Below are 288,358 nucleotides of genomic sequence, written 5' to 3' on the forward strand. Positions count from 1 at the left end.
CAACTTCCCCTCACTGAACCTATGCTCACCTTCCCCTCACTGACCCTACGCTCATCTTCCCCTCACTGACCCTACGCTCACCTTCCCTACGCTCACCTTCCCCTCACTGACCCTACGCTCATCTTCCCCTCACTGACCCTACGCTCACCTTCCCTACGCTCACCTTCCCCTCACTGACCCTACGCTCACCTTCCCCTCACTGACCCTACGCTCATCTTCTCCTCACTGACCCTACGCTCACCTTCCCCTCACTGACCCTACGCTCATCTTCCCCTCACTGACCCTACGCTCACCTTCCCTCACTGACCCTACGCTCACCTTCCCTACGCTCACCTTCCCCTCACTGACCCTACGCTCATCTTCCCCCACACTGACCCTACGCTCATCTTCCCCTCACTGACCCTACGCTCATCTTCCCCCTCACTGACCCTACGCTCACCTTCCCCCTCACTGAACCTACGCTCAGCTTCCCCTCACTGACCCTACGCTCACCTTCCCCTCACTGACCCTACGCTCACCTTCCCCCTCACTGAACCTACGCTCAGCTTCCCCTCACTGACCCTACGCTCACCTTCCCCTCACTGACCCTCCGCTCACCTTCCCCTCACTGACCCTACTCTCACCATCCCCCTCACTGACCCTACGCTCACCTTCGCCTCACTGACCCTACGCTCACCTTCCCCTCACTGACCCTACGCTCACCTTCCCCTCACTGACCCTACGCTCACCTTCCCCTCACTGACCATACGCTCACTTTCCCCTCACTGACTCTACGCTCACCTTCCCCCTCACTGACCCTACGCTCACCTTCCCCTCACTGACCCTACGCTCATCCTCCCCTCACTGACCCTACGCTCACCTTCCCCTCACTGACCCTACGCTCACCTTCCCCTCACTGACCCTACGCTCACCTTCCCCTCACTGACCCTACGCTCACCTTCCCCTCACTGACCCTACGCTCACCTTCCCCTCACTGACCATACGCTCACCTTCCCCTCACTGACCCTACGCTCACCTTCCCCTCACTGACCCTACGCTCACCTTCCCCTCATTGACCCTCCGCTCACCTTCCCCTCAGTGACCCTACGCTCACCTTCCCCTCACTGACCCTACGCTCACCTTCCCCTCATTGACCCTCCGCTCACCTTCCCCTCACTGACCCTACGCTCACCTTCCCCCTCACTGACCCTACGCTCACCTTCCCCCTCACTGACCCTACGCTCATCTTCCCCCTCACTGACCCTACGCTCACCTTCCCCTCACTGACCCTACGCTCACCTTCCCCCTCACTGACCCTACGCTCACCTTCACCCTCACTGACCCTACGCTCACCTTCCCCTCATTGACTCTACGCTCACCTTCCCCTCATTGACCCTACGCTCACCTTCCCCTCACTGACCCTACGCTCACCTTCCCCTCATTGACCCTACGCTCACCTTCACCCTCACTGACCCTACACTCATCTTCCCCTCACTGACCCTACGCTCACTTTCCCCTCACTGACCCTACGCTCATCTTCCCCCTCACTGACCCTACGCTCACCTTCACCCTCACTGACCCTACGCTCACCTTCCCCTCACTGACCCTGCGCTCACCTTTCCCTCATTGACCCTACGCTCACCTTCCCCTCACTGACCCTACGCTCACCGTCCCCTCATTGACCCTACGCTCACCTTCACCCTCACTGACCCTACGCTCACCTTCCCCTCACTGCCCCTACGCTCACCTTCCCCCTCACTGAACCTACGCTCACCTTCCCCTCACTGACCTTACGCTCACCTTCCCCCTCACTGACCCTACGCTCATCTTCCCCTCACTGACCCTACGCTCATCTTCCCCTCACTGACCCTACGCTCATCTTCCCCTCACTGACCCTACGCTCACCTTCCCCCTCACTGACCCTACGCTCATCTTCCCCTCACTGACCCTACGCTCATCTTCCCCTCACTGACCCTACGCTCACCTTCCCCCTCACTGACCCTAAGCTCACCTTCCCCCTCACTGACCCTACGCTCACCTTCCCCCTCACTGACCCTACGCTCACCTTCCCCTCATTGACCCTACGCTCACCTTCCCCCTCACTGACCCTATGCTCACCTTACCCCTCACTGACCCTACGCTCATCTTGCCCCTCACTGACCCTACGCTCACCTTCCCCCTCACTGACCCTACTTCCCCCTCACTGACCCTATGCTCACCTTTCCCCTCACTGACCCTACGCTCATCTTGCCCCTCACTGACCCGAGGCTCACCTTCCCCTCACTGACCCTACGCTCACCTTTCCCCTCACTGACCCTACGCTCACCTTCCCCTCACTGACCCTACGCTCACCTTCCCCTCACTGACCCTACGCTCACCTTCTCCTCACTGACCCTACGCTCATCTTCCCCTCACTGACCCTACGCTCACCTTCCCCTAACTGACCCTCCGCTCATCTTCCCCTCACTGACCCTACGCTCACCTTCCCCCTCACTGACCCTACGCTCACCTTCCCCCTCACTGACCCTACGCTCATCTTCCCCCTCACTGACCCTACGCTCACCTTCCCCTCACTGACCCTACGCTCACCTTCCCCTCACTGACCCTACGCTCATCTTCCCCTCACTGACCCTACGCTCACCTTCCCCTCACTGACCCTACGCTCACCTTCCCCTCACTGACCCTACGCTCACCTTCCCCTCACTGACCCAACGCTCACCTTCCCCTCACTGACCCTACGCTCACCTTCCCCTCACTGACCCTACGCTCAGCTTCCCCTCACTGACCCTGCGCTCACCTTCCCCCTTACTGACCCTACGCTCACCTTCCCCCTCACTGACCCTACGCTCACCTTCCCCTCACTGACCCTACGCTCATCTTCCCCTCACTGACCCTACGCTCATCTTCCCCCTCACTGACCCTACGCTCAACTTCCCCCTCACTGACCCTACGCTCATCTTCCCCTCACTGCCCCTACGCTCACCTTCCCCTCACTGACCCTACGCTCACCTTCCCCCTCACTGACCCTACGCTCACCTTCCCCTCACTGACCCTACGCTCACCTTCCCCTCACTGACCCTACGCTCACCTTCCCCTCACTGACCCTACGCTCACCTTCCCCTCACTGACCCTACGCTCACCTTCCCCTCACTGACCCTACGCTCACCTTCCCCTCACTGACCCTACGCTCACCTTCCCCTCACTGACCCAACGCTCACCTTCCCCTCACTGACCCTACGCTCACCTTCCCCTCACTGACCCTACGCTCACCTTCCCCTCACTGACCCTACGCTCACCTTCCCCTCACTGACCCTACGCTCACCTTCACCTCACTGACCCTACGCTCACCTTCCCCTCACTGACCCTACGCTCACCTTCCCCTCACTGACCCTACGCTCACCTTCCCCTCACTGACCCTACGCTCACCTTCCCCTCACTGACCCTACGCTCACCTTCCCCTCACTGACCCTACGCTCACCTTCCCCTCACTGACCCTACGCTCACCTTCCCCTCACTGACCCTACGCTCACCTTCCCCTCACTGACCCTACGCTCACCTTCCCCTCACTGACCCTACGCTCACCTTCCCCTCACTGACCCTACGCTCACCTTCCCCCTCACTGACCCTACGCTCACCTTCCCCTCACTGACCCTACGCTCACCTTCCCCTCACTGACCCTACGCTCACCTTCTCCTCACTGACCCTACGCTCATCTTCCCCTCACTGACCCTACGCTCACCTTCCTCTAATTGACCCTACGCTCATCTTCCCCTCACTGACCCTACGCTCACCTTCCCCCTCACTGACCCTACGCTCACCTACCCCCTCACTGACCCTACGCTCATCTGCCTCCTCAGTGACCCTACGCTCACCTTCCCCTCACTGACCCTACGCTCACCTTCCCCTCACTGACCCTACGCTCATCTTCCCCTCGCTGACCCTACGCTCACCTTCCCCTCACTGACCCTACGCTCACCTTCCCCTCACTGACCCTACGCTCACCTTCCCCTCACTGACCCTACGCTCACCTTCCCCTCACTGACCCTACGCTCACCTTCCCCTCACTGACCCTACGCTCACCTTCCCCTCACTGACCCTACGCTCACCTTCCCCTCACTGACCCTACGCTCACCTTCCCCTCACTGACCCTACGCTCACCTTCCCCTCACTGACCCTATGCTCACCTTCCCCTCACTGACCCTACGCTCACCTTCCCCTCACTGACCCTAGGCTCAACTTCCCCTCACTGACCCTACGCTCACCTTCCCCTCACTGACCCTACGCTCACCTTCCCCTCACTGACCCTATGCTCACCTTCCCCTCACTGACCCTACGCTCACCTTCGCCTCACTGACCCTAGGCTCAACTTCCCCTCACTGAACCTATGCTCACCTTCCCCTCACTGACCCTACGCTCATCTTCCCCCTCACTGACCCTACGCTCACCTTCCCCTCACTGACCCGACGCTCACCTTCCCCCTCACTGAACCTACGCTCACCTTCCCCTCACTGACCCTACGCTCACCTTCCCCTCACTGACCCTACGCTCACCTTCCCTACGCTCACCTTCCCCTCACTGACCCTACGCTCATCTTCCCCCACACTGACCCTACGCTCATCTTCCCCTCACTGACCCTACGCTCATCTTCCCCCTCACTGACCCTACGCTCATCTTCCCCTCACTGACCCTACGCTCACCTTCCCCCTCACTGACCCTACGCTCACCTTCCCCTCACTGAACCTACGCTCAGCTTCCCCTCACTGACCCTACGCTCACCTTCCCCTCACTGACCCTCCGCTCACCTTCCCCTCACTGACCCTACGCTCACCATCCCCCTCACTGACCCTACGCTCACCTTCGCCTCACTGACCCTACGCTCACCTTCCCCTCACTGACCCTACGCTCACCTTCCCCTCACTGACCATACGCTCACCTTCCCCTCACTGACCCTACGCTCACCTTCCCCTCACTGACCCTACGCTCACCTTCCCCTCACTGACCCTACGCTCACCTTCCCCTCATTGACCCTCCGCTCACCTTCCCCTCAGTGACCCTACGCTCACCTTCCCCCTCACTGACCCTACGCTCACCTTCCCCTCACTGACCCTACGCTCACCTTCCCCTCACTGACCCTACGCTCACCTTCCCCTCACTGACACTACGCTCACCTTCCCCTCACTGACCCTACGCTCACCTTCCCCTCATTGACCCTCCGCTCACCTTCCCCTCAGTGACCCTACGCTCACCTTCCCCCTCACTGACCCTACGCTCACCTTCCCCCTCACTGACCCTACGCTCATCTTCCCCCTCACTGACCCTACGCTCACCTTCCCCCTCACTGACCCTACGCTCACCTTCCCCCTCACTGACCCTACGCTCACCTTCCCCCTCACTGACCCTATGCTCACCTTCACCCTCACTGACCCTACGCTCACCTTCCCCTCATTGACTCTACGCTCACCTTCCCCTCATTGACCCTACGCTCACCTTCCCCTCACTGACCCTACGCTCACCTTCCCCTCATTGACCCTACGCTCACCTTCACCCTCACTGACCCTACACTCATCTTCCCCTCACTGACCCTACGCTCACTTTCCCCTCACTGACCCTACGCTCATCTTCCCCTCACTGACCCTACGCTCACCTTGCCCCTCACTGACCCTACGCTCATCTTCCCCTCACTGACCCTACGCTCATCTTCCCCTCACTGACCCTACGCTCACCTTCCCCCTCACTGACCCTACGCTCACCTTCCCCCTCACTGACCCTACGCTCACCTTCCCCCTCACTGACCCTACGCTCACCTTCCCCTCATTGACCCTACGCTCACCTTCCCCCTCACTGACCCTATGCTCACCTTTCCCCTCACTGACCCTACGCTCATCTTGCCCCTCACTGACCCTACGCTCACCTTCCCCCTCACTGACCCTACTTCCCCCTCACTGACCCTATGCTCACCTTTCCCCTCACTGACCCTACGCTCATCTTGCCCCTCACTGACCCGAGGCTCACCTTCCCCTCACTGACCCTACGCTCACCTTTCCCCTCACTGACCCTACGCTCACCTTCCCCTCACTGACCCTACGCTCACCTTCCCCTCACTGACCCTACGCTCACCTTCTCCTCACTGACCCTACGCTCATCTTCCCCTCACTGACCCTACGCTCACCTTCCCCTAACTGACCCTCCGCTCATCTTCCCCTCACTGACCCTACGCTCACCTTCCCCCTCACTGACCCTACGCTCACCTTCCCCCTCACTGACCCTACGCTCATCTTCCCCCTCACTGATCCTACGCTCACCTTCCCCTCACTGACCCTACGCTCACCTTCCCCTCACTGACCCTACGCTCATCTTCCCCTCGCTGACCCTGCGCTCACCTTCCCCTCACTGACCCTACGCTCACCTTCCCCTCACTGACCCTACGCTCACCTTCCCCTCACTGACCCAACGCTCACCTTCCCCTCACTGACCCTACGCTCACCTTCCCCTCACTGACCCTACGCTCACCTTCCCCTCACTGACCCTACGCTCACCTTCCCCTCACTGACCCTACGCTCAGCTTCCCCTCACTGACCCTGCGCTCACCTTCCCCCTTACTGACCCTACGCTCACCTTCCCCCTCACTGACCCTACGCTCACCTTCCCCTCACTGACCCTACGCTCACCTTCCCCTCACTGACCCTACGCTCATCTTCCTCTCACTGACCCTACGCTCACCTTCCCCCTCACTGACCCTACGCTCACCTTCCCCTCACTCACCCTACGCTCATCTTCCCCTCACTGACCCTACGCTCAGCTTCCCCTCACTGACCCTGCGCTCACCTTCCCCCTCACTGACCCTACGCTCACCTTCCCCCTCACTGACCCTACGCTCACCTTCCCTTCACTGACCCTACGCTCACCTTCCCCCTCACTGACCCTACGCTCACCTTCCCCTCACTGACCCTACGCTCATCTTCCCCTCACTGACCCTACGCTCATCTTCCCCCTCACTGACCCTACGCTCAACTTCCCCCTCACTGACCCTACGCTCATCTTCCCCTCACTGCCCCTACGCTCACCTTCCCCTCACTGACCCTACGCTCACCTTCCCCCTCACTGACCCTACGCTCACCTTCCCCTCACTGACCCTACGCTCACCTTCCCCTCACTGACCCTACGCTCACCTTCCCCTCACTGACCCTACGCTCACCTTCCCCTCACTGACCCTACGCTCACCTTCCCCTCACTGACCCTACGCTCACCTTCCCCTCACTGACCCTACGCTCACCTTCCCCTCACTGACCCAACGCTCACCTTCCCCTCACTGACCCTACGCTCACCTTCCCCTCACTGACCCTACGCTCACCTTCCCCTCACTGACCCTACGCTCACCTTCCCCTCACTGACCCTACGCTCACCTTCACCTCACTGACCCTACGCTCACCTTCCCCTCACTGACCCTACGCTCACCTTCCCCTCACTGACCCTACGCTCACCTTCCCCTCACTGACCCTACGCTCACCTTCCCCTCACTGACCCTACGCTCACCTTCCCCTCACTGACCCTACGCTCACCTTCCCCTCACTGACCCTACGCTCACCTTCCCCTCACTGACCCTACGCTCACCTTCCCCTCACTGACCCTACGCTCACCTTCCCCTCACTGACCCTACGCTCACCTTCCCCTCACTGACCCTACGCTCACCTTCCCCCTCACTGACCCTACGCTCACCTTTCCCCTCACTGACCCTACGCTCATCTTGCCCCTCACTGACCCTACGCTCACCTTCCCCTCACTGACCCTACGCTCACCTTCCCCTCACTGACCCTACGCTCACCTTCCCCTCACTGACCCTACGCTCACCTTCTCCTCACTGACCCTACGCTCATCTTCCCCTCACTGACCCTACGCTCACCTTCCTCTAATTGACCCTACGCTCATCTTCCCCTCACTGACCCTACGCTCACCTTCCCCCTCACTGACCCTACGCTCATCTGCCTCCTCAGTGACCCTACGCTCACCTTCCCCTCACTGACCCTACGCTCACCTTCCCCTCACTGACCCTACGCTCATCTTCCCCTCGCTGACCCTACGCTCACCTTCCCCTCACTGACCCTACGCTCACCTTCCCCTCACTGACCCTACGCTCACCTTCCCCTCACTGACCCTACGCTCATCTTCCCCTCGCTGACCCTACGCTCACCTTCCCCTCACTGACCCTACGCTCACCTTCCCCTCACTGACCCTAGGCTCACCTTCCCCTCACTGACCCTACGCTCAGCTTAACCTCACTGACCCTGCGCTCAGCTTCCCCCTCACTGACCCTACGCTCACCTACCGCTCACTGACCCTACGCTCACCTTCCCCCTCACTGACCCGACGCTCATCTTCCCCTCATTGACCCTACGCTCACCTTCCCCTCACTAACCCTACGCTCACCTTCCCCCTCACTGACCCTACGCTCACCGTCCCCCTCACTGACCCTACGCTCACCTTCCCCTCACTGACCATACGCTCACTTTCCCCTCACTGACCCTACGCTCATCCTCCCCTCACTGACCCTACGCTCACCTTCCCCTCACTGACCCTACGCTCACCTTCCCCTCACTGACCATACGCTCACCTTCCCCTCACTGACCCTACGCTCACCTTCCCCTCACTGACCCTACGCTCACCTTCCCCTCATTGACCCTCCGCTCACCTTCCCCTCAGTGACCCTACGCTCACCTTCCCCCTCACTGACCCTACGCTCACCTTCCCCCTCACTGACCCTACGCTCACCTTCCCCCTCACTGACCCTACGCTCACCTTCCCCTCACTGACCCTACGCTCACCTTCCCCCTCACTGACCCTACGCTCACCTTCACCCTCACTGACCCTACGCTCACCTTCCCCTCATTGACCCTACGCTCACCTTCCCCTCACTGACCCTACGCTCACCTTCCCCTCATTGACCCTACGCTCACCTTCCCCTCACTGACCCTACGCTCACCTTCCCCTCATTGACCCTACGCTCACCTTCACCCTCACTGACCCTACACTCATCTTCCCCTCACTGACCCTACGCTCACCTTCCCCTCACTGACCCTACGCTCATCTTCCCCCTCACTGACCCTACGCTCACCTTCACCCTCACTGACCCTACGCTCACCTTCCCCTCACTGACCCTACGCTCACCTTCCCCTCACTGACCCTACGCTCACCTTTCCCTCATTGACCCTACGCTCACCTTCCCCTCACTGACCCTACGCTCACCTTCCCCTCATTGACCCTACGCTCACCTTCACCCTCACTGACCCTACGCTCACCTTCCCCTCACTGACCCTACGCTCACCTTCCCCTCACTGACCCTACGCTCACCTTTCCCTCATTGACCCTACGCTCACCTTCCCCTCACTGACCCTACGCTCACCTTCCCCTCATTGACCCTACGCTCACCTTCACCCTCACTGACCCTACGCTCACCTTCCCCTCACTGACCCTACGCTCACCTTCCCCTCACTGACCCTACGCTCACCTTCCCCTCATTGACCCTACGCTCACCTTCACCCTCACTGACCCTACGCTCATCTTCCCCTCACTGACCCTACGCTCACCTTCCCCTCACTGACCCTACGCTCACCTTCCCCTCATTGACCCTACGCTCACCTTCACCCTCACTGACCCTACGCTCACCTTCCCCTCACTGACCCTACGCTCACCTTCCCCTCACTGACCCTACGCTCACCTTCCCCTCACTGACCCTACGCTCATCTTCCCCCTCACTGACCCTACGCTCACCTTCCCCCTCACTGACCCTACGCTCATCTTCCCCTCACTGACCCTACGCTCACCTTCCCCCTCACTGACCCTACGCTCATCTTCCCCTCACTGTCCCTACGCTCATCTTCCCCTCACTGACCCTACGCTCATCTTCCCCTCACTGACCCTACGCTCACCTTCCCCCTCACTGACCCTACGCTCATCTTCCCCTCACTGACCCTACGCTCATCTTCCCCTCACTGACCCTACGCTCACCTTCCCCCTCACTGACCCTACGCTCACCTTCCCCCTCACTGACCCTACGCTCACCTTCCCCTCACTGACCCTACGCTCATCTTCCCCTCACTGACCCTACGCTCATCTTCCCCCTCACTGACCCTACGCTCACCTTCCCCCTCACTCACCCTACGCTCATCTTCCCCTCACTGCCCCTACGCTCACCTTCCCCTCACTGACCCTACGCTCACCTTCCCCTCACTGACCCTACGCTCACCTTCCCATCACTGACCCTACGCTCACCTTCCCCTCACTGACCCTACGCTCACCTTCCCCTCACTGACCCTACGCTCACCTTCCCCTCACTGACCCTACGCTCACCTTCCCCTCACTGACCCTACGCTCACCTTCCCATCACTGACCCTACGCTCACCTTCCCCTCACTGACCCTACGCTCACCTTCCCCTCACTGACCCTACGCTCACCTTCCCCTCACTGACCCTACGCTCACCTTCCCCTCACTGACCCTACGCTCACCTTCTCCTCACTGACCCTACGCTCATCATCCCCTCACTGACCCTACGCTCACCTTCCCCTAACTGACCCTACGCTCATCTTCCCCTCACTGACCCTACGCTCACCTTCCCCTCACTGACCCTACGCTCACCTTCCCCTCACTGACCCTACGCTCACCTTCCCCTCACTGACCCTACGCTCACCTTCCCCCTCACTGACCCTACGCTCACCTTCCCCTCACTGACCCTACGCTCACCTTCCCCCTCAACGACCCTACGCTCATCTTCCCCCTCACTGACCCTACGCTCACCTTCCCCTCACTGACCCTACGCTCACCTTCCCCTCACTGACCCTACGCTCACCTTCCCCTCACTGACCCTACGCTCACCTTCCCCTCACTGACCCTACGCTCACCTTCCCCTCACTGACCCTACGCTCACCTTCCCCCTCACTGACCCTACGCTCACCTTCCCCTCACTGACCCTATGCTCATCTTCCCCCTCACTGACCCTACGCTCACCTTCCCCTCACTGACCCTACGCTCACCTTCCCCTCACTGACCCTACGCTCACCTTCCCCTCGCTGACCCTACGCTCACCTTCACCTCACTGACCCTACGCTCACCTTCCCCTCACTGACCCTACGCTCACCTTCCCCTCACTGACCCTACGCTCACCTTCCCCTCACTGACCCGACGCTCACCTTCCCCCTCACTGACCCTACGCTCACCTTCCCCTCACTGACCCTACGCTCATCTTCCCCTCACTGACCCTACGCTCATCTTCCCCCTCACTGACCCTACGCTCAACTTCCCCCTCACTGACCCTACGCTCAACTTCCCCCTCACTGACCCTACGCTCACCTTCCCCTCACTGACCCTACGCTCATCTTCCCCTCACTGACCCTACGCTCATCTTCCCCCTCACTGACCCTACGCTCAACTTCCCCCTCACTGACCCTACGCTCAACTTCCCCCTCACTGACCCTACGCTCATCTTCCCCTCACTGACTCTACGCTCACCTTCCCCTCACTGACCCTACGCTCACCTTCCCCTCACTGACCCTACGCTCACCTTCCCCTCACTGACCCTACGCTCACCTTCCCCTCACTGACCCTACGCTCACCTTCCCCTCACTGACCCTACGCTCACCTTCCCCTCACTGACCCTACGCTCACCTTCCCCTCACTGACCCTACGCTCACCTTCCCCTCACTGACCCTACGCTCACCTTCCCCTCACTGACCCTACGCTCACCTTCCCCTCACTGACCCTACGCTCACCTTCCCCCTCACTGACCCTACGCTCACCTTTCCCCTCACTGACCCTACGCTCATCTTGCCCCTCACTGACCCTACGCTCACCTTCCCCTCACTGACCCTACGCTCACCTTTCCCTCACTGACCCTACGCTCACCTTCCCCTCACTGACCCTACGCTCACCTTCCCCTCACTGACCCTACGCTCACCTTCTCCTCACTGACCCTACGCTCATCTTCCCCTCACTGACCCTACGCTCACCTTCCCCTAATTGACCCTACGCTCATCTTCCCCTCACTGACCCTACGCTCACCTTCCCCTAATTGACCCTACGCTCATCTTCACCTCACTGACCCTACGCTCACCTTCCCCCTCACTGACCCTACGCTCACCTTCCCCTCACTGACCCTACGCTCACCTTCCCCTCACTGACCCTACGCTCATCTTCCCCTCGCTGACCCTACGCTCACCTTCCCCTCACTGACCCTACGCTCACCTTCCCCTCACTGACCCTACGCTCACCTTCCCCTCACTGACCCTACGCTCACCTTCCCCTCACTGACCCTACGCTCACCTTCCCCCTCACTGACCCTACGCTCACCTTCCCCTCACTGACCCTGCGCTCACCTTCCCCTCATTGACCCTACGCTCACCTTCCCCCTCACTGACCCTACGCTCACCTTCCCCCTCACTGACCCTACGCTCACCTTCCCCTCACTGACCCTACGCTCACCTTCCCCTCACTGACCCTACGCTCACCTTCCCCTCACTGACCCTACGCTCACCGTCCCCCTCACTGACCCTACGCTCACCTTCCCCCTCACTGACCCTACGCTCACCTTCCCCTCACTGACCCTACGCTCACTTTCCCCTCACTGACCCTACGCTCATCTTCCCCCTCACTGACCCTACGCTCACCTTCCCCCTCACTGACCCTACGCTCACCTTCCCCTCACTGACCCTACGCTCACCTTCCCCTCACTGACCCTACGCTCACCTTCCCCTCACTGACCCTACGCTCACCTTCCCCTCCCTGACCCTACGCTCACCTTCCCCCTCACTGAACCTACGCTCACCTTCCCCTCACTGACCCTACGCTCACCTTCCCCTCACTGACCCTACGCTCACCTTCCCCTCACTGACCCTACGCTCACCTTTCCCTCACTGACCCTACGCTCACCTTCCCCTCACTGACCCTACGCTCACCTTCCCCTCACTGACCCTACGCACACCTTCCCCTCACTGACCCTACGCTCATCTTGCCCCTCACTGACCCTACGCTCACCTTCCCCTCACTGACCCTACGCTCACCTTCCCCTCACTGACCCTACGCTCACCTTTCCCCTCACTGACCCTACGCTCACCTTCCCCTCACTGACCCTACGCTCACCTTCCCCTCACTGACCCTACGCTCACCTTCCCCTCACTGACCCTACGCTCACCTTCCCCCTCACTGACCCTACGCTCACCTTCCCCTCACTGACCCTACGCTCACCTTCCCCTCACTGACCCTATGCTCACCTTCCCCTCACTGAACCTACGCTCACCTTCCCCTCACTGACCCTATGCTCACCTTCCCCTCACTGATCCTACGCTCACCTTCCCCCTCACTGACCCTACGCTCACCTTCCCCCTCACTGACCCTACGCTCATCTTCCCCCTCACTGACCCTAAGCTCACCTTCCCGCTCACTGACCCTACGCTCATCTTCCCCTCACTGCCCCTACGCTCACCTTCCCCTCACTGACCCTACGCTCACCTTCCCCCTCACTGACCCTACGCTCACCTTCCCCTCACTGACCCTATGCTCACCTTACCCTCACTGAACCTACGCTCACCTTCCCCCTCACTGACCCTACGCTCACCTTCCCCCTCACTGACCCTACGCTCACCTTCCCCTCACTGACCCTATGCTCACCTTCCCCTCACTGAACCTACGCTCATCTTCCCCTCACTGACCCTACGCTCACATTCCACCTCACTGACCCTACGCTCATCTTTCCCTCACTGACCCTACGCTCATTTTCCCCCTCACTGACCCTGCGCTCATCTCGCCCTCACTGACCTTATGCTCAGGTTCACCCTCACTGACCCTACGCTCACCTTCCTCCTCACTGACCCTACGCTCACCTTCCCCTCACTGACCCTACGCTCACCTTCCCCTCACTGACCCTACGCTCACCTTCCCCTCACTGACCCTACGCTCACCTTCCCCTCACTGACCCTACGCTCACCTTCCCCCTCACTGACCCTACGCTCACCTTCCCCTCACTGACCCTGCGCTCACCTTCCCCTCACTGACCCTACGCTCACCTTCCCCTCACTGACCCTATGCTCACCTTCCCCTCACTGACCCTACGCTCACCTTCCCCTCACTGACCCTACGCTCATCTTCCCCCTCACTGCCCCTACGCTCATCTTCCCCTCACTGACCCTACGCTCATCTTCCCCTCACTGACCCTACGCTCACCTTCCCCTCACTGACCCTACGCTCATTTTCCCCCTCACTGACCCTACGCTCATCTTGCCCTCACTGACCTTATGCTCAGGTTCACCCTCACTGACCCTACGCTCACCTTCCCCCTCACTGACCCTACGCTCACCTTCCCCTCACTGACCCTACGCTCACCTTCCCCCTCACTGACCCTACGCACACCTTCCCCTCACTGACCCTACGCTCACCTTCCCCTCACTGACCCTACGCTCACCTTCCCCTCACTGACCCTACGCTCACCTTTCCCCTCACTGACCCTACGCTCACCTTCCCCTCACTGACCCTACGCTCACCTTCGCCTCACTGACCCTACGCTCACCTTCCCCTCACTGACCCTACGCTCACCTTCCCCCTCACTGACCCTACGCTCACCTTCCCCTCACTGACCCTATGCTCACCTTCCCCTCACTGACCCTACGCTCACCTTCCCCCTCACTGACCCTACGCTCACCTTCCCCTCACTGACCCTACGCTCATCTTTCCCTCACTGACCCTACGCTCATTTTCCCCCTCACTGACCCTACGCTCATCTTGCCCTCACTGACCTTATGCTCAGGTTCACCCTCACTGACCCTACGCTCACCTTCCCCCTCACTGACCCTACGCTCACCTTCCCCTCACTGACCCTACGCTCACCTTCCCCCTCACTGACCCTACGCACACCTTCCCCTCACTGACCCTACGCTCACCTTCCCCCTCACTGCCCCTACGCTCACCTTTCCCTCACTGACCCTACGCTCACCTTCCCCTCACTGACCCTACGCTCACCTTCCCCTCACTGACCCTACGCTCATCTTGCCCCTCACTGACCCTACGCTCACCTTCCCCTCACTGACCCTACGCTCACCTTCCCCTCACTGACCCTACGCTCATCTTGCCCCTCACTGACCCTACGCTCACCTTCCCCTCACTGACCCTACGCTCACCTTCCCCTCACTGACCCTACGCTCACCTTTCCCCTCACTGACCCTACGCTCACCTTCCCCTCACTGACCCTACGCTCACCTTCGCCTCACTGACCCTACGCTCACCTTCCCCTCACTGACCCTACGCTCACCTTCCCCCTCACTGACCCTACGCTCACCTTCCCCTCACTGACCCTATGCTCACCTTCCCCTCACTGACCCTACGCTCACCTTCCCCCTCACTGACCCTACGCTCACCTTCCCCTCACTGACCCTACGCTCACCTTCCCCTCACTGACCCTACGCTCACCTTCCCGCTCACTGACCCTACGCTCATCTTCCCCTCACTGCCCCTACGCTCACCTTCCCCCTCACTGACCCTACGCTCACCTTCCCCTCACTGACCCTATGCTCACCTTCCCCTCACTGAACCTACGCTCACCTTCCCCTCACTGACCCTATGCTCACCTTCCCCTCACTGACCCTACGCTCACCTTCCCCCTCACTGACCCTACGCTCACCTTCCCCCTCACTGACCCTACGCTCACCTTCCCCTCACTGACCCTACGCTCACCTTCCCCTCACTGACCCTAAGCTCACCTTCCCGCTCACTGACCCTACGCTCATCTTCCCCTCACTGCCCCTACGCTCACCTTCCCCTCACTGACCCTACGCTCACCTTCCCCCTCACTGACCCTACGCTCACCTTCCCCTCACTGACCCTATGCTCACCTTCCCCCTCACTGACCCTACGCTCATCTTGCCCCTCACTGACCCTACGCTCACCTTCCCCCTCACTGACCCTACGCTCACCTTCCCCTCACTGAACCTACGCTCATCTTCCCCTCACTGCCCCTACGCTCACCTTCCCCCTCACTGACCCTACGCTCACCTTCCCCCTCACTGCCCCTACGCTCACCTTCCCCCTCACTGACCCTACGCTCACCTTCCCCCTCACTGACCCTACGCTCACCTTCCCCTCACTGACCCTATGCTCACCTTCCCCTCACTGAACCTACGCTCATCTTCCCCTCACTGACCCTACGCTCACCTTCCCCCTCACTGACCCTATGCTCATCTTCCCCCTCACTGACCCTACGCTCACCTTCCCCTCACTGACCCTACGCTCACCTTCCCCTCACTGACCCTACGCTCACCTTCCCCTCACTGACCCTACGCTCACCTTCCCCTCACTGACCCTACGCTCACCTTCCCCCTCACTGACCCTATGCTCATCTTGCCCCTCACTGACCCTACGCTCACCTTCCCCCTCACTGACCCTACGCTCATCTTCCCCTCACTGACCCTACGCTCACCTTCCCCCTCACTGACCCTATGCTCATCTTGCCCCTCACTGACCCTACGCTCACCTTCCCCCTCACTGACCCTACGCTCACCTTCACCTCACTGACCCTACGCTCACCTTCCCCTCACTGACCCTACGCTCACCTTCCCCTCACTGACCCTACGCTCATCTGCCCCCTCACTGACCCTACGCTCACCTTCCCCTCACTGACCCTACGCATATCTTCCCCCTCACTGACCCTACGCTCACCTTCCCCCTCACTGACCCTACGCTCATCTTCCCCCTCACTGACCCTACGCTCACCTTCCCCCTCACTGACCCTACGCTCACCTTCCCCTCACTGACCCTACGCTCATCTTCCCCCTCACTGACCCTACGCTCACCTTCCCCCTCACTGACCCTACGCTCACCTTCCCCCTCACTGACCCTACGCTCACCTTCCCCTCACTGACCCTACGCTCACCTTCCCCCTCACTGACCCTACGCTCACCTTCCCCTCACTGACCCTACGCTCATCTTCCCCCTCACTGCCCCTACGCTCATCTTCCCCCTCACTGACCCTACGCTCACCTTCCCCCTCACTGACCCTACGCTCACCTTCCCCCTCACTGACCCGACGCTCACCTTACCCTCACTGACCCTACGCTCACATTCCACCTCACTGACCCTACGCTCATCTTTCCCTCACTGACCCTACGCTCATTTTCCCCCTCACTGACCCTGCGCTCATCTTGCCCTCACTGACCTTATGCTCAGGTTCACCCTCACTGACCCTACGCTCACCTTCCCCCTCACTGACCCTACGCTCACCTTCCCCTCACTGACCCTACGCTCACCTTCCCCCTCACTGACCCTACGCACACCTTCCCCTCACTGACCCTACGCTCACCTTCCCCCTCACTGCCCCTACGCTCACCTTTCCCTCACTGACCCTACGCTCACCTTCCCCTCACTGACCCTACGCTCACCTTCCCCTCACTGACCCTACGCACACCTTCCCCTCACTGACCCTACGCTTATCTTGCCCCTCACTGACCCTACGCTCACCTTCCCCTCACTGACCCTACGCTTACCTTCCCCTCACTGACCCTACGCTCATCTTGCCCCTCACTGACCCTACGCTCACCTTCCCCTCACTGACCCTACGCTCACCTTCCCCTCACTGACCCTACGCTCACCTTTCCCCTCACTGACCCTACGCTCACCTTCCCCTCACTGACCCTACGCTCACCTTCCCCTCACTGACCCTACGCTCACCTTCCCCTCACTGACCCTACGCTCACCTTCCCCCTCACTGACCCTACGCTCACCTTCCCCCTCACTGACCCTACGCTCACCTTCCCCTCACTGACCCTACGCTCACCTTCCCCTCACTGACCCTACGCTCATCTTGCCCCTCACTGACCCTACGCATATCTTCCCCCTCACTGACCCTACGCTCACCTTCCCCCTCACTGACCCTACGCTCATCTTCCCCCTCACTGACCCTACGCTCAACTTCCCCCTCACTGACCCTACGCTCACCTTCCCCTCACTAACCCTACGCTCACCTTCCCCCTCACTGACCCTACGCTCACCTTCCCCTCACTGACCCTACGCTCACCTTCCCCTCACTGACCCTACGCTCACCTTCCCCTCACTGACCCTACGCTCACCTTCCCCTCACTGACCCTATGCTCATCTTCCCCCTCACTGCCCCTACGCTCAACTTCCCCTCACTGACCCTACGCTCACCTTCCCCTCACTGACCCTACGCTCACCTTCCCCTCACTGACCCTACGCTCACCTTCCCCTCACTGACCCTACGCTCACCTTCCCCTCAGTGACCCTACGCTCACCTTCCCCTCACTGTCCCTACGCTCACCTTCCCCCTCACTGACCCTACGCGCATCTTCCCCTCACTGACCCTACGCTCATCTTCCCCCTCACTGACCCTACGCTCATCTTCCCCCTCACTGACCCTACGCTCACCTTCCCCTCACTGACCCTACGCTCATCTTTCCCTCACTGACCCTACGCTCATTTTCCCCCTCACTGACCCTACGCTCATCTTGCCCTCACTGACCTTATGCTCAGGTTCACCCTCACTGACCCTACGCTCACCTTCCCCCTCACTGATCCTACGCTCACCTTCCCCCTCACTGACCCTACGCTCATCTTCCCCCTCACTAAGCCTACGCTCACCTTCCCCTCACTGACCCTACGCTCACCTTCCCCTCACTGACCCTACGCACACCTTCCCCTCACTGACCATACGCTCACCTTTTCCTCACTGACCCTACGCTCACCTTCCCCTCACTGACCCTACGCTCACCTTCCCCTCACTGACCCTACGCTCACATTCCCCTCACTGACCCTACGCTCACCTTCCCCTCACTGACCCTACGCTCACCTTCCCCCTCACTGACCTTACGCTCATCTTGCCCCTCACTGACCCTACGCTCACCTTCCGCCTCACTGACCCTACGCTCATCTTCCCCCTCACTGACCCTACGCTCACCTTCCCCCTCACTGACCCTACGCTCACCTTCCCCTCACTGACCCTACGCTCATCTTCCCCCTCACTGACCCTACGCTCACCTTCCCCCTCACTGACCCTACGCTCACCTTCCCCTCACTGACCCTACGCTCATCTTCCCCCTCACTGACCCTACGCTCACCTTCCCCCTCACTGACCCTACGCTCACCTTCCCCTCACTGACCCTACGCTCATCTTGCCCCTCACTGACCCTACGCTCACCTTCCCCTCACTGACCCTACGCTCACCTTCCCCTCACTGACCCTACGCTCATCTTGCCCCTCACTGACCCTACGCTCATTTTCCCCCTCACTGACCCTACGCTCACCTTCCCCCTCACTGACCCTACGCTCACCTTCCCCTCATTGACCCTACGCTCACCTTCCCCCTCACTGACCCTACGCTCACCTTCCCCTCACTGACCCTACGCTCACCTTCCCCTCACTGACCCTACGCTCACCTTCCCCTCACTGACCCTACGCTCACCTTCCCCCTCACTGACCCTACGCTCACCTTCTCCTCACTGAGCCTACGCTCACCTTCCCCTCACTGACCCTACGCTCACCTTCTCCTCACTGAGCCTACGCTCACCTTCCCCTCACTGACCCTACGCTCACCTTCCCCTCACTGACCCAACGCTCACCTTCCCCCTCACTGCCCCTACGCTCACCTTTCCCTCACTGACCCTACGCTCACCTTCCCCTCACTGACCCTACGCACACCTTCCCCTCACTGACCCTACGCTCATCTTGCCCCTCACTGACCCTACGCTCACCTTCCCCTCACTGACCCTCCGCTCATCTTCCCCCTCACTGACCCTACGCTCACCTTCCCCTCACTGACCCTACGCTCATCTTCCCCTCACTGACCCTACGCTCACCTTCCCCTCACTGACCCTACGCTCATCTTGCCCCTCACTGACCCTACGCTCACCTTCCCCTCACTGACCCTACGCTCATCTTGCCCCTCACTGACCCTACGCTTACCTTCCCCCTCACTGACCCTACGCTCACCTTCCCCCTCACTGACCCTACGCTCACCTTTCCCCTCACTGACCCTACGCTCATCTTGCCCCTCACTGACCCTACGCTCATCTTCCCCTCACTGACCCTACGCTCACCTTCCCCTCAATGACCCTACGCTCATCTTGCCCCTCACTGACCCTACGCTCACCTTCCCCCTCACTGACCCTACGCTCACCTTTCCCCTCACTGACCCTACGCTCATCTTGCCCCTCACTGACCCTACGCTCACCTTCCCCTCTCTGACCCTACGCTCACCTTCCCCTCACTGACCCTACGCTCACCTTCCCCCTCACTGACCCTACGCTCATCTTCCCCTCACTGACCCTACGCTCACCTTCCCCTCACTGACCCTACGCTCACCTTCCCCCTCACTGACCCTACGCTCACCTTCCCCTCACTGACCCTACGCTCACCTTCCCCTCACTGACCATACGCTCACCTTCCCCTCACTGACCCTACGCTCACCTTCCCCTCACTGACCCTACGCTCACCTTCCCCTCACTGACCCTACGCTCACCTTCCCCTCACTGACCCTACGCTCACCTTCCCCTCACTGACCCTACGCTCATCTTCCCATCACTGACCCTACGCTCATCTTCCCATCACTGACCCTACGCTCACCTTCCCCTCACTGACCCTACGCACAGCTTCCCCTCACTGACCCTCCGCTCATCTTGCCCCTCACTGACCCTACGCTCACCTTCCCCTCACTGACCCTCCGCTCATCTTCCCCCTCACTGACCCTACGCTCACCTTCCCCTCACTGACCCTACGCTCATCTTCCCCTCACTGACCCTACGCTCACCTTCCCCTCACTGACCCTACGCTCATCTTGCCCCCACTGACCCTACGCTCACCTTCCCCTCACTGACCCTACGCTCATCTTGCCCCTCACTGACCCTACGCTTACCTTCCCCCTCACTGACCCTACGCTCACCTTCCCCTCACTGACCCTACGCTCATCTTCCCCTCACTGACCCTACGCTCACCTTCCCCCTTACTGACCCTATGCTCATCTTGCCCCTCACTGACCCTACGCTCACCTTCCCCTCACTGACCCTACGCTCATCTTCCCCTCACTGACCCTACGCTCACCTTCCCCCTTACTGACCCTATGCTCATCTTGCCCCTCACTGACCCTACGCTCACCTTCCCCTCACTGACCCTACGCTCACCTTCCCCTCACTGACCCTACGCTCACCTTCCCCTCACTGACCCTACGCTCACCTTCCCCTCACTGACCATACGCTCAGCTTCCCCCTCACTGACCCTACGCTCATCTTCCCCCTCACTGACCCTACGCTCACCTTCCCCCTCACTGACCCTACGCTCACCTTCCCCTCACTGACCCTACGCTCACCTTCCCCTCACTGACCCTACACTCATCTTCCCCTCACTGACCCTACGCTCATCTTCCCCCTCACTGACCCTACGCTCATCTTCCCCCTCACTGACCCTACGCTCACCTTCCCCTCACTGACCCTACGCTCATCTTTCCCTCACTGACCCTACGCTGATTTTCCCCCTCACTGACCCTACGCTCATCTTGCCCTCACTGACCTTATGCTCAGGTTCACCCTCACTGAACCTACGCTCACCTTCCCCCTCACTGACCCTACGCTCACCTTCCCCCTCACTGAACTACGCTCTTCTTCCCCCTCACTGACCCTACGCTCACCTTCCCCTCACTGACCCTACGCACACCTTCCCCTCACTGACCATACGCTCACCTTTTCCTCACTGACCCTACGCTCACCTTCCCCTCACTGACCCTACGCTCACCTTCCCCTCACTGACCCTACGCTCACCTTCCCCTCACTGACCCTACGCTCACCTTCCCCTCATTGACCATACGCTCACCTTCCCCTCACTGACCCTACGCTCACCTTCCCCTCACTGACCCTACGCTCACCTTCCCCTCACTGACCCTACGCTCACCTTCCCCTCACTGACCCTACGCTCACCTTCCCCTCACTGACCCTACGCTCATCTTCCCATCACTGACCCTACGCTCATCTTCCCATCACTGACCCTACGCTCACCTTCCCCTCACTGACCCTACGCACAGCTTCCCCTCACTGACCCTCCGCTCATCTTGCCCCTCACTGACCCTACGCTCACCTTCCCCTCACTGACCCTCCGCTCATCTTCCCCCTCACTGACCCTACGCTCACCTTCCCCTCACTGACCCTACGCTCATCTTCCCCTCACTGACCCTACGCTCACCTTCCCCTCACTGACCCTACGCTCATCTTGCCCCCACTGACCCTACGCTCACCTTCCCCTCACTGACCCTACGCTCATCTTGCCCCTCACTGACCCTACGCTTACCTTCCCCCTCACTGACCCTACGCTCACCTTCCCCTCACTGACCCTACGCTCATCTTCCCCTCACTGACCCTACGCTCACCTTCCCCCTTACTGACCCTATGCTCATCTTGCCCCTCACTGACCCTACGCTCACCTTCCCCTCACTGACCCTACGCTCATCTTCCCCTCACTGACCCTACGCTCACCTTCCCCCTTACTGACCCTATGCTCATCTTGCCCCTCACTGACCCTACGCTCACCTTCCCCTCACTGACCCTACGCTCACCTTCCCCTCACTGACCCTACGCTCACCTTCCCCTCACTGACCCTACGCTCACCTTCCCCTCACTGACCATACGCTCAGCTTCCCCCTCACTGACCCTACGCTCATCTTCCCCCTCACTGACCCTACGCTCACCTTCCCCCTCACTGACCCTACGCTCACCTTCCCCTCACTGACCCTACGCTCACCTTCCCCTCACTGACCCTACACTCATCTTCCCCTCACTGACCCTACGCTCATCTTCCCCCTCACTGACCCTACGCTCATCTTCCCCCTCACTGACCCTACGCTCACCTTCCCCTCACTGACCCTACGCTCATCTTTCCCTCACTGACCCTACGCTGATTTTCCCCCTCACTGACCCTACGCTCATCTTGCCCTCACTGACCTTATGCTCAGGTTCACCCTCACTGAACCTACGCTCACCTTCCCCCTCACTGACCCTACGCTCACCTTCCCCCTCACTGACCCTACGCTCTTCTTCCCCCTCACTGACCCTACGCTCACCTTCCCCTCACTGACCCTACGCACACCTTCCCCTCACTGACCATACGCTCACCTTTTCCTCACTGACCCTACGCTCACCTTCCCCTCACTGACCCTACGCTCACCTTCCCCTCACTGACCCTACGCTCACATTCCCCTCACTGACCCTACGCTCACCTTCCCCTCACTGACCCTACGCTCACCTTCCCCCTCACTGACCTTACGCTCATCTTGCCCCTCACTGACCCTATGCATATCTTCCCCCTCACTGACCCTACGCTCACCTTCCGCCTCACTGACCCTACGCTCATCTTCCCCCTCACTGACCCTACGCTCACCTTCCCCTCACTGACCCTACGCTCACCTTCCCCCTCACTGACCCTACGCTCACCTTCCCCTCACTGACCCTACGCTCATCTTCCCCCTCACTGACCCTACGCTCACCTTCCCCCTCACTGACCCTACGCTCACCTTCCCCTCACTGACCCTACGCTCATCTTGCCCCTCACTGACCCTACGCTCACCTTCCCCTCACTGACCCTACGCTCACCTTCCCCTCACTGACCCTACGCTCATCTTGCCCCTCACTGACCCTACGCTCATTTTCCCCCTCACTGACCCTACGCTCACCTTCCCCCTCACTGACCCTACGCTCACCTTCCCCTCATTGACCCTACGCTCACCTTCCCCCTCACTGACCCTACGCTCACCTTCCCCTCACTGACCCTACGCTCACCTTCCCCTCACTGACCCTACGCTCACCTTCCCCTCACTGACCCTACGCTCACCTTCCCCCTCACTGACCCTACGCTCACCTTCTCCTCACTGAGCCTACGCTCACCTTCCCCTCACTGACCCTACGCTCACCTTCTCCTCACTGACCCTACGCTCATCTTCCCCTCACTGACCCTACGCTCACCTTCCCCTCACTGACCCAACGCTCACCTTCCCCCTCACTGCCCCTACGCTCACCTTTCCCTCACTGACCCTACGCTCACCTTCCCCTCACTGACCCTACGCACACCTTCCCCTCACTGACCCTACGCTCATCTTGCCCCTCACTGACCCTACGCTCACCTTCCCCTCACTGACCCTCCGCTCATCTTCCCCCTCACTGACCCTACGCTCACCTTCCCCTCACTGACCCTACGCTCATCTTCCCCTCACTGACCCTACGCTCACCTTCCCCTCACTGACCCTACGCTCATCTTGCCCCTCACTGACCCTACGCTCACCTTCCCCTCACTGACCCTACGCTCATCTTGCCCCTCACTGACCCTACGCTTACCTTCCCCCTCACTGACCCTACGCTCACCTTCCCCCTCACTGACCCTACGCTCACCTTTCCCCTCACTGACCCTACGCTCATCTTGCCCCTCACTGACCCTACGCTCATCTTCCCCTCACTGACCCTACGCTCACCTTCCCCTCACTGACCCTACGCTCATCTTGCCCCTCACTGACCCTACGCTTACCTTCCCCCTCACTGACCCTACGCTCACCTTCCCCCTCACTGACCCTACGCTCACCTTTCCCCTCACTGACCCTAGGCTCATCTTGCCCCTCACTGACCCTACGCTCACCTTCCCCTCTCTGACCCTACGCTCACCTTCCCCTCACTGACCCTACGCTCACCTTCCCCCTCACTGACCCTACGCTCATCTTCCCCTCACTGACCCTACGCTCACCTTCCCTTCACTGACCCTACGCTCACCTTCCCCCTCACTGACCCTACGCTCACCTTCCCCTCACTGACCCTACGCTCACCTTCCCCTCACTGACCATACGCTCACCTTCCCCTCACTGACCCTACGCTCACCTTCCCCTCACTGACCCTACGCTCACCTTCCCCTCACTGACCCTACGCTCACCTTCCCCTCACTGACCCTACGCTCACCTTCCCCTCACTGACCCTACGCTCATCTTCCCCCTCACTGACCCTACGCTCACCTTCCCCTCACTGAACCTACGCTCATCTTCCCCTCACTGACCCTACGCTACCTTCCCCCTCACTGACCCTACGCTCATCTTCCCCCTCACTGACCCTACGCTCACCTTCCCCTCACTGACCCTACACTCATCTTGCCCTCACTGACCTTATGCTCAGGTTCACCCTCACTGACCCTACGCTCACCTTCCCCTCATTGACCCTACGCTCACCTTCCCCTCACTGACCCTACGCTCACCTTCCCCTCAATGACCCTACGCTCACCTTCCCCATCACTGACCCTACGCTCACCTTCCCCTCACTGACCCTACGCTCACCTTCCCCTCACTGACCCTACGCTCACCTTCCCCCTCACTGACCCTACGCTCACCTTCCCCTCACTGACCCGACGCTCACCTTCCCCTCACTGACCCTACGCTCATCTTCCCCTCACTGACCCTACGCTCACCTTCCCCTCACTGACCCTACGCTCATCTTCCCCCTCACTGACCCTGCGCTCACCTTCCCCCTCACTGACCCTACGCTCACCTTCCCCTCACTGACCCTACGCTCACCTTCCCCTCACTGACCCTACGCTCACCTTCCCCTCACTGACCCTACGCTCATCTTCCCCCTCACTGCCCCTACGCTCATCTTCCCCTCACTGACCCTACGCTCATCTTCCCCCTCACTGACCCTACGCTCACCTTCCCCTCACTGACCCTACGCTCATCTTTCCCTCACTGACCCTACGCACATTTTCCCCCTCACTGACCCTACGCTCATCTTGCCCTCACTGACCTTATGCTCAGGTTCACCCTCACTGACCCTACGCTCACCTTCCCCCTCACTGACCCTACGCTCACCTTCCCCTCACTGACCCTACGCTCACCTTCCCCCTCACTGCCCCTACGCTCACCTTTCCCTCACTGACCCTACGCTCACCTTCCCCTCACTGTCCCTACGCTCACCTTCCCCTCACTGACCCTACGCCACCTTCCCCTCACTGACCCTACGCACACCTTCCCCTCACTGACCCTGCGCTCATCTTGCCCCTCACTGACCCTACGCTCACCTTCCCCTCACTGACCCTACGCTCACCTTCCCCTCACTGACCCTACGCTCATCTTCCCCTCACTGACCCTACGCTCACCTTCCCCTCACTGAACCTACGCTCATCTTGCCACTCACTGACCCTACGCTCACCTTCCCCCTCACTGACCCTACGCTCACCTTCCCCTCACTGACCCTACGCTCACCTTCCCCTCACTGAACCTACGCTCATCTTGCCCCTCACTGACCCTACGCTCACCTTCCCCTCACTGACCCTACGCTCATCTTCCCCCTCACTGACCCTACGCTCACCTTCCCCTCACTGACCCTACGCTCACCTTCCCCCTCACTGACCCTACGCTCACCTTCCCCTCACTGACCCTACGCTCACCTTCCCCTCACTGACCCTACGCTCACCTTCCCCTCACTGACCCTACGCTCACCTTCCCCTCACTGACCCTACGCTCACCTTCCCCTCACTGACCCTACGCTCACCTTCCCCTCACTGACCCTACGCTCACCTTCCCCCTCACTGACCCTACGCACACCTTCACCTCACTGACCCTACGCTCACCTTCCCCCTCACTGCCCCTACGCTCACCTTTCCCTCACTGACCCTACGCTCACCTTCCCCTCACTGACCCTACGCTCACCTTCCCCTCACTGACCCTACGCACACCTTCCCCTCACTGACCCTACGCTTATCTTGCCCCTCACTGACCCTACGCTCACCTTCCCCTCACTGACCCTACGCTTACCTTCCCCTCACTGACCCTACGCTCATCTTGCCCCTCACTGACCCTACGCTCACCTTCCCCTCACTGACCCTACGCTCACCTTCCCCTCACTGACCCTACGCTCACCTTTCCCCTCACTGACCCTACGCTCACCTTCCCCTCACTGACCCTACGCTCACCTTCCCCTCACTGACCCTACGCTCACCTTCCCCTCACTGACCCTACGCTCACCTTCCCCCTCACTGACCCTACGCTCACCTTCCCCTCACTGACCCTATGCTCACCTTCCCCTCACTGACCCTACGCTCACCTTCCCCCTCACTGACCCTACGCTCACCTTCCCCCTCACTGACCCTACGCTCACCTTCCCCTCACTGACCCTACGCTCACCTTCCCCTCACTGACCCTACGCTCACCTTCCCCCTCACTGACCCTACGCTCATCTTCCCCTCACTGACCCTACCCTCATCTTCCCCCTCACTGACCCTACGCTCACCTTCCCGCTCACTGACCCTACGCTCATCTTCCCCTCACTGACCCTACCCTCATCTTCCCCCTCACTGACCCTACGCTCACCTTCCCCCTCACTGACCCTACGCTCATCTTCCCCTCACTGACCCTACCCTCATCTTCCCCCTCACTGACCCTACGCTCACCTTCCCGCTCACTGACCCTACGCTCACCTTCCCCCTCACTGCCCCTACGCTCACCTTCCCCCTCACTGACCTTATGCTCAGGTTCACCCTCACTGAACCTACGCTCACCTTCCCCTCACTGACCCTACGCTCACCTTCCCCTCACTGACCCTACGCTCATCTTCCCATCACTGACCCTACGCTCATCTTCCCATCACTGACCCTACGCTCACCTTCCCCTCACTGACCCTACGCACAGCTTCCCCTCACTGACCCTCCGCTCATCTTGCCCCTCACTGACCCTACGCTCACCTTCCCCTCACTGACCCTCCGCTCATCTTCCCCCTCACTGACCCTACGCTCACCTTCCCCTCACTGACCCTACGCTCATCTTCCCCTCACTGACCCTACGCTCACCTTCCCCTCACTGACCCTACGCTCATCTTGCCCCCACTGACCCTACGCTCACCTTCCCCTCACTGACCCTACGCTCATCTTGCCCCTCACTGACCCTACGCTTACCTTCCCCCTCACTGACCCTACGCTCACCTTCCCCTCACTGACCCTACGCTCATCTTCCCCTCACTGACCCTACGCTCACCTTCCCCCTTACTGACCCTATGCTCATCTTGCCCCTCACTGACCCTACGCTCACCTTCCCCTCACTGACCCTACGCTCATCTTCCCCTCACTGACCCTACGCTCACCTTCCCCCTTACTGACCCTATGCTCATCTTGCCCCTCACTGACCCTACGCTCACCTTCCCCTCACTGACCCTACGCTCACCTTCCCCTCACTGACCCTACGCTCACCTTCCCCTCACTGACCATACGCTCAGCTTCCCCCTCACTGACCCTACGCTCATCTTCCCCCTCACTGACCCTACGCTCACCTTCCCCCTCACTGACCCTACGCTCACCTTCCCCTCACTGACCCTACGCTCACCTTCCCCTCACTGACCCTACACTCATCTTCCCCTCACTGACCCTACGCTCATCTTCCCCCTCACTGACCCTACGCTCATCTTCCCCCTCACTGACCCTACGCTCACCTTCCCCTCACTGACCCTACGCTCATCTTTCCCTCACTGACCCTACGCTGATTTTCCCCCTCACTGACCCTACGCTCATCTTGCCCTCACTGACCTTATGCTCAGGTTCACCCTCACTGAACCTACGCTCACCTTCCCCCTCACTGACCCTACGCTCACCTTCCCCCTCACTGACCCTACGCTCTTCTTCCCCCTCACTGACCCTACGCTCACCTTCCCCTCACTGACCCTACGCACACCTTCCCCTCACTGACCATACGCTCACCTTTTCCTCACTGACCCTACGCTCACCTTCCCCTCACTGACCCTACGCTCACCTTCCCCTCACTGACCCTACGCTCACATTCCCCTCACTGACCCTACGCTCACCTTCCCCTCACTGACCCTACGCTCACCTTCCCCCTCACTGACCTTACGCTCATCTTGCCCCTCACTGACCCTATGCATATCTTCCCCCTCACTGACCCTACGCTCACCTTCCGCCTCACTGACCCTACGCTCATCTTCCCCCTCACTGACCCTACGCTCACCTTCCCCTCACTGACCCTACGCTCACCTTCCCCCTCACTGACCCTACGCTCACCTTCCCCTCACTGACCCTACGCTCATCTTCCCCCTCACTGACCCTACGCTCACCTTCCCCCTCACTGACCCTACGCTCACCTTCCCCTCACTGACCCTACGCTCATCTTGCCCCTCACTGACCCTACGCTCACCTTCCCCTCACTGACCCTACGCTCACCTTCCCCTCACTGACCCTACGCTCATCTTGCCCCTCACTGACCCTACGCTCATTTTCCCCCTCACTGACCCTACGCTCACCTTCCCCCTCACTGACCCTACGCTCACCTTCCCCTCATTGACCCTACGCTCACCTTCCCCCTCACTGACCCTACGCTCACCTTCCCCTCACTGACCCTACGCTCACCTTCCCCTCACTGACCCTACGCTCACCTTCCCCTCACTGACCCTACGCTCACCTTCCCCCTCACTGACCCTACGCTCACCTTCTCCTCACTGAGCCTACGCTCACCTTCCCCTCACTGACCCTACGCTCACCTTCTCCTCACTGACCCTACGCTCATCTTCCCCTCACTGACCCTACGCTCACCTTCCCCTCACTGACCCAACGCTCACCTTCCCCCTCACTGCCCCTACGCTCACCTTTCCCTCACTGACCCTACGCTCACCTTCCCCTCACTGACCCTATGCACACCTTCCCCTCACTGACCCTACGCTCATCTTGCCCCTCACTGACCCTACGCTCACCTTCCCCTCACTGACCCTCCGCTCATCTTCCCCCTCACTGACCCTACGCTCACCTTCCCCTCACTGACCCTACGCTCATCTTCCCCTCACTGACCCTACGCTCACCTTCCCCTCACTGACCCTACGCTCATCTTGCCCCTCACTGACCCTACGCTCACCTTCCCCTCACTGACCCTACGCTCATCTTGCCCCTCACTGACCCTACGCTTACCTTCCCCCTCACTGACCCTACGCTCACCTTCCCCCTCACTGACCCTACGCTCACCTTTCCCCTCACTGACCCTACGCTCATCTTGCCCCTCACTGACCCTACGCTCATCTTCCCCTCACTGACCCTACGCTCACCTTCCCCTCACTGACCCTACGCTCATCTTGCCCCTCACTGACCCTACGCTTACCTTCCCCCTCACTGACCCTACGCTCACCTTCCCCCTCACTGACCCTACGCTCACCTTTCCCCTCACTGACCCTACGCTCATCTTGCCCCTCACTGACCCTATGCTCACCTTCCCCTCTCTGACCCTACGCTCACCTTCCCCTCACTGACCCTACGCTCACCTTCCCCCTCACTGACCCTACGCTCATCTTCCCCTCACTGACCCTACGCTCACCTTCCCCTCACTGACCCTACGCTCACCTTCCCCCTCACTGACCCTACGCTCACCTTCCCCTCACTGACCATACGCTCACCTTCCCCTCACTGACCCTACGCTCACCTTCCCCTCACTGACCCTACGCTCACCTTCCCCTCACTGACCCTACGCTCACCTTCCCCTCACTGACCCTGCGCTCACCTTCCCCTCACTGACCCTACGCTCATCTTCCCCCTCACTGACCCTACGCTCACCTTCCCCTCACTGAACCTACGCTCATCTTCCCCTCACTGACCCTACGCTACCTTCCCCCTCACTGACCCTACGCTCATCTTCCCCCTCACTGACCCTACGCTCACCTTCCCCTCACTGACCCTACACTCATCTTGCCCTCACTGACCTTATGCTCAGGTTCACCCTCACTGACCCTACGCTCACCTTCCCCTCATTGACCCTACGCTCACCTTCCCCTCACTGACCCTACGCTCACCTTCCCCTCAATGACCCTACGCTCACCTTCCCCATCACTGACCCTACGCTCACCTTCCCCTCACTGACCCTACGCTCACCTTCCCCTCACTGACCCTACGCTCACCTTCCCCCTCACTGACCCTACGCTCACCTTCCCCTCACTGACCCGACGCTCACCTTCCCCTCACTGACCCTACGCTCATCTTCCCCTCACTGACCCTACGCTCACCTTCCCCTCACTGACCCTACGCTCATCTTCCCCCTCACTGACCCTGCGCTCACCTTCCCCCTCACTGACCCTACGCTCACCTTCCCCTCACTGACCCTACGCTCACCTTCCCCTCACTGACCCTACGCTCACCTTCCCCTCACTGACCCTACGCTCATCTTCCCCCTCACTGCCCCTACGCTCATCTTCCCCTCACTGACCCTACGCTCATCTTCCCCCTCACTGACCCTACGCTCATCTTCCCCCTCACTGACCCTACGCTCACCTTCCCCTCACTGACCCTACGCTCATCTTCCCCTCACTGACCCTACGCTCACCTTCCCCTCACTGACCCTACGCTCATCTTGCCACTCACTGACCCTACGCTCACCTTCCCCCTCACTGACCCTACGCTCACCTTCCCCTCACTGACCCTACGCTCACCTTCCCCTCACTGACCCTACGCTCATCTTGCCCCTCACTGACCCTACGCTCACCTTCCCCTCACTGACCCTACGCTCATCTTCCCCTCACTGACCCTACGCTCACCTTCCCCTCACTGACCCTACGCTCACCTTCCCCCTCACTGACCCTACGCTCACCTTCCCCTCACTGACCCTACGCTCACCTTCCCCTCACTGACCCTACGCTCACCTTCCCCCTCACTGACCCTACGCACACCTTCCCCTCACTGACCCTACGCTCACCTTCCCCCTCACTGCCCCTACGCTCACCTTTCCCTCACTGACCCTACGCTCACCTTCCCCTCACTGACCCTACGCTCACCTTCCCCTCACTGACCCTACGCACACCTTCCCCTCACTGACCCTACGCTTATCCTTGCCCCTCACTGACCCTACGCTCACCTTCCCCTCACTGACCCCTACGCTTACCCTTCCCCTCACTGACCCTACGCTCATCTTGCCCCTCACTGACCCTACGCTCACCTTCCCCTCACTGACCCTACGCTCACCTTCCCCTCACTGACCCTACGCTCACCTTTCCCCTCACTGACCCTACGCTCACCTTCCCCTCACTGACCCTACGCTCACCTTCCCCTCACTGACCCTACGCTCACCTTCCCCTCACTGACCCTACGCTCACTCTTCCCCCTCACTGACCCTACGCTCACCTTCCCCCTCACTGACCCTATGCTCACCTTCCCCTCACTGACCCTACGCTCACCTTCCCCTCACTGACCCTACGCTCACCTTCCCCCTCACTGACCCTACGCTCACCTTCCCCTCACTGACCCTACGCTCACCTTCCCCTCACTGACCCTACGCTCACCTTCCCCTCACTGACCCTACGCTCATCTTCCCCTCACTGACCCTACCCTCATCTTCCCCCTCACTGACCCTACGCTCACCTTCCCGCTCACTGACCCTACGCTCATCTTCCCCTCACTGACCCTACCCTCATCTTCCCCCTCACTGACCCTACGCTCACCTTCCCCCTCACTGACCCTACGCTCATCTTCCCCTCTGACCCTACCCTCATCTTCCCCCTCACTGACCCTACGCTCACCTTCCCGCTCACTGACCCTACGCTCACCTTCCCCCTCACTGCCCCTACGCTCACCTTCCCCCTCACTGACCTTATGCTCAGGTTCACCCTCACTGAACCTACGCTCACCTTCCCCCTCACTGACCCTATGCTCACCTTCCCCTCATTGACCCTACGCTCACCTTCCCCCGCAGTGACCGTACGCTCATCTTCCCCCTCACTGCCCCTACGCTCAACTTCCCCTCACTGACCCTACGCTCACCTTCCCCTCACTGACCCTACGCTCACCTTCCCCCTCACTGACCCTACGCTCACCTTCCCCTCACTGACCCTACGCTCACCTTCCCCTCACTGACCCTACGCTCATCTTGCCCCTCACTGACCCTACGCATATCTTCCCCCTCACTGACCCTACGCTCACCTTCCCCCTCACTGACCCTACGCTCATCTTCCCCCTCACTGACCCTACGCTCAACTTCCCCCTCACTGACCCTACGCTCACCTTCCCCTCACTAACCCTACGCTCACCTTCCCCCTCACTGACCCTACGCTCACCTTCCCCTCACTGACCCTACGCTCACCTTCCCCTCACTGACCCTACGCTCACCTTCCCCTCACTGACCCTACGCTCACCTTCCCCTCACTGACCCTATGCTCATCTTCCCCCTCACTGCCCCTACGCTCAACTTCCCCTCACTGACCCTACGCTCACCTTCCCCTCACTGACCCTACGCTCACCTTCCCCTCACTGACCCTACGCTCACCTTCCCCTCACTGACCCTACGCTCACCTTCCCCTCACTGACCCTACGCTCACCTTCCCCTCACTGTCCCTACGCTCACCTTCCCCCTCACTGACCCTACGCGCATCTTCCCCTCACTGACCCTACGCTCATCTTCCCCCTCACTGACCCTACGCTCATCTTCCCCCTCACTGACCCTACGCTCACCTTCCCCTCACTGACCCTACGCTCATCTTGCCCTCACTGACCTTATGCTCAGGTTCACCCTCACTGACCCTACGCTCACCTTCCCCCTCACTGATCCTACGCTCACCTTCCCCCTCACTGGCCCTACGCTCATCTTCCCCCTCACTGACCCTACGCTCACCTTCCCCTCACTGACCCTACGCTCACCTTCCCCTCACTGACCCTACGCACACCTTCCCCTCACTGACCATACGCTCACCTTTTCCTCACTGACCCTACGCTCACCTTCCCCTCACTGACCCTACGCTCACCTTCCCCTCACTGACCCTACGCTCACATTCCCCTCACTGACCCTACGCTCACCTTCCCCTCACTGACCCTACGCTCACCTTCCCCCTCACTGACCTTACGCTCATCTTGCCCCTCACTGAACCTACGCATATCTTCCCCCTCACTGACCCTACGCTCACCTTCCGCCTCACTGACCCTACGCTCATCTTCCCCCTCACTGACCCTACGCTCACCTTCCCCCTCACTGACCCTACGCTCACCTTCCCCTCACTGACCCTACGCTCATCTTCCCCCTCACTGACCCTACGCTCACCTTCCCCCTCACTGACCCTACGCTCACCTTCCCCTCACTGACCCTACGCTCATCTTCCCCCTCACTGACCCTACGCTCACCTTCCCCCTCACTGACCCTACGCTCACCTTCCCCTCACTGACCCTACGCTCACCTTCCCCTCACTGACCCTACGCTCACCTTCCCCTCACTGACCCTACGCTCATCTTGCCCCTCACTGACCCTACGCTCATTTTCCCCCTCACTGACCCTACGCTCACCTTCCCCCTCACTGACCCTACGCTCACCTTCCCCTCATTGACCCTACGCTCACCTTCCCCCTCACTGACCCTACGCTCACCTTCCCCTCACTGACCCTACGCTCACCTTCCCCTCACTGACCCTACGCTCACCTTCCCCTCACTGACCCTACGCTCACCTTCCCCCTCACTGACCCTACGCTCACCTTCTCCTCACTGAGCCTACGCTCACCTTCCCCTCACTGACCCTACGCTCACCTTCTCCTCACTGAGCCTACGCTCACCTTCCCCTCACTGACCCTACGCTCACCTTCCCCTCACTGACCCAACGCTCACCTTCCCCCTCACTGCCCCTACGCTCACCTTTCCCTCACTGACCCTACGCTCACCTTCCCCTCACTGACCCTACGCACACCTTCCCCTCACTGACCCTACGCTCATCTTGCCCCTCACTGACCCTACGCTAACCTTCCCCTCACTGACCCTCCGCTCATCTTCCCCCTCACTGACCCTACGCTCACCTTCCCCTCACTGACCCTACGCTCACCTTCCCCTCACTGACCCTACGCTCACCTTCCCCTCACTGACCCTACGCTCATCTTCCCATCACTGACCCTACGCTCATCTTCCCATCACTGACCCTACGCTCACCTTCCCCTCACTGACCCTACGCACAGCTTCCCCTCACTGACCCTCCGCTCATCTTGCCCCTCACTGACCCTACGCTCACCTTCCCCTCACTGACCCTCCGCTCATCTTCCCCCTCACTGACCCTACGCTCACCTTCCCCTCACTGACCCTACGCTCACCTTCCCCTCACTGACCCTACGCTCATCTTGCCCCCACTGACCCTACGCTCACCTTCCCCTCACTGACCCTACGCTCATCTTGCCCCTCACTGACCCTACGCTTACCTTCCCCCTCACTGACCCTACGCTCACCTTCCCCTCACTGACCCTACGCTCATCTTCCCCTCACTGACCCTACGCTCACCTTCCCCCTTACTGACCCTATGCTCATCTTGCCCCTCACTGACCCTACGCTCACCTTCCCCTCACTGACCCTACGCTCATCTTCCCCTCACTGACCCTACGCTCACCTTCCCCCTTACTGACCCTATGCTCATCTTGCCCCTCACTGACCCTACGCTCACCTTCCCCTCACTGACCCTACGCTCACCTTCCCCTCACTGACCCTACGCTCACCTTCCCCTCACTGACCCTACGCTCACCTTCCCCTCACTGACCATACGCTCAGCTTCCCCCTCACTGACCCTACGCTCATCTTCCCCCTCACTGACCCTACGCTCACCTTCCCCCTCACTGACCCTACGCTCACCTTCCCCTCACTGACCCTACGCTCACCTTCCCCTCACTGACCCTACACTCATCTTCCCCTCACTGACCCTACGCTCATCTTCCCCCTCACTGACCCTACGCTCATCTTCCCCCTCACTGACCCTACGCTCACCTTCCCCTCACTGACCCTACGCTCATCTTTCCCTCACTGACCCTACGCTGATTTTCCCCCTCACTGACCCTACGCTCATCTTGCCCTCACTGACCTTATGCTCAGGTTCACCCTCACTGAACCTACGCTCACCTTCCCCCTCACTGACCCTACGCTCACCTTCCCCCTCACTGACCCTACGCTCTTCTTCCCCCTCACTGACCCTACGCTCACCTTCCCCTCACTGACCCTACGCACACCTTCCCCTCACTGACCATACGCTCACCTTTTCCTCACTGACCCTACGCTCACCTTCCCCTCACTGACCCTACGCTCACCTTCCCCTCACTGACCCTACGCTCACATTCCCCTCACTGACCCTACGCTCACCTTCCCCTCACTGACCCTACGCTCACCTTCCCCCTCACTGACCTTACGCTCATCTTGCCCCTCACTGACCCTATGCATATCTTCCCCCTCACTGACCCTACGCTCACCTTCCGCCTCACTGACCCTACGCTCATCTTCCCCCTCACTGACCCTACGCTCACCTTCCCCTCACTGACCCTACGCTCACCTTCCCCCTCACTGACCCTACGCTCACCTTCCCCTCACTGACCCTACGCTCATCTTCCCCCTCACTGACCCTACGCTCACCTTCCCCCTCACTGACCCTACGCTCACCTTCCCCTCACTGACCCTACGCTCATCTTGCCCCTCACTGACCCTACGCTCACCTTCCCCTCACTGACCCTACGCTCACCTTCCCCTCACTGACCCTACGCTCATCTTGCCCCTCACTGACCCTACGCTCATTTTCCCCCTCACTGACCCTACGCTCACCTTCCCCCTCACTGACCCTACGCTCACCTTCCCCTCATTGACCCTACGCTCACCTTCCCCCTCACTGACCCTACGCTCACCTTCCCCTCACTGACCCTACGCTCACCTTCCCCTCACTGACCCTACGCTCACCTTCCCCTCACTGACCCTACGCTCACCTTCCCCCTCACTGACCCTACGCTCACCTTCTCCTCACTGAGCCTACGCTCACCTTCCCCTCACTGACCCTACGCTCACCTTCTCCTCACTGACCCTACGCTCATCTTCCCCTCACTGACCCTACGCTCACCTTCCCCTCACTGACCCAACGCTCACCTTCCCCCTCACTACCCCTACGCTCACCTTTCCCTCACTGACCCTACGCTCACCTTCCCCTCACTGACCCTACGCACACCTTCCCCTCACTGACCCTACGCTCATCTTGCCCCTCACTGACCCTACGCTCACCTTCCCCTCACTGACCCTCCGCTCATCTTCCCCCTCACTGACCCTACGCTCACCTTCCCCTCACTGACCCTACGCTCATCTTCCCCTCACTGACCCTACGCTCACCTTCCCCTCACTGACCCTACGCTCATCTTGCCCCTCACTGACCCTACGCTCACCTTCCCCTCACTGACCCTACGCTCATCTTGCCCCTCACTGACCCTACGCTTACCTTCCCCCTCACTGACCCTACGCTCACCTTCCCCCTCACTGACCCTACGCTCACCTTTCCCCTCACTGACCCTACGCTCATCTTGCCCCTCACTGACCCTACGCTCATCTTCCCCTCACTGACCCTACGCTCACCTTCCCCTCACTGACCCTACGCTCATCTTGCCCCTCACTGACCCTACGCTTACCTTCCCCCTCACTGACCCTACGCTCACCTTCCCCCTCACTGACCCTACGCTCACCTTTCCCCTCACTGACCCTACGCTCATCTTGCCCCTCACTGACCCTACGCTCACCTTCCCCTCTCTGACCCTACGCTCACCTTCCCCTCACTGACCCTACGCTCACCTTCCCCCTCACTGACCCTACGCTCATCTTCCCCTCACTGACCCTACGCTCACCTTCCCCTCACTGACCCTACGCTCACCTTCCCCCTCACTGACCCTACGCTCACCTTCCCCTCACTGACCATACGCTCACCTTCCCCTCACTGACCCTACGCTCACCTTCCCCTCACTGACCCTACGCTCACCTTCCCCTCACTGACCCTACGCTCACCTTCCCCTCACTGACCCTACGCTCACCTTCCCCTCACTGACCCTACGCTCATCTTCCCCCTCACTGACCCTACGCTCACCTTCCCCTCACTGAACCTACGCTCACCTTCCCCTCACTGACCCTACGCTCATCTTCCCCTCACTGACCCTACGCTCACCTTCCCCCTTACTGACCCTATGCTCATCTTGCCCCTCACTGACCCTACGCTCACCTTCCCCTCACTGACCCTACGCTCACCTTCCCCTCACTGACCCTACGCTCACCTTCCCCTCACTGACCCTACGCTCACCTTCCCCTCACTGACCATACGCTCAGCTTCCCCCTCACTGACCCTACGCTCATCTTCCCCCTCACTGACCCTACGCTCACCTTCCCCCTCACTGACCCTACGCTCACCTTCCCCTCACTGACCCTACGCTCACCTTCCCCTCACTGACCCTACACTCATCTTCCCCTCACTGACCCTACGCTCATCTTCCCCCTCACTGACCCTACGCTCATCTTCCCCCTCACTGACCCTACGCTCACCTTCCCCTCACTGACCCTACGCTCATCTTTCCCTCACTGACCCTACGCTGATTTTCCCCCTCACTGACCCTACGCTCATCTTGCCCTCACTGACCTTATGCTCAGGTTCACCCTCACTGAACCTACGCTCACCTTCCCCCTCACTGACCCTACGCTCACCTTCCCCCTCACTGACCCTACGCTCTTCTTCCCCCTCACTGACCCTACGCTCACCTTCCCCTCACTGACCCTACGCACACCTTCCCCTCACTGACCATACGCTCACCTTTTCCTCACTGACCCTACGCTCACCTTCCCCTCACTGACCCTACGCTCACCTTCCCCTCACTGACCCTACGCTCACATTCCCCTCACTGACCCTACGCTCACCTTCCCCTCACTGACCCTACGCTCACCTTCCCCCTCACTGACCTTACGCTCATCTTGCCCCTCACTGACCCTATGCATATCTTCCCCCTCACTGACCCTACGCTCACCTTCCGCCTCACTGACCCTACGCTCATCTTCCCCCTCACTGACCCTACGCTCACCTTCCCCTCACTGACCCTACGCTCACCTTCCCCCTCACTGACCCTACGCTCACCTTCCCCTCACTGACCCTACGCTCATCTTCCCCCTCACTGACCCTACGCTCACCTTCCCCCTCACTGACCCTACGCTCACCTTCCCCTCACTGACCCTACGCTCATCTTGCCCCTCACTGACCCTACGCTCACCTTCCCCTCACTGACCCTACGCTCACCTTCCCCTCACTGACCCTACGCTCATCTTGCCCCTCACTGACCCTACGCTCATTTTCCCCCTCACTGACCCTACGCTCACCTTCCCCCTCACTGACCCTACGCTCACCTTCCCCTCATTGACCCTACGCTCACCTTCCCCCTCACTGACCCTACGCTCACCTTCCCCTCACTGACCCTACGCTCACCTTCCCCTCACTGACCTTACGCTCACCTTCCCCTCACTGACCCTACGCTCACCTTCCCCCTCACTGACCCTACGCTCACCTTCTCCTCACTGAGCCTACGCTCACCTTCCCCTCACTGACCCTACGCTCACCTTCTCCTCACTGACCCTACGCTCATCTTCCCCTCACTGACCCTACGCTCACCTTCCCCTCACTGACCCAACGCTCACCTTCCCCCTCACTACCCCTACGCTCACCTTTCCCTCACTGACCCTACGCTCACCTTCCCCTCACTGACCCTACGCACACCTTCCCCTCACTGACCCTACGCTCATCTTGCCCCTCACTGACCCTACGCTCACCTTCCCCTCACTGACCCTCCGCTCATCTTCCCCCTCACTGACCCTACGCTCACCTTCCCCTCACTGACCCTACGCTCATCTTCCCCTCACTGACCCTACGCTCACCTTCCCCTCACTGACCCTACGCTCATCTTGCCCCTCACTGACCCTACGCTCACCTTCCCCTCACTGACCCTACGCTCATCTTGCCCCTCACTGACCCTACGCTTACCTTCCCCCTCACTGACCCTACGCTCACCTTCCCCCTCACTGACCCTACGCTCACCTTTCCCCTCACTGACCCTACGCTCATCTTGCCCCTCACTGACCCTACGCTCATCTTCCCCTCACTGACCCTACGCTCACCTTCCCCTCACTGACCCTACGCTCATCTTGCCCCTCACTGACCCTACGCTTACCTTCCCCCTCACTGACCCTACGCTCACCTTCCCCCTCACTGACCCTACGCTCACCTTTCCCCTCACTGACCCTACGCTCATCTTGCCCCTCACTGACCCTACGCTCACCTTCCCCTCTCTGACCCTACGCTCACCTTCCCCTCACTGACCCTACGCTCAACTTCCCCCTCACTGACCCTACGCTCATCTTCCCCTCACTGACCCTACGCTCACCTTCCCCTCACTGACCCTACGCTCACCTTCCCCCTCACTGACCCTACGCTCACCTTCCCCTCACTGACCATACGCTCACCTTCCCCTCACTGACCCTACGCTCACCTTCCCCTCACTGACCCTACGCTCACCTTCCCCTCACTGACCCTACGCTCACCTTCCCCTCACTGACCCTACGCTCACCTTCCCCTCACTGACCCTACGCTCATCTTCCCCCTCACTGACCCTACGCTCACCTTCCCCTCACTGAACCTACGCTCATCTTCCCCTCACTGACCCTACGCTACCTTCCCCCTCACTGACCCTACGCTCATCTTCCCCCTCACTGACCCTACGCTCACCTTCCCCTCACTGACCCTACACTCATCTTGCCCTCACTGACCTTATGCTCAGGTTCACCCTCACTGACCCTACGCTCACCTTCCCCTCATTGACCCTACGCTCACCTTCCCCTCACTGACCCTACGCTCACCTTCCCCTCAATGACCCTACGCTCACCTTCCCCATCACTGACCCTACGCTCACCTTCCCCTCACTGACCCTACGCTCACCTTCCCCTCACTGACCCTACGCTCACCTTCCCCCTCACTGACCCTACGCTCACCTTCCCCTCACTGACCCGACGCTCACCTTCCCCTCACTGACCCTACGCTCATCTTCCCCTCACTGACCCTACGCTCACCTTCCCCTCACTGACCCTACGCTCATCTTCCCCCTCACTGACCCTGCGCTCACCTTCCCCCTCACTGACCCTACGCTCACCTTCCCCTCACTGACCCTACGCTCACCTTCCCCTCACTGACCCTACGCTCACCTTCCCCTCACTGACCCTACGCTCACCTTCCCCTCACTGTCCCTACGCTCATCTTTCCCTCACTGACCCTACGCACATTTTCCCCCTCACTGACCCTACGCTCATCTTGCCCTCACTGACCTTATGCTCAGGTTCACCCTCACTGACCCTACGCTCACCTTCCCCCTCACTGACCCTACGCTCACCTTCCCCTCACTGACCCTACGCTCACCTTCCCCCTCACTGACCCTACGCACACCTTCCCCTCACTGACCCTACGCTCACCTTCCCCCTCACTGCCCCTACGCTCACCTTTCCCTCACTGACCCTACGCTCACCTTCCCCTCACTGTCCCTACGCTCACCTTCCCCTCACTGACCCTACGCCACCTTCCCCTCACTGACCCTACGCACACCTTCCCCTCACTGACCCTGCGCTCATCTTGCCCCTCACTGACCCTACGCTCACCTTCCCCTCACTGACCCTACGCTCATCTTCCCCCTCACTGACCCTACGCTCACCTTCCCCTCACTGACCCTACGCTCATCTTCCCCTCACTGACCCTACGCTCACCTTCCCCTCACTGACCCTACGCTCATCTTGCCACTCACTGACCCTACGCTCACCTTCCCCCTCACTGACCCTACGCTCACCTTCCCCTCACTGACCCTACGCTCACCTTCCCCTCACTGACCCTACGCTCATCTTGCCCCTCACTGACCCTACGCTCACCTTCCCCTCACTGACCCTACGCTCATCTTCCCCCTCACTGACCCTACGCTCACCTTCCCCTCACTGACCCTACGCTCACCTTCCCCCTCACTGACCCTACGCTCACCTTCCCCTCACTGACCCTACGCTCACCTTCCCCTCACTGACCCTACGCTCACCTTCCCCTCACTGACCCTACGCTCACCTTCCCCTCACTGACCCTACGCTCACCTTCCCCCTCACTGAACCTACGCTCATCTTCCCCCTCACTGACCCTACGCTCACCTTCCCCTCACTGACCCTACGCTCACCTTCCCCTCACTGACCCTACGCTCATCTTCCCCCTCACTGACCCTACGCTCATCTTCCCCCTCACTGACCCTACGCTCACCTTCCCCTCACTGACCCTACGCTCACCTTCCCCCTCACTGACCCTACGCTCATCTTCCCCCTCACTGACCCTACGCTCACCTTCCCCTCACTGACCCTACGCTCATCTTCCCCCTCACTGACCCTACGCTCACCTTCCCCCTCACTGACCCTACGCTCACCTTCCCCTCACTGCCCCTACGCTCACCTTTCCCCTCACTGACCCTACGCTCATCTTCCCCTCACTGACCCTACGCTCACCTTCCCCCTCACTGACCCTACGCTCATCTTCCCCTCACTGCCCCTACGCTCACCTTCCCCCTCACTGACCCTACGCTCACCTTCCCCTCACTGACCCTACGCTCACCTTCCCCTCACTGACCCTACGCTCACCTTCCCCTCATTGACCCTACGCTCACCTTCCCCTCACTGACCCTACGCTCACCTTCCCCTCACTGACCCTAGGCTCACCTTCCCCTCACTGACCCTACGCTCACCTTCCCCTCACTGACCCTACGCTCACCTTCCCCTCACTGACCCTACGCTCACCATCCCCCTCACTGACCCTACGCTCACCTTCCCCTCACTGACCCTAGGCTCACCTTCCCCCTCACTGACACTACGCTCACCTTCCCCTCACTGACCCTAAGCTCACCTTCCCCTCACTGACCCTACGCTCACCTTCCCCCTCACTGACCCTACGCTCATCTTCCCCTCACTGACCCTACCCTCATCTTCCCCCTCACTGACCCTACGCTCACCTTCCCCTCACTGACCCTACGCTCACCTTCCCCTCACTGACCCTACGCTCACCTTCCCCTCATTGACCCTACGCTCACCTTCCCCTCACTGACCCTAGGCTCACCTTTCCCTCACTGACCCTACGCTCACCTTCCCCTCACTGACCCTACGCTCACCTTCCCCCTCACTGACCCTACGCTCACCTTCCCCTCACTGACCCTACGCTCACCTTCCCCTCACTGACCCTACGCTCATCTTACCCCTCACTGACCCTACGCTCATCTTCCCCCTCACTGACCCTACGCTCACCTTCCCCCTCACTGACCCGACGCTCATCTTCCCCCTCACTGACCCTACGCTCACCTTCCCCCTCGCTGACCCTACGCTCACCTTCCCCCTCACTGACCCTACGCTCACCTTCCCCCTCACTGACCCTACGCTCACCTTCCCCTCACTGACCCTACGCTCACCTTCCCCTCACTGACCCTACGCTCACCTTCCCCCTCACTGACCCTACGCTCACCTTCCCCCTCACTGACCCTACGCTCACCTTCCCCTCACTGACCCTACGCTCACCTTCCCCCTCACTGACCCTACGCTCACCTTCCCCTCACTGACCCTACGCTCACCTTCCCCTCACTGACCCTACGCTCATCTTACCCCTCACTGACCCTACGCTCATCTTCCCCCTCACTGACCCTACGCTCACCTTCCCCCTCACTGACCCGACGCTCATCTTCCCCCTCACTGACCCTACGCTCACCTTCCCCCTCACTGACCCTACGCTCACCTTCCCCCTCACTGACCCTACGCTCACCTTCCCCTCACTGACCCTACGCTCATCTTCCCCCTCACTGACCCTACGCTCAGCTTTCCCTCAATGACCCTACGCTCATCTTCCCCCTCACTGACCGTACGCTCATCTTGCCCTCACTGACCTTATGCTCAGGTTCACCCTCACTGACCCTACGCTCACCTTCCCCCTCACTGACCCTACGCTCACCTTCCCCTCACTGACCCTACGCTCACCTTCCCCCTCACTGACCCTACGCACACCTTCCCCTCACTGACCATATGCTCACCTTCCCCTCACTGACCCTACGCTCACCTTCCCCCTCACTGCCCCTACGCTCACCTTTCCCTCACTGACCCTACGCTCACCTTCCCCTCACTGACCCTACGCCACCTTCCCCTCACTGACCCTACGCACACCTTCCCCTCACTGACCCTGCGCTCATCTTGCCCCTCACTGACCCTACGCTCACCTTCCCCTCACTGACCCTACGCTCATCTTCCCCCTCACTGACCCTACGCTCACCTTCCCCCTCACTGACCCGACGCTCATCTTCCCCCTCACTGACCCTACGCTCACCTTCCCCCTCACTGACCCTACGCTCACCTTCCCCCTCACTGACCCTACGCTCACCTTCCCCTCACTGACCCTACGCTCACCTTCCCCTCACTGACCCTACGCTCACCTTCCCCTCACTGACCCTACGCTCACCTTCCCCTCACTGACCCTACGCTCACCTTCCCCCTCACTGACCCTACGCTCATCTTCCCCCTCACTGACCCTACGCTCACCTTCCCCTCACTGACCCTACGCTCATCTTCCCCTCACTGACCCTACGCTCACCTTCCCCTCACTGACCCTACGCTCATCTTCCCCCTCACTGACCCTACGCTCACCTTTCCCTCAATGACCCTACGCTCATCTTCCCCCTCACTGACCGTACGCTCATCTTGCCCTCACTGACCTTATGCTCAGGTTCACCCTCACTGACCCTACGCTCACCTTCCCCCTCACTGACCCTACGCCCACCTTTCCCCTCACTGACCCTACGCTCATCTTCCCCCTCACTGACCCTACGCTCACCTTTCCCTCAATGACCCTACGCTCATCTTCCCCCTCACTGACCGTACGCTCATCTTGCCCTCACTGACCTTATGCTCAGGTTCACCCTCACTGACCCTACGCTCACCTTCCCCCTCACTGACCCTACGCTCACCTTCCCCTCACTGAACCTACGCTCACCTTCCCCCTCACTGACCCTACGCACACCTTCCCCTCACTGACCCTACGCTCACCTTCCCCTCACTGACCCTACGCTCACCTTCCCCCTCACTGCCCCTACGCTCACCTTTCCCTCTCTGACCCTACGCTCACCTTCCCCTCACTGACCCTACGCCACCTTCCCCTCACTGACCCTACGCACACCTTCCCCTCACTGACCCTGCGCTCATCTTGCCCCTCACTGACCCTACGCTCACCTTCCCCTCACTGACCCTACGCTCATCTTCCCCCTCACTGACCCTACGCTCACCTTCCCCTCACTGACCCTACGCTCATCTTCCCCTCACTGACCCTACGCTCACCTTCCCCTCACTGACCCTACGCTCATCTTGCCCCTCACTGACCCTACGCTCACCTTCCCCCTCACTGACCCTACGCTCACCTTCCCCTCACTGACCCTACGCTCACCTTCCCCTCACTGACACTACGCACACCTTCCCCTTACTGACCCTACGCTCATCTTCCCCCTCACTGACCCTACGCTCACGTTCACCTCACTGACCCTACGCTCACCTTCCCCCTCACTGACCCTACGCTCACCTTCCCCCTCACTGACCCTACGCTCACCTTCCCCTCACTGACCCTACGCTCACCTTCCCCTCACTGACCCTACGCTCACCTTCCCCTCACTGACCCTACGCTCACCTTCCCCTCACTGACCCTACGCTCACCTTCCCCCTCACTGACCCTACGCTCATCTTCCCCCTCACTGACCCAACGCTCACCTTCCCCTCACTGACCCTACGCTCACCTCCCCCTCACTGACCCTACGCTCATCTTCCCCTCACTGACCCTACCCTCACCTTCCCCTCACTGCCCCTACGCTCATCTTCCCCCTCACTGACCCTACGCTCACCTTCCCCTCACTGACCCTACGCTCACCTTCCCCTCACTGACCCTACGCTCACCTTCCCCTCACTGACCCTACGCTCACCTTCCCCTCACTGACCCTACGCTCATCTTCCCCCTCACTGACCCTACGCTCACCTTTCCCTCACTGACCCTACGCTCACCTTCCCCTCACTGACCCTACGCTCACCTTCCCCCTCACTGACCCTACGCTCACCTCTCCCTCAATGACCCTACGCTCATCTTCCCCCTCACTGACCGTACGCTCATCTTGCCCTCACTGACCTTATGCTCAGGTTCACCCTCACTGACCCTACGCTCACCTTCCCTCTCACAGACCCTACGCCCACCTTTCCCCTCACTGACCCTACGCTCATCTTCCCCCTCACTGACCCTACGCTCACCTTTCCCTCAATGACCCTACGCTCATCTTCCCCCTCACTGACCGTACGCTCATCTTGCCCTCACTGACCTTATGCTCAGGTTCACCCTCACTGACCCTACGCTCACCTTCCCCCTCACTGACCCTACGCTCACCTTCCCCTCACTGACCCTACGCTCACCTTCCCCCTCACTGACCCTACGCACACCTTCCCCTCACTGACCATACGCTCACCTTCCCCTCACTGACCCTACGCTCACCTTCCCCTCACTGACCCTACGCTCACCTTCCCCCTCACTGCCCCTACGCTCACCTTTCCCTCACTGACCCTACGCTCACCTTCCCCTCACTGACCCTACGCCACCTTCCCCTCACTGACCCTACGCACACCTTCCCCTCACTGACCCTGCGCTCATCTTGCCCCTCACTGACCCTATGCTCACCTTCCCCTCACTGACCCTACGCTCATCTTCCCCCTCACTGACCCTACGCTCACCTTCCCCTCACTGACCCTACGCTCATCTTCCCCTCACTGACCCTACGCTCACCTTCCCCTCACTGACCCTACGCTCATCTTGCCCCTCACTGACCCTACGCTCACCTTCCCCCTCACTGACCCTACGCTCACCTTCCCCTCACTGACCCTACGCTCACCTTCCCCTCACTGACCCTACGCACACCTTCCCCTTACTGACCCTACGCTCATCTTGCCCCTCACTGACCCTACGCTCACCTTCCCCTCACTGACCCTACGCTCATCTTCCCCCTCACTGACCCTACGCTCACGTTCACCTCACTGACCCTACGCTCAACTTCCCCCTCACTGACCCTACGCTCACCTTCCCCCTCACTGACCCTACGCTCACCTTCCCCTCACTGACCCTACGCTCACCTTCCCCTCACTGACCCTACGCTCACCTTCCCCTCACTGACCCTACGCTCACCTTCCCCTCACTGACCCTACGCTCACCTACCCCCTCACTGACCCTACGCTCATCTTCCCCCTCACTGACCCTACGCTCACCTTCCCCTCACTGACCCTACGCTCATCTTCCCCCTCACTGACCCTACGCTCACCTTCCCCCTCACTGACCCTACGCTCATCTTCCCCCTCACTGACCCTACGCTCACCTTCCCCTCACTGACCCTACGCTCACCTTCCCCTCACTGACCCTACGCTCACCTTCCCCTCACTGACCCTACGCTCATCTTCCCCCTCACTGACCCTACGCTCACCTTCCCCCTCACTGACCCTACGCTCATCTTCCCCCTCACTGACCCTACGCTCACCTTCCCCTCACTGACCCTACGCTCACCTTCCCCTCACTGACCCTACGCTCACCTTCCCCTCACTGACCCTACGCTCACCTTCCCCTCATTGACCCTACGCTCACCTTCCCCTCACTGACCCTACGCTCACCTTCTCCTCACTGACCCTAGGCTCACCTTCCCCTCACTGACCCTACGCTCACCTTCCCCCTCACTGACCCTACGCTCATCTTCCCCTCACTGACCCTACCCTCATCTTCCCCCTCACTGACCCTACGCTCACCTTCCCCTCACTGACCCTACGCTCACCTTCCCCTCACTGACCCTACGCTCACCTTCCCCTCATTGACCCTACGCTCACCTTCCCCTCACTGACCCTACGCTCACCTTCCCCTCACTGACCCTAGGCTCACCTTTCCCTCACTGACCCTACGCTCACCTTCCCCTCACTGACCCTACGCTCTCCTTCCCCCTCACTGACCCTACGCTCACCTTCCCCTCACTGACCCTACGCTCACCTTCCCCTCACTGACCCTACGCTCATCTTACCCCTCACTGACCCTACGCTCATCTTCCCCCTCACTGACCCTCCGCTCACCTTCCCCCTCACTGACCCTACGCTCATCTTCCCCCTCACTGACCCTACGCTCACCTTCCCCCTCACTGATCCTACGCTCACCTTCCCCCTCACTGACCCTACGCTCACCTTCCCCTCACTGACCCTACGCTCACCTTCCCCTCACTGACCCTACGCTCACCTTCCCCTCACTGACCCTACGCTCACCTTCCCCTCACTGACCCTACGCTCACCTTCCCCTCACTGACCCTACGCTCACCTTCCCCTCACTGACCCTACGCTCATCTTCCCCCTCACTGACCCTACGCTCACCTTTCCCTCAATGACCCTACGCTCATCTTCCCCCTCACTGACCGTACGCTCATCTTGCCCTCACTGACCTTATGCTCAGGTTCACCCTCACTGACCCTACGCTCACCTTCCCCCTCACTGACCCTACGCCCACCTTTCCCCTCACTGACCCTACGCTCATCTTCCCCCTCACTGACCCTACGCTCACCTTTCCCTCAATGACCCTACGCTCATCTTCCCCCTCACTGACCGTACGCTCATCTTGCCCTCACTGACCTTATGCTCAGGTTCACCCTCACTGACCCTACGCTCACCTTCCCCTTCACTGACCCTACGCTCACCTTCCCCTCACTGACCCTACGCTCACCTTCCCCCTCACTGACCCTACGCACACCTTCCCCTCACTGACCATACGCTCACCTTCCCCTCACTGACCCTACGCTCACCTTCCCCTCACTGACCCTACGCTCACCTTCCCCCTCACTGCCCCTACGCTCACCTTTCCCTCACTGACCCTACGCTCACCTTCCCCTCACTGACCCTGCGCTCATCTTCCCCCTCACTGACCCTACGCTCACCTTCCCCTCACTGACCCTACGCTCATCTTCCCCTCACTGACCCTACGCTCACCTTCCCCTCACTGACCCTACGCTCATCTTCCCCCTCACTGACCCTACGCTCACCTTCCCCTCACTGACCCTACGCTCATCTTCCCCTCACTGACCCTACGCTCACCTTCCCCTCACTGACCCTACGCTCATCTTGCCCCTCACTGACCCTACGCTCACCTTCCCCTCACTGACCCTACGCTCACCTTCCCCTCACTGACCCTACGCTCACCTTCCCCTCACTGACCCTACGCTCATCTTGCCCCTCACTGACCCTACGCTCACCTTCCCCTCACTGACCCTACGCTCATCTTCCCCCTCACTGACCCTACGCTCACCTTCCCCTCACTGACCCTACGCTCACCTTCCCCCTCACTGACCCTACGCTCACCTTCCCCCTCACTGACCCTACGCTCATCTTCCCCTCACTGACCCTACGCTCACCTTCCCCTCACTGACCCTACGCTCACCTTCCCCTCACTGACCCTACGCTCACCTTCCCCCTCACTGACCCTACGCTCACCTTCCCCTCACTGACCCTACGCTCACCTTCCCCTCACTGACCCTCCGCTCACCTTCCCCCTCACTGACCCTACGCTCATCTTCCCCCTCACTGACCCTACGCTCACCTTCCCCTCACTGACCCTACGCTCACCTTCCCCTCACTGACCCTACGCTCATCTTCCCCCTCACTGACCCTACGCTCATCTTCCCCCTCACTGACCCTACGCTCACCTTCCCCTCACTGACCCTACGCTCACCTTCCCTCTCACTGACCCTACGCTCATCTTCCCCCTCACTGACCCTACGCTCACCTTCCCCTCACTGACCCTACGCTCACCTTCCCCTCACTGACCCTACGCTCACCTTCCCCTCACTGACCCTACGCTCACCTTCCCCTCACTGACCCTAGGCTCACCTTTCCCTCACTGACCCTACGCTCACCTTCCCCTCACTGACCCTACGCTCACCTTCCCCCTCACTGACCCTACGCTCACCTTCCCCTCACTGACCCTACGCTCACCTTCCCCTCACTGACCCTACGCTCATCTTACCCCTCACTGACCCTACGCTCATCTTCCCCCTCACTGACCCTACGCTCACCTTCCCCCTCACTGACCCTACGCTCACCTTCCCCTCACTGACCCTACGCTCACCTTCCCCTCACTGACCCTACGCTCACCTTCCCCTCACTGACCCTACGCTCACCTTCCCCTCACTGACCCTACGCTCACCTTCCCCCTCACTGACCCTACGCTCATCTTCCCCCTCACTGACCCTACGCTCACCTTCCCCTCACTGACCGTACGCTCACCTTCCCCTCACTGACCCTACGCTCACCTTCCCCTCACTGACCCTACGCTCATCTTCCCCCTCACTGACCCTACGCTCACCTTTCCCTCAATGACCCTACGCTCATCTTCCCCCTCACTGACCGTACGCTCATCTTGCCCTCACTGACCTTATGCTCAGGTTCACCCTCACTGACCCTACGCTCACCTTCCCCCTCACTGACCCTACGCCCACCTTTCCCCTCACTGACCCTACGCTCATCTTCCCCCTCACTGACCCTCCGCTCACCTTTCCCTCAATGACCCTACGCTCATCTTCCCCCTCACTGACCGTACGCTCATCTTGCCCTCACTGACCTTATGCTCAGGTTCACCCTCACTGACCCTACGCTCACCTTCCCCCTCACTGACCCTACGCTCACCTTCCCCCTCACTGACCCTACGCTCACCTTCCCCCTCACTGACCCTACGCTCACCTTCCCCTCACTGACCATACGCTCACCTTCCCCTCACTGACCCTACGCTCACCTTCCCCCTCACTGACCCTACGCTCATCTTCCCCCTCACTGACCCTACGCTCACCTTCCCCTCACTGACCCTACGCTCACCTTCCCCCTCACTGACCCTACGCTCACCTTCCCCTCACTGACCCTACGCTCACCTTCCCCTCACTGACCCTACGCTCACCTTCCCCTCACTGACCCTACGCTCACCTTCCCCTCACTGACCCTACGCTCACCTTCCCCTCACTGACCCTACGCTCACCTTCCCCTCACTGACCCTACGCTCACCTTCCCCTCACTGACCATACGCTCACCTTCCCCTCACTGACCCTACGCTCACCTTCCCCTCACTGACCCTACGCTCATCTTCCCCTCACTGACCCTACGCTCACCTTCCCCCTCACTGCCCCTACGCTCACCTTTCCCTCACTGACCCTACGCTCACCTTCCCCTCACTGACCCTACGCTCACCTTCCCCTCACTGACCCTGCGCTCATCTTGCCCCTCACTGACCCTACGCTCACCTTCCCCACACTGACCCTACGCTCACCTTTCCCTCACTGACCCTACGCTCATCTTGCCCCTCACTGACCCGACGCTCACCTTCCCCTCACTGACCCTACGCACATCTTCCCCTCACTGACCCTACGCTCACCTTCCCCTCACTGACCCTACGCTCACCTTCCCCCTCACTGACCCTACGCTCACCTTCCCCCTCACTGACCCTACGCTCACCTTCCCCTCACTGACCCTACGCTCACCTTTCCCTCACTGACCCTACGCTCATCTTGCCCCTCACTGACCCTACGCTCATCTTCCCCTCACTGACCCTACGCTCACCTTCCCCCTCACTGACCCTACGCTCACCTTCCCCTCACTGACCCTACGCTCACCTTCCCCTCACTGACCCTACGCTCACCTTCCCCTCACTGACCCTACGCTCACCTTCCCCTCACTGACCCTACGCTCACCTTCCCCTCACTGCCCCTACGCTCACCTTCCCCCTCACTGACCCTACGCTCACCTTTCCCTCACTGACCCTACGCTCACCTTCCCCCTCACTGACCCTACGCTCACCTTTCCCTCACTGACCCTACGCTCACCTTCCCCTCACTGACCCTACGCTCACCTTCCCCTCACTGACCCTACGCTCACCTTCCCCTCACTGACCCTACGCTCATCTTGCCCCTCACTGACCCTACGCTCACCTTTCCCTCACTGACCCTACGCTCACCTTCCCCTCACTGACCCTACGCTCACCTTCCCCTCACTGAACCTACGCTCACCTTCCCCTCACTGACCCTACGCTCATCTTGCCCCTCACTGACCCTACGCTCACCTTCCCCGCACTGACCCTACGCTCATCTTCCCCCTCACTGACCCTACGCTCACCTTCCCCTCACTGACCCTACGCTCACCTTCCCCTCACTGACCCTACGCTCATCTTGCCCCTCACTGACCCTACGCTCACCTTCCCCTCACTGACCCTACGCTCACCTTCCCCTCACTGACCCTATGCTTATCTTGCCCTCACTGACCCTACGCTCACCTTCCCCTCACTGACCCTACGCTCACCTTTCCCCTCACTTACCCTACGCTCATCTTGCCCCTCACTGACCCTATGCTCACCTTCCCCTCACTGACCCTACGCTCACATTCCCCTCACTGACCCTACGCTCACCTTTCCCCTCACTGACCCTACGCTCATCTTGCTCCTCACTGGCCCTACGCTCACCTTCCCCTCACTGACCCTACGCTCACCTTTCCTCTCACTGACCCTACGCTCACCTTCCCCTCACTGACTCTACGCTCACCTTTCCTCTCACTGACCTTATGCTCAGGTTCACCCTCACTGACCCTGTGTTCTTGTTCCGGCTTGGTGTCCTACAATCTTTCCTAGCCTGGTTTCTTTGCGCTCAGGTTCCAGCTCAATATCCCTGCGTTTACGTTCCAGTTCACATTCCCTGGGCTAAGTTACCTGGTCTGTCACATCATTCAGGTTCCAGTTGTGTTCCAGTGTTCAGGTTCCACCTCACTATCCCTGTGTTCCGGTTCCACCTCACTATCCCTGCGTTCCGGTTCCAGCTCACTATCCCTGCCCTCAGGTTCCAGCTAGGTATTCTGCTCTCTTGTTCTATCTCAGTGCCCCATGTTCACGTTCTAGGTTGGTGTCCATGTGCTGATGTTCTATCTTTCAGGTTCCAGCTCGGTGCCTTATGTTACTGTTTCAGCTCTGCGATGTGGCTGCAGGTCGGTGTCCTGCATTTAACTTCTAACTTGATTTCTTTGTACTCTGGTTCCTGCATTGAAGTTCCAGATCCGCGTCCTTGTGTTCAGCGCTTCTTAACCGGGTGTCCATGTCCCCCTAGGGGTGTGCGAGAGTGTTTCAAGGGGTCCGCTCTTCGTAACCCCACTATACTCACCCATGACCTTGGTTAATAGTTCACTGTGATTATTTGCATGGGGTCTTCTGCCTCCTTCTGTGCATGCACACTGTATGAGGGCGGAGCCTAAACACTGTCCCACCCCCACTGGAACCACGCATGCACACCCAACATTGCAGCTGCGCGTGCGCATGGAGGTTCCAAACCTGCGGCCTCAACCATGCTCTCCATAGCTCCCTGTGGAAGAGGTCAGCATTATAGGGGGGCAGAGGAGAGGAGATCAGAGGAGGGAGAGGAGAGGAGCTTGGAGGGTGGGAGAGAGGTGCTCACAGGGAGGGAGAAAAGGTCAGGAACTCGGGGTGGGAGAAGGTCAGGAACTCGGAGTGGGAGAGGGTCAGGAACTCGGGGTGGGAGAAGGTCAGGAACTCGGGGTGGGAGAGGGTCAGGAACTTGATGGGAGGGGCCAGTGGGGGAAGAAGGTCAGGAACTCGGTGGGGAAAAGGTCAGGAACTTAGGGGAGGGATGGCTTGAGCACAGAGAGCATCGTGGAGATGGGGGAAGAATGTGATCCAGATCTAATGGGCGTATGGGGCTGAGAGCGAGAATGTGATCCAGGTCCAACGGGGCTGAGAACAAGAACATGATCCAGGTCCAATGGGGGTACGGTGCTGAGAGCGAGAACGTGATCCAGGTCCAACAGGGCTTAGAGCAAGAACATGATCCAGGTCCAACAGGGCTGAGAGCGAGAACATGATCCAGGTCCAACAGGGCTGAGAGCGAGAACATGATCCAGGTCCAACAGGGCTGAGAGCGAGAACATGATCCAGGTCCAACAGGGCTGAGAGCGAGAACGTGATCCAGGTCCAATGGGGGTACGGTGCTGAGAGCGAGAACGTGATCCAGGTCCAACAGGGCTGAGAGCAAGAACATGATCCAGGTCCAACAGGGCTGAGAGCGAGAACATGATCCAGGTCCAACAGGGCTGAGAGCGAGAACGTGATCCAGGTCCAATGGGGGTACGGTGCTGAGAGCGAGAACGTGATCCAGGTCCAACAGGGCTGAGAGCAAGAACATGATCCAGGTCCAACAGGGCTGAGAGCAAGAACATGATCCAGGTCCAACAGGGCTGAGAGCAAGAACATGATCCAGGTCCAACAGGGCTGAGAGCAAGAACATGATCCAGGTCCAACAGGGCTGAGAGCGAGAACATGATCCAGGTCCAACAGGGCTGAGAGCGAGAACATGATCCAGGTCCAACAGGGCTGAGAGCGAGAACATGATCCAGGTCCAACAGGGCTGAGAGCGAGAACGTGATCCAGGTCCAATGGGGGTACGGTGCTGAGAGCGAGAACGTGATCCAGGTCCAACAGGGCTGAGAGCAAGAACATGATCCAGGTCCAACAGGGCTGAGAGCGAGAACATGATCCAGGTCCAACAGGGCTGAGAGCGAGAACGTGATCCAGGTCCAATGGGGGTACGGTGCTGAGAGCAAGAACATGATCCAGGTCCAACAGGGCTGAGAGCAAGAACATGATCCAGGTCCAATGGGGGTACGGTGCTGAGAGCGAGAACGTGATCCAGGTCCAACAGGGCTAAGAGCGAGAACATGATCCAGGTCCAACAGGGCTGAGAGCGAGAACATGATCCAGGTCCAATGGGGGTACGGTGCTGAGAGCGAGAACGTGATCCAGGTCCAACAGGGCTAAGAGCGAGAACATGATCCAGGTCCAATGCGGGTACGGTGCTGAGAGCGAGAACGTGATCCAGGTCCAACAGGGCTGAGAGCGAGAACATGATCCAGGTCCAATGGGGATACGGTGCTGAGAGCGAGAACGTGATCCAGGTCAAATGGGGATACGGTGCTGAGAGCGAGAACGTGATCCAGGTCCAATGGGGATACGGTGCTGAGAGCGAGAACGTGATCCAGGTCGAATGGGGATACGGTGCTGAGAGCGAGAACGTGATCCAGGTCGAATGGGGGTACGGTGCTGAGAGCGAGAACGTGATCCAGGTCCAATGGGGGTACGGTGCTGAGAGCGCGAACGTGAACTAGGTCCAACAGGGCTGAGAGCGAGAACATGATCCAGGTCCAATGGGGGTACGGTGCTGAGAGTGAGAACGTGATCCAGGTCCAACAGGGCTGAGAGCGAGAACATGATCCAGGTCCAATGCGGGTACGGTGCTGAGAGCGAGAACGTGATCCAGGTCCAACAGGGCTGAGAGCGAGAACATGATCCAGGTCCAATGGGGATACGGTGCTGAGAGCGAGAACGTGATCCAGGTCGAATGGGGGTACGGTGCTGAGAGCGAGAACTTGATCCAGGTCCAACGGGGGTACAGGGCTGAGAGCGAGAACGTGATCCAGCTGGGAAGATAGATCACATTCTTCGGCCGTCTGTTAGACGTGGATCATTGTCGAGGAAATATTTAGCTTAAATTAACTCAGGCGGAGACTTTCAGAAGTGCACTTCGAGAGAATTTATTTTAAAAAGCGAGATATATCTCGGAGAGCCTGCTTGGACCGTACCAAGGCAAAAACTCTGCCGTACAGGCAAATTGTCCCCATCTTTATACAGAAATTGAATACAGAAATACAAAAGGAATCTTATTCATTAGTCCCGCGAGTACAAAGGTCGTCTCGGGAGGTACACACTCTATCTATCCTTGCATAGTTTCTCTCTGTTCACAGTCTGATAAGCAGAATAAAAGGAAACTCCCTTTTAATACCAGATGGTCATTTAATTGCATCTCTAAGTTTCAAGGCTAAAAAAGCGTGGCTATTTTTCTAGTCCTATTATTTCTTTAAGCATAGCAAAAACAGAATTTAACCCTTCCCTTTTCCATAAGCCATAGATTCATAGATTCTTTCTTCCACAATCATGTTTTTCCAACCGGATGAATTAGTGAATCCCTTCTCACACACTGAACAGGTGAATGACCTTTTCCCAGTGTGAACTTGCTGGTGTATCAGTAGCTTGGATGACTGAGTGACTCCCTTCGCACACACGGAGCAGGTGAACGACCTCTCCTCAGTGCGAACTACCTGGTGTGCCAGAAGAACATAAGAACATAAGAAATAGGATCATGGCTGATCTGATCATGGACTCAGCTCCACTTCCCTGCCCACTTCCCATAACCCCTTATCGTTTAAGAAACTGAATATTTCTGTCTTAAATTTATTCAATGTCCCAGCGAGACAGCGAATTCCACAGATTTACAACCCTCTGAGAGAAGAAATTTCTCTTCATCTCAGTTTTAAATGGGCGGCCCCTTATTCTAAGATCATGCCCTCTAGTTCTAGTCTCCCCCATTAGTGGAAGGTTGGATGCACACATGCATCCCACACATAGAATCCACACATGGCCCCACACAAATACACCCTGCACACACGCAGCTCACACACATGGTCCCTTCATCCTGAATTAAAGAATCTTTATCATTTCCAGAAGGAAAAAAAAGCTCCAAAGAAATAACTAACCCACTAATTAGAGCATAACGTCTTGTTTTACCTGTCAAGGACAACTATAATTACAATTGCAGAAAACTGGTGTTGCAAATAAACGCTGCCTTCTTTGACACTTCCAACTCCTATCTGATGCAGTTGCTGCTTCACTCTGTGATCAGACTCCGTTGCTCGCTCCAGGTAGGAATCCTTAATCTCATGAAATACCAGATCAGAAACTCCAACGGCAAGGCTCAGGAATTCCCATCCCCAAGGCTTGGCAAATCCCAATCCTGGAGTGACGCAGCAGTTTTGGGCAAGAACTTGGGGCAGCAGGATTAATGAACCACAACATGAGGAGTGCCTCCATGAACTCGGGAGGGAGGGGGAAATCAGGTCTCCATAGACTGGGAGAAGGGAAAAGATTGGCAACACTTTCTCTGCAGCTAATAAAAGAAAATACACAACATTTTTCAAAGTTCCAGTGACCCTGGATGTGATTGAGTTCTGAAAGCCTTAAAATACCACAAAAATGTGCTCCCATTATTGTGTAAAACTAGCAAAGTTTTAACAGGATGGGCACATTTCCTCCAACATATCCAATCTGCTCACTGGAGCATTGTCTCTTGTTAAAGGTATTATCATATCCATTTCACAGAGGTCATTCTAATAAACCCTAAAAAATGCAATACATTCAACATGTTCCTAACCTATAAAAAATTTAAGACCGGAAGGTCAATTTTAAATAGCATTCGAGCATGGCTACACGATTGAAACTCTATTACCCACATCAATTGGTCATTTGTCTTGGACAGTAGGTGAAGCCAAATACTATTTTTTTTATACGCAAAAATTCTTGTGTTGTGTTACAGGGGGTCCCTCCACTCGGGTTCCAGCTCACTATCCCTGCACTCGGGTTCCAGCTCACTATCACTGCGTTCCGGTTCCAACTCACTATCTCTGCATTCCAGTTCCAGCTCACTATCCCTGCCCTCAGGTTTCAGCTCACTATCCCTGCACTCGGGTTCCAGCTCACTATCCCTGCACTCGGGTTCCAGCTCACTATCCCTGCATTCCCATTCCAGCTCACTATCTCTGCACTCAGGTTCCAGCTCACTATCCCTGCATTCCGGTTCCAGCTCACTATCCCTGCATTCCCGTTCCAGCTCACTATCTCTGCACTCAGGTCCCAGCTCACTATCTCTGCACTCAGGTTCCAGCTCACTATCTCTGCACTCAGGTTCCAGCTCACTATCTCTGCACTCAGTTTCCAGCTCACTATCTCTGTACTCAGGTTCCAGCTCACTATCCCTGCGTTCCGGTTCCAGCTCACTATCCCTGCGTTCCGGTTCCAGCTCACTATCCATGCGTCCGGTTCCAGCTCAGTTTCTCTGCAATCAGGTTGTGGGCCTCATAAATCAGCACTAACCTTGTATTAATAATGTATTCAGCTGCTGGGAAGTTAAGGGTCTCTGTGCTTTCCCAGGACATATCCTGCCAGCCTCCACCCCCCATCCCGCAGCCTGAGTTAGCTGGTCACAGCTGGGCAGAATTTGGGCCTCAGAAGTTCTCCGCAGCAGAGGGAGAAGTTCATCCATGGTTCTTTCTCTAGCATCATAGGCTATCCCTCGGAATCGAGGAAGACTTGCTTCCAATCTAAAAATGAGTCCTTAGGTGACTGAACAGTCCAATACGAGAGCCACATTGCCTGTCACATGTGAGACAGATAGTCGTTGAGGGAAGGGGTGGATGGGACTCAGTTGCCGCACGCTCTTTCCACTGCCTGCACTTGATTTCTGCATGCTCTCGGGGACAAGACACGAGGTGCTCAGCACCCTTCCGGATGCACTTCCTCCACTTAGGGCGGTCTTTGGCCAGGGACTCCCACATGGCAGTGGGGATGTTGCACTTTATCAGGGAGGCTTTGCGGTTTGCCTGAAAGAGTTCCGAGTAGAGTGCTTGCTTTGAGAGTCTCGTGTCTGACATGTGAACTATGTGGCCTGCCCAGTGGAGCTGATCAAATGTGGTCAGTGCTTCAATGCTGGGGACATTGGCCGGGTCGAGAACACGAATGTTGGTGCGTCTTTCCTCCCAGGGGATTTGTAGGATCTTGCGGAGGCATTTGTTTGTGGTATTTCTCCAGTGTCTTGAGGTGTCTTCTGTACATGATCCATGTCTCTGAGCCATACAGGAGGGCGGGTATTACTACAGCCCTGTAAACCATGAGCTTGGTGGCAGATTTGAGGGCCTGAAACAACAACCCAATTCGAGAGCAGCAAGGCAGCATTATAGACGGCTTAAGGCTAAGGTCCAACACAAAATTGAGCTCACAGTGTTCAGTCTGACTTGTTCTCCATAAACAACATCCCCAATGTAGAGGAGAGCACATCGTGAGCAGCGAATACAGTATACTAAATTGAAAGAAGTACAAGTAAATCGCTGTTTTACCTGGAAGGAGTATTTGGGGCCTTGGATAGTGGGAAGGGAGGAGGTTAAAGGGCAGATGTTGCATCTCCTGCGCTTGCATGGGAAGGTGCCGTGGGGAGAGGAGCGGGCGCTGGGGGTGACTGCAGAATGTACCACGGTGTCACGGAGGGAGCGGTCCCTTCGCAACGCTGAGAGGGGAGTGGATGGGAAGATGTGATTGGTAGTGGGATCACGCTGGATGTGGCAGAAATGGCGGAAGATGATCCGTTGAACGTGGAGGCTAGTGGGGTGAAAGGTGAGGACAAGGGGAACCCTGTTGTGGTTCTGAGAGGGAGGGGAAGGGGTGAGAGTAGAGATGCGGGAAATAGAACAGACATGGTCGAGGACCATGTTAACCACGGCAGAGGGGAATCCTCTATTGAGGAAAAAGGAAGACATGTCAGAAGCACTCGTGTGAAAGGTGACGTCGTCAGAGCAGATGAGATGGAGACGGAGAAACTGGGAGAATGGAATGGAGTCCCTACAGGAATCTGGGTGGGAGGAAGTGTAGTCCAGGTAGCTGTGGAAGTCAATGGGCTTATAATGGATACTGGTCGAAAGTCTATCTTCAGAGATGGAGACGGAGAAGTCGAGGAAGGGAAGGGAAAAGTCAGAGATGGACCATGTGAAGGTGAGGGAAGGATGGAAATTGGATGCAAAGTGAATGAAACTTTCAAGTTCAGGGTGAGAGCAGGAAACGGCACCGATACAGTCATCAATGTACCGGAAAAAGAGGTGAGGGAGGGGACCCGAGTAGGACTGGAACAAAGAATGTTCCACATATCCCACAAAAAGACAGGTACAGCTAGGGCCCATGCAGGTTCCCATAGCAACACCTTTAATTTGGAAGAAGTGAGTGGAGTTAAAGGAGAATTAAAGTGAGAATGTGAGAATAATTGTTTAATGATTTATCAATCTCAATCTCTAACAGAGTGAGGTCTGGAGGAGAGCAGATGGAACCCAACCCATGTAATTTGGAAAACGAAATCTTTGAAAGAAAAGTTGCCAAGCCTGCGCGTAAGAGTTAGATTATACATAAATAGACTGACAGGAAAAGAAAAGCCACTTCCGCAATTACATGTGCGCAGCCCTTTAACTCACAGCGAGCCCTTTAACTGGAGAGGGAGGAGAGCGTGCGGTAGGTGCAGATTTCATCAACAATTAAAACTATTCAAATGAAATTAACCACCTGACTCTTTCGTAATATATAAATGAATGTGGCTAAACAGACAAGAAAAACCTGATGGATTGTGAAATCTCTCAGTGCAGGATAAATAGTGTCAGTCTATCTGTAAAGGATGCTGACTCTCTTCTCTTGCTGTCTCTCTCGCATTCCAGGGTTGAGGTTGTAGACACTCAGTCAATCCCGCTCGACATGCGATAACTAGAGTGACCGGCTTCATCCTGTTAGCCCTTTCATTGACCGCGAGCCCTTTAAATGGAGATCACGGAGGGGAACCCATCTGGTACGTGTGTGAACTTAATAATGAAAACTCTCGGGACCATCTTTTGTTGTTTGGAAATTGATGTAGAGACGTGTTATGATTGCATCTACTGAGTTATCAAATAATTCGTATGTACATATGTTTGCATGTACAAAGGTGTTTTTAACTAGCAGTGAACCAGGGAAAAGCAGTCACCAGGTACTGGCACATTGTAATATAATAGGCTTGCCAGCAAAGTTGAAGGCCATGGAATAAAAGGGACAGTGACAGCATGGATATGGAATTGGCTCAGTGACAGGAAACGGAGAGTTGTGGTGAACGTTGTTTTTCGGACTGGAGGAAGGTATACAGTGGTGTTCCCCAGGGGTCGGTACTGGGACCACTGCTTTTCCTGAGGAGGGTGGGGTAGGGGCGGGGGGAAGGGAGCCAAAGATTGGCAGCGGTTACGCTCTGAAATTGTTGAACTCGATGTCGAGTCCAGAAGGCTGTAAAGTGCCTAAACGAAAGATGAGGTGCTGTTCCTCGAGCTTGCGTTGAGTTTCATTGGAACAGTGTAGGAGACCAAGGACAGAGAGCTCAGAGTGGAAATGCAGTGGAGAATTAAAGTGATAGGCGACCAGAATATCGGGATCACACTTGCGGACTGAACGGAGGAGCTCCGCAAAGCGATCACCCAATCTACGCTTGGTCTTCCCAATGTAGAGGAGAGCACATCGTGAGCAGCGAATACAGTATACTAAATTGAAAGAAGTACAAGTAAATCGCTGTTTTACCTGGAAGGAGTGTTTGGGGCCCTGGACAGTGGGAAGGTGTTGCATCTCCTGCGCTTGCACGGGAAGGTGCCGTGGGGAGAGGAGCGGGTGCTGGGGGTGACTGCAGAATGTACCACGGTGTCGCGGAGGGAGCGGTCCCTTCGCAACGCTGAGAGGGGAGTGGATGGGAAGATGTGATTGGTGGTGGGATCACGCTGGATGTGGCAGAAATGGCGGAAGATGATCCGTTGAACGTGGAGGCTGGTGGGGTGAAAGGTGAGGACAAGGGGAACCCTGTTGTGGTTCTGAGAGGGAGGGGAAGAGGTGAGAGCAGAGGTGCGGGAAATGGAACAGACACGGTCGAGGACCATGTTAACCACGGCAGAGGGGAATCCTCTGTTGAGGAAAAAGGAAGACATGTCAGAAGCACTCATGTGAACGGTGACATCGTCAGAGCAGATGAGATGGAGACGGAGAAACTGGAAGAATGGAATGGAGTCCCTACAGGAATCTGGGTGGGAGGAAGTGTAGTCCAGGTAGCTGTGGGAGTCAATGGGCTTATAATGGATACTGGTCGAAAGTCTATCTTCAGAGATGGAGACGGAGAAGTCGAGGAAGGGAAGGGAAAAGTCAGAGATGGACCATGTGAAGGTGAGGGAAGGATGGAAATTGGATGCAAAGTGAATGAAACTTTCAAGTTCAGGGTGAGAGCAGGAAACGGCACCGATACAGTCATCAATGTACCGGAAAAAGAGGTGAGGGAGGGGACCCGAGTAGGACTGGAACAAAGAATGTTCCACATATCCCACAAAAAGACAGGTACAGCTAGGGCCCATGCAGGTTCCCATAGCAACACCTTTAATTTGGAAGAAGTGAGTGGAGTTAAAGGAGAATTAAAGTGAGAATGTGAGAATAATTGTTTAATGATTTATCAATCTCAATCTCTAACAGAGTGAGGTCTGGAGGAGAGCAGATGGAACCCAACCCATGTAATTTGGAAAACGAAATCTTTGAAAGAAAAGTTGCCAAGCCTGCGCGTAAGAGTTAGATTATACATAAATAGACTGACAGGAAAAGAAAAGCCACTTCCGCAATTACATGTGCGCAGCCCTTTAACTCACAGCGAGCCCTTTAACTGGAGAGGGAGGAGAGCGTGCGGTAGGTGCAGATTTCATCAACAATTAAAACTATTCAAATGAAATTAACCACCTGACTCTTTCGTAATATATAAATGAATGTGGCTAAACAGACAAGAAAAACTTGATGGATTGTGAAATCTCTCAGTGCAGGATAAATAGTGTCAGTCTATCTGTAAAGGATGCTGACTCTCTTCTCTTGCTGTCTCTCTCGCATTCCAGGGTTGAGGTTGTAGACACTCGGTCAATCCCGCTCGACATGCGATAACTAGAGTGACCGGCTTCATCCTGTTAGCCCTTTCATTGACCGCGAGCCCTTTAAATGGAGATCACGGAGGGGAACCCATCTGGTACGTGTGTGAACTTAATAATGAAAACTCTCGGGACCATCTTTTGTTGTTTGGAAATTGATGTAGAGACGTGTTATGATTGCATCTACTGAGTTATCAAATAATTCGTATGTACATATGTTTGCATGTACAAAGGTGTTTTTAACTAGCAGTGAACCAGGGAAAAGCAGTCACCAGGTACTGGCACATTGTAATATAATAGGCTTGCCAGCAAAGTTGAAGGCCATGGAATAAAAGGGACAGTGACAGCATGGATATGGAATTGGCTCAGTGACAGGAAACGGAGAGTAGTGGTGAACGTTGTTTTTCGGACTGGAGGAAGGTATACAGTGGTGTTCCCCAGGGGTCGGTACTGGGACCACTGCTTTTCCTGATGTATATTAATGATTTGGACTTGGGTTTACAGGACACAATTTCAAAATTTGCAGATGAGACAAAACTTGGAAATAGAGTAAACAGTGAGGAGGATAGTGATAGACTTCAAGAGGACATAGATCGCCTGGTGAAATGGGTGGACACATGGCAAATGAAATTTAACACAGAAAAGTGCAAAGTGTACATTTTGGAAGAATGAACGATGAGAGGAAATATAAACTAAAGGTACAATTCTAAAGGGGGTACATGAACAGAGCGACCTGGGAGTATATGTGCACGAATTGTTGAAGGTGACAGGGCAGGTTGAGAAAGCGGTTAAAAAAGCTTACAGGATCATGAGCTTTATAAATAGAGGCATAGAGATCAAAAGCAAGGAAGTTATGATGAACTTTTATAAAACACTAGTTCGGCTTCAATTGGAGTTTTGTGTCCAATTCTGGGCACCACACTTTAGAAAGGAAGTGATGGCCTCAGAGAGGGTGCAGTAAAGATTTATAAAAATGGTTCCAGGGATGAGGGACTTCAGTTACATGGTTGGACTGGAGCAGAGAAAATTAAGAGGAGATTTGATAGAGGAGTTCAAAATCATGAGGGGTGTAGACAGAGTAGAGAGAAACTGTTCCCATTGGCGGAAGGGTCGAGAACCAGAGGTCACAGATTTAAGATGATTGGGAAACGAACCAAAGGTGACATGAGGGAAATCTTTATTTCGCAGCAAGTGGTTCTGATCGGGAATGTACTGCCTGAGAGGGTGGTGGAGACTCAATTGTGACTTTAAAAAGGGAATTGGATAAGTACCTGAAGCAAGAAAATGTGCAGGGCTACAGGGAAAGGGCGGGGGAGTGGGACTGGCTGAAGTGCTCTGGCAGAGAGCTAGCATGGGCTCGACGGGCCGAGTGGCCTCCTGTGCTGGAACCATTCTGTGATTCTATGATTCTAAGTTGGTCTGAGTGGCATTAACAGTGAGGGGAGGAGAGTGGTGTGGTATTCAGCTGGAGAAAAGGAGGTAGATAAAACTAAGGCCATGTTGGATCTTGATTCTGTTTGTGAATGGATTTTGTTCACAATATTGAAATAAAGTGGATGAAACCTGTTTATTACACATTTGCTATTTTCTAAAATTATCTTCAATAAAGCCCTGTGGTACCGCCTGCCCTGAACTCACATTGCCACATGTAAATAGGGGTAAGGTATTTATAGCACAGTTCTCCATGTAACTGCCTCAATCCTGCCCTGTCACCATATAATGGTGGTATTAGCAGCACAACTTGTCCCTGAGGCAATACAACATTTCTTTTAAATGACTCCTGAACAAATAACAGCTGATTGCATGACCACTGCTCTACTTTGATAATTCGCATGAAGCTGAAACAACTTGTGCTTCCCTTTGCCCTGCCTTTACCAGCCTGATCTCAGGACCTCACCTGCACCTTCCACATCGTCTACAGCCTCGCCTGTTTCTCATCCAACAAGCTGCAAAGCTTCCTCCTCTTCCTCAATGAGACAGTGCAGATTTGAAGGAATGTCATTGGCAAGGAGACTTCGTCTCACCCGTATATCCGGACACATACCATTGCTTTCAGACTTGCAGACAAAGTTTCCCTTTAAAAACCTCTCCTTCAAGATTAGGAAGACCCAATGTGTAGGCAATGTGGGTTCCAGTGATGTCGTGTTCACATCGTGCAGCATTGTTCCCATAACTTCCCCGTGAAGAGCTGCGTTTTTCTGTCACGCAGGCAATGAGATAGAGTGTGTACGAGAGGTAAGGAAGTAAGTCTTGTCTCTATCATTCCTACAGGATGTGCATGGGGAACAATGCCTTCACTCACCTTTTCAGCCCTTCTGAGGTCTTTAAAGCTCTTCCTGCACTGTGTGGCAGTTGGTACGGCGCTGCAGGTCACACTGTCTCTGCCACTGGTCCACTCACTCGCTCAGCTCCGAATCCTTCCCTACTGAACCTTGTTTCTTCTAGTAGGATTCCCACTGAAGCATCGGCAAATCGGTCCGTTCTTCCTGCTCCTTCCTGACATCTGACGGGTTGCAATTCTTTCCGCCTGAAAGAGGTTCTTATTTAAATGATATTGCAGTGGATGGCAAACAAAGTTACTTGTGCCAGCAGTCAGTTTTCCTCTTTGCCCAGCTACTCATTCAGGATGAACAAGAGCCTGCAAATTATTGGCAGCCTTCAAACCACTTGTTTCTAATTCCACAACGTAGCCCACCTGAGTCTGACCTGCTGAATCCCTTAACCACACTTTTGTCATCTCAAACTCAATTTTCTAATTCCCTCCTTGTTGGCCTTTCATCCTCCATAATTCAGCATCTCCAAAACTCGGCTGGCTGTGACCTTGTTCCTCAGTAAAACCCTCTTGCTCATTAAGCCCATGAATTGAAAGTCATTGTGCTCATCTATAAAACCCACCACAGCATTGCCCTATCCTATCCCTTCAACCTCTTCACATCTTGTATTTCCACCTGTATTCTGGTGGTGCAAAGGGAAAGGTATGCACCAGAGTTCCTTGATCTCCTGCCATGGCAGAAACCTCAGATAAATGGCCATTTGTACAGTTTCACCAGGATTTGTCAGCATCGGAGGCTGAGCTACCTAACCGTGGACTGGAGCAGAAAGAGTAAATCAAGGAGTGGCATCACAGGACAGCAGGTAGGTGATTGGTTGGTGAGTACTTACGCGTTTTTTTGTCTCTAAGCTAGTGCAGTGTTTTAAACTAAGAGCTGGGGAACAATAGCTAATACTTTATTAAATTAATAACTGAACCAGATAAACTAATTAATTAATATAACACTAAATAATCACTTGATTAAAAACATTAACTGATTTTAAAAAGCATATAAATAAAAAGAACTCTGGAGATGGCAGGGCAGGCTGTGTGTCAGGACTGTAGTATGTGGGAGTTTGTGGACAAGGAGACTGTCCCAGATACCCACATCTGTAGGAAATGTCTCTGCCTTCAGTTACTCCGGCTCAGAGTCATTGAGCTGGAGTGCGAGTTGGAGACACTCTGAAACATAAGGGAGGGGGAGGAATTCCTGGACAGTTTTATCCAGAATACAGTCATACCCCAGAGGAAAGCACAGGTTCAGGACAGGGAGGGTGTGACTGTTAGGGAGCTGGGTAGCGGGGATTTAGGAGAGGTTGAGAAGGAAGTCCTGCAACCACTGGTCCTGTCCAACAGGTGTATGATGTACTCGCTACTCGTGAGGACAAGGAGAAAGACTGAGGAAGACAACCACAGTGCAGACCAAGGCACCGTGGCTCAGGAAGCTCTCTGGGGGTGTGGGAGGTGGGGGGGACAGAGAGCTGAATGGAAATGTGGTACTGATAGGGGATTCTATAATTAGGGGATAGAAAGCTTCCTCTGCAGCCAAGAACGAGAATCCCGATGGGTGTGATGCCTACCCAGTGCCAGGGTCAGGGATATTTCACGGTGGCTGGAGAGGCACTTGGAAAGGGAGGGGTAAATCCAGTTGTTGTTGTCCATGTTGGAACAAATGACATAGGTAGGAGCAGGGAGGAAGTCCTGCTGAAAGTGTATCCGGAGTTAGGAGCTAAATTTAAAAAGCAGGACCTCGAGGGTAATAATCTCTGGATTATTGCCCGAGCCACTAACAAATTAGCATAGAAGCCGACGGATCAGGAGAATTAACACGTGGTTATAGGGCTGGTGTGGGAAAGAGGGCTTCATTTTCATGGGACACTGGCACCAGTTCTGGGACAGGAAGGAGCTGTACCGATGGGACCGGTTCCACCTGAACCGGGATGGGACCCATGTCCTAGCGGAAAGGGTAAATAAGGACATGGCACAGGCTTTAAACTAGTAAGATGGGGGTTGGGATCTACAAGGAACGTAACCTGCCTAAATATAAACAAAACAGGAAAGGAGAGCATAGGAAAGAGTAAAGTAAGGGAGGACATTGATGGACTTATAGAACAGGAGTGTAAAAAGATGGTTAAACATAAAGTGAAAGGAACTGTTATTAAAAATGAGTTAAACTGTCTGTACAGCAATGCACATAGTGTCCACAGGGGAGCTGGAGGTGATCATGCGTTGCGAGGAATCAGACATAGTAGGGATTACTGAGACATGGCGACAGAAAAATCTGGACTGGGAATTAAACATTGCAGGGTATAACATATTTAGAAAAGATAGAGGGAAAAGGGGAGTTGGAGTAGCTGTACTTATTAGGGATAACATAATGACAGTAGAAAATAGTGACACAGCTATCAGCAAGACAGAAATAGAATTCATGTGGATATAAACAAAATATAATAAAGAATCAATTACACCTATAGTGGTAGTCTACAGGCAACTTATAGTGGAAGGGAGGTAGAGGTAGAAATATGCAGACAAATTAGGGAAATGAGTAAAACACATAGAATAATAATCACGGTGGATTTCAACTACCCCGATATTCATTTGGACAGAAGGGTAGGTCAAGGGAATAAGGGAATGGAGTTTCTACATTGTGTACAGGACTCCTCCTTTCTAACCCGATATGTAAAAGCCCAACAAGGGATAATTCACTATTGGGGAATCAACCAGAGCAGATAAGAGAAATAAAATAGATCATGGACTCAGGTCCACTTCCCTGCCCGATCATTATAATAGTGACCTTAATATAATATGCTATAAAATAATAATTGAGAAGGGCATAAGTATGATGAAGACCATGGCAAAGATTGGAGAAAACCTGATTTTGAGAGGTTGAGAATAAAACTTGGGAAAATAAAATGGGCAACAATATTGGCAAAACCACGATGTAGAACACCAATGGGAAACATTTAAAATGGTGTTCACGAGTCCAGGTAAAATATATTCCACTGAAAAACAAAAAGAAGCTAAGTACGAATCGAAACATAGAAACTAGGTGCAGGAGTAGGCCATTTGGCCCTTCGAGCCTGCACCACCATTCAATAAGATCATGGCTGATCATGCAACTTCAGTACCCTATTCCTGCTTTCTCTCCATACCCCTTGAACCCTTTAGCCATAAGGGCCAAATCTAACTCCCTTTGGAATATCTCTAACGAACTGGCCCCAACAACTTTCTGTGGTAGAGAATTCCACAGGTTTACAATTCTCTGAGTGAAGAAGTTTCTCCTCATCTCGGCCCTAAATGGCTTACCCCTTACCCTTAGACTGTGACCTCTGGTTCTGGACTTCCCCAACATCGAGAACATTCGTCCTGCATCTAACCTGTCCAATCCCGTCAGAATTTTATGTTTCTATGAGATCCCCTCTCATTCTTCTAAATTCCAGTGAATATAAGCCTAGTCGATCTAGTCTTTCTTCATATGTCAGTCCTGCCATCCCTGGAATGAGTCTGGTGAACCTTCGCTGCACTCCCTCAATAGCAAGAATGTCCTTCCTCAGATTAAGAGACCAAAACTGTACACAATATTCAAAGTGTGGGCTCACCAAGGCCCTGTAGAACTGCAGTATGGCCCCCCTGCTCCTATACTCAAATCCTCTCGCTGTGAAGGCCAACATGTCATTTGCCTTCTTCACCGCCTGCTGTACCTGCATGCCAACTTTCAATGACTGATGTACCATGACACCCAGGTCTCGTTGCATCTCCACTTTTCCTAATCTGTCACCATTCAGATAATATTCTGCCTTCGTGTTTTTGCCACCAAAGTGGATAACCTCACATTTATCTACATTATACTGCATCTGTCATGCATTTGCCCACTCACCTAACCTGTCCAAGTCACACAGGATGCCTCTTAGCATCCTCCTCACAGCTCACACTGCCACCCATCGTAGTGTCATCTGCAAGCCTGGAGATATTATATTTAATTCCTTTGTCTAAATCATTAATGTATATTGTAAATAGCTGGGGTCCCAGCACTGAACCTTGTGATACCCCACTAGTCACTGCCTGCCATTCTGAAAAGGACCCATTTATTCCTACTCTTTGCTTCCTGTCTGCCAACCAGTTCTCTATCCACATCAATACATTACTCCCAATACCATGCGCTTTGATTTTTCACACTAATCTCTTGTATGGGACCTTGTCAAAAGCCTTTTGAAATTCCAAATACACCACATCCACTGGTTCTCCCTTGTCCACTCTACTAGTTACATCCTCAAAAAATTCTAGAAGATTTGTCAAGCGTGATTTCCCTTTCATAAATCCATGCTAACTTGGACCGATCCTGACACTGCTTTCCAAATGCGTTGCTATTACTTCTTTACTAATTGATTGCAACATTTTCCCCACTACCGATGACAGGCTAATCGGTCTATAATTCCCTGTTTTCTCTCTCCCTTTTTTAAAAAGTGGGGTTACATTAGTTACCCTCCAGTCCATAGGAATTGATCCAGAGGCTATAGAATATTGGAAAATGACCACCAATGCATCCACTATTTCTAGGGCCACTTCCTTAAGTACTCAGGGATGCAGACTATCAGGCCCTGAGAATTTATAGGCCTTCAATCAAATGAGACACCATGGATGAATAAAGCCATAAAGGAAAAATTGAAACTAAGGAAAGAGGCATACATGAAGTATATAGACAGCAGGTGAATATGTGATAAGGAAAATAATGAAGAGATTAGGAGAGAAGTCAAAAAACAATTTGGAAGGCAAAGAGGAACTATAAATTAAATTATCAAGGAACATAAAACAAAATAGTAAAATATTTTGCAGGCATATCAACAAAAAAAATGAAGTTTGAGATGGGAATAGGGCCATTAAGTGATGGACTGGATAATGCTACAGGTAGTGATAGAGAGATGGCAGAATTATTAAGAGCAGCAGCAGGAGTAGGCCATACGGCCCCTCGAGCCTGCTCCGCCATTTAATCCGATCATGGACTCAGGTCCACTTCCCTGCCCGCTCTCCATAACCCCTTATTCCCTTATCGGTTAAGAAACTGTCTATTTCTGCCTTAAATTTATTCAATGTCCCAGCTTCCACAGCTCTCTGAGGCAGCGAATTCCACAGATCCACAATGCTCTCAGTTTTAAATGGGCGGCCCCTTATTCTAAGATCATGCCCTCTAGTTCTAGTCTCCCCTATCAGTGGAAACATCCTCTCTGCATCCACCTTGTCAAGCCCCCTCATAATCTTATACGTTTCGATAAGATCACCTCTCATTCTTCTGAATTCCAATGAGTAGAGGCCCAACCTACTTAACCTTTCCTCATAAGTCAACCTCCTCATTTCCAGAATCAACCTTGTGAATCTGCTCTGAACTGCCTCCAAAGCAAGTATATCCTTTCGTAAATATGGAAACCAAAAATGCACGCAGTATCCCAGGTATCGTCTCATCAATACCCTGTAAAGCTGTAGTAAGGCTTCTCTGCTTTTATACTCCATCCCCTTTGCAATAAAGGTCAAGATACCATTGGCCTTCCTGATCACTTGCTGTACCTGCATACTATCCTTTTGTGTTTCATGCACAAGTACCCCATGTCCCACTGTACTGCAACACTTTTCAATCTTTCTCCATTTAAATAATAACTTGCTCTTTGATTTTTTTTCTGCCAAAGCGCATAACCTCACACTTTCCAACATTATACTCCATCTGCCAAATTTCTGACCACTCACTTAGCCTGTCTATGTCCTTTTGCAGATTTTTTTGTGTCCTCCTCACACATTGCTTTTCCTCCCATCTTTGTATCGTCAGCAAACTTGGCTACGTTACACTCCTTTCCTCCAAGTAGTTAATATAGATTGTAAATAGTGATCCCTGCGGCACCCCACTGGTTACTGATTGTCAGCCCGAGAATAAACCATTTATCCCGACTCTCTGTTTTCTGTTCGTTAGCCAAACTAATATATTACCCGCAACCCCGTGAACTTTTATTTTGTGCAGTAACCTTTTTTTGTGGCACCTTGTCAAATGCCTTCTGGAAATCCAAATACACCACATCCACTGTTTCCCCGTTATCCACCCTGCACGTTACATCCTCAAAGAATTCCAGCAAATTTGTCAAACATGACTTCCCCTTCATGAATCCATGCTGACTCTGCCTGACTGAATTTTGCTTTTCCAAATGTCCTGCTACTGCTTCTTTAATAATGGACTCCAACATCTTCTCAACCACAGATATTAGGCTAACTGGTCTATAGTTTCCTGCTTTTTGTCAGCCTCCTTTTTTAAACAGGGGCGTTACATTTTGTACTTTTCCAAACCGCTGGGACCGCCCCAGAAACCAGGGAATTTTGGTAAATTACAACCAATGCATCTACAATCTCTGCCGCTACTTCTCCTAATAATAATAAATAATAATAACTTGTATTTATATTGCACCTTTAACGTAGTAAAACGTCTCAAGGCGCTTCACAACAATTTTACAACACGTTAAATATTGACAAGGGAGGGAAAGAGAGAAAAAGCCAGAGAAGGAAGTGTAAAAGAGGTAAAAGGCTCAGGTCTGAAGCAGCAGCCAAAATGCACAGGCAGATAGACACAGGCGAAAAAACTAAATAAAAGAAATTCAAATTACATTGTAAGTAATAAAAATATTAAATAATCACTTTGCCTCAGTATTTACCAGGCAGATAGAACAGGTGGACATGACATTGGATCATGAGATTAGTAATGAAATAACTGCAATTATTAAATAAACTGATCAAACTGAAAGAGGAAAAAAAACCCTGGTCTGGATGGATAACATCCACGCATTTTAAAAGAATCTAGGGAAGAGATTGCAGAGGCATTACTATAAATATTTAATAATTCATTAGAAAAGGTGTAGTGCCAGAGGACTGACGGATAGCTAACATAATACCTATATTTAAGAAAGGAGATAGAACATGTTCAGGGAACTACAGACCAGTTAGCTTAATATCGGTGGTAGGAAAAATAATAGAATCCCGACTAAAGGAGAAAATAGAAGAACATCTAGAAACCCAAAATATAATAATGAATAGTCAGCATGGATTTCAAAAGGGAAAGTCTAGCTTGACCATGATAATGAAGAAAAAAGCTGTGGACTGCAGGAACATATCAATGTACTAGTCAGGTGGGCAGAACAGTGGCAAATGGAATTCAATCCGGATAAGTGTGAGGTAATGTGGAACCAACCATGGAGCAGGCTACCTTAGATCTAGTACTGTGTAATGAGGCGGGATTAATAAATGATCTCATAGTAAAGGATCCTCTCGGAATGAGTGACCATAATATGGTTGAATTTCAAATTCAGTTGGAGGGAGAGAAAGTTGGTTCTCAAACCAGGGTCCTAAGCTTAAACAAAGGAGACTACAAAGGTATGAAGGCAGAGTTGGCTAAAGTGGACTGGGAAAATAGACTAAAGTATGGGATGGTTGAAGAGCAGTGGCAGATATTTTAGGAGATATTTCATAACTCAGAACAAAAATATATCCCAATGAGAAGGAAAGATTGTAAGAGAAGGGGTAAACATCCGTGGCTAGCTAAGGAAATAAGGGAGGGTATCAAATTAAAAACAAAGGCAGACAATGTGGCCAAGACTAGTGGGAGGACAGCTGATTGGGAAACTTTTAAAAGCCAGCAGAGAACAACTAAAAAAATGATTGAGAGGGAAGATAGATTATGAAAGTAAACTAGCACGAAATATAAAAACAGATAGTAAGAGTTTCCATAGGTACATAAAAAGGAAAAGAGTGGCTAAAGTAAATGTTGGCCCCCTGGTGGATGAGACTGGGGAATTAATAATGGACAACAGGGAAATGGCAGAGATGTTGAACAAATATTTTGTATCGAACTTCACAGTAGAAGACACTAAAAACATCCCAATAGTCACCAATGAAGTAGTACTAGGTAAAATAATGGGACTAAAGGCAGACAAGTTCCCCGGACCTGATGCCTTACACCCTAGGGTCTTAAGAGAAGTGGCTGTAGAGATAGTGGATGCATTAATCTACCATAAATTCCCTAGATTCTGGGGTGGTCCCAGCAGATTGGAAAACCGCAAATGTAACGCTTCTATTTAAAAAGGGATGCAGACAAAAAGTAGGAAACTATAGACCAGTTAGCCTAACATCTGTCGTTCGGAAAATGCTGGAGTCCATTATTAAGGATGCATTAGAGGGCCATTTGGTAAAGCATGATTCAATCAAGCAGAGTCAGAATGGTTTTATGAAAGGGAAATCATGTTTGACAAATTTGCTGGAGTTCTTTGAGGATGTAACGAGCGGGGTGGATAAGGGGGAACCAGTGGATGTGGTGTATTTGGATTTCCAGAGGGCATTCGATAAGGTGCCACATAAAAGGTTACTGCACAAGATAAAAGCTCATGGGATTGGTGGTAATATATTAGCATGAATAGAGGATTGGCTAACTAACAGAAAACAGAGAGTCGAGATAAATGGGTCATTTTCTGGTCGGCAAACAAAGATTAGTGAGGTGCCACAGGGATTGGTGCCTCAACTATTTCCAATTTATATTAATGACTTGGATGAAGGGACCGAGTGTACTGTAGCCAAGTTTGTGATGATACAAAGATGGGTGAGAAAGCAAATTGTGAGGAGGACACAAAAAATCTGCAAAGGGATATAGACAGGCTAAGTGAGTGGGCAAATATTTGGCAGACAGAGTAAAATGTGGGAAAATGTGAGGTTATCCACTTTGGCAGAAATAATAGAAAAGCAAATTATAATTTAAATGGAGAAAAATTGCAAAATGCTGCAGTACAGAGAGACCTGGGGGTACATGTGCATGAAACACAAAAAGTTAGTAGGCAGGTACAGCAAGTGATCAGGAAGGCAAATGGAATGTTGGCCTTTATTGCAAGGGGGATAGAGTATAAAAGTAGGGAAGTCCTGCTACAACTGTACAGGCTATTGGTGAGGCCACACCTTGAGTACTGCATTCAGTTTTGGTCTCCGTATTTAAGGAAGGATATACTTGCGTTGGAGGTTCAGAGAAGGTTCACTAGGTTGATTCCGGAGATGAGGGGGTTGACTTATGAGGATAGGTTGAGTAGGTTGGGCCTATATACATTGGAGTTCAGAAGAATGAGAGGTGATCTTATTGAAACTTATGAAGATAATGAGGGGTCTCGACAAGATGGATGCAGAGAGGATATTTCCACTCATAGGGGAAACTAAAACTCGGGGGCATAGTTTTAGAATAAGGGGCCGCCCATTTAAAACTGAGATGAGGAGAAATTTCTTCTCTCAGAAGGTTGTAAATCTGTGGAATTCTCTGCCCCAGAGAGCTGTGGAGGCTGGGTCATTGAATATATTTAAGGCGGAGATAGACAGATTTTTGAGCGATAAGGGAGTCAATGGTTATGGGGAGCGGGCAGGGAAGTGGAGCTGAGTCTATGATCAGATCAGCCATGATCTTATTGAATGGTGGAGCAGGCTCAAGGAGCCAAATGGCCTACTCCTGCTCCTATTTCTTATGTTCTTATGTTCTTCTTTGGGGAGGTCTAACAAGGTAAGGGAGTGCACATTAAATGGTGTGACACTGAAAAGTGTAGAGGATCAAAGGGACCTTGGAGTGCAGGTCCACAGATCCCTAAAGGTAGCAAGCCAGGTAGATAAGTTGGTTATGAAGTCATATGGAATACTTGCCTTTATTAGTTGAGGCATGGAATACAAGAGCAAGGAGGTTATGCTTGAAGTGTATAAAAAACTGGCTAGGCCGCAGCTGGAGTACGGTGTACAGTTCTGGTCACTCAAGGTTATTAGAAATGGGCCGAGGGCGGTACTGTGGGTAGGTGGGCTCGATGGGCTGTGGGGGTACTGTGGATAGGTGATAGGTGGGCATGGGCCGAAGGGGTACTGTGGGTAGGTGGGCTCGATGGGCTGTGGGGGTACTGTGGGTAGGTGGGCTCGATGGGCCGAGGGGGCTACTGTGTATAGGTGGGCTGGATGCACAAAAGGACTTCTACTGTCTGAAACTATTACTATAGGAAAAATTTGAACCCCACCTGCTGAAAAGATTTAAATTCAATGCCTATATTGCTAAACATGTAACACAAATGACTGAGAATAAATGAAACTGACCTATACGTTCCGTCCGCTTTCTTCCTCTCCTAGATGCAGACACAGAACTTTGTAGCAACACCACAGCTGACCAGCAACCTAAAAAAAAGAAACGAGAAGGTAAAAATAGCTCTGCATTCTCCTGCTTTACTAGGAATTAACCTTGCCTCTCCACAACTTGCAGAATGAAACTCATTTCCTCCCCTGTTGTTCTGGGTCAAACGTCAGTGTCTGACACTCCCACTGTCAGCTGTGGCTCAGTGGGTAGCACACTGGCCTCTGAGTCAGATGGTTGTGGGATCAAGGATCTTGGCACATAAACCTAGGCTGACACTCCCAGTGCAGTGCTGAGGATGTGCTGCACTGTTGAAGGTGCCGTCTTTCGGATGAGACGTTAAACCAAGGCCCCGTCTGCTCTCTCAGATGGACATAAAAGAACACTTGGCACTATTTCAAAGAAGAGCAGGGGAGTTATTCCTCAATCAAAAGCAGATTATCACATTGCTGTTTGTGGGAACTTATTTGTGCGCAAATTGGCTGCAGCGTTTCCCACATTACAACAGTGACTACACTCCAAAAGTACTTCACTGTCTGTAAAGTGCTTTGAGATGTCCAGTGGTTGTGAAAGATGCTGTATAAATCCAAGTCTTTTTCTTTCTTTTTCCTCTACTCATCTTCTGGATCATTCTCTGCTGACCGATATGAACATATGAACAAAGACAGACAGGAAAAGGCTCTGGTCCACCCAGCCTGTCCCATACATTCCCCATCACACCCAAACCCATGGTGTGTACTTTGCTCCTCTGCTATCTACAGGGTCAGTTATCAGCTTCTCACTGATTCCACAACTGTGTACACAGGGTCAGAGGGGACAGGGGTCACTCTGTACACCGGGTCAGTGGGGCCATCATCATCATAGCAGTCCCTTGGAGTCAAAGATGACTTGCTTCCACCATAAAAGTGAGTTCTCAGGTAACTGAGGAGTCCAATGCGGGACCTACAGTCTATCACAGGTGGGGCAGACAGTGGTTGAAGGAAAGGGTGGTCGGGGAGCCTGGGTTGACGCACGCTCCTTCCGCTGCCTGCCCTTGTTTTCTGCATGCTCTCGGCGATGAGACTCAAGGTGCTCAGCGCCATCCCGGATGCTCTTCCTCCACTTAGGACGGTCGTGGGCCAGGGATTCCCAGGAGTTGCTGGGTTTGTTGCACTTTGTCAAGGAGGCTTTCAGGGTGTCCAGTGGGGTCAGGGGTCACTGTGTACACAGGGTCAGTGGGGACAGGGGTCACTGTGTACACAGGGTCAGTGGGGTCAGGGGTCACTACACAGGGTCAGTGGGGTCAGGGGTCACTGTGTACACAGGGTCAGTGGGGTCAGGGGTCACTGTGTACACAGGGTCAGTGTGGCCAGGGGCTATGCTCTTTTATACATCATATTTTGCCTTTATCACAACTGCCTGTCATAGATTAGACCAACGTTCCCTATTGGCTGAGCAGTCGTGCATCTCGCTGCCAATTCCGCACAGCCCGGGACCGACTTTTTCTGTTAAGTTTCGAAAAAATGCAAAGCTGTGACTGGACAAGGCATCCCCTTAAAAGGGCCACACACCAAAAAAAAATAAAGAGGGAATACTGGATAAGACCTCATGACACTTCTATTCCTAAATCCTTTGAAGACAATCAGAAGATCCATTTCGGCCTCCTCCTGAGGACCCCACCATGTTTCTAGTGTCATTCCGCAGGGCTCAGTTCTAAGTCCCTTGCTTTTTGTGATATACATCAATGATCTAGACTTGAATATAGGGGGTATGAAGTTTGCAGATGATACTAAAATTGGCTGTGTGGTTGTTAATGAAGAAGAAAGCTGCGAACTGCAGGAAGATATCAATCAACTGGTCAGATGGGCAGAACAGTGGCAAATGGAATTTAATCCAGAGAAGTGTGAGGTAATGCATTTTGGGAGGGCTAACAAGGAAAGGGTATACACATTAAATGGTAGGACACTGAGAAGTGTAGAGGAACAAAGGGACCTTGGAGTGCAGGTCCACAGATCCCTAAAAAGTAGCAGGCCACGTAGATAAGGTGGTTAAGAAGGCATACAGAATACTTGCCTTTATTAGCCGAGGCATAGAATACAAGAGCAGGGGGGTGAACTGTATAAAACACTGGTTAGGCTACAGCTGGAGCACTACGAGGATGTTGCCGGGAGTGGAGAATCTAAGATATGAGGACAGATTGGACAGGCTAGGTTTGTTTTCCTTGGAAAAGAGGAGGCTGAGGGGAGACCTCATTGAGGTGTATAATATTATGAAGGGCCTAAATATAGTGGATAGAAAGGGCCTATTTCTCTTAGTAGAGGGGTCAACAACCAGGGGCATAAATTTAAAGTAATTGGTAGAAGGTTTAGAGGGGATTTGAGGGGAAATGTCTTCGCCCAGAGGGTGGTGGGGGTCTGGAACTCACTGCCTGAAAGGGTGGTAGAGGCAGAACCCTTACCACATTTAAAAAGTACTTGGATGTGCACTTGAAGTGCCGTAACTTGCAGGGTTACAGACCTAGAGCTCGAAAGTGGGATTAGGCTGGATAGCCTCTTGTTGGCCGGCATGGACACAATGGCCTAAAATGGCCTCCTTCCGTGCTTTAAACTTTTATGATTCTATGATATGATTACTGAAACCGGTCTTCAGCCAATTTGATTCACTCCACGTGATATCAAGAAATGGCTGAGCGCACTGGATACAGCAAAGGCTATGGGCCCCGACAACATCCTGGCTATTGTGCTGAAGACTTGTGCTCCAGAACAAGCTGTGCCTCTAGCCAAGCTGTTCCAGTACAGGTACAACACTGGCATCTACCCGACTGTGTGGAAAACTGCCCAGGTATGTCCTGTCCACAAAAAGCAGAACAAATCCATTCCAGCCAATTACCATCTGATCAGTCTACTCGCCATCATCAGCAAAGTGATGGAAGGTGTCGTCAACAGTGCTATCAAGCGACACCTACCAATAACCTGGAGGCATGGCGGCCCCGACCTGTGTGGGAACATCAGCGGCAGGTCGGGGCCTTAAAAGGAGCAGAGCTGCGCGCCCTGGAGCAGCGTGGCGGTTTACCACTCCAGGGAGCAGTGTGAGCTGGCGCAGAATAGGACGTCACCAATGTCCAGGTCGGTGATTGGAGCATAGGCAGGTACAGCAGGAGCGGTGAGGTCGGGGCGAAGGTGCGGCGGGAGATCGTGGAGTGACGTGATCAGGGCCCAGGAGGGGCGTGAGTTTAGGGCCCAGCGGCAGCACATGCCAGCTCACACTGCGATATGTGTGCGCACTAGGTCCGTGCAACAGAGCTTGGTTTCCAGTCATCTTGGTTAACCCTTGCCACTGGATCAAGACCTAGCTCTGTCAAGCCCGTATGGTGGCTGGAGTGCAACAGTCACCACACGTTAAAAAAATCCACGCACAGGCATCTTCCACCCTTCAATATGCAGTTCTGGACCTGGAATATTAGGTCCTTCATTGAAATACCTGTGAACTCATTGAACTCAACCCTTTTTGGCGTGGAAGCAAGTCATCCTCGATTCGAGGGACCGCCTAAGAAGAAGAAGGTGGTTCCAGAACTGGACTTCTCTTGTTTTCTACAGGCCAAACAGGTCTGCACTACCTCTTGATTCCCCCTGCTGGTTTCTGCAAGGGACCTCACTGCAGCACAGCCAGTTGCCCAGAGATTCCCTTTCCCCTCAGAGCAGGCCTCAGATATTGGGCTGGTTTCTGCTTTGTAACAGGTCCAATCCTAATGACCACTCCTTACAATGCCTAACTCTTTGGCTCTTGCCCATGCAACCTCAGATTTTCTTTCCCCACCCTCCCCCCAATCCCCATTCATGCCTGTTGCATGGTTCCGAGTCCCTTACTGCCATATATTATTAGCCATTTCCAGGTCCTGCCCTACTCTTTCCTTTTCTTCTCCCCATCCAAAATGTCCTTTTTCATCTCCCCCTCTTGCAGCACCATGCCTCACTTGATTCTTGCTTCCATAATACTATGCCTTTGCCTCTTCTCTCCTGACTTGTCCCTGTCCCAGCCCCTCACCCACTCTGTAGTTTCACACCATCTCCTCCCATGCTCTCTACATACGAAAAATCTTCCTTGACTTCCCTGCCACTCAACTGCTTCCCTCTCAAATCACCTCCATGCCCACATTCTAGTCGAACTCCCTTGCTACATCCCTCTGCCTCTCCTTTTCTCTCTCCACTTTTAAAAACCTCAACACTTATCTCCCTGACCAAGCTTTCAGTCATTCCTTCTACCCTCACTCTCCATGTCTCGGCCTCTATTTCCACTGTGATGTCATCCATTTTGGATCCAAGAAAGACAAATTGTAATATTTTCTCAATGATGAGACACGAGAAACTGTGGAGGAGCAAAGGAATTTGAATATCCAGCTACACATATTACTAAAATCTGGTGTACAAGTACAAAAAGTAATCAAAAAAATCTCATGAACTGTTGTTCTTCGTCTCAAGGGGGCAGGAATACAAAGGAGAGGAAGTGATGCTTCAGTTGTACAGAGCCTTGGTCAGACCTCAACTGGAGTATTGCATTGAATTTTGGGTACTAAACCTCAAGAAAGATATATTGGCCTTGAAGGGGATGCAGTGTAGATTCACCAGAATGATACATGGGCTTAAAGGGTTAAATTATGAGGAATTACCTGACATATGAATATATAATAAATAGGAGCTAGAGTAGGTCATTTGGCCTTTTGAAAGCCTGCTCCGCCATTCAACAAGATTATGGTTGATCTTCTACCTCAATTCCACCTTCCCGCAGTATCCTTATATCTCTTAATTTCCTTAGTTCCCAAAAGTTTATCGTCCTCTGTCTTGACTATACTCAACGACTGAGCATCCACAGCACTCTGAGGTAGAGAATTCCAAAGATTCACAACCTTTTTGAGTGAAGAAATGTCTCCTCGTCTCTGTCCTAAATGGCCGACCCCTTATTTTGAGACTGTGACCCCATGTTCTAGATTCCCCAGTAGGAGAAATATTTTCTCAGCATTAGCCCTATCAAGTCCCTTAAAACTTTTATGTGTTTCAATTGCATAACCTCTCATTCTTCTAAACTCTAGGGAATATAGGCCTAGTTTACTCAATCTCTCCTTGTAGAGCAATCCCCTCATCCCAGGAAGCAGTTTAGTGAACCTTTGTTGCACTCCCTCAAAAGCATGTATGTCTTTCCTTAGGTAAGGAGACCAGAACTGTACACAGTACTCCAGGTTTGGCCTCACCAATGTCCTGTATAATTGTAGTAATACTTCTTTACTCTTGTACTCTAACTCCTTTATAACAAAAGCAACATACCATTTGCTTTCCTAATTGCTTGCTGTACCTGCATGTTAACTTTCTGTGATTCATGTACAGGACACAAGTCCCCATGAATGCAAACATTTCCCAGTCTCTCAACATTCAAAATATATTCTGCTTTTTTGTTTTTCCTGCCAAAGTGGATAACTTCATACTTCCCCACATTGTATTCCATTTGCCATGTTCCTGCCCACTCGGTCAACCTGTCCATATCTCTTTGTGTCCTCCTCACAGCTCACTTTCCCATCTAACTTTGCATCATCAACAAACTTGGATACATTACACTCAGTCCCTTCATCTAGAACATAAGAATATAAGAATTAGGAACAGGAGTAGGCCATCTAGCCCCTCGAGCCTGCTCCGCCACTCAACAAGATCATGGCTGATCTGGCTGTGGACTCAGCTCCACTTACCTGCCCGTTCCCCATAACCCTTAATTCCCTTATTGGTTAAAAATCTATCTATCTGTGATTTGAATACATTCAATGAGCTAGCCTCAACTGCTTCCCTGGGCAGAGAATTCCACAGATTCACAACCCTCTGAGAGAAGAAATTCCTTCCCACCTCGGTTTTAAATTGGCTCCCCCGTATTTTGAGGCTGTGCCCCCTAGTTCTAGTCTCCCCGACCAGTGGAAACAACCTCTCTGCCTCTATCTTGTCTATCCCTTTCATCTAAATCATTGATACAGATTGTAAATAGCTGAGGCCCAAGCACCGATCTTTGCGGTACCCCACTAGTTACAGTCTGCCAACCTGAAAATGTCCGGTTTATTCCTATTCTGTTTTCTATCCATTAACCAATCCTCAATCCATGCTAATATACTACGCCGAATCCCATGAGTTTTAATTTTGTATAATAACCTCTTGTGTGGCACCTTATTGAATGTCTTCTGAAAATCCAAATACAGCATTCACTGGTCCCCCCTATCCAAGCTACTAGTTACATCTCTAACAGATTTGTCAAACATGATTTCCCTTTCATAAAATCACGTTGACTCTGCCTAATCATATTACGATTTTCTAAGTGCTCTGTTACCATGTCCCTCATAATAGATTCTAGCATTTTGCTTATTAATGATGTCAGACTAACTGGCCTAAAGTTCCTCATTTCTTCTCTTCCTCCTTTCTTAAATAGCGGGGCTACCTTCCAATCCTTGGGGGCTGTTCTAGAATCTAGGGAATTCTGGAAAATTAATACCAGTGCATCCACTATCTGTGCAGCTACCTCTTCTAAAACACTAGGATGCAGGTTGTCAACTCCAGGGGATTTGTTGCCACTTAGTCCAACTAATTTCTCCAGTACTGTGTCTTTGCTTATACTGATTTATTTCAGTTCCTCATTCTCTCTAGATTCTTGGTTCTCCACTATTTCCTGGATGTTTTTTGTGTCTTCTACCGTGAAGACAGATGCAAAGTATTTGTTTAATGTCTCTTTTCATTATTGCCCATTATAATTTCTCCTGCCTCTGCCTCTAATGGGCCCAAGCTTACTTTCACTAATCTCTTCCTATTTACATATCTAGAGAAACGTTTACAATCTGTTTTTATGGGCTAGAACCTCCACTTTTTTTGCATGCTTAACACCCATTTCAGGCCCATTTTACCGCTGAAATGACGTATAATGCCCTTATATCGCCCATTTAGCCACAAAATGGAAATTGACGGGCATTTTTCAGAAACTTATCGGTGAGCGTTACTTTCCCCATGTGCTTAACGCTGAGAAAAAATAATACCGCCCGCCCACTTTTTTTGGGCAGAATCATCAGAATGGGCAAAATCAACGCCCATGAGATCGCCCAGCGTCACTTTCACCCACAATCGCCCACAATATCGCTCGCCCAAAAAAACGCCCACAAAAAGTGGAACTAACCGGAACTAATCACAACGTTATTGACGCCATGTTCTGCATCACATGTCGCGTCCTTTAAAAGGCTGCTGTGCTTCAACCTTGGGGGAGTTCAGATGTATTCTGGAGGTCTTTGGAGTTGATGTGAACATCTGTACAAACATCTTGACCATGCTATGACCGATTGGATTTGAATCGTTGTCTTCGTCGGGGCATTCATTGTTTGTGACCAATCGGTGGGAAACAGAGAGCTACTGCAATGGGGCTTGTCCTTTCTCACCCTCTCTTGATGACCAATTACATGCAGCAGACTTGAGATCGGCGAAGGTACACTCAACAGCATTGTGTGCCCAATGTAAGACGTGCCAGACTGATGAGGAGGACCAGATGTTACACCCCCCGCAAGTACAGGGAGAAGCAGTCTTACCTCAACTTGCCTGGCACCACCTGCCTTCGGAGACTGTGCTTCCACAAAGAGGTTATCACTGAGCGAAGTAAAAGAGGAAATAGCAGAGGCCTTGACCATCATTTTCCAGTCCTCTTTGGATCTGGGCATGTTGCCAGAGGAATGGCAGACTGCTAATGTAGTACCCTTGTTTAAGAAGGGAGAAAGGGAAAGGCCGAGTAATTACAGGCCTGTCAGCCTAACCTCAGTAGTGGGAAAATTATTGGAAAAAATCCTGAAAGACAGGCTAAATCTACATTTGGAAAGGCAAGGATTAATTAGAGACAGTCAGCAAGATTTATTAAGGGAAGATCGTATTTGACTAACCTCATTTAATTTTTTGAGGAGGTAACCAAGAGGGTCGATGAGGATAGTGCATACGATGTAGTATATATGGATTTTAGCAAGGCTTTTGGTAAAGTCCCACTTGGTGGACTGGTCATGAAGGTTAAACCCACGGTATTCAAGGCAGAGTGGCAATGGTAATGCCGTTGAATGTCAAGGGGCAGTGGTTAGACTCTCGCTTGTTGGAGATAGTCATTGCCTGGCACTTGTGTGGCACGAATATAACATGCCACTTTTCAGCCCAAGCCTGAATGTTGTCCAGGTCTTGCTGCATGTGGGCACGGACTGCTTCATTATCTGAGGAGTTGCGAATGGAACTGAACACTGTGCAATCATCAGCGAACTCCCCACTTCTGACCTTATGATAGGGAGAAGGTCATTGATGAAGCAGCTGAAGATGGTTGGGCCTAGGACACTGTCCTGAGGAACTCCTGCAACGATGTCCTGGGGGCTGAGATGATTGACCTCCAATCACCACAACCATCTTCCTTTGCGCTAGGTATGACTCCAGCCAGTGGAGAGTTTTCATCCTGATTCCCATCGATTTCAATTTTACTCGGGCTCCTTGATGCCACACTCGGTCAAATGCTGCCTTAATGTCGAGGCCAGTCACTCTCACCTTATCTCTGGAATTCAGCTCTTTTGTCCATGTTTGGACCAAGGCTGTAATGAGCCACGTGGTCCTGGTGGAAACCAAACTGAGCATCGGTGAGCAGGTTATTGGTGAGTAAGTACGCAGAATGCCCACAGCGCTTGGTCTGCCCTCCAGGCCTCCATAACCAGTGCCTGCAAAGAGACACTTGGTCACTCAACCAGGAAACACCAGGACTGGTTTGATGAGAATGATCAGGAGATCCAAGAGCTAATAGATTGCAAACGTGGGGCATTTCTGAGCCTTAAACAACAACCCAACCCGGGAGCAGCAAGGCAGCATTACAGACGGCTCAAGGCTCAGGTCCAACAAAAAACCCGGGACCTAAAGAACAGGTAGTGGATGGAGAAAGCACAGGAGATACAACAACTGGCTGACAGCCACGTTATGCGAGGATTCTTCATCGCAGTCAAGGCCACCTACAGTCCAAACTCCCAAGGCCCTACCCCACTGCTGGCCAAGAACGGGGAAACACTCACCAAGGACACCGAGGCAGTCAGGGGCCCGCTGGAAGGAGCACTTCGAAGATCTCCTCAATTGAGACTCTGCCATTAACTCGAGTGTTCTCGACTCCATCCCGCAACATGCGACCCGCCACCACCTCAGTAAAACCCCAACACTGCACAAGGTAGAAAAAGCCATAAGACAACTTAAGAACAATAAGGCTATGGGAGCGGATGGAATCCCTGTTGAGGCACTGAAGTATGGCGGATAGGCACTGTTGGCACGAATACATGACCTCATCTCTCTCATCTGTTGAGAGGAGAGCATGCCAGGAGATCTCAGAGATGCAGTGATTGTGACCATCTTTAAAAAAGGGGACAAGTCCGACTGCAGCAACTACAGAGGAATCTCCCTGTTATCAGCCACTGGGAAAGTCGTCACTAGAATCCTCCTCAACCATCTTCTCCCTAAGGCCGAGGAGCTCCTCCCGGAGTCATAGTGCGGATTTCGTCTCCTACTGGGCACAACGGACATGATTTTTACAGCGCGACAGCTGCAGGAAAAATGCAGGAAACAGCGCCAGCCCTTATAATGGCTTTCTTCGACCTTATAAAGGCCTTTGACACTGTCAACTGCAAGAGTCTATGGAGTGTCCTCCTCCATTTCAGATGCCCCCAAAAGTTCGTCACCATCCTCCGCCTGCTCCATGACGACATGCAGGCCGTGATCCTTACTGTAATGTCTGTAAGCTTGTAATGTTTGTAGCTCCACACTGTGGATGTGGACGTAATGTGTACTGCAAGTGCAGGGTTAATAATAAACCTGCACTTGCAGGCAGATTTCCAGAGGCTTCCGAGAGAGCTGCCTGCCATGTTGGAAGCTGTGTGTGCTTGTGCTCTGTGAATATATCACACTTACTAACGGATCCATTGCAGACCCAATCCACGTCCGGACTGGGGTCAAACAGGGCTGCGTTATCGCCCCAACCCTCTTCTCAAGCTTCTTCGCTGCCATGCTCCACCTCACAGTCAACAAGCTCCCCGCTGGAGTGGAACTAAACTACAGAACCAGTGGGAAGCTGTTCAACTTTCGCCGCCTCCAGGACAGGTCCAAGATCACCCATCTGCGCACATACAGAGGCTGAACTCCAGGACATAGTCGACGTATTTATTGAGGTGTACGAAAGCATGGGCCTTACGCTAAACATCAGTAAGACAAAGTTCCTCCACCAGACTGTCCTCGCCGCACAGCACTGCCCCCCCCAGTCATCAAGATCCACGGCGCGGCCCTGGACAACGTGGACCATTTCGGGAGCTTCTTATCAACAAGAGCAGACATTGACGACGAGATTCAACACTGCCTCCAGTGCGCCAGTGCAGCCTTCGGCCGTCTGAGGAAAAGAGTGTTTGAAGACCAGGCCCTCAAAACTGCCACCAAGCTCATGGTCTACAGGGCTATAGCAATACCCGCCCTCCTGTATGGCTCAGAGACATGGACCATGTACAGTAGACCCCTCAAAAGTCGCTGGAGAAATACCACCAACGATGTCTCCGCAAGACCCTACAAATCCCCTGTGAGGGCAGACGCACCAACATTAGCGTCCTTGACCAGGCCAACATCCCGAGCATTGAAGCACTGACCACACTTGATCAGCTCTGCTGGGCAGGCCACATTGTTCGCATGCCAGACACGAGACTCCCAAAGCAAGCGCTCTGCTCAGAACTCCTTCACGGCAAACGAGCCAAAGGTGGGCAGAGGAAACGTTACAATGACACCCTCAAAGCCTCCCTGATAAAGTGCAACATCCCCACTGACACTTGGGAGTCCCTGGCCAAAGACCACCCTAAGTGGAGGAAGTGCATCCGGAAGGGATGCTCTCATCGCCGAAAGCATGCAGAAATCAAGCGCAGGCAGCGGAAAGTGCATGCAGCAAACCTGTCCCTCCCACTGTTTCCCTCAATGACTATCTGTCGCACCGATGACGGGGACTGTGGTTCTCGTATTGGACTGTTCAGCCACCTGAGAACTCATTTTAAAAGTGGAAGCAAGTCTTCTTCGATTCCGAGGGACTGCCTATGATAATGACCGCTTGATAGCACTTCCATCACTTTGCTGATGATTGAGAGTAGACTGATGGGGCGGTAATTGGTCAGATTGGATTTCTCCTGCTTTTTGTGGACAGGACATACGTGGACAGTTTTCCACATTGTCGGGTAAATGCCAGTGTTGTAGCTGTACTGGAACAGCTTGGCTGGAGGCGCGGCTAGTTCTGGAGCACAAGTCTTTAGCACAACAGTCGAGATGTTGTTGGGGCTCAAAGCCTTTGCTGTATCCAGTGCGCTTGGCTGTTTCTTGATATCACGTGGAGTGAATTGAAGTGGCTGAAGACTGGCTTCTGTGATAGTAGGGACTTCAGGAAGCGGCCGAGATGGATCATCCACTTGGCACTTCTGGCTGAAGATGGTTGCGAGTGCTTCAGCCTTGGCTTTTGCACTCATGTACTGGGCTCGGCCATCATTGAGAATGGAGATGTTTATGGAACCTCCTCCTCCTGTTAGTTGTTCAAGCGTCCACAGAGACGGTAGTTGTAGTTCCCATATTGGACTGTTCAGTCACCTGAGAACTCACTTTTAGAGTGGAAGCAAGTCTTCCTGGATTTCGAGGGACTGCCTATGATAATGATGTCCACCACCATTCACGACTGGATGTAGCAGGACTGCAAAGCTTTGATCTGATCTTTTGATTGTGGGATCACTTAGCTCTGTCTATAGCATGCTGCTTCTGCTGCTTAGCATGTATTTAGTACTGTGTTACAGGTTCCCCAAGTTGGTACCTCATTTTTAGGTATGCCTGGTGCTGCACTTGGCATGCTCTTCTACACTCCTCATTGAACCAAGGTTGTCCTCTGACTTGATGTAAAATGATGGATATGCCAGGGCATGAAGTAAGAAAGTTTGGTGGAATATAATTCCATTGCTGCTGATGGCCCACAGCACCTCATGGTGCTGTTTTGAGCTGCAAGATCTGTTCTGAATCTATCCCATTTAGCATGGTGGTAGTGCCACACAACACGATGGAAGGTGTCCTCAGTGTGAAGACGGGTCATCATCTCCACAAGGACAGTGCCGTGGTCACTGCTAGCAATATTGTCATGAAAAGATGCATCTGTGACAGGTAGATTGACGAGAACGAGGTCAAGTAGGTTTTTCCTTCCTGTTGGTTCTCTCACCACCTGCTGCAGGTCCAGCCTGGTAGCTATGTCCCTTAGGACCGAGCCACTCTTGAGGATGGACATTGAAGTCCCCCACCCAGAGTATGTTCTGTGCCCTTACTACCCTCAGTGCTTCTTTCACATGGTGTTCAACTTGGAGAATACTGATTCATCAGCTGAGGGAGGGCGATAGGTGGTAATCAGCAGGAGGTTTCCTTGCCCATGTTTGACCTGATGCCATGAGACTTCATGGGGTCCGGAGTCAATGTTGAGCACTCCCAGGGCCACTCCCTCCTGACTGTATACCACTGTACCTGCCGATAGTGATGGAGGAGTCTGGGACATTAGCTGAAAGATATGAATCTGTGAGTATGACTATGTCAGGCTGTTGCTTGACTAGTCTGTGGGACAGCTCTCCCAATTATGGCACTGATCCCCAGATGTTAGTGAGGAGGACTTTGCAGGGTCGACTAGGATGGGTGTGCCTTTGTCGTGTCCGCTGCCTAGGTCGATTCTGGGTGGTCCATCCAGTTTTATTTTTTATATACTCCTTTTGTTGTGATTTGGTACAATTGGGAGGCTTACTATGCCATTTCAGAAGGCAGTTAAGAGTCAACTGTATTGCTGTGAGTCTGGAGTCACATATAGACAGACCAGGTAAGGACAGCAGATTTTCTTCCCTAAAGGATAGTAGTGAACTGGATGGGTTTTTATGACAATCTAGTAGTTTCATGGTCACTATTGCTGATACTAACTTTTTATTCCAGATTTATTAATGAACTAATTTTAATCTGGCCCTGCAAATTCCTCCTCACCAACATCTGGGGACTTGGGCCAAAATTGGAAGTGCTGTCGCACAGCACTTAGAAACATTTTGTAGTCCTTCATTGTCTCTGGGTCAAAATCCTGCAACTCCCCACCTAAAAGCACTGTTGGAGTACCTTCACCTCACGGATTGTGGCAGTTCAAAAAAGCAACTCAACACCAGCTTCTCAAGGGCAATTAGGGATGTGCCTTGCCAGCAACACCCACAGCCCGTGAATGAATACATAAAATAAAGAGTGACCACACTATAATTAGAGTTAGTGTAAGAATGGAAAATGAAGGCCACTTCGTTGAAAAAAGCAAATTATAATGAAATAAAGGGGGAACTTGGACAGATTAAATGGAAGGGAAAACTGGAAAATAGAACCATAGATGTGTAGTGGTAAATGTTTTCACAGAAGATGAAAAGGGTGCAATTCACTGAAAGATCAGCAACAGAGGGAAGGATCCAATGAAGGATTGTGGACAGAGGGAAACAAATTGTCAGATTGGAGATAGGGAACAATTCACTGAAGGATCAGGGACAGAAGGAGAGAATCACTGAAGATTGGAGTCAGAAGAAGAGACTCATTGAAGAATTGGAGACACGAAGAAATATACTGGTAAAGTCCTGTCCCCTCAGTACAGATTCACACGAGGCATATAGTGAAGTCAAGGTCACTCTGGACCTGCACCTTTATTACACAGCTCTCGAATGCTGCACTTGCCTGAGACCTGTCCTTATATACCTGTCTCTTGCAAGGTGTACCTGGTGGTAAGGTATGCTGGTGGTTACAGGTCATATCTTATTACAGTTATGTATAGCATGTTAGGATACAGTTATATATAATAATGTAAGATACATGACATCACCCTCCCACAAGGTCTTATTGTCTTTATAGGTTCAGTCTCTCAGGTGGTCTACGCTCTCATGTGGAGCGTCTGAGTTGTGGTTCAGTTGTTTGCCTTGGTGTCTGTTTTTCTTTGGGTGTGGTTGCTGGTATGTCGCCTGGGCTGTCTGTTAGGATTGCCCTTTCCTCAGGTTGTTCCCTCTGTCTGTCCACCACGTGTGATGTGAGTTCCACATTGTAGTCCGCCTCTCGTTCCGCAGTGTTGTTGGTGAATCTGCTTTTGACTTGGTCTACATGCCTCCGGCCATTGTCCATTTTTACTACCAGTAGCCTGTTTCCTTCCTTGCCCGTTACTGTCCCTGCAAGCAATTTGGGACCCCTGCCATAGTTTAGTACAAACACTTTGTCCCCTATCTCATTCCATCTCCCCCTCGAATTTCGGTCATGGTACTTGGTCAGCTTACAGCGCTTTGCCTCAACGATTTCGTGCATGTCTGGGAGGATTAATGAGAGCTTTGTTTTTAAAGTCCTTTTCATCAACAGTTGCGCGGGGGGAGCCCTAGTCAATGAGTGCGGACGAGATCTGTATGCCAGCAGCAGTCACGGCAGGCGACCCTGCAGCGTGGGACCTTGGATTTTAAGCATGCCTTGTTTAATGATTTGCACTGCTCGCTCCGCCTGACCGTTGGAGGCTGGCTTGAATGGTGCCGTCTTGACGTGATTTATGCCGTGGTCAATTATAAAATCTTGGAATTCTACGCTGGTGAAGCACAGACCATTGTCACTGACCAATATGTCAGGGATTCCGTGCGTTGAAAACATGGTTGCGAGGCTCTCCACAGTGGTGGAGGTGGTGCTCGAGTTTAAAATGGTGCATTCGATCCACTTTGAAAATGCATCTACAACTACGAGGAACATTTTGCCCATGAATGGGCCTGCATAGTCTATGTGCACCCGCGACCACGGTTTGGTAGGCCAGGGCCAGGGGCTCAGGGGAGCCTCCCTGGGGGCATTACTAAGTTGGGCACAAATGGTGCACTGTCGGACACAGAGCTCCAAGTCCGTGTCAATGCCAGGCCACCAGACGTGGGATCTGGCTATGTCCTTCATGAGAACGATCCCCGGGTGCTCGCAGTGGAGCTTCCGGACAAATGCCTCTCTGCCTCGCAGAGGCATAACTACTCGGCTGCCCCACATCAGGCAGTCTGCTTGTAGTGATAGCTCATGCATGCGCCTGTGAAAGGGTTTGATCTCCTCGGGGCTGGCATCGCGAGCCTCTGCCCAGTCACCGGTTAGGACACATCTTTTTACTAAGGATAACGTGGGGTCGCTGGCCGTCCAGGCTCTGATTTGGCAAGCTGTCATGGGTGAACCTGTGGACTCAAAGGCATTGATTGCCATGACTATCTCACAGGCTTGTTCGTCAGACCCTTCCGTGGTCGCCAGGGGTAGCCTGCTGAGCGCGTCGGCACAGTTGTCTGTGCCTGGTCTGTGCCTTATGGTATAGTCGTAGGACGCCAGCATGAGTGCCCACCGTTGAATGCGCGCCGAGGCGTTGCCGTTTATTGCTTTGCTCTCGGATAGGAGGGACGTGAGGGGCTTGTGGTCGGTTTCTAACGCGAACTTGGCCCCGACAAGGTATTGGTGCATCTTTTTGACACCGTACACGCACCTCCTTCTCCACCATTTTGTACCCGCGCTCCGCCCGCAAAAGTGACCTGGAGGCATAAGCTATGGGTTGTAATTTACCCGCACTATTGACATGTTGTAAAACGCACCCGATCCTATACGCTAACACATCGCATGTGAGAACTAGCTTTTTACCTGAATCAAAGAAAGCCAAAATACTGTTGGAACACAGAAGGTTGCGTGCCTTATTGAAGGCGCGTTCCTGGGCGTCCCCGTAAAACCAATTGCACCCTTTCCTGAGTAGCATGTGGAGAGGCTCCAGCAGCGTGCTTAAGTTCTGCATAAAGTTCCCAAAGTAATTGAGTAGCCCGAGAAAGGCGGGCAGTTCTGAGACATTCTGGGGCCTGGGTGCCAGGCGAATTACTTTTGTTTTGGACTCTGTTGGGCGGATTCCATCAGCGGCAATCCTTCTGCCCAAAAATTCAACCTCGGGTGCGAGAAACAGGCACTTGGATTTCTTGACTCGCAGGCCGACCCGATCCAACCGCTTTAGCACTTCCTCCAAGTTACGGAGATGGGAGTCGGTGTCCCTGCCCGTAATAAGTATGTCGTCTTAAAATACAATCGTCCCCGGGATGGACTTGAGCAGACTCTCCATGTTGCGCTAGAATATGGCAGCTGCTGACCTGATGTCGAATGGGCATCAATTGTACCTGAAAAGGCTTCGATGTGTGTTGATGGTGGTGAGTAGCTTGGATTCCTCGGTCAATTCTTGCGTCATATATGCAGATGTGAGGTCTAGTTTTGAGAAAAGTTTACCTCCAGCCAATGTGGCAAATAAGTCCTCCGCTCTGGGCAGCGGGTACTGGTCCTGTAGAGAGACTCTGTTTATGGTAGATTTGTAGTCCCCACAGATTCGTACGGATCCATCAGGCTTCATGACTGGGACGATGGGACTTGCCCAGTCGCTAAATTCCACAGGTGATATAATGCCTTCCCGCAGAAGCCTGTCTAGTTCGTGTTCAATCTTTTCCCTCATCACATAGGGTACAGCTCTGGCCTTGTGATGGACCGGTCTAACATCCTGTGTGATGTAGATTTTGACTTTAGCCCCTTTGAAAGTGCCCACACCTGGCTGAAAGAGATGTTCAAATCGCTTTAGAAACATAAAAACATAGAAAATAGGTGCAGGAGTAGGCCATTCGGCCCTTCTAGCCTGCACCGCCATTCAATGAGTTCATGGCTGAACATGCAACTTCAGTACCCCATTCCTGCTTTCTCACCATACCCCTTGATTCCCCTAGTAGTAAGGACTTCATCTAACTCCTTTTTGAATATATTTAGTGAATTGGCCTCAACAACTTTCTGTGGTAGAGAATTCCACAGGTTCACCACTCTCTGGGTGAAGAAATTCCTCCTCATCTCGGTCCTAAATGGCTTACCCCTTATCCTTAGACTGTGTCCCCTGGTTCTGGACTTCCCCAACATTGGGAACATTCTTCCTGCATCTAACCTGTCTAACCCCGTCAGAATTTGAAACGTTTCTATGAGGTCCCCTCTCATTCTTCTGAACTCCAATGAATACAAGCCCAGTTGATCCAGTCTTTCTTGATAGGTCAGTCCCGCCATCCCGGGAATCAGTCTGGTGAACCTTCGCTGCACTCCCTCAATAGCAAGAATGTCCTTCCTCAGGTTAGGAGACCAAAACTGTACACAATACTCCAGGTGTGGCCTCACCAAGGCCCTGTACAATTGTAGCAACACCTCCCTGCCCCTGTACTCAAATCCCCTCGCTATGAAGGCCAACATGCCATTTGCTTTCTTAACCGCATGCTGTACCTGCATGCCAACCTTCAATGACTGATGTACCATGACACCCAGGTCTCGTTGCACCTCCCCTTTTCCTAATCTGTCACCATTCAGATAATAGTCTGTCTCTCTGTTTTTACCACCAAAGTGGATAACCTCACATTTATCCACATTATTCTTCATCTGCCATGCATTTGCCCACTCACCTAACCTATCCAAGTCGCTCTGCAGCCTCATAGCATCCTCCTCGCAGCTCACACTGCCACCCAACTTAGTGTCATCCGCAAATTTGGAGATACTACATTTAATCCCCTCGTCTAAATCATTAATATACAGTGTAAACAGCTGGGGCCCCAGCACAGAACCTTGCGGTACCCCACTAGTCACTGCCTGCCATTCTGAAAAGTCCCCATTTACTCCTACTCTTTGCTTCCTGTCTGACAACCAGTTCTCAATCCATGTCAGCACACTACCCCCAATCCCATGTGCTTTAACTTTGCACATTAATCTCTTGTGTGGGACCTTGTCGAAAGCCTTCTGAAAGTCCAAATATACCACATCAACTGGTTCTCCCTTGTCCACTCTACTGGAAACATCCTCAAAAAATTCCAGAAGATATAACTGTTGAGCAGGAGGTCCATTCCTCTAACGACATGGCATGAACATCATCCCATTTCCAGTTTAGTTTTGCCAGCCAGCTTCTCCACAGCAGTGCTGGGGGGTCTCCGGGGACAATCCACAGGGGAAGTCGGTTCACTGTCCCTTTGTGTGTGACTGAGAGCATGGCGCTGCCAAGGACTGGGACGATTTCTTTGGTATAGGTCCTTAGTTTGGTGTCGACCCTTGAGTTTTGGTCTGTCTCTTTTATGCGGCCACAGTTGTTCAAATTGTTGAGCGCCCATGAGAGATTGACTCGCTCCCGTATCCAGCTCCATGTTGACAGGTATCTCATTGAGTAGGACCCTCATCATTATTGGAGGCCTCTTGTTGTAGGAGCAGCGGCCATTGATCGTGTTGACCTGCTGTACATCGGTGTCCCGTCTCCACCGTCTTCTGGTCCGCTTTCCGACCCATCCGATTCGTATACCAGCCGAGCTACCGTTTTTTTGCACATGCGGACCAGATGCCCTGTATAGTCGCAGTTTCTGCAAACAACATGCTGAAATTGACATCCCCTTGACAAGTGCCTACCCCCACACCTCCAGCACAGACCGCTTCCATTTTTTCCAAAGAATGAGCTGAGTCTGGCTGATCTCTCTTGAGCTTCCCTCAGTTTGTAGTTGATTGCTCACATTGTGGGTTGATGAGGTGTGAACAGCCGTTCATGTGGCCCTTGATGGCTTCTGGCGCCACTGCCTGCTGTCGAGGGCCTGCTCTCCTGCTTTTGTCTGTGTGTGGGGGTAGCAGCTTGTTTCATGCTGTGAATCCCTTGTTCCGATATTTCGTTAGCTATCGTACCTACAGTGTAGATCAACCTCGTTTCTTCTTCCTCCGCCAAGAATGTCTGTGCAACCAGTGCTCCTGCCTCTAGGGTCAGGTTATTGGTCTCTATGCGCTTTCGGAATATGCCTGCGTGGCTTATTCCTTCAATGAAAAAGTCTCTCCTTAGTTCATCGGAGAACTCACATAAACTAGCCAACCTCCGAAATTCTGCCACGAAGTCGGGAATGCTCTGGCCCACACAGCGTCTGTAGTTGTAGAACCTAGGTCTGGCCATGTGTAGGCTGCTCACTGGCTTCTGGCGGTCTCTTACTAGTGTGCTCAACTCTTCAAACGACTTGCTTGCTGGTTTCTCGGATGCCAGCAGACCCTTCATTAAAGCGTATGTTTTCGAGCCACAGCTGGTCAAGAGATGGGCTCTTCTCTTGTCTGTTTTGTTGTCGCCTAACCAGTCTTTGGTTACAAAGCTTTTCTGGAGCCTTTCTATAAAGTCCTCCCAATTGTCTCCAGCATTGTACTTTTCATCTGAGCCGTTGTTCGCCATTCTGTGGATTCTGTAATCCCGTAACTCGTCGCCACTGTAAAGTCCTGTCCCTGCAGTACAGATTCACACGAGGCATATAGTGAAGTCAAGGTCACTCTGGATCTGCACCTTTATTACACAGCTCTCGAATGTTGCACTTGCCTGAGACCTGTCCTTATATACCTGTCTGGTACACTGAAGAATCAGGGACAGAGAGAGAGATTCACTGAGGGACTGAAGTCAGAGGGAGCGAATTACTGAGGGACTGGAGACAGAGGGAGCGAATCACTGAGGGACAGGAGGCAGAGGGAGAAACTCACTGAAGGATTGGACACAGAGGGAGCGATTCACTGAGGGACTGGAGACTGAGGGATAAACTCACTGAAGGATTGGAGACTGAGAGATAACTTCACTGAAGGATTGTAGATAGAAGCAGAGATTTACTGCAGGATCAGGGCCAGAAAGAGAGACTTGCAGAGGGATATGAGACAGAGAGAGGAATTCATTAAAGGATCAGAGATAGGGCGAGACTCACTAAAAGACCAGGGACAAAGGGAGAGATTCAGTGAAGAATTGGAGACAGAAGGAGTAACTCACACCAGGCATTTGAAACATTAGAAAAATGTATCCCTGTAAATAACTTGCTATCTGTGTAAGTTCAGGATAAGTTCCTTTATATACTAGTATTTAAATAGGCTGTTGTGACTCTTGTTCCAGATTATGCTGAGCCCATCCAACGGCTGGAGACGAAGAACACCCTCTTTATGCTACTTGCTCTTCACATGGAAGAGTCTCCACTCTGTGAAAAACCAGCTGAACTAAAAGTCAGAAATGAAAATATCATGGTAGGAAAAATACTGCAATAGAAAAAATTATTTGTTTCTCAATTGTTCAATTTCTTTAACAGCAGATTCATAATATCAAGTTTGGGAGGGCTGTTCCAAACAACTGAAGAGCAGAAACCATTTACCAAGGTTTTTCCATGCACAGAATCTAAAACTCCAATTTTAACTTGGGGCAGGAATGGGTGGCAATCCGTTGCCCTAGGAAATCATCATCAGAGCATCTTTTCCATTGGGGCATTGGGTTAGTTACTCAAAGGTAAATTGTCACCTTCGCCTTCAGTCGTTGATGAGCAGTGGCAGACATTTTAAGGAGATATTTCATAGCACTCAACAAAAATATATCCCAATGAGAAGAAAAGACTGTGAGAATGGATAACCATCCGTGGCTAACTAACGAAATAAGGGAGGGTATCACATTGAAAACAAGGGCATACAATGTGGCCAAGACTAGTGGGAGGCCAGAGGATTGGGAAACTTTTAAAAGCCAGCAAAGAGCGACTAAAAAAATAATAGAGGGAAGATAGATTATGAAAGTAAACTAGCACAAAATATAAAAACAGATAGTAAGAGTTTCTACAGGTACATAAACTGGAAAAAAATGGCTAAAGTAAATGTTGGTCCCCTAGTGGATGAGACTGGGGAATTAATAATGGAGAACAGGGAAATAGCAGAGATTTTGAACAAATATTTTGTATCGGTCTTCATGGTAGAAGACACTAAAAACATCTCAATAGTGAATAATCAAGGGGCTATAGGGTGGGAGGACACTATCACAAAAGAAGTAGTACTTGCCCAGCTCCTCTGGACCTGATGGCCTGCATCCGAGGGTCCTAAAAGAAGTGCCTGCAGAGATAGTGGATGCATTGGTTGTAATCTACCAAAATTCCCTGGATTCGGGGGAGGTCCCAGCGGATTGGAAAACCACAAATGTAATGCCCCTATTTAAAAAAGGAGGTAGAAAAAAAGCAGGAAACTATAGATCGGTTAGCCTAACATCTGTCATTGGGAAAATGCTGGAGTCCATTATTAAGGAAGCAGTAGCAGGACATTTGGAAAAGCATGATTCAATCAAGCAGAGTCAGCATGGTTTTATTAAAAGGAAATCGTGTTTGCCAAATTTGCTGGAGTTCTTTGAGGATGTAACGAGCGGGGTGGATAAGGGGGAACCAGTGGATGTGGTGTATTTGGATTTCCAGAAGGCATTCGATTAGGTACCACACAAGAACCTAAGAAATAGGAACTGGAGTAGGCCATACGGTCCCTCGAGCCTGCTCCAGCATTTAATAAGATCATGGCTGATCTGATCATAGACTCAGCTCCACTTCCCTGCCTGCTCCCCATAACCCTATACTCCCTTATCGCTCAAAAATCTGTCTATCTCCGCCTTAAATATATTCAATGACCCAGCCTCCAGAGCTCTCTGGGGCAGAGAATTCCACAGATTTACAACCCTCTGAGAGAAGAAATTCTTCCTCATCTCAGTTTTAAATGTGCGGACCATTATTCTGAGACTATGTCCCATATAAGGTTACTGCACAAGATAAAAGTTCACAGGGTTGGGGGTAATATATTACCATGGATAGATGATTGACTAACTAACAGAAAACAGAGAGTCGGGATAAAAGGGTCATATTCCAATTGGCAAACAGTAACTAGTGAGGTGCCGCAGGGATTGGTGCTGGGGCCTCAACTATTTACTAACTATATTAATGACTTGGATGAAGGGACCGAGTCTAATTTAACCAAGTTTGCTGATGATACAAAGATGGGTAGGAAAGCAAATTGTGAGGAGGACACAAAAAATCTGCATAAAGAGATATAGACAGGCTACATGAGTGGGCAAAAATTTGGCAGATGAAGTATATTGTGGGAAAATGTGAGTTCATCCACTTTGGCAGAAAAAATAGAAAAGCAAATTATAATTTAAATGGAGAAAAATTGCAAAATGCTGCAGTACAGAGGGACCTGGGGGTCTTGGTACATAAAACACAAAAAGTTAGTATGCAGATACAGCAAATAATCAGGAAGGCAAATGGAATGTTGGCCTTTATTGCAAGGGGGATAGAGTATAAAAGCAGAGAAGTCCTGCTCCAACTGTACAGAGTATTGGCTAGAGTACTGCGTCCAGTTTTGGTCTCCTTATTTAAGGAAAGATATACTTGCATTGGAGGCTGTTCAGAGAAGGTTCACTAGGTTGATTCCAGAGATAAGGGGGTTGACTTATGAAGATAGGTTGAGTCGGTTAGTCTATAATCATTGGAGTTCAGAAGAATGAGAGGTGATCTTATTGAAACATAAAATAATGAGGGGTTCGACAAGGTGAATGCAGAGAGGATATTTCCACTCGTAGGGGAAACTAAAACTAGGGGGCATAGTCTCAGAATAAGGGGCTGCCCATTTAAAACTGAGGTGAGGAGGAATTTCTTCTTTCAGACGGTTGTAAATCTGGAATTCTCTGCCCCAGAGAGCTGTGGACTGGGTCATTGAATATATTTAAGGCAGAGATAGACAGATTTTTGAGCGATAAGGGAATAAAGGGTTATGGGGAGCGGGCAGGGAAGTGGACCTGAGTCCATGATCAGATCAGCCATGATCTTATTGAATAGTGGAGCAGACTCGAGGTGTCAAATGGCCAACTCTTGCTCCTATTTCTTATATTCTTAAGTTCTAACGTTCTAGATTTGATTAAGTTCTTTTTTGGTCAGTTGGGTATTTGACACAGGCACGAGCCTCCAAATCAAACTACTGAGAAATCGATACAGGTAGAGTTCTGATTTGCCTGATATGAAGTGCATACTCTGTCCACATACCTTGCTCACCTAAATGCAGAGTTTACGCAGAATTTGACAATGGCCAAGGGTCAGCACTGAGAAGGTATATTGCTGGAGTTCAACTAACTAAACCCATGGCATTACCAGCACAGAGCACCAGTAAACATGTTTTTACTTTTAGTTTTTTGATGAGGTAACAGAGAGGGTTAATGGGGACAGTGCAGTTGAGGTTATGTATATGGACTTTCAAAAGTGTTTAATAAAGTACCACTCAATAGACTTGTTAGCAAAATTAAAGCCTGTGGGATAACAGGGGCAGCAGCAACATGGATACAAAATTAGCTAAGGGCCAGAAAACAGAGATTTGTAGTGACTGGCTGTTTTCAGACTAGAGTGAGCTATACAGTGGCGTTCCCCAAGGTTCAGTACTTGAACCACTGCTGTTTCTGATGCACATTAATGACCTGGACTTGGGGGTGCAGGGCACAGTTACAAAATTATCAGATGACACGAAACTTGGAAGTGTAGTAAACAACTAGGAAGATAATAATAGACTTCAAGAGGACATAGACAGGTTGGTGGAATGGGCAGACACATGGCAGGCGAAATTCAACGTGGAAAAGTGTGAGGTGATACATTTTGGTAAGAAGCATGAGAAGATACAATACATGCTAAATGGCACAATTCTAAACAGTGCAAGAAAAGAGAGACCTTGGGGGTGTTTGTGCACAAATTTTTGAAGGTGACAAGACAGGTTAACAAAGCAGTTAATAAAGCATCCTGGCTTTAAAAATAGAGGCATAAAGTACAAAAGCCAGAAAGTTATGCTAACCCTATATAAAACACTAGTTCTGGGCACTACACTTTAGGAAAGATGCAATGGCTTTGGAGAGGGTACAGAAGAGATGTATATGGATAGAGTTGAGAAACTAGGTTTATTCTACTTAGAGTAGAGAAGGCTAAGATGAGATTAGATAGAGGCGTGTAAAATCATAAAGGGTTTAGATAGAGTAAATAAAGAGAAACGGTTTCCAATGGTTGAAGGGTGGATAACCAGAGGGCACAGATTTAAGGTGATCAGCCAAAGAACCAGAGGCAACATGAGGAAAACTTCTACATATAACGAGTGGTTAGGATTTGGAATGCACGGCCTGATAGGGCGGTGGATACAGAGTCAATATTAGCCTTCAAAAGGGAATGGAATAAATACTTGAAGGAAAAAAAATTTCCGGGATATGGGGAAAGAGCGGGGGAGTGGTACTGACTGGGTTACTCTTCGAAAGTTGGCACAGACTCGATGGGCTCCTTCTGTACTGTACTATCCGATGATTATATATTTCTATGTTTCTACTTGCCCAGCTAGTTGTTGAAATAAAGTTCATAATTTCTTTAGAAAAAAGATAGTTGCTTGAGAAAAGGAATATTAAGGCATATGTGGAGCGAACCAGAAAGTGGGGTTAGATTTGATGCGGTATTAAAGCGTATGAGACTGGAACAAGAGAGTGGGATTGGATTCGATGGGATATTAAAGGGTTTATGAGTGATCACAAGAGTCAGATTAAGCTATCTGGGATAGTAAAGGATATGAAGATATCCCGGGGTGAAATTGGAACTGAGCAGCGATGTAAACAGGTGGAATCGCATTGGTCGCCCGTTATACGCTCTGCCCAATATCCAGTTTAATTGGCTCAATAGAACTGAATATCGGGCATGTAATGGCAAATGTGATTCTGCCTGTTGGCCCATGTTCAATTTCACCGCGAGCATCTCTTACAGATTTCCCAATTCTTTTAGGTCCACTATCTCTAACAGATCTCCCCTCTCCAACAGATCTCTCATCTCTAACAGATCTCCCCTCTCCTACAGATCTACAATCTATTACAGATATTATCATAGGCCGTACCTCAAAATGAGGATGACTTGCTTCCACGCCAAAAAAGGATGAGTTTACAGGTGTTTCAGTGAAGGACCCGAACTACATCTTGAAGGGTGGAAAGATGCCTGTGCGTGGATTTTTTTAACGTGTGGTGGCCTTGGCACACCAGCCACCACACGGGCTTGACAGAGCTAGGTCTTGTCAATGGCAAGGATTACCCAAGACGACTGGAGACCAGCTCTGCTGCACGGACCTAGTGCGCACACATATCGCAGTGTGGGTTGGCATTTGGGGACATCGCAGGTGTCAGCACACCCAAAGTGCAATGGGCTAGCCTTGACCTGGGAGAATCACCTTCTTGATCATGGTCTCTCCCCTGCCAGAGAGGTTGTGGGTGGCTCTTAAAAGAGCCATTGTGTTTGTGGTTTGTTCTTACAGCAGTGTGGAGTTTTACTTGGAGCTGGTGTACTTGGTTACCGCCTTTGTTCCTTCTGACACGGCGTGCTTGGCCAGCTCCCCGGGCAGCAGCAGGTGCACACACGGCGGTCTGGATCTCCTGGGAGCTGATGGTGCGGCGCTTGTTGTAATGGGCTAGGTGGAAAGCCTCACCCGCGATGTGCTCGGAAATATCGTTCACAAACGAGTTCATGATGCCCATGGCCTTGGAGGAGATGCCAGTGTCAGGGTGAACCTGCTTCATCACTTTGTAGATGTAGATGGAGTAACTCTCCTTCCTCGACTTTCTGCGCTTCTTGCCACCCTTTGGTGGCGTTTTCTGGATTACTTTCTTGGCGCCTTTCTTGGCAGTAACGGTTTTCTTTTCTTCAGGCATCGTCTTGTTCAGTCAGGCACAGATATACTATCTGCTGATCGATTATCTTTTGATTATATATTATATATTCCAATCTCATACAGATCAATCATCTCTTATAGATCTACCATTTCTTTCAAATTACCCACCTCTTGGTCTATCATCTCTTACAGATCTATCATCTCTTCCAAGTCACCCATCTCTTGATCTTCCAACTCTTACAGATCTCCCATCTCCTCCCAATCTTCAATCTCTTGATCTCCGATCTCTTACAGACCTACCAATTCTTACACATCTCCCATCCTTTGTAGAGTTCCAATCTTTTGATCTCCTATCTCTTGATCTACTATATCTTATAGATCTCTCATCCCTTGACGCCCACCTCTTGTTCTACCATTTGTTACATATCTATCATCTCTTACAGATCTCCCATCACTTTATCCACCATCTCTTACACATCTACCATACCCTGCAAATCTCTTGATATACCAACTCTTATAAAATCTATCATATCTTACAGCTATCCCATCCTGTCATCTCCCATCTCTTGATCTTCCATCCCTTGATCTACTGTCCTGTACAGATGTCCCATCTCATGCAGATCTCTTATCTCTTACACATCTCTTGCAGATCACCCAACTCTTGATATTGCATCTTTTGATCTACCACACCTTACTAATCTATCAAATCTTACAGATCTACCATTTTTTACAGATCTATTATAGGTCTCCCATCTCTTAGTTCTCCTATTCCTTGATCTCTTATCTCTTGCACTACCATCTCTTCATCTGATATCTTTTGATCTACCATCTCTTTCAGATATGCCATATGTTATAGATCTACCATCTCTTGCCAATCTACAGACTTCTATCTTTGCCATCTCTTATAGATGTTCTGTCTCTTACAGATCTCCCATCTCTTAAATATGTCCTATCTCTTGATTTTCCATCTCTTGATCTACCACCTCTTACAGATTTCCCATCAATTGAGGCAAAATCTTTTACAGATCTACCATCTTACTGATCATCCATCTCATACAGATCAACATCCCTGACAGATCACCTGTCTCTTGATCTCGCAAATAGTACAAATCTCCAATCTCTTACAGATTTATCATCTCTTGATCTACCATCTGTTACACATTTTCCATCTTTTTCACATCTCACATCTCTCAGTCTTGCATCTCTTGATCTACCAACTCTTACAAATCTACCATCTTCCAGATGTGCCATCTCTTAATGATGTCCAATCTCTTACATATCTTCCATCTGTTACAAATCAAACATCTCTTACAGATCTACCATCTTTTCATTTCTCTTCTCTTGATCTCCCATTTCTTGATTCACCATCTTTTACACATCCACCATCCCTTGCAGATCTCCCAACTCTTGATCTCGCATCTCTTGATCTGGCAGCTCTTACATATCTACCGTCTCTCACAGAACTAACATCTCTTATAGATTTCCCATCTCCTCCAGTTCTCCCACCCCTTGATAACCCAACCCTTGATCTCCATCTCTTGATTTCCCATATCTTGGTCCACCATCTTTTACAGATCTACCATCTCCTACGAATCTACAACCTTCCAAACCTATCACTTACAGATGTTCCATCTCTTACACATCTCCCATCTCTTACACATCTCCTACCTCTTACAGATCTCTCATTTCTCGATTTCCCATCTCTTGATCCACCATCTCTTAATCTACCATCTCTTACAGATTTTACACATCTACCATCCATTGCAAATCTCAAATATCTTGATCTTACATCTCTTGATCGATCAACTCTTACAATGCTACTATCTTCCAGATATACCATCTTTTAATGACGTCCCATCTCTTAAAAATCTCTCATCTCTTGGTCTACCATCTCTTACACATCTACCAACTCTTACACACCTACCATCCCTTGCAGAGTTCCTATCTCTTGATCTACCATCTTTTGCAGATTTAACATCTTTCAGATCTCTCGTCTCTTAGAGATCTTCCGTCTCTTGAATTCCCATCACTTTTTAATTTCATTTATTTTTTACTTTTTCACTCACGGGATATGGGCGTCACTAGCAAGGCCAACATGTATTGCCCATCCCTAATTGCCCTTGAGAAGGTGGTGGCGAGCCGCTTTCTTGAACTGCTGCAGTTCATGTAGTGATAATAATCACACAGTGCTGTTAGGTAGGGTGTTTCAGAACTTTGACCCAGCGACGATGAAGAAACAGTGATATATTTCCAAGTCAGGATGGTGTATGACTTGAAGGGGAATGTGGAGGTGATGGTGTTCCCATGTGCCTGCTGCCCTTGTCCTTTTAGGTGGTAGAGGTTGTGGGTTTGCTGCTGAAGAAGCCTTGGCGAGTTGATGCAATACAACTTGTAGATGGTACACACTGCAGCCATGGTGCGCTGGTGGTGGAGGGAGTGAATGTTTATGGTGGTCGATAGCGTGTGGATCAAAGGAGCTGCTTTCTCCCAGATGGTGTTGTTGGAGAGTATTCCATCGCACTTCTGATGTGCCTTGTAGGTGATGGACAATCAGGAGGTGAGTTGCTTGCTGCAGAATACCCAGCTTCTGACCTATTCTTGTAGCCTCAGTAATTATGTGGCTGGTCCAGTTAAGTTTCTAGTCGTTGGTGACTCCCAGGATGTTGATGGTGGAATATTCGATGATGATAATGCTATTGAATGTCAAGGGAAGGTGGTTAGATTTTCTCTTGTTGGGGGTAGTCATTGCCTGGTACTTGTGTGGCGTGAATGTTATTTGCCCTTATCAGCACAAGCCTGAATGTTGTCCAGGTCTTGATGTGTGCAGGCACAGACTGCTCCATTTTCTGAGGAATTGCAAATAAAACTGAATACGTTGCAATGATCAGCGAACTTCCCCATTTCTAAACTTCTGCCCTGAGGAACTCCTGCAGCGATGTCCTGGGGCTGAGATGATTGGCCTCCAATATCCATAACAATCATCCTTTGTGCTAGGTATGACTCCTGCACTGGAAATTCCGCGCCCCCCCTCCCCCCGATTCCCAATGACCAGTTTTACTTGGGCTCCTTGATGCCACACTCGGTCAAATGCCTTGATGTCAAAGTAAGCCACACTCACCTCATCTGTGGAATTCAGCTCTTTTGTCCATGTTTGGATCTAGGCTATAATGAGGTCTGGAGCCAAGTGGTCCTGGCAGAACCAAACTTAGCATTGGTGAGCAAGTTATTGGTGAGTAAGTGCTGCTTGATAGCACTGTTGACGACACCTTCCATCACTTTGCTGATGATTGTGGGCTGATGGGGAATTAATTGGCTGGATTGAATTTGTCCTGCTTTTATGTACAGAATATATTGGAGCATGCTGCTTCCACTGTTCAGCATGCATGTAATCCTGTGGAGTAGCTTCACCAGGAACACCTGCTGCTGCTCCTGATGCTCTATAGTTCTCATTGAACCAGGGTTGGTCACATGACTTGATGGTAATGGTAAAGTGAGGGATATGGCCGGCCATAAGGTTACAGATTGTGGTGGAGTACAATTCTGTTGCTGATGGCTCACGGTGCCTCATGGGTGCCAAGTTTTGAGCTGCTAGATCTATCCCATGTAGCACGGTGGTATAACCACACATGATGGAGTGTCTTCAGTGTGAAGATGGGACTTCGTCCCCACAAGGAATATGTGGTGGTAACTCCTAACAACACTGTTCTGCTGTTATGGACAGATGCATCTGTGACAGATAGATTTGTGGGGATGAGGTAAAGTAGATTTTTCCCTCATGTTGGTTCTCTCACCACCTGTCGCAGGCCCAATCTGGCAACTTTATCCTTCAGGACTCAGCCAGCTCAGTCAGTAATGGTGATACCGAGCCACTCTTGGTGATGGACATTGAAGTCCCCCAGACAGAGTACGTTCTGTGCCTTTCCTACCCTCAGTGCTTCTTCTAAGTGGTGTTCAACATGGAGTCATCAGTAGAGAGAGGGTGGTAGGTGGTAATCAGCAGAAGGTTTCCTTGCCCATGTTTGACCTGATGCCATGAGACTTCATGGGGTCCGGACTCAATGATGAGGACTCCCAGGGCCACTCCCTCCCAACTGCATGGTGTTGGAGGAGTCTGGACCGTTGGCTGAATGGTATGATTTTGTGATTATGACTATGTCAGGCTTTTGCTTGACTAGTTTGTGGGACAGCTCTCCCAATTTTGGCACAAATCCCCAAATGCTAGTGAGGATGACTTTGCAGAGTGGAATGGGCTAGGTGAGACTTTGTCGTGTCCGAATCCGATGCCTAGGTCGATGCTGGATAGTCAGTCTGGTTTTATTCTTATTGTACTTTTTGTAGCAGTTTGATATAACTGAGTGCCTTGCTCATTTCAGAGGGCAGTTAAGAGTCAATCACATTGCTGTGGGTCTGGAGCATATATACACTGGGTAAGAACGACAGGTTTCCTTCCCTAAAGGACATTTGTGAATCAGTGCTTTGGCAATCTAATAGCTTCATGGTGACTATTACTGATGCAAGTTTTTTATTCCAGATCTTTATTCAATTTACTGAATTCAAATTCACAAGCTGCCAAGGAGCATGGAGGTCTTGCTGCAGTTGTACAGGGCCTTGGTGAGGCCTCACCTGGAATATTGTGTTCAGTTTTGGTCTCCTAATCTGTGGAAGGACCTTCTTGCTATTGAGGGAGTGCAGCGAAGGTTCACCAGACTGATTCCCGGGATGGCTGGACTGACATATGAGGAGAGACTGGATCGACTGGGCCTGTATTCACTGGAGTTTAGAAGGATGAAAGGGGATCTCATAGAAACATAAATAAATTCTGACAGGACTGGACAGGTTAGATGCAGGAAAAATGTTCCTGATGTTGGGGAAGTCCAGAACCAGAGGACACAGTCTAAGGATAAGGGGTAAGCCATTTAGGACCGAGATGAGGAGAAACTTCTTCACTCAGAGAGTTGGTAACCTGTGGAATTCTTTACCTCAGAGAGTTGTTGATGCCAGTTCATTGAATATATTCAAGAGGGAGTTAGATATGGCCCTTACGGTTAACGGGATCAAGGCGTATGGCGAGAAAGCAAAAAAGGGGTACTGAGGTGAATGATCAGCCATGATCTTATTGAATGGTGGTGCAGGCTTGAAGGGCCGAATGGCCTACTCCTGCACTTATTTTCTATGTTTCTATGTTTCTATGGTGGGATTTGAACTCAAATCTCAGTTATGAGTCCAGTAACATAACCATTATGCTACCTTACCCTCGGTCTTGATCTCCCATCTCTTGATCTACAATCACTTACAGATCTACTATCTTCTACAAATTTACCATCTCTTACACATCCTCCATCTCTTACAGATGTACCAACTCATACAGATTCCCTCATCATTTACAGATCTCCCATCCCTTGATTTCCTTGATCTGACAGACCTATCATCTCTCAGGCTTCCATCTCTTACAAATATCTCATCTCATACAGACCTACAGTCTCTTACAGCCCTGACATCTATTACATATCTCCCATCTCTTGGTCTACTATTTCTCTCAGAGCTCCCATCTACCATCGCTTTCTGATATACCATCTCTTACATATGTAACATCTCTTAAAGCTCTCATCTCTTGATCTAAATCTCTATCACATCTACCATCCCCTACAGATTCCCCCATCTCTTACACATTCCCCATCTCTTACAGATTCCCCATTCCCCATCACTTACAGATCTCCAATTTCATACAGTTCCACCATCTGTTACTGCTCTCCCATCTCTTGCTCTATTGTGTCTTTTAGATCTCCCATCTCTCAATTTTTGATTAACCAGCTCTGACAAATCTACCATCATTTATAGATCTCTCATATCTTGCAGATCTACCATTCCTCACAGATCTCCCATCTTTTGCTCTACCATCCATTACAGAGCTACCATTTTTACAGATAAAGCAGCTATTTAAATAAAGGAGGCAGACAAAAAGCAGGAAACTATAGACCAGTTAGCCTAACATCTGTGGTTGGGAAAATGTTGGAGTCCATTATTAAAGAAGCAGTAGCAGGACATTTGGAAAAGCAAAATTCGGTCAGGCAGAGTTAGCATGGATTTATGAAGGGGAAGTCATGTTTGATAAATTTGCTGGAGTTCTTTGAGGATGTAACAAACAAGGTAGATAAAGGGGAACCAGTGGATGTGGTGTATTTGGACTTCCAGAAGGCATTTGACAAGGTGCCACAGAAAAGATTACTGCACAAGATAAAAGTTCACAGGGTTGGGGGTAATATATTAGCTTGGACAGAGGATTGGCTAACAACAGAGAACAGAGAGTCGGGATAAATGGTTCATTCTCTGGTTGGCAACGAGTAACTAGTGGGGTGCCTCAGGGATCAGTGCTGGAAACTCAACTATTTACAATCTATATTAACGACTTGGAAGAAGGGATTGAGTGTAACGTAGCCAAGTTTGCTGACGATACAAAGATGGGGGTAAAGCAATGTGTGAGGAGGACACAAAAAATCTGCAAAAGGACATAGACAGACTAAGTGAGTTGGCAAAAATTTGGCAGATGGAGTATCCTTTTCACAATGGCAGGCGGTGACTAGTGGAGTACCGCTGGGCTCAGTGCTGGGACCCCAGCTCTTTACAATATACATTAATGATTTAGATGAAGGAATTGTATGTAATATCTCCAAGTTTGCAGACGACACTAAGCTGGGTGGCGGTGTGAGCTGTGAGGAGGACGCTAAAAGGCTGCAGGGTGACTTGGACAGGTTAGGTGAGTGGGCAAACGCATGGCAGATGCAGCATAATGTGGATAAATGTGAGGTTATCCACTTTGGTGGCAAAAACACGAAGGTAGAATATTATCTGAATGGCGGCAGATTAGGAAAGGGGGAGGTGCAACGGGACCTGGGTGTCATGGTTCATCGTCATTGAAAGTTGGCATGCAGATACAGCAGGCGGAGAAGAAGGCAAATGGTATGTTGGCTAGGGGATTTGAGTATAGGAGCAGGGAGGTCTTACTGCAGTTGTACAGAGCCTTGGTGAGGCCTCACCTGGAATATTGTGTTCAGTTTTGGTCTCCTAATCTGAGGAAGGAAGTTCTTGCTATTGAGGGAGTGCAGCAAAGGTTCACCAGACTGATTCTCGGGATGGCGGGACTGACATATGAGGAGAGACTGGATCAACTGGGCCTTTATACACTGGAGTTTCGAAGAATGAGAGGGGACCTCATAGAAACTTACAAGATTCTGATGGGACTGGACAGGTTAGATGCGGGAAGAATGGTCCCGATGATGGGGAAGTCCAGAACCAGGGGACACAGTCTTAGGATAAGGGGTAGGCCATTTAGGACTGAGATGAGGAGAAACTTCTTCAGAGAGTGTTAACCTGTGGAATTCCCTGCCGCAGAGAGTTGTTGATGCCAGTTCATTAGATATATTCAAGAGGGAGTTAAAAAAGGCCTATACGGCTAAAGAGATCAAGGGGTATGGAGAGAAAGCAGAAAAGGGGTACTGAGGGAATGATCAGCCATGATCTTATTGAATGGTGGTGCAGGCTCAAAGGGCCGAATGGCCTACTCCTGCACCTATTTTCTATGTTTCTATAATGTTGGAAAATATGAGGTCATGCACTTTGGCAGAAAAAAATCAAAGAGTAAGTTATTATTTAAATGGAGAAAGATTGCAAAGTGCTGCAGTACAGTGGGACCTGGGGTACTTGTGCATGAAACACAAAAGGTTAGTATGCAGGTACAGCAAGTGATCAGGAAGGCCAATGGTATCTTGGGCTTTATGGCAAAGGGGATGGAGTATAAAAGCAGGGAAGTCTTGCGACAGCTATATAAGGTATTGGTCAGGCCACACCTGGAATACTGCATACAGTTTTGGATTCCATATTTACGAAAGGATACACTTGCTTTGGAGGCAGTTCAGAGCAACCTACTCAACCTATCCTCATAAGTCAGCCCCCTCATCTCCGGAATCAACCCAGTGAACCTTCTCTGAACTGCCTCCAAAGCAAGTATATCCTTTCGTAAATATGGAAACCAAAACTTCATAAAACCATGCTGACTCTGCTTGATTGAATCATGCTTTACCAAATGGCCCTCTAATGCTTCCTTAAAAATGGACTCCAGCATTTTCCGAACGAACTAATTGGTCTATAGTTTCCTACTTTTTGTCTGCATCCCTTTTTAAATAGAAGCGTTACATTTGCGGTTTTCCAATCTGCTGGGACCACCCCAGAATCTAGGGACTTTATGGTAGATTAATGCATCCACTATCTCTGCAGCCATTTCTCTTAAGACCCTAGGGTGTAAGGCATCAGGTCCGGGGAACTTGTCTGCCTTTAGTCCCATTATTTTACCTAGTACTACTTCATTGGTGACTATTGGGATGTTTTTAGTGTCTTCTACTGTGAAGTTCGATACAAAATATTTGTTCAACATCTCTGCCATTTCCCTGTTGTCCATTATTAATTCCCCAGTCTCATCCACCAGGGGGCCAACATTTACTTTAGCCACTCTTTTCCTTTTTATGTACCTATGGAAACTCTTACTATCTGTTTTTATATTTCGTGCTAGTTTACTTTCATAATCTATCTTCCCTCTCAATCATTTTTTTAGTTGTTCTCTGCTGGCTTTTAAAAGTTTCCCAATCAGCTGTCCTCCCACTAGTCTTGGCCACATTGTCTGCCTTTGTTTTTAATTTGATACCCTCCCTTATTTCCTTAGCTAGCCACGGATGTTTACCCCTTCTCTTACAATCTTTCCTTCTCATTGGGATATATTTTTGTTCTGAGTTATGAAATATCTCCTAAAATATCTGCCACTGCTCTTCAACCATCCCATACTTTAGTCTATTTTCCCAGTCCACTTTAGCCAACTCTGCCTTCATACCTTTGTAGTCTCCTTTGTTTAAGCTTAGGACCCTGGTTTGAGAACCAACTTTCTCTCCCTCCAACTGAATTTGAAATTCAACCATATTATGGTCACTCATTCCGAGAGGATCCTTTACTATGAGATCATTTATTAATCCCACCTCATTACACAGTACTAGATCTAAGGTAGCCTGCTCCATGGTTGGTTCCACATTACCTCACACTTATCCGGATTGAATTCCATTTGCCACTGTTCTGCCCACCTGACTAGTACATTGATATGTTCCTGCAGTCCACAGCTTTTTTCTTCATTATCATGGTCAAGCTAGACTTTCCCTTTTGAAATCCATGCTGACTATTCATTATTATATTTTGGGTTTCTAGATGTTCTTCTATTTTCTCCTTTAGTCAGGATTCTATTATTTTTCCTACCACCGATATTAAGCTAACTGGTCTGTAGTTCCCTGAACATGTTCTATCTCCTTTCTTAAATATAGGTATTATGTTAGCTATCCGTCAGTCCTCTGGCACTACACCTTTTCTAATGAATTATTAAATATTTATAGTAATGCCTCTGCAATCTCTTCCCTAGATTCTTTTAAAATGCGTGGATGTTATCCATCCAGACCAGGGTTTTTTTTCCTCTTTCAGTTTGATCAGTTTATTTAATAATTGCAGTTATTTCATTACTAATCTCATGATCCAATGTCGTGTCCACCTGTTCTATCTGCCTGGTAAATACTGAGGCAAAGTGATTATTTAATATTTTTATTATTTACAATGTAATTTGAATTTCTTTTATTTAGTTTTTTCGCCTGTGTCTATCTGCCTGTGCATTTTGGCTGCTGCTTCAGACCTGAGCCTTTTACCTCTTTTACACTTCCTTCTCTGGCTTTTTCTCTCTTTCCCTCCCTTGTCAATATTTAACGTGTTGTAAAATAGTTGTGAAGCGCCTTGGGACGTTTTACTGCGTTAAAGGTGCTATATAAATACAAGTTATTATTATTTATTATTATTAGGAGAAGTAGCGGCAGAGATTGTAGATGCATTGGTTGTAATTTACCAAAATTCCCTGGTTTCTGGGGCGGTCCCAGCGGTTTGGAAAAGTACAAAATGTAACGCCCCTGTTTAAAAAAGGAGGCTGACAAAAAGCAGGAAACTATAGACCAGTTAGCCTAATATCTGTGGTTGAGAAGATGTTGGAGTCCATTATTAAAGAAGCAGTAGCAGGACATTTGGAAAAGCAAAATTCAGTCAGGCAGAGTCAGCATGGATTCATGAAGGGGAAGTCATGTTTGACACATTTGCTGGAATTCTTTGAGGATGTAACGTGCAGGGTGGATAACGGGGAAACAGTGGATGTGGTGTATTTGGATTTCCAGAAGGCATTTGACAAGGTGCCACAAAAAAAGGTTACTGCACAAAATAAAAGTTCACGGGGTTGCGGGTAATATATTAGTTTGGCTAACGAACAGAAAACAGAGAGTCGGGATAAATGGTTTATTCTCGGGCTGACAATCAGTAACCAGTGGGGTGCCGCAGGGATCACTATTTACAATCTATATTAACTACTTGGAGGAAAGGAGTGTAACGTAGCCAAGTTTGCTGATGATACAAAGATGGGAGGAAAAGCAATGTGTGAGGAGGACACAAAAAAATCTGCAAATAGACAGGCTAAGTGAGTGGGCAAAAATTTGGCAGATGGAGTATAATGTTGGAAAGTGTGAGGTTATGCACTTTGGCAGAAAAAAAATCAAAGAGCAAGTTATTATTTAAATGGAGAAAGATTGAAAAGTGTTGCAGTACAGCGAGACCTGGGGTACTTATGCATGAAACACAAAAGGATAGTATGCAGGTACAGCAAGTGATCAGGAAGGCCAATGGTATTTTGGCCTTTATTGCAAAGGGGATGGAGTATAAAAGCAGAGAAGTCTTACTACAGCTGCACAGGGTATTGATGAGACGATACCTGGAATACTGCGTGCAGTTTTGGTTTCCATATTTACGAAAGGATATACTTGCTTTGGAGGCAGTTCAGAGAAGGTTCACTAGATTGATTCCGGGGATGAGGGAGTTAATTTATGAGGAAAGGTTGAATAGGTTGGGCGTCTACTTAATGGAATTCAGAAGAATGAGAGGTGATCTTATCGAAATGTATAAGATTATGAGGGGGCTTGACAAGGTGATGCAGAGAGGATGTTTCCACTGATGGGGGAGACTAGAACTAGGGGGCATGATCTTAGAATAAGGGGCCGCCCATTTAAACTGAGATGAAGAGAAATTTCTTCTCTCGGAGGATTGTAAATCTGTGGAATTCGCTGCCTCAGAGAGCTATGGAAGCTGGGACATTGAATAAATTTAAGACAGAAATAGACAGTTTCTTAAACGATAAGGGAATAAGGGGTTATGGGGAGCGGGCAGGGAAGTGGAGCCGAGTCCATGATCAGATCTGCCATGATCATATTAAATGGCGGAGCAGGCTTGAGGGTCCCTTTGGCCGACTCCTGCTCCTATTTCTTATGTTCTTGTGTTACAGATCTACCATTTGTTACAGATGCCACGGGCTGTATTTTCAGCTCATTTGTGCTCCTTTATCGCCTGGGCAGGGCACAAAAACTTTTTTTTGGCATGAAATGAGGCGCACTAGATTTTGCTCCCGAGCGGCATTTTCGACAATAGTTTTGCGGTGGCGCTACAACATAGCGCCCACCCACTGTTTTCACCATTTGGATGACGTAAATCGTCGTGCATCACTGCACTAGAACCCCGGTCGGAACTTTCAAGCATATCGCCTGCTTTAGCGTCTGCCCGGGAAACCACCAGCAAAAAGAAGTCGTACCCCGGGCACACCAGGCGCTAACAGCACCATCTTGGAAACAGAAGAAAGTGAGAGTTCTGATTGATTAAAAGCATTGGGAAAAAAAACACTGCGTTATTGCATACTTTTCATTGTGAAGTTTATGTGAGTTTATAGTTCATTTTAAAGGACATTTAAGGACATTTTTAAAGATGGGGGCCATGCCATGTCAGACATTAATCCTGGCTACTATACTTATACAGCGCTGAGCTGGAAGAAGGCTTATTGATGATCATTTTCAACATAATTGAAGAGGTCGCAGACAAATGTGGAGGAGGCCTTACCCCCAACAATTTTACAGGGAACATCGCTCATGCTCATACCTGCAGCTCTCTGAGGCACAGTGCGATAGAAGGCTGCGCTTCCAAAAAGAAGTGCTGACAGAGATATGCAAGCTCATACATCATCATCATAGGCAGTCCCTCGAAATCGAGGAAGACTTGCTTCCACTCTAAAAGTGAGTTCTCAGGTGACTGAACAGTCCAATACAGGAACCACAGTCTCTGTCACAAGTGGGACAGATAGTCGTTGAAGAAAAGAGTGGGTGGGGAGCCTGGTTTGCCACATGCTCCTTCTGTTGCCTGCATTTGCTTTCTGCATGCTTTCAATGAAGAGACTCGAGGTGCTCAGCGCCCTCCCAGATGCTCTTCCTCCACTTAAGCTGGTTTTTGGCCAGGGACTCCCAGGTGTCAGTGGGGTTGTTGCACTTTATCAGGGAGGCTTTGAGGGTGTCCTTGAAACTTTTCCTCAGCCCACCTGGGGATCACCTGCCATTTAGGAGTTCCGAGTAGAGTGCTTGTGTCAGGCATGCGAATAATGTGGCCCGCCCAACGAAGCTGGTCACGTGTGGTCAGTGCTTCGATGCTGGGGATGTTGGCCTGATCGAGAACACTGACGTTGGTGCGTCTATCCTCCCAGGGGATTTGCAAGATCTTGCGGAGACATCGTTGGTGGTATTTCTCCAGCGATTTGAGGTGTCTACTGTATATGGTCTATGTCTCTGAGCCATACGGGAGGCCAGCTCGTACAAGCAGACCTGCAGCCTACCAGTGGCAGCAGGACTGCACTGCCCGTCGAGGAGAAGGTGACTGCGGCACTTTCCTTCTATGCCTCCGGCTCCTTTCAGGCATCAGCAGGAGACATATGCTCCATCTCGCAGCATGCTACACATTGTTGCATTCGCCAGGTGACTACTGCACTGTACGCACGCAGGATGAACTTCATAAACTTCCCAATGACCAAGGAGACGCAAAATGAGAGGGCAGTAGGTTTTGGATGATTTGCTGGCTTCCCCAAATTTCAGGGTGCCATTGACTGTACACACATCGCCCAGTGAGCACCTTTACTAAATCCAGAGGTTTACCGAAACCAAAAGGGATTCCACTCCATGAACGTACAGATCATCTGCAGCCATACTCAGTGCATCATGGCAGTCAATGCCCAATATCCAGGGAGCATCCATGATGCTTTCATCTTGAGTGAGAGCAATGTCTCACACATGTTGCAGCGTCAATCACAAGGCCAGAGCTGCTTGCTGGGGGACTAAGGTTACTGCCTTGCCACCTGGCTCATGACCCCCTCTGGAACCCTCAGACAGAAACCGAACATCGTTATAATGAGAGCCATGCAGCCACACGCAACATTGTTGAACAGACAATTGGCTGAAGCAGCACTTCCGATGACTGGACCACTCTGGAGACTGCCTACAATACTCCCCTCAGCAAGTCTCAAGTTCATTGTGGTGTGCTACATGCTACACAACTTAGCCGATGAGGATTGCAGGACCGCCTCAAGAGAGTGGGGGAGGGACGGGGGGAGGAGGAGGAAGAGGAGGCTGGCGAGGAACCCATGCCACCACCACCCCCACCACAGCCACAGGGGAGGCATCGCGGGAATTTCGCCGCTTAGGAAGTTGATTAAGGATTTGAGATTTAACTATTTTACACAGAGGATGGTCAATTTATGTCAATGTCAGAATGGCAGGCAGTGACTAGTGGGGTACCGCAAGGTTCAGTGCTGGGACCTCAGATATTTACAATATATATTAATGATTTAGATGAAGGAATTGAATGTAAGATCTCCAAGTTTGCAGATGACACTAAGCTGGGTGGAAGTGTGAGCTGTGAAGAGGACGCTAAGAGGCTGCAAGGTGACTTGGACAGGTTAGGTGAGTGGGCAAATGCATGGCAGATGCAATACAATGTGGATAAATGTGAGGTTATCCACTTTGGTGGCAAAAACAGGAAGGCAGATTATTATCTGAATGGTGACAGATTAGGAAAAGGGGAGGTGCAACAATACCTGGGTGTCATGGTACATCAGGCATGCAGGTAAAGCAGGCAGTAAAGAAAGCAAATGACATGTTGGCCTTCATAGCGAGAGGATTTGAGTATAGGAGCAGGGAGATCTTACTGCAGTTGTACAGGGCCTTGGTGAGATCACACCTTGAGTATTGTGTGCAGTTTTGGTCTCCTAATCTGAGGAAGGACATTTTTGCTATTGAGGGAGTGCAGCGAAGGTTCACCAGACTGATTCCCAGGATGGCTGGACTGACATATGAAGAAAGACTGGATCGACTAGGCTTATATTCACTGGAATTTAGAAGAATGAGAGGGGATCTCATAGAAGCATATAAAATTCTGATGGGATTGGACAGGTTAGATGCAGGAAGAATGTTCCCAATGTTGGGGAAGTCCAGAACCAGGGGTCACAGTGTAGGGATAAGGGGTAAGCCATCTAGGACCTAGATGAGGAGAACATTTTTCACCCAGGGAATTGTGAACCTATGGAGTTGTTGAGTGCATGTGGCCCTTACGGCTAAGGGGATCAGGGGGTATGGAGAGAAGGCAGGAATGGGGTACTGAAGTTGCATGATCAGCCATGATCATATTGAATGGTGGTGCAGGCTCGAAGGGCCGAATGGCCTACTCCTGCACTGACTTTCTATGTTTCTATGTTTCTAGAATAGACTGCATAGAGAGACAGTGGAGGTGGATGGTGGTAATTGAGAAGTAGAGGAGGTAGAGTATAGTATCGCATTGCTTTGAACTCTATGTTCCTTATGCATTTCATGGTGCTCCCTCACTTTATTCTATTTTTTAATTCACTACTGATCTTGCAGATCAACAAAACTGGGATTGTCATTTGTGAGTCAGATTCGATCCAGCGTATTGTGGCGATGGATTGCTCCAGGAAACAGCTACATGCCGTGCAGCTTGTGATGATGAACCTGACGATGAGGACAAGAGGGTGCAATGTGTACTTATCCAGAAAACCCTGCACGGAGTGCGCCAAATGGCTAGTTCAAGGCAAGACTCAAACTTTAATAAATCACTGACTTCACAGCACTTTTTTCCCAATTTGCTCCTCCCCTTTTCTACAGGTGCTAGGGCTGGCTCTCTGGGTAAGACATCTCAACCAAGTGCCCATTCTTCTTTCATGAAATCAGGCGATAAGTATTGCAAGGAGATTCTCAAGATCGCAAGATAGATGCAGATGAAGGAGTCATTCAGCTTACTTGAGTTCATCCGTCTAAAATAAAAGACTACTTCCCCATCATGGCATCTAACTGTCCAGTTAATCACTGTGTATGTTATGTTCAGAATAACTTCACAAGACTGTATACTGTAAGCTCAAACTGTTGTGACCTTGGTCTCTTTAATGCAACTCCAGAGTGAGGAAGCAGCATGGTAGACTGCCTTTTATACCTGCTTGCCCAGGGTGTGCAGGTGACCCTTGGGTCTCCCACAGGTGCGCTCCCTGGTGGCAAGTCTTACACACTCGTAAAGTTTACATACATAACATCACTCCCCCAAAAGTCTTAGATACAAGTTATTTACAAGTTGAGGCGATCCGGGGCTCTGGTTCCGGGGTTGATTGCCTGAGTTGAAGTCCTGGCATAGGTGAGTCGGTCGGATCATTGCTGCATTGCAGTGTGGCTGGTCTGATCGGACTGTCGGGCATGGTGGGTTCATCCTCGTGGTTGACAGAAAGGTCGGTTGCTGGTTGGGTGTGTGTTAGTGGATCAATGATGTTAATGTCCTCTTCAAACTGTTTTTGGTTGTCAGTGAATCGCAGTTTGGTCTGATCCAAGTGCTTTCTGCACGTTTGTCCATTCAAAAGTTTGACAACAAACGCTCTATTCCCCTCCTTGGCTAAAACAGTGCCAGCAACCCATTTGGGACTTGACCATAATTAAGAACAAACACAAGGTCATTAACCTCAATATCACGTGACACAGCCGCGCGATCATGGTACACGTTATGCCGGTGACTCCGGGTTTCTACATGATCATTGAGATCCGGGTGGACTAAGGAGAGCGTGGTTTTGCGTGCTCTCTTCATTAACAATTCTGCAGGGTGAACCCCGGTCAGCGAGTAGGGTCACGTCCGGTAGCTGAGCAGAACCCGAGATAACCGGGTCTGCAGGGAACCGTCCGTCACACATTTCAAGCTCTGCTTGATAGTTTGGACTGCCTGTTCCACTTGACCATTGGATACGGGCTTAAAAGGGGCAGACCTGACATGCGTGATGCCATTGCGGGTCATGAACTCATTGAATTCCGAGCTGGTGAAACATGATCCATTATCACTAACAAGGACGTCGGGCAAACCATGGGTGGCGAACATGGCCCGGAGGCTTTCAATGGTGGCTGTGCGCGTACACGATGACATTATTATACATTCAATCCATTGAGAGCAAGTGTCCACAGCTACAAGGAACATCTTTCCTAGAAAGGGGCATGCAAAATCCAAGTAGACCCTGGACCACGGTTTGGAGGGCCATGACCACAGACTCAGTGGGGCCTCCCTTGGTACATTGCTCAACTGTGAACAAGTGTTACATTGATGTACGCATGACTCCAATTCCGAGTCAATGCCAGGCCACCAAATGTGCGACCTGGCGATAGCCTTCATCATGACTATGCCTGGGTGGGTACTGTGCAGGTGGCATATAAATGTTTCCCTGCCTTTTTTTCGCAAAACCATGTGATTCCCCCATAGGAGACAACCCGAATGGATGGATATTTCGTCCTTGCGTTGGTAAAACGGCTTAATTTCGTCTTGCATTTCCCCGGGAACAGCCAACCAGCTCCCATTAAGGACGCAGCTTTTACTAGTGATAGCACAGGGTCCTGGCTGGTCCAGGTCCTGATCTGGCGAGCCGTGTCGGGTGACCCCTCGCTCTCAAAAACATCCATTACAAGAAGCAAGTCTGCGGGTTGCACCATTTCCACCCCGGTGGTGGGCAATGGTAGCCGACTGAGGGCGTCAGTGCAGTTCTCAGTGCCTGGTCTGTGGTGGATTACATAGTCATATGCAGACAATGTTAGTGCCCATCTTTGGATGTGGGACGAAGCATTGGTGTTAAAACCTTTGCTCTCTGAGAACAGCGAAATGAGCGGTTTGTGGTCGGTTTCAAGCTCGAACTGGAGTCCAAATAGGTATTGGTGCATTTTCTTAACCCCATTTATGCATGCTAATGCTTCTTTCTCAACCATACTGTTCTTTCAGCCTTAGATAAACTTCAGGACCCATATGCAACCGGTTGCAATTTGCCTGACACATTGGCTTGCTGTAACACACAACTAACCCTGTACGAAGATGCATCACAAGCTAGAACTAAACGTTTACATGGATTATACGATACAAGTAACTTGTTAGAACATAGCAGGTTTCCGGCTTTATTAAAGGCTATCTCTTGAGATTTACCCAGTCGTCAGCCTTGCGTAGCAATAAATGCAAAAGTTCCAGCAAAGTGCTCAACCCCAGTAGAAAGTTACCAAAATAGTTGAGGAGTCCCAGGAATGAACGCAGCTCTGTCACATTCTGTGGCCTGGGTGCATTCTTGATGGCCTCCGTCTTCGAGTCCGTGGGTCTGATGCTGTCTGCCGCAATCTTTCTCCCAAAAAATTCGGCCTCTGGCACCAGGAAAACACACTTGGAACATTTCAGCCTGAGTCCCACTCTGTCCAGTCACTTTAAAACCTCTTCCAAGTTGTGCAAGTGTTCAGTGGTGTTGCAACCAGTGATCAGGATGTCGTCTTGAAACGCCACGGTGCGCGGAACCGATTTCAGCAGACTCTCCATGTTCCTCTGGAAGATGGCCGCAGCTGAGAGAATCCCAAAAGGGACATCTGTGGTATATGAACAATCCTCTGTGCGTGTTGATGCACGTCACTTTTTTCGAAGTTTCAGCCAGCTCCTGTGTCATGTAAGCAGAGGTTAGATCTAGCTTGGTGAATGACTTCCCCCCTGCTAGCTTTGCGAACAGGTCATCCACTTTAGGTAGTGGGTACTGGTCCTGTAACGAGACTCGGTTGATCGTTACCTTGCAGACCCTAAGATTCTGACCGTCCCATCGTTTTTCAACACCGGAACAATTGGACTGGCCCACTCGTTGAACTCGATTGGTGACATGATTCCCTCTCATTGAAGTCTGTCCAGCTTGATCTTCACTTTCTCTCGCATCATATATGGAACCGCTCGGGCCTTGTGATGAATGGGCCATGCATCAGGGACTAGATGGATCTGCACTTTGCCGCCGGTGAAGTTGCTGATGCCTGGCTCAAATAATGACGAGAATTTGCTTAGCACTTGGGCGCACGAGGTGTCATCCACCGAAGACAGTGCTTTGATGTCGTCCCAGTTCCATCGGATCTTTCCTAGCCAGCTTCTGCCGAACAGTATTGGGCCATCGCCTGGTACATAGAAATATCGAAAATAGGTGCAGGAGTAGGCCATTCGGCCCTTCGACCTGCACCGCCATTCAATGAGTTCATGGCTGAACATACAACTTCAGTACCTCATTCCCGCTTTCTCGCCATACCCCTTGATCCCCCTAGTAGTAAGGACTACATCTAACTCCTTTTTGAATATATTTAGTGAATTGGCCTCAACAACTTTCTGTGGTAGAGAATTCCACAGGTTCACCACTCTCTGGGTGAAGAAGTTTCTCCTCATCTCGGTGCTAAATGGCTTACCCCTTATCCTTAGACTGTGACCCCTGGTTCTGGACTTCCCCAACATTGGGAACATTATTCCTGCATCTAACCTGTCTGAACCCATCAGAATTGTAAACGTTTCCATGAGATCCCCTCTCATTCTTCTGAACTCCATTGAATACAAGCCCAGTTGATCCAGTCTTTCTTGATATGTCAGTCCCGCCATCCCGGGAATTAGTCTGGTGAACCTTTGCTGCACTCCCTCAATAGCAAGAATGTCCTTCCTCAAGTTAGGAGACCAAAACTGTACACAATACTCCAGGTGTACAATCCATAGTGATAAATCATGCACAGCTCCATCGTACGATACCTTCACTGCCACACTGCCAATGACTGGTACGAGCTCTTTTGATGTAAATGCGCAGCTTTGTGTGAATTGGGCTTAGTTTTGGCCTATGTGCCTTGTTGCCCCACAGTTTCTCAAAAGCCTTCTGGCTCATAATTGACTGGCTAATCCCATGTCCAATTCCATGGAAACTGGAATGCCGTTTAATTTGACTTTCAACATTATCGGAGGGCCTTTGGTGGTGAAGGTGCGTACCACATACACTTCCTCTTCAGCCTCGGGTTGAGTTGCCTCTCTTACTCATTCAGCAGGATCCGCTCCGGATCGGTCATCTTCTGCCGACTCTGCCACGTGGTGAGTCGCAGTACGTTTTCACATTCGCTGGAGGTTCCACAACCCTTGCACACATAGTGCTTGAATCGACATTGATGGGCTCTATGATTGCCCCTGCAGTGCCAACATGGTGTTAATGGATACGCATTCATGTCCCAAAGCAGACTCTGAGTCATCCTAGGTCTGGCCTCTGCAGGCGTGTAGGCCCTGCCATGTACAGTTCTGCCTGCTGAAAGTGTTATTTTATGCACAGTACTTGCTGGTGAGCTTCGATGCTGCAAAGATATCTGTTTCGTGTTATCGTTCATGGATATGAAAGCCTGGGCTATCGTGATGGCCTCATGATGGCCTTGCTCAGATCTGGGGATTCGGCAGACAGCAGTTTGCGAAGAATGACCTCGTGGCCGATTCCAAGCATGAAAAAGTCCCGCAACATTTCCCGCAAAAATCCAGCAAATTCGCATGGTCCCACGGTCGGCGACATAAGAACATAAAAACATAAGAACATAAGAATTAGGAACAGGAGTAGGCCATCTAGCCCCTCGAGCCTGCTCTGACACTCAACAAGATCATGGCTGATCTGGCCGTGGACTCAGCTCCACTTACCCGCCCGCTCCCCATAACCCTTAATTCCCTTATTGGTTAAAAATCTATCTATCTGTGATTTGAATACATTCAATGAGATAGCCTCAACTGCTTCCTTGGGCAGAGAATTCCACAGATTCACAACCCTCTGGGAGAAGAAATTCCTTCTCAACTCGGTTTTAAATTGGCTCCCCCGTATTTTGAGGCTGTGCCCCCTAGTTCTAGTCTCCCCGACCAGTGGAAACAACCTCTCTGCCTCTATCTTGTCTATCCCTTTCATTATTTTAAATGTTTCTATAAGATCACCCCTCATCCTTCTGAACTCCAACGAATAAAGACCCAGTCTACTCAATCTATCATCATAAGGTAACCCCCTCATCTCCGGAATCAGCCTAGTGAATCGTCTCTGTATCCCCTCCAATGCTAGTATATCCTTCCTTAAGTAAGGTGACCAAAACTGCACGCAGTACTCCAGGTGCGGCCTCGCCAATACTCTGTACAGTTGCAGCAGGACCTCCCTGCTTTTGTACTGCATCCCTCATGCAATGAAGGCCAACATTCCATTCGTCTTCCTGATTACCTACTGCACCTGCAAACTAACTTTTTGGGATTCATGTACAAGGACCCCCAGGTCCCTCTGCACCGCAGCATGTTGTAATTTCTCCCCATCCAAATAATAGTCCCTTTTGCTGTTTTTTTTTCCAAGGTGGATGACCTCACATTTTCCGACATTGTATTCCATCTGCCAAACCTTATCCCATTCGCTTAACCTATCTAAATCTCTTTGCAGCCTCTCTGTGTCCTCTACACAACCCGCTTTCCCACTAATCTTTGTGTCATCTGCAAATTTTGTTGCACTACACTCTGTCCCCTCTTCCAGGTCATCTATATATATTGTAAACAGTTGTGGTCCCAGCACCGATCCCCGTGGCACACCACTAACCATCGATTTCCAACCCGAAAAGGATCCATTTATCCCAACTCTCTGCTTTCTGTTCGCCAGCCAATTCTCTATCCATGCTAATACATTTCCTCTGACTCCGCGTACCTTTATCTTCTGCAGTAACCTTTTGTGTGGCACCTTATCGAATGCCTTTTGGAAATCTAAATACACCACATCCATCGGTACACCTCTATCCACCATGCTCGTTATATCCTCAAAGAATTCCAGTAAATTAGTTAAACATGATTTCCCCTTCATGAATCCATGTTGTGTCTGGTTGATTGTACTATTCCTATCTAGATGTCCCGCTATTTCTTCTTTAATGATAGCTTCAAGCATTTTCCCCACTACAGATGTTAAACTAACCGGCCTATAGTTACCTGCCTTTTGCCTGCCCCCTTTTTTAAGAGCGGCAGTCGGCGAGAGGCGGGAGCAGCGTGGTGAGGCCTATAAAGGCCCAGCGGGTGTTCCACCGGCAGCGGCAGTCGGCGAGAGACGTAGGCAGCGCGGTAAGGCCTATAAAGGCCCAGCGGGTGTTCCACAGGCAGCGGCAGTCGGCGAGAGGCGGGAGCAGCGTGGAGAGTCCTATAAAGGCCCAGCGGGCGTTCCACAGGCAGTGGCAGTCGGCAAGAGGCGTAGGCAGCGCGGTGAGGCCTATAAAGGCCCAGCGGGTGTTCCACAGGCAGCGGCAGTCGGCGAGAGGCGGGAGCAGCGTGGAGAGGCCTATAAAAGGCCCAGCGGGCGTTCCACAGGCAGTGGCAGTCGGCAAGAGGCGGGAGCAGCGTGGAGAGGCCTATAAAAGGCCCAGCGGGCGTTCCACAGGCAGCGGCAGTCGGCGAGAGGCGGGAGCAGCGCGGTGAGGCCTATAAAGGCCCAGCGGGTGTTCCACAGGCAGCGGCAGTCGGCGAGAGGTGGGAGCAGCGTGGTGAGGCCTATAAAGGCCCAGCGGGTGTTCCACAGGCAGCGGCAGTCGGCGAGAGGTGGGAGCAGCGTGGTGAGGCCTATAAAGGCCCAGTGGGTGTTCCACAGGCAGCGGCAGTCGGCGAGAGGCGGGAGCAGCGTGGTGAGGCCTATAAAAGGCCCAGCGGGTGTTCCACAGGCAGCGGCAGTCGGCGAGAGGTGGGAGCAGCGTGGTGAGGCCTATAAAGGCCTAGCGAGTGTTCCACCGGCAGCAGCAGTTGGCAAGAGGCGTAGGCAGCGCGGTGAGGCCTATAAAAGGCCCAGCTTGTGCAGCTCCAGCCGGGAGAAAAAGCAGAAAAGAAGTAGAAAGGAATCAAAAGGTGACGTCACAGCCAAAGGGGTAAGTGATTGGCTGGTGATTGGTAAGTAGTTTTTCTTTTTTATATCAGTAAGTAACCTGTAACAGTGTTGTCACCAATTTAAGTGTATCTAAGGGTTAAGTCATGGCAGGAGAGCTCGGTCACGTGCTATGCTCCTCCTGTACCATGTGGGAACTCAGGGACACTTCCGGTGTCCCTGACGACTACATCTGCGGGAAGTGTATCCGCCTCCAGCTCCTGATGGACCGCATTGCGGAATTGGAGCTGAGAGTGGATTCACTCTGGAGCATCCACGATGCTGAGAATGACGTGAGTAGCACATGTAGCGAGTTGGTCTTACCGCAGGAGAAGGGTCCATTGCCAGCTAGGGAATGGAAGACCAGCTGGAAGAGTAGTGCAAGGAAGGTAGTGCAGGGGTCCCCTGTGGTCATCCCCCTGCAAAACAGATACACTGCTTTGAGTACTGTTGAGGGGGATGACTCATCAGGGGAGGGCAGCAGCAGCCAAGTTCATGGCACCATGGCTGGCTCTGTTGCACAGGAGGGTGGGAAAAAGAGTGGGAGAGCGATAGTGATAGGGGATTCAATTGTGAGGGGAATAGATAAGCGTTTCTGCGGCCGCAACCGAGACTCCAGGATGGTACTTTGCCTCCCTGGTGCAAGGGTCAAAGATGTCTCGGAGCGGGTGCAGGACATTCTAAAAAGGGAGGGAGAACAGCCAGTTGTCGTGGTGCACATTGGTACCAATGACATAGGTAAAAAAAAGGGATGAGGTCCTACGAAACAAATTTAAGGAGCTAGGAGCTAAATTAAAAAGTAGGACCTCAAAAGTAGTAATCTCGGGATTCCTACCAGTGCCACGTGCTAGTCAGAGTAGGAATCACAGGATAGCGCAGATGAATACGTGGCTTGAGCAGTGGTGCAGCAGGGAGGGATTCAAATTCCTATGGCATTAGAACCGGTTCTGGGGGAGGTGGGACCAGGACAAACCGGATGGTCTGCACCTGGGCAGGACCGGAACCAATGTCCTAGGGGGAGTGTTTGCTAGTGCTGTTGGGGAGGAGGTAAACTAATATGGCAGGAGGATGGGAACCAATGCAGGGAGACAGAGGGAAACAAAAAGGAGACAAAAGCAAAAGACAGAAAGGAGATGAGGAAAAGTGGAGGGCAGAGAAACCCAAGGCAAAGAACAAAAGGGGCCACTGTACAGCAAAATTCTAAAAGGACAAAGGGTGTTAAAAAAAACAAGCCTGAAGGATTTGTGTCTTAATGCAAGGAGTATCCATAGTAAGGTGGATGAATTAACTGTGCAAATAGATGTTAACAAATATGATGTGATTGGGATTACAGAGACGTGGCTCCAGGATGATCAGGGCTGGGAACTCAACATCCAGGGGTATTCAACATTCAGGAAGGATAGAATAAAAGGAAAAGGAGGTGGGGTAGCATTGCTGGTTAAGGAGGAGATTAATGCAATAGTTAGGAAGGACATTAGCTTGGATGATGTGGAATCTATATGGGTAGAGCTGCAGAACACCAAAGGGCAAAAAACGTTAGTGGGAGTTGTGTACAGACCTCCAAACAGTAATAGTGATGTTGGGGAGGTCATCAAACAGGAAATTAGGGGTGCATGCAATAAAGGTGCAGCAGTTATAATGGGTGACTTTAATATGCACATAGATTGGGCTAACCAAACTGGAAGCAATACGGTGGAGGAGGATTTCCTGGAGTGCATAAGGGATGGTTTTCTAGACCAATATGTCAAGGAACCAACTAGGGGGGAGGCTATCTTAGACTGGGTGTTGTGTAATGAGAGAGGATTAATTAGCAATCTCGTTGTGCGAGGCCCCTTGGGGAAGAGTGACCATAATATGGTGGAATTCTGCATTAGGATGGAGAATGAAACAGTTAATTCAGAGACCATGGTCCAGAACTTAAAGAAGGTTAACTTTGAAAGTATGAGGCGTGAATTGGCTAGGATAGATTGGCGAATGATACTTAAGGGGTTGACTGTGTATGGGCAATGGCAGACATTTAGAGACCGCATGGACAACAATTGTACATTCCTGTCTGGCGTAAAAATAAAAAAGGGAAGGTGGCTCAACCGTGGCTATCAAGGGAAATCAGGGATAGTATTAAAGCCAAGGAAGTGGCATACAAATTGGCCAGAAATAGCAGCGAACCCGGGGACTGGGAGAAATTTAGAGCTCAGCAGAGGAGGACAAAGGGTTTGATTAGGGCAGGGAAAATGGAGTACGAGAAGAAGCTTGCAGGGAACATTAAGCAGAATTGCAAAAGTTTCTATCGATATGTAAAGAGAAAAAGGTTAGTAAAGACAAACGTAGGTCCCCTGCAGTCAGAATCAGGGGAAGTCATAACGGGGAACAAAGAAATGGCGGACCAATTGAACAAGTACTTTGGTTCGGTATTCACTAAGGAGGACACAAACAACCTTCCGGATATAAAAGGGGTCAGAGGGTCTAGTAAGGAGAAGGAACTGAGGGAAATCCTTATTAGTCGGGAAATTGTGTTAGGGAAATTGATGGGATTGAAGGCCGATAAATCCCCAGGGCCTGATGGTGGCCTTGGAAATAGCGGATGCATTGACAGTCATTTTCCAACATTCCATTGACTCTGGATCAGTTCCTATCGAGTGGAGGGTAGCCAATGTAACCCCACTTTTTAAAAAAGGAGGGAGAGAGAAAACAGGGAATTATAGACCGGTCAGCCTGACATGGGTAGTGGGTAAAATGATGGAATCAATTATTAAGGATGTCATAGAAGCTCATTTGGAAAGAGGTGACATGATAGGTTCAAGTCAGCATGGATTTGTGAAAGGGAAATCATGCTTGACAAATCTTCTGGAATTTTTTGAGGATGTTTCCAGTAGAGTGGACAAGGGAGAACCAGTTGATGTGGTATATTTGGACTTTCAGAAGGCTTTCGACAAGGTCCCACACAAGAGATTAATGTGCAAAGTTAAAGCACATGCGATTGGGGGTAGTGTGCTGACATGAATTGAGAACTGGTTGTCAGACAGGAAGCAAAGAGTAGGAGTAAATGGGTATTTTTCAGAATGGCAGGCAGTGAATAGTGGGGTACCGTAAGGTTCTGTGCTGGGGCCCCAGCTGTTTACACTGTACATTAATGATTTAGACGAGGGGATTAAATGTAGTATCTCCAAATTTGCAGATGACACTAAGTTGGGTGGCAGTGTGAGCTGCGAGGAGGATGCTATGAGGCTGCAGAGTGACTTGGATAGGTTAGGTGAGTGGGCAAATGCATGACAGATGAAGTATAATGTGGATAAATGTGAGGTTATCCACTTTGGTGGTAAAAACAGAGAGATAGACTATTATCTGAATGGTGACAGATTAGGAAAAGGGGAGGTGCAACGAGACCTGGGTGTCATGGTATATCAGTCATTGAAGGTTGGCATGCAGGTACCGCAGGCGGTTAAAAAAGCAAATGGCATGTTGGTTTTCATAGCGAGAGGATTTGAGTACAGGGGCAGGGAGGTGTTGCTACAGTTGTACAGGGCCTTGGTGAGGCCACACCTGGAGTATTGTGTACAGTTTTGGTCTCCTAACTTGAGGAAGGACATTCTTGCTATTGAGGAAGTGCAGCGAAGGTTCACCAGACTGATTCCCGGGATGGCGAGACTGACCTATCAAGAAAGACTGGATCAACTGGGTTTGTATTCACTGGAGTTGAGAAGAATGAGAGGGGACCTCATAGAAACATTTAAAATTCTGATGAGTTCAGACAGGTTAGATGCAGGAAGAATGTTCCCAATGTTGGGGATGTCCAGAACCAGGGGTCACAGTCTAAGGATAAGGGGTAAACCATTTAGGGCCGAGATGAGGAGAAACTTCTTCACCCAGAGAGTGATGAACCTGTGGAATTCTCTACCACAAAAAGTTGTTGAGGCCAATTCACTAAATATATTCAAAAAGGAGTTACTACTCGGGGGATCAAGGGGTATGGCGAAAAAGCAGGAATGGGGTACTGAAGTTGCATGTTCAGCCATGAACTCATTGAATGGCCTACTCTTGCACCTATTTTCTATGTTTCTATGTTTCTAAACAGAGGCGTTACATTTGCTGCTTTCCAATCCGATGGTACCTCCCCAGAGTCCAGAGAATTTTGGTAGATTATAACGAATGCATCTGCTATAACTTCCACCACCGCCACGTTCTGGCCCTCAGAGCAGCAATAGCGCATATAAAAGCGATACCTGGCCATTAAGATGCTCTCCTTCGGCTTGAGGTGTTCCTGAACCAGCGTGCACAACTCTGCATATGTCTTGTCCGTTGGTTTCGTCGGTGCTAGCAGATTTTTGACGAGGCCATATATCGTGGACCCACAAACAGCAAGGAGAATCACCCTGCGATTCTTCCGTATCCAGTTCGTTGGCCACGAAGTATTGGTCAAGACTTCTCAATCATCACCCTCAACAAATCTCTCAAGAATACCAACGATAGCCATAACCGCGTGAAAGTTCGTGATCTGTTACTCGTCGCCAATTGTTATGTTCAGAATAACTTCACAATACTATAAGCTCAAACTGTTATGACCTTGGTCTCTTTAATGTAACTCCAGAATGAGGAAGGAGCATGGTAGACTGCCTTTTATACCTGCTTGCCCGGGGTGTGCAGGTGACCCTTGGGTCTCCAACAGGTGCGCCCCACGACAGCAAGTCTTACACATTCGTAAAGTTTACATACATAACAGTGTCATCGATTTAAAACTCCACAACTCCATTCAGAGTCTGTTCCACATCTTTTTCATTCTTCGTTTGAATAAGTTCCTGCCCTCTGTGCCAACTTTTCCTTTAATCTTTTTCAACCTACCGCCCCGTATTCTGGTATCCTGCCATACCTGGTCGCATGTTCTGCCTTTACCTTGTTGCCCTCTCGTCTCTCCATTAAAACCGTCATTCTCTCTGTATCCCCAAGCCACACTGAATTTCTCATTGCCATTTCCTCGCTCCTTTTCTCCCTCAGCCACTGAACTCAGCAACTCCTTATCCTTGGTCATTTCAATCTCCATCTCAACTTGCTTTGCCCTCTCTACTCTGTTTTCCCTGCCCTCCTACCCTCCCTAAATTTCTCGTAAAAAGACTTGGATTTATATAGCATCTTGCAGGACCACCGGACGTCTCAAAGCACTTTAGAGCTAATGAAAAACTTTTGCCGTGTAGTCACTGTTGTAATGCAGGAAACGCAGCAGCCAATTTGTGCACAAGCAAGCTCCCACAAACAGCAATGTGATAATGACCGGATAATCTGTTTTTTTGTTATGTTGATTGAGGAATAAATTTTGGCCAGCACACCAGGGATAACTTTCTGCTTTGATTCGAAATATGTGCCATGGGATCTTTTATGTCCACTTGAGAGAGCAGACGGAGCCTTGGTTTAACGTCACATCCGAAAGACAGCACCTCCGACAATGCTCCCTCAGCACTGCACTGAACGTTCGTCTAGATTTTATTGTGCTTTCGTACTGTATAAACTCTCCTACCCATATTCAAGACCACCCCCCCCCCCCATTTTTACATCTCACTTGATCTCGCTACACCCATAATGTTGAGGGGATCTCATAGAAACATATAAAATTCTGACGGGATTGGAAAGGTTAGATGCAGGAAGAATGTTCCCGATGTTGGGGAAGTCCAGAACCATGGGTCACAGTCTAAGGATAAAGGGTAAGCCATTTAGGACTGAGATGAGGAGAAACTTCTTCACTCAGAGAATTGTGAACCTGTGGAATTCTCTACCACAGAACGTTGTTGAGGCCAGTTCGTTAGATATATTCAAAAGGGAGTTAGATGTGGCCCTTACGGCTAAAGGGATCAAGGGGTATGGAGAGAAAGCAGGAATGGGGTACTGAGGTGGACCAGGAACTCGCGTGGCAGCAGCAGCTTCAGGTAGGTGCACTTTTAAAAGTTTTTCCCTCGATCACCCGCGGAAAGCAGCCGACCGGGATTTGTGGGCCAATATAGTTAGTAGCTGGGTTTAGTTTGATTTCAAATTCATTAGTAATTACTTACTCTGATTATTTACTTATTTAACTATTTAAAGTTGATAAATTGGTTTACAGTTAAAATGAGGGTGCATATAATAAATTGAATACTTAGCTTAAACTGTGTGATTTAAAAAACTGTTTCGTCTCGTTCATTGCAGGAGAGGTTCTTTCAGTGTCTTTCTGGTCTAAGGACCCAGAATATAGCTTCACAAACCGAAAAGGTGAAAATGATTCAAATAAAGTCAACCAAATCTTCAAAAGCAGCAGCATTATAGCAAGTCCCCACGTACCGTTCATTGATTATGAAAAAGTGACAACTAAGATCTGCAGCCGTACTCGCAGGCAAAAGTGCAAAGAATGTAACACATCTACTCCCAATCTTGGATTGAAAGATGAGCTGTTTAACAATTGGAGTAAATTAGATATGGTTTCTGAAATAGAAGAGAACATCTTGAAAGAACTGATTGAGCGCACAGTGCATTGCTATGATGCACTCCTGAACTGTAACCATGGCTCCATCACTGAGACCCCCAGCTTCACTCGAGACCTTGCTGCTCACTCGCTGCAACTTTGCTTCCTGCTAGCTGCTCGATCAGGTTTGTTATTGAGTAGTAATCTCAAATACTATTGTCAGTGTCAGTATCAAGCATCACACGGTAGTTATAGCACTGGTACATAGGAACAGGAGGAGGCAATTCAGCCCCTCAAGCTTGCTCTCAGTTAGATCCTGGCTGATCTGTACCTCAACTCTATTGATCCGCCTTTGTTCCATATCCCTTGAGACCCTTACCCAACAAAAATTGATCAATCTCGGTCTTCAAAATTTCAATTGACCCAGGTGGATGGGTAGAAATACTGTGTACGTTACATGGACTTCAGAAATACACCTCTTACTACACCTGCGCAACATTTTTTATTTCTTACTGTCTATCCTGCAGTCTGCCAGTTACGTTGCCAGTTGAATGCTGAACTAGATGTTTTGTATTATTGGCCCAGCTTCACTGGATTGAGATTTCCCCAAACTCATTTCATATTCACTTTATTAGTCTACATTGAGTTTGAAACCAATGTGAAAGGTCAGTGCCTCACCCACTAGAGCTTTCAGGCTCCTTACTTCAGACCCCTGCCCCAGATGGCCAGTACACTAGAAACTGGGTCTTGAATGAAAATAGAGACTCTACTTGCCCATTTCAATTACCAGTGTTTATTCCAAAAGCTGAGGATTACTTACCTGTGTTTTAGTCCCAGAAATCATTTTAATTTTAGTTTTCATTTCTTTTTATCATGAATTTTAAATTTAGTCTGTTTAAGTTTTAGTTCTAATTTTAATTTGATGATGAAAATACAATAATTTTCAGTGATTATCTTCATCCCAGTTTTGGTTGACTAAAGGAACACTGATTAAGCCTGAATTGCTATCCCAGGAGGGCCCACAGTCAGGCCTCCAGTTAGTGTTTATTAAAGACAAGAAACAATCTCAAAGATATAAGGGTAAAAGAATCCAACAACATAACAATGTGTTTCTAACAGTCTTTCATTTCTGATCTAGATGATCCACATCGTGGTGTTGGAGCAATAATCTACAACAAGAAACAGTTCATTGTAAGTGAATGCTGCATATTTTGTCTTAATTTTTAAAAATTCATTTATGGGATGTGGGCATTGCTGACAAGGCCGGCATTTATTGCCCATCCCTAATTGCCCTCGAGAAGGTGATGGTGAGCTGCCTTCTTGAACCACTGCAGTCCGTGTGGTGAAGGTGCTCTCACAGTGCTGTTAGGGAGGGAGGTCCAGGATTTTGACCCAGTGACGATGAAGGAACGGCCGATATATTTCCAAGTCAGAATGGTGTGTGACTTTGAGGGGAATTTGCAGATGGTGGTGTTCCCATGCGCTTGCTGCCCTTGTCCTTCTAGGTGGTAGAAATTGTGGGTTTGGGAGGTGCTGCAAAAGAAGCCTTGGCGAGCTGCTGCAGTGCAACTTGTCGATGGTACACACTGCAGCCACGGTGGAGGGAGTGAATGTTCACCTACTCATAACAGTACCTCTTAAAATGTAGTCCTGACACACTGCACCTTATACTGAGGCAGAAGATACAGTGTAACAACCAGACCACAAGTTCCTGTGTTAAGAGCCATCTTGTAGTCTGTGTGTTTGTGGTATCGTAGAGAATATACCACAGATGAGGAGAGACAGTTTACCATGGTTACAGTCCATGTAATTTAAAATTTGGAGTCAGGGTCCTGTAGCCCCAAAACCCAACTAATGAAATACCAGAGTTAAAGTGAAAACCCAATCGAGGATTCGTATGGTTTATGTCCATATTCCCACTAAACAGCTAACCACCCACTCCCCATACCAGCTGATATTGTCAACTATTCCCTTTCCTCAGATACTGTCCCCTTCCTTTTTAAATCTGCCATCATCACTCTCCTTCCCCTCAAAAAACACTTGACACCTGTAAACTATCACTCCATCTCCAACCTCCCTGACCTCTCCAAAGTCCTTGAAATAGTTCTCATCTCCCAAATTCGTGATCACCTTTCCTGTGACACGTTTGAACCCCTCCAATCATGTTTCTGCCCCACCAAAGCACTGAAACAGCCCTAATCAAAGTCCCAAATTACATTCCATGTAACTGTAATGGTGGTAAACTGTCTCTTCTCATCTGTGGTATATTCTATACGACATCACAAACTCACAGACTACAAGATGACTCTCAACACAGGAACTTGTCAAGTGACCTGTCATCTAATGCCTTTATTGTAAACAGCAATGGCCGCATTACCACAGTAGTCCACTAGGTGGAGCAGTAATCCACTAGCTGGAGTTATATATTACACTTCTCCCTCCTTAATGAAGAAGTAATTATATCAAACAATCATCATACATAACTTGCATGGTTATACATAACAAAAGATATGGACTTATTTTGCCGCATTTGCAAATCAAACATAACCATTTGTTTTCTGTTTCGAAGAGGATACCTTCACTCTCGAACAGAACTTTACAAACATGGTGTTGAACTCAGACTCATTCTAGGCTGATCCTGAGGAGAGTTTTCCTCCAAAGGATACTCTTGATCTACATTTGAACTCTCTACAACTTCAGACTGTTTGTCTGCCTGACTGAGACTCAGACTTAAATTCTGACTTTCCCTTGGACTTGTTTCTAATACATCTGATGTAGGATTTGCTACTGGTACTCTACTTGTGATAAGACTATCTGATGAGTCAGAAATAATCGAATCATTCCAACTTTCAACTCCTTCCACGTCTGTAGATAAAATATGATCAATGTGAACAAACCTAACCTGTCCATGATCAAACATTTTGACCAAATATGTGCGAGGGCCACATATCTTCACTATTCTTCCTGGTAACCACTTTAACCATTTATGGTGATGGTTCTTCACTCTCACCCTCTGATTCAATTTCACACTTCTCTCTCTTACTTCTATCATGATTCTCTTTCTGCCTTAATTGTTTCTTTTCTACGGATTGTTTGGCTTTAACAACGAGAACCTGGTTCATGGCTGGCATTTGAGAAACATCTCTGCTGGTGTTCTACCAGTAGTTGTATGAGGAGTATTATGATAAGTAATTAGAAAATTAGCCAAATTGTGATCCAATGACAACTGCCGTTTCTTTGGATTTGGATACAACATTTGTTTGATGAGAGCACATTTTACAATTTGTACTGTGCGCTCTGCTGCACCATTTGAAGCAGGGTGGTACGGAGGAACCTTGGTATGTTTCACACCATTTCTGCTCATGAACTGTGCAAATTCTTCTGAACAAAATTTCAGCCCATTATCAGAAACAATCTCTTCTGGGAGGCCATAAGAAGAAAATAATCTTCGCAAATTGTCTAATGTTTCACTTGTTGTTATTTTCCGCATCGGAAACACCTCTACCCACTTCGAATGGCTCTCAATCACAATGAACAATTGCTGTCCTTCGAGCTTAGCAAAATCCATAAGTAACCTTTGCCATACCCTGGGAGGCCATTTCCTTGGCTGTAATGGTACTGATGGTGGTTGCTTGCTTACCGATTGACATGTCGCACACTGACTAACGATGTACTCTATATCTTTATCTAGACCTGGCCACCATAAGTAACTGCACATTCCCAGGTGCTGGTCATGAAGATCTCCCAATAATTTGGACCTGAACTTATTTGGAATAACTACTCTTGCACCCCACATGATACAATCTTTATCCACTGATAATTCATTCCAATGAACGAAGTATGGATGAAAATCTTTCTCTGATACATGGTTTGGCCAGCCATTTGCTATGTAATCATACACCTTTGTCATAATCTCTTCAGCTGTGACTGGCAGTTCATCAATGTATGAAAAATAGAACACTTCTTCCCTATTGGGTGTAACTTGTAATGGGGATGGCAACCTAGACATAGCATCAGCATTACTGTGATCAGCTGATCATCTGTACTCAATGTCACATTTATATGCTGACAAAATCAAAGCCCATCTCTGCATTCAGGCTGCAGCTAAAGTTGGAACTGGGGACTTTGGATGGAAGATTGCTGTCAGGAGCTTATGGTCTGTAATGATGGTAAACTTACAAGTACTTGTGAAACTTCTTGACCCCAAAAATTGATGCCAAAGCTTCCCTTTCAATTTGCGCATAATTACGCTTACTGGCACTGAGAGTGCGTTAAGCAAAGGCAATTGGTCTCTCCTCCCCTCTATGTAATACATGAGAGATCACTGTCCCAACTCCATATGGAGAGGCGTCATATGCTAGCTTGATCTCCTTAGAGTCATAATGAACTAACATGGTGCCCTCTACCAACTGCCTTTTAGACTCCTTGAATACTGCATTGCATTCTTCTGACCACTTCCAATGGACCTGTTTTTTCAATAGTTCATTCAGTGGATGTAACACTGTAGCCAACTTTAATAGGAACTTCCCATAATAGTTCAAAAGACTCAAAAATGATCGAAGTTCAGTGACATTCTTGGGAGTGGGTGCATTTCTAATTGCATCCAGCTTTCCCTCGGTTGGATGTAAACCATCTTTGTCTACTCTGTGCCCTAAGTACTCCACTGAGTTTTGAAATAACTCACACTTGCAAGCAGATACTCGTACTCTGTGCTTCTCTAGCCGTTCGATGACTTCATTCAATATGTTATTATGAATTTGCCTGTTGGTGCTGCAATTAGTATGTCATCTAAATAATATACTACCCCTTCAATACCTTGTAAAATCTGGTTCATCACCCTTGGAATATGGCGGGGGTGGAAGACACTCCAAATGGTAGCCTATTAAATTGATATAGGCCTAGATGAGTATTTATAGTCAAACATGGCTTGGACTCCTCATCTAGTTCAAGTTGTAAGTCGGCATTTGTAAGATCTAACTTTGAGAAGATCTGACCACCTGTCAGTGTTGTGAACAAATCTTCTACATTTGGCAATGTATTGGGGAGATTACCCTCTAGAACCTGGTTATGGTTACTTTATAATCACCACACAACCTTACCTTACCATCGGACTTAGGTACAACAACAATGGGTGTAGCCTAATTACTTAGATCTATCTTAGAGATAATGTTCTCAGTCTCTAGTCTTTTGAGTTCTTGCTCAACTCTCTCCTTGAGTGCATATGGCATGGGACATGGCTTGCAGTAAACCGGTCTAGCGTCCTTCTGTACCCTGACACTCGCCTTGAAGCCTTGGATCGGACTGCCTGTTTCGCAGAACACCTTTGGATACTTCTTGATGACATCATTCTTTGATGCAAATCTCATTTCAACACGAAACATCTCACTCCAATCCAGCTTCAGTGATCCCAAACGATTTCTACCCAATAAGGCAGGCTTGTCTCCTGCCACTACTAAGAAAGGCAAGCTCCGAAATTGATCTTTGGGGACCTTAGGGTCCAACAGCCTTTTTCTTTTAACTTGCAGGCGATTCACCTCGGTTATCTGACGACTGGAAATTTTCGGGAATATTGGTCAGCCATATCCATTGACATAGCTGTCTGACAAGCTAAATCAAAAGTTAAGTTCGGAGTTGTCAACAACTTTTTTCTGATCGATTAATTTTTCATCCCACAAACAAAGCGGTCACGCAACTCTCGGTCCTGAAATTTTCCAAAATGACAATGAATGGGTAGCTTTTTTAATGCTATAATGTACTCACTGATTCTTTCGTCAGGTAATTGATTTTGTATTCCAAAATGATCACTTTCAGCAATTTCCAGGGGCTCAGGACTGTACCGCTGTTCTAACTTGCTTAGAATCTCCGTAAGTGATATGTCCTTTGGCTTGACAGGAACAAGCACATTTATCAGGGTTTCTTACACCTCAGGGCCTGCTTCAGTCAGGAAAATAGCCCGTTTTCTTTCCATCACCACCCGGTTATGGTTTTCACCGGGGACTTCAATTATACTATTGTGAAAAACATTTCTAGCCGTTCCATATACGCTCCGAAACTCTCTTGGTTGCGTTGAAACGCACCCAGGCCCCCTATTCCCAGAGGCACGGCCATCTGGACTCTTCAGTTCAACCAAATGTGCTGTAATTTCCCTGGGATTTTTAGCTGCTCTGCAACACAGAGGACCTCTCTAGTCCCTCTGTTATTTGGCTGGAATCATCCACCAACAAAAATTTCAGCTAGGGTATCCCGAAATCCTATCCTACGTCACCAAATGTGGTATATTCTCTACATCCTCACAACACACAGACTCCAAGATGGCTCTTAACACAGAAATGTGTCAGGTGACCTGTCACTTGATGCCTTTATTGTGAACAGCAATGGTTACATTACCATAGTAGTCCACTACGTGGACTCCTTCTGAACCTGTCTACAGCCTTTGACATGGTTGACCACACCACCCTCCTCAACATCTCTCCTCCGTTGTCCTGCTGAGTGAGAGTGCCCTTGCCTGGTTCCATTCCTATTTATCCAGTAGAAGCCAGAGATCCACCTGCAATGGCTTCTCGTCCCATTCCCTCTTCATTATCTCTGGAATTCCCCAAGTATCTGCCACTTTTCCCCTTCTATTTCTCATCTACATACTGCCGCTCGGCGACATCATCCAAGAATACATCAGATTCCACATGTAAGCAACATCACTCAGCTCTATCTCATCACCACCTCGCATTACCCCCTTACTGCCTCTAATTTGTCATTCTGCTTGTCCGACATCCAGTATTGGAAGAGCCGAGATTTCCTTCAATTAAATTTTGGGAAGACTGAAGCCATTGTCTTCGATCCCCGCCACAAACTCCGTTCTCTCGTCACCAATTCCATCCCCCTTGCTGGCCACTGTCTCAGGCTGAACCAGACTGTTTGCAATTTCGGCGTCCTATTTGACTCTGAAACGAGCTCCCGATCCCATAGTCTCTCCATCACAAAGACCGCCCACTTCCACCTCCGTAACATCACCCGTCTCTATTCCTGCCTCAGCCCGTCTGCTGCTGAAACCCTCATCCGGACCTTATCTCTAGTCTTAACTCTTACAACCATCTCCTGGCCAGCCTTCTATCTTCCACCCTATATAAACTTAAGCTCATCCAAAACTTGCTGGCCATATGCTAACTCGCACCAAGTCCCGCTCACCCATCACCGCCATGCTCGATGCCCGTGTCCTAACTCGCACCAAGTCCCGCTCACCCATCACCCCCGTGCTCGATGCCCCGTGTCCTAACTTGCACCAAGTCCCGCTCACCCATCATCCCCGTGCTCGATGCCCCGTGTCCTAACTCGCACCGTCCCGCTCACCTATAACCCCTGTGCTCGCTGACCCGTGTCCTAACTCGCACCAAGTCCCACCACCCATCACCCCCTTTGCTCACTGCACCGTGTTCCATCTCGCACCAAGTCCCGCTCACCCATCACCCCCTGTGCTCGCTGCCCGTGTCCTAACTCGCACCAAGTCCCGCTCACCCATCACCCCCTGTGCTCGCTGCCCGTGTCCTAACTCGCACCAAGTCCCGCTCACCCATCACCCCCTGTGCTCGCTGCCCGTGTCCTAACTCGCACCAAGTCCCGCTCATCCATCACACCCTGTGCTTACTGACCCGTGTCCTAACTCGCACCAAGTCCCGTTCACCCATCACCTCTATGCTCGCTGACCCATGTCCTAACTCACACCAAGTCCCATTCACCCATCACCCCTTTGCTCGCTGACCCACATTGGCTTTCGGTTGAGCAACAGCTCGATTTAAAAATTCTCTATCTTGTTTTCAAATCCCTCCATGGCCTCGCCCCTCCCTATCTCTGTAACCTCCTCCAGCCCCACAGCACTCGTGTGATAGCTGTGTTCCTCCAATTCTGACCTCTTATGCATTCGTGATTTTAATCGTTCCCACTATTGGCAGACGTACCTTTAGCTGCCTAGGCCTTAAGCTCTGGAACTCCCTAAACCTCTCCGTCTCTCTATCTCTCTTTCCTCCTTTAAGATGCTCCTTAAAACCTATCTCTTTGACCAAGCTTTCGGTCATCTGTCCTAATATCTCTTTATGTGGCTCAGTGTCTAATTTTGTTTGGTAACACTCCTGTGAAGAGTCTTGGGGTGTTTTACTGAATTAAAGGTGCTAAATAAAAGCAAAGTTGTTGTTGTTTGTTCCCTCCAGACTCGACTATTCCAATGCTCTCTTGCTGGCCTCCCATCCTCCTCCCTCAGTATACTTCAGCTTATCCGAAACTGGGCAGGAAATCGACGTCTCTGCCGCCACTTATAGGCAACCAGGACCTCTTAAAGGGGAGGTGCACTCTAGCTAGATACAAGGGAACTTGTGAAGAGAGAAATGGCTGAAAGACCTGTACAGTGTTCAGGATACAGTAATGGAGCAAGGGGTTGGGGAAAAATATGAGTGAGGGATGGGAAGGAAGCAGCTAAAGATTGCAGGCCAGATTTTCCATGTAACTCCTAGCCCAAACACAACCTGCAGCTACTGGTGGCTTTGGGGCTGAAATTGCCCTCTCCCTAAGCTCCGTTACCAGAGAGGCCTTACCGACCAGGGGCAGGCGGATGGGCCAACACATCTGAAATTGCACTGGGCCGGAAGCGGCGGGAACGGTTTTCCGCTCCACCTGTTTTCCCGCCGCGTCAGGCACGCACAACCCCCTCTCCGCCCCTTGCACGATATTGCCCTGCAGGTCGGCCCAACAATTATGCCCCCGGGTTCGGCCGGACTACCATTCCGAATCCCTCCCTGGTAGCCCAGTGGGCCTAACTAAACTTGTTGCAGAGCTCGCAGTGGCCCTTCCCTTTAACTGAAGGGAAGGGATGTTGTGATGTGTCGGTGCAGCGCTGATGACTGGTCGGGGCAGTCGACCCACTTCAAGGGCACTTCTGTCCCACAGCCGCCACAACTTTCGCCCTGAACAAAAAAAAAATCAGCAGCTGAATTTCTCTGGTATCTGCACACCATGGGTTGGGATGGAGAAAACATTTAAAAAAACGTAATGTGCGCCCCGTTTGGGGCGGGGGGGCAATTTCATCTCCACTACATCAAGCTGTACTTCCCACCACCCTCCCACCTAAAGGGAAGGAAGAAAAGATGAAAGAGAGAGAATCAAAAAACAAGAGGAGGAGAGATAGAGAGAGCAACATGAAGACAACAGAGACAGATAAGAAAGTGCCCATATGCTCTGTCTTACAGTCTGCAACAATAGGAGATTGCCTAGTATTCCTGAAAGACTGGAATCTCCTCTGCCAGGAGAGTATATTTACCAGCAGCCCTTAAATGCAGTGGGTTGGATTCAGTTGCTATCAAATGTCATTGCAGTGTGGGCTGGTACCAGTTTATTTAAAAATTCATCTGTTCTTTGTCTGCAGGTTGCAGCTGGCTACAACGGCTATATTAAGAAAGCAACATATGGAAACTTCCCTCGCTGTGGAAGAAATAGTCAGTCCACCACTGCCAAAGCCAGCTCCATGGTCCATGCAGAAGTGAATGCTCTTCTCTTCAGGTAGTGTCTCTGCTGCCCGTCCATTAGGTGTAACACCCATGACAATTACTAATAAGAGCAGGCCTGATGGCTCAGTGGTGAAGGTCCTGAGTGGACCTCAGCCTGACAGACCAGGACCATCATGGCTTGAGCTCCAGTCTGTATGGAGTTAACTGAGCTCAGACAGTGTGACTGAAGAGACACAACCATTGGCCTAACTGAACTGAACAGTGTCCCTGGGCAACAAGGGCTGCCTGCCCATCTATAATAGAATAGCTCAGTGAAACTTGCTGTGTAGGCGCACTTTACACATGAAGGAATTGGGTGACTTACAGGAAGTCACCCAGTGCCAGTGGATCAGCATCCCTGTAAGGAGTTAACCTCTTGGACTGAAGTGCGAGGAACTGGAAAAATAAATCAAAATATTGTCTGCTTCACAAGATAGAATTGTCCAGACATATTTGCAAACTCAGGTAGATAGCAGCTTTCCCTCATTGCATGATCAGCCATGATCATATTGAATGGGGGTGCAGGCTCGAAGGGCCGAATGGTCTACTCCTGCATCTATTTTCTATGTTTCTATGTTTCCAGCCCCATGCATAGAATGCCTCATATCCCATACAGACCCACATAGGTAGACCCTCTCACATCCCATACAGACCCACACAGGTAGAGTCGCAGGTGGTGGTATGCAGCATGTGGGAGTTTGTGGAGAGCATTGTGATCCCGGACAACCACGTTTGCAGTAAGTGCCTGCATCTTGAGGAACTTCAGCTCAGAGTTGTTGAGCTGGAGTCTGAGGTACAGACATTGTGGGCATCAGGGAGGGGGGAGAGTTACCTGGACACTTTGATCCAAGAGCCAGTCACATCCCTTAGGTTAGGTAGTGATACAGATCTGGTTATTGGTCAGGGTCAGAAGGGTGTGACTGCAACTCAGGCAGGTAAGGGGACCACAGGTGCAGTGCTGGAGGAGTCTCGACATTTGTCCTTATCCAACAGGTATGAGGTTTTTGCTGCCTGTTTGGATGAGAGAAAAGCCTGCAGGATGGATGAGCAGGCTGATCATGGCACCATGGTGCAGGAGGCCATTCAAGAGAGGCGCTGGAGTGAAAGGAAATGTAGTTGTGGTAGGGGACAGTATAGTCAGAGGGATAGATACTGTTCTCTGCAGCTTCAACCAGGAGTTTTGAAGGTTGTGTTGCCTGCCAGGGTTAAAGACATCTCCTCGCCGCTGTAGAAGCACTTGGAGTGGGAAGGGGAGGATTCAGTTGTCCACATAGGAACCAAGGTAGAACTAGGATTGAGGTTCTGCTGAAAGAGTTTGAGCAGTTGGGGTCCAAATGAAAACGCAGAACCTCAAAGGTAATAATCTCTGGATTATTAGAGCTGAGCCAAAAGCCAATTATTGTGGGGATCAGCAGATTAGAAAGTTAAATGCGTGGCTCAAAGAGTGGTGTGGGAGGCAGGGGCACTTGGAAAGAGGGAGCTGTTCCGTTGGGATCGGCTCCTCATAAACCTAGCTGGGATCAGTGTCCTGGTGAACTGAATAACTAGGGCAGTAGACAGGGCTTTAAACTAATGAAGGGGCGGGGTTGGGGGTGGTGGAGGATTCAGGAAAGAGTAAATTTAAAAGCAGCAAGAGAAATGTCAAGGCTCTGGAGCTAAGCAGAGTTTAGGGTAAAAATAAGCAGAGTGGGTCAGGAAGGGGCAGAGAGAGTAACATAGGTAATAGGGCATCGCTGACTCAGGGAAAAATAGAAAAAAGTCAAAGCTAAAGGCACGATATCCGAATGTGTGAAGCATTTGCAACAAAAAAGATGAATCAATCGCGCAGATAGAAATTAATAGGATTGATGTAACAGCCATTATAGAGACATGGTTGCAAAATTACCACAGTTGGGAACTAAATATTCCAGGATACTTAACTTTTAGAAGAGATAGGCAAAATGGAGAAGGAGGAGGGATAGCCCTGATAATAAAGGATGGGATAAAAACAGTTGAGAGAAAAGATCTTAGCTCCGAAAATCAAGAAGTAGAATCAATTTGAGTGGAGCTAAGAAACAGCATGGGGCAGAAAACATTGGTGGGAGTTGTTTATAGGCCCCCAAACACTAATGGTAATGTAGGGCCCAGTATCAATCAGGAAATTAGTGGTGCATGTAACAAGGGTAATACAGTAATCATGGGGGACTTTAATCTACATATAGACTGGGCAAACCAAACTGGCAGCAATAGTGTGGAGGATGAATACATGGAATGTATACAAGATGGTTTTCTAGATCAGTATGTTGAGGAACCAACTAGAGAACAGGCTATTTTAGATCCAGTATTGTGCAATAAGAAAGGGTTAATTAAAATCTTGTAGTAAAGGGATCCATCAGAAAGAGTGACAATAATATGATAGAATTGTACATTAAGTTTGAAAGTGATTTCGTGAAATTTGAAACTAGGGTCTTAAATCTAAACAAAGCAAACTACGTAGGTATGAGGGGCGAGTTGGCTAAGGTAGATTGGGAAACTACATTAAAAGGTATGATGGTAGACAAGCAATGGCTGGCATTTATAGAATTAATACATAATTTACAACAAACATACATTCCTTTAAGGCACAAAAGCCCCACAGGAAAAGTGGTCCAACCATAGCTTTAAAAAAAAGTTAAAGATAGTATTAGAGCAAAGGAAGAGGTTTATAATGTTGCCAAAAAAAGCAGTAAGCCTGAGGATTGGGAGGATTTTAGAATTCAGCAAAGTTGATAAAGAAAGGGAAAATAGAATATGAGAGTAAACTAGCAAGAGACATAAAAACAGACTATAAAAGCTTCTATAGGTATGTAAAAAGGAAAAGATTAGTGAAAGTAAATGTGGGTCCCTTACAGGCTGAGACAGGAGAAATTATAATGGGGAATAAGGAAATGGCAGAGAAATTAAACAAATACTTTGTGTCTGTCTTCACGGAAGAGGACATGAAAAACCTCCCGGAAATAGTGGAGTACCAAGGGTCCAGTGAGAATGAGAAACTGAAAGAAATTAGTATTAGTTAAAAAATAGTGCTGGAGAAATTAACGGGACTGAAAGCCGATACATCCCCTGGTCCTGAAGGCCTACATCCTAGGGTTTCAAAAGAGGTGGCTATAGAGATAGTAGATGCATTGCAAATTTGACAAATTTGGAGTTCTTTGAGGATGTAATGAGCAGCGTGGATCAAGCAAATATAACGCCCTTATTTAAGAAAGGAGGGAGACAGAAAGCAGGAAACTAAACATCAGTTAGCCTCACACCTGTCATTGGGAAAATACTGGAGTTCATTATTAAGGAAGCAGTAACGAGACATTTGGAAAAGCATAATTCAATCAAGCAGAGTCAGCATGGTTTTATGAAAGGGAAATCATGTTTGACAAATTTTCTGGAGTTCTTTGAGGATGTAACGAGCAGGGTAGATAAGGGGGAACCAGTGGATGTAGTGTATTTGGATTTCCAGAAGGCATTCGATAAGGTGCCACATAGAAGTTTACAGCACAAGATAAGTGTTCACAGGGTTAGGGATAATATGGATAGAGGATTGGCTAACTAGCAGAAAATAGAGAGTCGGGATAAATGGGTCATTTTCCGGTTGGCAGAGAGTAACAAGTGGGGTGCCACAGGGATTGGTGCTGAGGCTTCAACTATTTATAATCTATATTAATGACTTGGATGAAGGGACCGAGTGTAATGTAGCCAAGTTTGCTGATGATACAAAGATAGGTGGGAAAGCAAGTTATGAGGTGGATGCAAAGAATCTACAAAGGGATATAAATAGGCTAAGTGAGTGGGCAAACATTTCGCAGTGGAGCATAATGTAGGAAAATATGAGGTTATCACTTTGGTAGGAAAAATAAAAAAGCAAATTATTATTTAAATGGGGAGAGATTACAAAATCCTGTAGTACAGAGAGATCTGGAGGTCCTTCTACATGAAACACAAAAAGTTAGCATGCAGGTACAGCAAGTAATCAGGAAGGCAAATGGAATGTTGGCCTTTATTGCAAGGGAGGATGGAGTATAAAAGTAGGGAAGTCCTGCTACAACTGTACAGGGCGTTGGTATCACCACAGCTGGAGTACTGCGTACAGTTTTGGTCTCCTTATTTAAGGAAGGATATACTTGCATTGGAGGCAGTTCAGAAAAGGTTCATGAGGTTGATTCCCGAGATGACGGGGTTGTCTTATGAAGATAGGTTGAGCAGGTTGGGCCTATACCCATTGGAGTTTAGAAGAATGAGAGGTGATCTTATTGAAACATATAAGATACTGAGGAGGCTTGACAGGGTAGATGCAGAGAGGATGTTTCCCCTCATGGGGGAATCTAGAACTAGGGGGCATGGTCTCAGAACAAGGGATTGCCCATTTAAAACAGAAATGAGGAGGAATTTCTTCTCTCAAAGGGTCGTGAATCTTTGGAATTCTCTACCACAGAGAGTTGTGGAGGGTGGGTCTATGAATATTTTGAAGGTGGAGATAGACAGATTTTTGAATTATAAGGATTTATGGGGAGTGGGCGGGGAAGTGGAGATAAGGCCAAGATCAAATCAGCCATGATCTTACTGAATGTTGGAGCAGGCTCAAGGGGCCAAATGATCTACTCCTGCTCCTATTTCTTATGTTCTTAGGTTGTCATCTTCCAAATTTCCATATGTTATACATTGGAATGTAGCTAGTCTAATGCCGCTATTTAAGAAAAGAGGGAGAGAAAAGGGGGTACTACAGACCAGTTAGCCTGACATCAGTAATAGGGAAAATGCGAGACTAGTTGAACAAATACTTTGGTTCTGTCTTCACGAAGGAAGACACAAATAACCTTCCGGAAACACTAAGGGACCGAGGGTCTAGTGAGAAGGAGAAACTGAAGGAAATCCTTATTAGTCGGGAAATTGTGTTAGGGAAATTGGTGGGATTGAAGGCATCAGTAGTGGGGAAAATGTTGGAATCAATTATTAAAGATGAAATAGCAACGCATTTGAAAAGCAGTGACAGGATCGATCAAAATCAGCATGGATTTATGAAAGGGAAATCATGCTTGACAAATCTTCTAAAATCTTTTGAGGATGTAACTAGTAGAGTGGACAAGGGAGAACCAGTGGATGTGGTGTATTTGGACTTTCAAAAGGCTTTTGACAAGGTCCCACACAAGAGATTGGTGTGCAAAGTTAAAGCACATGGTATTGGGGGTAATGTACTGACGTGGATAGAGAACTGGTTGGCAGACATGAAGCAGAGAGTCAGGATAAACGGGTCCTTTTCAGAATGGCAGGCAGTGACTAGTGGGGTGCCGCAGGGCTCAGTGCTGGGACCCCAGCTATTTACAATATATACCAATGATTTAGATGAAGGAATTGAGTGTAATATCTCCAAGTTTGCAGATGACACTAAGCTGGGTGGCGGTGTGAGCTGTGAGGAGGATGCTAAGAGGCTGCATGGTGACTTGGACAGGTTAGGTGAGTGGGCAAATGCATGGCAGATGCAGTATAATGTGGATAAATGTGAGGTTATCCACTTTGGTGGCAAAAACACAAAAGCAGAATATTATCTGAATGGCGGCAGATTAGGAAAAGGGGAGGTGCAACGAGACCTGGGTGTCATGGTACATCAATCATTGAAAGTTGGCATGCAGGTAAAGCAGGCGGTGAAGAAGGCAAATGGTATGTTGGCCTTCATAGCTAGGGGATTTGAGTATAGGAGCAGAGAGGTCTTACTGCAGTTGTACAGGGCCTTGGTGAGGCCTCACCTGGAATATTGTGTTCAGTTTTGGTCTCCTAATCTGAGGAAAGATGTTCTTGCTATTGAGGGAGTGCAGCGAAGGTTCACCAGACTGATTCCCGGGATGGCAGGACTGACATATGAGGAGAGACTGGATCGACTGGGCCTGTATTCACTGGAGTATAGAAGGATGAGAGGGGATCTCATAGAAACATATAAAATTCTGACGGGACTGGACAGGTTAGATGCAGGAAGAATGTTCCCAATGTTGGGGATGTCCAGAACCAGGGGACACAGTCTAAGGATAAGGGGTAAACCATTTAGGACTGAGATGAGGAGAAAATTCTTCACTCAGAGTTGTTAACCTGTGGAATTCCCTGCCGCAGAGAGTTGTTGATGCCAGTTAGTTGGATATATTCAAGAGGGAGTTAGATATGGCCCTTACGGCTAAAGGGATCAAGGGGTATGGAGAGAAAGCAGGAAAGGGGTACTGAGGGAATGATCAGCCATGATCTTATTGAATGGTGGTGCAGGCTCGAAGGGCCAAATGGCCTACTCCTTCACTTATTTTCTATGTTTCTATGTAATAAGGACATGGTAACAGGGCATTTAGAAAATAATAATAGGATTGGGCAGAGTCAACACGGATTTATGAAAGGGGAATCACATTTGACATAAAAACATAAGAAATAGGAGCAGGAATAGGCCATTTGGCCTCTCAAGCCTGCTCCGCCATTCAATAAGATCATGGCTGATCTGATCATAGACTCAGCTCCACTTCCCTGCCCGCTTCCCATGACCTTTTACTCTCTTATCGCTCAAAAATCTGTCTATCTCCGCCTTAAATATATTCAATGACCCAGCCCCCACAGCTCTCTGGGGCAGAGAATTCCACAGACTTACAACCCTTCTCAGAGAAGAAATTCCTCCTCATCTCAGTTTTAAATGGGCGACCCATAATTATGAACCTATGCCCCCTAGTTCTAGATTCCCCCCATCTTATATGTTTCAATAAGATCACCTCTCATTCTTCTAAACTCCAGTGAGTATAGCCCCAACCTACTCAACATTTCTTCATAAGTCAACCCCTTCATCTCAGGAATCAACCTAGTGAACCTTCTCTGAACTTCCTCCAATGAAAGTATATCCCTCCTTAAATAAAGAGACCACAACTGTACGCAGAACTCCAGGTGTGGCCTCACCAATATCCTGTACAGTTACAGCAGGACTTCTCTGCTTTTATATTCCATCCCCTTTGCAATAAAGGCCAACATTCAATTTGCCTTCCTGATTACTTGCTGTACCTGCATACTAACCTTTTGTGTTTCATGCACAAGGACCTCCAGGTTCCGCTTTACTGCAGCATTTTGTAATTTCTCTCCATTTCAATAATAATCTGCTTTTTTTTTTTCCTGCCAAAGTGGATAACCTCACACTTTCCCACATTATTCTCCATCCGCCAAATGCTTGCCCACTCACTTAGCCTGTCTATATCCTTTGCAGATTTTTTGTGTCCTCCTCACAACTTGCTTTCCCACCCATCTTTGTATCATCAGCAAACTTGGTTACATTACACTTAGTCCCTTCATCCAAGTCATTAATATAGATTGTAAATTGTTGAGGCCCCAGCACCAATCCCTGTGGCACCCCATTAGTTACCGTTTGCCAACCGGAAAATGACCCATTTATCCCAACTCTCTGTTTTCTGTTAGTTAGCCAATCCGCTATCCATGCTAATATATTATCCCCAACCCCGTGAGCTTTTATCTTGTGCAGTAACCTTTTATGTGGCAACTTATCGAATACCTTCTGGAAATCCAAATACACCACATCGACTGGTTCCCCCTTACCCACCCTGCTCGTTACATCCTCAAAGAACTCCAGCAAATTTGTCAAACATGATTTCCCTTTCATAAAACAATGCTGACTCTGCTTGACTGTATTATCCTTTTCCAAATGTCCTGCTACTACTTCCTTAATAATGGACTCCAACATTTTCCCAACGACAGATGTTAGGCTAACTGGTCTATAGTTTCCTGCTTTCTGTTTGCCTCTTTTTTAAATAGGGATGTTACATTTGCGGTTTTCCAATCACTGAGACCTCTCCAGAATCCAGGGAATTTTGGTAGATTATAACCAGTGCTTCCATTATCTCTGCAGCCACTTCTTGTAAGACCCTAGGATGCAGGACTTCAGGCACAGGGACCTGTCCACCTTTAGTCCCATTAGTTTACCGAGTACTTTTTCTTTAGTGATAGTGATTGTTTTAAATTCCACCCTCCCTATAGCTCCTTGATTATCCATTATTGGGATGTTTTAGTGTCTTCTACCATGAAAACTGATACAAAATATTTGTTCAAAGTCTCTGCCCTTTCCTTGTTCCCCACTATTAATTCTCCGGTCTCATCTGCTAAAGGACCAATGTTTACTTTAGCTACTCTCTTCCTTTTTACATACATGTAGAAACTCTTACTCTCTGTTTTTATATTTCTTGCTAGTTTACTCTCATAATCTATCTCCCTCTCTTTATTATTTTTTTAGTCGTCCTTTGCTACTTTTTAAAAGTTTCCCAATTCTCTGGCCTCCCACTAATCATGGCCACATTGTATGCCATTGTTTTCAATTTGATACCTTCCCATATTTCCTTCGTTAGCCACGGATGGTATTCCCTTCTCTTAAAGTCTTTCTTTCTCATTGGGATATATTTATGTTGAGAGTTATGAAATAGCTCCTTAAATGTACGCCACTGCTCATCAACCGTCCCATACTGTAATCTATTTTCCCCAGTCCACTTGATCCAACTCTGCCTTTATACCTTTGTAATTGCCTTTATTTAAGCTTAGGACCCTGGTTTGAGATCCAACTTTCTCACTCTCCAACTGAATTTGAAATTCAACCATGCTTTGATCACTCTTTCCTAGAAGATCCTTTACTAGGAGATCATTTATTAATCCTGTCTCATTACACAGTACCAGGTCTAAGATAGCCTGCTGCCTGGTTGGTAACACAATGTACTGTTCAAGGAAACCATCCCGGATACACTCTATGAACTCTACTCAAGGCTACCTTGGCCAATTTGATTTGTCCAATCAATAAAAGATTAAAATCGCACATTAAAATTACTGCTCCTTTTTTACAAGCCTCCATTATTTCTTGATTTATACTCCGTCCAACAGTGTAGCTACTGTTACGGGGCCTACAGACTACTCCCACTAGTGACTTCTTCCCCTTATTATTCCTTATCTCCACCCAAACTGATTCTACATCTTGATCTTCTGAACCAATATCATTTCTCACAACTGCATTGATCACATCCTTTATTAACAGAGCTACTCCACCTCCTTTTCCTTTCTGTCTATCCTTCCGAATTGTCAAATACCCCATAATATTCAGTTCCTAGTCTTGGTCACCTTGCAACCATGTCTCTGTAATGGCTATCAGATCATACCCATTTATATAGCTCTTTGTGCCGTCAACTCATCTATCTTGTTATGAATGCTGCGTGCATTAGATAAAGAGCTATTAATTTTGTTTTTTTACCATTTACTCAGCTTTGACCCCACTTTCTGATACTCTTTTATATTTATACATTCTGTCCCTTGCTGTCACGCTCTGGTTATCATTTCCCCCCGTGCTGCCCGGCTCTATTGCCTATTCCCTGCTTTTTGATTTTTTTAATTTCCGCTCACCTGAACCCTTTCCCCAGTATTTAGTTTAAAGCTCTCTCTATAGCCCTAGTTATTCGATTCGGCAGAACACTAGTCCCAGCACGGTCTAAGTGAAGCCCATCCCTTTTACCCCAGTACTGGTGCCTTTGCCCCATGAACCAAAACCCATTTCCCCCACACCAGTCTTTGAGCCATCTCTCAGACCTTATTGACCCTATGCAAATTTGCTCGTGGCATGGGTAGTAATCCAGAGATTATTACCTTTGTGGTTCTGATTTTTAATTTAGCCCCGAGCTGCTCATACTCCCTCAGCAGAACCTCTTTCTTTGTCCTACCTATTTCGTTGGTACCCACGTGGACCACAACAACTGGATCTTCCCCCTCCCACTCCAAGTTCCTCTCCAGCCCAGAGGAGATGTCCTTAACCCTGGTACTGGGCAGGTAACACAGCCTTCGGGCCTCACGCTCTCGGCTGCAGAGAACGGTATCTATCCCCCTAACTATACTGTCCCCTACCACTACAACATTTCTTTTTACACCCCCCACTTGAATAGCCCCCTGTACCACGGTGCTGTGGTCAGTTTGATCATCCTCCCTGCAGTCCCTGCTCTCGTCCACACAGGGAGTAAGAACCTCGAACCTGTTGGACAAGAGCAAGGGCTGAGGCTCCCCCATCACTACCTCCTGGGCCCCCATACCTGCCTCGCTCGTAGTCACACCCTCCTGTCCCTGACCATGGACCAAATTTGAATTAATTAACCTAAGGGGTGTGACTGCCTCCTGGAACACAGTGTCCAGGTAACTCTCCCCCTCCCTGATGTGTTGCAGTGTCTGAAGCTCGGACCCCAGCTCATCAAACTCTGAGCCGAAGTTCCTCGAGCTGCAGACACTTGCTGCAGATGTGGTCACCGTGGCCCTCAATGGGCTCAACCAGCTCCCACATGTTGCAGCAGTAACACATTGCCCGCCCTGCCATCTCAAATGTATTTAATTAATTAGGTTTTGAAATTTTCAACATTTAGTTTTTAATCCCAGCTCTTAATTGAAACCAATGCCCAAGCAAAGAGAAAAACTGACCAACTAATGATTTCCCTGCTCTCCTGTGATGTCACACTTTCAATCTTTTGACTTCTTATCTTCCCAGGTCAGTTGGTGCTGGTTGGGCTGGCTCATTTGTAGGCTGCCTCTGCATCCGATTTCTGGCTCTTTTGTAGGCTGCCTCTGCATCCGATTTCTGGCTCATTTGTAGGCTCTGTTAAAGTTTTTTGAGGTCGTAACTAGGAGAATAGATAAGGGGGACCAGTGGATGTGGTGTATTTGGATTTTCAGAAGGCATTCAATAAGATGACAAACTAGAGGTTATTGAACAAAGTTAGGGCTCATGAGATTGGGGATAATATACTAGCATGGATTACGGATTGGTTAACGGATAGAAAACAGAGTATGAATAAACGGGTCATTTTCGGGTTGGCAGACTGTAACTAGTGGGATACCGCAAGGATCAGTGCTGAGGCCCCAGCTATTCACAACCTATATCAATGATTTGGATGAGAGGACCAAATATAATATATCCAAGTTTGCTGATGTTACAAAGCTAGGTGGGAATGTAAGTTGTGAGGAGGATGCAAAGAGACTTCAAGGGGATATTGACAGGGTAGATACAGGGAGGATGTTTCCCCTGGGCTGGGGAGTCTAGAACCAGGAGTCACAATCTCAGAATAAGTGGTCGGCCATTTAGGACTGAGATGAGGAGCAACTTCTTTACTCAGAGGGTGGTGAATGTTTGGAATTCTCTACCCCAGAGGGCTGTGGAGGTTCAGTCTTTGAGTACATTCAAGATAGAGATTGATAGATTTTTAGATATTAAGGGAATTGAGGGTTATGGGGTTAGTGCAGAAAAGTGGAGTTGAGGTAGAAGATCAGCCATGATGTCATTGAATGGCGGAGCAGGCTCAAGGGGCCAAATGGCTGACTCCTGCTCCTAATTCTTATGTTCTTATGATATGTTCTTTGACTCTCCATTCACCACAACATTTCTGCAGCTACCGGTCCGCTCAATCACACCCTCGGCTCCACATTGGATGCCCCTGTCCATAGTAAAACCATTACTCTCTCTTAACCTGGTCATTCCCCCTGGTATGTCCCTCATCTCCACTCTCTTAAGTCCAAATTCAATGTCTATTGAGGACAATTTGTTTAGCCATTCATCATCAGATCTGGCTGGACCACAAAATGCACAACTGCACCCTGCTCTCCTCTTCCAAAACTGCTCAGTCTCCAGGATCATCCTGGAATACCACAACTGCGTACAGTTCTGGTCGCCATATAAAAAAGGATATAGAGGCACTGGAGAGGGTGCAGAGAAGATTTACAAGGATGATACCAGAAATGTGAGGGTATACATATCAGGAAAGGATGAACAGGCTGGGTCTCTTTTCTCTTGAAAAATGAAGGCTGAGGGGTGACCTAATAGAGGTCGTTAAAATTATGAAAGGTTTTGATAGAGTGGATACAGAGAGAATGTTTTCCCTTGTGGGGAAGAGCATAATCAATATAAAATAGTCACCAAGCAATCCAATAGAGAATTCAGAAGAAACTTCTTTACCCAAAGAGTGGTGAGAATGTGGAACTCTCTGCCACAGAGAGTGGTTGAAGTGAATAGTATAGTTGCATTTAAGGGGAGGCTAGACAAGCACATGGGGAAGAAGGGAATAGAGGATTATGTTGATAGATTTAGATGAGGAAAGATGGGAGGAGGCTCGAGTGGAGCATAAACACCGAAACTGGTTGGGCCAAATGGCCCGTTTCTGTGCCGTATATCCAACGTAATCCGATGTAAACATCATCCAAAATCAAAATGTCCAAGTTTCACATGTAGGCTGATGACACTCAGCTCTACCTCACCAGCACCTCGCTCGGACCTTGCACTGCCTCTAATTTTTCACCTTCCTTTTTGGATATCCAATATTGGCCTATATACTTGGGTTCTAAAAGAGAAGCCTGCAGAGATAGTGGATGCATTGGATGCGATCTTCCAAAATTCCCTGGATTCTAGAACGATCCCAGCGGATTGGAAGGTAGCAAATGTAACACCGCTCTTCAAGAAACGAAGGAGAGAGAAAACAGGAAACCACAGTTAACCTGACATCAGTTGTCAGGAAAATATTGGAATCCATTATTAAGGAAGTGGTAGCAGAGTATTTAGAAAATCATAATATGATTAGGCAGAGTCAAAATGGTTTTATCAATAGGAAATTGTGTTTGATAAATTTATTAGAGATTTTGAGGATGTAACTAATAGGGAAGAGAAAGTTTGCTCGGTGGGAAAGTAAGCTGTGAGGACACAGTGAGACAGATTAAGTGAGTGGCCAATAAGGTGGCAGATGAAATATAGGGCCCAAGTTTCAGCCTCAGTTGCTCCTGATTTTTTGTAGAACGGAGTATCTTAGAAATTCAAATTCTCGGCATTTAATTTGCTCCAGTTCTAGTCAGTTAGAAGAGTTTCACTTTGGAACAGAATTTTTTTTTCAAAAGGGGACATGTCCGGCCACTTACGCCTGTTTTCAAAGTTTCAGCAGTGAAAACTTACTCCAAACTAACTTAGAATGGAGTAAGTGAAGATTTTTGTACGCTCAAAAAAAACTTTAGAAAATCAGGCGTAGGTTACAAATCAGGCGTAGGGAATGGGGGGAGGGGGGTTTAAAGGGAAATTTACAAACATTAAACACTTCAGTTTTACAAATAAAGAGCTATCATCAATAATAAATGATAAAAACATCAATAAATCAACCAATAAATCAATCAAAAAAATTAATAAGAAATAATTTTTTTTTAAATCAATAAATAAAACATTTTCTACTTACCGACTGCAGCACCGGGAGCCCTCCAACAGCGTGCTGGGATGCCCCCCCAGTCTCTGTCAGTGTCTCTATCTCTCTGTCTATCTGTCTGTCTGTGTTTCTCACTCTCTGTCTGTCAGTGTCTGTGTTTCGGGGAGGGGGAGGAGGGGGGGTAGAGGGAGAAAGGGGAGGGAGGGAGGCAGAGGGGGAGGGAGGGAAGGGGGAGGAGAGAGGGATGGAAGGGGGAGGGGGAGAAGGGAGGGGGTTAGAGAAGGGGGGGAGGAGGAGGAGGGGGAGAAGGGGAAGGGGGGGAGAAGGAGAAGGGGAAGGGGGGAAGGGGAGGAGAAGGAGAAGGGGAAGGGGGAGAGGGAGAAGGGGAAGGGGGAGGGGGAGAAGGGGGAGGGGGAAGGGGGGAGAAGGGGAAGGGGGGAAGGATGGGAAGGGGAGGAGGGGAAGGGGGAAGGAGGAGAAGGGGAAGGGGGCGAAGGAGAAGGAGGGATTGAATGGGGGGGGGAGGCTGAACGGGGGGGAGGGCTGAACGGGGAGGGAGGGGGAGGCTGAATGGGCCGGCCCCAAGACTTCGGGCAGGGCCCGTCCCCAGCACCAGATTTACAGGTAGGTGGCGTAGGGTCGGGTCGGGTCCGGGGTCGGGAGCGCGGGTCGGGGTCGGGAGCGCGGGTCGGGTCAAGGCCAGTCCGGGGGGGGGGGGGGGTGGGGGTTGCGAGCGCGGGTCGGGTCGGGGGGGAGGGGGGGGGAGAGGGGGAGGGAGGTCGGTTCGGGTCGGTTCGTGTCGGGGGCGGGGGGAGGGAGGTCAGGTTGGGTTGGGTCCTGTCCGGGTGGGGCGGGGGGGGGGTCAGGAGCACAGGTCGGGTCGGGGGGGAGGGAGGGAGGTTCGGGTCGGTTCGTGTCGGGGGCGGGGGGAGGGAGGTCAGGTTGGGTTGGGTCCTGTCCGGGTGGGGCGGGGGGGGGGTCAGGAGCACGGGTCGGGTCGGGGGGGAGGGAGGTCGGTTCGGGTCGGTTCGTGTCGGGGGCGGGGGGAGGGAGGTCAGGTTGGGTTGGGTCCTGTCCGGGTGGGGCGGGGGGGGGGTCAGGAGCACGGGTCGGGTCGGGGGGGAGGGAGGGAGGTTCAGGTCGGTTCGTGTCGGGGGCGGGGGGAGGGAGGTCAGGTTGGGTCGAGTCCGGTCCGGGTGGGGCAGGGGGGTGGTCAGGAGCGCGGGTCGGGTCGGGGGGGTGGTGGGAGGGAGGTTGGTTCGGTTTGAGTCGGGGGGGGGTGCAGGGGAGCGCGGGTCGGGTCGGGTCGGGTCCGGTCCCGTGGGCGGGGGCGGGCGGGGGGGGGGGAGGGAGAGTCGAGTCAGGTCGGGAGGAAGTAGGAGCTGGGCGTGGGAGAGGAGCCTTATGCACGCAGCCCCAGTGAGGCCATTCGGCCAGGGCTAGGGGCTGCGTGCTTCGGGCCCCTCCCACACAGTTTTGGGCGCCTTAAGCTACTGCACATGTGCGCCCACTGTAGCGCGCATGTGCAGAGGTCCCGGCACTGTTTTCAGCGCAGGGACCTAGCTCCGCCCCCTACAGCTCGTGCTGTGCCGCGCCGAGGGCCAGAGGACCAGCAGGGAGCCAGAGAATCTGGAAGTTTTTTTTAGGTGCACTTTGTGGCGCGAAAAACGGGTGCCCAGGTCGGGGCTGTGCCGTTCTAGGCACGGCCCGAAACTTGGGCCCATTATGTGGGGAAATGTGAGGTTATCCAATTTGGTGGGAAGAATAGGAAAACAGAATATTTTTTAAATCGTGAGAAACTATTAAATGTTGGTGTTCAGAGAGTTTTAGGTGTCCGCGTACAGGAAACACAAAGATCTAGCATGCAGGTACAGCAAGCAATTAGGAAGGTAAATGGCATGTTGGCCTTTATTGCAAGGGGTTGGAGTACAAGAGTAAGGATGTATTTCTATAATTGTACAGGGCTATGATGAAACTACACCTGGAGTATTGCGCACAGTTTTGGTTTCCTTATCTGAGGCGGTGCAACAAATTAATTGATTCCTGGGTTGTCCTATGAGGAAAGATTGAATAGATTGGGCCTATACTCACTGGAGTTTAGAAGGATGAGAGATAATCTCATTGAAACACATTAGATTATGAGGTGGATTGACAGGGTAGGTACTGAGAGGTTAGTTCCCTGGCTGGAGAGTCTAGAACTAGGGTTATAGTATCAGGATAAAGGGTCAGCCATTTGAGACTGAGATGAGGAGGATTTCTTCACTCAGAGAGTTGTGAATCTTTGGAATTCTCTATCCCAAAGGTCCGTGGATGCTGAATCATTGAGTATATTCAAGGCTGCGATAGACAGATTTTTAGACTCTGGTGGAATCGAGGGATGTGTGGAAATGTATTTTTATCTAAGCTGATACCATACGGTATTTGTGTGCCCCTTGCAATATATATCAAAATGGAGTCCTGGTCTTTCCAGAACTTTCTGCTTTTTAGCAGTCAGCTTGCATAAACAGCTAAACCTGGTTTGAGATGGCTGATGGCCATCAGACAGCTAGGAGACAAGTCATGCTGAGACAAGTACCCCCCCCATGGTGCTCTCCTATTGTCTACACGACACCAGTTCCATGTCACCCCACCTTTCCTATGCACTCCATTCCACCAGCCACTATCTCTTGTAGAGACCTCATCCTTTTGATGTAAAGGATAAACTGACCAGGAAATTGAACAATCCTGACACAATACAAGACAGGTGATAGCCCATTACATATGATTCATGGAGTAATGGCCGGCTGGCCAACTGATAACCCTGACAAAAGGAAATATCTTGACACCATGTCAGGACCAGGATATAGTAATTAACTCTTTATCTGTATTCACTGACTGTGAGACAGAGCAATACACAGGGAGAGGCCAGAACTTTGGTTTTACTGTATAAATATCTTGTGAAGCTGCACCATTTCGGAGGTGTTCACTTAGCCCTTGACTGAGTGTGACCTACCCCTTGCTAGCAAGCGAATTAAAGAAACTTCTGCCGGAGCTGTAAGTGTCGGAGTCATTCTTTTCGGAGGTCGAGATTTCGACAGATATGAGGATCAGGCAGGAAAGTGGAGTTGAGGTTGAAGATCAGCCATGATCTTATTGAATGGCGGAGCAGGCTCGAGGGACCGTGTGGCCTAATCCTGCTCCTAATTCTATGTTCTAATGTTCTTAACAGTTCCTTATGTGGCTCAGTGTCAAATTTTATTTGCTAACACTCTTGTGAAGTGCATTGGGAAATTTTACTACATTAAAGCCGCTTATATAATTGCAGTTGTTGTTTTTGTTGTTGTTGAGCAAAGTAATCAACCAATCTGTGTTTCATCTCCTCAGTGAAGTGGGCATCATGTTTTTGAATGCCATTGTAATCCATTGAATGGTCCTTTCCAGAGTTCTTGGGGTAGATTTTCAACTTGTCACCTAAATGTAAAACTGGTGTTGCCGATCAACTGCCCATTCTAGAAACTGCGCGATTCTAATTGACTTGAATGGAAGCCAGGCAGTTTCTGTAGAAGGCCCATCCACAAACCCAGTATTACACCCGAACACCAAGTTGAAAATCTGCCCCCTCATTCTTGCCACAGGAAGCTGGTGCTTCAGACTTGTTGGAGATGGTATTTTGCTCTGGGTGTTCCAGCTCTAGTCCTTCCTCCCTCACCACATCTTCCTGTCCCACTGCCAGCTCCCTATCACTCAGCCCAATCACTGCTCCCTGAACTCTTGCTCCACAAATTCCTCGGCCTCACTGTCAGACTGTCTCCAAGTACACCTCAGGTTCTGAGATCTTGAATTCTGTTGGAGACACTTCCCTCAGATGTATTTAACATCTTCTGCTCAGTACTCCCACATCCTGCAGGATCACATATCACTATCCTTTCTAGTCTTGGCATTTTAATATAAATGGTAGTTAAGCTACAGTTAAGGTTTAAGTTTATATTCTTATCCACTTAAATTTCAATTAAACGCCTCTCCTTCTCCTTCCTCCACTGGCTCTAATATCCACTCTCAGCAAATTCCCATTTTGGAAGTATTGTTTTCACCCAGTTCCAGTTTCACTCCCTTACCAGCTTACTTTGCAGTGCGCTATCCTTTCAAACCAGTGTACTCTCACTACTATCAAATTAGGTCATAAATCAATTCCAGCTACTCAGTGCAACTATACTGTAGATTAACATATATTCTGACTAACTGCTGATTTGTGTTGTTACAGATCAGACACAGACGTCGATTCCGCAGTGCTGTTTTCCTCTAAAATACCTTGCACAAACTGTGAAAAAATGATCAATACTTCTGGCATAAAGACTGTGGTTTCAGTCAAGGATTTGAAACAATGTGCCGAGAAATTGGGAGAAAGTGCCAAGAAATCGAGAGATGATGCCAAGAAATCGAGAGATGGTACCCAGGAATTGAGAGATTGTACCCAGGAATCGAGGGATGGTGCTGAGAAATTAAGTGAAGGCGTGAACATTATTTTGGTAAGGAGAAAGTACTTTGCATCTTCAGTGTGTGCTGTTTAAGTGAATAGTATGAAATCTGCCACCTTTTATTAAGTTTTGATTAGTGAGGATTTGCTGTGTGTTTAACTGTAATATGGAGCACTGTTTCATGGTTAGAGGGGCAGACCTTCATCTGTGCTAAACTATAATCCACCACTAGCAGCCACATCAAAGCAGCCTGTGTCAACTAAACCTATGCTTTGCCCTCCTCCATGTGAGAGAGAACCTGACCTCTGCCCTAAAGAGTTGGCCAATCAGAGGCAGGCACTCACATCCAATATCATCAATAATAAACAGTCGACCAGCCACTTCTGTGTAGCGAGCATGCACTATGAAATGGGCAGCCCTCTGAACTGCTCATGACTTTAACCATCATTTGATATTTGTGGTGAGATTATTCTGTTTCATTATATTGGGGTGGTATTAAAACTACTTCTATCTTTTGCTTGCAGTGGGAGTGGCCCACCGAGTTGCAAGGTAAGGAGCATTCTTTCAAAAATTGGAATATTAAGAATCAAGAGTTTATATTGTTTCATTAGTCGAAACTCAGTAAATAAATGTGCCACAAACTCTCGCCTTTGCACTCTCCCCTTCGCAGCTCTTTGCTTGCGTGTTTAGTTCCACGTTCTCAGCTTATCTTGCCTGCCAGAGCATGACCTTGTGAGAGTAGTGAGTGACTGTGGTAGAGCAAACACATCCTGCCCATTGCATTTCCTCACTTTAAGGCAGACTGCAGCTTGGAACTAGTTCAGTGACTCTGTCCTTCAGCACGCACTTACAATTATCCTTGCAGAACGTATTGCAAAAGCATTTCAATCTTTGCGGCTGAACATTTGCCACGGTCCAGCTCTCAGCACCATAAAGGACTGTCGAAGGAACTGTAATCGGGAGGAATGCCACTGTAAACCACTGAGAGCAACATTGCAAAATTTCACAACTGTACATCACTGTGCATTAAACCATCAACCTGCAGTCTGCACAATGGGACTTGGGTAAACAACACCAGCCCTATCTAGATCAGTGTGAGCTGGTGCATTCTGGGAGGAAGGATAAGGAGGCCACATACAGAGGAGCAAAGGGATCTAGGAGTACATATTCACAAACCACTAAAAGCAGGTTAATAAGGCCATAAAAAAGCAAACCAAGCACTGGGGTTCATTTCTAAAGGGATAGGATTGAAAAGCAGTGAAATTATGTTTAACTTGTATAGAACCTTGCTTAGGCTACACTTGGAGTACTGCAAACAGTTCTGGTCTCCTTATTATAAAAAGGATACTGAAACACTGGAGAAGGCGTAAAAATAATTCACAAGGATGATACCAGAACTGAGAAGATATGCATATTAGGAAAGGCTGAATAGGCTGGGGCTCTTTTCTATACAAAAGAGAAGGCTGAGGGACAACCTGATAGAGACCTTTAAGATAATGAAAGTCATGGAGAAATTGTTTCCACTTGTGGGGATGTCCAAAACTAGGAGCCATAAATATAAGATAATCACTAATAAATCCAATCGGGAATTCAGGAAAAACCTCTTTACACAAAGAGTTGCTAGAATGTGGAATGTGGTACCACATGGAGTGGTTGAGGTGAATAGCACAGATGTACTTCAGGGGAAGTTAAATGAGCACACAAGGGGAATAAAGGAATAGAAGGATATGCTGATAAGGTGAGATACATAGGGGTGGGAGGAGGCTCGTGTGGAGCATAAACAGCGGCACGGACAAGTTGGGCCGAATGGCCTGTTTCTATGCTGTACACTTGATGTAGGGGTGGAGCTGCTTTTCATCTGCCACTGATGATAAGCAGCTCCACCCCTACATCATCTAACATATCAACGACTCATAAGGGGCAGATACCGATAAGGAGCAGATATTGACGAGGCACTGATACTGAAATAGAGCAACTACAGAAAAGGAACAGGTACTGACGAGGGCCAGGTTTTGACGAAGGCCAGGTATTGACAAGGGCAGATACTGCTAAGGGGTGGATACCGATGAGGAGCAGCTCGTGATAAGGAGCAGAAACTGAAATGGAGCAGATAGTGATGAGGGGCCGTGGCTAATAAACATAGAATCATAGAGTAGTGCAGCACAAAGAAACCAATTCGGCCCATCGAGCCTGCACCGGCTTTCGAAGAGCAACCCAGTCAGTCCCACTCCCCCCGCTCTTTCCCCATATCCCCGCAATTTTGTTCCTCCTTCAAGTATTTATCCAATTCCCTTTTGAAGGCTTCCATTAAATCTGTATCCACCACCCTTTCAGGCCATGCATTCCAAATCCTAACCACTCGTTGCTTAAAAAAGTTTTTCTTCGTGTTGCCGATGGTTCTTTTGCCAATTATTTAAATCTGTGCCCTCTCGTTAGCAACTTTTCAGCCATTGGAAACAGTTTCTCTTGATTTACTTGATCTAAACCCCTCATGATTTTAAACACCTCCATCAAATCTCCTCTTAGCCTTCTCTGCTCCAAGGAGAACAACCCTAGATTTTCTAGTCTATCCACATAACTGTAATCCCTCATCCCTGGAACCATTCTGGTAAATATCATCTGCACCCTCTCCAAAAACTTCACGTCCTTCCTGAAGTGTGTTGCCCAGAATTGGACACAATACTACAGCTGGGGCTGCTCAAGTATTTTGTATAGGTAGCATAGTATTTAGGCTTTTGTATTCTACGCTTCTATTTATAAAGCCCAAGATCCCATATGCTTTATTAACTGCTTAGTTAACCTATCCTAACACCTTCAAAGGTTTGTGCACAAGCACCCCCAGGTCTCTCGGTTCTTGCACCCTCTTTCGAATTGTACCATTTAGTGTGTATGGTCTCTCCTCATTCTTCTTACCAAAATGTATCACTTCAAACTTCTCTGTGTTGAATTTCATCTGCCATGTTTCCACCCATTCCACCAGCCTGTCTATGTCTTTGTGAAGTCTAATACTATCTTCCTCATTGTTTACTACACTTCCAAGTTTTGTGTCATCTGTAAATTTTGTAACTGTGCCCTGCAGCCCCCAAGTCCAGGTCATTAATGTATATCAAAAACAGCAGAGGTTCAAGTACTGAACCTTGAGGAATGCCACGCTATACCTCCCTCCAGTCTGAAAACAGCCAGTCACCATAGCCGTCTTTTTCCTAACCCTTAGCTAATTTTGTATCCATGTTGCTACTGCCCCTGTTATCCCATGGGCTTCAATTTTGCTAACAAGTCTATTATGTGGTATTTTATTAAACACCTTTTGAAAGTCCGTATACACAACCTCAACTGCACTGTCCTCATGAACCCTCTCCGTTACCTCATCAAAAAACTCAATCAACTTAGTCAAACGTAACTAATCCGAGCTGGGTCTCCTTTATTAGTCCATGATTGTCCAAGTGGCTGTTAATATTTTTGTGGATTAATGTTTCGAAAAGCTTCCCTACCACCACCGTTAAACTGACTAGTTTGTAATTGGCAGGTTTATCCTTCTCTTCCTGAGGGGCAGATACTGGGAAGGAGCAACGACCAAGAAGAAGCAAATATTGATGGGGAGCTGATACTGAAGAGGGGCTGATACTGAAGAGGGGCTGATACTGAAGGGGGGCTGATACTGAAGAGAGGCTGATAGTGAAGAGAGGCTGATACTGAAGGGGGGCTGATACTGAAGGGGGGCTGATACTGAAGAGAGGCTGATAGTGAAGAGAGGCTGATAGTGAAGAGAGGCTGATACTGAAGAGAGGCTGATACTGAAGGGGGGCTGATACTGAAGAGAGGCTGATAGTGAAGAGAGGCTGATACTGAAGAGGGGCTGATACTGAAGAGGGGCTGATACTGAAGAGGGGCTGATAGTGAAGAGAGGCTGATACTGAAGAGGGGCTGATACTGAAGGGGGGCTGATACTGAAGAGAGGCTGATAGTGAAGAGAGGCTGATACTGAAGAGAGGCTGATACTGAAGGGGGGCTGATACTGAAGGGGGGCTGATACTAAAGAGAGGCTGATACTGAAGGGGGGCTGATATTGCAGAGAGGCTGATACTGAAGGGGGGGCTGATACTGAAGGGGGGCTGATACTGAAGGGGGGCTGATACTGAAGAGGGGCTGATACTGAAGGGGGGCTGATACTGAAGGGCGGCTGATACTGAAGGGGGGCTGATACTGAAGAGGGGCTGATACTGAAGGGGGGCTGATACTGAAGGGGGGCTGATACTGAAGGGGGGCTGATACTGAAGGGGGGCTGATACTGAAGGGGGGCTGATACTGAAGGGGGGCTGATACTGAAGAGGGGCTGATACTGAAGGGGGGCTGATACTGAAGGGGGGCTGATACTGAAGAGGGGCTGATACTGAAGGGGGGCTGATACTGAAGGGGGGCTGATACTGAAGGGGGGCTGATACTGAAGGGGGGCTGATACTGAAGGGGGGCTGATACTGAAGGGCGGCTGATACTGAAGGGGGGGCTGATACTGAAGGGGGGCTGATACTGAAGAGGGGCTGATACTGAAGGGGGGCTGATACTGAAGAGGGGCTGATACTGAAGGGGGGGCTGATACTGAAGGGGGGCTGATACTGAAGGGGGGCTGATACTGAAGGGCGGCTGATACTGAAGAGGGGCTGATACTGAAGGGGGGCTGATACTGAAGAGGGGCTGATACTGAAGGGGGGGCTGATACTGAAGGGCGGCTGATACTGAAGAGGGGCTGATACTGAAGGGGAGCTGATACTGAAGAGGGGCTGATACTGAAGGGGGGCTGATACTGAAGAGGGGCTGATACTGAAGAGAGGCTGATACTGAAGGGGGGCTGATACTGAAGAGAGGCTGATACTGAAGGGGTGGCTGATACTGAAGGGGGGCTGATACTGAAGGGGGGCTGATACTGAAGGGGGGCTGATACTGAAGAGAGGCTGATACTGAAGGGGGGGCTGATACTGAAGAGAGGCTGATACTGAAGGGGGGCTGATACTGAAGGGGGGCTGATACTGAAGGGGGGGCTGATACTGAAGAGAGGCTGATACTGAAGGGGGGCTGATACTGAAGAGGGGCTGATACTGAAGGGGGGCTGATACTGAAGGGGGGGCTGATACTGAAGGGCGGCTGATACTGAAGAGAGGCTGATACTGAAGGGGGGCTGATACTGAAGAGGGGCTGATACTGAAGGGGGGCTGATACTGAAGGGGGGCTGATACTGAAGAGAGGCTGATACTGAAGGGGGGGCTGATACTGAAGGGCGGCTGATACTGAAGAGAGGCTGATACTGAAGGGGGGCTGATACTGAAGGGGGGCTGATACTGAAGGGGGGGCTGATACTGAAGGGGGGCTGATACTGAAGGGGGGCTGACACTGAAGGGGGGCTGATACTGAAGGGGGGGCTGATACTGAAGGGGGGCTGATACTGAAGGGGGGCTGACACTGAAGAGAGGCTGATACTGAAGGGGGGCTGATACTGAAGAGAGGCTGATACTGAAGGGGTGGCTGATACTGAAGAGAGGCTGATACTGAAGGGGTGGCTGATACTGAAGGGCGGCTGATACTGAAGGGGGGGCTGATACTGAAGGGGGGCTGATACTGAAGGGGGGCTGACACTGAAGGGGGGCTGATACTGAAGAGAGGCTGATACTGAAGGGGGGCTGACACTGAAGGGGGGCTGATACTGAAGGGGTGGCTGATACTGAAGGGGGGCTGATACTGAAGGGGGGCTGATACTGAAGGGGGGCTGACACTGAAGGGGGGCTGATACTGAAGAGAGGCTGATACTGAAGGGGGGCTGACACTGAAGGGGGGCTGATACTGAAGAGAGGCTGATACTGAAGGGGGGCTGACACTGAAGGGGGGCTGATACTGAAGAGAGGCTGATACTGAAGGGGGGCTGACACTGAAGGGGGGCTGACACTGAAGGGGGGCTGATACTGAAGAGAGGCTGATACTGAAGGGGGGCTGACACTGAAGGGGGGCTGATACTGAAGAGAGGCTGATACTGAAGGGGGGCTGACACTGAAGGGGGGCTGATACTGAAGAGAGGCTGATACTGAAGGGGGGCTGACACTGAAGGGGGGCTAATACTGAAGGGGTGGCTGATACTGAAGGGGGGCTGATACTGAAGAGAGGCTGATACTGAAGGGGGGCTGACACTGAAGGGGGGCTGATACTGAAGAGAGGCTGATACTGAAGGGGGGCTGATACTGAAGAGAGGCTGATACTGAAGGGGGGCTGACACTGAAGGGGGGCTGATACTGAAGAGAGGCTGATACTGAAGGGGGGCTGATACTGAAGAGAGGCTGATACTGAAGGGGGGCTGATACTGAAGAGAGGCTGATACTGAAGGGGGGCTGATACTGAAGAGAGGCTGATACTGAAGGGGGGCTGATACTGAAGAGAGGCTGATACTGAAGGGGGGCTGATACTGAAGAGAGGCTGATACTGAAGGGGGGCTGACACTGAAGGGGGGCTAATACTGAAGGGGTGGCTGATACTGAAGGGGGGCTGATACTGAAGAGAGGCTGATACTGAAGGGGGGCTGACACTGAAGGGGGGCTGATACTGAAGAGAGGCTGATACTGAAGGGGGGCTGATACTGAAGAGAGGCTGATACTGAAGGGGGGCTGATACTGAAGAGAGGCTGATACTGAAGGGGGGCTGATACTGAAGAGAGGCTGATACTGAAGGGGGGCTGACACTGAAGGGGGGCTAATACTGAAGGGGTGGCTGATACTGAAGGGGGGCTGATACTGAAGAGAGGCTGATACTGAAGGGGGGCTGACACTGAAGGGGGGCTGATACTGAAGAGAGGCTGATACTGAAGGGGGGCTGATACTGAAGAGAGGCTGATACTGAAGGGGGGCTGACACTGAAGAGGGGCTGATACTGAAGAGAGGCTGATACTGAAGGGGGGCTAATACTGAAGGGGTGGCTGATACTGAAGGGGGGCTGATACTGAAGAGAGGCTGATACTGAAGGGGGGCTGACACTGAAGGGGGGCTGACACTGAAGGGGTGGCTGACACTGAAGGGGGGGCTGATACTGAAGGGGGGCTGATACTGAAGGGGATTTAGGTAACAAGCAGATAGCGGTAAAAGGCAGCTACTGAAAATCAGCAGCTACTGAGAAGGAGAAGGTACTGAAAAGGAGTAAAGAGCAAATACTGATGGGAAACAGGTACTGATAAAGAGCAAATACTGATCAGGAGTGGTGACTGATATGGAGCAGATATTGTAAGGGGCAGATACTGGTAAGGTGCTGTCTCTGATATCAAGCAGTCTACAGTTCCCAGCTTTCGCTGCAGTAAGGTTTTAATTTAGGATGCACAATGTATGTGTCACATGTGCGATTGCCCTTAATTGGACGTTAATTCTCTTTGCTTTCTTTCCACTTCTCTCTATTAATTGCTATCTCTGTGTCCCGTTGTTTTTCCTGTTCCCTATATTCTCTGTATTGTATTTTTATTCGTTCACGGGATCTGGGTGTCGCTGGCAAGGCCAGCATTTATTGCCCATCCCTAATTGCCCTTGAGAAGGAGGTGGTGAGCCTTGAACCGCTGCAGTCCATGTGGTGAAGTTACTCCCACAGTGCTGCTAGGGACGGAGTTCCAGGATTTTGAGCCAGCGACGATGAAGGAACAGCAATATATTTCCAAGTCAGGATGGTGTGTGACTTGGAGGGGAACGTAGAGATGGTGTTCCCATGTGCTTGCTGCCGTTGTCCTTCGGGTTTGGGAGGTGCTGTCGAAGAAGCCTTAGCGAGTTGCTGCAGTGCATCTTGTAGATGGTACACACTGCAGCCACGGTGCGCCGGTGGTGGAGGGAGTGAATGTTGAAGGTGGTGGATGGGGTGCCAATCAAACGGGCTGCTTTGTCCTGGATGGTATTGAGCTTCTTGAGTGTTGTTGGAGCTGCACTCATCCAGGCAAGTGGAGAGTATTCCATCACACTCCTGACTTGTGCCTTGTAGATGGTGGAAAGGCTTTGGGGAGTCAAGAGGTGAGACACTCGCCGCAGAATACCCAGCCTCTGACCTGCTCTTGTTACCACAGTATTTATGTGGCTGGTCCAGTTAAGTTTCTGGGCAATGGTGACTCTCAGGATGTTGATGGTGTGGGATTCAGTGATGGTAATGCCGTTGAATGTCAAGGGGCAGTGGTTAGACTTTCTCTTGCTCAGAGATCTCCATTGTCTGGCACTTGTGTGCTGCGAATGTTACTTGGCCTTTCTGACCTTATGATGCAGGGAAGGTCATTAATGATTGGCTGAAGATGGTTGGGCCTCGGACACTGCCCTGAGGAACTCCTGCAGTGATGTCCTGGGGCTGTGATGATTCACCTTCAAATACCACAACCATCTTCTTTGGTGCTAGGTATGACTGTAGCCAGTGGAAAATTTCAACCCTGACTCCCATTGACTTCAGTTTTACTCGGGCTTCTTGATGTCAAGGGCAGTCTCTCTCACCTCACCTCTGAAATTCAGCTCTTTTGTTCATGTTTGGACCAAGGCTGTAATGAGCCTGGCGAAAACCAAACTGAGCAGGTTATTGGTGAGTAAGTGTCGCTTGATGGCACTGTCGTCCATCACATTACTGATGATTGAGAGTGGACTGATGGGGCGGTATTTGGCCGGATTGGTATTGTCCTGCTTTTTGTGAACAGGATATATCTGGTCAATTTTCAACTTTGTCGGGTAGATGCCAGTGATGTAGCTGTACTGGAACAGCTTGGCTAGAGGTGTGGCTAGTTCTGGAGCACAAATCTTCAGCACTACAGCCAGGATGTTGTCGGGGCCCATAGTCTTTGCTGTATCCAGTGCACTCAGCCGTTTCTTGATATCAGGGAGAGTGAATTGAAATAGCTGAAGACTGGCTTCTGTGATGGTTGGGACTTCAGGAGGAGGCTGATGTGGATCATCCACTCGACTCTTCTGGCAAATGCTTCAACCTTGTCTTTTGCACTCGCATGCTGGGCTCTGCCATCATTGAGGATGGGGATATTCATGGAGCCTCCTCCCCCAGTTAGTTGTTTAATTGCCCTCTACCATTCAGGATTGGATGTGGCAGGACTTCAAAGTTTTGACCTGATCCGTTGGTTGTGGAATCGCAGATTGTGGTGGAATACAATTCTGCTGCTGATGATGGCCCACAGCACCTCATGGATGCCCAGTTTTGAGCTGCTAGATCTGTTCTGAATCTATCCCATTTAGCACGGTGGTTGTGCCACACAATGCATGATGTCCTCAGTGTGAAGATGGGACTTTGTCTCTACAATGACTGTGCGGTGATTGCTGCTACCAATGCTGTCATGGACAGATGAATCTGCGACAGGTAGATTGGTGAGGATCAGGTCAAGTAGGTTTTTCCCTCATGTTGGTTCTCTCATCACCTGCTGCAGGCCCAGTCTAGCAGCTATTTCCTTCAGGACTCGGCCAGCTCGCTCAGTAGTGGTGCTACCGAGCCCCTCTTGGTGATGGACATTGAAGACCCCCAACCAGAGTACATTCTGTGCCCTTGCTACTCTCAGTGTTTCTTCTGAGTGGTGTTCAACATGGAGGATACGGATTCATCAGCTGAGGGAGGGGCAGTAGGTGGTAATCAGCAAATGTTTGACCTGATGCCACGAGACTTCATGGGGTCCAGAGTCAATGTTGAGGACTCCCAGGGCCACTCCCTCCCAACTGTATACCACTGTGTCGCCACCCCTGGTGGGACAAGACATACCCAGGGATGGTGATGGAGGGGTCAGGGACATTGATGGAAAGGTATGATTCTGTAAGTATGACTATGTGGGCAAATGCATGGCAGACGCGGTATAATGTGGATAAATGTGAGGTTATCCATTTTGGGGGCAAAAACACAAAGGCAGAATATTATCTGAATGGCGGCAGATTAGGAAAGGGGGAGGTGCAACGAGACCTAGGTGTCATGGTTCATGTCATTGAAAGTTGGCATGCAGGTACAGCAGGCGGTGAAGAAGGCAAATGATACGTTGGCCTTCATAGCTCGGGGATTTGAGTATAGGAGCAGGGAGGTCTTACTGCAGTTGTATAGGGCCTTGGTGAGGCCTCACCTGGAATATTGTGTTCAGTTTTGGTCTCCTAATCTGAGGAAGGACATTCTTGCTATTAAGGGAGTGCAGGGAAGGTTTACCAGACAGATTCCCGGGATGGCGGGACTGACATATGAGGAGAGACTGGATCAACTGGGCCTTTATACACTGGGAGTTTAGAAGGATGAGAGGGGATCTCATAGAAACTTATAAGATTCTGGCAGGACTGGACAGGTTAGATGTGGGAAGAATGTTCCCGATGATGGGGAAGTCCAGAACCAGTGGACGCAGTCTTAGGATAAGGGGTAGGCCATTTAGGACTGAGATGAGGAGAAACTTCTTCACTCAGAGAGTTATTAACCTGTGGAATTCCCTGCCACAGAGAGTTGTTGATGCCAGTTCATTGGATATATTCAAGAGGGAGTTAGGTATGGCCCTTACAGCTAAAGGGATCAAGAGGTATGGAGAGAAAGCAGGAAAGGGGTACTGAGGGAATGATCAGCCATGATCTTATTGAATGATGGTGCAGGCTCGAAGGGCCGAATGGGCTACTCCTGCACCTATTTTCTATATTTCTATGTTTCTATGTCAGGCTGTTGCTTGACTAGTCTGTGGGACAGCTCTCCCAATATTAGCACAAGTCCTCAGATGGGTGTGCTTTTGTTATGTACAAATTAAATGCTTAGTTTGATGTCAGGTGGTCCGTCCGGTTTTGTTCTTATTATTGTTTTCTGTAGCGGTTTGTTCCAACGGAGTGTCTCGCTGGGCCATTTCAGGGCAGTTAATAGTCAATCACATCGCTGTGGGTCTGGAGTCACATATAGGCCAGACCGGGTAAGGACGGCAGATTTCCTTCCCTAAAGGACATTAGTGAATCAGATGGCGTTTTACGACAATTTCAAGGTTACTATTAGTGATACTAGCTTTTTATTCCAGATTTATTTAATTAACTGAATCTCTGACCTCGCCCTCTCTATCCCCTCCCTTTCCGTCCCCACCCTCGCTATCCTCTCCCTCGTTCTCCCCTCCCTCGCTCTCCCCTCCCTCTCTATCCCCTCCCTCTCTATCCCCTCCGTCACTATCCCCTCCCTCTCTATCCTCCCCCTCTCTATCCCCTCCCTCTTTATCCGCTCCCTCTCTGTCCTCCCCCTCTCTATCCTCCCCCTCTTTATCCCCTCCCTCTCTATCCTCTCCCTCTCTATCCCCTCCCTCGCTATCCCCTCCCTCTCTATCCCATCCCTCGCTCTCCTCTCCCTCTCTATCCCCTCCATCGCTCTCCTCTCCCTCTCTATCCCCTCCCTCTCTATCCCCTCCCTCTCTGTGCTCCCCTTCTCTATCCCCTCCCTCTCTATCCCCTCCCTCGCTCTCCTCTCCCTCTCTATCCTCCCCCTCTCTGTCCCCCCACTCTCTTGCCCCCCCCTCTATATTCCCTCCCTCTTTATCCCCTCCCTCTCTATCCTCTCCCTCTCTATCCCCTCCCTCGCTATCCCCTGCCTCTCTATCCCATCCCTCGCTCTCCTCTCCCTCTCTATCCCCTCCATCGCTCTCCTCTCCCTCTCTATCCCCTCCCTCTCTATCCCCTCCCTCTCTGTGCTCCCCTTCTCTATCCCCTCCCTCTCTATCCCCTCCCTCGCTCTCCTCTCCCTCTCTATCCTCCCCCTCTCTGTCCCCCCCACTCTCTTGCCCCCCCCTCTATATCCCCTCCCTCTATATCCCCTCCCTCTCTATCCCCTCCCTCTCTATCCCCTCCCTCTCTATCCCCCCCTCTCTGCCCCCCCCTCTATATCCTCTCCCTCTCTATCCTCTCCCTCTCTATCCCCCTCTCTCTGTCTCCCCCCCTCTCTGCCCCCCCTCTCTATATCCCCTCCCTCTCTGTCCTCCCCCTCTCTGTCCTCTCCCTCTCTATCCTCTCTCTCTATTTTCTCTGTCTTCTCCTTCTGTACAGATGTCTACACGAACATTCAGTTTTATTTTCCTTTGCCAACCGTGACCTCCAGCCACACTGTCTCCGCTGTACATTTTTATTGTGATTGAGCCACCCTTACTCTCCGCTGCTTTGTTCTGCCTGTCCCTTCAATAGGCTGTTACTCTGGTCTGTTAATCTCACAGTCAATATCTTAATTTGATCAACTGATAGTTCCTACGACAATGCTCTGGGATGAACATTAAATCTTGCAGATAAATGTATTCTAATTCAGAACCGAGCTGTTGTCAACCTGTGCCTTTGACCCTTTAGGTATTCAGCAGGACAAGGACCGATCTGACAACACGGTAATTAAACTGTTCAATGCAATTGGTGAATTTCAGGCTTTATGGGCTTTGCTTCTCAACCAAGTCTACCTAGTTGGCTGATTGGTGTAGTTGGCAGAGTAACTTGATTCCCTCGCATCCATGGGATCCATTTGATTCTCTTCTGTTTCCAAGTAGCAGGCGTGCAGGCGGATTCTCAACAGATATTCAATCACTGACATATGCAACCTTTTTAACATGTTCGGTTATTCATAGGTACAATAGTTGATACACAGAACCTGTGACATATTCACCTGTTAAATAATACCAGCCTGCCCCACCTTCGTCATCTCTGGCTCTGAACTTTACTGAACATATATAATATCAAGCATGTCAGCTGTGGCTCAGTGGGTAGCACTCTCGCCTCTGAGTCAGAAGGTTGCGGGGAAATGGGGAAGAAGAACTTGCGTTTATATAGATATTTTCACAATCTGAGGACATCCCAATAAAGCAGCTTTGACGTGTAGTATCTCTGGTAATGTAGGGAAATGCAGCAGTCAATTTGAGCACAGCTAGATTCCACAATCAGAAATGAGATAATGACCAGATCATCTGTTTTAGTGATGTTGGTTGAGGGATAAATATTGACCGGAGGACACCGAGAAGAACTTCCCTGCTTTTCTTCCTGAGAGGACAGACGGGGCCTTGGTTGAACGCCTCATCGGAATGATGGCATCTCCGACAGTGCAGCACTCCCTCAGTACTGCACTGGAGTGACAGCCTGAATTATGTGCTCAAGTCTCTGGACCTTTGAGACCCACCACCTCCTCCTCTGGAGTCCGCACTATTACTTCATCTTCTCATTTCCTCGGTTTCTTTAACAGCAGATATATTTATCCAAGAAGACTAATCAATGCACTGTTTAATAACTGTGATATATCATGTCCATGTAAATACAATCAATGTCCCACACATTGTTTTTGTTGAATTAATATTTCAATCTTTTTTAATTCCAGTCACCACTCTCTCCAGGTAAGCTGAAACATCAGTGTTTAAGGAGTCACTAAAATCAGTAAAATAAAATCAATTTCAAACAAAAAAAATACATATTTTTACATGGTCATCAGCCCTTTCTAATATAGTACTTGGATTTTTTTCCACTTTTTTTCACTCATAAGGTCATGGCTTATCGTACTGGAACTGCAGCCTTTCCAATTCAGGCACCAAATGTCAGAATCAAACACTCCCGGGGCAGGTACAGCACGGGTTAGATACAGAGTAAAGCTCCCCCTACACAGTCCTATCAAACATTCCCAGGGCAGGTACAGCACGGGTTAGATACAGAGTAAAGCTCCCCCTACACAGTCCTATCAAACATTCCCAGGGCAGGTACAGCACGGGTTAGATACAGAGTAAAGCTCCCTCTACACAGTCCCATCAAACACTCCCAGGGCAGGTACAGCACGGGGTTAGATACAGAGTAAAGCTCCCTCTACACAGTCCCATCAAACATTCCCAGGGCAGGTACAGCACGGGTTAGATACAGAGTAAAGCTCCCCCTACACTGTCCCATCAAACACTCCCAGGGCAGGTACAGCACGGGGTTAGATACAGAGTAAAGCTCCCCCTACACTGTCCCATCAAACACTCCCAGGGCAGGTACAGGACGGGTTAGATACAGAGTAAAGCTCCCTCTACACTGTCCCATCACACACTCCCAGGGCAGGTACAGCACGGGGTTAGAAACTGAGTAAAGCTCCCTCTACACTGTCCCATCACACACTCCCAGGGCAGGTACAGCACGGGGTTAGAAACGGAGTAAAGCTCCCTCTACACTGTCCCATCAAACACTCCCAGGGCAGGTACAGCACGGGTTAGATACAGAGTAAAGCTCGCTCTACACTGTCCCATCACACACTCCCAGGGCAGGTACAGCACGGGTTAGAAACAGAGTAAATCTCCCTCTATACTGTCCCATCAAACACTAAAGTAGTTTGAGTAAGTGGTCAGGGTTCACTCCCAAGCCTGTCTTCCATTTTTTTTGCCCTTAACCTACAGCCACATATATTCCAACCCTTACTAAATATACCTAAGGTCATAACTGTACACTTTCCTATAATTTGACAATACTGACCCACTTCACCAACGTTGTGTTAAAATACATCCAACCTGTCTGTGATTTCCATTCCTTGTGTTCACTCTGTAAAGTAATACAGGTGAGTGTGTCTTCTTTTAAGTGTGGTATCTTACGTTATGCCTATTTGATCAATCTTAGTTGGTCCGATACGTTTACCGAGCAAGGGCGATCTGTTGATGTATCTCGCTCTACTAATGGAAAACTCTCCATTGTGTGTGAAGCCAAAGGAAAAGGATGGAATTGAAGTGAGTATTTGATAGGGTGGATGTCGCCATGTTGGTTATACAATGTGATGTGCCCATTAGTGTTAGTTCCCTCTTCCACATTGCACAGCAAGGTTCAAAGTCAAAATAACAACCGCCCATAAACAGACTGGCAAAGTACAAAGTTCACATCTGTAATACAGTAGAGCGGATGCAGTGGACAAAAACTCACTGTGCTGTACGTACTGCTAGCACCTCTGTGACTGTACTGAAAATAACAAGAGTCCAGTCCAGGAGGTGCAATACCTCAGTGACTGTACTTAACCCCACACAGGAACTTCATGAAGTTTCACTGTAATTATGCAGGTTAAAAAAAAGCACACTATTCTGTGTAGTTAGTGATTGCAAAGGAAATGCTGATACATTCAGACACTAGAGTGCTTAATTAACATATTCAACTTTATCTAAAGCTCCCTCGACATTGTCCCGTGAAACATCCCACAATGCAGAGGCCCAAACTCTTTTCATACAGGACCTTGCAGGCAACAACAACTTGAATTTATATAGTGCCTTTACCATAGCGTTTACAGGAGCTTCACTAAACTAAATTTGACACCGAGCCACATAAGGATATATTAGGGCATATGAAGGTCGGTTTTTAGGAGAGTTTTAAAGGCGAAAGTGAGGTAAAGAGGCAGAGAGCTTTCGGGAGGGAATTCCAGAGCTGAGAATCTTGGCAGCTGAAGGCACAGCTGCTAATGATGGAGCAGTTAAAATTAGGGATGTTCAAGAGGCCAGAATTGGAGGACAACATATATCTTGGAGGGTTGTAAGGCTGAAAGAGGTACCAGAGATAGGGAGGGGCAAGACCATTTAGTAAGTTGAAAACAAGGATGAGAACTTTGAAATTGAGCCGTTGCTTAACCGGGAGCCAATGTAAGTCTGTAAGCACAGGGGTGATGGGTGAATTAATGCGAGTTAGGCAGCAGAATTTTGGGTGACCTCAAGTTTACGTAGGGTAGAATGTGGGAGGCCGGCCAGGAATCCGTTGGAATAGTCAAGTCTCGAGGTGACAAAGGCATGGATGAGGATTTCAGCAGCGAGTGAGCTGAGGCAAGGGCAGAGGCGGACGATGTTACGGAGGTGGAAATATACAGTCTTAGCGTTGGCACGAATATGTGCTCGGAACCTCATCTCGGGGTCAGATATGAAGCAGGAAACCATAGACCAGTTAGCCTAATATCTGTCGTTGGGAAAATGCTGGAGTCCATAATTAAGGAAGCAGTGCAGGACATTTGGAAAAGCATAATATAGTCAAGTAGAGTCAGCATAGTTTTATGAAAGGGATATCATGTTTGACAAATTTGTTGGAGATCTTTGAGGATGTAACAAGCAGGGTAGGTAAGGGGGAACCAGTGGATGGCAGCCTAGCCCAGTAGTCTGAGCGGCCCCGGCCTGCGAGCACCATCGGAGCAGGCCGGGGAGCGGAAGGAGCAACGTGGCGGTGTACCACTCCAGGGAGCAGCATGTGTTGGAGCAGGAGAGCAACGGCAGTGAAGAGTGACATCACCAAGGTCCAGGTCGGTGATTGGAGCGTGGGCAGGTACAGCAGGAGCGGCGAGGTCAGGGTGAAGGAGCAGCGAGAGATTGTAGAAGGACATGATCGGGGCCCAGGAGAGGCGCGAGTTCAGGGCCCAGAAGAGGCGAGGGCCCGTTGGATGAGAATAGACTAGAGAATCTAGGGTTGTTCTCCTTAGAGCAGAGAAGTGTAAGAGGAGATTTGAGAGAGGTATTTAAAATCATGAATGGTTTAGATAGAGTAAATAAAGAGAAATTGTTTCTAATGGTTGAAGGGTCGCTAATGAGAGGACACAGCTTTAAGGTGACTGGCAAAAGCACCAGAGGCAACATGAGGAAAAGCTTTTTGACGCAAATAAGGATTATGATTTGGAATGCACTGCCTGATAGGGTGGTGGATACAGAGTCAATAGTATCCTTCAAAGGGGATTGGATAAAAATAATGAGAAAACGCTGCAGGGATGTGGGGCAAGAGCAGGGGAGTGGGACCAACTGTGTTGCTCTTCGAAAGCTGGCACAGACTCGCTGGGCTGAACGGACTCATTCTGTGCCGTATTATTCTATGATTCTATGATCTGGGGAGACCTGCTGACCTGTGTCATGCCAAGATGGAGACATAATCATAGCTTTCAAATTTGTGTCTGTTGCCGATAAATAAGGATGTGTGACACTTGGTCTGTATAATCACAGTGAGGATCAATCCAGAGGCTGTTACTGACATTTAAAGACAGTTCACTTAGCACTCAGGTACTCAGTCCAGGGAAGGGTCATAGGTCATGTGTACCTTACCTCGGCTGCCTCCTAAGTTCATTACGTTTCTTTCGGAACTGCAGAGGAGGCACTGAGTGGCATTCCTGCCCCTGACTCCAAATTTCAGATCCCTCCTACTGACTGCTGAATAACCAGCAGCAGAATTTCGACCTCAGACTCCCTGAAGTTAAAGGTCTCCATTTGCTCTCTCTGCCATGCTGCTGCACTCTGTTGTCTTCCAGTGCAGTCATTGCCCCTTTTAGCAGCAGCAGCCTTTATACCCTATGGTTGCATCAGTGCTTTGCCTCTTCCTCCTTCTTGAGATGGCTTCCAGTCAGGGTGCTTCTTGAACCCAATTCCTACCTCACCACATCGAGATTGTGTTTCCGCCCAGTCCCTAGTGGAACTATGGCATGACAGGTTAGAGTCCCGCCTCCAGTTAGTCTAATGAGTTGAAACACAATTTCTGGGTAGGGCGAATATGAACATAGGAAACTGACAGACAGGAAAAGACTGGCTGGTCCATCAAGCCTGTCCCACACATCATGATGGTCAGACCATCAAGGCTAAACACATATCCTCCCCCCCCCCCCACCACACACTCACACACACACACACACACACACACCACACCTCACATCCACCCTCGCAGCCGTATAATCACCTGGGAGAGGCAATAAAACAAAAAGAAACCAAGGCCAAAGGGAAAAAATACTCTGTAAACTTCTTCTCCGACCCCCTCAGGTGATGGAAACCAGTCCAGGAGATCACACAGGTCAAGTGTTATCTATAAAGACACTTGCCTTCTATATGATGCAATTTCTGCCTCAGTCAGGAACCAGTCCAGCTCCCTCTCAAAGGCATGCAGAGAGCCAACACACACCACAGCAGCCAGCATCACATTCCAGAGTCACTCCTCTCTGGCAAAAGAAGAGCCCCCTAAAATCCAGTCTGTTCCTACTCGTTGCAAAGATTTTAGCAGAAATAGTTCTTGTAAAACTAGGTACTTTAAAAACAAAGTCTTACTTATGTTGCCTGTCTCATTGATGCAGCATATGTGCAGATCACTCCAAAATACTCCATCCCTCCACATCGCCTAGGGGCACACTTTTACACAAGTTTCTAATGTGCTTAAATATTGATTATCTCTGAAAGCTCCCTCTTAAAGGCATGCAGGGAGTCAGCAATGTAATCCAGATCCTCACTACTCTCTGGGTAAAGAAGAACCCTTGGTATCCAGTCTATTTCTGCTCTTACACAGATTAAACTCATGTCCTCTGGCCCTCCCCAATCTGTTAAACTGAAATAATCTACCAATAGGCTACAATTCAGCCCTTTTATTATTTTACAGACCTCTATCAGGTCACCGCTAAGTCTACAGTGCTCTAAAATAAATCAACCAAGGTCCTTGAGCCTATCTGAATTGATGAGGTTCTTTAAATTAAGAATCATTCCTGTAGCTCTCCTCGGGACCTTTTCCAAGACCACAATATCACCCGCCATGTGAGGGGACCAAGACTGGGCCCAGTGCTCCATCTGCTGTCCAATCAGAGATATGTATAGTGTCAACATGGTGTCCTTTGATTTATACTGAACAATCCAATATCGTGTTAACTTTAGCTACAGTTTCTCTACATTGGTTGTGAACCTTTTGTGCACAGTAACACCAAGATCTTCTTTTACTGCAGCAAAATGAAGGACAACCAGAGTTCTGGTGGAACAGCCAGTCACATGGTACTTCTACAGTAATGACCTCAGGCTCAGATTTATTAACACCAGGAAGAGAAGAATAACTGCTTACTAATCATTATACTGTGTCACTACAGCACGGGTTAGATACAGAGTAAAGCTCCCTCTTCACTGTACCATCAAACACTCCCAGGGCAGGTACAGGGGGTTAGATACAGAGTAAAGATCCCTCTACACTGTCCCATTAAACACTCCCAGGCCAGGTACAGCACGGGTTAGATGCAGAGTAAAGTTCCCTCTACACTGTCCCATCAAACACTCCCAGGGCAGGTACAGCATGGGTTAGATACAGAGTAAAGCTCCCTCTACATTGTCCCATCAAACGCTCCTAGGGCAGGTACAGCACGGGTTAGATACAGAGTAAAGCTCCCTCTACACTGTCCCATCAAACACTCCCTGGGCAGGTACAGCACGGGGTTAGATACAGAGTAAAGCTCCCTCTACACTGTCCCATCAAACCCTCCCAGGGCAGGAACAGCACGGGTTAGATACAGAGTAAAGCTCCCTCTACACTGTCTCATCAAACACTCCCAGGGCAGTTACAGTACGGGTTAGATACAGAGTAAAGCTCCCTCTACACTATCCCATCAAACACTCCCAGGTCAGGTACACTTTGGGGTTAGATACAGAGTAAAGCTCCCTCTACACTATCCCATCAAACACTCCCAGGGCAGGTACAGCACAAGTGTGCAAAATACCTCAGAGCTGTAAATTTTAAATCATGTCCATCTTTTTTATTTCAGTTTTGTAAAACTGGGATTACAATCTTTGATGCAGTTGGAACCAATCAGATACGTGTAATTGACTGCTGCAGAAATGACCTGCATGCTGTACAACAAGCTCTGCTCAGCTTTCCCCATTGTTTGCAAGGATGTGAGGTGTACTTGTCCAGGCACCCCTGCACCACCTGTGCAAAACTACTCATTCAAGGTATGTGGGAGATAGCGGTACTGCCAGTGCAGACATGGGGCATTGAACATTATATGGCTATGGGCGAGTGATATAAGATTCAAGCAACTCTCTGAATCCTTACTTGTTTTACCTTTGCAGGAAGGCTGAATCTATGTACAATCTTTCCATATAAGATATTAAAACAAAGTGGATCGAGAGCAATAGACAGGGTAGAACCATGAACGAGGAGGTGGAGACCATTAGAGAGGGCATAGACACCATGAGAGATTGGGTAGACAACATGATAGTGGGGGTAGAGACCACAAGTGAGTGGGGTAAAGCCATGATAGAGGAGGTACAGACAATGACAGAGGGGGTCAAGACCACGAAAGGGGGTCGAGATCACGAGAGGGGGTCGAGATCACAAGAGGGGTTCGAGACCACGAGACGGGGTCGAGACCACGATGGAGGGGGTCGAGACCATGATGGAGGGAGTCGAGGTCATGATGGAGGGGGTAGAGGTCACAAGGCGGGGTTAGAGAGCACGAGGGAGGGGGTAGAGGTCACAATGGAGGGGGTGGAGGTCACGAGGCAGGGGTTAGAGGTCACGAGCAGGGGTAGAGGTCACGAGGCAGGGGGTAGAGGTCACGAGGCAGGGGGTGGAGGTCATGAGGGAGGGGGTGTAGGTCACGAGGGAGGAGGTAGAGGTCATGAGGCAGTGGGTGGAGGTCATGAGGGAGGGGGTAGAGGGCACGAGGGAGAGGGTAGAGGTCAGGAGGCAGGGGTGAGGGCACGAGGGGGGCGTAGAGGTCACGAGGCAGGGAGTAGAGGGCACGAGGCAGGGGGTAGAGGTCACGAGGCAGGGAGTAGCGGTCACGAGGCAGGGGGTGAGGGCACGAGGGGGGGTAGAGGTCATGAGGCAGGGAGTAGAGGGCACGAGAGAGGGCGTAGAGGTCACGAGGCAGGGAGTAGAGGGCACAAGGCAGGGGGTAGAGGTCACGAGGCAGGGGGTAGAGGGCACGATGGAGGGGGTAGAGGGCACGATGGAGGGGGTAGAGGTCACGATGGCGGGGGTCGAGATCACAATGGCGGGGGTAGAGGTCACGAGGCGGGGTACAGGGCACGATGGAGGGGGTAGAGGTCCAACCCACAGCCTCGGGGTAAATTTTTATAGATTTTTAAAATTTATCGCCCATTTTCTTTAGACACCACCCAATCTAGCCAAAATTGCACTTTTTCACCCAGATTGGGAGTGTAAGGCCCAAATTTTCTGCTGGGCGGTTTATAAAAAAAAATTTTGGGAACTTTTTGCCGGCGGTCTTTTGGGCAGCAATCAGGCACTGGCGGCTTTTGGGAAATTCTAGCCCATAGAGTTGTTGGAATAAACTGGAATTGGTTTTGGAGTTAATATTTGTAGTCGTGATGGTGAATCCCATAATGCTGGTAGTAAAGATGATGGTATCTTGGCCTTTATTGCAAAGGGGATGAAGTATAAAAGCGGGGAAGTCTTGCTACAGCTATATAAGGTATTGGTGAGACCACACCTGGAATATGGTTTCCATATTTACGAAAGGGTATACTTGCTGTGGAGACAGTTCAGAGAAGGTTCACTAGGTTGATTCCAGGGATGAGGGGGTTGATTTATGAGGAAATGTTGAGTAGGTTGGGCCTCTATTCATTGGAATTCAGAAGAATGAGAGGTGATCTTATCGAAATATATAAGATTATGAGAGAGCTTGACAAGGTGGATGTAGGGAGGATGTTTCTACTGATGGGGGAGACTAGAACTAGAGGGCATAATCTTAGAATAAGGGGCCACCCATTTAAAACTGAGATGAGGGGGAATTTCTTCTCTCAGAGGGTTGTAAATCTGTGGAATTCGCTGCCTCAGAGAGCTGTGGAAGCTGGGACATTGAATAAATGTAAGACAGAGATAGACAGTTTCTTAAACGATAAGGGGATAAGGGGTTATGGGGAGCGGGCAGGGAAGTGGAGCTGAGTCCATGATCAGATCAGCCATGATCTTATTGAATGGCGGAGCAGGCTCGAGGGGCCGTATGGCCTACTCCTGCTCCTATTTCTTATGTTCTTATGGTTGTAATATACTTGGGTAGAACAAATAAAGGACAGAGACACAATGAGTTGCTAGTTCATGTGCTTATTTATTGGCCCGGAGTCAACTGAACATGCTCATACCAAACCATATGATAATACATTACACTACTTTCCCCCTTAAAACAATGTATGTATTCCCCTCTCAAATACAACACCCACTTATCCCAGCATTACATGCACCACGTAACAAAAACTCCCGGCTTTTTTTCTTTTAAATGAACGACAAATCCAGTTTAATGACCGGTTTGCAGAGTCTTCCTGATCTCCGTACAGAAGGTTTTGGTGTTGAACCAATTTTTGGGCTGTTTTGTTTTGGTTCCGAACTCAAAGATGATCCTGTTTCTATCTCAGACTTGTTTGAACCTGGTACTTCAATGTATGTGTTCATGATCATGTGGTTCAAGATCACTGCCCAATCCAGGCCATAAACAAAGCTTCTTGCAATTGATTTTATACTGACGATCGCTGGATGGTCAGTATGAAGTACGGCCAGAATTCTAGTTCTCAAAGCAGTAGGTATCATCACTCTGTTTCCCCACTTGATACAACCTTGCTCACAAGATAATTCAGTACAACGGTTAAGGAATGGTTTCAATTCTGTATCCATACACTGACCGGTCCGTCCATTCAAGGTGTTTCCATACACTCTTTTCTGTACTGAGTCCTTTTGAGTTTCATCTGCAATCTCCGTTGCATTCACGGGAAAGTCTTTGTCAACTGCAGCAAGCGTGAAAATCGCACGTTCACTCCCAACACACGAATCCTCATGTGGCAACCTGGACACGGCATCTGCGATTGCGTTTTACTTTGAAGTGTGATATACAGTCGTGTATAGTAGTATTAGGCAGTCCCTCCTATTGAGGATGATCCGCTTCCACACCAAAAAGGGATGAGTTCACAGATGAGGGACCTGATATTCCAGATCCCGAACTACATCCTGAAGGGTGGAAGATGCCTGTGCGTGGATTTTTTTAACGTGTGGTGGCCGTTGCACACCAGCCACCACACGGGCTTGACAGAGCTAGGTCTTGGTCCAGTGGCAAGGGTTAACCAAGACGGCTGGAGACCAAGCTCTGCTGCACAGACCTAGCACACATGCTCCTACTATTCATTGATGCAGTGTGGGCCCCATGCTGCCCCTGGGCCCTCAGACACAAAGGCAAATCGTGTAGTCATATTGTGACACAACACTGGCCAAAGTTGCATTCCTGATGTTGCCATTGTAGGGATGGCAGATTTTGGTCCCAATATTGCTAGGTACGGTTTGTGATTGGTTATTGGGGTAAACCTTCTGCCAATAGGAGTTGTTGGAATTACTTGATTCCAAATACGATGGCGAGTGTGAGTAGTTCCTCCCACTCTTTGTGAGGGTTCGCTGATGACTCGGAGTGACAGCCGACCCACTCCAAGGGCACCTCCGCCCAACAGCCTAAACACCGCCCTGACCCCTCCACACAATCTCACACCTGAATATCGCTCGATTCTCCGCCCCATGGATTGGGGCAGAGAGAAATCTTCAAAAAATGGTGAGTGCGCCTATTCTTAGTCGGGGGGGGGGGCAATTTCGGCCCCCTTAACTAAGACATGTCCTGTGGCCTTGGAGCATTGATCATAGCATCAAACTTTTCCTTCACTGCTTGCAAGCCATTTGCATCAACTTTCAGACCCAGGTACACAACCTTGGCTGCACAAAAGCACATCTGCTCCTTTTCAATTTGACATTCCGAGCATTCAATCTTTGAAGCTCCATGTCTAACACTGCTCGGTTTTCTTCCTCGCTGCGTGTTGCGACCAGCACATCGTCTTGATTGCATACGCAATTTGGAACTCCTTGCTAAATCTTATCCATTGTAGCCTGGAAGATTATGAGGGAGGAATTTGCAGCTTGGTGAATGAGTACAGTCCCTTGTGTGTGTGGATGAGATACTGTTGACTCTTTATCACCATTCAGCTGAGCGTAAGCGTGCAACAGGTCAAGTTTGGAGAAAACCTTTGACCCAGAGAGTGTTGCATATAAATCTTGCGATGTCGGTAACGGGTACTGCTCATCGTTATCTGTTTGGTTGATAGTAACTTTGTAGTCACCGCACAAGCATACCATTTTGTCTGCTTTGGGCACTACCACAATCGGGGTAGCCCATTCACTTTTCTCAATTTTTACTGGGACTTCGTTCTCTCTGAGCTTCGCTAGCTCTTCCTCCACCTGATCTTTCAATGCATACCTTGCCTTACAATAAGACAGGTTTTAGGCTGGACTTGGTGCGGATAGGTCATACCCAGTGATGCCCTCATACTGTTTGTGAACATGCTTTCGTACTTGTTCAGAATTATGTTCTTAGACAATAAGAACATAAAAACATAAGAAGTAGGAGCAGGCCATTCAGCCCCTCGAGCCTGCTCCGCCATTCAATGAGATCATGGCTGATCTTCTACCTCAATGTGAGGTTATCCACTTTGGTGGCAAAAACAGGAAGGCAGAATATTATCTGAATGGTGACAGATTAGGAACAGGGGAGGTGCAACGAGACCTGGATGTCATGGTACATCAGTCATTGAAAGTTGGCATGCATAGAAACATAGAAACATAGAAAATAGGTGCAGGAGTAGGCCATTCGGCCCTTCGAACCTGCACCGCCAATCAATAAAATCATGTCTGATCATTCCCTCAGTACCCCTTTCCTGTTTTCTCTCCATACCCGTTGATCCCCTTAGCCATAAGGGCCATATCTCACTCCCTCTTGAATATATCCAATGAACTGGCATCAGCAACTCTCTGCGGCAGGGAATTCCACAGGTTAACAACTCTCTGAGTGAAAAAGTTTCTCCTCATCTCAGTCCTAAATGGCCTACCCTTTATCCTAAGACTATGTCCCCTGGTTCTGGACTTCCCCAACATCGGGAACATTCTTCCCTTATCTAACCTGTCCAGTCCCGTCAGAATCTTATACATTTCTATGAGATCCCCTCTCATCCTTCTAAACTCCAGTGATTAAAGGCCCAGTTGATCCAGTCTCTCCTCATATGTCAGTCCTGCCATTCCTGGAATTAATCTGGTGAACCTTCGCTGCACTCCCTCAATAGCAAGAACGTCCTTCCTCAGATTAGGAGACCAAAACTGAACACAATATTCCAGGTGAGGCCTCACTAAGGCCCTGTACAACTGCAATAAGACCTCCCTGCTCCTATACTCAAATCCTCTAGCTATGAAGGCCAACATACCATTTGCCTTCTTCACCGCCTGTTGTATCTGCATGCCAACCTCCAATGACTGATGAACCATGACACCCAGGTCTCGTTGCACGTCCCCTTTTCCTAATCTGCCGCCATTCAGATAATAAATCCAAGTCAGCATGGATTTATGAAGGGGAAATCATGCTTGACTAATCTTCTGGAATTTTTTGAGGATATAACTAGCAGAGTGGACAAGGGAGAACCAGTGGATGTGGTGTATTTGGACTTTCAACACTATCCTTAATTTCCCTTGTTAGCCACGGTTGAGCCACCTTCCCCGTTTTATTTTTACTCCAGACAGGTATGTACAATTGCTGAAGTTCATCCATGTGATCTTTAAATGTTTGCCATTGCTTATCCACCGTCAACCCTTTAAGTATCCTTTGCCAGTCTATTCTAGCCAATTCACGCCTCATACCGTCAAAGTTATCTTTCCTTAAGTTCAGGACTCTAGTTTCCAAATTAACTGTGTCACTCTCCATCTTAATAAAGAATTCTACTATATTATGGTCACTCTTCCCCAAGGGGCCTCGCACAACAAGATTGCTAATTAGTCCCTTCACATTACACATCACCCAGTCTAGGATGGCCAGCTCTCTAGTTGGTTCCTCGACATATTGGTCAAGAAAACCATCCCTAATGCACTCCAGGAAATTCTCCTCCACCGCATTGCTACCAGTTTGGTTAGCCCAATCAATATGTAGATTAAAGTCGCCCATGATAACTGCTGTACCTGTATTGCACACATCCCTTATTTCTTGTTTGATGCTGTACCCAACCTCACTACTACTGTTTGGTGGTCTGTACACAACTCCTACTAGCGTTTCCTGCCCTTTGGTATTCCGCAGCTCCACCCATACCGATTCCACATCATCCAAGCTAATGTCCTTCCTTACTATTGCATTAATTTCCTCTTTACCCAGCAATGCCACCCCGCCTCCTTTTCCTCTCTGCCTATTCTTCCTAAATGTTGAAGACCCCTGGATGTTGAGCTCCCAGCCTTGGTCACCCTGGAGCCATGTCTCCATGATGCCAATTACTGCATACCCGTTAACTGCTGTCTGCGCAGTTAATTCGTCCACCTTATTCCGAATACTCCTCGCATTGAGGCACAGAGCTTTCAGGCTTGTCTTTTTAACACACTTTGCCCCTTTAGAATTTTGCTGGAATGTGGTCCTTTTTGTTTTTTGCCTTGGGTTTCTCTGCCCTCCACTTTTACTATTCTTCTTTCTATCTTTTGCTTCTGCCTCCATTTTATTTCCCGCTGTCTCCCTGCATAGGTTCCCATCCCCCTGCCATGTTAGTTTAACTCCTCCCCAACAGCACTGTCAAACACTCCCCCCAGGACATTGGTTCCGGTCCTGCCCAGGTGCAGACTGTCCGGTTTGTACTGGTCCCACCTCCCCCAGAACCCGTTCCAATGTCCCAGGAATTTGAATCCATCCCTTTTGCACCACTCCTCAAGCCACGTATTCATCTGAGCTATCCTGCGATTCCTACTCTGACTAGCACATGGCACCGGTAGCAATCCTGAGATTACTACTTTTGAGGTCCTACTTTTTAATTTAGCTCCTAGCTCCCTAAATTCGTCTCGTAGGACCTGATCCCATTTTTTCCCTAAAACGTTGGTACCTATGTGCACCACGACAACTGGCTGTTCACCCTCCCTTTTCAGAATATCCTGCACCCGCTCCGAGACATCCTTGACCCTTGCACCAGGGAGGCAACATACCATCTTGGTTGCGGCTGCAGAAACCTCTATCTATTTCCCTAACAATTGAATCCCCTATCACTATCGCTCTCTCACTCTTTTTCCTGCCCTCCTGTGCAGCAGAGCCACCCACGGTGCCATGAACTTGGCTGCTGCTGCCCTCCCCTGATGAGTCAACCCCCTCAACAGTACCCAAAGCGGTGTATCTTGCAGGGGGATGACCACAGGGGACCCCTGCACTACCTTCCTTGCACTGCTCTTCCTGTTGGTCTTCCATTCCCTATCTGGCTGTGGACCCTTTACCTGCGATAAGACCAACTCACTAAATGTGCTATTCACATCATTCTCAGCATCGTGGATGCTCCAGAGTGAATCCACCCGCAGCTCCAGCGCCACAATGCGGTCCGTCAGGAGCTGGAGGCAGATACACTTCCCACACACATAGTCGGCAGGGACACCGGAAGCGTCCCTGACTTCCCACATAGTACAGGAGGAGCATAACACGTGTCCGAGCTCTCCTGCCATGCCTTAACCCTAAGATTAACTTAAATTGGCAACAACAATGCTAAAGGTTACTTACTGATATAGAAAAGAAAAAGAAAAATTACTTACCAATCATCAGCCAATCACTTACCCCCTTGGCTGTGATGCCACCTTTCGATTTCTTTCTACTTCTTTTTGCCTCCCTGCTGCAGCTGCATCAGCTGGGCTCCGACGTCCCCGGACTCCCTGCTGCTCGCACTCCCACCTCTCTGACTCCCTGCTGGGCCTTTTGAAGGCCGCCGACGTCCCCGGACTCCCTGCTGCTCGCACTCCCGCCTCTCTGACTCCCTGCTGGGCCTTTTGAAGGCCGCCAACGTCCCCGGACTCCCTGCTGCTCGCACTCCTGCCTCTACGACGCGTTGGGCCTTTTGTAGGCCTTCAACGTGCCCGGACTCCCTGCTGCCACCACTCCCGCCTCTCCGACACATTGGGCCTTTTGTAGGCCTCCGACGTCCCCGGACTCCCTGCTGCTCGCACTCCCATCTCTCCAATGCGTTGGGCCCGTTCTTGGGTAAAATGTTCCTTGTGGTTGTAGATGCGTACTCCAAGTGGATTGAATGTGAGATAATGTCAGCTAGCATGTCTGCTGCCACCAGGAAAGCCTGCAGGCCATGTTTGCCACACACAGCTTACCCGATGTCCTGGTGAGCGACAACGGGCCATGTTTTACCAGTGCTGAGTTCAAAGAATTCATGACCCGTAACGGGATCAAACATGTCACATCTACCCCATTTAAAACAACGTCCAATGGTCAGGCAGAGAGAGCAAGGCTTAAAAAGGGTAACTGAAGGCTCACTGCAGACTCGCCTATCCCGAGTCCTGCTTAGCTACCGCACGAGACCACACTCACTCACTGGGATCCCACTTACTGAACTGCTCATGAAAAGAGCACTTAAGACAAGGCTCTCGTCAGTTCACCCTGACCTATATGAACAGGTAGAGAGCAGGCGGCTTCAACAAAGTGCTTACCATGATAGTGCAAATGTGTCACGCGAGATTGAAGTCAATGATCCTGTATTTGTATTAAATTATGGACAAGGTCCCAAGTGGCTTCCCGGCACTGTCATGGCCAAAGAGGGGAGCAGGGTGTTTCAGGTCAAACTTTCAAATGGACTCATTCACCGGAAACACTTGGACCAAATCAAACTCAGATTCACGGACTGCCCTGAGCAACCTACCTTGGACCCTACCTTTTTTGATCCCCAACACACACACATCAGTGGCAACCAACACCATGGTTGACCACAAAGCAGAACCCATCATCCACAGCAACCCTGCAGGGCCCAACACACCAGGCAGCCCAGCAAGGCCAGCTGCACAACAGCCCAGTGAGGGCCCAACAAATGATTCAACAACACCAGCTTTCACACCGAGACGATCAACCAGGGCAAGAAGGGCCCCAGATCGACTCACATTGTAAATAGTTACACTATTGACTTTGCGGGGGGGGAATGTTGTTATATATGTGGACTTGTATTTATTCTGTACAGCCACCAGAGGGCTCATCCCCCGGAGTCCCAAGGGATCCCATAATCCCTTGGGAGCACAGGTTGGAGAGGCACTCTGGAGACCTGCAATAAATGACTACAGTCACACTTTACTTTGAGCTCACAGTGTTCAGTCTGACTCTTTCTCCATACACAACAAGATGCAGGAAGAATGTTCCTGATGTTGGGGAAGTCCAGAACTAGGGGTCACAGTCTAAGGGTAAGGGGTAAGCCATTTAGGACCGAGATGAGGAGAAACTTCTTCACTCAGAGAATTGTGAACCTGTGGAATTCTCTACCACAGAAAGTTGTTGAGGCCAGTTCGTTAGATATATTCAAAAGGGAGTTAGATGTGGCCCTTACAGCTAAAGGGATCAAGGGGTATGGAGAGAAAGCAGAAACGGGGTACTGATGTTGCATGATCAGCCATGATCATATTGAATGTGGGTGCAGGCTCGAAGGGCCGAATGACCTACTCCTGCACCTATTTTCTATGTTTCTATGTTTCTAACTCCACTTTCCTGCACTATCCCCATATCCCTTGATTCCCTTAATATCCAAAAATCTATCGATCTCTGAGTTGAATATACTCAAAGACTGTGCCTCCACAGCAGTCTGGGGTAGAGAATTCCGAAGATTCACCACCCTGAGTGAAGAAGTTTCTCCTCATCTCAGTCCTAAATGGCGGACCCCTTATTCTGAGACTGTGACCCAATGTTCTAGCCTCCCCAGCCCGGGGGAAACACCCTCCCTGCATCTATCCTGTCAAGCCTTGTAAGACTTTTATATGTTTCAATGAGATCACCTCTCATTCTTCTAAATTCTAGACAATATAGGCCCAGTCTACTCAATCTCTCCTCATAGGACAATCCCCCCATCCCAGGAATCAGTCTGGTGAACCTTCGTTGCACTCCCTCTATGGTAAGTATATCCTTCCTCAGGTAAGGAGACCAAAACTGTGCACAATACTCCAGGTGTGGTCTCACCAGGGCCCTATATAATTACAGTAAGACGCCTTTACTCTTATACTCAAATCCTCTTGTAATAAAGGCCAACGTACCATTTGCTTTAATCACTTGCTGTACCTGCAGGTTAACTTTCAGTGATTGGTGTACAAGGACTCCCAGGTTCCTCTGAACACCAATATTTCCCAATCTTGCACCATTTAAAAAATACTTTGCTTTTCTATTTTTCCTACCAAAGTGGATAACTTCACATTTCTCCACATTATATTCCATTTGCCATGTTCTTGCCCACTCACTCAGCCTGTCTATATCCCCTGAAGCTTCTTTGCATCCTCCTCACAACTTACATTTCCACTTAGCTTTGTATCATCAGCAAACTTGGATATATTACATTTGGTCTCGTCATCCAAATCATTGCTATGGATTGTGAATAGCTGGGGCCCAAACATTGATTCTTGCAGTACCCCACTAGTTACAGCATGCCAACCCAAAAATGACCTGTTTATTCCTACTCTCTGTTTTCTGTCCGTTAACCAATTCTCAATCCATGCTAGTATATTACCCCCAATCCCATGAGCCCTAATTTTGTTTAACAATCAAAAATTGGTGAAGGTCCCCGCCCGCCCAAGTGTCGCCCAAAGGACCACCGATGGCCACCGAGGTACCTGACGATACTTTGGGAGCCCATTCATCAAAAAGGTCCTTGAAAGGGCGGCGGACAGCAAAAGAGGGACTCACGCTGCCAATCTGGACGGCAACCGGTGGGAACTCCCAATCTCGGCGGCAAAAACGCTTGCCGCGCAAGTGCCGCCGAGGATGGAGTCAGGCCCACAGAGGGTCGAAGACTTGAAAAGCAAAATCATCAGAAAAAAACATCGGAACACCTTCAGGGGACCCCATCCAGGTAAGTCGTTGTAAAGAAAACATTTTAAAAATGTTTACTAAGCTTTTTTTTCAGCTCTTCATACTCACCGTTGGGGATAGAGCAGCCTCCAGCCAGCGGTCCTTCCCCGTTCTGGCGCCGACTCCTGCCTGCATCTCGGCGGGCGGGAGGTCAGTTGCACCACACGGCCATCTGCTGATGTCAGCGGGCGGTTCCTGGCGGTTCTCCCCTCCCGCCCGCTCCAGACCAAATGTAAAGTGGCAGTGGGCGCAACTTCAAGAGGAATGTCGGCGGAAGTGGGTGGCAGTTGACGGCACTGGGCGGTAAGGCCATCAGTTTTGTGCCCCTTGTGTGGCACCTTATTGAAGGCCTTCTGAAAATCCAAATACACCACATCAACTGGTTACCCCTTATCTATTCTGCTAATTACAACCTCAAAAAACTATCAACAGATTTGTCAAACAACATTTCCCTTTCATAAATCCATGTTGACTCTGCCCAATCCTATTATTGTTTTCCTTGAAGCATCTACACTGAAGACGTGTTTCAAGTCTAGTTTCAACTTTCTCAACCAGTCTTTGCCCATGAGGGTTGGTCTGTTGTAGCTCACTACAATAATTGGCAGCTTTACTGACTGGCCATTGTGTTAAACTCTACATTCCATTTGTCCACATGTATCTAGGATTTCTCTGGAATAGGTTTTTGACTCTACGGTACTCTTTCTAAGTGGTATTTGATTAAACTTACTCTCATATGTGATCTTTCTCATGATAGAACAGTCCTCCACCGTATTGATACACATATTGCTCGTTGATCAATTCACTGAACTGCTCTCACCGACATGCTTTTGACCTAGCTTCACAGCTTTAGGTTCTGCAGTGGCTTTGTGTCTGTAGACCTCAGCTGTACTAGTCACTTGAGTTGGACGGAGCTCCCTAGGATTCTTAAACACCATTTCGATAGATAGGGCAATTTTCCATGCTATGTCAAACGTTAGGTTCGGAGTGTTCAGTAACTTGGACTGTATGCGCTCATCCACCAGTCCCCACACAAACTTACCTCACAACGCACCATCCAAAAATGTGCCGAAGTTGCAATGCAAAGACAGGTTCTTAAGAACAATGTGCTCACTGATGGTTTCACTTTGCTTTTGGTTTCCGGTACCAAACTTCTAGCTCTCTGCTATTTCTAATGGCTTTGGGTCGAAATGGCCCTCAAGTTTCTCGACAATGTCTTCAAATGATGCATCCTTTGCTTTCCCTGACGCGAGTAGGTTTGTCAATGTTCCGTAGACATCTGGCTCGATCCCCGTTAGATAAATTGCTTTCTTCTGTTCAAAAATTACTTTATTTTGAGTTTGAACATTCTCATCTGCACCTTCGGTCTCAATAATGTTATCGGCTCTAAAAACATCTCCATCCTCTCAGTGTAAGAACTGAATAGTTCACGAGCTCAGTCATACAGTCCGAGGCTTCCGATGGATCCCCTAGATACGGCCATGATTGTCCCAATCCCGTCGAACAGCGACTCAGCGCGCTACCTGTGTACCTGTGAGAATCAGCGCCACTGTTGCTGTGTATACAGATATGTGAAGGCGAAGCACAGAGGATTCTGCGTGAGCATTAATGGTGAACATCACAAAAATTCAGTTTAGGTGTTACAAGTTCACCTTAAACTTTTCCACTCGAAGTCTGAACACTGTGTCCTTCCCTGATCCCTAAAAATGACTTTGGGTTCTCATCCTCGTCCCCAAAATGTGATATATGTGGAAGGAACAACGTTGAGTTGCTAGTCCATGTGCTTGCTTTTATTAGGCCAGAGCGAACTGAGCATGCTCATAACAAACCATGTGATAATACATTACAATGGTGATGAGGGTTGTGGGACTGTAGGTGTATTGGGGCTGGGAACAATTGTTCAGGTGAGTGCTTATGGATAAGTTTCTCTCTAAGAGCTCTGGCAGTGAGGGGCACTGGTGGTCGATGTTACTCCTGCTGTTCCTCCTCTTTCTCTTCCTCCTGCTACTCTTCCTCCTACTCCTCCCAAACAATCCAGGCAGCGGAAGTGTTGTTTGTGCCCCCCAACCTTTTGCCCGATGATGTTTTTGGTGGCTGCATGGTTCTCGATGTCCGCCAGCTGTGCAGCTGTCACAGGAGTCATGAGCTATATGTTGAGAGGATACCCCTGATCACCCAGTAGCCAACCTCTGACCTGACAGACTGGTTGGAATAAAGGCCGCACAGAGGACTTGCGTAAGATGAGTCATGACTGGTGCCAGGAAACTGGGCACAGACCTGCCTGATGAACTGCCTGTGGTCGCAAACAAGCTGGACATTGACGGACTGAAATCTCTTTCTATTGAGAAAGATGCCAAGCTGGTGATGGGGAGCACACATTGTGGGTGCAGTCATCGGCATCTTGGAACCTGGGGAAACATGCAATTCAGACGAAGTCGAGTGCTGTCTAATCCTGCTTCACTGTCCATAGCAAAGGAGCTGTGGGTGGTTTTGTGGTGGAGCGCCTCAGTGATCTCCCTGTACAGTGGTGGACACCAAACCGGATATGAGGTAGATGTCATGTGCTGCAGCCTGTAAGGAGCTTGTTACGTAAAAGTTAAGAGCCACGGTGACATCCTACAGCAAGCATAGGACCCTTATTTGATTATCATAAGAACCTTTTAAATACTTCCGGCACCCCCTGGATGTCTACAGAGGATATAGCAGTGCTGCACTTCCAACATGGAATGAGTGTGTGCATGCCCCCCACCATGTTGGGTCCCGAGGCACCTGTTTTGTGCCTGTAAAATGGGTGCAGCATTATCAAGTTTCTAGGTCTAGGTCTCTGAGCTCTGGATCCCTAAGCTCCTTAGCCAAGCCAGGCATTTCTCAAGCTGAGCAGCTTGTTAGTTTTCCAGGTCCTCATCATCATGCTAGTGCTTGATGCTTCACCCAATGGAAACCCATTCTGCCTGCCAACTTCTCCCACAGTATGTGTCTCTGGGCTGATGCTGGAGCAGGAAAGACTCAATGATGGAGTTGCTGAGGATGAGGCAAGAGTTTTGCAGCTAAAAGTACCCGACAGGTTCTGCTCTTCCAAACCATTTCCTTGGATGTTAGAAACACAAAAGCTTCTTTAGCTGTGTGATTAGTCAAATGGCTTCTTGAAGAGATCATGGCTAAATTATTACCCATTTAAATCTTTTCATAGTCCACATGAAGCTTAGCCAACTGAGCTCTTCCCTGCTCTACCTTCACCAACCTGCTCTTGGCACTTCCACTCTTCCTTCCTTCCTGTGTCCCATCCAACCAGCTCTGAAGCTTCCCACTCCTGCCCACTTATTTTGGGAAGTGGTGTTTCTTTGCCTCTGGCAAAGAGAGAACACAGTGATGAAGGAATCTGAGCCGCAGTTACACCAGTTGTCGGTATCCATATCGCATTATTAGTGCAGACCACCCTTTAAATATTGGCCGGCACAGCCTCCTTGTAGCAGGCAGTGTGACTTTAGAGCTAATCGGGTATATTGTTAGTTTCGGAAGTTGTTTGTGAGCAGTGCACGTTTCCTTTCACCCAGTTAATGGCATAGAGGGCATGATGGGGAAAGTGTCTCCATCATCCCGACAGGATGTGTGTGGTCAGCCATGTGCAGTCATTAAACCTCTTCCTACACCATATGGCGATGGTACTAACTTGCCTCTTCCACTTGTCCTCGTAATGTTTACCACCCGCCTGCCCTCAGTCTCCAAGAATGAGTAAAACCTCAATCAAAGCATCAGAAAATCTGGGAGTCCTTCCTACTGCTGACTCCCCCAGCCCCCAGACTGCTCCTTCCAGACACATTCTGACACATTCACTTTTCCAAAAGATGTGCCCCTTTTAATTAACTGCAGCATTGTTTAAATGCCTCCAAGTGATGGTAAACCAATTAACAGCAGTGTTACTATCATAACCTCATCCCCCGTAATGAGCGCCACTTCAATAAACTTCAGCGGGTTTGTGGCAGGATCACATGGGCAGATCTTCCCACCACTGACCCACCAGTCAAGGGGAAATCCATTCCATCATGTCAAATAAAGATTCTGGATCCATGCCATATTGTCTGATGAAAATGTTAGCTCAGGTTACTTTGCTGTGCCCCTATGCTGACATTGATGCAGGGTTCAATTCCCAGAAAACCATCAACCCTTTCCCTCACCCCATCCACTGTACATTCATCGCTGCCATGAAAGCTGGGATAGGCCTGTCTCTATAGCGATTTCTTGAAATGCCACGTCAGGAATTACCTGCAGGCATTAGATTGTGATTGTGGAGTGGGATATCACCGTGTCACTCATGAGGTCTCATCAAGGGCACGTGTTGGCGGGCCTGAATTGTTCAGTTGCATTAGGAGTGTTAGAATTCTATGTTAATGCTCAGTTGGTTTCTTTCCCAATAGGAGGTGTACATCATGTTCGTTATTGGCCCAATCTGGAACAATCACAGAAGCAAAAAATTCTTGTTAATGCTACTAATGTTAATCGGCTGTTTCGTGAGGGTAAAGTCATTTTAGAAATGTACATACCAGTGCTGGACTTAAACACTGTCCAGGAAAAAATCTCACCCAAGATCAGAGTGACATCACCAAAAGACCCTATAAAATGCAGTTCAATTTTTGATTTATCTGATCATGAACTAAAGACAGTTCTGAAAGCTCTGGATTTATCACACATAATAGAGAAGGATTACAAGGCCATCTTCAAGGAACAAGTGGAAACTGCATTTAAGTGTCTTAATGCACTGCAATTCAGCACTGCTGGTCAATTTAAAAACCGTTCTGGAAATCAAAATCTGGATGTGGAAACGGTGAAGAGACATTCACTTGCCCTGCAACTGTGCTTCCTACTGGCTGCAAGGACAGGTGAGCAAAAGGTCGGGGTGTAACCGCTCCAGCTCCTGGAGCAATATGCCCATTGAACGGGTAGCTGCTTCTAGTTCATGTGGTGAAATGGCTGCTTATACCTGAGAAATAAACTCACGGTATATTGATCATCTTCTCGTTTCTCAAGTTTCCCAAGTGATTTGTTGCAGGCAGCAGATAAGATCTTAATTTTAAAAGAAAGGCAGGTGTCAGTGAAACTGTCAGATTGTCATAGAAACCCAACTGGTGCACCAATATACTTTCACTGTAAATATTGACAGGAATGAGTACTTCTGTGCATGCGCATAGAAGCAGAATCTGGGGAGTCTGAAAACCATTTGGCCCGGAGTGTATGCACACTTGATGTTCGACCACATATACGTTTGGAGCCTCGGGAATGAAGCACATTATCTCTCAACTTGCTATTGTTTTCTGCCAGATTTCGGCTTGCCTGGAGAAGGTCAGGAGATCAGTGTGTGTGTGGGGGGGAGGGGGGTGAAGGACAAGCGATCAGAGGGGGGAAGAGTGAGAGATGATAGGACAAAAGATTGAAGGAAGGAGAAGGACAAAAGATCTAGAAGGGAGATCAGGAGACCGGAGGGGGGAAGGACGTGATCGGTGACTTAAATCAGGCAGGATTTACAGAAAGAGAAACCAAGTTAACGTTTCAAGTTCTGATGAAAGGTCATCGAGCTGAAAGGTTGACTCTGTCTCTCCACAGATGCTGCCTGACCCGCTGAGTATTTCCAGCATTATATGTTATATCATTCAGCTGATGATTGGGAGGAGATCGACAGGACAGGCCGTCTGTGGCCACGCTAGGCATAGCTAGTTTTTCTAGGTGCCCTTCACATTAATAGGTAGATGCCATTGTCAGGGCTGCACTGCAGCAGCTTGGCTCGGGGAGAAGCAAGCTCAGATGCATGGGTCTTGTGCACTTCACCTGGGATATTGTCACAGCCCCAGGGCCTGCGCTGTGTCCAGTGCACTGGTCACTTCCCCATTGCATGTGGACTGTACCCATGGAAATAATCTTTCACTATTTTAAAAAAGGGGAGGGGGATAAACCCGGCACCTATAGGCCAGTCGGCCTCACAGCGGTGGTGGGGAAACTGTGGGGAGACAATAATCCAGGACAAATGTAGTTAGCATTTGTGCTAATAAATGAAGGTCAGCGTGGATTTGTTAAAAGCAAATCGTGTTTGAGTAACTTGATTGAGTTCTTTGATGAAGTAAAACTGAAGTCAATGGGAATCAGGGGGAAAACTCTCCACTGGCTGGAGTCATACCCAGCACTAAGGAAGATGGTTGTGGTGGTTGGAGGTCAGTCATCACAGCCCCAGGACATCGCTGCAGGAGATCCTCAGGCAGTGTCCTAGGCCCAACCATCTTCAGCTGCTTCATCGATGACCTTCCCTCCATCATAAGGTCAGAAGGCCAATGAGAAAAGTGTTGGACAGCGAACTTGGAAGTGATAAAGGCCTGAATGAGGGTTTCAGCAGTGGGGGTGAGGTAGGGATTAAGGGTGATGATATTTCAGACGTACAATTAGATATATTAGTGATGGACTAGATGTGAGGATTGACAGACAGTTCAATGCCAAGCGGCTGGGCAGGGGAATGAAATCAGGACACATTGGGGAGGGAAAGGACAGTGTCAGTGAGCAGCAGGGGAGAGGGATGGAGTCAGGGTCAGAGGAGGAGGGAGATGGAGTCAGGGTCCGTGAAGGAGGGAGATGGGGTCGGGAGAGGAGGGAGATGGAGTCAGGGTCAGCGGAGGAGGGAGATGGAGTCAGCGGAGGAGGGAGATGGAGTCAGGGAATAGCAAGAGAAGGAATTGGTGTCGTGGAGCATTGGAGCAGTAGAGCAGTGGAGAAGGATGGGGTTAGAATCAAGTATCCAGATTCTGAATATGAAACACAGGTTCAATTTATGCCAAAGTTCCATGATAAAGTCAACTGGTTTGGGGAGGAGACTGTTGCAAAGAATGATCAGATAATTGCAGTCTGCACAGGGTGCTCTACATTCAGTTCCTTGGTGACCTACCAGAAGTGTTCTCCAGCATTCTGTGGAGGTTGGCAGACCAGTCTCAGAAATCGAGATTCCATAAACCCAAATGTCACAGCTCTGAAATTAAAGCCACATGTTTATGATACTTGATGGCAGCCAACTCCACAGCTCCAGTTAATTGCCTTTAGTGATTGATGTATTTCTGATTTTCAGATAGTGCCAGCCATGGAGTAGGGGCGCTGATCTACCAGAATGATTGCTTTGTAAGTACTTGATGTACATTTACACACATTTATTGTATTTTTTGCTCATTTGAAAGGTCAACCCTTTCCCTGGCACACAGGTTGTACTTTAATTCCATGGTACTCTAATTTTATTAAAACCTTGAGACAGATTTGAACATAAGAAATAGGAGCAGGAGTAGGCCATTCTTCCCTCGAGCCTGTTCCGCCATTTAATAAGGTCATGGCTGATCCGATCATGCACTCAGGTCCACTTCCCTGCCCACTCCCCGTAACCCCTTATCCCCTTATCGGTTAAGAAACTGTCTATTTCGGTCTTAAATTTATTCAATGTCCCAGCTTCTACAGCTCTCTGAGGCAGCGAATTCCACAAATCTACAACCCTCTGAGAGAAGAAATTCCTCTTCATCTCAGTTTTAAATGGGAGGCCCCTTATTCTAAGATTATGCCCCCTAGTTCTAGTCTCCCCCAGCAGTGGAAACATCCTCTCTGCATCCACCTTGTCAAGCCCCCTCATAATCTTATATGTTTCGTTAAGATCACCTCTCATTTTTCTGAATTCCAATGAATAGAGGCCCAACCTACTCAACCTTTCCTCATAAGTCAACCTCCCTCATCTCCGGAATCAACCGAGTGAACCTTCTCTGAACTGCTTCCAAAGCAAGTATATCCTTTCATAGATATGGAGACCAAAACTGTACGCAGTATTTCAGTTGTGGCCTCACCAATACCCTGTATAAATGTGGCAAGTCTTCTCTGCTTTTATACTCCATCCCCTTTGCAATAAAGGCCAAAATTCCATTGGCCTTCCTGATCACCTGCTGTACCTGCATACCAACCTTTTGTGTTTCATGTACAAGTACCCCCAGGTCCCACTGTACTGCAGCACTTTGCAATTTTTCTCCATTTAAATAATAACTTGCTCTTTGATTTTTTTCTGCCAAAGTGCATGACCTCACACTTTCCAACATTATACTCCATCTGCCATTTGGCTGCGCTGATAAAACAACTATGATCATTTTACAGGTGGGAATCGGCTACAATGGTTTTCCAAGAGGGAATCGCTGCAGTCAGTATCTTCCACACTGCCAGGAGCTTGACGAAAGGGCTTGTCAGTCACGGAAAGGCGACAGTAAAAAGAAGCAAAAAGCCGCTGGATCACCGGGACAGAGCACAGACCTTCTCATCTGTGCTGAGGCTAATGCTCTTTACTTCAGGTAAATGGGGGCTGAATTCACCAGCGACAGTAATTCCACTGCTCTCCTCTTACAGAGAGCGACCTACCAAGCGACTTACAGGGCAACAACAACTTGCACTTGTATAGTGCCTTTAACATAGTAAAACATCCCAAAGTGCTTCACCGGAGCGTTATCAGACAAAGTTATACACTGAGCCACAGAAGGAATTATTATAAAAGCTTGATAAAAGAGGTAGATTTTAAGGAGCATCTTAAAGGAGGAGGAGAGAGGCAGAGAGGTTTAGGGAGAGAATTCCAGAGCTCAGGGCCTAGACAGCTGAAGGCATGGATGGCGACAATGGTGCAAAGGAAATCAGGGATGCATGAGGCCAGAATTGGAAGAACACAGAGTTGTAGGTCTTAAGGAGGTCCCTGAGATGGGGATGGGTGAGGCCATTTAGGGATTTGAACGCAAAATCTGTGGCATTGCTGGACCGAGCAAAGAGTAGGAGTAAATGGGAACTTTTCAGAATGGCAGGCAGTGACTAGTGGGGTACCGCAGGGTTCTGTGCTGGGGCCCCAGCTGTTTACATTGTACATTAATGATTTAGACGAGGGGATTAAATGTAGTATCTCCAAATTTGCAGATGACATTAAGTTGGATGGCAGTGTGAGCTGCGAGAAGGATGCTATGAGGCTGCAGAGTGACTTGGATATGTTAGGTGAGTGGGCAAATGTATGGCAGATGAAGTATAATGTGGATAAATGTGAGGTTATCCACTTTGGTGGTAAAAACAGAGAGACAGACTATTATCTGAATGGTGACAGATTAGGAAAAGGGGAGGTACAACGAGACCTGGGTGTCAAGGTACATCAGTCATTGAAGGTTGGCATGCAGGTACAGCAGGCGGTTAAGAAAGCAAATGGCATGTTGGCCTTCATAGCGAGGGGATTTGAGTACAGGGGCAGGGAGGTGTTACTACAGTTGTACAGGGCCTTGGTGAGGCCACACCTGGAGTATTGTGTACAGTTTTGGTCTCCTAACTTGAGGAAGGACATTCTTGCTATTGAGGGAGTGCAGCGAAGGTTCACCAGACTGATTCCCGGGATGGCGGGACTGACCTATCAAGAAAGACTGGATCAACTGGGCTTGTATTCACTGGAGTTCAGAAGAATGAGAGGGGATCTCATAGAAACGTTTAAAATTCTGATAGGTTAGATGCAGGAAGAGTGTTCCCAATGTTGGGGAAGTTCAGAACCAGGGGTCACAGTCTAAGGATAAGGGGTAAGCCATTTAGGACCGAGATGAGGAGAAACTTCTTCACCCAGAGAGTGGTGAACCTGTGGAATTCTCTACCACAGAAAGTTGTTGAGGCCAATTCACTAAATATATTCAAAAAGGAGTCAGATGTAGTCCTTACTACTCGGGGGATCAAGGGGTATGGCGAGAAAGCAGGAAGGGGGTACTGAAGTTGCATGTTCAGCCATGAACTCATTGAATGGCGGTGCAGGCTCGAAGGGCCGAATGGCCTACTCCTGCACCTATTTTCTATGTTTCTATGTTTCTATGAGAGCCAGTGTAGGTCAGCGAACACAGGGGTGAAGGGTGCATGGGACTTGGTGCAAGTTAGGATATGGGTAGCATAGTTTTGTATGAGATGAAGTTTACAGAGAGTGGAAGATGAGAGTCCAGCCAGAAGAGCATTGGAATAGTCGAGTTTGGAGGTAACAAAGTATGGATGAGGGTTTCAGCAGCAGATGGGCTGAGGCAAGGGTGGGGACGGGTGATATTACGGAGGTGAAAATAGGTGGTCTTGGTGATGGAGAGGATACGGGGTCGAAAGCTCAGCTCAGGGTCAAATAGGACGCCAAGGTTGCAAACAGTCTGCTTCAGCCTGAGACAGTGGCCAGGGAGGGGGATTGAATCAGTAACAAGGGAACAGAGTTTGTGGCAGAGGCTGAAGACAAGGGCTTTAGTCTTCCCAATATTTATTTAGTGGAGATTTTGGCTCATTCTTTGGTAGCTTGGCCCTCGAAGTCAGCATCTGTGCCCTCTGCAGCTGGACTAGTGTGTGACCTCGCCCTCCGACGAGCTGACACCCGTGGCATGCTGTCCTCTTGCCCTTGCTTCCGCGCAGTTGTACTTGATGAGTCAGCATGTATAGACACCTCCTCGAACCTAAGCTCGAACCTAACCTCGAACCAAAGCTCGAACCTAACCTCGAACCTAAGCTCTAAAGTCCGCGTGCTGCCAATATCTGAGTTGGTGCTTGCAAGAGTCAGATCCAGTGTCGGAGCATCTTGTGGAAGGATGAGCTTCCTCCACTGACTGAGGGCCATTGACATTCTGAGCAGCTGAAATGAAAGAAAGGGTCAATGGTTAGCGTGTGGTGTGAGGGCGAGCAGAAAGACATTGGACAGATCTCGCTTCCCCTCTCAGTGTGATGCCAGTGCTGGAGGTCCCATTTCTATGATACACTGATGGTTTGCATATTTGTGTGAAGACTTGAGCACCTATTGTAGACTGAAAATTGAGTGCAGTACTGAGCCAGCGCAGGAGAATGGTGAACGGGAGGGAGAGGCACGGGAGGGAGGGGCACGGGAGATTGGTGCATGGGAGGAAGGGGCGTGGGAGGGAGGGGCACAGGAGAGAGGGGCATGGGATGGAGGGGCACAGGCGAATGGTGCACGGGAGGGAGGGGCATGGGAGATTGGTGCACAGGAGGGAGGGGCACGGGAGATTGCTGCACGGGAGGGAGGGGCACGGGAGGGAGGGGCAGGGAGGGAGGGGCACGGGAGGGAGGGGCACGGGAGATTGGTGCACAGGAGAGAGTGGCACGGGAGGGAGGGGCACGGGAGATTGATGCACAGGAGGGAGGGGCACGGGAGGGAGGGACACGGGAGATAGGTGCACGGGAGGAAGGGGCACAAGAGGGAGGGATACGGGAGATAGGTGCACGGGAGGGAGGGGCACAGGAGGGAGGGATATGGGAGATAGGTGCATGGGAGGGAGTGGCACGAGAGGAAGGGGCACGGGAGGGAGGGACACGGGAGGGAAGGACTCGGGAGGGAGGGACACGGGAGATAGGTGCATGGGAGGGAGTGGCACGAGAGGAAGGGGCACTGGAGGGAGGGACACGAGAGATTGGTGCATGGGAGGGAGTGGCACGAGAGGGAGGGGCACGGGAGGGAGGGACACGGGAGGGAAGGACTCGGGAGGGAGGGACACGGGAGATAGGTGCATGGGAGGGAGTGGCACGGGAGGGAGGGGCACGGGAGGGAGGGGCACGGGAGATTGGTGCACAGGAGGGAGGGGCACGGGAGGGAGGGGCACGGGAGGGAGGGACACGGGAGGGAAGGACTCGGGAGGGAGGGACACGGGAGATAGGTGCACAGGAGGGAGTGGCATGGGAGATAGGTGCACGGGAGGGAGTGGCACGGGAGATTGGTGCACAGGAGGGAGTGGCACGGGAGATTGGTGCACAGGAGGGAGGGGCACGGGAGGGAAGGACTCGGGAGGGAGGGACACGGGAGATAGGTGCACGGGAGGGAGTGGCACGGGAGATTGGTGCACAGGAGGGAGGGGCACGGGAGGGAGGGGCAGGGAGGGAGGGGCACGGGAGGGAGGGGCACGGGAGATTGGTGCACGGGAGGGAGGGGCACGGGAGGGAGGAAGGGGCACGGGAGGGAGGGGCACGGGAGATTGATGCACAGGAGGGAGGGGCACGGGAAGGAGGAGCACGGGAGGGAGGTGTAATATACTTGGGTAGAACAAATGAAGGACAGAGACATGATGAGTTGCGAGACCATGTGCTTGGTTTTTGGCCCAGAGTGAACTGAACATGCTCATACTAAATCATGTGACAAACCATGTGATAATGCATTATACCGCTTTCCCTTTTAAAACAATGTATGTATTCTCCTCTCAAATACAACACCCAGCTTTCCCAGCATTACATGCACCACGTAACAAAAACTCCCGGCTTTTTTTCTTTTAAATGAACGACAAATCCAGTTTAATGACCGGTTTGCAGAGCCTTCCTGATCTCCGTACAGAAGGTTTTGGTGTTGAACCAATTTTCGGGCTGTTTTGTTTTGGTTCCGAACTCAAAGATGATCCTGTTTCTATCTCAGACTTGTTTGAACCTGGTACTTCAATGTATGTGTTCATGATCATGTGGTTCAAGATCACTGCCCAATCCAGGCCATAAACAAAGCAATTGATTTTATACTGACGATCACTGGATGGTCAGTATGAAGTATGGCCAGAATTCTAGTTCTCAAAGCAGTAGGTATCATCACTCTGTTTCCCCACTTGATACAACCTTGCTCACTAGACAATTCAGTACAACGGTTATGGAACGGTTTCAATTCTGTATCCATACACTGACCGGTCCGTCCATTCAAGGTGTTTCCATACACTCTTTTCTGTACTGAGTCCTTTTGAGTTTCATCTGCAATCTCCGTTGCATTCACGGGAAAGTCTTTGTCAACTGCAGCAAGCGTGAAAATCGCACGTTCACTCCCAACACACGAATCCTCATGTGGCAACCTGGACACGGCATCTGCGATTGCTTCTGCTTGTCCATTCCACATGTCTCTAGGATTTCTCCGCAGTAGGTTTTTAACTCTACGGTACTATTTGTAAATGACATTTGATTAAACTTACTCTCATATCTGTCCTTACTCATGATGGAGCAGTCTGCCGTTGTGTCGATACATGTATTGCTCGTTGATCAACATTTTTGTACCAAAGTCTTTCTGACGACTGCTAGCATTACCACTAGTGTCATAGATATGGTAGATGCCCAATTCTTCAACGTCACGTATGTTCACTTCAATATTGTGAACCCCTCTCTTTTATTGTCACTGCTTTGCATTGCCACTAGAATGGTTCTTACTTCCTGCTCTGACAGCTGTTGTAATATGGCCTTGCTTCTGGCAGTGAAAAAACTTTGCATTTCTGTATTGGCAGGACTGTGGTGAGTGATTTCCACTGCAGCGATAACAATTCACTAAGCTGCACTCGCGGACTGGCCTTTGCCTCTGTCTCACAGCTTTAGTTTTGGCGGTGGCTTTGTGACTGCAGGCTGCACACATCACTTGAGCTTGAACATTCTCATCTGCACCTTCGGTTTCAATAATGTTATTGGCCCTAAAAAACATTCCATCCACTCATTGTAAGAACTGAATGGTTCTCGAGCTTGGCCGAGGCTTGCCATGAATCCCATAGGTGCGGCCATGATTATCCCGATCCCATCGAACAGTGACTCAGCGAGCTACCTGTGTACCTGTTAGAATCAGCGCCGCTGTTGCCATGGATACAGACACATGAGGGCGAAGCACAGAGGATTCTGCATCAGCATTAACGGTAAAACATGGCAAAAATGCAGTTTAGGTGTCATCAATTCATCTTAAACTTTTCCATTCGAAGTTTGAAAACTGTGTCCTTCCCACCCAAGGCTGGAGTTGAACTGAGACGGTCAACTCGGGAGCTTAAAACACCGGACCGTCTCAATTTGTAAAAGACTGTTAATATCTCAGAGGTGGGTATTGTCATGTATGTACTTTCGGGATCACTAGCCACTAGATGGCATCACTGTTTGAGGCCATTGGGCTGCACGCAAGTCTGTGCAGCCCAAGTATAAAAGGCCAGCCATTTTGTATATTAATCAGTTTGGGCCTTAATAAAGCAGAGCCAAGGTTATACCTCTTGGAGTTAAACAGTACTCAGTCTAACAGTTATTGCATACACAACAGCCTTGAAGGGAGTGTAGTGTAGGTTAACAGAATGATACCCAGACTTCAAGGGTTAAGTTATGAGGAGAGATTACATAAACTAGGGTTGTATTCCCTAGAATTTAGATAGTTAAGGGGTGATCGGATCGAAGTTTTCAGGATATTAAGAAGACCAGAGTGGGTAGATATTGAGACACTATTCCCGCTGGTTAGGGAGTCCAGGACTGGGGGGCAGAGTCTAAACATTAGAGCCAGACTTTGAGTAGTGAAATTAGGAAACACTTCGACACACAAAAGGTGGTAGAAGTTTGGAACTCTCTTCCGCAAACAGCAATTGATGCTACTTTAAATTGGAGATTGATAGCGTTTTGTTAACCAAAGGTATTAAGGAATATGGAGTTAGAGCGCAGGTCAGAGAATGGCGAAACAGGCTCGAGGGGCTGAATGACTACTCCTGTTCCTATGTTTCTATATTAATATCGGGGCCATGTTCTCTGGATTATTCATCCAGGCCTCGAGATTACTAGTCATACCCATACCTCGGTAACAACAGTCACCGTAATTCAGCAACAAGTTAATTGGACAACATATTTTGGGGCAAAGCAGAATTCTTTGAGGACCTAACAGACATGGTCGATGGGTGTCGTGTGCATGGACTTTAGGAAAGCCTCGGACATCCACCACATGGGAGATTATTGGAGAAGATTGTGGGAATTGGATATGGGGCTCCCTCTACACTGTCCCATCAAACACTCCCAGGGCAGGTACAGCACGGGTTAGATACAGAGTAAAGCTCCCTCTACACTGTCCCATCAAACACGCCCAGGGCAGGTACAGCACGGGTTAGATACAGAGTAAAGCTCCCTCTACACTGTCCCATCAAACATTCCCAGGGCAGGTACAGCATGGGTTAGATACAGAGTAAAGCTCCCTCTACACTGTCCCATCAAACACTCCCAGGGCAGGTACAGCACGGGTTAGATACAGAGTAAAGCTCCCTCTACACTGCCCCATCAAACACTCCCAGGGCAGGTACAGCATGGGTTGGATACAGAGTAAAGCTCCCTCTACACTGTTCCATCAAACACTCCCAGGGCAGGTACAGCACAGGTTAGATACAGAGTAAAACTCCCTCTACACTGCCCCATCAAACACTCCCAGGGCAGGTACAGCATGGGTTAGATACAGAGTAAAGCTCTCTCTACACTATCCCATCAAACACTCCCAGGGCAGGTACAGCACGGGTTAGATACAGAGTAAAGCTCCCTCTACACTGCCCCATCAAACACTCCCAGGGCAGGTACAGCATGGGTTAGATACAGAGTAAAGCTCCCTCTACACTGTCCCATCAAACACTCCCAGGGCAGGTACAGCACGGGTTAGATACAGAGTAAAGCTCCCTCTACACTGTCCCATCAAACACTCCCAGGGCAGGTACAGCACGGGTTAGATACAGAGTAAAGCTCCCTCTACACTGTCCCATCAAACATTCCCAGGGCAGGTACAGCATGGGTTAGATACAGAGTAAAGCTCCCTCTACACTGTCCCATCAAACACTCCCAGGGCAGGTACAGCACAGGGTTAGATACAGAGTAAAGCTCCCTCTACACTGTCCCATCAAACACTCCCGGGGCAGGTACAGCACGGGTTGGATACAGAGTAAAGCTCCCTCTACACTATCCCATCAAACACTCCTGGGGCAGGTACAGCACTTTCTCATTGTGGCAAAGATAATGGGCTCAGTAGTGAGGGGCATCACACCCCTGTCTGTACTGCTCAAGTGATCTTGCTGCTTACCCTCATTTCAGATTCTGCCAATAATTCTCCGATGGTTAACTCGCTCCAGTTAAGTTTCAAATAAAACAAATGTAAATATTTTGCTGTAATTTGTGTTTGCACTCCAGGACTGAAAGATGGCTGAAGGATGCCGTGATATACAGCAGCAGTTACCCCTGTGACGAGTGCATGGCTTTAATTAAAGCAACCAAAGGCATCACACACATCATCTGTGTCCCACCCAAAGATGCTGGATTGATTAGTTGTCCAGAAGACATCATTCTCTATACGGTAAGTGGCAGTAGTAACAAGGAACTGCATGTACTCAGGATCCCTGAACAATTCTTTAAAGAAATGATTTACTCAGTGTCCTGATCAGTGGGAAGGTGAAGCCCCGAACCATGATAGGCTGAGCCAGATGGGCCACATGCTCCCAGCTCAGTTCCCAGCCACTGCTCAGGAAGCTGATCTAGTAAGCCAGATACATCCACGTGGAGCAGGAGGAGAAACATGGGAGCACGCTCTACCCACACTCCTCTTATGGACCTCCATGTACTGGGTACAGAGTGGCACTGCCATGTTGAAGGATGGATGCTCCAATTGAAATCTTAGGGGGAGGAGGTACGATCAAGAGCTATGGTACTCATCACTTCGAGACATAGCTCAGTGCACTGTACAGGAGCTGGAAGCAAAATGAGTGGGGGGGGAGGGCGCGGGGAGAATGGAAGCAGGTCAGGAGGGCAGCAGAAGAAGAAAGGCCAAAGAGGAGGCTTGTGAAGGAAGGAAGGGTGGTGACACAGCCAAAAGATGCTGAGGGGGGAGTTCCATTGCGGTGTTTAGTGGATGATGGAGCAATCACTGATGGTGGAACAGGGAACCAGAGATAGGCTCATGTCAGAGGGCTAGACAGATCACACTGGGACAGAGAGTTAGACAGGTCACACTGGGACAGAGAGTTAGACAGGTCACACTGGGACAGAGAGCGAGACAATCACACTGGGACAGAGAGTTAGACAGGTCACACTGGGACAGAGAGTTAGACAGGTCACACTGGGACAGAGAGCGAGACAATCACACTGGGACAGAGAGCTAGACAGATCACACTGGGACAGAGAGTTAGACAGGTCACACTGGGACAGAGAGCTAGACAATCACACTGGGACAGAGAGCTAGACAGGTCACACTGGGACAGAGAGCTAGACAGGTCACACTGGGACAGAGAGCTAGACAGGTCACACTGGGACAGAGAGCTAGACAGATCACACTGGGACAGAGAGCTAGACAGATCACACTGGGACAGAGAGTTAGACAGATCACACTGGGACAAAGAGCTAGACAGGTCACACTGGGACAGAGAGTTAGAAAGTCACACTGGGACAGAGAGCTAGACAGGTCACACTGGGACAGAGAGCTGAGGGGATCATACAGTGACAGAGTTAGACAGATCACACTGGGACAGAGAGCTAGACAGATCACACTGGGACAGAGAGCTAGACAGATCACACTGGGACAGAGAGTTAGACAGATCACACTGGGACAGAGAGCTAGACAGATCACACTGGGACAGAGAGCTAGACAGGTCACACTGGGACAGAGAGCTAGACAGGTCACACTGGGACAGAGAGCTAGACAGGTCACACTGGGACAGAGAGCTAGACAGGTCACACTGGGACAGAGAGCTAGAGAGGTCACACTGGGACAGAGAGCTAGACAGGTCACACTGGTACAGAGAGTTAGACAGGTCACACTGGGACAAAGAGTTCGACAAATCACACTGGGACAGAGAGCTCGACAGGTCACACTGGGACAGAGAGTTAGACAGATCACACTGGTACAGAGAGTTAGACAGATCACACTGGGACAGAGAGTTAGACAGATCACACTGGGACAGAGAGCTAGACAGGTCACACTGGGACAGAGAGCTAGACAGATCACACTGGGACAGAGAGCTGGGGAGATCATACAGTGACAGAGAGCTAGACAGATCACACTGGGACAGAGTCCCCTTTCTCCTCTTACCTTTCTCCTCTCCCCTTCCCTTCCACTCTCCACTCTCCCCTCTATCCCCTCTCCTCTTCCCTCTCAACTATTTACAATTCATATTATTGACTTGGATGAAGGGTGTATCGTAGCCAAATTTGCTGATGATACAAAGATAGGTGGGAGGCCGTAAAGAATCTACAAAGGGATATAGACAGGCTCAGCGAGTGGGGAAAAATTTGGCAGAAGGAGTATAATGTGGGAAAATGTGAGGTTATCCACTTTGGTAGGAAAAATAAAAAAGCTAATGATTATTTAACTGGGGAGAGATTACAAAATGCTGAGGTACAGAGGAACCTGGGAGTTCCTTTTTTTAAATTTGTTCACGGGATGTGGGTGTCGCTGGCAAGGCCAGCATTTATTACCCATCACTAATTGCCCTTGAGAAGGTGATGGTTTGTTGCCTTCTTGAACCGCTGCAGCCCGTGTGGTGAAGGTGCTCCCACAGTGCTGTTAGGGAGGGAGTTCCAGGATTTTAACCCAACGACGATGTTGGAACGGCCGATATATTTCCAAGTCAGGATGTTGTGACTTGGAGGAGGAAAATGGAGGTGATGGTGTTCCTATGTGCCTGCTGTCCTTGTGCTTCTAGGTCGTGGGTTTGGGAGGTGCTGTTGAAGAAGCCTTGGCGAGTTGCTGCAGTGCATCTTGTAGATGGTACACACTGCAGCCACGGTGCGCCGGTGGTGAAGGGAGTGGATGTTTAAGATGGTGGATGGGGGGCCAATCAAGTGGCTGCTTTGTCCTGGATGGTGTTGAGCTTCGAGTGTTGTTGGAGCTGCGCTCATCCAGGCAAGTGGAGAGTGTTCCATCACACTCCTGACTTGTGCCTTGTAGATGGTGGAAAGGCTTTGGGGAGTCAGGAGGTGAGACACTCGTCTCAGAATACCCAGCCTCTGACCCGCTCTTGTTGCCACAGTATTTATGTGGCTGATTCAGTTAAGTTTCTGGTCAATGGTGACCTCCAGGATGTTGATGGTAGGAGATTCAGCGATGATAATGTCATTGAATGTTAAGACTCTCACTTGTTGGAGATGGTCATTGCCTGGCACTTGTGTGGCGCGAATGTTACTTGCCACTTATCAGCCCAAGCCTGAATGTTGTCCAGGTCTTGCTGCATATGGGCACAGACTGCTTCATTATCTGAGGAGTTGCGAATGGAACTGAACACTGTGCAGTCAACAGCGAACTCCCCACTTCTGACCTTATGATGGAGGGAAGGTCATTGATGAAGCAGCTGAAGATGGTTGGGCCTAGGACACTGCCCTGAGGAACTCCTGCAGCGATGTCCTGGGGCTGTGATGATTGACCTCCAACCACCACAACCATCTTCCTTTGTGCTGGGTATGACTCCAGCCAGTGGAGAGTTTTCCCCCTAATTCCCATTGACTTCAGTTTTACTCGGGCTCCTTGATGCCACACTCGGTCAAATGCTGCCTTGATGTTGAGGGCAGTCACTCTCACCTCACCTCTGGAATTCAGCTCTTTTGTCCATGTTTGGACCAAGGCTGTAATGAGGTCTGGAGCCAAGTGGTCCTGGCGGAACCCAAACTGAGCATCGGTGAGCAGGTTATTGGTGAGTAAGTGCCGCTCGATAGCACTGTTGATCACACCTTCCATCACTTTGTTGATGTTGAGAGTAGACGAATGGGGCAGTAATTGGCCGGATTGGATTTGTCCTGCTTTTTGTGGACAGGACATACCTGGGCAGTTTTCCACATTGTCGGATAGATGTCAGTGTTGTAGCTGTACTGTACATGAAACACAAAAAGTTAGCATGCAGGTACAGCAAGTATCAGGAAGGCAAATGGAATGTTTACCTTTATTGCAAGGGGGATTGAGTATAAAAGCAGAGAAGTCCTGCTCCATCTGTACAGGGTATTGGTAAAGCCCTGGAGTACTGCGTACAGTTTTGGTCTCCTTATTTAAGGAAGGATATACTTGCATTGGAGGCAGTTCAGAGAAGGTTCACTAGGTTGATTCCTGAGATGAAGGGGTTGTCATATGAAGAAAGATGAAGAAAAATAGATACAAATGGGTTTGATCTGACGTGGTTTTAAGGTGACCAGGACTGGGAACTAAATATTCAGGGGTATTTGACAATTCGGAAGGACAGACAGAAAGGAAAAGGAGGTGGGGTAGCACTCTTAATAAAGGATGGGATCAGTGCGTTAGTGAGAAACAATATTGGCTCAGAGGATCAAGATGTTGTATCAGTTTGGGTGAAGATAAGGAATAATAAAGGGAAAAAGTCGCTGGTGGGTGTAGCCTATAGGCCCCCTAACAGTAGCTACATTGTTGGATGGAGTATAAATCAAGAAATAATGGAGGCTTGTAATAAAGGAACAGCAATAATCATGGGCGATTTTAACCTTCATATTGATTGGACAAAGCAAATTGGTCAGGATAGTCTTGAGGAGGAGTTCATAGAGTGTATCTGGGATAGTTTCCTTGAACAGTACGTTGCAGAACCAACCAAGGAGCAGGCTCTCTTAGATCTGGTACTGTGTAATGAGGCAGGATTCATTAATGATCTCGCAATAAAGGATCCTCTAGGAATGAGTGACCATAATATGGTTGAATTGAAATTCAGTTGGAGGGCGAGAAAGTTGGTTCTCAAACCAGTGTCCTGATCTTAAATAAAGGAGACTACAAAGGTATGAGGGCAGAGTTTCCTAAAGTGGACTGGGAAAATAGACTAAAGTATGGGACGGTTGATGAGCAGTGGCAGACATTTAACTCGCAACAAAAATATATCCCAATGAGAAGGAAAGACTGTAAGAGAAGGGATAATCATCCGTGGCTAACTAAGGAAATAAGGGAGGATATCAAATTGAAAACAAGGGCATACAATGTAGCCAAGACTAGTTTTTGTGACTGGAAGGCTGTTTCCAGTGGGGTTCTGCAGAGCTCAGTACCCTTACTTTTTGTAGTATATATTAATGATTTAGACTTAAATATGGGGACACGATAAAGAAATTTGCAGATGATACAAATATTGGCTGTGTGTTTGACAGTGAGGAGGAACGCTCTAGACTGCAGGAAGTTATTGATGAACTGGTCAGTGGCAAATGAGATTCAATCCGGACATGTGTGAGATAATGCATTTGGGGAGGGGCAACAAGGCAAGGGAATACGCATTAAATGGGAGGACACTGAGAGATGTGGAGGGACCTTGGAGTATATGTCCACAGATCCTTAAAGGTAGCAGGACAGGTCGATAAGGTGGTTAAAAAGGAATATGGAATGCTTTCCTTTATTAGCCGAGGCATAGAATACAAGAGCAGGGAAGTTATGCTTGAACTGTATAAAACACTAATTAGGCCACAGCTGGAGTACTGCGTGCAGTTCTGGTCACCACATTACAGGAAATATGTGATTGCACTGGAAAGGGTGCAGAGGAGATTTACGAGGATGTTGCTTGGGTTGGAAAACTTTAGCTATGAGGAAAGGTTGGATAGGCTGGGTTTGTTTTCCTTGGAACAGAGGAGGCTGAGGGGAGATTTAATTGAGGTGTATAAAATTATGAGGGTCCTAGATAGAGTGGATAGGAAGGACCTATTTCCCTTAGCAGAGGGGTCAACAACCAGGGGGCATAGATTTAAAGTAATTGGTAGGAGGATTAGACGGGAAATGAGGAAACATGTCTTCACCCAGAGGGTGGTGGGGTCTGGAACTCACTGCCTAAAAGGGTGGTAGAGGCAGAAACCCTCATCACATTTAAAAAGTACTTGGATGTGCACTTAAAGAGCTGTAACCTATAGACTACGGATCTAGTGCTGGCCTCCTTCTGTATCATAATTTTTCGATGATTCTTTATCTCTAACTTTTCCCAGTTCTGACAAAAGGTCATCGATCTGAAACATTAACTCTTTTCTATCTCCACAGATGCTGCCTGACCTGCCGAGTATTTCCAGCTTTTTCTGCAATTATTCTGGTCCTTCTGCCCTGACAATTCCAATATTTACCTATAGAGGGAGCGCTAGAGCTGCTATCCTGGCAATTCCAATATTTACCTGCAGAAGGAGCACTGGAGGTCCTGTCCGAGAGCTCTGGAGCTAACAATTCCAATATTTACCTGCAGAGGGAGCACTGGAGCTCCTGTCCTACCAATACTTACCTGCAGAGAGAGCTCTGGAGCTCCTGTCTTGACAATCCCAATGCTTACCTGTAGAGGGAGCATTAGAGGTCCTGTCGTGACAATTCCAATATTTACCTGCAGAGGGAGCACTGGAGCTCCTGTGCTAACAGCTTACAGTGGTTTGATTATCCAATACTTTGCGTTATAGTTGAGGTATTTCTGTTACTCTGATTCTCCATTGATTGTGTTGTATTTGTTGCTGACTTTTTTTAAATTCATGTCCTCCTTTCTCCCTCTCCAGTGGGAACAAGATTTGGGCATCACAGGTAAGACCTGCAGACAAAAGTGGGGAGGAGGGTGTGGGACAGGGAAGGGTGATACCAAGGCTCAGTGTGGGCACCAATGGGTGGTGATACCGGGTCTAAAGTAATCATATGCAACTCTCCGCTCCAGAAGAGTGGGTCCAACAGCTTCAGCAGCAGTCTGGTTCCTGGCTCAAGTTTTATGCTCCTGGGCTAGAGCACATGTATCTTATTGTGACTTCCAACATCCCCACAACTGATTCTGCAAACCCCCTGGATCTCCTTTCTCACTGAAATACCTCCATCGTTGCGTCCTCCGATACTCTACCCTTCAAATAGCTTCTGGACTGTAACTCTGGGCTACCTGCTATTGTCTGCACTCTGTTCCCCATTTATTACCAGAATATGCGTATTCTAATAATTGCCACATTACCAGGCCTGTGTAACTTGAGATTTCCCTGTGTCGATTTGAATACACATTTTGGCTGCCACTCCAGACTCGAGCCAATCACTTCTATTTACACTTTTTTCTCCCCCTTTTTACTTCTTTTATCTTTATCCCTCCTAGGCTCCTGTCTCATAGAAACATAAAAACATAGAAAATAGGTGCAGGAGCAGGCCATTCGACCCTTCGAGCCTGCACCACCATTCAATAAGATCATGGCTGATCATTCCCTCAGTACCCCTTTCCTGCTTTCTCTCCATACCCCTTGATCCCCTTAGCCGTAAGGGCCATATCTAACTCGCTCTTGAATATATCCAATAAACTGGCATCAACAACTCTCTGTGGTAGGGAATTCCACAGGTTAACAACTCGCTGAGTGAAGAAATTTCTCCTCATGTCAGTCCCAAATAGCTTACCACTTATCCTTAGACTGTGTCCCCTGGTTCTGGACTTCCCCAACATCATGAACATTCTTCCTGCATCTAACCTGTCCAGTCCCGTCAGAACTTTATATGTTTCTATGAAATTCCCTTCTCATCCTTCTAAACTCCAGTGAATACAGGCCCAGTCGACCCAGTCTCTCCTCATATGTCAGTCCTGCCATCCCGGGAATCAGTCTGGTGAATTTTCGCTGCACTCCCTCAATAGCAAGAACATCCTTCCTCAGATTAGGAGACCAAAACTGAACAAAATATTCCAGGTGAGGCCTCACCAAGGCCCTGGACAATTGCAGTAAGACCTCCCTGCTCCTATACTAAAATCCCCTCGCTATGAACGCCAACATACCATTTGCCTTCTTAACCGCCTGCTGTACCTGCATGCCAAACTTCAATGACTGATGTACCATGACACACAGGTCTTGTTGCACCTCCCCTTTTCCTAATCTGCCGCCATTCAGATAATATTCTGCCTTTGTGTTTTTGCCACCAAAGTGGATAACCTCACATTTATCCACATTATACTGCATCTGCCATGTATTTGCCCACTCACCTAACCTGTTCAAGTCACCCTGCAGCCTCTTAGCGTCCTCCTCACAGCTCACACCGCCACCCTGCTTAGTGTCATCTGCAAACTTGGAGATATTACACTCAATTCCTTCATCTAAATCATTGATGTATATTGTAAATAACTGGGGTCCCAGCACTGAGCCCTGCGACACCCCACTAGTCACTGCCTGCCATTCTGAAAAGCACCCATTTATCCCGACTCTCTGCTTCCTGTCTGACAACCAGTTCTCTATCCACATCAGTACCATGTGCTTTAATTTTGCACACCAATCTTTTGTGCGGGACCTTGTCAAAGGTCTTTTGAAAGTCCAAATACACCACATCCACTGGTTCGCCCTTGTCCACTCTACTAGATACATCCTCAAAAAACTCTAGAAGATTTGTCAAGCATGATTTCCCTTTCATAAATCCATGCTGACTTGGATCGATCCTGTCACTGCTTTCCAAATGCGCTGCTATTTCATCCTTAATAATTGATTCCAACATTTTCCCCACTACTGATGTCAGGCTAACTGGTCTATAATTCCCCATTTTCTCTCTCCCTCCTCCTAGAATCATTGAATGAATCAGAGAATGGTTACAGCACAGAAAGAGGCCATTCAGCCCGTTGAGCCCGTGCCGGCTCTCTGCAAGAGCACTTCAGCTAGGCCCAGTCCCCCACCCTTTTCCGTAGCCCTGCAAATTTTTTTCCTTCAGATACTTATCTAATTCCTGTTTAAAAGCCACAATGGAGTTTGCCTGCACCACCCTTTCAGCCAGTGCATTCCAGATCATAACCACTCGCTGCGTAAAAAAGTTTTTCCTCATGTCACCTTTGGTTCTTTTACCAATCACCTTAAATCTGTGTCCTCTGGTTCCCGACCCTTCCGCCAATAGAAACATAGAAACATAGAAAATAGATGCAGGAGTAGGCCATTCGGCCCTTCTAGCCTGCACCGCCATTCAATGAGTTCATGGCTGAACATGCAACTTCAGTACCCCATTCCTGCTTTCTCGCCATACCCCTTGATCCCCCTAGTAGTAAGGACTTCATCTAACTCCTTTTTGAATATATTTAGTGAATTGGCCTCAACAACTTTCTGTGGTAGAGAATTCAACAGGTTCACCACTCTCTGGGTGAAGAAGTTTCTCCTCATCTCGGTCCTAAATGGCTTACCCCTTATCCTTAGACTGTGTCCCCTGGTTCTGGACTTCCCCAACATTGGGAACATTCTTCCTGCATCTAACCTGTCTAAACCTATCAGAATTTTAAACATTTCTATGAGGTCCCCTCTCATTCTTCTGAACTCCAGTGAATACAAGCCCAGTTGATCCAGTCTTTCTTGATAGGTCAGTCCCGCCATCCCGGGAATCAGTCTGGTGAACCTTCGCTGCACTCCCTCAATAGCAAGAATGTCCTTCCTCAGGTTAGGAGACCAAAACTGTACACAATACTCCAGGTGTGGCCTCACCAAGGCCCTGTACAACTGTAGCAACACCTCCCTGCCCCTGTACTCAAATCCCCTCGCTATGAAGGCCAACATGCCATTTGCTTTCTTAACCGCCTGCTGTACCTGCATGCCAACCTTCAATGACTGATGTACCATGACACCCAGGTCTCGTTGCACCTCCCCTTTTCCTAATCTGTCACCATTCAGATAATAGTCTGTCTCTCTGTTTTTACCACCAAAGTGGATAACCTCACATTTATCCACATTATACTTCATCTGCCATGCATTTGCCCACTCACCTAACCTATCCAAGTCGCTCTGCAGCCTCATAGCATCCTCCTCGCAGCTCACACTGCCACCCAACTTAGTGTCATCCGCAAATTTGGAGATACTACATTTAATCCCCTCATCTAAATAATTAATGTACAGTTTAAACAGCTGGGGTCCCAGCACAGAACCTTGTGGTACCCCACTAGTCACTGCCTGCCATTCTGAAAAGTCCCCATTTACTCCTACTCTTTGCTTCCTGTCTGACAACCAGTTCTCAATCCATGTCAGCACACTACCCCCAATCCCATGTGCTTTAACTTTGCACATTAATCTCTTGTGTGGGACTTTGTCGAAAGCCTTCTGAAAGTCCAAATATACCACATCAACTGGTTCTCCCTTGTCCACTCTACTGGAAACATCCTCAAAAAATTCCAGAAGATTTGTCAAGCATGATTTCCCTTTCACAAATCCATGCTGACTTGGACCTATCATATCACCTCTTTCCAAATGCACTGCTATGACATCCTTAATAATTGATTCCATCATTTTACCCACTACCGATGTCAGGCTGACCGGTCTATTTTCTCTCTCCCTCCTTTTTTAAAAAGTGGGGTTACATTGGCTACCCTCCACTTGATAAGAACTGATCCAGAGTCAATGGAATGTTGGAAAATGATTGTCAACGCTATTTCCAAGGCCACCTCCTTAAGTACTCTGGGATGCAGTCCATCAGGCCCTGGGGATTTATCGGCCTTCAATCCCATCAATTTCCCCAACACAATTTCCCGACTAATAAGGATTTCCCTCAGGTCCTCCTCCTTACTAGACCCTCTGACCCCTTTTATATCCGGAAGATTGTTTGTGTCCTCCTCAGTGAATACCGAACCAAAGTACTTGTTCAATTGGTCCGCCATTTCTTTGTTCCCCGTTATGATTTCCCCTGATTCTGACTGCAGGGGACCTATGTTTGTCTTTACTAACCTTTTTCTCTTTACATATCTATAGAAACTTTTGCAATCCGTCTTAATGTTCCTTGCAAGCTTCTTCTCGTACTTCATTTTCCCTGCCCTAATCAAACCCTTTGTCCCCCTCTGCTGAGTTCTAAATTTCTCCCAGTCCCTGGGTTCGCTGCTATTTCTGGCCAATTTGTATGCCACTTCCTTGGCTTTAATACTATCCCTGATTTCCCTTGATAGCCACGGTTGAGCCACCTTCCCTTTTTTATTTTTACGCCAGACAGGAAAGTACAATTGTTGTAGTTCATCCATGCGGTCTCTAAATGTCTGCCATTGCCCATCCACAGTCAACCCCTTAAGTATCATTCGCCAATCTATCCTAGCCAATTCACGCCTCATACCTTCAAAATTAGCCTTCTTTAAGTTCTGGACCATGGTCTCTGAATTTACTGTTTCATTCTCCATCCTAATGCAGAATTCCACCATATTATGGTCACTCTTCCCCAAGGGGCCTCGCACAATGAGATTGCTAATTAATCCTCTCTCATTACACAACACCCAGTCTAAGATGGCCTCCCCTCTAGTTGGTTCCTCGACATATTGGTCTAGAAAACCATCCCTTATGCACTCCAGGAAATCCTCCTCCACCGTATTGCTTCCAGTTTGGCTAGCCCAATCTATGTGCATATTAAAGTCACCCATTATAACTGCTGCACCTTTATTGCATGCACCCCTAATTTCCTGTTTGATGCCCTCCCCAACATCACTACTGCTGTTTGGAGGTCTGTACACAACTCCCACTAACGTTTTTTGCCCTTTGACGTTCTGCAGCTCTACCCATATAGATTCCACATCATCCACATTTCCTTCCTAACTATTGCATTAATCTCCTCCTTAACCAGCAATGCTACCCCACCTCCTTTTCCTTTTATTCTATCCTTCCTGAATGTTGAATGCCCCTGGATGTTGAGTTCCCAGCCCTGATCATCCTGGAGCCACGTCTCTGTAATCCCAATCACATCATATTTCTTAACATCTATTTGCACAGTTAACTCATCCACCTTATTACAGATACTCCTTGCATTAAGACACAAAGCCTTCAAGCTTGTTTTTTTAACACCCTTTGTCCTTTTAGAATTTTGCTGTACATTGGCCCTTTTTGTTCTTTGCCTTGGGTTTCTCTGCCCTCCACTTTTCCTCATCTCCTTTCTGTCTTTTGCTTTTGTCTCCTTTTTGTTTCCCTCTGTCTCCCTGCATTGGTTCCCATCCCCCTGCCATATTAGTTTAACTCCTCCCCAACAGCACTAGCAAACACTCCCCCTAGGACATTGGTTCCGGTCCTGCCCAGGTGCAGACTGTCCGGTTTGTACTGGTCCCACCTCCCCCAGAACCGGTTCCAATGCCCCAGGAATTTGAATCCCTCGCTGCTGCACCACTCCTCAAGCCATGTATTCATCTGCGCTATCCTGCAATTCCTACTCTGACTAGAACGTGGCACTGGTAGCAATCCCGAGATTACTACTTTTGATGTCCTACTTTTTAATTTAGCTCCTAGCTCCTTAAATTCATTTCATAGGACCTCATCCCTTTTTTTTACCTATGTCGTTGGTACCAATGTGCACCAGGACAACTGGCTGTTCTCCCTCCCTTTTTAGAATGTCCTGCACCAGGGAGGCAACATACCATCCTGGAGTCTCGGTTGCGGCCGCAGAAACACCTATCTATTCCCCTTACAATTGAATCACCTATCACTATCGCTCTCCCACTCTTTTTCCTGCCCTCCTGTGCAACAGAGCCAGCCACGGTGCCATGAACTTGGCTGCTGCTGCCCTCCCCTGATGAGTCATCTCCCCCAACAGTACCCAAAGCAGTGTATCTGTTTTGCAGGGGGGTGACCACAGGGGACCCCTGCACTACCTTCCTTGCACTGCTCTTCCTGCTGGTCTTCCATTCCCTATCTGGCTGTGGACCCTTTCCCTGCAGTACGACCAACTCGCTACACGTGCTACTCACGTCATTCTCAGCATTGTGGATGCTCCAGAGTGAATCCACCCTCAGCTCCAACTCCGCAACGCGGTCCGTCAGGAGCTGGGGGCGGATACACTTCCCGCACACGTAGTCGTCAGGAACACTGGTGTCGTCCCTGAGTTCCCACATGGTACAGGAGGAGCATAACACATGACCGAGCTGTCCTGCCATGACTTAACCCTTAGATAAGCAACAACAATGCTAAAGTTTACTCACTGAAGAGAAAAAGAAAAACTACTCACCAATCACCAGTCAATCACTTACCCCCTTGGCTGTGACGTCACCTTTTTATTTCTTTCTACTTTTTTGCCTTCTCCCTGTAGCTGCACAAGTACGCCTCACCAACGAACTCCCAATGCCTCTCCTCACACCTCTCACCGACGCTGGGCCCCGGACTCCCTGCTGTGCCTTTTATAGGCCTCACCAACTAACTCCCAACACCTCTCCACACACCTGTCGCCGACGCTGAGCCCCGGACTCCCTGCTGTGCCTTCTATAGGCCTCACCAACAACGGGAACAGTTTCTCTGGAGAATACTCTGTCCAGACCTCTCATGATCTTGAACACTTCTGTCAAATCTCCTCTCAACCTTCTCTGCTCGCAGGAGAATAATTCCAGCTTCTCCAGTCTATCCACATCACTGAAGTCCCTCATCCCTGGAACCATTCTCGTAATTCATTTTTGCACCCTCTCCGAAAGTGCAGTGCCCAGAATTGGAAACAATACTCCAGTTGGGGCCGAAACAGTGTTTTATAAAGGTTCATCATTGCTTCCTTGCTTTTGTACTCTTTGCCTCTATTTATGAAGCTCAGGATCCCATAAGCCTTTTAAAGTGCTTTCTCAACCTGCCCTCCACCTTCAACGATTTGTGCACATACACCCCCAGGTCGCTCTGTTCATGCACCCCCCTTTAGGATTGTACCCTTTAGTTTATATTGCCTCTCCTCGTTCTTCCTACCAAAATGTACCACTTTGCACTTTTCTGCATTAAATTTCATCTGCCACGTGTCTGCCCATTCCACCAGCCTGTCCATGTCCTCTTGAAGTCTATCACTATCCTCCTCACTGTTCACTATATTTCTGAGTTTTGTGTCATCTGCAAATTTTGAAATTGTGCCGTGTACACCCAAGTCCAAGTCATTAATATTTATCAGGAAAAGCAGTGGTCCCAGTACCGACCCCTGGGGAACACCACTGTATACCTTCCTCCAGTCCGAAAAACACCGTTCACCGCTACTCTCCGTTTCCTGTCACTGAGCCAGTTCCGTATCCAGGCTGCCGCTGTCCCTTTTATTCCATGGGCTTCAACTTTGCTGGCAAACCTATTATGTGGCACTTTGTTGAACGCCTTTTAGAAATCCATGTACACCACGTCAACTGCATTGCCCTCATCAACCCTGTCTACCTCATCAAAAAACTCAATCAAGTTGGTTAAACACAATTTGCCTTTAACAAATCCGTGTTGGCTTTCCTTAATGAATCCACACCTGTCCAAGCGACAGTTAATTTTGTCCCTGATTATTGTTTCTAAAAGCTTCCCCACTCCCGAGGTTAAACTGACCGGCCCGTAGTTTCTGGGTTGATCCTCACACCCTTTTTTGAACAAGGCTGTAACATTTGCAATTCTCCAGTCCTCTGGCACCAGCCCCGTGTCTATGGTGGATTGGAAGATTATGACCAGTACCTTCGCAATTTCTTCCTTCACTCCCTTCAGAGTCCTTGGATGCATCCCATCTGGTCCTGGTGACTAATCTACTTTCAGTACAGCCAGCCTTTCTAGTATCTCCTCTTTATCAATTTTTATCCCATCCAGTATCTCTACTACCTCCTCTTTCACTATGTCAATTGCAGCATCTTCTTCCTTGGTGAAGTCAGATGCAAAGTACTCAGCCCTACCCTCTGCCTCCAAGCATTGGTCTCCTTTTAGTCCCTAATCGGCCCCACCTCTCCGCTTACTACCTGTTTACTATTTATATGCCTGTCGAAGACTTGAATTCCCTTTTGTTAGCTGATTATCTGTTCTCATACTCACTCTTTGCCCCTTTTATTTCCTTTTTCACTTCTCCTCTAAACTTTCTTTATTCAGTCTCATTCTCAGATGTATTTTCAACCAGACATCTGTCATATGTGTTCTTTTTCTGCTTAATCTAACTCTAACTCTTTCATCATCCAGGGAGCTCTGACTTTAGTTGCCCTCCCTTTCCCCCTCGTGGGAATGTACCTCGACTGTTCCTGAACCATCTCCCCTTAAAGGCAGCCCATTGTTTGGTTACAATTTCGGCTGCCAATCTTTGATTCCAATTTACACGGGCCAGATCCGTTCTGAACCCACTGCAATTGGCCCTCCTCCAATTAAGTCATCATCATAGGCGGTCCCTCGAACGAGGATGACTTGCTTCCACGAAAGTTCACAGATGTTTCAATGAAGGAACCGATGTTCCAGTCCTGAACTCCAGTTGAGGGGGTGGAAGATGCCTGTGCGTGGATTTTTTTAACGTGTGGTGACCGTTTAAACCTTATGATACTATGGTCTCCTTACCCAAGGAAGGATATACTTGCCATAGAGGGACTGATTCCTGGATGGGGGGATTGTCCTATGGGGAGAGATTGAGTAGACCAGACCTATATTCTATAGAGTTTAGAAGAATAAGACGTGATCTCATTGAAACATACAAAATCTTACAGGGCTTGACAGGGTAGATGCAGGGAGGATGTTTCCTCTGGCTGAGGAGTCTAGAACCAGGGGTCACAGTCTCAGAATAAGGGTTCGGCCATTTAGGACTGAGATGAGGAGAAACTTCTTCACTCAGAGGGTGGTGAATCTTTGGAATTCTCTACCCCAGCAGGCTGTGGAGGCTCAGTCTTTGAGTATATTCAAGACAGAGATCGATAGATTTTTGGATATTATCACAGGCAGTCGCTCAAAATCGAGACTTGCTTCCACTCTAAAAATGAGTTCTCAGGTGACTGTACAGTCGAATACGGGACTTACAGTCTCTGTCACAGGTGGGACAGACAGTGGTTGAAGGAAAGGGTGGGTGGGACAGGTTTGCCGTATGCTCCTTCTGCTGCCTGCGCTTGATTTCTGCATGCTCTTGGCGACGAGACTCAAGGTGCTCAGCGCCCTCCCGGATGCACTTCCTCCACTTAGGGCGGTCTTTGGCCAGGGACTCCCAGGTGTCGGTGAGGATGTTGCACTTTATCAAGGAGGCTTTGAGGGTGTCCTTGAAACATTTCCTCTGCCCACCTGGGGCTTGCTTGCCATTTAGGAGTTCCGGGTAAAGCACTTGCTTTGGGAGTCTCGTGTCGGGCATGCGGATGATGTGGCCCGCCCAATGGAGCTGGTCGAGTGTGGTCAGTGCTTCGATGCTGGGGATGTTGGCCTGAGCAAGAACCATGATGTTGGTGCGTCTGTCCTCCCAGTGGATTTGCGGGATCTAGCGGAGGCAGCACTGGTGGTACTTCTCCAGCGCTTTGAGGTATCTGCTGAATATAGTGGATATTAAGGGAATCAAGGTATATGGGGATAGTACAGGAAGGTGGAGTTGAGGTCGAAGATCAGCCATAATCTCATTGAATGGTGGAGCAGCCTCGAGGAGCCGAACGCTTCTAATTCTTATGATCACTGTTCCCTAAATGTTCCCCTATTGACACGAGCTCCACCTGACCCACCTTATTCCCCAGAACCAGATCCAGCAATGCTTCCTCCCTCACTGGGCCGGAAACACACTGCTCCAGAAAGTTCTCTTGAACACACTTCAAATATTCTTCCCTATTACTATCCCAGTCTATACTAGGATAATTGAAGTCCCCCTTTATCACTACGCTATAGTTCTTGCACTCTCTGTAATTTCCCACTAGTTGGCAGCCTATGACTCTGGATCAGTTCCTATGGAGTGGAGGGTAGCCAATGTAACCCCACTTTTTAAAAAAGGAGGGAGAGAGAAAAAAGGGAATTATAGACCGGTCAGCCTGACATCGGTAGTGGGTAAAATGATGGAATCAATTATTAAGGATGTCATAGCAGTGCATTTGGAAAGAGGTAATATGATAGGTCCAAGTCAGCATGGATTTGTGAAAGGGAAATCATGCTTGACAAATCTTCTGGAATTTTTTGAGGGTGTTTCCAGTAGAGTGGACAAGGGAGAACCAGTTGATGTGGTATATTTGGACTTTCAGAAGGCTTTCGACAAGGTCCCACACAAGAGATTAATGTGCAAAGTTAAAGCACATGGGATTGGGGGTAGTGTGCTGACATGGATTGAGAACTGGTTGTCAGACAGGAAGCAAAGAGTAGGAGTAAATGGGGACTTTTCAGAATGGCAGGCAGTGACTAGTGGGGTACCGCAAGGTTCTGTGCTGGGGCCCCAGCTGTTTACACTGTACATTAATGATTTAGATGAGGGGATTAAATGTAGTATCTCCAAATTTGCGGATGACACTAAGTTGGGTGGCAGTGTGAACTGCGAGGAGAATGCTATGAGGCTGCAGAGCGACTTGGATAGGTTAGGTGAGTGGGCAAATGCATGGCAGATGAAGTATAATGTGGATAAATGTGAGGTTATCCACTTTGGTGGTAAAAACAGAGAGACAGACTATTATCTGAATGGTGACAGATTAGGAAAAGGGGAGGTGCAAAGAGACCTGGGTGTCATGGTACATCAGTCATTGAAGGTTGGCATGCAGGTACAGCAGGCGGTTAAGAAAGCAAATGGCATGTTGGCCTTCATAGCGAGGGGATTTGAGTACAGGGGCAGGGAGGTGTTGCTTCAATTGTACAGGGCCTTGGTGAGGCCACACCTGGAGTATTGTGTACAGTTTTGATCTCCTAACCTGAGGAAGGACATTCTTGCTATTGAGGGAGTGCAGCGAAGGTTCACCAGACTGATTCCCGGGATGGCGGGACTGACCTATCAAGAAAGACTGGATCAACTGGGCTTGTATTCACTGGAGTTCAGAAGAATGAGAGGGGACCTCATAGAAACGTTTAAAATTCTGACGGGGTTAGACAGGTTAGATGCAGGAAGAATGTTCCCAATGTTGGGGAAGTCCAGAACCAGGGGACACAGTCTAAGGATAAGGGGTAAGCCATTTAGGACCGAGATGAGGAGGAACTTCTTCACCCAGAGAGTGATGAACCTGTGGAATTCTCTACCACAGAAAGTTGTTGAGGCCAATTCACTAAATATATTCAAAAAGGAGTTAGATGAAGTCCTTACTACTAGGGGAATCAAGGGGTATGGTGAGAAAGCAGGAATGGGGTACTAAAGTTGCATGTTCAGCCATGAACTCATTGAATGGCGGTGCAGGCTAGAAGGGCCGAATGGCCTACTCCTGCACCTATTTTCTATGTTTCTATGTTTCTCTAGAATATACCTAGTGGTGTAATGGTACCTCCATTGTTTCTTAACTCTAACCAAATAGATTCTGTCCTTGACCCCTCCAGGACATCCTCTCTCTCCAGCACTGTAACATTCTCCATAACCAATACTGCCTTTCCTTCCTACCTATCCAAGAATATTTAAAACTCAATCCCACCCTTTTTGAGCCAGGTCTCCGTTATCGCCACAACCTCATATTCCCATGTGGCTATTTGTGCCTGCAGCTCACTAACCTTGTTTACCACACTTTGTGCATTCATACACATGCACTGTAAACCTATATTAGACCTTGTATTCTCTCTTAGTCTGACCCCACGTAATACCGTACTATTTCTTACTCTAGTATTCCCGGTCTCTCCCAATCCTTTGTGCATCTTGTTTCTCCTTTCTAATGCTACATCCTGGTGCCCATCCTCCTGCCAAATTGGTTTGAACTCTTCCCGACAGCACTAGCAGATCTCCCCACTGTGAGGACATTGGTCCCGGCTCTGTTGAGATGCCACCCCTCCGGCCTGCACAGGTCCCACCCACCCCAGAAACGGTCCTTCTGTGGCCAGCCCTGGACAAACAAACTCTCCCGACTCACTTACTCCTACACTTTCAAAATCCCAACTGTCCAGCCTTTGGCCCTCCATTCACCACCACGATATTTCTGCAGCCACCGATCTGCTCAATCACACCTGCACCTTCACATTTAATCCCCAGCATTGAAGCACTGACCACAATTGATCAGCTCCGCTGGGCAGGCCACATTGTCCGCATGCCAGACACGAGACTCCCAAAGCAAGCGCTCTACTCTGAACTCCTTCACAGCAAACGAGCCAAAGGTGGGCAGCGGAAACCCTACAAGGACACCCTCAAAGCCTCCCTGATAAAGTGCGACATCCCCACTGACACCTGGGAATCCCTGGCCCAAGACCGCCCTAAGTGGAGGAAGTGCATCCGAGAGAGTGCTGAGCACCTCGAGTCTCAACGCCGAGAGCATGCAGAAAACAAACGCAGATAGCGGAAGGAACGTGTGGCAAACCAGTCCCACCCACCCCTTCCCTCAACGACTATCTGTCCCACCTGTGACAGAGTCTGTGGCTCTCATATTGGACTGTTCAGCCACCAAAGAACTCACTTCAGGAGTGAAAGCAAGTCTTCCTTGATTCCGAGGGACTGCCTATAATAATGATGATGATGATGAGTCCCCGTTAAAATGATTACTCTCTCACATTTGCCGTTCCCCTTGGTATGGCCCTCATCTTCACTCCCTTAAGTCCAAGGGATGCAGATTGAACGGATATGGTGGACAACTGGTTTAGCCATTCACCACCAGATCTGTCTGGACCACATAAAGCATTATCGGGTCCTGCTCTCCTCTGCCAAAATCACTCACTATTCCATGATCAGCTTGGAATGCAAAGATAACCCTCTTTACTCTACTACAAACTGTCTTCTTAAACCCCTCTCCTCTGTCTCCTCCTCATCTCCATAAGTGTGAGGAGCTCATGGACTTCTTTATCACTTCGATTGAGACCATCTTCCTCTGCCTCTCCCTCTTCCCTCTCTTACCTTAGCCCACTGGGCCAAACTTCCTCTAAGGTTCCCCCTGCCCTGAACTCGCATCTTACTCCAGTTTCTCTCTGATCTCCCCGTTTGACCTCTCCGAGCTCATCCTGTCCATGAGACCCACTTCCTGTTCCTTTGACCCTATTCCCACTAAACTGCTGACCACCCAACTTCCCTTTTCTGGCTCCCATGTTAACCGACATTGTTACGGTTCTCTCTCCTCAGGTACTGTCCCCCTCTTCCTCAAATCTGCCGTCATCACCAATGTTTATGGGAGCACGACCCTTTTAAAGGGGCTGGGCGGGCCATTCAAACTTCTGCGCATGTGTGTGTTTCCATTGAGAAACCGGCAAACGCAGTGTATGGGAGCTTCAGACAGCAAAAATTGCTCATCGCTCCTTTCCTCTGCAACCTTCGACCCCTCCGTCCTTGCAAACTATCGCCCCATCTCCAACCTCCCTTTCCTCTCCAAAGTCCTTGAACGTGTTGCCGCCTCCCAAATCCGTGCCCATTTTCCCGGAACTCCATGTTTGAATCCCTCCAATCTGGCTTCCACACCTGCCACAGCTTCAGAACAGCTCTTATCAAAGTCATAAATGCCATCCTATGCGACTGCCTCCTTGTCCTTCCCGACACAGTTGATCACTAATGTTCCCTGTTATTTTTTTTGCCGCCCACGTAGCCCCTTTAAGGGGTCCATTCAAAATTCCATGCATGCAGTTTTTGCACTGAAAAGCTGGCAAGCTAATTGTGCAGGCTCCCTGTTTATCAAGCTGTATCCAGAGATGGCTTCTTTTCCTGCGCCCACACCATTACCTCTGGTGTTCCCCAAGGATCTGTCCTTGGCCCCCTCCTATTTCTCATCTACATGCTGCCCCTTGGCAACATCATCTAGAAACACAGCATCAGTTTCCACATGTACACTGATGACACCCAGCTCTACCTCATCACCACTTCTCTCCACCCCTCCACCGTCTCTAAATTGTCAGACTGTTAGTCCGACATCCAGTGCTGGATGAGCAGAAATTTTCTCCTAAATATTGGGAAGATGAAAGACATTGTCTTCGGCCCCTGCCACAAATTCCGTTCTCTAGCCACCGACTACATCTCTCTCCCTGGAAACTGTCTGAGGCTGAACCTGACTGTTCACAACATTGGTGTCATATTTGACCCCGAGATGAGCTTCCGACCACATATCCGCAGCATAACTAACACCGCCTATTTCCACCTCTGTAACATTATCTGACTCCGCCCCTGCCTCAGCTCATCCGCTGCTGAAGCCCTCATCCATGCTTTTATTACCTCTAGACTTGACTATTCTAAGGCTCTCCTGGCTGGCCTCCCACTTTATAGCCTCCATAAACTTGAGGTCATCCTAACCTCGGCTGCCTGAGTCCAAACTGACCCATCACCCCTGTGCTTGCTGATCTACATTGGCTCCCGGTTAAGCAACACCTCAATTTTTCAAATCGCTCCATGACTCTGCCACACTCCGAGATATCTGAACTCCTCTAATTCTGGCCTCTTGAGCATCCCTGATTATAATCGCTCTACCATTGGTGGCCATGCCTTCAGTTGCCTGGGCCCCAAGCTCTGGAACTCCCTCCCTAAACCTCTCCGCCTCTCTATCTCTCTTTCCTCCTTCAAGAAGCTACCTCTTTGACCATACTTTTGGTCACCTGATCTAATATTTCCTTATTTGGCTCGGTCTCAATTTCTATTCGATAATCACTTCTGTGACAGGCCTTAGGACGTTTTAGTATGGCGCTGTTTAATATAAGTTGTTGTTGTAATTGGATAATCTCAGAGGTTCAGGAGATGTACACTTGCTGGAAGAGGAAAAGCAGTGGGAGGAGCTTGAGGCATTGAGTTGTGTTGGGAGTTTCTTTGTAAGGAGTAATTTCAGTGTTTTGTTCTCATTCTGCAACATTCACAATAACTGTTATTTACGGATGCCCTCTCTTCCTTACAGGAATGGTCAATAAGCAACTGGATTTCCCATCAGCCCAGGAGCCAGAACAGGAATGCTAGATTGCATTAAGTTAAAAAGATCTGTAACTGGTGCCATATACAGTGTGCATTATACCATAGCTATAGTTTCTAAAGTTGTGCTCGGTCTGCCAGGACTGGAGGGGGTCAATCCTACTTAACTCCTGGATCTGTCTAGACATTTCCTCCACAATGTTTCTCTTCTACGATGAGTGGTTTGCAATTCAACACATTTAATGTAACAATCCCTTTTCTTTTTGGTCTCCTTATTTAAGGAAGGATATTCTTGCACTGGAGGCAGTTCAGAGAAGGTTCACGAGGTTGATTCCTGGGATGAAGGGGTTGTCTTATGAAGAAAGGTTGAGCAGGTTGGGCCTCTACTCATTGGAGTTTAGAAGAATGAGAGGTGATCTTATTGAAACGTTTGTGGGGGACACTGCACATGGTCTTGCAGGATGACCTCGAGGAGCTGATGACTGGGAGTGTGAAATTGAGTAATGGTGATTCTTCATCATACTCCTCTTCCTCTTCTTGGTCAACCATTGGCTGGCCCAGCTGGATTTCTTGGGTGTGTGAAATAAGGAAGGTACAAGGATAGGGTTGTGGTGAGGCGAGGGTGGGAACGTGAAAGGTACATGCTTATACCATGTGTAGCTTATAAATCAGAAGAGACTGTGGGCTGAGGGGGAAGTGGGATGTGAGAAGGAGGATAATGTATACCAGTATCTTGTATTATTTCAATCCCGCCACTGAAGAGCTCATCCATGCCCCTGCCAAGAATGGCCAGCACCATCTCCTCCAAGGGGTGAGGGGAATCTAGGAATGGGAGGTGTGCCACATGTTTGGTAGCAGTTGTTGGTGGGTGAGTTATTGGGGGCGGGGGGTGGTGTCGTGCTTTGAGCAGTGTGTGAAACTAGTGGTGCAGTTGGTAGGAGACAGCTTTTCAAGATGCATTCAGTGACCTTGACCACTCGTCTGAGATCATGAAACTTCTTTGAGCACTGGAGCCAGGTTCTGGAGGCCTCGGCGATACAATCATAGACATTTACAGCACGGAAGGAGGCCATTTCAGCCCATCATGCCCGCGCTGGCCGACAAAGAGCTATCCAGCCTAATCCCACTTTCCAGCTCTTGGTCTGTTGCCCTGTAGGTTACAACACTTCAGGTGCACATCCAAGTACCTTTTAAATGTGGTGAGGGTTTCTGCCTCTACCACCCTTTCAGGCAGTGAGTTCCAGACTCCAACCACCTTCTAGATGAAGAAATTTCCCCACAAATCCCCTCTAAACCTCCCCCCAATTACCTTAAATCTATAGCCCCTGGTTGTTGACCCCTCTGCTGAGGGAAATAGGTCCTTCGTATCCACTCTATCTAGGAACATAGGCAATAGGAGCAGGAGTAGGCCATTCGGCCCCTCGCGCCTGCTCCGCCATTCTATAAGATCATGACTGATCTGATCTTGTGCTCAGCTGCACTTCCTGCCCGCTCCCCATAACCCTTTATTCCCTTATCTTTCAAAAATCTGTCAATCTCCACCTTAAATATATTCAATGACCGAGCCTCCCCAGCTCTCTGGGGCAGATTTACAACCTTCTGAGAGAAGAAATTCCTCCTCATCTCAGTTCAAAATGGGCAGCCCCTTATTCTTAAACTATGCTCCCTAGTTCTGGATTGCCCAGTGAGTGGAAACATCCTCTCTGCATCTACCTTCAGTATCTTTTCTGTTTCAATAAGATCCCCTTTCATTCTTCTACACTCCAATGAGTATAGATCCAACCTACTCAACCTTTCTTCATAAGTCAACCCCTACATCTCAGGAATCGACTGAGCGAACCTTTCTGAACTGCCTCCATTGCAAGTATGTTGATCCTTAAATATGGAGACCAAAACTATACACAGTACTCCAGGTGTGGCTTCACCAATACCCTGTACAGTTGTAGCAGGACTTCTCTGTTTTTATACTCTATCCCCCTTGCAATAAAGGCCAACATTCCATTTGCCTTCCTGATTACTTGCTGTACCTGCATACTAACATTTTGTGTTTCATGCACAAGGACCCCCAGGTCTCTCTGTACTGCAGCACTTTGTAATTTCTCTCCATTTAAATAATAATTTGCTTTTTTATTTTTCCTGCCAAAGTGGATAATCTCACACTGTCCCACATTATACTCCATCTGACAAATGTTTTCCCACTCACTTAGCCTGTCTATATCCCTTTGCAGATTCTTTGTGTCATCCTCGCAACTTGCTTTCCCACCCATCTTTGTATCATCAGCAAACTTGGCTACATTACACTCGGTCCCTTCGTCCAAGTCATTAATATAGATTGTAAATAGCAAAGGCCCTAGCACCGATCCCTCTGGCACCGCACTTGTTACCGTTTGCCAACCAGAAAATGATCCGTCTTCTGTTAGTTAGCCAGTCTGCTACCATGCTAATATATTACCCCAACTCAGTGAGTTTTTATCTTGTGCAGTAACCTTTTATGTGGCACCTTATCGAATGTCTTCTGGAAATCCAAATATACCACATCCACTGGTTCCCCCCTATCCACCCTGCTCGTTACATCCTCAAATAACTCCAGTAAATTTGTCAAACATGATTTTCCTTTCATAAAACCATGCTGACTCTGCTTGACTGTGTTATGCTTTTCCAAATGTCCTGCTACTACTTCCTTAATAATGGACTCCAGCATTTTCCCAACGACCGATGTTAGGCTAACTGGTCTATAGTTTCCTGCTTTCTGTCTGCCTCCTTTTTTATATAGGGGCGTTACATTTGCGGTTTTCCAATCCGCTGGGTACTCTCCAAAATCCAGGGAATTTTGGTAGATTACAACCAATGCAGCCATTATCTCTGCAGCCACATCTTTTAATACCATGGGATGCAAGCCATCAGGTCCAGGGGACTTGTCCACCTTTAGTCCCATTATTTTACTGAATAATTTTTCTTTAGTGATAATGATTGTTTTAAGTTCCTCCCTCCCTATAGCCCATTGATTATCCATTATTGGAATGTTTTTAGTGTCTTCTACCGTGAAGACCAATACAAAATATTTGTTCAAAGTCGCTGCCATTTCTCTGTTCCCCATTATTAATTCCCCAGTCTCATCCTCTAAGGGATCAACATTTACTTTAGCTACCCTTTTCCTTTTTATATACCTGTAGAAGCTCTCACTATCTATTTTTATATTTCTTGCTAGTTTACTCTCATAATCTATCTTCCCTCTCTATTATTTTTTTAGTCATCCTTTGCTGGTTTTTGAAAATTTCCAAATCCTCTGTCCTCCCACTGATCTTGGCCAGTTTGTATACCATTGTTTTCAGTTTGATACCATCCTTTACTTCCTTAGTTAGCCACAGATGGTATTCCCTTCTCTTGAAGTCTTTCCTCTTCACTGAAATATATTTTGTTGAAAGTTATGAAATATCTCCTTTAATCTCCGCCATTGCTTATCAATCTATTTAATCTATTTTCCCAGTTCACTTTAGCCAACTATGCCTTCATACCTTTGTAATCGCCTTTATTTAAGATCAGGACACTGGTTTGAAATCCAACTTTCTCACCCTGCAACTGAATTTGAAATTCAACCATGTTATGATCACTCTTTCCTAGAGGATCCTTTACTAGGAGATCATTTATTAATTCTGTCTCATGACACAGTATCAGATTCAGGCTAGCCTGCTCATTGGTTGGTTCCTCAACTTACTGTTCAAGGAAACTATCCCGGATACACTCTATGAACTCTTCCTCGAGGTTACCTTGACCAATTTGTTTTGCCCAATCAATATGAAAATTAAAATCGCCCATGATTATTGCCGTACCTTTCTTACAAGCCTCCATTATCTCTGATTTATACTCTGTCCAACAGTGTAGCTACTATTAGGGGGTCTATAGACTATACCCAAGAGGCCCCTCATAATTTTATACAACTCAATCAGGTCTCCCCTCAGCCTCGTCTGTTCCAAAGAAAGCAAACCCCAGCCTCTGCAATCTTTCCTCGTAGCTAAAATTCTCCAGTCGTGGCAACATCCTCGTCAATCCCCTCTGAACCCTCTCTAGTACAATCACATCATTTCTGTAATGTGGTGACTACATCTAGTCCCACATCCTGTTTGTAGGGTCTGACATCATGCGCGCAGAGGAACTCTCATCCAGTATTGGCACCCTGCACAAAGCTCGCATGCTCTATCCGAGACCCTGGGTGCCTTTCCCTGGCCTATTGAATCATTTATGTTAGTATTCAAGCGCTTTTAGCATTTTTGATGTGCAGAAGGCAGTTCAGCTTTAAGGGCTAAAGACTGCCTTGAAAAAGAGCAGGCTAGCTTTATGTAAATTAAGCCTCGCTCCAGGTACCCAAACTTGGGCCCCTGCTGAGCGCACAGCTTGTTGGAAGCTCGTTCGTCGCTAGCCTTTGCACTTCTATCATGTTCATTAACCAGCAGCACCAAATGGACGAGCTGCCTGTGCTTTCTGAACCGGCCTGGCCATACCTTGCATCATGATGCCCGAGCCCATTTATGGGCCTTATCGAATTTCATCCCCATTAAGTTGCAGGTTGCTCTGCCCTTCGTGTCATTAAACAGCATAATATTCCACTCACAGTGGGCAATGTTCATGTTCTCTCAGCCACATTGAACACAAACTATAGTTCCAGCCTTCTTAAGCTGAATCTCTATCATTTGCTGTACTTTTCTCAAAAGGGTGAGCCCAGATCAGGATGAAAAATGATAAATGCCTTCGCAAGCATTTGTGCCAGGAACAATTTATAGTCCATTGATGACAGAAATCTATAATGCCAACTGTAACCTTAGTACTTAAAGCTGTGAAAATATTACTCGGCCAACCCTGATGTTCCATTAAATCAGCGAAAATTTCACCTACTGCATCTTTGAAAGCTGTGGCCTGAGGGAGATCACTCATTTCATGCCAGAGTACTGTAACTCAATGTTCATTAGTTTGTCAAGTAACAATTAAAATACACTGCACTGGGTTTATAAGAGAGTTCAAGGACAATCTAAACTAGGCAGCTGATGAACATTTCATGTATTAGCATTCATTTCAAACAGATTTTATAGTGTTTCTGTAAAGTGTCACGGCAAGTGCTGGATATACACTCGAGATCTGCCCAGCTCCCAAATCACAGTTATAGGGTCATTTCAATATTTCAGGCCGGCCTGTAGTCCTGACCTTAGTCCTATAGTCATGTTTTAAATGTTGTCGCCCCCCGGGACAGAGAATCCCCTCCCCCACCCATTCTTCCACTCCCCCCCCCGCCCCCGGATAGGGACTCACACCCCACCCCCTGGGATAGAGAAACAACCCCCTCCGGGATAGAGAATTCCCCCCCTCCCCCCCCCCCGGGATAGAGAATTCCCCCCGCCTTCCTGGGATAGAGAATCCCCCCCCCTTCCTGGGATAGAGAATCCCCCCCCCGGGATAGAGATTCACCCCCACCCCCCTTCCTCCCTTCCTGGGATAGAGAATCTCCCCCCCCCCCCGGGATAGAGAATCCACCCCCCTTCCCCCCTCGGGATAGAGAATCCCCCCCCTTCCCCTCCCCGGGATAGAGAATCCCTCCCCCTTCCTCCCTTCCTGGGATAGAGAATCTCCCCCCCCCCCGGGATAGAGAATCCACCCCCCTTCCCCCCTCGGGATAGAGAATCCCCCCCCTTCCCCTCCCCGGGATAGAGAATCCCTCCCCCTTCCTCCCTTCCTGGGATAGAGAATCCCCCCCCCCCCCGGGATAGAGAATCCCTCCCCCTTCCTCCCTTCCTGGGATAGAGAATTACCCCCCCCCCCCCCGGGATAGAGAATTCCCCCCCTTCCTGGGATAGAGAATTCCCCGGGAGAGAGAATCCCCCCCCCTGGGATAGAGGATGTTTTCAGTTAGAACGTTACTGATGAATCAGGGACAGTCAGCATGTATTTGTTTAGGGAATGTGGTGTCTGACTAACGATTGAATTTTTTGAGGAAGTAGTGCGTTTGATGGGGTCTACATGGATTTTAGCAAGGCTTTTGGCAAGGTTGATCAAAAAAGTAAAAGCCCGTGGGATTCAAGGGAGAGTGGCAAATAGGATCCAAAATTGGCTCAGAGGTAGGAAGCAAAGGGTAATGGTCGATGGATGTTTTTGTGTTTGCGAAGGCTGTTTCCAGTGGGGTTCCACAGGGCTCCGTACTAGGTCCCTTGCTTTTTGTAGTGTATATTAATGATTTAGACTTAAATGTAGGGGGCATGATAAAGAAGTTTCCAGATAATACTAAAATTGGCCGTGTGGTTAACAGTGAGGAGGAACGCTCTACACTGCAGGAAGATATCGATGGACTGGTCAGTTGGGTAGAAAAGTGGCAAATGGGATTCAGTCCGGACATGTGTGAGGTAATGCATTTGGGGAGGGGTATCAGAGACAGACCCTCGAACCGAGGGTGACTTGCTTCCACGTCAGAAAGTTCATGGGTGTTTCAAAGCTGGACCTAAAATTCCAGATCCCGAACTATATGTTGAAGGGTGGAAGATGCCTGTGCGTGGATTTTTTTAACGTGGGGTGACCGTTGCACACCAGCCACCACACGGGCTTGACCGAGCTAGGTCTTGGTCCAGTGGCAAGGATTAACCAAGACGACTGGAGACCAGCTCTGCTGCAGTGACCTAGTGCGCACACATATCGCAGTGTGGGCTGGCCCGTGCTGCCCCAGGACCCTCAGCTCTTCTGGGCCCCGAACTCGCGCCTCTCCTGGGCCCCGATCACGTCCCTCTATAATCTCTCGCCGCTCCTTCGCCCCAACCTCGCCGCTCCTGCTGTACCTGCCCACGCTCCAATCACTGACCTGGACCTTGGTGATGTCACTTTTCACTGCCGTTGCTCTCCTGCTCCAACACATGCTGCTCCCTGGAGTGGTACACCGCCACGTTGCTCCTTCCGCTCCCCGGCCTGCTCCGATGGTGCTCGCAGGCCGGGGTCCGTTCTGATACAGGGTCCCTCGCTAAACATTTACCTGCTTCCCTTCCTGCTGCTAAATCACCTCCTGTTTGCAGTATTTATTATTTTTGGTTTATGCATGTCCTTTTTTAGCTGTACATTGGGAGTTGCATTTAAACAATAAGCCATTGGAGGGAGCTACATGTGCTGTCTATACATCTACTTGCAGTCGGACTGAACTTACGAATTATTTACTTATTTTCGGACTGTGGGCCTCGTTGCCAAGGCCAGCATTTATTGCCCTTTAGAAGTTGATGGTAAGCTGCCTTCTTGAACTGTGGCAGTGGTAAAGGTACACCCACAGTGCTGTGAGGGAGGGAGTTCCAGGATCTTGACCTAGCGACGATGAAGGAACGGTGATATATTTCCAAGTCAGGATGGTGTGTGACGTGGAGAGGAACTTTCAGGTGATGGTGTTCCTATGCGCCTGCTGCCTTTGTCCTTCTACGTGTAAAGGTCACGGGTTTGGGAGACGCTGCCTGTGATATCTTCCTTACATTATAACACACACAGACCCCAAGATGGCCTCATACCTTTTTATTATTGTAAACAACAATAGTTGCATTACCACTAGATAGAGCGATATATATTACACACTCCCTCCTTAATGAAGAAGTAATTATAACAAACAATCATCATACATAACTTGCATGATTATACATAACAAAAGATATGGACTTATTTTGCCATATTTACAAATCAAAGAGGATACCTTCACTCTTAAACAGAACCTTTCAAACATGGTGTTGAATTTAGACTCATTCTAGGCTGATCCTGAGGAGAGTTTTTCTCCAAGGGTAACTCTTGATCAAATTTGGACTCTCTACAACTTCAGACTGTTTGTCTGACTTAAATTCTGACTTTCTGTTGGACTTGTTTCTCGAACATCTGATGTAGGATTTGCTACTGGTACTGTACTTGTAACAAGACTATCTGATGAGTCAGAAATAATCGAATCATTCCAACTTTCAACTCCTTCCACGTCTGTAGGTAAAATATGATCAATGTGAACAAACCTAACCTATCCATGATCACACAATTTGACCAAATATGTGCGAGGACCACATATCTTCAATACTCTTCCTGGTAACCACTTTAACCATTTATGGTGATGATTCTTCACTCTCACCTTCTGATTCAATTTCACACTTCTCTCTCTTACTCTACCTCTATCATGATTCTCTTTCTGTCTTAATTGTTTCTCTTCTACTGACTGTGCCAAGTTTGGCTTTAACAATGAGAATCTAGTTTGTGGCTGTCGTTTGAGAACTCTGTTCTACCAGTAGTTGCATGAGGAGTATTACGATAAGTAATTAGAAAATTTGCCAATTTATGATCCAACGACAACTGCCATTTCTTTAGTTTTAGATCCAACATTTGTTTGATGAGGGCATGTTTTAAAATTTGTACAGTGCACCCTGCTGCACCATTTGAAGTAGGGTGGTACGGTGGAACCTTGGTATGTTTCACACAATTTTTGCTCGTGAACTGTGCAAATTACAGTTCACAAGCAAAATATACAAAATTGTGGGCCATTATCAGACACAATTTCTTTTCGGAGACTATATGAAAAAAATAATCTTCGCAAATGGTCTAGTATTTGACTTGTTATTTTCCTCTATCCACTTCGAATGGCTTTCAATCACAATGAACAATTGCTGTCATTCTAGCTCAGCAAAATCAATACGTAACATTTGCCACATCCTGAGAGGTCATTTCCCTGGCTGTAATGGTACTGATGGTAGTTTCTTGTTTACCGATGACATGTTGTCATCATCATCATCACTGACTCACGATGTACTCTATATGTTTATCTAGCCCTGGCCATCATAAGTAACTACGTGCAAAACCCTTGGTCAAGCACATTCCCAGGTGCTGGTCATGAAGAATTCCTAATAATTTGGACTTGAATTTATTTGGAATAACCCCTCTTGCACCCCACATGATGCAATCTTCATCAACTGATAATTCATTCCTATGAATGAAGAATGGATGAATATCTTTCTCTGACATCTGGTTTGGCCAGCCATTTGCAATAAAATCATATACTGGGTCACGTTTGGTTGCTCTACCAATTTCTTCAGCCATGACTAGCAGTTCATCAATGTATGAAAAATAGAACACTTCTTCCCTATAGGGTGTAACTTGTGATGGGGATGGAAACCTAGACATAGCATCAGCATTACTGTGATCAACTGATCATCTGTATTCAATATCATCCGTATATGCTGACAAAATCAAAGCCCATCTCTGCATTCGGGCTGCAGCTAATGTTGGAACTGGGACTTTGGATGGAGGATTGCTATCGGGCTTATGGTCTGTAATGATGGTAAACTTACAACCATACAAGTATTTGTGGAACTTCTTGACCCCAAAAGTTAATGCCAACGCTTCTTCTTCGATCTGCATATAATTACACTCACTGGCACTGAGAGTGCATGAAGCAAAAGCAATTGGTCTCTCCTCCCCACTATGTAATCCATGAGAGATCACTGACCCAACTCTATACAAAGAGGCATCACATGCTAGCTTGATCTCCTTAGATACGTCTTAGTGAATTTACATGGTGCTCTCTACCAACTGGCTTTTACACTCCTTGAATGCTGTGACGCATTCTTCTGACCACTTCAAATGGACCTGTTTTTTCAGCAGCTCATTTAGTGGATGTAACACTGTAGCCAAATTTGGTAGGAACTTCTCATAATAGTTCAAAAGACCCCAAAATGTTCGAAGTTCAGTGACATTCTTGGGAGTGGGTGCATTTCTAATTGCATCCAGCTTTCCCTTGGTTGGGTGTAAACCATCTTTGTCTACTCTGTGCACTAAGTACTCCAGAGTTTTGAAATAACTCACACTTGCGAGCAGATACTCATACTCTGTGCTTCTCTAGCCATTTGAGGACTTCATTCAGTATGTTATTATTAATTTGTCTGTTCGGTGCTGAAATGAGTATGTCATCTAAATAACATACTACCCATTCAATGTCTTGCAAAATCTGGTTCACCACCCTTTGGAATATGGCGGGTGCGGAAGACATTCCAAATGGTAGCCTATTAAATTGATAGAGGCCTAGATGAGTATTTATAGTCAAGTATGACTTGGACTCCTCATCTAGTTCAAGTTGTAAGTAGGCATTTGTGAGATCGAACTTTGAGAAGATCTGACCACCTGTCAGCGTTGTGAACAAATCTTCTACATTTGGCAAAGATTACCCTCTAGAACTTGGTTTGGGGTTACTTTATAATCACCACACAACCTTACCTTACCATCGGACTTAGGTACAACAACAATGGGTGTAGCCCAATTATATCTATCTATCAAAGATAATGTTCTCAGTCTCTAGTCTTTTGAGTTCTTGCTCAACTCTCTCCTTGAGTGCATAGGGACGTGGCTTGCAGTAAACTGGTCAAGCGTCCTTCTGTACCATGATACTCGCCTTGAAGCCTTGGATCGGACTGCCTGTCTTCCGGAACACCTTCAGATACTTCTTGATGGCATCATCCTTCGATGCAAATCTCATTTCTACATGAAAAATCTCACTCCAATCCAGCTTCAGTAATCCCAAACAATTTCTATCTAGTAACGCAGGCTTGTCTCCTGCCATTACTAAGAGAGGCAAGCTCTGAAATTGACCCTTGTATTTCACTGGTACGGTGATAAGTCCTACCACAGAAATTTGCTCTCCTGAGTAGCCTCGCAGCTCTACCTTGAGAAATCACGCAATTTGTCGAGATATAGCGATTCCGGTACTACGCTCACGGATGCACCAGTGTCAATTTAAATGGGTATCCTGGTTCCTGCAACATCTACTTGGATGATGATACTTTTCAAATCGCTGTTAGATACCCTCGTGCTCCTGATGATATGTATCTCTTCATCCTGTTGCTTTTCTTCAATGCTATGTAGTCTCTGGGGATTTCTACTTATAGTCTTAAAAGTTGGTCTACTCTTCAGTCGGCAAGATGCCCAGTTTAACTGCAGAAGAAATGCTCTGCCTTCACATATGGACAACTTTGAGCAATGTGTTGTCCCAGACACCAATAGCACGACTTCAATGTTCTGTTACCATTGCCAGTTGCTGAGGCCTTGGGTCCCAATTGACTTTTACTTTTAACCTGCAGGCAATTTACCTCGGTTATCTGATGACTGGAAATGGTACGAAATTCTCGGAAATATTGGTCGGCCATGTCCATCGACAAATCTGTCTGACAAGCTAAATCAACAGTCAAGTTAGCAGTTGTCAACAACATCCTCCTCATTGCTTCATTTTTCATTCCACAAACAAAGCGGTCACACAATACTCGGTCCTGAAAGTTTCCAAAATGACAGTGAATAGGTAACTTTTTTAGTGCTACAATGTACTCACTGGTACTTTCATCAATTCATAGATCCCATATTCCGAAATGATAACTTTCAGCAATTTCTAGAGGCTCAGGACTGTAGTGCTATTCTAACTTGCTTAGAATCTCCATAAGTGATCTGTCCTTTGGCTTGACGGGAATAAGCACATTTATCAGGGTTTCATACACCTTGGGGCCTGCTTCAGTCAGGAAAATAGCCCGTTTTCTTTCCAACACCACCGGTTTTCATCATCGGGGCCTTCGATGATACTATTTGCGGTGAAAAACCTTTCTAGCTGCTCCACATACACTCCAAACATCTCTCGGTCGCGATGGAATTCAACCAGGCCCCCTATTCCCAGATGCGCGGCCATCTGGACTCTTCAGTTCAACCAAGTGTGCTGTAATTTCCCTGGCATTTTTAGCTGCTCTGTAACAGAGAGGACGTCTCTAGTCTCTCTGTTCTTTGGCTAGAATCATCCACCAACAAGATTTTCAGCTCAGGTATCCAGGAATCGCATTCTACGTTGCCAAATGTGGTATATTCTCTACATCATTACAACATACAGACTCCAAGATGGCGCCAATGCTCTTTTTATGGTAAATAGCAATAATTGTGCTACCTCAGTCATCAACGACGTGGAGCAGTAGTCCACTATATGGAACTGACAAAGAAGCTTTGGCGACTTGCTGCAGTGCATCTTGTAGAAGGCACACACTGCTGTTGGATAGAAGTGTGAAATAAACATATCAGGTAGCAACATTTTTAGGAGGGAAAGGACACGTAACAAAGTGGGAGAAATGACAATATGGTGAAGGATGTGGGAGAGATGACGAATGGACACAATGTAAAAGGTTGAGACAGATTGATTGGCCCAGAAATTGCTGGAAAAATAACATTGAGTATCATGTTGTGAGTGAGTAAAATAGTCAGCCAATTCTGGTGAGGAAAAGATACTGAACCCCATTCACAGAACATTAACTCCCCACTGAACCACATCCCGAGTACATTAACTACCCCACTGAACCCCGTCCCCAGAACAGTAACTCCCCACTGAACCACATCCCAAGTACATTAACTACCCCACTGAACCCCATCCCCAGAACATTAACTCCCCACTGAACCACATCCCGAGTACATTAACTCCCCCACTGAAACCCATCCCCCAGTACATTAACTCTCCCACTGAACCCCATCCCCATTACATTAACTGTCTCACTGAACACCATCCCCAGTACATTAACTCCCCCACTGAACACCATCCCCCAGAACATTAACTCCCCCAATGAACCCCATCCCCAGAACATTAACTCCCCCACTGAACACAATCCACCAGTACATTAACTCCCCCACTAAACCCCATCCCCCAGTACATTAACTCCCCCACTGAACCCCATCCCGCACTACATTAACTCCGCCACTGAACCCCAACCCTCAGTACATTAACTCTGTCACTGAACCCCAACCCCCAGTACATTAACTCCGCCACTGAACCCCAACCCCCAGGACATTAACTCCCCCACTGAACCCCATCACCCAGTACATTAACTCCCCCACTGAACCAGATCCCCCAGTACATTAACTCCGCAACTGAACCCCATCCCCAGTACATTAACTCCCCCACTGAACCCCATCACCCAGTACATTAACTCCCCCACTGAACCCCATCTCCCAGTACATTAACCCCCCCACTGAACACCATCCCCAGTACATTAACACCACCACTGAACCCCATCACACAGAACATTAACTCACCCACTGAACCCCATCGCCCAGTACATTAACTCCCCCACTGAACCCACTCCCCAGTACATTAACTCCTCCACTGAACCCCACTCCCAGCACATTAACTCCGCCAATGAAACCCAACCCTCAGTACATTAACTATCCCACTGAACCCCATTACCCAGGACATTAACTCCCCCACTGAACCCCATCCCCCAGTACATCAATTCCCTCACTTAAACCCATCCCCAGTATAATAACTCCCCAACTGAACCCCATCCCGCAGTACATTAACTGTCCCACTGAACCCCATCACCCAGAACATGAACTCATCCACTGAACCCCATCCCCATTATATTAACTCCCCAACAGAACCCCATCCCAATATATTAACTCCCCCACTGAACACCATCCCCCAGTACATTCACACTCCCACTGAACCCCATTACCCAGAACATGAACTCATCCACTGAACCCCATCCCCATTATATTAACTCCCCAACAGAACCCCATCCCAATATATTAACTCCCCCACTGAACACCATCCCCCAGTACATTCACACCCCCACTGAACCGCATCCCACAGTACATTAACTCCCCAACTGAACCCCATCCCCAGTACATTAACTCCCCCACTGAACCCCATCCCCCAGATATTAACTCCCCAACTGAACCCCATCCCCCAGTACATTAACTCCCCCACTGAACCCTATCCCCCAGTACATTAACTCCCCCACTGAACCCCATCCCGCACTACATTAACTCCACCACTGAACCCCAACCCCAGGACATTAACTGTCCCACTGAACCCCATCCCCAAGTACATTAACTCCGCCACTGAACCCCATCCCCCAGTACATTAACCCCCCCACTGAAAACCATGCCGAGTACATTAACTGTCTCACTGAACACCATCGCCAGTATATTAACACCCCCACTGAACCCCATCACCCAGAACATTAACTCCCCCACTGAACCCCAACCCCCAGTACATTAACTCCCCCACTGAACCCCATCCCGCACGACATTAACTCCACCACTGAACCCCAACCCCCAGTACATTAACTCTATCACTGAACCCCAACCCACAGTACATTAACTCCCCCACTGAACCCCATCACCAGTACATTAACTCCCCTACTGAACCCCATCCCCAGTACATTAACTCCCCCACTGAACCCCATCACCCAGTACATTAACTCCCCGACTGAACCCATCACCCAGTACATTAACTCCCCCACTGAACCCCATCCACAGTACATTAACTCCCCCACTGAACCCCATCCCCCAGTACATTAACTCCCCCACTGAGCACCATCCCGCACTACATTAACTCCACCACTGAACCCCAACCCTCAGTACATTAACTCTGTCACTGAACCCCAACCCCCAGTACATTAACTCCGCCACTGAACCCCAACCCCCAGGACATTAACTCCCCCACTGAACCCCATCACCCAGTACATTAACTCCCCCACTGAGCCAGATCCCCCAGTACATTAACTCCGCAACTGAACCCCATCCCCAGTACATTAACTCCCCCACTGAACCCCATCACCCAGTACATTAACTCCCCGACTGAACCCATCACCCAGTACATTAACTCCCCCACTGAACCCCATCCACAGTACATTAACTCCCCCACTGAACCCCATCCCCCAGTACATTAACTCCCCCACTGAACACCATCCCGCACTACATTAACTCCACCACTGAACCCCAACCCTCAGTACATTAACTCTGTCACTGAACCCCAACCCCCAGTACATTAACTCCGCCACTGAACCCCAACCCCCAGGACATTAACTCCCCCACTGAACCCCATCACCCAGTACATTAACTCCCCCACTGAGCCAGATCCCCCAGTACATTAACTCCGCAACTGAACCCCATCCCCAGTACATTAACTCCCCCACTGAACCCCATCACCCAGTACATTAACTCCCCCACTGAACCCCATCTCCCAGTACATTAACCCCCCCACTGAACACGACCCCCAGTACATTAACACCCCCACTGAACCCCATCACACAGAACATTAACTCCCTCACTGAACCCCATCCCCAGTAAATTAACTCCCCCACTGAACCCCATCCTCCAGTACATTAACCCCCCACTCAACGCCATCCCCAGTCCATTAACCCCCCCACTGAACCGCATCCCCCAGTGCATTAACTCCCGCATTGAACCCCATCCCCCAGTACATTAACTCCACCACTGAACCCCCTCCACCAGTACATTAACCCCCCCCATTGAACCACATCTCCCAGTACATTAACTCCCCCACTAAACCCCATCTCCAGTACATAAACTGTCCAACTGAACCCCTTCCCCAATATATTAACTCCCCCACTGAACCTCATCCCCAGGACATTAATTCCCCAACTGAACCCCATCCCCCAGTACATTAACTCCCCCACTGAACCCCATCACCAGTATATGAACTCCCCAACTGAACCTCATCCCCCAGTACATTAACTCCCCCACTGAACCCCATCCCCAGTACATTAACACCCCACTGAACCACATCCCCCAGTACATTAACTCGCCCACTGAACCCCATCCCCAGTACATTAACTCCCTCACTGAATACCATTCCGCAGTACATTAACTCCCCCACTGAACCCCATCCCCAGTATACTAACTCCCCCACTGAAAACCATCCCCCAGTACATTAACTCCCGCACTGAACCCCATCCCCCAATACATGAACACCCCAACTGAACCCCACCCCCCAGTGCATTAACTCCCCCACTGAAAACCATCCCGAGTACATTAACACCCGCACTGAACCCCATCCCCAGTAAATTAACTCCCCCACTGAACCCCATCCTCCAGTACATTAACCCCCCACTCAACTCCATCCCCAGTACATTAACTCCCCCACTGAACCCCATCCTCCAGTACATTAACCCCCCACTGAACCCCATCCCCCAGTTCATTAACTCCCCCACTGAACCCCATCCTCCAGTACATTAACCCCCCACTGAACCCCATCCCCCAGTTCATTAACTCCCCCACTGAACCCCATTCCCCAGTACATTAACTCCCGCACTGAACCCCATCCCCCAGTACATGAACACCCCAACTGAACCCCACCCCCCAGTGCATTAACTCCCCCACTGAAAACCATCCCGAGTACATTAACACCCGCACTGAACCCCATCCCCAGTAAATTAACACCCCCATTGAACCCCATCCTCCAGTACATTAAGCCCCCACTTAACGCCATCCCCAGTCCCATTAACCCCCCCACTGAACCCCATCCCCCAGTGCATTAACTCCCGTATTGAACCCCATCCCCCAGTACATTAACTCCACCACTGAACCCTCTCCACCAGTACATTAACCCCCCCATTGAACCCCATCTCCCAGTACATTAACTCCCCCACTAAACCCCATCTCCTGTACATAAACTGTCCAACTGAACCCCTTCCCCAATATATTAACTCCCCCACTGAACCTCATCCCCAGGTCATTAATTCCCCAACTGAACCCCATCCCCCAGTACATTAACTCCCCCACTGAACCCCATCACCAGTACATTAACTCCCCAACTGAACCTCATCCCCCAGTACATTAACTCCCCCACTGAACCCCATCCCCAGTCCATTAACTGTCCCACTGAACCCCATCCCCAGTACATTAACTCCCCACTGAACCCCATCCCCAGTACATTAACTATCCCACTGAATCCCATCCCCAGTACATTAACTCCCCACTGAACCACATCAACATTACATAAACTGTCCCACTGAACCCCATCCCCAGGACATCAACTGTCCAACTGAACCCCATCACCAGTACATTAACTCCCCACTGAACCCCATCCCCAGTACATTAACTGTCCCACTGAACCCCATCCCCAGTACATTAACTCCCCACTGAACCCCATCGCCCAGTACATTAACTTCCCCACTGAACCCCATCCCCAGTACAGTAACTCCCCACTGAACCACATCCCCCAGTACATTAACTTCCCCACTGAACCCCATACCCAGTACGTTAATCCCCACTGAACACCATCCCCAGTACATTAACCCCCGCCCCCACTGAACCACATCACTCAGTACATTAACTCCCCCAACTAAACCCCATTCTCCAGGACATTAATTCCCCCACTGAACCCCATCCCCAGCACATTAACTCCCCCACTGAACCCCATCCTCCAGTACATTAACCCCCCACTGAAACCCATCTTCCAGTACATTAACCCCCCACTGAACCCCATCCCCCAGTGCATTAACTCCCGCATTGAACCCCATCCCCCAGTACATTAACTCCACCACTGAACCCCATCCACCAGTACATTAACCCCCCCATTGAACCCCATCTCCCAGTACATTAACTCCCCCACTAAACCCCATCTCCAGTACATAAACCGTCCAACTGAACCCCATCCCCAATATATTAACTCCCCCACTGAACCTCATCCCCAGGACATTAATTCCCCAACTGAACCCCATCCCCAGTACATTAACTCCCCCACTGAACCCCATCCTCCAGTACATTAACCCCCCACTCAACCCCATCCCCAGTACATTAACTCCCCCACTGAACCCCATCCTCCATTACATTAACCCCCCACTCAACCCCATCCCCAGTACATTAACACCCGCACTGAACCCCATCCGCAGTAAATTATCTCCCCCACTGAATCCCATCCTCCAGTACATTAACCCCCCCACTGAACCCCATGCTCAGTACATTAACTCCCTCACTGAATACCATTCCCCATACATTAACTCCCCCACTGAACCCCATCCCCAGTATACTAACTCCCCCAGTGAACACCATCCCCCAGTACATTAACACCCGCACTGAACCCCATCCCCCAATACATGAACACCCCAACTGAACACCACCCCCCAGTGCATTAACTCCCCCACTGAAAACCATCCCGAGTACATTAACACCCGCACTGAACCCCATCCCCAGTACATTAACCCCCCACTCAACCCCATCCCCAGTACATTAACTCCCCCGCTGAACCCCATCCTCCAGTACATTAACCCCCCACTCAACCCCATCCCCAGTACATTAACTCCCCCACTGAACCTCATCCCAAGGACATTAATTCCCCAACTGAACCCCATCCCCCAGTACATTAACTCCCCCACTGAACTCCATCACCAGTACATTAACTCCCCAACTGAACCTCATCCCCCAGTACATTAACTCCCCCACTGAACCCCATCACCAGTACATTAACTCCCCAACTGAACCCCATCCCCAGTACATTAACTCACTCACTGAATACCATCCCCCGGTACATTAACACCCCCACTGAACATCATCCTCCAGTACATTAACTCCCCACTGAACCCCATCCCCAGTATATTAACTCTGCCACTGAAACCCATCCCCCAGTACATTAACTGTCCCACTGAACCCCATCCCCAGTACATTAACTCCCCACTGAGCCACATCACCAGTACATTAACTCCCCACTGAACCCCATCCCCAGTACATTAACACCCGCACTGAACCCCATCCCCAGTACATTAACCCCCCACTCAACCCCATCCCCAGTACATTAACTCCCCCACTGAACCCCATCCTCCAGTACATTAACCCCCCACTCAACCCCATCCCCAGTACATTAACTCCCCCACTGAACCTCATCCCCAGGACATTAATTTCCCAACTGAACCCCATCCCCCAGTACATTAACTCCCCCACTGAACCCCATCACCAGTACATTAACTCCCCAACTGAACCTCATCCCCCAGTACATTAACTCCCCCACTGAACCCCATCACCAGTACATTAACTCCCCAACTGAACCCCATCCCCCAGTACATTAACTGTCCCACTGAACCCCATCCCCAGTACATTAACTCCCCACTGAGCCACATCACCAGTACATTAACTCCCCACTGAACCCCATCCCCAGTACATTAACTGTCCCACTGAACCCCATCCCCAGTATATTAACTCACCCACTGAACCCCATCCCCAGTACATTAACTGTCCCACTGAACCCCATCCCCAGTACATTAACTCCCCACTGAGCCACATCACCAGTACATTAACTCCCCACTGAACCCCATCCCCAGTACATTAACTGTCCCACTGAACCCCATCCCCAGTACATTAACTCACCCACTGAACCCCATCCCCAGTACATTAACTGTCCCACATAACCCCATCCCCCAGTATATTAACTCCCCCACTGAACCCCATCCCCAGTATACTAACTCCCCCACTGAAAACCATCCCCCAGTACATTAACTCCCGCACTGAACCCCATCCCCCAATACATGAACACCCCAACTGAACCCCACCCCCCAGTGCATTAACTCCCCCACTGAAAACCATCCCGAGTACATTAACACCCGCACTGAACCCCATCCCCAGTAAATTAACTCCCCCACTGAACCCCATCCTCCAGTACATTAACCCCCCACTCAACTCCATCCCCAGTTCATTAACTCCCCCACTGAACCCCATTCCCCAGTACATTAACTCCCGCACTGAACCTCATCCCCCAGTACATGAACACCCCAACTGAACCCCACCCCCCAGTGCATTAACTCCCCCACTGAAAACCATCCCGATTACATTAACACCCGCACTGAACCCCATCCCCAGTAAATTAACTCCCCCATTGAACCCCATCCTCCAGTACATTAACCCCCCACTCAACGACATCCCCAGTCCCATTAACCCCCCCACTGAACGCCATCCCCCAGTGCATTAACTCCCGTATTGAACCCCATCCCCCAGTACATTAACTCCACCACTGAACCCCCTCCACCAGTACATTAACCCCCCCATTGAACCCCATCTCCCAGTACATTAACTCCCCCACTAAACCCCATCTCCTGTACATAAACTGTCCAACTGAACCCCTTCCCCAATATATTAACTCCCCCACTGAATCTCATCCCCAGGTCATTAATTCCCCAACTGAACCCCATCCCCCAGTACATTAACTCCCCCACTGAACCCCATCACCAGTACATTAACTCCCCAACTGAACCTCATCCCCCAGTACATTAACTCCCCCACTGAACCCCATCCCCTGTACATTAACTGTCCCACTGAACCCCATCCACCAGTTCATTAACTCCCCACTGAATCCCATCCCCAGTACATTAACTCCCCCACTGAACCTCATCCCCCAGCATATTAACTCCCAAACTGAACACCTTCCCCCAGTACATTAACTCCCCCACTGAACCCCATCCACCAGTTCATTAGCTCCCCCACGGAACCCAGTCCCCAGTACATTAACTCCCCCACTGAACCCCATCCCCCAGTACATTAACTCCCCCACTGAACCCCATTCCCAGTACATTATCTCCCCCATTGAATCCCATCCACCTGTACTTTAACTCCCCCACTGAACTCCATCCCCCAGTACATTAACTCTCCCACTGAACCCCATCCCCAGTACATTAACTGGCCCACTGAACCTCATCCCCCAGCACTTTAACTCCCAAACTGAACCCCTTCCCCCAGTACTTCAACTCCCCCACTGAACCCCATCCCCCAGTACATTAACTCCCGCACTGAACCCCATCCCGATTCCTTTAATCCCCAACTGAACCCCATCCCCCAGTACATTAATTCCCAAACTGAACCCCTTCCCCCAGTTCAATAACTCCCCCACTGAACCTCATCCCCAGTACATTAACTGTCCCAATGAACCCCATCCACCAGTTCATTAATTCCCCCACGGAACCCCGTCCCCAGTACATTAACTCCCCCACTGAACCCCATCCCCCAGTATATTAACTCGCCCACTGAACCCCATTCACAGTATATTATCTCCCCCACTGAATCCCATCCCCCAGTACATTAACTCCCCAACTGAACCCCTTCCCCCAGTACATTAACTCCCCCACTGAACCCCATCCACCAGTTCATTAACTCCCCCACGGAACCCGGTCCCCAGTACATTAACTCCCCCACTGAACCCCATCCCCCAGTACATTAACTCCCCCACTGAACCCCATTCCCAGTACATTAACTCTCCCACTGAACCCCATCCGCCTGTACATTAACTCTCCCACTGAACCCCATCCCCAGTACATTAACTGGCCCACTGAACCTCATCCCCCAGCACTTTAACTCCCAAACTTAACCTCTTCCCCCAATACTTTAACTCCCCCACTGAACCCCATCCCCCAGTACATTAACTCCCCCACTGAACCCCATCCCGATTCCTTTAATCCCCAACTGAACCCCATCCCCCAGTACATTAACTCCCAAACTGAACCGCTTCCCTCAGTACATTAACTCCCTCACTGAACCTCATCCCCAGTACATTAACTGTCCCACTGAACCCCATCCACCAGTTCATTAACTCCCCCACGGAACCCCGTCCCCAGTACATTAACTCCCCCACTGAATACCATCCCCCAGTACATTAACTCCCCCACTGAACCCCATTCCCAGTACATTAACACCGCCACTGAACCCCATCCTACAGTACATTAACTGTCCCACTGAACCCCATCCTCAGTATATTAACTGTCCCACTGAACCCCATCCCCAGTATATTAACTCCCCCACTGAACCCCACCCCCAGTACATTACTCCCCCACTGAACCCCATCCACCAGTACATTAACTCTCCCACAGACCCCATCCCCCAGGTCATTAACTGTACCATTGTACCCCATCTCCCAGTACATTAACTCCACCACTGAACACCATCCCCCAGTACATTAACTGTCCCACTGAACCCCATCCACCAGTTCATTAACTCCCCCACGGAACCCCGTCCCCAGAACATTAACTCCCCCACTGAACCCCATCCTCAAGTACATTAACTCGCCCACTGAACCCCATCCACCAGTTCATTAACTCCCCACTGAATCCCATCCCCAGTACATTAACTCCCCCACTGAACCTCATCCCCCAGCATATTAACTCCCAAACTGAACACCTTCCCCCAGTACATTAACTCCCCCACTGAACCCCATCCACCAGTTCATTAGCTCCCCACTGAATCTCATCCACCAGTTCATTAACTCCCCCACGGAACCCAGTCCCCAGTACATTAACTCCCCCACTGAACCCCATCCCCCAGTACATTAACTCCTCCACTGAACCCCATTCCCAGTACATTATCTCCCCCATTGAATCCCATCCGCCTGTACTTTAACTCTCCCACTGAACTCCATCCCCCAGTACATTAACTCTCCCACTGAACCCCATCCCCAGTACATTAATTGGCCCACTGAACCTCATCCCCCAGCACTTTAACTCCCAAACTGAACCCCTTCCCCCAGTACTTCAACTCCCCCACTGAACCCCATCCCCCAGTACATTAACTCCCGCACTGAACCCCATCCCGATTCCTTTAATCCCCAACTGAACCCCATCCCCCAGTACATTAATTCCCAAACTGAACCCCTTCCCCCAGTTCAATAACTCCCCCACTGAACCTCATCCCCAGTACATTAACTGTCCCACTGAACCCCATCCACCAGTTCATTAACTCCCCCACGGAACCCCGTCCCCAGTACATTAACTCCCCCACTGAACCCCATCCCCCAGTATATTAACTCGCCCACTGAACCCCATTCACAGTATATTATCTCCCCCACTGAATCCCATCCCCCAGTACATTAACTCCCCAACTGAACGCCATCCCCCAGTACATTAACTCCCCCACTGAACCCCATCCCCAGTACATTAACTCCGCCACTGAATCCCATCCCGCAGTACATTAACTGTCCCACTGAACCCCATCCACAGTACATTAACTGTCCCACTGAACACCATCCCCAGGACATTAACTCCCCAACTGAACGCCATCCCGCAGTACATTAACTGTCCCACTGAACCCCATCCACAGTACATTAACTGTCCCACTGAACACCATCCCCAGGACATTAACCCCCCCACTGAACCCCATCCCTCAGTACATTAACTCCCTCACTGAACCTTATTCCCCAGCACATTAACTCCCCCACTGAACCCCATCCCCAGGACATTAATTCCCCCACTAAACCCCATCCCCAGTACATTAACTCCCCCACTGAACCCCATCCCAAGTACATTAACTCCGCCACTGATCCCCATCCCCCAGTACATTAACTCCCCCACTAAACCTCATCCCCAGTACATTAACCCCCCCACTAAACCTCATCCCCAGTACATTAACTCCCCCACTAAACCTCATCCCCAGTACATTAACTGTCCCACTGAACTCCATCCCCCAGTACATTAACTCCCTCACTGAATACCATCCCCCAGTACATTAACTCCCCCCACTGAACCTCATCCCCAGTACATTAACTCCCCCACTGAACCCCGTCCACAGTACATTAACTGTCCCACTGAACCCCATCCCTCAGTACATTAACTCCCTCACTGAACCTTATTCCCCAGCACATTAACTCCCCCACTGAACCCCATCCCCAGTCCATTAACTCCCCCACTGAACCCCATCCCAAGTACATTAACTCCGCCACTGAATCCCATCCCGCAGTACATTAACTGTCCCACTGAACCCCATCCCAAGTACATTAACTGTCCCACTGAACACCATCCCCAGGACATTAACCCCCCCACTGAACCCCATCCCTCAGTACATTAACTCCCTCACTGAACCTTATTCCCCAGCACATTAACTCCCCCACTGAACCCCATCCCCAGGACATTAACTCCCCCACTGAACCCCATCCCCAGTACATTAACTCCTCCACTGAACCCCATCCCAAGTGCATTAACTCCGCCACAGATCCCCATCCCCCAGTACATTAACTCCCCCACTGAACCCCATCCCAAGTACATTAACTGTCAAACTGAACCCCATCCACAGTACATTAACTGCCCCACTGAACACCATCCCCAGGACATTAACCCCCCCTACTGAACCACATCCCTCAGTACATTAACTCCCTCACTGAACCTTATTCCCCAGCACATTAACTCCCCCACTGAACCTCATCCCCAGTACATTAACTGTCCCACTGAACTCCATCCCCCAGTACATGTACCATGTGGGAACACGGGGACAACACCAGTGTCCCTGACGACTACATGTGCGGGAAGTGTGTCCACCTCCGGCTACTGACGGTCCGCGATGCGGAGTTGGAGCTGAAGGTGGATTCACTCTGCAGCATCCACGATGCTGAGAATGACGTGAGTATCACGTGTAGCGAGTTAGTCTTACCGCAGGAGAAGGGTCCACAGCCAGCGAGGGAATGGAAGACCAGCAGGAAGAGTAGTGCAAGGAAGGTAGTGCAGGGGTCCCCTGTGGTCATCCCACTGCAAAACAGATACACTGCTTTGAGTGCTGTTGAGGGGGATGACTCATCAGGGGAGGGCAGGAGCAGCCAAGTTCATGGCACCGTGGCTGGCTCTGTTGCACAGGAGGGCAGGAAAAAGAGTTGGCGAGCGATAGTGATAGGGGATTCAATAGATAGGCGTTTCTGCGGCCGCAACCGAGACTCCAGGATGGTATGTTGCCTCCCTGGTGCAAGGGTCAAGGGTGTCTCTGGGCGGGTGCAGGACATTCTAAAAAGGGAGGGAGAACAGCCAGTTGTCGTGGTGCACGTTGGTACCAATGACATAGGTAAAAAAAGGGATGAGTTCCTACGAAATGAATTTAAGGAGCTAGGAGCGAAATTAAAAAGTAGGACCTCAAAAGTAAGAATCTCGGGATTGCTACCAGTGCCACGTGCTAGTCAGAGTAGGAATCGCAGGATAGCTCAGATGAATACGTGGCTTGAGCAATGGTGCAGCAGGGAGGGATTCAAATTCCTGGGGCATTGGAACCGGTTCTGGGGGAGGTGGGACCAGTACAATCCGGACGGTCTGCACCTGGGCAGAATCGGAACCAATGTCCTCGGGGGAGTGTTTGCTAGTGCTGTTGGGGAGGAGTTAAACTAATATGGCAGGGGGATGGGAACCAATGCAGGGAGATAGAGGGAAACAAAAAGGAGGCAAAAACAAAAGACAGAAAGGAGATGAGGAAAAGTGGAGGGCAGAGAAACCCAAGGCAAAGAACAAAAAGGGCCATTGTACAGCAAAATTCTAAAAGGACAGAGGGTGTTAAAAAAACAAGCTGAAAGGCTTTGTGTCTTAATGCAAGGAGTATCCGCAATAAGGTGGATGAATTAACTGTGCAAATAGATGTTAACAAATATGATGTGATTGAGATTACGGAGACGTGGCTCCAGGATGATCAGGGCTGGGAACTCAACATCCAGGGGTATTCAACATTCAGGAAGGATAGAATAAAAGGAAAAGGAGGTGGGGTAGCATTGCTGGTTAAGGAGGAGATTAAGGCAATAGTTAGGAAGGACATTAGCTTGGATGATGTGGAATCTATATGGGTAGAGCTGCAGAACACCAAAGGGCAAAAAACGTTAGTGGGAGTTGTGTACAGACCTCCAAACAGTAGTAGTGATGTTGGGGAGGGCATCAAACAGGAAATTAGGGGTGCGTGCAATAAAGGTGCAGCAGTTATAATGGGTGACTTTAATATGCACATAGATTGGGCTAACCAAACTGGAAGCAATACGGTGGAGGAGGATTTTCTGGAGTGCATAAGGGATGGTTTTTTAGACCAATATGTCGAGGAACCAACTAGGGGGGAGGCCATCTTAGACTGGGTGTTATGTAAGGAGAGAGGATTAATTAGCAATCTCGTTGTGCGAGGCCCCTTGGGGAAGAGTGACCATAATATGGTGGAATTCTGCATTGGGATGGAGAATGAAACAGTTAATTCAGAGACCATGGTCCAGAACTTAAAGAAGGCTAACTTTGAAGGTATGAGGCGTGAATTGGCTGGGATGGATTGGCGAATGATACTTAAGGGGTTGACTGTGGATGGGCAATGGCAGACATTTAGAGACCGCATGGATGAACTACAACAATTGTACATTCCTGTCTGGCATAAAAATAAAAAAGGGAAGGTGGCTCAACCGTGGCTATCAAGGGAAATCAGGGATAGTATTAAAGCCAAGGAAGTGGCATACAAATTGGCCAGAAATAGCAGCGAACCTGGGGACTGGGAGAAATTTAGAACTCAGCAGAGGAGGACAAAGGGTTTGATTAGGGCAGGGAAAATGGAGTATGAGAAGAAGCTTGCAGGGAACATTAAGACGGATTGCAAAAGTTTCTATAGATATGTAAAGAGAAAAAGGTTAGTAAAGACAAACGTAGGTCCTCTGCAGTCAGAATCAGGGGAAGTCATAACGGGGAACAAAGAAATGGCGGACCAATTGAACAAGTACTTTGGTTCGGTATTCACGAAGGAGGACACGAACAACCTTCCGGTTATAAAAGGGGTCGGGGGGTCTAGTAAGGGGGAGGAACTGAGGGAAATCCTTATTAGCCGGGAAATTGTGTTGGGGAAATTGATGGGATTGAAGGCTGATAAATCCCCAGGGCCTGATGGACTGCATCCCAGAGTACTTAAGGAGGTGGCCTTGGAAATAGTGGATGCGTTGACAGTCATTTTCCAACATTCCATTGACTCTGGATCAGTTCCTATGGAGTGGAGGGTAGCCAATGTAACCCCACTTTTTAAAAAAGGAGGGAGAGAGAAAACAGGGAATTATAGACCGGTCAGCCTGACATCGGTAGTGGGTAAAATGATGGAATCAATTATTAAGGATGTCATAGCAGTGCATTTGGAAAGAGGTGACATGACAGGTCCAAGTCAGCATGGATTTGTGAAAGGGAAATCATGCTTGACAAATCTTCTGGAATTTTTTGAGGATGTTTCCAGTAGAGTGGATAAGGGAGAACCAGTTGATGTGGTATATTTGGACTTTCAGAAGGCGTTCGACAAGGTCCCACACAAGAGATTGATGTGCAAATTTAGAGCACATGGGATTGGGGGTAGTGTACTGACATGGATTGAGAACTGGTTGTCAGACAGGAAGCAAAGAGTAGGAGTAAATGGGTACTTTTCAGAATGGCAGGCAGTGACTAGTGGGGTACCGCAAGGTTCTGTGCTGGGGCCCCAGCTGTTTACACTGTACATTAATGATTTAGATGAGGGGATTAAATGTAGTATCTCCAAATTTGCGGATGACACTAAGTTGGGTGGCAGTGTGAGCTGCGAGGAGGATGCTGTGAGGCTGCAGAGCGACTTGGATAGGTTAGGTGAGTGGGCAAATGCATGGCAGATGAAGTATAATGTGGATAAATGTGAGGTTATCCACTTTGGTGGTAAAAACAGAGAGACAGACTATTATCTGAATGGTGACAGATTAGGAAAAGGGGAGGTGCAAAGAGACCTGGGTGTCATGGTACGTCAGTCATTGAAGGTTGGCATGCAGGTGCAGCAGGCGGTTAAGAAAGCAAATGGCATGTTGCCCTTCATAGCAAGGGGATTTGAGTACAGGGGCAGGGAGGTGTTACTACAGTTGTACAGGGCCTTGGTGAGGCCACACCTGGAGTATTGTGTACAGTTTTGGTCTCCTAACTTGAGGAAGGACATTCTTGCTATTGAGGGAGTGCAGCGAAGGTTCACCAGACTGATTCCCGGGATGGCGGGACTGACCTATCAAGAAAGACTGGATCAACTGGACTTGTATTCACTGGAGTTCAGAAGAATGAGAGGGGACCTCATAGAAACGTTTAAAATTCTGACGGGGTTAGACAGGTTAGATGCAGGAAGAATGTTCCCAATGTTGGGGAAGTCCAGAACCAGAGGTCACAGTCTAAGGATAAGGGGTAAGCCATTTAGGACCGAGATGCGGAGGAACTTCTTCACCCAGAGAGTGGTGAACCTGTGGAATTCTCTACCACAGAAAGTTGTTGAGGCCAATTCACTAAATATATTCAAAAAGGAGTTAGATGAGGTCCTTACTACTAGATGGTTCAAGGGGTATGGCGAGAAAGCAGGAATGGGGTAGTGAAGTTGAATGTTCAGCCATGAACTCATTGAATGGCGGTGCAGGCTAGAAGGGCCGAATGGCCTACTCCTGCACCTATTTTCTATGTTTCTATGTTTCTATTAACTCCCAAACTGAATACCATCCCCCAGTACATTAACTCCCCCACTGAACCCCATCCCCAGTACATTAACTCCCCCACTGAACCCCATCCCAAGTAAATTAACTCCGCCTCTGAACCCATTCCCCAGTACATTAACTGTCCCACTGAACCCCGTCCACAGTACATTAACCGTCCCACTGAATCCCATCCCCAGTATATTAACTCAACCAGTGAACCCCATCCGCAGTACATTAACTCCCCCACTGAACCTCATCCCCCAGCACATTAACTGCCAAACTGAACCCCTTCCCCCAGTAGTTTAACTCCCCCACTAAACCCCATCCCCCAGTATATTAACTCCCCCACTAAACCCCATCCGCAGTACATTAACTCCCTCAGTGAACCTTATTCCCCAGCACATTAACTCCCCCACTGAACCCCATCCCCAGTACATTAACTCCCCCACTGAATCCCATCCCCAGTACATTAACTCCCCCACTGAACCTCATCCCCCAGCATATTAACTCCCAAACTGAACCCCAACCCCCAGTAATTAACTCCCCCACTGAATCCGATCCCCCACTACATTAACACCCCACTGAAACCCATCCACCAGTAAATTAACTCCCCCACTGTACCCCATCCCCAGAAAAGTAACTGCCCCACTGAAACGCATCCCCCAGTACATTAACTGTCCCACTGAACACCATCCCCAGTAAATTATCTCCGCCACTGAACCCCATCCCCCAGTAGATTAACTCCCCCATTGAAACCCATCCCCAGTACATTAACTGTCCCACTGAACCCCATCCCCAGTACATTAACTGTCCCACTGAATCCCATCACCAGTACATTAACTTCCCACTGAGCCCCATCCCCAGTACATTAACTGTCCCACTGAATCTCATCACCAGTACATTAACTTCCCACTGAACACCATCCCCAGTACATTAACCCCCCCACTGAACCCCATCCCTCAGTACATTAACTCCCTCACTGAACCTTATTCCCCAGCACATTAACTTCCCCACTGAACCCCATCCCCAGGACATTAACTCCCCCACTGAATCCCATCCCCAGTACATTAACTCCCCCACTGAACCTCATCCCCCAGCACATTAACTCACAAACTGAACACCTTCCCCAGTACATTAACTCCCAAACTAAACACCTTCCCCAGTACATTAACCCCCCCACTGAACCCCATCCAGCAGTTCATTAACTCCCCTCTTAATCCCATTTACCAGTACATTAACTGTCCCACTGAACCCCATCCCCCAGTACATTAACTCCCTCACTGAATACCATCCCCCAGTACATTAACACCCCCACTGAACAACATCCCCCAGTACATTAACTCCACCACTGTACCCCATTCCCAGTATATTAACTGCCCCACTGAAACCCATCCCGCAGTACATTAACTGTCCCACTGAACACCATTCCCACTAAATTATCTTCGCCACTGAACCCCATCCCCAGTAGATAAACTCCCCCATTGAAACCCATCCCCAGTACATTAACTGTCCCACTGAACCCCATCCTCAGTACATTAACTCCTCACTGAACCACATCAACATTATATTAACTGTCCCATTGAAACCCATCCCCATTACATCAACTGTAACACTGAACCCCATCACCAGTACATTAACTCCCCCACTGAATCCCATCCCCAGTGCATTTACTCCCCCACTCAACCTCATCCCCCAGTACATTAACTCCCCCACTGAATCCCATCACCAGTACATTAACTTCCCACTGAGCCCCATCCCCAGTACATTAACTGTCCCACTGAATCTCATCACCAGTACATCAACTTCCCACTGAACACCATCCCCAGTACATTAACCACCCCACTGAACCCCATCCCTCAATACATTAACTCCCTCACTGAACCTTATTCCCCAGCACATTAACTCCCCCACTGAACCCCATCCACCAGTTCATTAACTTCCCACTGAATCCCATCCACCAGTTCATTAACTCCCCCACTGTACCCTATCCCCAGTATATTAACTGCCCCACTGAAACCCATCCCCCAGGACATTAACTCCCCAACTGAACCCCTTCCCCCAGTACATTAACTCCCCCGCTGAACCTCATCCCCAGTACATTAACTGTCCCACTTAACCCCATCCCCCAGTACATTAACTCCCTCACTGAATACCATCCCCCAGTACATTAACACCCCCACTGAACAACATCCCCCAGTACATTAACTCCACCACTGTACCCCATCCCCAGTATATTAACTGCCCCACTGAAACCCATCCCGCAGTACATTAACTGTCCCACTGAACACCATCCCCAGTAAATTATCTTCGCCACTGAACCCCATCCCCCAGTAGATAAACTCCCCCATTGAAACCCATCCCCAGTACATTAACTGTCCCACTGAACCCCATCCCCAGTACATTAACTCCCCACTGAACCACATCAACATTATATTAACTGTCCCACTGAAACCCATCCCCATTACATCAACTGTAACACTGAACCCCATCCCCAGTACATTAACTCCCCACTGAGCCCCATCCCCAGTACATTAACTGTCCCACTGAATCTCATCACCAGTACATTAACTTCCCACTGAGCCCCATCCCCAGTACATTAACTGTCCCACTGAATCCCATCACCAGTACATTAACTTCCCACTGAGCCCCATCCCCAGTACATTAACTGTCCCACTGAATCTCATCACCAGTACATTAACTTCCCACTGAACACCATCCCCAGTACATTAACCCCCCCCACTGAACCCCATCCCTCAATACATTAACTCCCTCACTGAACCTTATTCTCCAGCACATTAACTCCCCCACTGAACCCCATCCCCAGGACATTAACTCCCCCACTGAATCCCATCCCCAGTACATTAACTCCCCCACTGAACCTCATCCCCCAGCACATTAACTCCCAAACTGAACCCCTTCCCCAGTACATTAACTCCCCCACTGATCCCCATCCCCCAGTACATTAACTCACCCACTGAACCTCATCCCCAAGCACATTAACTCCCAAACTGAACCACTTCCCCCAGTACATTAACTCCCCCACTGAACCCCATCCAGCAGTTCATTAACTCCCCTCTTAATCCCATTTACCAGTACATTAACTGTCCCACTGAACCCCATCCCCCAGTACATTAACTCCCTCACTGAATACCATCCCCCAGTACATTAACACCCCCACTGAACAACATCCCCCAGTACATTAACTCCACCACTGTACCCCATCCCCAGTATATTAACTGCCCCACTGAAACCCATCCCCAGTACATTAACTGTCCCACTGAACCCCATCCTCAGTACATTAACTCCTCACTGAACCACATCAACATTATATTAACTGTCCCATTGAAACCCATCCCCATTACATCAACTGTAACACTGAACCCCATCACCAGTACATTAACTCCCCCACTGAATCCCATCCCCAGTGCATTTACTCCCCCACTCAACCTCATCCCCCAGTACATTAACTCCCCCACTGAATCCCATCACCAGTACATTAACTTCCCACTGAGCCCCATCCCCAGTACATTAACTGTCCCACTGAATTTCATCACCAGTACATTAACTTCCCACTGAACACCATCCCCAGTACATTAACCCCCCCACTGAACCCCATCCCTCAATACATTAACTCCCTCACTGAACCTTATTCCCCAGCACATTAACTCCCCCACTGAACCCCATCCACCAGTTCATTAACTTCCCACTGAATCCCATCCACCAGTTCATTAACTCCCCCACTGTACCCCATCCCCAGTATATTAACTGCCCCACTGAAACCCATCCCTCAGGACATTAACTGTCCCACTGAACACCATCCCCAGTAAATTATCTCCGCCACTGAACGCCATCCCCCAGTAGATTAACTCCCCCATTGAAACCCATCCCCAGTACATTAACTGTCCCACTGAACCCCATCCCCAGTACATTAACTCCCCACTGAACCACATCAACATTATATTAACTGTCCCACTGAAACCCATCCCCAGTACATCAACTGTAACACTGAACCCCATCACCAGTACATTAACTCCCCACTGAACCCCATCCCCAGAACATTAACTGCCACATTGAACCCCATCCCCAGTACATTAACTCCTCACTGAACCCCATCCCCCAGTACGTTAACGTCCCTACTGAACACTATCCCCAGTACATTAACCCACCCCCGCAGTGAATCCCATCCCCAGTACATTAACTCCCCCACTGAATCCCATCCCCAGTGCATTTACTCCCCCACTCAACCTCATCCCCCAGTACATTAACTCCCCCACTGAACCCCATCCACAGTTCATTAACTCCCCACTGAATCCCATCCACCAGTTCATTATCTCCCCCACTGAACTCCGTCCCCAGTGCATTAACTCCCCCACTGAACCCCATCCCCAGTACATTAACTGCCCCACTGAACCCCATCGCCAGTACATTAAATCTCCAACTGAATCCCTTCCCCAGTACATTAACTCCCCCACTGAACCTCATCCCCCAGCACATTAACTCCCAAACTGAACCCCTTCCCCAGTACATTAACTCCCCCACTGATCCCCATCCCCCAGTACATTAACTCACCCACTGAACCGCATTCCGATTCCTTTAATCCCCAACTGAATCCCATCCCCAGTACATTAACTCACCCACTGAACCTCATCCCCAAGCACATTAACTCCCAAACTGAACCACTTCCCCCAGTACATTAACTCCCCCACTGAACCCCATCCAGCAGTTCATTAACTCCCCTCTTAATCCCATCCACCAGTTCATTAACTCCCCAACTGAAACCCATCCCCCAGTACATTAACTCCCCCACTGAACCTCATCACCAGTACATTAACTGTCCCACTGAACCCCATCCCCCAGTACATTAACTCCCTCACTGAATACCATCCCCCAGTACATTAACACCCCCACTGAACAACATCCCCCAGTACATTAACTCCACCACTGAACCCCATCCACAGTTCATTAACTCCCCACTGAATCCCATCCACCAGTTCATTATCTCTCCCACTGAACTCCGTCCCCAGTGCATTAACTCCCCCACTGAACCCCATCCCCAGTACATTAACTGCCCCACTGAACCCCATCGCCAGTACATTAAATCTCCAACTGAATCCCTTCCCCAGTACATTAACTCCCCCACTGAACCTCATCCCCCAGCACATTAACTCCCAAACTGAACCCCTTCCCCAGTACATTAACTCCCCCACTGATCCCCATCCCCCAGTACATTAACTCACCCACTGAACCGCATTCCGATTCCTTTAATCCCCAACTGAATCCCATCCCCAGTACATTAACTCACCCACTGAACCTCATCCCCAAGCACATTAACTCCCAAACTGAACCACTTCCCCCAGTACATTAACTCCCCCACTGAACCCCATCCAGCAGTTCATTAACTCCCCTCTTAATCCCATCCACCAGTTCATTAACTCCCCAACTGAAACCCATCCCCCAGTACATTAACTCCCCCACTGAACCTCATCCCCAGTACATTAACTGTCCCACTGAACCCCATCCCCAAGTAGATAAACTCCCCCATTGAAACCCATCCCCAGTACATTAACTGTCCCACTGAACCCCATCCTCAGTACATTAACTCCTCACTGAACCACATCAACATTATATTAACTGTCCCATTGAAACCCATCCCCATTACATCAACTGTAACACTGAACCCCATCACCAATACATTAACTCCCCACTGAACCCCATCCCCAGTACATTAACTGTCCCACTGAACCCCATCCCCAGTACATTAACTCCTCACTGAACCCCATCCCCCAGTACATTAACTTCCCCACTGAACACTATCCCCAGTACATAAACCTCCCCCACTGAACCCCATCCCTCAGTACATTAACTCCCTCACTGAACCTTATTCCCCAGCACATTAACTCCCCCAGTGAACCCCATCCCCAGTACATTAACTCCCCCACTGAATCCAATCCCCAGTACATTAACTGCCTCACTGAACCTCATCCCCCAGCACATTAACTCCCAAACTGAACCCCTTCCCCCAGTACATTAACTCCCCCACTGAACCCCATCCCCAGTACATTAACTCCCCCACTGAACCCCATCCCGAGTACATTAACTCCCCAACTGAACCCCTTCCCCCAGTACATTAACTCCCCCACTGAACCTCATCCCCAGTACATTAACTGTCCCACTTAACCCCATCCCCCAGTACATTAACTCCCTCACTGAATACCATCCCCTAGTACATTAACACCCCCACTGAACAACATCCCCCAGTACATTAACTCCACCACTGTACCCCATCCCCAGTATATTAACTGCCCCACTGAAACCCATCCCGCAGTACATTAACTGTCCCACTGAACACCATCCCCCAGTAAATTATCTTCGCCACTGAACCCCATCCCCCAGTAGATAAACTCCCCCATTGAAACCCATCCCCAGTACATTAACTGTCCCACTGAACCCCATCCCCAGTACATTAACTCCCCACTGAACCACATCAACATTATATTAACTGTCCCACTGAAACCCATCCCCAGTACATCAACTGCAACACTGAACCCCATCACCAGTACATTAACTCCCCACTGAACCCCATCCCCAGAACATTAACTGCCACATTGAACCCCATCCCCAGTACATTAACTCCTCACTGAACCCCATTCCCCAGTACGTTAACGTCCCTACTGAACACTATCCCCAGTACATTAACCCCCCAGCGCAGTGAATCCCATCCCCAGTACATTAACTCCCCCACTGAATCCCATCCCCAGTGCATTTACTCCCCCACTCAACCTCATCCCCCAGTACATTAACTCCCCCACTGAATCCCATCACCAGTACATTAACTTCCCACTGAGCCCCATCCCCAGTACATTAACCGTCCCACTGAATCTCATCACCAGAACATTAACTGCCCCACTGAAACCCATCCCCCAGGACATTAACTGTCCCACTGAACACCATCCCCAGTAAATTATCTCCGCCGCTGAACACCATCCCCCAGTAGATTAACTCCCCCATTGAAACCCATCCCCAGTACATTAACTGTCCCACTGAACCCCATCCGCAGTACATTAACTCCCCACTGAACCACATCAACATTATATTAACTGTCCCACTGAAACCCATCCCCAGTACATCAACTGTAACACTGAACCCCATCACCAGTACATTAACTCCCCACAGAACCCCATCCCCAGAACATTAACTGCCACATTGAACCCCATCCCCAGTACATTAACTCCTCACTGAACCCCATCCTCCAGTACGTTAACGTCCCTACTGAACACTATCCCCAGGACATTAACCCCCCCCAGCAGTGAATCCCATCCCCAGTACATTAACTCCCCCACTGAATCCCATCCCCAGTGCATTTACTCCCCCACTCAACCTCATCCCCCAGTACATTAACTCCCCCACTGAACCCCATCCACAGTTCATTAACTCCCCACTGAATCCCATCCACCAGTTCATTATCTCCCCCACTGAACTCCGTCCCCAGTGCATTAACTCCCCCACTGAACCCCATCCCCAGTACATTAACTGCCCCACTGAACCCCATCGCCAGTACATTAAATCTCCAACTGAATCCCTTCCCCAGTACATTAACTCCCCCACTGAACCACATCCCCCAGCACATTAACTCCCAAACTGAACCCCTTCCCCAGTACATTAACTCCCCCACTGATCCCCATCCCCCAGTACTTTAACTCACCCACTGAACCGCATTCCGATTCCTTTAATCCCCAACTGAATCCCATCCCCAGTACATTAACTCCCCCACTGAATCCCATCCCCAGTGCATTTACTCCCCCACTCAACCTCATCCCCCAGTACATTAACTCCCCCACTGAACCCCATCCACAGTTCATTAACTCCCCACTGAATCCCATCCACCAGTTCATTATCTCCCCCACTGAACTCCGTCCCCAGTGCATTAACTCCCCCACTGAACCCCATCCCCAGTACATTAACTGCCCCACTGAACCCCATCGCCAGTACATTAAATCTCCAACTGAATCCCATCCCCAGTACATTAACTCCCCCACTGAACCTCATCCCCCAGCACATTAACTGCAAAACTGCACCACTTCCCCCAGTACATTAACTCCCCCACTGAACCCCATCCACAGTTCATTAACTCCCCACTGAATCCCATCCACCAGTTCATTATCTCCCCCACTGAACTCCGTCCCCAGTGCATTAACTCCCCCACTGAACCCCATCCCCAGTACATTAACTGCCCCACTGAACCCCATCGCCAGTACATTAAATCTCCAACTGAATCCCTTCCCCAGTACATTAACTCCCCCACTGAACCACATCCCCCAGCACATTAACTCCCAAACTGAACCCCTTCCCCAGTACATTAACTCCCCCACTGATCCCCATCCCCCAGTACTTTAACTCACCCACTGAACCGCATTCCGATTCCTTTAATCCCCAACTGAATCCCATCCCCAGTACACTAACTCCCCCACTGAATCCCATCCCCAGTGCATTTACTCCCCCACTCAACCTCATCCCCCAGTACATTAACTCCCCCACTGAACCCCATCCACAGTTCATTAACTCCCCACTGAATCCCATCCACCAGTTCATTATCTCCCCCACTGAACTCCGTCCCCAGTGCATTAACTCCCCCACTGAACCCCATCCCCAGTACATTAACTGCCCCACTGAACCCCATCGCCAGTACATTAAATCTCCAACTGAATCCCATCCCCAGTACATTAACTCCCCCACTGAACCTCATCCCCCAGCACATTAACTGCAAAACTGCACCACTTCCCCCAGTACAATAACTCCCCCACTGAACCGTATCCACCAGTTCATTAACTTCCCACTGAATCCCATCCACCTGTTCATTAACTCCCCCACTGAACCCCATCCCCCGTACATTAACTCCCCCACTGAACCCCATTCCCAGTACATTAACTCCCACACTGAACCCCACTCCCAGATCATTAACTCCCCCACTGAACCTCATGCCCCAGTAATTTAACTCCCGCACTGAATACCATCCCCCAGTATATTAACATCCCCACTGAACACCATCCCCCAGTACATTAACTCCCCCACTGTACACCATCCCCAGTAGATTAACTGCCCCACTTAAACCCATCCCCCAGTACATTATCTGTCCCACTGAACACCATCCCCAGTAAATTATCTCTGTCACTGAACCCCATCCCCCAGTTGTTTAACTTCCCCACTGAACACCATACCCAGTACATTAACCCCCCACTGAACCCCATCTCTCAGTACATTAACTCCGTCACTGAACCTTATTCCCCAGCACATTAACTCCCCCACTGAACCCCATCCCCAGTACATTAACTCTCCCACTTAATCCCATCCCCAGTACATTAACTCCCCCACTGAACCTCACTCCCCAGCACATTAACTCCCAAACTGAACCCCTTCCCCCAGTACATTAAGTCCCCCACTGATCCCATCCACCAGTTCATTAGCTCCCCACAGAATCTCATCCACCAGTTCATTAACTCCCCCACGGAACCCGGACCCCAGTACATTAACTCCCCCACTGAACCCCATCCCCCAGTACATTAACTCCCCCACTGAACCCCATTCCCAGTACATTATCTCCCCCACTGAATCCCATCCGCCTGTACATTAACTCCCCCACTGAACTCCATCCCCCAGTACATTAACTCTCCCACTGAACCCCATCCCCAGTACATTAACTCCGCCACTGAACCCCATCCTCCAGTACATTAACTGTCCCACTGAACCCCATCCACAGTACATTAACTGTCCCACTGAACGCCATCCCCAGTACATTAACTCCCCCACTGAAGCCCATTCCCCAGTACATTAACTCCGCCACTGAACCCCCATCCCCCAGTAAATTAACTGTCCCACTGAACCTCGTCCCCAGTACATTAACTGGCCCACTGAACCTCATCCCCCAGCATTTTAACTCCCAAACTGAACCCCTTCCCCCAGTACATTAACTGCCGCACTGAACCCCATCCCGATTCCTTTAATCCCCAACTGAACCCCATCCCCCAGTACATTAACTCCCAAACTGAACCCCTTCCCCTAGTACTTTAACTTCCCCACTGAACCTCATCCCCAGTACATTAACTGTCCCACTGAACCCCATCCACCAGTAAATTAAATCCCCCACGGAACCCCGTCCCCAGTACATTAACTCCCCCACTGAACCCCATCCCCCAGTACATTAACTCCCCCACTGAACCCCATTCCCAGTACATTAACTCCGCCACTGAATCCCATCCCGCAGTACATTAACTGTCCCACTGAACCCCATCCACAGTACATTAACTGTCCCACTGAACCCCATCCCCAGTATATTAACTCCCCCACTCAACCACATCCCCCAGTACATTAACTCTCCCACAGACCCCATCCCCCAGGTAATTAACTGTACCACTGTACCCCATCCCCAGTACATTATCTCCCAAACTGAACCGCAACCCCCAGTAATTAACTCCCCCACTGAATCTGATCCCCCACTACATTAACACCCCACTGAAACCCATCCACCAGTAAATTAACCTCCGCCACACTGAACACCATCGCCAGGACATTAACTCCCCCACTGTACCCCATCCCCAGTATAGTAACTGCCGCACTGAAACGCATCCCCCAGTACATTAACTGTCCCACTGAACACCATCCCCAGTAAATTATCTCCGCCACTGAACGCCATCCCCCAGTAGATTAACTCCGCCACTGAACCTCATCTCTCAGTACATTAACTCCGTCACTGAACCTTATTCCACAGCACATTAACTCCCCCACTGAACCCCATCCCCAGGACATTAACTCCCCCACTGAACCCCATCCCCAGTACATTAACTCCCCCACTGAACCCCATCCCAAGTACATTAACTCCACCACAGATCCCCATCCCCCAGTACATTAACTCCCCTACTGAACCTCATCCCCAGTACATTAACTGTCCCACTGAACTCCATCCCCCAGTACATTAACTCCCTCACTGAATACCATCCCCCAGTACATTAACTCCCCCACTGAACCCCATCCCCAGTACATTAACTCCCCCACTGAACCCCATCCCAAGTACATTAACTGTCCCACTGAACCCCATCCACAGTACATTAACTGTCCCACTGAACACCATCCCCAGGACATTAACCCCCCTACTGAACCACATCCCTCAGTACATTAACTCCCTCACTGAACCTTATTCCCCAGCACAATAACTACCCCACTGAACCCCATCCACAGTACATTAACTCCCCCACTGAACCTCATCCCCAGTACATTAACTGTCCCACTGAACTCCATCCCCCAGTACATTAACTCCCTCACTGAATACCATCCCCCAGTACATTAACTCCCCCACTGAACCCCATCCCCAGTACATTAACTCCCCCACTGAATCCCATCGCCAGTATATTAACTCCAACACTGAACCTCATCCGCAGTACATTAACTCCCCCACTGAACCTGATCCCCCAGCACATTAACTCCCAAACTGAACCCCTTCCGCCAGTAGTTTAACTCCCCCACTGAACCCCATCCCCCAGTATATTAACTCCCCCACTAAACCCCATCCGCAGTACATTAACTCCCTCACTGAACCTTATTCCCCAGCACATTAACTCCCCCACTGAACCCCATCCCCAGTACATTAACTCCCCCACTGAATCCCATCCCCAGTACATTAACTCCCCCACTGAACCTCATCCCCCAGCATATTAATTCCCAAACTGAACCCCAACCCCCAGTAATTAACTCCCCCACTGAATCCGATCCCCCACTACATTAACACCCCACTGAAACCCATCCACCAGTAAATTAACCCCCCCCACACTGAACACCATCGCCAGTACATTAACTCCCCCACTGTACCCCATCCCCAGAAAAGTAACTGCCCCACTGAAACGCATCCCCCAGTACATTAACTGTCCCACTGAACACCATCCCCAGTAAATTATCTCCGCCACTGAACCCCATCCCCCAGTAGATTAACTCCCCCATTGAAACCCATCCCCAGTACATTAACTGTCCCACTGAATCCCATCCCCAGTACATTAACTGTCCCACTGAATCCCATCACCAGTACATTATCTTCCCACTGAGCCCCATCCCCAGTACATTAACTGTCCCACTGAATCTCATCACCAGTACATTAATTTCCCACTGAACACCATCCCCAGTACATTAACCCCCCCACTGAACCCCATCCCTCAATACATTAACTCCCTCACTGAACCTTATTCTCCAGCACATTAACTCCCCCACTGAACCCTTTCCCCAGTACATTAACTCCCCCACTGATCTCCAACCCCCAGTACATTAACTCACCCACTGAACCGCATTCCGATTCCTTTAATCCCCAACTGAATCCCATCCCCAGTACATTAACTCACCCACTGAACCTCATCCCCAAGCACATTAACTCCCAAACTGAACCACTTCCCCCAGTACATTAACTCCCCCACTGAACCCCATCCAGCAGTTCATTAACTCCCCTCTTAATCCCATCCACCAGTTCATTAACTCCCCAACTGAAACCCATCCCCCAGTACATTAACTCCCCCACTGAACCTCATCCCCAGTACATTAACTGTCCCACTGAACCCCATCCCCCAGTACATTAACTCCCTCACTGAATACCATCCCCCAGTACATAAACACCCCCACTGAACAACATCCCCCAGTACATTAACTCCACCACTGTACCCCATCCCCAGTATATTAACTGCCCCACTGAAACCCATCCCGCAGTACATTAACTGTCCCACTGAACACCATTCCCAGTAAATTATCTTCGCCACTGAACCCCATCCCCCAGTAGATAAACTCCCCCATTGAAACCCATCCCCTGTACATTAACTGTCCCACTGAACCCCATCCTCAGTACATTAACTCCTCACTGAACCACATCAACATTATATTAACTGTCCCATTGAAACCCATCCCCATTACATCAACTGTAACACTGAACCCCATCACCAGTACATTAACTCCCCACTGAACCCCATCCCCAGTACATTAACTCCCCCACTGAACCCCATCCCCAGTACATTAACTCCTCACTGAACCCCATCCCCCAGTACATTAACTTCCCCACTGAACACTATCCCCAGTACATTAACCTCCCCCACTGAACCCCATCCCTCAGTACATTAACTCCCTCACTGAACCTTATTCCCCAGCACATTAACTCCCCCAGTGAACCCCATCCCCAGTACATTAACTCCCCCACTGAATCCAATCCCCAGTACATTAACTGCCTCACTGAACCTCATCCCCCAGCACATTAACTTCCAAACTGAAACCCTTCCCCCAGTACATTAACTCCCCCACTAAACCCCATCCCCAGTACATTAACTCCCCCACTGAACCCCATCTCGAGTACATTAACTCCCCAACTGAACCCCTTCCCCCAGTACATTAACTGTCTCACTGAACCCCATCCCCCAGTACATTAACTCCCTCACTGAATACCATCCCCCAGTACATTAACACCCCCACTGAACAACATCCCCCAGTACATTAACTCCACCACTGTACCCCATCCCCAGTATATTAACTGCCCCACTGAAACCCATCCCGCAGTACATTAACTGTCCCACTGAACACCATTCCCAGTACATTAACTCCCCCACTGAACCCCATCTCGAGTACATTAACTACCCAACTGAACCCCTTCCCCCAGTACATTAACTCCCCCACTGAAACTCATCCCCAGTACATTAACTGTCCCACTGAACCCCATCCCCCAGTACATTAACTCCCTCACTGAATACCATCCCCCAGTACATTAACACCCCCACTGAACAACATCCCCCAGTACATTAACTCCACCACTGTACCCCATTCCCAGTATATTAACTGCCCCACTGAAACCCATCCCGCAGTACATTAACTGTCCCACTGAACACCATTCCCAGTAAATTATCTTCGCCACTGAACCCCATCCCCCAGTAGATTAACTCCCCCATTGAAACCCATCCCCTGTACATTAACTGTCCCACTGAACACCATCCCCAGGACATTAACCTCCCTACTGAACCACATCCCTCAGTACATTAACTCCTCACTGAACCTTATTCCCCAGCACATTAACTCCCCCACTGAACCCCATCCCCAGGACATTAACTCGCCCACTGAACCTCATCCCCAGTACATTAACTCCGCCACTGATCCCCATCCCCAGTACATTAACTGTCCCACTGAACACCATCCACAGTACATTAACTGTCCCACTGAACACTATCCCCAGGACATTAACCCCACTACTGAACCACATCCCTCAGTACATTAACTCCCTCACTGAACCTTATTCCCCAGCACAATTACTCCCCCACTGAACCCCATCCACAGTACATTAACTCCCCCACTGAACCTCATCCCCAGTACATTAACTGTCCCACTGAACTCCATCCCCCAGTACATTAACTCCCTCACTGAATACCATCACCCAGTACATTAACTCCCCCACTGAACCCCATCCCCAGTACATTAACTCCCCCACTGAACCCCATCCCAAGTAAATTAACTCCGCCTCTGAACCCATTCCCCAGTACATTAACTGTCCCACTGAACCCCATCCACAGTACATTAACCGTCCCACTGAATCCCATCCCCAGTATATTAACTCCACCACTGAACCTCATCCGCAGTACATTAACTCCCCCACTGAACCTGATCCCCCAGCACATTAACTCCCAAACTGAACCCCTTCCCCCAGTAGTTTAACTCCCCCACTGAACCCCATCCCCCAGTATATTAACTCCCCCACTAAACCCCATCCCTCAATACATTAACTCCCTCACTGAACCTTATTCCCCAGCACATTAACTCCCCCACTGAACCCCATCCCCAGTACATTAACTCCCCCACTGAATCCCATCCCCAGTACATTAACTCCCCCACTGAACCTCATCCCCCAGCATATTAACTCCCAAACTGAACCCCAACCCCCAGTAATTAACTCCCCCACTGAATCCGATCCCCCACTACATTAACACCCCACTGAAACCCATCCACCAGTAAATTAACCCCCCCCACACTGAACACCAGTACATTAACTCCCCCACTGTACCCCATCCCCAGAAAAGTAACTGCCCCACTGAAACGCATCCCCCAGTACATTAACTGTCCCACTGAACACCATCCCCAGTAAATTATCTCCGCCACTGAACCCCATCCCCCAGTAGATTAACTCCCCCATTGAAACCCATCCCCAGTACATTAACTGTCCCACTGCATCCCATCCCCAGTACATTAACTGACCCACTGAATCCCATCTCCAGTACATTAACTCCCCCACTGAACCCCATCCCTCAATACATTAACTCCCTCACTGAACCTTATTCTCCAGCACATTAACTCCCCCACTGAACCCCATCCCCAGGACATTAACTCCCCCACTGAATCCCATCCACAGTACATTAACTCCCCCACTGAACCTCATCCCCCAGCATATTAACTCCCAAACTGAACCCCAACCCCCAGTAATTAACTCCCCCACTGAATCCGATCCCCCACTACATTAACACCCCACTGAAACCCATCCACCAGTAAATTAACCCCCCCCACACTGAACACCAGTACATTAACTCCCCCACTGTACCCCATCCCCAGTCTAGTAACTGCCCCACTGAAACGCATCCCCCAGTACATTAACTGTCCCACTGAACACCATCCCCAGTAAATTATCTCCGCCACTGAACCCCATCCCCCAGTAGATTAACTCCCCCATTGAAACCCATCCCCAGTACATTAACTGTCCCACTGCATCCCATCCCCAGTACATTAACTGACCCACTGAATCCCATCTCCAGTACATTAACTCCCCCACTGAACCCCATCCCTCAATACATTAACTCCCTCACTGAACCTTATTCTCCAGCACATTAACTCCCCCACTGAACCCCATCCCCAGGACATTAACTCCCCCACTGAATCCCATCCACAGTACATTAACTCCCCCACTGATCCCCATCCCCCAGTACATTAACTCACCCACTGAACCGCATTCCGATTCCTTTAATCCCCAACTGAATCCCATCCCCAGTACATTAACTCACCCACTGAACCTCATCCCCAAGCACATTAACTCCCAAACTGAACCACTTCCCCCAGTACATTAACTCCCCCACTGAACCCCATCCAGCAGTTCATTAACTCCCCAACTGAAACCCATCCCGCAGTACATTAACTGTCCCACTGAACACCATTCCCAGTAAATTATCTTCGCCACTGAACCCCATCCCCCAGTAGATAAACTCCCCCATTGAAACCCATCCCCAGTACATTAACTGTCCCACTGAACCCCATCCTCAGTACATTAACTCCTCACTGAACCACATCAACATTATATTAACTGTCCCACTGAACCCCATCCCCAGTACATTAACTCCTCACTGAACCCCATCCCCCAGTACATTAACTTCCCCACTGAACACTATCCCCAGTACATTAACCTCCCCCACTGAACCCCATCCCTCAGTACATTAACTCCCTCACTGAACCTTATTCCCCAGCACATTAACTCCCCCAGTGAACCCCATCCCCAGTACATTAACTCCCCCACTGAATCCAATCCCCAGTACATTAACTGCCTCACTGAACCTCATCCCCCAGCACATTAACTCCCAAACTGAACCCCTTCCCCCAGTACATTAACTCCCCCACTGAACCCCATCCCCAGTACATTAACTCCCCCACTGAACCCCATCCCGAGTACATTAACTCCCCAACTGAACCCCTTCCCCCAGTACATTAACTCCCCCACTGAACCTCATCCCCAGTACATTAACTCCCCCAGTGAACCCCATCCCCAGTACATTAACTCCCTCACTGAATACCATCCCCCAGTACATTAACACCCCCACTGAACCCCATCCCGAGTACATTAACTCCCCAACTGAACCCCTTCCCCCAGTACATTAACTCCCCACTGAACCCCATCCCCAGAACATTAACTGTCCCACTGAACCCCATCCCCCAGTACATTAACTACCTCACTGAACAACATCCTCCAGTATATTAACTCCACCACTGTACCCCATTCCCAGTATATTAACTGCCCCACTGAAACCCATCCCGCAGTACATTAACTGTCCCACTGACCACCATCCCCAGTAAATTATCTTCGCCACTGAACCCCATCCCCCAGTAGATTAACTCCCCCATTGAAACCCATCCCCAGTACATTAACTGTCCCACTGAACCCCATCCCCAGTACATTAACTCCTCACTGAACCACATCAACATTATATTAACTGTCCCACTGAAACCCATCCCCAGTACATCAACTGTAACACTGAACCCCATCACCAGTACATTAACTCCCCACTGAACCCCATCCCCAGAACATTAACTGTCCCACTGAACCCCATCCCCCAGTACATTAACTACCTCACTGAATACCATCCCCCAGTACATTAACACCCCCACTGAACACCATCACCCAGTACATTAACTCCCCCACTGTACCCCATCCCCAGTATATTAACTGCCCCACTGAATCCCATCCCCCAGCACATTAACTGTCCCACTGAACACCATCCCCAGTAAATAATCTCTGCCACTGAACTCCATCCCCCAGTAGTTTAGCTCCCCCATTGAAACCCATCCCCAGTACAATAACTGTCCCACTGAATCACATCCCCGGTACATTAACTCCCCCACTGAACCTCATCCCCCAGCACATTAACTCCCAAACTGAACCCCTTCCCCAGTACATTAACTCCCCCACTGATCCCCATCCCCCAGTACATTAACTCACCTACTGAACCCCATTCCGTTTCTTTTAATCCCCAACTGAACCCCATCCCCCAGTACATTACTCCCCCACTGAACCTCATCCCAGTACATTAACTGTCCCACTGAACTCCATCCCCCAGTACATTAACTACCTCACTGAATACCATCCCCCAGTGCATTAACTCCTTCACTGAACCCCATCCCCAGTACATTAATTCCCCCACTGAACCCCATCCCCAGTACATTACTCCCCCACTGAACCACATCCCATGTACATTAACTCCCCCACTGAACACCATCACCCAGTACATTAACTCCCCCACTGTACCCCATCCCCAGTATATTAACTGCCCCACTGAATCCCATCCCCCAGCACATTAACTGTCCCACTGAACCTCATCCCCCAGCACATTAACTCCCCCACTGAATCCGATCCCCCACTGCATTAACACCCCACTGAAACCCATCCACCAGTAAATTAACCCCCCCCACACTGAACACCATCGCCAGTACATTAACTCCCCTACTGTACCCCATCGACAGTCCAGTAACTGCCCCACTGAAACGCATCCCCCAATACATTAACTGTCCCACTGAACACCATCCCCAGTAAATTATCTCCGCCACTGAACCACATCCCCCAGTAGATTAACTCCCCCATTGAAACCCATCCCCAATACATTAACTGTCCCACTGAACCCCATCCCCAGTACATTAACTCCCCACTGAACCACATCAACATTACATTAACTGTCCCACTGAACCCCATCCCCAGTACATCAACTGTCCAATTGAACCCCGTCACCAGTACATTAACTCCCCACTGAGTCCCATCCACAGTAAATTAACTCCCTCACTGAACCTTATTCCCCAACACATTAACTCCCGCACTGAACCCCATCCGCAGGACATTAACTCCTCAACTGAATCCCATCCCCAGTACATTAACTCCCCCACTGAACCTCATCCCCGAGCACATTAACTCCCAAACTGAACCCCTTCCCCAGTACATTAACTCCCCCACTGATCCCCATCCCCAGTACATTAACTCACCCACTGAACCCCATTCCGATTCCTTTAATCCCCAACTGAACCCCATCCCCCAATAAATTAACTCCCCCACTGAACCTCATCCCCAGTCCATTAACTCCCAAACTGAACCCCTTCCCAAGTACATTAACTCCACCACTGAACCCATTCCCCAGTACATGAACTCCCTCACTGAATACCATCCCTCAGTACATTAACTCCCCCACTGAACCCCATCCCCAGTACATTAACTCCCAAACTGAACCCCTTCCCAAGTACATTAACTCCGCCACTGAACCCATTCCCCAGTACATTAACTGTCCCACTGAACCCCGTCCACAGTACATTAACTGTCACACTGAACCCCATCCCCAGTACATTAACTCTCCCACAGACCCCATTCCCCAGGTCATTAACTGTACCACTGTACCCGATCCCCCAGTACATTAACTCCTCCACTGAACCCCATCCCCAGTACATTACTCCCCCCACTGAACCCCATCCCCCAGTACATTAACTCTCCCACAGACCCCATCCCCCAGGTCATTAACTGTACCACTGTACCCGATCCCCCAGTACATTAACTCCGCCACTGAACCCCATCCCCCAGTAAATTAACCGTCCCACTGAACCCCATCCCCAGTATATTAACTCCACCACTGAACCCCATCCCTCAGTACATTAACTCCCTCACTGAACCTTATTCCCCAGCACATTAAGTCCCGCACTGAACCCCATCCCCAGGACATTAACTCCCCCAGTGAATCCCATCCTCAGTACATTAACTACCCCACTGAATCTCATCCTCCAGCACATTAACTCCCAAACTGAACCCCTTCCCCAGTACATTAACTCCCCCACTGATCCCCATCCCCCAGTACATTAATTCACCCACTGAACCCCATTCCGATTCCTTTAATCCCCAACTGAACCCCATCCACCAGTACATTAACTCCTCCACTGAACCTCATCCCCAGTACATTAACTGTCCCACTGAACTCCATCCCCCAGTACATTAACTCCCTCACTGAATACCATCCCCCAGTACATTAACTGTCCCACTGAACCCCATCCCCCAGTACATTAACTCTCCCCCAGACCCCATCCACCAGGTCATTAACTGTACCACTGTAACCCATCCCCCAGTACATTAACTCCTCCACTGAACCCCACCCCCAGTACATTACTCCCCTACTGAACCCCATCCCCCAGTACATTAACTCTGCCACTGAACCTCATCCCCCAGCACATTAACTCCCAAACTGAACCCCTTCCCCAGTACATTAACTCCCCCACTGATCCCCATCCCCCAGTACATTAACTCACCTACTGAACCCCATTCCGTTTCTTTTAATCCCCAACTGAACCCCATCCCCCAGTACATTACTCCCCCACTGAACCTCATCCCAGTACATTAACTGTCCCACTGAACTCCATCCCCCAGTACATTAACTCCCTCACTGAATACCATCCCCCAGTACATTAACTCCTTCACTGAACCCCATCCCCAGTACATTAATTCCCCCATTGAACCCCATCCCCAGTACATTAACTCAGCCACTGAACCCGATGCCCCAGTACATTAACTGTCCCACTGAACCACATCCACAGTACATTAACAGTCCCACAGAACTCCTTCCCCAGTATATTAACTCCCCCACTGAACCCCATCCCCAGTACATTAACTCTCCCACAGACCCCATCCCCCAGGTCATTAACTGTACCACTGAACCCCATCCCCCAGTACATTAACTCCTCCACTGAACCCCATCCCCAGTACATTAACTCCCCCACTGAAACCCATCCCCAGTACATTAACTCCGCCACTGAACCCCATCCCCCAGTAAATTAACTGTCCCACTGAACCTCGTCCACAGTACATTAACTGTCCCACTGAACCCCATTCCCAGTATATTAACTCCCCCACTGAACCCCATCCCCCAGTACATTAACTCCCCCACTGAACCCCATCCCCCACTACATTAACTCTCCCACAGACCCCATCCCCCAGGTCATTAACTGTACCACTGTACCCCTTCCCCCAGTGCATTAACTCCTCTACTGAACCCCACCCCCAGTACATTACTCCCCCACTGAACCCCATCCCCCAGTACATTAACTCCCCCACTGAACCTCATCCCCAGCACATTATCTCCCAAACTGAACCCCTTCCCCCAGTATATTAACACCCCCATTGAACCCCATCCCAATTATTTTAATCCCCAACTGAACCCCATCCCCCAGTACATTAACTCCCAAACTGAACCCCTTCCCCCAATAGATTAACTCCCCCACTGAACGTCATCCCCAGTACATTAACTGTCCCACTGAACCCCATCCCCCAGTACATTAACTGCCTCATTGAATACCATCCCCCAGTACATTAACACGCCCACTGAACACCATCTCCCAGTACATTAACTCCCCCACAGTACCCCATCCCCAGTATATTAACTGCCCCACTGAAACCCATCCCTCAGCACATTAACTGTCCTACTGAACACCATCCTCCGTAAATAATCTCTGCCACTGAACCCCATCCCCCAGCAGTTTAGCTACCCCATTGAAACCCATCCCCAGTACATCAACTGTCCCACTAAACACCATCACCAGTACATTAACTCCCCACTGAACCCCATCCCCCAGTACATTAACTTCCCCACTGAACACCATACCCAATACATTAACCCCCCACTGAACCACATCCCTCAGTACATTAACTCTGTCACTGAACCTTATTCCCCAGCACATTAACTCCCCCACTGAACCCCATCGTCAGTACATTAACACCCTCACTGAACACCATCCACCAGTACATTAACTTCCACACTGAACCCCATCCCCAGTACATTAACTCCCCCACTGAATCCCAACCCCAGTACATTAACTCCCCCACTGAACCTCATCCCCCAGTACATTAACTCTCCCACAGACCCCATCCCCCAGGTCATTAACTGTACCACTGTACCGCATCTCCCAGTACATTAACTCCTCCACTGAACCCCACCCCCAGTACATTAACTGTCCCACTGAACCACATCCCATGTACATTAACTCCCCCACTGAACACCATCACCCAGTACATTAACTCCCCCACTGTACCCCATCCCCAGTATATTAACTGCCCCACTGAATCCCATCCCCCAGCACATTAACTGTCCCACTGAACACCATCCCCAGTAAATAATCTCTGCCACTGAACTCCATCCCCCAGTAGTTTAGCTCCCCCATTGAAACCCATCCCCAGTACAATAACTGTCCCACTGAATCACATCCCCGGTACATTAACTCCCCCACTGAACCTCATCCCCCAGCACATTAACTCCCAAACTGAACCCCTTCCCCAGTACATTAACTCCCCCACTGATCCCCATCCCCCAGTACATTAACTCACCTACTGAACCCCATTCCGTTTCTTTTAATCCCCAACTGAACCCCATCCCCCAGTACATTACTCCCCCACTGAACCTCATCCCAGTACATTAACTGTCCCACTGAACTCCATCCCCCAGTACATTAACTCCCTCACTGAATACCATCCCCCAGTGCATTAACTCCTTCACTGAACCCCATCCCCAGTACATTAATTCCCCCACTGAACCCCATCCCCAGTACATTAACTCAGCCACTGAACCCGATGCCCCAGTACATTAACTGTCCCACTGAACCACATCCACAGTACATTAACAGTCACACAGAACCCCATCCCCAGTACATTAACTCTCCCACAGACCCCATCCCCCAGGTCAATAACTGTACCACTGAACCCCATCCCCCAGTACATTAACTCCTCCACTGAACCCCATCCCCAGTACATTAACTGTCCCACTGAATCCCATCCCCCTGTACATTAACTCTGCCACTGAACCCCATCCCCCAGTAAATTAACTGTCCCACTGAACCTCGTCCACAGTACATTAACTGTCCCACTGAACCCCATCCCCAGTATATTAACTCCCCCACTGAACCCCATCCCCCAGTACATTAACTCCCCCACTGAACCCCATCCCCCAGTACATTAACTCTCCCACAGACCCCATCCCCCAGGTCATTAACTGTACCACTGTACCCCTTCCCCCAGTGCATTAACTCCTCTACTGAACCCCACCCCCAGTACATTACTTCCCCACTGAACCCCATCCCCCAGTACATTAACTCCCCCACTGAACCTCATCCCCAGCACATTATCTCCCAAACTGAACCCCTTCCCCCAGTAGTTTAACTCTCCCACTGAACCCCATCCCCCAGTACATTAACACCCCCACTGAACCCCATCCCAATTATTTTAATCCCCAACTGAACCCCATCTCCCAGTACATTAACTCCCAAACTGAACCCCTTTTCCCCAGTAGATTAACTCCCCCACTGAACGTCATCCCCAGTACATTAACTGTCCCACTGAACCCCATCCCCCAGTACATTAACTACCTCACTGAATACCATCCCCCAGTACATTAACACCCCCACTGAACACCATCTCCCAGTACATTAACTCCCCCACAGTACCCCATCCCCAGTATATTAACTGCCCCACTGAAACCCATCCCTCAGCACATTAACTGTCCCACTGAACACCATCCCCCGTAAATAATCTCTGCCACTGAACCCCATCTCCCAGCAGTTTAGCTCCCCCATTGAAACCCATCCCCAGTACATCAACTGTCCCACTGAACACCATCACCAGTACATTAACTCCCCACTGAACCCCATCCCCCAGTACATTAACTTCCCCACTGAACACCATACCCAATACATTAACCCCCCACTGAACCACATCCCTCAGTACATTAACTCTGTCACTGAACCTTATTCCCCAGCACATTAACTCCCCCACTGAACCCCATCGTCAGTACATTAACACCCCCACTGAACACCATCCACCAGTACATTAACTTCCCCACTGAACCCCATCCCCAGTACATTAACTCCCCCACTGAACCCCATCCCCAGTACATTAACTCCCCCACTGAATCCCATCCCCAGTACATTAACTCCCCCACTGAACCTCATCCCCCAGTACATTAACTCTCCCACAGACCCCATCCCCCAGGTCATTAACTGTACCACTGTACCGCATCCCCCAGTACATTAACTCCTCCACCGAACCCCACCCCCAGTACATTACTCCCCCACTGAACCACAACCCATGTACATTAACTCCCCCAGTGAACCCCTTCCCCAGTACATTAACTCCGCCACTGAACCCCATCCACCAGTAAATTAACTGTCCCACTGAACTTCGTCCACAGTATATTAACCGTCCCACTGAACCCCATCACCAGTATATTGACTCCACCACTGAACCCCATCCACAGTATATTGACTCCCCCACTGAACCCCATCCCCAGTACATTAACTCCCCCACTGAACCTCATCCCCCAGCACATTAACTCCCCCACTGAACCTCATCCCCCAGCACATTAACTCCCAAACTGAACCCCTTCCCCCAGTACTTTAACTCCCCCACTGAACCCCATCCAACAGTACATTAAATCCCCCACTGAACCTCATCCCCCAGCACATTAACTCCCCCACTGAACCTCATCCCCCAGCCCATTAACTCCCAAACTGAACCCCTTCCCCCAGTACTTTAACTCCCCCACTGAACCCCATCCAACAGTACATTAAATCCCCCACTGAACCCCATCCCGATTCCTTTAATCCCCAACTGAACCCCTTCCCCCAGTACATTAACTCCCCCACTGAACCTCATCCCCAGTACATTAACTGTCCCACTGAATCCCATCCCCCAGTACATTAACTCCCTCACTGAATACCATCCCCCAGTACATTAACACCCCCACTGAACACCATCACCCAGTACATTAACTCCCCCACTGTACCCCATCCCCAGTATATTAACTGCCCCACAGAATCCCATCCCCCAGCACATTAACTGTCCCACTGAACACCATCCCCAGTAAATAATCTCTGCCACTGAACTCCATCCCCCAGTAGTTTAGCTCCCCCATTGAAACCCATCCCCAGTACAATAACTGTCCCACTGAATCACATCCCCGGTACATTAACTCCCCCACTGAACCTCATCCCCCAGCACATTAACTCCCAAACTGAACCGCTTCCCCCAGTACATTAACTCCCCCACTCAACCCCATCCCCAGTACATTAACTCCCCCACTGAATACCATCCCCCAGTACATTAACTCCCCCACTGAACCCCATCCCAAGTACATTAATTCCGCCACTGAACCCATTCCCCAGTACATTAACTCTCCCACTGAACCCCGTCCACAGTACATTAACTGTCCCACTGAACCCCATCCCCCAGTACATTAACTCTCCCACAGACCCCATCCCCCAGGTCATTAACTGTACCACTGTACCCCATCCCCCAGTACATTAACACCCCCACTGAACCTCATCCCCCAGCATATTAACTCCCAAACTGAACCCCAACCCCCAGTAATTAACTCCCCCACTGAATCCGATCCCCCACTACATTAACACCCCACTGAAACCCATCCACCAGTAAATTAACCGCCCCCACACTGAACACCATCGCCAGTACATTAACTCCCCTACTGTACCCCATCCCCAGTCTAGTAACTGCCCCACTGAAACGCATCCCCCAGTACATTAACTGTCCCACTGAACACCATCCCCAGTAAATTATCTCCGCCACTGAACCACATCCCCCAGTAGATTAACTCCCCCATTGAAACCCATCCCCAGTACATTAACTGTCCCACTGAACCCCATCCCCAGTACATTAACTCCCCACTGAACCACATCAACATTACATTAACTGTCCCACTGAACCCCATCCCCAGTACATCAACTGTCCAATTGAACCCCGTCACCAGTACATTAACTCCCCACTGAGCCCCATCCACAGTAAATTAACTGTCCCACTGAATCCCATCACCAGAACATTAACTTCCCACTGAACACCATCCCCAGTACATTAACCACCCCACTGAACCTCATCCCTCAGTACATTAACTCCCTCACTGAACCTTATTCCCCAACACATTAACTCCCACACTGAACCCCATCCCCAGTACATTAACTCCCTCACTGAATACCATCCCTCAGTACATTAACTCCCCCACTGAACCCCATCCCCAGTACATTAACTCCCAAACTGAACCCCTTCCCAAGTACATTAACTCCGCCACTGAACCCATTCCCCAGTACATTAACTGTCCCACTGAACCCCGTCCACAGTACATTACTCCCCCTCTGAACCCCATCCCCCAGTACGTTAACTCTCCCACAGACCCCATCCCCCAGGTCATTAACTGTACCACTGTACCCGATCCCCCAGTACATTAACTCCGCCACTGAACCCCATCCCCAGTACATTACTCCCCCACTGAACCCCATCCCTCAGTACATTAACTCCCTCACTGAACCTTATTCCCCAGCACATTAAGTCCCGCATGGAACCCCATCCCCAGGACATTAACTCCCCCAGTGAATCCCATTCCCAGTACATTAACTACCCCAATGAACATAGAAACATAGAAACATAGAAAATAGGTGCAGGAGCAGGCCATTCAGCCCTTCTAGCCTGCACCGCCATTCAATGAGTTCATGGCTGAACATGAAACTTCAGTACCCCCTTCCTGCTTTCTCGCCATAACCCTTGATCCCCCGAGTAGTAAGGACTTCATCTAACTCCCTTTTGAATATATTTAGTGAATTGGCCTCAACTACTTTCTGTGGTAGAGAATTCCACAGGTTCACCACTCTCTGGGTGAAGAAGTTTCTCCTCATCTCGGTCCTAAATGGCTTACCCCTTATCCTCAGACTGTGACCCCTGGTTCTGGACCTCCCCAACATTGGGAACATTCTTTCTGCATCTAACCTGTCTAAACCCGTCAGAATTTTAAACGTTTCTATGAGGTCCCCTCTCATTCTTCTGAACTCCAGTGAATACAAGCCCAATTGATCCAATCTTTCTTGATAGGTCAGTCCCGCCATCCCGGGAATCAGTCTGGTGAACCTTCGCTGCACTCCCTCAATAGCAAGAATGTCCTTCCTCAAGTTAGGAGACCAAAACTGTACACAATACTCCAGGTGTGGCCTCACCAAGGCCCTGTACAACTGTAGCAACACCTCCCTGCCCCTGTATTCAAATCCCCTCGCTATGAAGGCCAACATGCCATTTGCTTTCTTAACCGCCTGCTGTACCTGCATGCCAACCTTCAATGACTGATGTACCATGACACCCAGGTCTCGTTGCACCTTCCCTTTTCCTAATCTGTCACCATTCAGATAATAGTCTGTCTCTCTGTTTTTACCACCAAAGTGGATAACCTCACATTTATCCACATTATACTTCATCTGCCATGCATTTGCCCACTCACCTAACCTATCCAAGTCACTCTGCAGCCTAATAGCATCCTCCTCGCAGCTCACACTGCCACCCAACTTAGTATCATCCGCAAATTTGGAGATACTGCATTTAATCCCCTCGTCTAAATCATTAATGTACAATGTAAACAGCTGGGGCCCCAGCACAGAACCTTGCGGCACTCCACTAGTCACTGCCTGCCATTCTGAAAAGTACCCGTTTACTCCTACTCTTTGCTTCCTGTCTGACAACCAGTTCTCAATCCACGTCAGCACACTACCCCCAATCCCATGTGCTTTAACTTTGCACATTAATCTCTTGTGTGGGACCTTGTCGAAAGCCTTCTGAAAGTCCAAATATACCACATCAACTGGTTCTCCTTTGTCCACTTTACTGGAAACATCCTCAAAAAATTCCAGAAGATTTGTCAAGCATGATTTCCCTTTCACAAATCCATGCTGACTTCGACCTATCATGTCACCATTTTCCAGATGCACTGCTATGACATCCTTAATAATTGATTCCATCATTTTACCTACTACTGAGGTCAGGCTGACCGGTCTATAATTCCCTGTTTTCTCTCTCCCTCCTTTTTTAAAAAGTGGGGTTACATTGGCTACCTTCCACTCCATAGGAACTGATCCAGGAACCTCATCCTCCAGCACATTAACTCCCAAACTGAACCCCTTCCCCAGTACATTAACTCCCCCACTGATCCCCATCCCCCAGTACATTAATTCACCCACTGAACCCCATTCCAATTCCTTTAATCCCCAACTGAACCCCATCCACCAGTACATTAACTCCCCCACTGAACCTCATCCCCAGTACATTAACTGTCCCACTGAACTCCATCCCCCAGTACATTAACTCCCTCACTGAATACCATCCCCCAGTACATTAACTCCCCCACTGAACCCCATCCCCAGTACATTAACTCCCCCACTGAACCCCATCCCAAGTACATTAACTGTCACACTGAACCCCGTCCACAGTACATTAACTGTCCCACTGAACCCCATCCCCCAGTACATTAACTCTCCCACAGACCCCATCCACCAGGTCATTAACTGTACCACTGTAACCCATCCCCCAGTACATTAACTCCTCCACTGAACACCACCCCCAGTACATTACTCCCCTACTGAACCCCATCCCCCAGTACATTAACTCTGCCACTGAACCTCATCCCCCAGCACATTAACTCCCAAACTGAACCCCTTTCCCAGTACATCAACTCCCCCACTGATCCCCATCCCCCAGTACATTAACTCACCTACTGAACCCCATTCCGTTTCTTTTAATCCCCAACTGAACCCCATCCCCCAGTACATTACTCCCCCACTGAACCTCATCCCAGTACATTAACTGTCCCACTGAACTCCATCCCCCAGTACATTAACTCCCTCACTGAATACCATCCCCCAGTACATTAACTCCTTCACTGAACCCCATCCCCAGTACATTAAATCCCCCACTGAACCCCATCCCCAGTACATTAACTCAGCCACTGAACCCGATGCCCCAGTACATTAACTGTCCCACTGAACCACATCCACAGTACATTAACAGTCCCACAGAACACCTTCCCCAGTATATTAACTCCCCCACTGAACCCCATCCCCAGTACATTAACTCCACCACTGAACCCCATCCTCCAGTACATTAACTCTCCCACAGACCCCATCCCCCAGGTCATTAACTGTACCACTGAACCCCATCCCCCAGTACATTAACTCCTCCACTGAACCCCATCCCCAGTACATTAACTCCCCCACTGAAACCCATCCCCAGTACATTAACTCCGCCACTGAACCCCATCCCCCAGTAAATTAACTGTCCCACTGAACCTCGTCCACAGTACATTAACTGTCCCACTGAACCCCATCCCCAGTATATTAACTCCCCCACTGAACCCCATCCCCCAGTACATTAACTCCCCCACTGAACCCCATCCCCCAGTACATTAACTCTCCCACAGACCCCATCCCCCAGTACATTAACTGTACCACTGTACCCCTTCCCCCAGTGCATTAACTCCTCTACTGAACCCCACCCCCAGTACATTACTCCCCCACTGAACCCCATCCCCCAGTACATTAACTCCCCCACTGAACGTCATCCCCAGCACATTATCTCCCAAACTGAACCCCTTCGCCCAGTAGTTTAACTCTCCCACTGAACCCCATCCCCCAGTGCATTAACACCCCCACTGAACCCCATCCCAATTATTTTAATCCCCAACTGAACCCCATCCCCCAGTACATTAACTCCCAAACTGAACCACTTCCCCCAATAGATTAACTCCCCCACTGAACGTCATCCCCAGTACATTAACTGTCCCACTGAACCCCATCCCCCAGTACATTAACTACCTCACTGAATACCATCCCCCAGTACATTAACACCCCCACTGAACACCATCTCCCAGTACATTAACTCCCCCACAGTACCCCATCCCCAGTATATTAACTGCCCCACTGAAACCCATCCCTCAGCACATTAACTGTCCCACTGAACACCATCCCCCGTAAATAATCTCTGCCACTGAACCCCATCCCCCAGTACGTTAACTTCCCCACTGAACACCATACCCAATACATTAACCCCCCACTGAACCACATCCCTCAGTACATTAACTCTGTCACTGAACCTTATTCCCCAGCACATTAACTCCCCCACTGAACCCCATCGTCAGTACATTAACACCCTCACTGAACACCATCCACCAGTACATTAACTTCCACACTGAACCCCATCCCCAGTACATTAACTCCCCCACTGAACCCCATCCCCAGTACATTAACTCCCCCACTGAATCCCATCCCCAGTACATTAACTCCCCCACTGAACCTCATCCCCCAGTACATTAACTCTCCCACAGACCCCATCCCCCAGGTCATTAACTGTACCACTGTACCGCATCTCCCAGTACATTAACTCCTCCACTGAACCCCATCCCCAGTACATTAACTGTCCCACTGAATCCCATCCCCCAGTACATTAACTCTGCCACTGAACCCCATCCCCCAGTAAATTAACTGTCCCACTGAACCTCGTCCACAGTACATTAACTGTCCCACTGAACCCCATCCCCAGTATATTAACTCCCCCACTGAACCCCATCCCCCAGTACATTAACTCCCCCACTGAACCCCATCCCCCAGTACATTAACTCTCCCACAGACCCCATCCCCCAGGTCATTAACTGTACCACTGTACCCCTTCCCCCAGTGCATTAACTCCTCTACTGAACCCCACCCCCAGTACATTACTCCCCCACTGAACCCCATCCCCCAGTACATTAACTCTGCCACTGAACCCCATCCCCCAGTAAATTAACTGTCCCACTGAACCTCGTCCACAGTACATTAACTGTCCCACTGAACCCCATCCCCAGTATATTAACTCCCCCACTGAACCCCATCCCCCAGTACATTAACTCCCCCACTGAACCCCATCCCCCAGTACATTAACTCTCCCACAGACCCCATCCCCCAGGTCATTAACTGTACCACTGTACCCCTTCCCCCAGTGCATTAACTCCTCTACTGAACCCCACCCCCAGTACATTACTCCCCCACTGAACCCCATCCCCCAGTACATTAACTCCCCCACTGAACCTCATCCCCAGCACATTATCTCCCAAACTGAACCCCTTCCCCCAGTAGTTTAACTCTCCCACTGAACCCCATCCCCCAGTACATTAACACCCCCACTGAACCCCATCCCAATTATTTTAATCCCCAACTGAACCCCATCTCCCAGTACATTAACTCCCAAACTGAACCCCTTTTCCCCAGTAGATTAACTCCCCCACTGAACGTCATCCCCAGTACATTAACTGTCCCACTGAACCCCATCCCCCAGTACATTAACTACCTCACTGAATACCATCCCCCAGGACATTAACACCCCCACTGAACACCATCTCCCAGTACATTAACTCCCCCACAGTACCCCATCCCCAGTATATTAACTGCCCCACTGAAACCCATCCCTCAGCACATTAACTGTCCCACTGAACACCATCCCCCGTAAATAATCTCTGCCACTGAACCCCATCTCCCAGCAGTTTAGCTCCCCCATTGAAACCCATCCCCAGTACATCAACTGTCCCACTGAACACCATCACCAGTACATTAACTCCCCACTGAACCCCATCCCCCAGTACATTAACTTCCCCACTGAACACCATACCCAATACATTAACCCCCCACTGAACCACATCCCTCAGTACATTAACTCTGTCACTGAACCTTATTCCCCAGCACATTAATTCCCCCACTGAACCCCATCGTCAGTACATTAACACCCCCACTGAACACCATCCACCAGTACATTAACTTCCCCACTGAACCCCATCCCCAGTACATTAACTCCCCCACTGAACCCCATCCCCAGTACATTAACTCCCCCACTGAATCCCATCCCCAGTACATTAACTCCCCCACTGAACCTCATCCCCCAGTACATTAACTCTCCCACAGACCCCATCCCCCAGGTCATTAACTGTACCACTGTACCGCATCCCCCAGTACATTAACTCCTCCACCGAACCCCACCCCCAGTACATTACTCCCCCACTGAACCACAACCCATGTACATTAACTCCCCCAGTGAACCCCTTCCCCAGTACATTAACTCCGCCACTGAACCCCATCCACCAGTAAATTAACTGTCCCACTGAACTTCGTCCACAGTATATTAACCGTCCCACTGAACCCCATCACCAGTATATTGACTCCACCACTGAACCCCATCCACAGTATATTGACTCCCCCACTGAACCCCATCCCCAGTACATTAACTCCCCCACTGAACCTCATCCCCCAGCACATTAACTCCCCCACTGAACCTCATCCCCCAGCACATTAACTCCCAAACTGAACCCCTTCCCCCAGTACTTTAACTCCCCCACTGAACCCCATCCAACAGTACATTAAATCCCCCACTGAACCTCATCCCCCAGCACATTAACTCCCCCACTGAACCTCATCCCCCAGCCCATTAACTCCCAAACTGAACCCCTTCCCCCAGTACTTTAACTCCCCCACTGAACCCCATCCAACAGTACATTAAATCCCCCACTGAACCCCATCCCGATTCCTTTAATCCCCAACTGAACCCCTTCCCCCAGTACATTAACTCCCCCACTGAACCTCATCCCCAGTACATTAACTGTCCCACTGAATCCCATCCACCAGTACATTAACTCCCTCACTGAATACCATCCCCCAGTACATTAACACCCCCACTGAACACCATCACCCAGTACATTAACTCCCCCACTGTACCCCATCCCCAGTATATTAACTGCCCCACAGAATCCCATCCCCCAGCACATTAACTGTCCCACTGAACACCATCCCCAGTAAATAATCTCTGCCACTGAACTCCATCCCCCAGTAGTTTAGCTCCCCCATTGAAACCCATCCCCAGTACAATAACTGTCCCACTGAATCACATCCCCGGTACATTAACTCCCCCACTGAACCTCATCCCCCAGCACATTAACTCCCAAACTGAACCGCTTCCCCCAGTACATTAACTCCCCCACTCAACCCCATCCCCAGTACATTAACTCCCCCACTGAATACCATCCCCCAGTACATTAACTCCCCCACTGAACCCCATCCCAAGTACATTAATTCCGCCACTGAACCCATTCCCCAGTACATTAACTCTCCCACTGAACCCCGTCCACAGTACATTAACTGTCCCACTGAACCCCATCCCCCAGTACATTAACTCTCCCACAGACCCCATCCCCCAGGTCATTAACTGTACCACTGTACCCCATCCCCCAGTACATTAACACCCCCACTGAACCTCATCCCCCAGCATATTAACTCCCAAACTGAACCCCAACCCCCAGTAATTAACTCCCCCACTGAATCCGATCCCCCACTACATTAACACCCCACTGAAACCCATCCACCAGTAAATTAACCGCCCCCACACTGAACACCATCGCCAGTACATTAACTCCCCTACTGTACCCCATCCCCAGTCTAGTAACTGCCCCACTGAAACGCATCCCCCAGTACATTAACTGTCCCACTGAACACCATCCCCAGTAAATTATCTCCGCCACTGAACCACATCCCCCAGTAGATTAACTCCCCCATTGAAACCCATCCCCAGTACATTAACTGTCCCACTGAACCCCATCCCCAGTACATTAACTCCCCACTGAACCACATCAACATTACATTAACTGTCCCACTGAACCCCATCCCCAGTACATCAACTGTCCAATTGAACCCCGTCACCAGTACATTAACTCCCCACTGCGCCCCATCCACAGTAAATTAACTGTCCCACTGAATCCCATCACCAGAACATTAACTTCCCACTGAACACCATCCCCAGTACATTAACCACCCCACTGAACCTCATCCCTCAGTACATTAACTCCCTCACTGAACCTTATTCCCCAACACATTAACTCCCACACTGAACCCCATCCCCAGTACATTAACTCCCTCACTGAATACCATCCCTCAGTACATTAACTCCCCCACTGAACCCCATCCCCAGTACATTAACTCCCAAACTGAACCCCTTCCCAAGTACATTAACTCCGCCACTGAACCCATTCCCCAGTACATTAACTGTCCCACTGAACCCCGTCCACAGTACATTACTCCCCCTCTGAACCCCATCCCCCAGTACGTTAACTCTCCCACAGACCCCATCCCCCAGGTCATTAACTGTACCACTGTACCCGATCCCCCAGTACATTAACTCCGCCACTGAACCCCATCCCCAGTACATTACTCCCCCACTGAACCCCATCCCTCAGTACATTAACTCCCTCACTGAACCTTATTCCCCAGCACATTAAGTCCCGCATGGAACCCCATCCCCAGGACATTAACTCCCCCAGTGAATCCCATTCCCAGTACATTAACTACCCCAATGAACCTCATCCTCCAGCACATTAACTCCCAAACTGAACCCCTTCCCCAGTACATTAACTCCCCCACTGATCCCCATCCCCCAGTACATTAATTCACCCACTGAACCCCATTCCAATTCCTTTAATCCCCAACTGAACCCCATCCACCAGTACATTAACTACCCCACTGAACCTCATCCCCAGTACATTAACTGTCCCACTGAACTCCATCCCCCAGTACATTAACTCCCTCACTGAATACCATCCCCCAGTACATTAACTCCCCCACTGAACCCCATCCCCAGTACATTAACTCCCCCACTGAACCCCATCCCAAGTACATTAACTGTCACACTGAACCCCGTCCACAGTACATTAACTGTCCCACTGAACCCCATCCCCCAGTACATTAACTCTCCCACAGACCCCATCCACCAGGTCATTAACTGTACCACTGTAACCCATCCCCCAGTACATTAACTCCTCCACTGAACCCCACCCCCAGTACATTACTCCCCTACTGAACCCCATCCCCCAGTACATTAACTCTGCCACTGAACCTCATCCCCCAGCACATTAACTCCCAAACTGAACCCCTTTCCCAGTACATCAACTCCCCCACTGATCCCCATCCCCCAGTACATTAACTCACCTACTGAACCCCATTCCGTTTCTTTTAATCCCCAACTGAACCCCATCCCCCAGTACATTACTCCCCCACTGAACCTCATCCCAGTACATTAACTGTCCCACTGAACTCCATCCCCCAGTACATTAACTCCCTCACTGAATACCATCCCCCAGTACATTAACTCCTTCACTGAACCCCATCCCCAGTACATTAAATCCCCCATTGAACCCCATCCCCAGTACATTAACTCAGCCACTGAACCCGATGCCCCAGTACATTAACTGTCCCACTGAACCACATCCACAGTACATTAACAGTCCCACAGAACACCTTCCCCAGTATATTAACTCCCCCACTGAACCCCATCCCCAGTACATTAACTCCACCACTGAACCCCATCCTCCAGTACATTAACTCTCCCACAGACCCCATCCCCCAGGTCATTAACTGTACCACTGAACCCCATCCCCCAGTACATTAACTCCTCCACTGAACCCCATCCCCAGTACATTAACTCCCCCACTGAAACCCATCCCCAGTACATTAACTCCGCCACTGAACCCCATCCCCCAGTAAATTAACTGTCCCACTGAACCTCGTCCACAGTACATTAACTGTCCCACTGAACCCCATCCCCAGTATATTAACTCCCCCACTGAACCCCATCCCCCAGTACATTAACTCCCCCACTGAACCCCATCCCCCAGTACATTAACTCTCCCACAGACCCCATCCCCCAGTACATTAACTGTACCACTGTACCCCTTCCCCCAGTGCATTAACTCCTCTACTGAACCCCACCCCCAGTACATTACTCCCCCACTGAACCCCATCCCCCAGTACATTAACTCCCCCACTGAACGTCATCCCCAGCACATTATCTCCCAAACTGAACCCCTTCGCCCAGTAGTTTAACTCTCCCACTGAACCCCATCCCCCAGTGCATTAACACCCCCACTGAACCCCATCCCAATTATTTTAATCCCCAACTGAACCCCATCCCCCAGTACATTAACTCCCAAACTGAACCACTTCCCCCAATAGATTAACTCCCCCACTGAACGTCATCCCCAGTACATTAACTGTCCCACTGAACCCCATCCCCCAGTACATTAACTACCTCACTGAATACCATCCCCCAGTACATTAACACCCCCACTGAACACCATCTCCCAGTACATTAACTCCCCCACAGTACCCCATCCCCAGTATATTAACTGCCCCACTGAAACCCATCCCTCAGCACATTAACTGTCCCACTGAACACCATCCCCCGTAAATAATCTCTGCCACTGAACCCCATCCCCCAGTACGTTAACTTCCCCACTGAACACCATACCCAATACATTAACCCCCCACTGAACCACATCCCTCAGTACATTAACTCTGTCACTGAACCTTATTCCCCAGCACATTAACTCCCCCACTGAACCCCATCGTCAGTACATTAACACCCTCACTGAACACCATCCACCAGTACATTAACTTCCACACTGAACCCCATCCCCAGTACATTAACTCCCCCACTGAACCCCATCCCCAGTACATTAACTCCCCCACTGAATCC

At 49.6% G+C, this 288,358-nt stretch overlaps 2 protein-coding genes, 1 long non-coding RNA gene and 1 other non-coding gene across 4 annotated transcripts; 2 read left to right on the forward strand and 2 right to left on the reverse strand.

Moving 5' to 3' along the window:
* Nucleotides 1-57,309: 57,309 nt before the first annotated feature.
* On the reverse strand, nt 57,310-57,810 carry LOC139281568 (opioid growth factor receptor-like). Its single transcript, XM_070901726.1, has one exon. The coding sequence runs from the start codon at nt 57,808-57,810 to the stop codon at nt 57,310-57,312; it is 501 nt and encodes a 166-aa protein (XP_070757827.1).
* Nucleotides 57,811-62,552: 4,742 nt separating this feature from the next.
* LOC139281593 (uncharacterized) lies at nt 62,553-95,034 on the forward strand. The gene is made up of 3 exons (XR_011596892.1): nt 62,553-62,592; nt 74,967-75,032; nt 94,984-95,034. It is a non-coding gene; the product is annotated as an uncharacterized lncRNA (long non-coding RNA).
* A 4,956-nt stretch (nt 95,035-99,990) lies between these two features.
* Nucleotides 99,991-100,149, reverse strand: LOC139225934 (U1 spliceosomal RNA). The gene has a single exon (XR_011587181.1). It is a non-coding gene; the product is annotated as a U1 spliceosomal RNA (small nuclear RNA).
* Nucleotides 100,150-113,260: 13,111 nt separating this feature from the next.
* Nucleotides 113,261-224,441, forward strand: LOC139281569 (uncharacterized). The gene is made up of 17 exons (XM_070901727.1): nt 113,261-113,350; nt 115,388-115,574; nt 128,881-129,318; nt 130,272-130,324; nt 138,540-138,673; nt 156,124-156,388; nt 156,862-156,886; nt 168,643-168,677; nt 169,652-169,667; nt 170,911-171,017; nt 175,796-175,982; nt 191,311-191,772; nt 193,995-194,044; nt 195,050-195,240; nt 202,844-203,006; nt 209,138-209,162; nt 224,182-224,441. The coding sequence occupies exons 1-17, from the start codon at nt 113,261-113,263 to the stop codon at nt 224,238-224,240; spliced, it is 2,487 nt and encodes an 828-aa protein (XP_070757828.1). The 3' UTR covers nt 224,241-224,441.
* Nucleotides 224,442-288,358: the final 63,917 nt, after the last annotated feature.

This window comes from Pristiophorus japonicus, chromosome 15 (genome assembly GCF_044704955.1).
Source record: "Pristiophorus japonicus isolate sPriJap1 chromosome 15, sPriJap1.hap1, whole genome shotgun sequence".
NCBI classification, from domain to species: Eukaryota; Metazoa; Chordata; class Chondrichthyes; family Pristiophoridae; genus Pristiophorus; species Pristiophorus japonicus.

Coding starts and splice junctions, on each gene's coding strand:
- LOC139281568 (XM_070901726.1), bottom strand. CDS start 57,810: ATGGATAGTGAGCTGGAACCGGAACGCAGGGATAGTGAGCTGGAACCG.
- LOC139281569 (XM_070901727.1), top strand. CDS start 113,261: ATGTCTCTGAGCCATACGGGAGGCCAGCTCGTACAAGCAGACCTGCAG. Junction 194,045..195,049: donor TCTACCAGAATGATTGCTTT/GTAAGTACTTGA, acceptor ATCATTTTACAG/GTGGGAATCGGCTACAATGG. Junction 195,241..202,843: donor GCTAATGCTCTTTACTTCAG/GTAAATGGGGGC, acceptor TTTGCACTCCAG/GACTGAAAGATGGCTGAAGG.